Source organism: Trachemys scripta, chromosome 8 (genome assembly GCF_013100865.1).
Source record: "Trachemys scripta elegans isolate TJP31775 chromosome 8, CAS_Tse_1.0, whole genome shotgun sequence".
NCBI classification, from domain to species: Eukaryota; Metazoa; Chordata; order Testudines; family Emydidae; genus Trachemys; species Trachemys scripta.
Genome location: NC_048305.1, coordinates 96481616 through 96769973, shown reverse-complemented (window position 1 = coordinate 96769973; position 288358 = coordinate 96481616). Strand labels below are relative to the sequence as shown.

General features: G+C 45.5%; 5 protein-coding genes across 14 annotated transcripts in view; 2 read left to right on the top strand and 3 right to left on the bottom strand.

The window, feature by feature from the left end:
* LOC117881308 (cytokine receptor-like factor 1) overlaps positions 1-3117 on the top strand; it is a 12791-nt gene extending 9674 nt beyond the window's left edge. The window contains exons 5-6 of the mRNA XM_034778408.1: positions 755-903; positions 2814-3117. Of these exons, the coding sequence (XP_034634299.1) occupies positions 755-903; positions 2814-2999 (335 nt within the window). The 3' untranslated portion in view covers positions 3000-3117. The remainder of the gene's footprint in view (positions 1-754; positions 904-2813) is intronic.
* A 22787-nt stretch (positions 3118-25904) lies between these two features.
* Positions 25905-46022, bottom strand: CDCP2 (CUB domain containing protein 2). Its single transcript, XM_034780096.1, has 6 exons — positions 45821-46022; positions 41433-41834; positions 39956-40297; positions 38113-38466; positions 28031-28209; positions 25905-26582 (listed from the first exon to the last, which is right to left on the bottom strand). Exons 1-6 carry the CDS (start codon positions 46020-46022, stop codon positions 26265-26267), a joined length of 1797 nt encoding a protein of 598 aa, XP_034635987.1. The 3' UTR covers positions 25905-26264.
* Positions 46023-65886: 19864 nt separating this feature from the next.
* LOC117881677 (NADH-cytochrome b5 reductase-like) lies at positions 65887-80875 on the bottom strand. 7 transcript variants are annotated; one of them, XM_034779240.1, is made up of 7 exons: positions 80795-80868; positions 77746-77925; positions 76160-76308; positions 75070-75157; positions 71838-71942; positions 69151-69354; positions 65887-67493 (listed from the first exon to the last, which is right to left on the bottom strand). In XM_034779240.1, exons 2-7 carry the CDS (start codon positions 77920-77922, stop codon positions 67290-67292), a joined length of 927 nt encoding a protein of 308 aa, XP_034635131.1. In that variant the 5' UTR covers positions 77923-77925; positions 80795-80868; the 3' UTR covers positions 65887-67289. The 7 variants fall into 7 exon arrangements, with proteins under 7 accessions (XP_034635131.1, XP_034635132.1, XP_034635134.1 ...); XM_034779241.1 differs by having other exon boundaries at positions 65887-67083; XM_034779243.1 differs by lacking the exon at positions 80795-80868 and adding an exon at positions 77180-77279 and having other exon boundaries at positions 77746-77876.
* An 81-nt stretch (positions 80876-80956) lies between these two features.
* MRPL37 (mitochondrial ribosomal protein L37) lies at positions 80957-89425 on the top strand. Its single transcript, XM_034779239.1, has 7 exons — positions 80957-81449; positions 83385-83568; positions 84117-84232; positions 85011-85196; positions 85489-85646; positions 88434-88637; positions 89188-89425. The coding sequence occupies exons 1-7, from the start codon at positions 81062-81064 to the stop codon at positions 89290-89292; spliced, it is 1341 nt and encodes a 446-aa protein (XP_034635130.1). The 5' UTR covers positions 80957-81061; the 3' UTR covers positions 89293-89425.
* A 22468-nt stretch (positions 89426-111893) lies between these two features.
* Positions 111894-251222, bottom strand: SSBP3 (single stranded DNA binding protein 3). 4 transcript variants are annotated; one of them, XM_034778507.1, is made up of 18 exons: positions 250963-251222; positions 250102-250174; positions 249833-249894; positions 247797-247881; positions 150717-150806; positions 133052-133132; positions 132275-132334; positions 127784-127850; positions 127608-127684; positions 122527-122615; positions 122337-122385; positions 121489-121524; positions 120850-120904; positions 119141-119211; positions 115620-115698; positions 114513-114541; positions 114073-114174; positions 111894-112902 (listed from the first exon to the last, which is right to left on the bottom strand). In XM_034778507.1, the coding sequence occupies exons 1-18, from the start codon at positions 251016-251018 to the stop codon at positions 112873-112875; spliced, it is 1191 nt and encodes a 396-aa protein (XP_034634398.1). In that variant the 5' UTR covers positions 251019-251222; the 3' UTR covers positions 111894-112872. The 4 variants fall into 4 exon arrangements, with proteins under 4 accessions (XP_034634398.1, XP_034634399.1, XP_034634401.1 ...); XM_034778508.1 differs by having other exon boundaries at positions 122527-122591; XM_034778510.1 differs by lacking the exon at positions 133052-133132.
* Between the last annotated feature and the right edge of the window lie 37136 nt (positions 251223-288358).

The window sequence follows — 288358 nt, the reverse complement described above, 5'->3', positions numbered from 1 at the left end:
AAACCTCAGGGCCAGTCTTGCGCTGGCAGGACTCCTAGGTTGAGCAGGGATGCTGGCAGATATTTTAGGAACATCTGTTTCACAAGTGCTGCCCACTAAGACAGGATAGCATAGGACAATTTTACTGCTAGTGGCCATGGGCTCCTGGTGAGAAGCTGCTATATTGATTACTGCCAGCCAAAAGAAACTTTAGTTTGCTTTTAAACAGCAAGACTCACAATGCTGGCTTTAGCCAAAATTCACATGGGAACTGCACTCCCTGTCCGGACTGCTGAGATGGCAGTTTCCTCTTCCATTGTAGATTAATTACTCTTTGCTATGGGGAAGATACTAATAAATCTGATTTAGTGATTTCCTCCTCTTGTGACGAGGGGTACAATTTTCAGAAACAAATAAATGACTTAGGCACCAAGGCCCAGATCCTCAAAGGTATTTAGGCATCTAATGCTCATTGATTTCAGTAGTGACTAAATACCTTGGAGGATCTGGGGCCTAGTCCCATTTTCAAAATGAAGTAGGCACCAAAGTCTCATTGAAAACCTATGAGCCTTAGGTTTCTGAGTGTATAAGTCACTTGGAAATGGGACCTAGCCATCTAAATCGCTCAGGCGCTTTCAAAAATTTTACCCTAGAGCATGAACAAACCACTGATCACACACATACACCTGGGCACATAGCCAACCCTCCGCCCATGTCCCATATACTCACAATGTGAGTTTAGCCCCTCCTTTCACCGTCTTCTTTTTTTCTATAGCTAAAACTGAACCACCAGAGGGCCTGAAGGCCACTGGATTTGGCACCCACCTATCCGTAGAATGGGGGTACCCACCTGGCGTGGCAGTCTCCTATTTCCCACTGGTGTTTGAGCTTCAGTACCAAGAACAGGGGAGTGGTGAATGGGAGGTGAGTCACTTTTGCTTTCCTTGCCTTCCATGGGCTGGTCTGTAGTGTAACAGGCGTGGGGCTTTCCTTACCAAAGCCCTGGGGAACCAGGCCTGGTTTGCAAGGAACCTTGTGCCGCAGAAGTCTGCACACTGCCTGGGAAACGTGAACGTGGGCTAGGAACGTTCAGAAGATAAGGTGTTCAACAGCGGCAGACGAGCTGTCACAAGTAAAGCAAAACAATAAGCAATTGTGTCATCCCTGTTGTAGCTCCACGGACTTCACTGGGCTTACATCAGAGATGGCTCTGACCCTGCGGTCAGTATCCTAGGATATTGACTTGTCAGTTCAGTATTGATCATATGTAACACCGACAGACCCCAGTCATTGGTGGAGGGATCGAATCTGGGACCTCTGGAGCTAAATGCATGAGCCTTTACTGCATGAGCTAAAAGCCATGTGCCTCTTAGCTAAGGCTGTAGCAGACTCATTAATCTCTAAGCAGTCTTGGTGCTACTAGAGGGGGCAGAACACCACATTCAGGAGGTGTGTGGGTTACACATACACTCTGGAGGAGCACTGAAAGTGACTGAAAAGAAAGGACCCTTTTAGGAAACAATATAGCCGTTGGCCAGGAGGGTGGACTAACCAGCTGAACCTCTCTGATGTCTAGGATTCTTTTAGAAGAAAAGACAACCCCAGCTCAGGATCCAAACTTCATGGCCAGATTCTGTCCCGTTCCCACCCCTTTCTGCCCCTTTCCTACCCCTTTCGGCCCCTCTGGCCGCATCAAGGGCCAGTAAGCTGCCTTAACTGGGCAGCTAAAGATTCTTCCAACATAGGCGAGTCCGTGGCTGGCACAGATTCAGCATAACCAGGTCTAGGTCATGTCTTCCTAGCCCCCTCCCCCATCCAATGTATGGAGATGTCGGGGGTGTGGCCGGAGCATGCTGTGCTCCAGCAATCTCCACTGGCATAACGGCTCCTCTTGAGTTATTACAAGCCAGTGTAGTTTGGAGCAGCCCTGCTATAAACTGCGTGAGTCTTGGAGCCTGTAAGCAAATGGAGCTCCACAGACTTATGCAGCGTTGGACAAGCTCACTCATGCTGACTTGGGTTTTGTCCTAACTAGACTTCAACAGTTTTTCCTGCAAATGCATTAGCTGCAGACACAATCAATGTGACAGCTACGCTATAATAAAAATGGTTTCAGAAGAAGTGGTTTTTTACCCATGAAAGCTTATGCCCAAATAAATCTGTTAGTCTTTAAGATGCCACCAGACTCCTCGTTGTTTTAGAGTAGGTGTAGATTTCCAAATGCTTGCTCTATAAACCATATTAATGATATTTTACTTGCAGTATATCATTTAGCCACTAGATGACTCTGTGTGCTATACATTTCCAGATAGGTTGAGGTCCTTGGTAAACAAAAGAGACAAAGCTGGAACTCAGGCTGCATGGAAGTCTGTTTCCTTCTGTCTATAGATCACAGTTGTTTTCTTTCATGAGTACCTCCTCTTTAAGACAGACTGTGATTCCATATACTATGGAATATTCTAAACAATGTTGTTTGAGAATAATTCAAAATTTATTTAAAAAGTAAACATATTTATTTAAACAGGTGAGTCCTTCCAGGGTGTGGTTTATTAGTCCAGGGTCCCAAGACCTCCTGCTTTCTTCTCCTGGGGCTGACCCTGATTTCTTCTATGGCCTTGAGACAGTCACTTTGCTGTGCCTCAGTTTCCTTGTTGTGTGCATAACTTAATGTAAATGTAAAAATGCTTTGGAGATGCTGAGTGATAAGTATTATTATCTTTCTTCCTCTCAGTTATTTCTCCTAACTGAAGAATAAAGGGGCAAAGGAATGACTCTTGTTCTTGGGAAGTGAAGTGAAAGTAATTTAAATAGGTTTTTCTCTTTCTCCGTATTAGCAAGAGCCCGATGTGGGTGAGCAGACCAGCTACTATGTTTATGGTGTGAAGCCAGACACCGTGTACATCCTGGAGGTCCGCTGCAAGAACTCGGACGGGAAAGGCTTTTGGAGTGACTGGAGCACCCCAGTTCTAGTCAATTCTGGCCAAGCCACAGCAAAACCAGGACAATCTGAAGCACAGTGAAACAGAAGATCCTCCACACAAGGCAATGGTTCATCTAGCCCAGCATGCTGCCTCTGGAAGTGACCTACAGCCAGTGCTTTGTTAACAGCATCGCAATAGACAGGGCATGTGAATATCGGGTCCCAAGAGCAGATTTTTTTGGTGATTCATTTTGTGAGAACTACTGCTTCTTATTAAATAAAAGAAACCATAAAAGCTAAGGTGCCGTTTGTATTATTGTTAGCTAGCAGGAAGGCGCTAACGCTCTGTCTGTACTTGGTCTGTAAATGCTGAGCTATTTGTGTGAGCTCCAGTTCCCAGTCCCACTCCTAGCTGGGACCTCTTTACAAGCCAGAAAGCCTTACTGACAATCACAGAGTCGCAGCTGGAGCTGGGAAAGGTATTCTTCACTTCCTGCAGCAACTCCCAGATTCCCTGTGATAAAACGATCAGGGGCCAGGGACGAAACTGTTAAGGCTGATACGTCAGGCAGCATCATTAAGTTTGAAAGTTAAAAACAACCCAAATGAGATTGAAGGTTGTGCTTTCAGAGCTGCCTGCAGGCTCAGGGATAATTCTCGGCAGTTACACGTGGCTCACATTTGGAAGATTATTATTATTATTAATTCTTCTTCTTCTTCAGCCATGAAGGCTAGAAACTTACCACTTTTAAAAAAGAAAGCTGAGATTCTACAGAATCTAAATATACTGCGTAGGCCACATGAATATACCAAGTGGGCTCCGTGTTTGACGCCTCTGCTTAAGAGAGTGCTAAGGTATCATTCGTTTTTGTGACCGGGTTAGCTTGGAAACCTGGAATTTATAAACCATTCCTGGAGGAAGAGAGAATGTGTGACTCATAGCTCGCAACTCTCCTGACACTGGCCTTTAAAATGTGAGGCAAACCCATCAAATAGTAGGTGGAAGAACATAAAAGCATAATAAATTGCTACATTTATATAGCACCTACAAAACAGAGACACATCCAATGCCATGCAGAGTCAGCCACCTTTGGAGCAGAGTGTGGTAGATGATGTGCACACAGAGATGGACAGTTTATTTTGGCCAAGCTAAACCTTTAGTGTGCTTGTACTCACCCGGCAGCGGTCCAGATCTTCAGCGGCATTTTGGCGGCGGGGGTCCATTCAGTCACTCCGCGTCTTCGGCAGCACTGAAGGACCCGCCGCCGAAATGCCGCTGAAGACCCGGACCGCCGCCGGGCCAGGGCTGCCCCCTGCGGGGCCCAGGGCAAATTGCCCCACTTGCCCGCCCACTCTGGGCGGCCCTGCGTTTGGCTGCATAGAAGGGAACAATTGGTCCAACTGACAAGTTTCACTTCAGTGATGAAGAAGTCAGCAAGTGATTACTTTACCTACCAAGTGGTTCCATATTGCTAAACCTCAGATTGTCAACACACCGTCCATTCCAGTTATCCCTCTTAGCTCCAGTGCTCAGCCCAGAAAACCAAAAAAGTCACCATTACAGTGTCTCTAGAACATCTGAGAAAATGAATTAAACTGATTTGCTGTTAATTACTGGAAAATAAAATAAGAATGTCACATCTCAAACAATGAACTGAAAATTGTTGGCCAGCTACTATTAACTCAAAAATCCTTTATATCAGCAACATATCAGAGACATTACAGTTAGTGAACAGCATAAATCTGAAGATTTATTTTTCAAAAACCAACCCCCCTAGCCTTCAATAATATCCTTTAATTCTTCATTTTATATTACAGTGGAAATAAGGATACAAAGGCCTTTATTAACTCATCTCTGAAATATTCAGATCCTTTTAGCGCTGTAACCCCTTTCAGAAAGTGAATCTTTCAGAAAGTTATAAGGTAGGTGAAAACAGAGTCATAACTGAAACAGGTTTGTAACCTTAACTGTAACATTTACTACCGTGTAACTATGACAACATCATAGTGTGGTTGCATGCCAGGGAAAGAAAACTCTTGAGGAAAACAAGAAATACCAAGAAGAGCTGCAGCGTAAGATTTTAAAAAGAAGACTCTTTCTGTATGGGGTAGAGTTAGGGCTAGCTTTTAGATAGCTTAGTTTAGACTGAAGTATTTAAGTGTCCACGACCCACAAATGAGGCCAAACTTTTGGAAATGTTCAGTTCCCATTTAGGCACCCAGGCCAGAGGTGGGTCATTAATGTGCTAGGATCATTTGAAAATGTAGCCCATACTGTATAACTAATTGCTTTATTTTAACAAGGTGCATCATTCCCCTTTGTTATCTCCACCACTAGTATTTTTGAAACCACGAAGGTATGTGCATGGAGTTCTGAGTTAATATTTGTATCGAACCAACTTCTGCTGGTGGAAGAGACAAGTTTTGGAGCTGCACAGAGCTCTTCTGCAGGTCTGGAGAAGGTAACCGGAGCGTAACAACTAAATACAAGGTGAAACACATTGCTAAGCATAAGGAGCTAAACATGTTATAAGAAATCACTTAAAATGAAGAGGGTGGGTAGTTAACACCTCTGCAGTCATTGGACAAAAGAGGGTTAGCAGGACTGCAAACAACACATATTATAGAGTCAGAAATGGTAGTACCTGCAGTCTGTACACAGAAGCCGATCCAGTTACATCCTGTCTGTTTGGTGTTCCTGGAAGAGCTCTAAGATGGCCACTGATGAGTCATCTGAGCCTCCAGGTTCTGAATTCTCTTGTTAAAGTTACAGCGTAATCATTCATTTCCCCGAGGCGTCATGGACCAACGTCATCCCTGGAGAGTAACTCTATTGACATCAACAGTTACATCAGGGATAAGTTAGGCTACGTACACACTACAGCTAACGTCCGGATAAGTTTTGTCGTTCAGGGATGTGAATGAGCCACCCCCCGGGTGACGTAAGTTACACCAACCTAAGTGCCGGTGTGGGTAGAGTCTCCCGCTGGCATAGTTATCACGACTTGTGGGGGCTGGAGTAAGTCAGCCGACGGGAGAGCTCTCCCCCATCAGCTTAGAGCATCTGTACTAGCAGCGCTACAACAGCACATCTGCGCCGCTGTACGCTCGGTAGTATAGCCATAGCCTACGTCTCCACTGGCTTGGGTACTGCTGGCTGGGCAGTAACACAAGGAAACTGCATAGTTGTAAAACTAAACTGGCTCTTTATTAAGAGAATTATTTACAGAGATGCGGCAACTGCCACTAGCATTCGAGCTGTGTGCACGCAGTCTGACTTCCTGGGGCCTCTTCCAAACTCCTCCCTCCAAGTTCCATGCAGGGTGCGACAGTCACCACTTTTGTCCTCCCCTTCGCACCTCGGTGAAAGCACTAATCCACGACTCCAGGCCACATTGTTCAGAATTAGCCACTGACTCTGGGGACCTTCATTTTGGGGTGTCCTACATGAGAGAGCTTGAGCCACAAGTGAACAGCACCAACAGCTCCACCAGAAGCCAGGCCCAGAGACTGCAAATGGGGCGGTAAAATTCTGAGCCACCCTGTCCACCGTGCTCCTCCTGTCATCATACACCTGCAGGATATTTTTATGGCTGTATAAGCAACATCCTTACACTCACATAGTTAGAATGCATTCCCTTGCTTAGCACAATCGCTAAATGTGTATTACCCCACCCAGGTCTTTCCCCATTGTCCTTGAGTAGGTTTGTATGCAGACAGATGACAGATAGACTGCATCTAATCTAATGGAAGCAATAGAGAGTTGTGGCACCTTTAAGACTAACAGATGTATTGGAGCAGAAACTTTCGTGGGTGAATACCCCCTTCGTCAGACTTTGTTGCGTCTGACGAAGTGGGCATTCACCCACGAAAGCTTCTGCTCCAATACATCTGTTAGTCTTAAAGGTGCCACAGGACTGACTCTCTATTGCTTTTTACAGATCCAGACTAGCACGGCTACCCCGCTGATACTAATCTAATGGAGAAGCCTTTATCTTCTACGTAGAGGAATGAGCTCATTGGCACTAAGCAAAATGACATGATGGGAAGTGGCATTCAGCTCAGAAGAAGAACACCATCAATAAATAAATAGTAACAGTAACAACAATAATACCATGTGTGTCCATAATGCCTTTCATTGGATAATTTTAAAGTGCTTGGCAAATATCAATGAATTGAACCTCTCTGAATCCCTGTGAGGTAAATAAGTATCATTATCTCCATTTTACAGATGGGCAAACTGAGATGCAGAGAAGTGAAGTGACCTGCTCAAGTTTACAGACATACAGACAAACTCTATGCCTTAACCACTAGACCATGCTTCCTCTCTGAAAGCAAGTTTGACGAGACTCAGGCACATTTCTCTTAGTAACCGCACAGTATCAAATGCCACATTCCAAGACTGTCTACCACAGTCTGGCATATCAGACGACGGAGACAGAGAATTAATGTTATGGCATGGTGGGGTAATTGACACCACACTAACTGTGCACTTCCCTCCCCCCCCCCAGCTTTTTTTACATCCTTTTGGTAAAGACAAAAACAAAACAGTGTTAAAAAATAAGAAACACCTTTGAACTAGAAAAGATTCAAAAAAACACTTTAATTTGTTAAGTTTATTTTTTTCAGTTTTTGGGTGCAATTTTCCCAGGTTGTCAGCAATTACACCAAGGAAACAGCTTGTACAGTCGTCTAGTCAATTTCTCACATGAGTGTCTATGGAGCTTCAGGACAACAATATAAGCACAGTTTCAGAGAAATGAAGTGCAGCTCAGTGCTGATATTAGTGTGCTGAGTTTGCTACGGTTCTCTGAGCTTAGGAATACTCTTGAATACTTAATACAGCTCTGTAAACTATATAGACATTTATTAGCCCCTTTTGGCATCCCTGAATTTCAGGTTGAGTGTAAGCTGGTAATCTTTGCTTTGAATATTTTAAGGTTAACAAGGGTCTAAGGAGATTTTTTACATGATCAGCTAGGAAGACATCAACAGAGCTCTCTGTGGAACCTTCATTATTATAGTAAACTGGCTAGTTTATATGTGTACCACTGCCCTCTGCTGGATGGACTCAGAACTGCTCCACTATGTGTCATAGGCCCCATGCTGATAGCAAGTAAAGGAGATTCGCCTTTAGCTCCTGTAAATTGGATCTGTGCTTTGAGAATGGTGATCACAATTTTTATACGTGCTTCTTGTCTGAAGTTCTGAGTAGCCATGGTGTGTAGCACAGTGACAACCAGGAAGCCCTAGGCGACCACAGTGTGGTACATTCATACCGATTGATAAATTTAGCATCTTATATCACTATATTTTCAAAGCACTGTATGAACATGCCAGTGCTAATGAAGCTTCACATCACCATTGTGAGGGTGGCACGCAGTAAACTACTATTTTCAATTTACAGATGTAGGGGCTAAGCGACTTGTCCAAGGCCAGGGGTAGAGGCAGGATTAGAATGGAGGGGTCCTGGAATCCCAGTTTTGAATGCTGGAGACATGGGGGCTGGATTGCTTGGAGACTGGTAATGGAACATAGAGTTATAAAATCATAGAAATGTAGAGATGGAAGGTCCTCAAGAGGTCCATCCCCAGCACTGAGACAGGGCCAAGTACACCTAGACCATCCCTGACAGATGTTTGTCCAACCTGTTCTTAGAAACCCCCATAGCCTCTCTCCTCGAAAGCCAATTCCAAAGCTTAACTATCCTTATAGTTAGACATTTTCCCCCTAATATCTAACCTAAATCACTCTTACTGTAGATTAAGCCCATTACTGCTTGTCCTACCTTCAGTGAAGGAGAACAACCGATCACCAACTTCCTTATAACAGCCCTTAACAGGTTTGAAGACTCTTATCAAGTCCATAGTAATGGAAAGTTGTCAGGAGTCTGGTTCAGTGCCTTTGTGAAATGGCTTAGTGCTCTCAATCCTGTTAGCTTGTGAAGTGCTTTTAGGATAAAAGATGCTGTCTCGGGGCTTCGTCCATTGAAGTCTTTCCATTGACTTCAATGGGCGTTGGGTCAGGCTCTAGAAATATACTATTCTGAAAACATACCCTCTAAAGACAAATGTGTAAATGCACAATAACAAACAAAGGACCAAAAAAACCTATGATCCATTTCCCCAAAGTAAAGGAGATTTCATAATATCTCAATATTTCTAGGAGTCGTTTTTTTCCTTTTCAGAACCAATGGTAGCAATTTTCCATCCTTGCTGACCTGGGCCAGAGCAGTCTAGCAGTTCAGAGCTGAATGGATCAATCCATGGTTATCAGTGGTTCCCACGCTGTGGCCTGTCTCCCAAGACCTAGTGCTGATGGTCCACTGAGAACTGGCTGGGCATGTGGTGCTGGCTCTCCTTTTGGTTTCCATTTGCTTCCATTAGTGTCCAGATTGCAAAGAAGAGCTGGAGTAGCTGGAAACAAGGTGGAGGAGCCAACCTAGTGGGGGAAAGTGGATGAGGAAACAGGATTTGCCCTCAAAGGCTACAGCCAGCAGTGAGACTGCAGCTGCCAGCCAGAAACAGGAGAGGAATGTCCAGGGGAGTGGAGGAGAAATCTGGCAACAATCAGGCAGCAGAAAAGCACAAATAGAGGGAGAGGAGGACAGAACCAATGGGAAGGAGGATGACATGCATAACCAAAGTGGGCAGTGTGATTAATATTAAAAGTACATGAATACGAACTTTCCCAACGAAGCAATTTCTGGGAGGAGGAGTGGCCCACTCAACAGTGAATGACAGAGGAAGTGTTCATAAGATGATCTGTCTATTAAGGTCTGAGCCAGCCTCTGATAAAGTTTGAGATCCCTGGTTCTCTGTCTTACTCCCAGTCCCCTGAGTCCAGCAATCTTGTCTCTCTGGAGAGGAAAAGGATGGAGGGAAGTAAAACTCATTATCAGTAAATCCCTGCCAAAGGTGTGCAGCATTTAATAACAGTCCACTTGGTATAGGTCATGCAATCTTGGCACGGCGATTTAATTTTCTGAGCTCTAATTTGATACCTACATTTGAAAGTAAGCTAAAGGGATGGGAGGGAAAAATCAATCCCCTGCCTGTTAGCTGAAATATCCTTGCCCTGCAGTTTCACTGGGCTCTTCCTAAGGTGGCTAAAAGCAATAATTGTCTACATGGGATTCAAACACTGAAAAACCACACTTTGGAGCTGCACTGAAATTGGAGCTCTCAGTAAGTGAGGGCTTTCCTGTTCCATTACGACAAATGAAGCTGAGCTGGGAGGGAATGCAATTCTGCTGCGCATTAGCAGAAGATCCATTTGAGCCACTTTTACATGAGAAATGGCCCCGATTTCAAAGAATTAACTGAAAATAGATCTAAACTGAAACTAGATCTTCTCTCCCTTTGTCACACTTTGCAATCCCTCTCTTCCTGGATTATCCTTTTTGATTTCAATCCAACTAGTTCGTTTAACTCAGTACAGCATTTCGGATGCTGTTTGCCATGAAAGGAACTGTGAGCATCTTGGACGGTGTTGCTGAGAGTTTTCCTAGCCCTCATTGGTGGTTAGCTTTCATTTCTCTCAGAGGTTTTGATTCGTTTCTCAAGCCCTTTTCAGAGTCCTTACTACATCTTCACTCTGCAGGCTCAAGGCTGGAAATGTTTCCTGAAGAAAAAAATGGTGCCGCTTTGCATCATGGCTCACATCCACCATCCATGTGATGGTGGTGCTGCACATAACTAATCAGTAACTGGAGTGTCTGCAGGACGGGTCCTCCTCACAGCTAGATTATTCATTCGGATCTGGATCCGTTCCTCGAGCTGTCCCTAGGATGAAAATAGATTTTGTATTGATGTTAACTTGCAAAAAGGTACTATCTCCTCCATCTTGTTATTCTTCATGCTTCTCTCCATCGCTTTCCATTGGCGCCCTCTAGAGCTCACAAATATGTATTGCATCTTTTCACACCTGCTCTATTGCCTTGGCAACAGCTATAACAGACATGAAGGTCCCTTTATACCTCTCTGGCAGCATAAAATCAGGCATAATCATCCCTCTGAGAATATTCATCCCACAGAAGGCCTATCCAGAGGGAGTAGAACTAGTGTAAGGGTGTTGCAAACTGGTACAGAGGCAGATTGGGAGCATGCCAAAGGTGTGGCCAGAGTGCACTAACTCTGTGATTCTCTGCTTCCCAGGGGTCATATTCTAAGGGGGCCATGGGAAGCACCATGAACTTTAAAGCAGCCTTGAGGTTACTCTAACTTACACTGAGGGTGGCATGGACCTGGACAGCCCCTGAGGGGTATGCAAAGATACCTTAAAGCTATTTCCCCTCACTGCTCCCTCAGTATCTGCACCAAGCCAGGAATGGGATAACTGTGGGTCAGACCCAATAGATTCGCCAAGGCAAGATCCCGAGGATGCAGTGGGACTAGTTTACTTTTGATTAGCTACTACCGCAGCAGATATTTCCAGCTCTGCAGAGAACCCCCGTCACGGCCATTGTCAGAACAGTCTGAAAGCAGGGGTTGTGATTTTTGAGAATCGTCGTTTTTGGAGGTTGTTGCTAAAGACATATGAGCTCAAAGCCTGAACTAGGTGGAAGGGTTCTCTGTGTTCTACCTGACCGGGAGGAAGGACTTGCAGCTAGTCAGGGAGTGGAGCAGGGTATTGGGGATCACCCATGCCAGGGTATCTGTAGAGCTCCTGGGATGCCATTGAGAGGCTAACTCAATTTTGTTCTGCCGTACAAGGTCTGTGAAGAAACTGAGGGATTGGAGTCTCCAGGGCTTTCAATCCAGCACCTTTCACCAGTCCTAAATCCATTCCTAAGAATAAGCCGTTTACAAATATCGCAGACAAACGGCCAGGCTTTATTGTAATTATTTGAGTTACGCAAACACGAACTGCAGTACAGAGTCCTGTTGAGATTGGAAAGGTCAGTTGGATACAGGAGCACTGGCCTCCACCAGTCAGACACGGTTTGCAAAGCTACAATAAAGCCATTGTCCAGGCCTCGTTGTCAAACATCGCTCTTTGTTAAAGCCATCAGCACATGATTTATAACATTACCTTTAGATGAGTTATTTACCCTGATCCAAGCAAGGCCTCGCTGTGTGTGTGGTAATGCAAGCTGGGGCCCTGGCCAAGCCCTGAGCCTGGTGTTGCTCTAGCTTGTGCTGGCTGTCAGCAGCGGGGGAGCAGCGGGGCATAGTGATGCCCAGGCCACGTCTCCTCTCACCCAGCCATGATTCTGCCACTCGCTATAAGGAGGGGCTGGTGTAGAAGCCCTTGCATCAGCTGTGCTTCCTTGAGAGGTACCCCTACAATGGGGTGATCCTTCTGTGGCCATCTACCCTGGCTTCAGGGCCTCTGAGGTTGACAGTGTGGTTCAGATCTGCCCCAGAGCAGCCCAACCGTTGGACCACTGACTCCATCCACCCCTTTATTCCATTAGACATTTGCGCCCCAAGAAGATGGCTTAGATGGCGCAAGCATCAGGCCTGACATCCACAGGTTTTCTAGAATTACAGGTTCATACCCTGGCAGAATCACATCCACTCCTGATGTTACTAGGCACGTGTGGATCATTTGGCAGCGCATTTAAAGATGACATGGATATTAAAGACCCCATGGCACTTATTTTTGTGAGACTAGGGGGTCTGACTTGATGCCATTGACTCAAATCACTAGTGTGCTGTGAGCCAGTTGGCTGTCACCTGCCACCCGAGGTGGTTGCATTTCAGTGAAGCGATTCCCGTCCGACGCCATCAAGCAGTGTGGTTTAGTAGGCTGGGCTCCGGAAGGAATAGCCAGTGCTGACTCTGCCACGGGCTTGCTGGGTGGCCCAAATTTTCAAACATGGCCACTCTTTTTTGGGGTTTCCCAAGTTTTGGATGCCCAACCTGTGATACAGATGGTGAGACCTGGTTTTCAGAGATTCTGAGCAGTGCCGATTGATCTTGGCTGGAGTTGTGGGATCTCAGCACTTCCAAATATCAGCTCTTTCAGATGTCTCCATTTGGGCACTCAAACACACATAATCAGTGTCCGCTTTCGAAAACGGCCTTAATCTCACTCGGTGACTCAGTTTCCCTATTTCTAAAATGTGGAGAACACTGGTTTACCTATCTGAGACGGGTGCCGTGAGGTAAATGTCTGTAATAGGCTAACACATGCTGTACTATCATGTGTATAGTTATATGGCTCTCAGGGTGCCTTCATGAGCGAAGCTATATAAATGTAGGATGACATTACTACCATTAGGCTACTAATTAAGGGTGATGAGGTGAATTACTGTCAATTAGTCTGACGACATCACAGTGGTATAAAGCTTTTTACAGGTTAGGAAATCAAGGTCCATAGTTATTAGAGAAAAGGCGGTTTAACAGAGGACCTGAGTGAGGTGTGCAAAATGCTGAAGGACAGTGAGAAAATGGATGCCAAAACCTATTGGGGAAAATTAGAGGCCCCAGTACATCAGGGCATGAATTGAGGCCAAGAAAGGACCGAGCACAGAGGGAGTACAAGAGACATTTCTTCGCACAGAGGGTAATGAACGAGTGGAATGGATCACTAACACCAGACGCAGCTGTGAACATATCCAAGAACAAGTCAGACAAGCACTCACAAGAAGAAAACATGACAGGGTGCAAACACTTGACAGAGAGGGGATAAGCTGCATGGCTGCCTTTGCCCTGAAATGTTCCTGTGCTTTCAAATTACATTAATCAGACGGGCAACGGATCACCTGGATAATAGCTCCGAAGGGACACATCCTCAGCGGGTGCAAATCAGCACAGCTCCCTCAAACTCAGTGGAGCTATGCTGATCTACACCAGCAGAGAATCTGGTTCATAAGGGAGGGCCCTGTCCATATTAGGGTTGGAATTATACCAGACTCTACCTGGGCTGAGCCCCATTGAAGTCTAGCACCTTTCAAGGTAGAAGGCCAGGTTACATGGAAGAACTCTCATTATTCAAAGGATTCCTCGCACTTCTCATGAGGAGAGTAAGACTATAGTAGATCAGAGTAGCCCTCCCTAGTCTGGATGGTAAATAAAAGCACTGATCTGGGTAACGGCCTCCTTCCACTGACCTATATACCCTCAGAAGATGGGTAACAATGAAGAGAACCAGGAACTCTTTGGTGAAAGCACTGACTACATCACTGGTGCGCCGAGAATGAGGATAAATACTATAGGACAGATCGCTTATGGGAGGGAACATCCATCCACGACTGGATCGCTGTCTGCACTGAAAGGCACCTCCCTGCCAGTCCAGGGCTGCTTTATGCAGAAGAGGTTCCACTGATGTTCGGGGCTGGAAGTTGGAGAACGACTAGATCAGGCAGGCTGGAGGCAACTAGTGCTGCTCCATGGCACCGTGCCCCATGGATATCCAAGCAGACAATGACCCACCCTTCATTCCCTTTGGATTCTCTCTGCAACAACTGCTGAACAGCCATGTGGGACCCCAGCCAGGAACTACCCCTGCAGACAGCTTCTCTCCACACAGATCTAGGGGGTCCTTTAGGATGCAGGGCCTTGGACCCTGTCTCTTAAGGGGATGCTTGGCAGGAAATGCCCTGCGTGACCCTGGCAGTGATTTCCTGTCCCACTCCTGTGGCTGTTTTTGTGGCAGGAGAATCTGGCTCAGTGTGAACATAGCGAAGTTTCACTTTCCATTTGGGACTTTGGAACTGCAGAGCTCTTGGACTATTTCATTGGGGGCAGAAAGGGAAGGAATCGACTGTAATTATTGTGGCTAACCAGTACACTGAACCCCTAGAGTGCCAGTAGCGTGCCTGGTGTACTCCAGTTTGGATGGTAACCGGCCTTGTAGACACTAGCCCAGGGGTTCCCAGTACGCACTCAGGAACATGGCTAAGAGAAAGGCTATTTGACTAGGGCTGGCAGGAAAGGGAAAGATGTCTGATTCCCAAGGTACAGAGGCTAGGAAAGGTAACTATTAATAAGTGCAGGCCTAGTTCACGTTTTATGATTTTGTTTTTTATGTAAACCATTTGTTGCCATCATTCACACTTGTTTCTAGTGAATCTCTATTCTTTCTTAAATACCTTACCTTTTCTTTTACTGTAATTCAATCCACTGCTGCATCTGAGACAGGAGCAATGATCTAAGGTAAAACTGAGGTACTCGACTCCCTTGGGAACAGAGGGCCTGGGATTTCTATGGGTATCTAGTGATCGGGGGACACTTTGAAGGGAGTTGGGGGCTGGGGTACATTTATTGTCAACCTGCAGGGCAAAGGCAGGGCTGGTGTAGCGCCAGAGAGAGTGCTTGAGTGGCTGACAGGCGGGTGATGTGAGGGAGCTGGCACCCAGCTAGGCACAGGCAAGATTCCCTCGCACTGGAGGCAGGTGGTAACAAGGTGACTCAGCCCTGGGTGCTGCGAGAAGCATCCCAGACTCCCACTCGCAAAAAGAACCCAGCCACTTCCTTGTTAAGAGCTTCTCTCCTTACCCGGCCAGGGGAAAGGGCAGAGCAGTGAGGAAGAGGCTGATAGGCATTGTTATCCCCTGCTTTGCAGATCCAACAGGTGATCTTTCTCCACTACAGGTGCGCAGAACTCCACTGAAGTCAATGTGAGTGCTACACACGAGCACCTGAATCAAATCAAAGAGGTTCATTTTTCAAGCGCAAAACTAAAAGCTACACAGAGTATCTTTTCCTACAGCAAAGCACACGTCCACTGGCTCCAGTCAGAGGTCCAAGGGTGTCAGTCCTGGCTCAGAAGATTCAACCACAGAAACCTATTTGCAGACTAGGGACTTGATTCTACCCTGTGCTGAGTTCCTCCTGGTAGGTACTCAGCAGCCTCCATACTCACTGAGCTCCATAGGAACTAGGAGGGCTCAGCTCCTCGCGGGATCGGGCTGCTAAGAAGGTTAATTATATCTTTAAGTTGCCTCAATTGTCAAATCTTATAACTAGTCTCAAGCTGACAGTGACATACGTAGCAATTAACTTGCATAAAAGATTTGCAGACAGTGGGGGGTTTTGGCCCTGTCTCCCGAGCATGTACACACACAAACACACACACTAACAAAACATTTCCTTAATGGAGCTTAACATGGTTGGCAAATACTCCACCCATAAATCTGGCATTTACCAACGCATTGCTCCAAAAACACTGAATCAGTCAAGACCCTGATAACAAAAGGCTCCTTGTTACAAGTGGCATGCGCAGATTCATTTCTTTTTTACCTCCCCAAATGCCCTTTATCTGTGGAACTGTAAATATCAATATATCAGCCCCGCACTCTTTGTGCAGCATTTCAGCTCCTTGTAATGGATTCTCTGGCTTGTCCCTCTCTTTCTCTCTCTCCCCCCCCCCCTGCTTTAGGTGGAATAAAGAAACTATTTATCTTGGGTCCCCAAAGGTTGTGAGACATTGCCCTTCTACTCACCACCTGCGTTTGGCAAAGGCGATTTGGGAGATGATAGTTTCACCAAAAGAAATAAAGCAGGGTCCCCCGGCAGTAGTACACTGATGAAGCCAGAGGTGCAGGGTGTCACAGACATAGCAAGTAATAATAAACCTTTGTATTTCTCTATAGAGATTTCAGAGTAGCAGCCGTGTTAGTCTGTATCCGCAAAAAGAACAGGAGTACTTGTGGCACCTTAGAGACTAATAAATTTGTTAGTCTCTAAGGTGCCACAAGTACTCCTGTTCTTTTTCTATAGAGATTGCGACCCAAGCATCTCAAAGCACTTTACAAGCACTCATGAACTGAGCCTCACAGCACTCCTCTGTCTATAGGATTTATATGGCCACCATCACTGTAGAACTGAGTAGCTCAAAGTCTTTAATATAGTCCTCCTCACAACACTCCAGTGAGGTAAGGCAGGGCTAGTATCCCCATTCTACAAATGAGGCACAGAAAGACTATAAGGGTGAAATTTTCAGAAGTGCCTCAATGACTTAAAAGCCAGATTTTTAAAGATATTTCAGGTGTTGTTCTGCTCAGCATTACAAGGCTTAAGCCATTGAGATGACTAAGGCCCATTTTCAAAAGTCACAGGGTCCTAAAGCCCAGATCCTCCAAGGTATTTCAGTGTCTAACTCCCATTGATTTCAATGGGAGTTAGGCACCTAAATACCTTTGAGGATTTGGGCTTTAGGAGCGCAAGTCCCATTGACTTTCAATAAGATTTAAGTCACACGCACACAAACACACACAGCTATGTAAACATTTATTATTATTGTTATGACTTATTACTGTTATATAAATGGCTGAGATCTACGTATGATGAATGACAAGCAGTGATGGGATAAGAGGGAAGGTCCTCTCATGGATCAGTAAGAGGTTAAAAGACAGAAAACAAAAGGTAGGAATAAATGGTCAGTTTTCAGTATGGAGAGAGGTAAATAATGGTGTCCCCCAGGAATCTGCGTCCTCTTCAACATATTCATAAATGATCTGGAAAAAGGGATAAAACAGTGAGGTGGCAAAGTTTGCAGATGATACAAAATTACTCAAGATAGTTAAGTCCAAAGACTGCAAAGAGTTACAAAGGGATCTCACAAAACAGGGTGGCTGGGCATCTAAATGGCAGATAAAATTCAATGTTGATAAATGCAAAGTAATGCACAGAGGAAAACATAATCCCAACTATACATATAAAATGATGGGGTCTAAGTTAGCTGTTACTACTCAAGAAAGAGACCTTGGAGTCATTCATAGATTCATAGATTCTAGGACTGGAAGGGACCTCGAGAGGTCATCGAGTCCAGTCCCCTGCCCACATGGCAGGACCAAATAGTGTCTAGACCATCCCTGATAGACATTTATCTAACCTACTCTTAAATATCTCCAGAGATGGAGATTCCACAACCTCCCTAGGCAATTTATTCCAGTGTTTAACCACCCTGACAGTTAGGAACTTTTCCTAATGTCCAACCTAGACCTCCCTTGTTGCAGTTTAAGCCCATTGCTTCTTGTTCTATCCTTAGAGGCTAAGGTGAACAAGTTTTCTCCCTCCTCCTTATGACACCCTTTTAGATACCTGAAAACTGCTATCATGTCCCCTCTCAGTCTTCTCTTTTCCAAACTACACAAACCCAATTCTTTCAGCCTTCCTTCATAGGTCATGTTCTCAAGACCTTTAATCATTCTTGTTGCTCTTCTCTGGACCCTCTCCAATTTCTCCACATCTTTCTTGAAATGCAGTGCCCAGAACTGGACACAATACTCCAGCTGAGGCCTAACCAGCGCAGAGTAGAGCGGAAGAATGACTTCTCGTGTCTTGCTCACAACACACCTGTTAATACATTCCAGAATCACGTTTGCTTTTTTTGCAACAGCATCACACTGTTGACTCATATTTAGCACTATAACCCCTAGATCCCTTTTTGCCATACTCCTTCCTACACAGCCTCTTCCCATTCTGTATGTGTGAAACTGATTTTTTCTTCCTAAGTGGAGCACTTTGCATTTGTCTTTGTTAAACTTCATCCTGTTTAACTCAGCCCATTTCTCCAGTTTGTCCAGATCATTTTGAATTATGACCCTGTCCTCCAAAGCAGTTGCAATCCCTCCCAGTTTGGTATCATCCGCAAACTTAATAAGCGTACTTTCTATGCCAATATCTAAGTTGTTAATGAAGATATTGAACAGAGCCGGTCCCAAAACAGACCCCTGCAGAACCCCACTTGTTATGCCTTTCCAGCAGGATTGGGAACCATTAATAACAACTCTCTGAGTATGGTTATCCAGCCAGTTATGCACCCACCTTATAGTAGCCCCATCTAAATTGTATTTGCCTAGTTTATCGATCAGAATATCATGCGCCTTACTAGGTATACCACATCCACGGCTTCTCCCTTATCCACAAGACTCGTTATCCTATCAAAGAAAGCTATCAGATTGTGGATAGTTCTCTGAAAAGATCCACTCAGTGTGCAGCGGCAGTCAAAAAAAAGCAAACAATGTTAAGAACCATTAGGAAAGGGATAGATAATAGAAAATTTCATAATGCCACTATATAAATCCATGGTGTGCTCACATCTTGAATACTGCATGCTGTTCTGGTTGCTCAATCTCAAAAATTATATATTAGAATTGGAAAAGTATAGAGAAGGGCAGGGGTGAAAGTAACTTCAGACCCTTCACGGTACAACGCTGGGGCCGGCTCCAGCCCCCGGAAGGGGCGGGCCCTCAGGTGGAAGGGGTAGTCGGTGGTCAGCATCCCCCAGCCAGCCCTTCCAGGCCCAGCCGCTCCCTTTGCCCGTCGGCGGCTGAGGAGGGGTAAAAGGGGCAGGGACATTAAAGCGCTGCAGGGTCCTTTGCCGCAGCAGCCCTTTAACGTTGCTGCCATGGCAAAAGACCGTCCTTAAGGTGCTGCCGCGGCAGCGCTTTAATGTCCCTGCCCCTCTTGCCTCCCCTTTCGGCGGCCCTGCCAGTATGGCCCTGCATATGTGGGCTGCATATGGGCCGGTACCGGGGTGCTACCGGTAGACCATACTGGCGCGTACTGGCTCACTTTCACCCCTGGAGAAGGGTAACAAAAATGATTGGGGGTATGGAACAGCTTCCATATGAGGAGAGATTAAAAAAAAGAGGAGAGATTAAAAAAAAAAACCTGTCACTTTTCAGCTTGGAAAAGAGATGACTGAGAGGGGAATATGATAGTGGTCTATAAAATCATGAACAGTGTGGAAAAAGTTAATAACAAAGTGTTATTTACTCCTTCACATAACACAAGAACCAAGGGTCACCTAATGAAATGAATAGGCAGTAGGTTTAAAACAAACAAAAGGAAGTATTTCTTCACACAATGCACAGTCAACCTGTGGAACTCTTTGCCAGGGGATGTTGTGAAGGCCAAAACTATAACAGGGTTCAAGAAAGAACTAGATAAGTTCCTGGAAGATAGGTCCATCAATGTGGTCAGGGATGCAATCCCATGCTCTCGGTGTCCCTAGCCTCTGTTTGCCAGAAGCTGGGAGTGGACAACAGGATGGATGACTCGATGATTGCCTGTTCTGTTCATTTCCTCTGAGGCACCTGGCATTGACCACTGTTGGAAGACAGGATACTGGGCTAGATGGACCATTGGTCTGACCCAGTATCACTGTCCTTATGACATAGCTCTGACTTTTCTCAGCTACAGATTGGAGAGGGCCAGTCCCTTTCACATACAGGGAGTTTTTGGGTCCTGCATTCCCCAGGGGAAAACCTGACATACTCATTATCCACATGGCCATGTAGAACATTCCCTCATGTTTGCATAATTGTTCAGTGCAGGCCCATGAGCAGAAAACAACAGACTATGCTGCAGGTGACCTGGAATTCCAACTTCCTACTCAGTGCCACTGTCTCTTGCCCTGGCCAGTTGAAGAATGTAGGTTAAATCAAGGCAGAAAAGGATTAGCATGGAATTAGGCACATTCATTACTGCGGGAACAGCAGTTGGCATTTCTTAAGTACTGTGAGGTAAACATTGTGATTAGCCAGCACAGATCTTGTATACATAATAACCTTCTAGTTGTTTGAATGTGTTTTATCAGAGTAAAATTGTATGGAATCATTCAACTGGCTACCTTCGTGGGGTTACCCCTGGTGTGATTATGGCCCATAGTCTTTGCTTTGGATGTTCTCGCTCATAGATACCCTAGTCTAAGTGGAAACCCACCAGGAGGGGATTAAGCAAAATGTAGACTCAAAAATTGATACTATCATCGGGATGGGGCCAAATTCATCCCTGGGGTAGTGACAGTGGTTTCAGTAGAGTTGCACCCATTTGTTTTGAGGACAAATTTGGCCCTACATTTTACACAAACAGCCTTTCATCACAAAGGATTCCCAAACGCTTTGTAGGCAAACTCACAAAGTCGTCCCTTCATAGACCACTACAAGGCAGCCACTCTTGAGGAAGAACATGGCAGATATCTAATACCACACATCAGCATCACATGTTAACAGGCCACTTACACATTGTAAGAGACCATTCACAGTAGTTAACCACTTATGCTAAACAATCTGTTCCACCTGGTATTTTGCTGTGATGCTGCGAGTACCATTCCCAGGCCTGAAGATCAGCTCTGTGTAACTCGAAAGTGTGCCTCTCTCACCAACAGAAGTTGGTCCAATAAAAAATATTACCTCACCCATCCTGTCTCATCAGTATCACATAACACTGTAGGATAGAGAGTGACAAATCATCTAATCTGATCAGGGGACTTTAATGTCTAAAAGATGCCTACTTCCAGGAGAAGTGTGTCCAAACCCCAGCCCAGGCCACTGGTGTAGTTCCAATGTAGAAGGAAGAATGCCACCTATTGATTCACCAACGTCACTTCCTACAATCTCTATGGATTTCCTTTGATGGTCTGACATCCAAGAATTTACCAGTCTTCATGCTGCTTAGTTTCTTAGATCCCAATCCTAGCTATTACGGCTGCAAGTTGATGCCTTATGTAAAAAATAAGAAATCTGCCAGTAAAGCATTTGATTTAATACATGTGTGACTGTCTGAGGACCCCCAGAGATCACTGCTCCTGTCTTCCCTGCCACTCATTCATTGTCGCAGGACTTTGTGCAGATGTGAACCCTTTGGCAGAGGCCTGCGTGTGAAATGTTTTAACGGGAAATCAGTGCACATGCAGTAACCACATGAAACTTGACAGGAGGAAAACCCTGACCCAGTGGCAAGGAGCTCCAAGACAACTGGGGCCTCCATCCTGCTGCAACCCTCATCTGCCTTCACAGCTGCAGAGTACTAGAAGTTCCTCTATGTGCACCCGATCCACAGTTGGGGTCTTTTGAAGTTTGGACCACGGTTAGTCAGGGGCCTCGCCTCAAACCTGCTCGTCAAGGGGGACCCTACCCGGAGTATAAAAGCTCCAGACAATATAGCTCTGAGGATCTTTAGCCTATGCAAGCCTCTCCACCACAACAAAGTTGCGGTCCATCAGAGAGAAACACCAGGAACTGCTCATGACATTCATTGACCTAACCAAGGCCTTTGACTCTACCAATCGTGATGCCCTGTGGAAGGTGCTGTGTAGGTTTGGCTGTTCACAGAAATTCATTTCCATCATCAGACTACTCCACGATGGGATGACTGACACTGTTCTGTGCAACGGCTCAGAGATCGAACCACTCGTCATTCGCACTGGTGTCAAGCAGGGCTGTGTCATTGCTCCAACATTCTTCTCCATTTACCTTGCCATGATCCTGATTCTCATTTGCGACCGCCTTCCTGACGGAATCAGGATTGAGTATCATATGGATGGCCAATTGCTCAATCTTCGACGTCTCCAAACAAGATCTAAGATCACGACAATTGGCAGTATGAAGATGACTGTGTCATTCTTCCATACACAGAGGCCAACCTGCAAAGTACCCGAAACCTTTTTGCAGATGCCTAAGGTCTCTCTCTCAACATTGGGAAAACCAAGGTACTCTACCAGCCCTCACCTGCCCAAACTACTCTTCGTACTCCACAAATCACCATCAGCAGAGAAGCCCTGGAAAATGTGGACCATTTTCCATACTTTGGCAGCCACCTCTCCCAAACAGCCAGCATTTGACACAGAAATTGAATACAGGATCCGCTGTGCCAGCACATCTTTTGGAAGACTATTCAAATGAGTCTTCAATTATAGGGATCTGCAAACCGGTACCAAGATCCTGGTTTACAAGGCAATTGTCATCCTCACCCTTCTCTATGGGTGTGAGACCTGGGTAACCTACAGACGACATCTCAAGCTGCTGGAGTGGTTCCAGCAGCGCTGCCTCAAGAGGATTCTCTTGGGGGGGGATTGGCCTGCTAAACCCAGGGTTGTGAGTTCAATCCTTGAGGGGGCCACTTGGGGATCTGGGGCAAAAATCAGTACTTGGTCCTGCTAGTGAAGGCAGGGGGCTGGACTTGATGACCTTTCAAGGTCCCTTCCAGTTCTAGGAGATGGGATATCTCCATTAAATTTAAGGATCAGCTGGAAAAACAGACACACTGACATCAATGTTCTCTATGCAGCCAATATCAGCAGTATAGAAGCGCAGGTCATGAAACACCAACTCCGCTGGGCTGGCCACTGTGTACATATGCCTGACTCTCACCTCCCGAAGCAACTACTCTTCTCTCAGTTAAGTCAGGGAAGAAGGGCTCATGGAGGGCAGCAGAAGCATTTCAAAGACATATTGAAAGTATACCTCAAAAAGGGAGGCATCAACCCAACAACCTGGGAGGACTTGGCACGGAACAGAACACAGTGGCGCCACACCATACGCCAAGCCACAGCTCACTTTGAGGAGAACGGATGTGCTCATGAGACAGAGAAGAGACAAAGGAGGAAAGAAAGGGCACAACACTCCAGCCAAAACTATGTCTCCTCCAAGATTACACCTGCCACTTCTGTGGGAAAATCTGCAAGGCAAGAATTGGGCTCCTCAGCCACTTAAAAACTCACCAATGAACCCCTTTGGTTGACATCATCCTCGCATTGAGGGATAGCCAAAGAAGACTGTCTGAGGGTATGTCTACATTATAGCTGTGCTGCTGCTGTAGACAGAAGGGGTTTTTCCATCGAGGTAGGTAGTCCACATCTCCAAGAGGCCGTAGCTAGGTTGATAGAATCATAGAATCATATACTGGTCTGGAAGGGACCTCGAGAGGTCATCTAGTCCAGTTCCCTGCACTCAAGGCAGGACTAAGTATTATCTAGACCATCTCTGAGAGGTGTTTGTCTAACCTGTTCTTAAAAGTCTCCAATAATGGAGATTCCACAATCTCCCTAGGCAATTTATTCCAGTGCTTAACCACCCTGACCGTTAGGAAGTTTTTCCTAATGTCCAATCTAAACCTCCTTTGCTGCAATTTAAGCCCATTGCTTCTTGTCCTATCCTCAGAGGTTAAAAAGAACAATTCTTCTCCCTCCTCCTTGTAACAACCTTTTATTTGCTTGAAAACTGCTATCATGTCCCCTCTCAGTCTTCTCTTTTCCAGACTAAACAAACCCAATTTTTTCAATCTTCCCTCAAAGGTCATGGTTTTTTTAGACCTTTAATCATTTTTGTTGCTCTTCTCTGGACTCTTTCCAATTTGTTCACATCTTTCCTGAAATGTGGCACCCAGAACTGGACATAATACTCCAGTTGAGCCTAATCAGCATGGAATAGAGCAGAAGAATTACTTCTCGTGTCTTGCTTACAACACTCCTGCTAATACATCCCAGAATGATGTTTGCTTTTTTTGCAACAGTGTTACACTGTTGGCTCACATTAAGCTTGTGGTCCACTATGACTCCCAGATCCCTTTCCGCAGTGCTCCTTCCTAGGCAGTCATTTCCCATTTTGTATGTGTGCGACTGATTGTTCCTTCCTAAATGAAGTACTTTGCATTTTTCCTTATTGAATCTCATCCTATTTACTTCAGACCATTTCTCCTGTCTGTCCAGATCATTTTGAATTTTAATCCTATCCTTCAAAGCACTTGCAACCCCTCCCAGCTTGGTATCGTCCGCAAACTTTATAAGTGTACTCTATGCCATTATCTAAATGATTGATGAAGATATTGAACAGAACCGGATCCAGATCTGGTCCCTGCGGGACCTCACTCATTATTCCCTTCCAGCATGACTGTGAACCACTGAAAACTGATGGAAGAATCCTTCTGTCAATCCAGTTGCATCAACACCAGGGGTTACGTCGACCTACCTACAGACACTCAGGGCTCAACATTTTTCACAGTCGTGAGCGACATAACGAAGACAATCTAATTTGTAAGTGTAGACCAGGCCTGAGTCACAATCCTGTTGACAGCTGTTAATAATACTGCAGGTAAAACCAGCAGCAGGAGGATTTAGCCACATGATGTGATGCTATTATAAAATATTATCAAGTTAGCATCCTCATCAGAATGGACCCATGTTCCAGGATAATGGTGCTAAAAAGGACTCCCGGATTACCCACTTACATGCTATTCACCCTCAGGCTGAGCTGTTCGTCCTTTGAATGACCGTGTTTGGACATAGGGTAGTTTAAGGTCTCGCTGCAGTGCAGTACAATTTTTTTTGTTTACACGCTCCAGCTTTTCAAAATAAACGGCTTCCCTTATATACGGCGCTGAGATGCTAGAGGGAGCTTGACATGGCTCAGACATGGGATCTGAGCAGCAAGACAAAACTGCAGCGATTCTGTTTCTGGCCGGGCTCCTCACCCCGAAAGGTCTTGTCCGCAGTGATCTAAAGACAACACAACAAGCTAGCTCAGATATATACCGCAAGGAAATGACGATTCGACCAGCCTGGCCCCCTCGCAACAGCAAGCACAGGGATCAGCAGCGGTTGGGAACACTGGTGTGAGGGAGCCATTTGCATCACTCTGCAATGGTTCCTCCCCCAGCAGACCCAGGAACTGTCCTGGTGGGGGCTGGAGGGAGCTGTGGCTGGGTCATACAAAGTGCTAACAGTCAAAGGGAAGCTGCATTCGAGATGGGAGTGGGGGAAGGAAAATATCGGAGGACAGATCACAGGGGAGCTTGGTGGGCTTGCAGCATGAGCGTCAGGAGAAAAGGCCTTTCCTGTAACAGTACCTCGCTCTAGTTTTTAGAGCTATTGGACAACAAACCGGTCACCAGTATAGTGCTGAAGTCTGCTCAGTCTGGGGCTTGCTGAGGAAAATTCCACATTTGGGGGAAAGAAGAAAAGCTCTCTCTCTCTCTTTCTTGTTTGTCAGGTGGGTGAAGCTGCTCAAAGGGCTGGAATGTTAGAATAAGTCCTGGGAGACATGGATGGGAGGGAGAGCAGCTGAATTGGTCACAGAGGTATGATAAAAGCAATTTATCCTATGGCTGTTACAATGGGGGGGGGGGATATGCAGCGTAGACCTGAAGAAGAGCTCTGTGTGGCTCGAAAGTTTGTCTCTCACCCCAACAGAAGCTGGTCCAGTAAAAAATATTACCTCCCCCACCTTGGCTATGTGTGTGTGTGTGTGTGTGTGTATAGACCGATAGGTATGGGCTTTATATTTACCCAGTGTATTGTATTTTAAAATTCAGCCAACATTTATTTATAGTGATATTTCTAGCCAGAGGCAAACAATATTACACCCCTTACTGTAGCCCCACCCCGGAAACAGTGGTAGGAAGAGTCACGAAACCCAAGAATCAGATTCCTAAACCCAATTGACAGATTAAAAGAAAAAAATATATAGCTGAGGAGCGGTTTGCCTATTGCACCGATTTCTCCAGAGAACAGAAAGGAGATGGAGGTTGAACCCAACCTCTGTTTCAGGCCATGGAAGCTGAGCTTCCATTTGAGCGGCTGCATTGAAACTCTAAGCCCAGGATCGAGGATGAAAGGCCACTGGCTGTGCATGTGTGTCTGTGACGGGGACGGAGGGCAGGCCAGGAGGAACTGGGCCGAAGGCAGCGTCCTATAGCAGCACTAGTCCAACCACAGCAATCACCATGAGGATACCGGCAAGAATACAGATGCTAATGAAGACAATGTCACTGGTGTCCTGGCTCTTGCTCTCATAGGCCTCCACTGCTTCTGCATCCTGCCCGTGGGACTCTACCAGGTTCTCCGCGTACTGGGTAAGCCGGTAGGGGTCAGAGCTCGAGAGAAGGTTTACTGAGGCTTCTTTCCTCTTAGGCTCGCACTGCACTTCATATTCATGAATATCCTCCTGGTTCCCAGCCGAGAAGTCGATATACAGGATACTGACAATCACAGACGTGTGGTTTCTTTTCTACAAGACAAAGTTTTTAAAGGGCAAGGGTTTGTTTTTACTGGTCAGCCTTACGAATTAATAAAAATGAAACCCCCAGAGTAACAAGTTTCAGGGCGTAGCCGGAGTTAGGCTCTTCACGGGAAAGGTGAGTTACAGGGTATTCATGGCATTTCATTGCCAGCAGCTTGAAAGCATGCGCTGAGAATACGCATTGAGAACGCACATTGAAGGCAGGGGACTGGACTCGATGACCTCTCGAGGTCCCTTTCAGTCCTAGCGTCTATGAATCTATGAATAAGACAGGCCATGGGGCAGAAACCAGGTTGATCAAATTCCCTAGAAATAGGGAGCCTTATTTTCACAGGGGCGTTAATGAGAGCTGCAAGTGCTCAGCAACTCAACCATGTCAGGCCAACACCCACTGTAAAGGTTTGGGAGTTGGGACTTGTAGGTTCTGTTCCTGGCTGTGGCACTGACTTGCTGTGTGGGCCTAGGCAAGTGACTTGGGCCAAGTTTTTCCAAAAACGGCCACTGATTTTTGGGTTCCTCAGTTTTTTGGCTGTCCAGCACCTAGGTCCTGAGAATCCCAAACTCCAGCTGAAATCAACCGGAGTGACAGGACCTCAGTATCTCTGAATAAGAGCCATGGAGCCGCATGTTGGATATCCAAAGTAAAGCACCCAGAATCAGTGACCCATCTATAAAGAGGTGGGCCTTTCTGTGCCTCAGTTTCCCCTTCAGTGAACTGGGGCTAGTTTACCAGAGGCATAATGTCGAGAGACCAGAGGTGTGTCGAGTGCATGGAGTTCTTTGGATGCATGGTGGGGCTTGCTCAGGCTAGGCAGGGCTGCCAAAAGCAAGTGGATAGTTTTTATCTGAGTAAACGCTGGGTGCACAGTGCCCTCTGCCTCAGGCCTGCGTTCATGTGGGTTACAGTGACCCAACAGAACATATCCTAAATCAACTGTACAAAATTCTGACCTCGAGCCACTCACTTCATCCATTATCCCCATTACACAGATGGGGCTAATAGTTCCTTTCTCGCAGACCCTTTTGGTACATCTACCCTGTGATAAAAGACCCGCAACAAGCCCAGGCTCAGGCTGTGGGGCTATAAAATTGCAATGTAGATGTTCAAGCTCAGGTTGGTGCTGGGGCTCTGAAACCCTGCAAGTGACTCCAGCCCAAGTACAAATTTTCTACACTATTTTTAGCCCCATAACCTGGGCCCTGTGAGCCTGAGTCAGCTGACCCTGGCTCTGAAACTTGGTGCCGCAGGATTTTTCACCCCCTGCAGTGTAGACGTACTCTTAGCCTTGTATATTTGGATTGTAAGCTCTTCAGCTGGCGGACTGTCTCTTACTATGCGTGTGTGCATGGGCATCATTAGACGCGGATTTTTTTATCATCCTACTGTATTTGTTTTAGGTAAATAGGATTCACTCCTTATTATACTGATCACTTACCTGGGACTCAGTACCGCAGGTGTCGAACCGGGTGTGTATTTTAAAGTTCAGGCCAACCACTTGGGCAGGACAGGATGGGGTCCCTAAATAAATCTTATTTCTCTCCAGCTGGGCAAGAGACTGCACAGGAATCTGGATCTGGAAATCTGTTCGCGTGCAGCTGACGTTCACGGGAACAACTGTTGGGGGGCAAGAAAGAAGCTCGTCTAAAACTCACAAGACTGCACCGAGTGGGGATTTTCATCAGTACTGTGCAGTGTACAGTACAAGGCAGTTCCCATAGCTGAGAGTGGCACTGTCGCTATTGTCACCATGTCATACAAAGAAGATTACTAGTGGCATCCACAAGCAAGTGACCAATGTTGACAAGGCTTACGGTTTTATTGTGAGTCTTCTGATATCTAAGTGTTTTTCTTGAAGCCCCAGCTGCTGGAGTCAGGTGAGTATGTGAGAATTTCAGCTTCCATTAAAAAAAAACTGTAAAGTTTCTAGTCCTCACAGTAGTGGAGAAGATCTTTAAAAGTGCATGATCTGAGTGTAACCTAAAGGCTCAGAAAGGAGAAGGCAAAGAAAAAGGACCCTACATTTATCATTTTTAAAAGTCTCATGAATTTTAAACCCAATCTCAGGATTTCGGGGGGCCTGACTCATGATTTTTGAACTCTTGGGGCTAGCAAAATTCTGCATCAGCATCCATTGGGAACACAACAGGGTGTGTATTGGATCCCTTTGTTTTGGGATGCGATTCAGAGCACTTCTGACAATCTAGAAAAGCTTGACCATCCTGGGATCTGAAGAAGTGGTTTTTTACCCACGAAAGCTTATGCCCAAATAAATCTGTTAGTCTTTAAGGTGCCACCGGACTCCTTGTTGTTTTTATCCTGGGATCTAGTTATCCAAGATCCTGCCAATGCCACACATTTCAGACCGGTTTGTAACCCATTATTGGCACGCTTGGCTTTACACATGAATTGTGTCCGCACATCACATGGTTAATACTCTGGGCCTGGTTCTGCCAGCCCCCTTCCTTGGGGAGCAGTGGGGTGGGAAGGATGCCAGTCAAACTGGTCAGGTAAAGGCTGCATCCCATAAAGGGATCTGAGAGCACGTGCACAGCATTCTGCCTTCCTGTGCTCCCCATGGGGCAATGCAGCTCAGTGCCACCCCAAGGCAGGGCCATGGTAGTGTCTAATGTGCCCTCTAACCATATGTACCCCCTGCTTAGTGCAGCATAGGAATGTCTTCTTGTCACCAGCTGAGCACTGTTTTCTGCACTGGTGAGGGAACCCTCTCCTCAGGCATGTCTATGTAACAGTTTGACCGGTCTGCCTTCCTCCCAGCTCTCTGTGGAATACTCTGGTCCCAGCATGGACCCACCTCAGGCATAGTCTACACCTAAAACATAGGGCCACCTCGCTACATCATTCAAAATTTCATGTCCCGTGTGACATAATTAGATCAACCTAAACCCCTGCTGTAGACACAGGTAGGTCGCCAGAAGAATTATTCCATCAACGTAGCTACCACCTCTTGGAGAGCTGGATTAAATGCATTGATGGAAAACCCCCTTCATCAGTGTAGGAAGTGTCTACACTACAGAGGCGCAGCTGCAGGGCCATAACTGCTATAGTGTAGACAGTCTATGCATGTAGTACATGGAGTTCTCAAAACATGGGAGTTTTACGGTTTATGTTATAGACCCTGCTGGTCTATCTTGAAGCTGTGGGAAATGTTACACCCAGCACCAGCAAGTCAGCAGCTTTTCAGGAATGGAATCACTCAGTGAGTCAGGCATGGGTATGAAGCACCACGTGGCTGAACAGCATGAAGCACAGGACTGGGAGCTAGGATCTTCTGCATTCTAATATTGGAATGGCCTTGAGTACATCAGTGTCCCCGGGCTCTACTCCTCCGTGTCCCCCGCTCTAGAAAATGGGGTAACAATACCTACCTTGCAGGTGTGTTGAGAAGACAAATCAGGCACTACAGTGAACTATGATGATGTAAAATGCTATGGGGCTGGTTCCTCATGGCCATGCACCTTGTGCAGTCACTGACACCGGTACACTTTACTTTGCACTAGTGTAACTGCCTACCCGAGGAGCAGGGCAATGGAGAATCAGGCCCCCTAATCCATAGTTCTACGGAAAGTGTTGCATCTGTGTCTGCCTATATAGCAGCTGGCCTTTCTACATGGAGAAGACAAACATATAAACCACGTGGAAAAGGAAATAAGAACAAAAAAACCCATAATATTTAAAGGCACCTCCCAGAGGCTTGGCCCAAACACTAACAATATGAATTATTGAATTATTCTAACTAACTCCGTTAGAATCAGACTCTTATGAAACTGATAACATGCAATAAAATCAATAGGGAAAAAATTGTGTCACTTTACTACACTTAGTACATTATAGAACCATTAGAAGATTTACTAAATAACTAGAGTGCATTAAATCAAGGGGAGGAGAAAATGGATCCTTGCTCTCGAGTTGAAGGCTTCCTTTAAAATGACCATAAATCACACGGACAGCCCAACTCACATCCTTTCCTGGACCCAGCTAGACAGAAAAATATTTACGCTAATTACAAGAGCCTGATACAGCCCTGTCTCTGTATGTTATTTTATATACTTCACCCATTACCGCACTGAGCACATGATGGCATCTGGACTTCCACTGGGGCCTTTTCCTTACATTCTCCTACTGTTCCACTGCCACTGAGGGAGCACCATTAGTGGCAGTATTAGTGTACTTGCCACCATGGGATCTAGCCCTGCTAGTGCAGACCAGGCTAATGAGAGCAGTTTCAAGCCTCTAGGATGTTTGTTATGCATTGTCCATTAGTGTCAAGAGATCCCAAATCAGACTGGGTCCCATACACACAGTACAAGACAGTTCCTGCCCCTTGTCATCTAAATAAACAAGAGATGCTAGATCACATGGGACACACAAGAATCATACATACACACAGTAAAAGACAGTTCCTGCCCCTTGTCATCTAAATAAACAAGGGATGTTAGATCACATGGGACACACAAGAATTGAACCCAGTTTGCCAACAGCCCAGTCCAGTACCTTACCCACCAGACCACCCTTCCTCACTGGAGCCAAAGCAGAACACTTTACCATTTGAATCTCTACTCCAAAGAAAGAGTCAGTCCAAGGGAAACTTCACGCAAGAGGCTCATTCTGTGCACTGGGAAGCAATCCCTGGTTCCATCATGAAGATGGTCATCCTCCTTTGCAGCGGCTGTTTATGGAAGATTTGTACCACACAGACTGTTAACTGCAAGCAGATGTGTGCACACAGATCACTGGCAGGTGTAGGAAAGTAACATGCAGAGATAATTTGCTGAGGAAAACAGTGGTTTTACATTCTATTTTTTCCTTTCAAAATTTAACATTCATCATGTAGATTTATGCAGCATGGGTCTAGTGGGATTCAGGAGACTTGGCTCCCTGGTCTGCCACTGACTTGCGGTATCACCTTGGGGGTGACACTTGACCTCTGCACCGGTTTCCTCCATCCCCTTCTCCACCTTTGTCTGTCTTGTCTACTTAGTCCCTGCCCTGAAAAGCTTACACTCTGTCACTCACTATGTGTATATACTGTGCTTAGCACAATGCGGCCCTGCTCTCCATGAGAGCTTCTGGATGCTACTGGAAATCAAACAATAAACCACAGTGATTCTGAGGCGGGAGGCAGAATCATGGCATGGCAACACTACACAATTAGGCAATCTAATTTACGTCGGCAGACAGCCTTTCCAATAATGACGTTGCTTGTGCGCGGCTACACTTCGTTCCTCCTGTTGGCGGTGCGCGTCCTCCCCAGAAGCGCTTGTGTCGATTATATGGTCAGTGCGGGGCACTGCGGGACGGCTCCTGACAGCCAGTATCAGTTGACGTAAGCAACGCAGTGCGTGCACTGGCACTGCACCAACCTAACTACGTCAACATTGACTTGACGCCTTTCATGGAGGTGGAGTTAAAAGCGGGCTCGACTACGCTAGAAACGCTACAGTGCTGCAGCTGTATCGCTGTAACACGTCTGGTGAAGATGTTCTAAGATGATGGGAGAGAGCTCTCCCGTTGGCATCATAAAACCACCTCCGTGAGAAGCAGTAGCTATGTCGGCGGGAGAAGCTCTCCTGCCAACACTGCGCTGTCCACACCAGCGCTTAGGTTGGTGTCACTTATATCACTCAGGGGGATGGCTTATTCACATCTAGTGTTGCCAACCCTCCAGGATTGGCCTGGAGTCTCCAGGAATTAAAGATTAATCTTTAAAGTTTATGTCATGTGATTAAATCTCCAGGAATACATCTAACCAAAATGGGCAAGCCTTCTGAGCGATGTAAGTTATACCAACATAAGTGTATAAGCTTTCAGTGTAGCGGGCAGTTACGTCGGCAGGAGTGAAATTTTAGTGTAGTTGCTTCTATAGTTAGATCGACATAAACTACTTGCGTCAACCTAGCTCTGTAGCGTAGACTAGGCCTCAGATTCAGAACAGACATTAGGAACCAGATTGACAAAGGCAGTTAGACTCCGACCTTCCACTGAAATCACTGGACGTTAGGAGCCTAAATACTGATGTGGATCTGGGCCCAGGAGGCTAAGTGCAGCACCTCACTCATCATGTGAATTATGACAAAAATCAGAGTGACCCAGGATGGATCTGAAGGCAGAAGGACCTTGGCAATATCTCGGCTCAGTGAAACTGAGGCTACGTTTGCACTAGCACTAGCACTTTTGTTGGTAAAACCTTTGTTGGTCAGGGTATGAAAAAAAAAACACAACAACACACTCCGACTGACAAAAGTTTCACCAACAAAAGCGTCGGTGTGGAAAGCGCTGTGCTGGCGGGAGACACTCTCCCGCTGACGTAGCTACTGCTGCTTGTTGCGGGTGGTTTGATTATACTGGCAGGAGAGCTCTCTCCCGTTGGCACAGAGCAGCTACTCGGGAGAAATTACAGCGGCACAGCTGTGCTACTGTAAGGTCCGTAGTGTAGACATAGCTAAATAAGGCATCCATGATTGACACCAATGGGAATTATACACGTGGGCAGAGCCCATACTGTGCCCTGGAGTACCACCTGCACTTTGAATGGCCTAGGTTTGCCGGTCAGAATGACAACTTTAGTGTGACTTAAAAGGGATCCTTTGGTTGTGGTATTTAGTGCACTTTCTCAAGCTCGTATGAGAGGCAGCACAACCTAGTGAACCGAGCACAGAGCTGAGAGTCAGCAGCCCCTCTGTGAACTCCACAGTGACACTGGTCCTTGCAGCAGTCTTGGGCAAGTCGCTTAGCTTCTCTGCCTCCATTTCCCCATTTACAAAATAGAGAATTCTTACAAACCTCCCTCCCAGCAGCATGGGGAGGGTTAACACACTCATTTTTAAAAAGTGCTTTTTAAACAGACTTGGTGTGATCTATTTGAAATGATAAAATTATGTGTTTATGGGCTGCTAAAATGGCACGTTGCTGGCCATATGTACTTAGACGCATTGGGCCTAACTTGGCCTTTTCATATAACTATCACTAGCGTCTAATGGAAAATATGCCCAAATTAAAAATCCATTGGTAAGTTACAGACTCCTTATGCCAGGAGCAGACACTATTCAAAAATTAATATAGAACACTTTGCACTTCTCTAGTACATCCAATGATTTCAAACCACTTCACAAATGTTAATGAATTAAGCATCATAACACACCTGTAGGGAAGGGAGACATTATCACTGTTTTACAGATAGGGAAACTGAGGCACTGGATAGTTAAGTGAGTTACCTCAGCTCACACAGGAAGAGCAAAGACTAGAACTACCTCCTTCCAACTCCCCACTTCTATCCTTTCATCACCAGACCTTCCGCCTTCCCCTCTACTCCACTGAGTTTTCTGAAAAATGCCACTGGCATGAAGCAGATGAATCCCTGGCCAAACATAAAATTAGGTGAAACTGAAGACTTTCTGGAGTCATGGTGGCTGAAGCCAACTAGCTAGTGTCTTTTATACTGCAGAACCCAGAAGAATCCTGCACCCAGAGCACACCACCGGTGTAATTTGAGGTGATTGGGTCTCTATGTGCATAAGACATTACAGTGTTTGGCCAGATGTTTGGTTTCAGAATCTCATACATCGAGTTTGAACTTTGGTGGCTGAGTTATAAAACCTCAAGTACATGAGGCTTGTAATCACAACACTGATTCCACCTTAAACTACAGCAACACTACCGGGCACAGCTATAATCCCCCCTTCTCATTCTATTACTCAACCCAAGAGGTTACCCTGCACTGTGACTGTAAGCGGAGGAAAAAAGAAAGCACAGTAGAGGCGATGCTAGTCCCATCCGCAAACACACCCAAGCAGCTCCTTAGTTAAAAGCCTTCTGAATACTCAGAGAGGATCATCTTGAGCAGAAATAGGTCATGAATCATCCCTGACACACAGGTCAGCTCCAACACAATTATCTTGAAATACAATGAATGCCATCAATTCACCCGCTTTTGAGGAGGCACAAAGGTTGACAACTATATGAAGAGCATTACATAGCAAGGCAGCATCTGGGCAGCTCCTCCCGCCAACTATCTCCATATCCTGGAACCTCCAGGATGACAGAGTCTGGTTTGGGTCTTTTCCAAAGACACAGCCCTGGCTGGGATCTCACAAACCCCAGGATACTTATGTGGCTTTGCAGATAAAGCGCCCAGGAAGATCTCACTGAAAACTGAGTCCACAAAACACTTTTATTTCCAAGGGAATATTCCTTGTGAGAGTGAGTCTCTTGCTGAGGTTTGAAGAGGCCTCCTGCCAGTCTGATATGGACCCCCTCCCCCCAAAAGTGGGCTTAATTTCAGCCATTGAAGGTAAGGAGTAAGGGGCTCCGCCAATTCCAGCCAAACCTCCATCCTGTCTTGAGGGCAGGAGATTACTCTCCAGATGTGGGAGACATGGGGGATATAAATAATAATCAAAGAACAGGAGAGAGAGTTTAAATAGGTCCCCACTAGGACACTTCAGGTTCACAGATTTTAAGGCCATATGATCATCTCATCTGACCTCCCACATAACACAGGCCAGAAAACTTCCCTTGCTGGCAGCTTGAGGCATGAGCTTTCCAGGACAGGCAATTACGTATTCTGTGGGACATCAGGATTGCCAGTTTGGATCAGACTCATGGCTCATCTAGTCCAGTAACCTGTTTGCAACAGCGTCCAGCACCAGATGCTTCTGAGGCAGGTGCAAGAAACCCTACAGAAGGTAGATGTGGGATAATCTGCCCCTCAGGGAAGTCTTAGAGTCTAAGGCCAGAAGGAGCGACCAGATCTTCTAGTCTGTTCTCCTATATATCACTGGCCACCAACAGCCCAACACCCGCACACTAAACCCAACAACCAAAATGAGACCAAAGTATTACAGCCCAAAGGAGACTAGACTAGTATTTGCCACAGGCAGAGAGTAGGAGGGGACCAAGGTGCCCCAGTGTCCAAGGCCCCTGCAGTGGCAGGGAAATGACTGAGTGAGAAATACCTAAATAATCCTGGCAAGTGACCCACACGTTACAGGGAAGGCAAAACACATGGAGTATGGCGATCAGCTATAGCCTAAGCACGTGAGCAAGAACCAGCCAGCCCAGCACCTGAGAATGAGAATGCTCGGAGCCACCTCAGAGCCCTGGCCCGACCCATCCCACCCAATGTCCCTTCTCCCACTGTGGCCATCCTTGATGCTTCAGAGGAAGGAGATATAAACACAAAAACAAACCACCACCATCACCACACAACGTCCCAGAATACATGGGGGAGGTGGCATGCACAAAATCCCTTCCTGACCCCTCCTGGTGGCCAGCTGAAACACTGAAGCATGAGCTTTTAGGAACATAGACATAGACCAGAAGTTAGCCCCAGAGCTGCCCTCCCGCCCCCATCCCAGCAACCCCATCATACAATTGCACTCTTAAATTTGTTCAGCTCTTTCTTAAAATTAATTGTTTGCCCCACAACTCCTACTGGGAGGCTGCTCCAGAACCTCACCCCTTCTAGTTTCCAGCCTGAGTTTGTTCATGGCCAGTTTATATCCATTTGTTCTTGTGCCAACATTGTCCTTTAACTTAAATAGCTCTTTACTCTCCCTGATATTTGCCTGCCAAATGTATTCAGACTCAGAGAGGAATCATATTCCCTCTCAGCCTTCTTGTTGCTAGACTAAACAAGCCAAGCTCTTCCAGGCTCCTCTCATAAGATAGGCCCTCCCTCCCTTCCCCTGATCATCCTAGTAGCAAATCTCTGCACCTGTTCCAGTTTGAATCCATCTCTCTAGAACAGGGTGACCAGAACTGTGCAGTGTTCCAAATTAGGTCTTCCCAGTGCCTTGTTCAGGGGTATTAAACATTTTTCTCTCTTTATTGGAAGCGCCTAGCCTAATACAGCCTAGGAGCACGTTTGCCTTTTCTCTCCTCTCCTCTCTCCTCCTAACCTGTGGATCTTGTTCCTTTTCATAGGTGACTGGAGCCAAGGCTTGCCTGTTAAATCAGGCTTTTAAATAATCGCCAATCAGTGGAAAGGTGGTAGTTATGAATGAAGGGCGGGAGTTTACTGGAGGATACCCAGATGCTATTGTGTTAAGAATTCAAGCAATAGCTTATGTTAGGGTTACCATATTTAAAAAATAAAAAAAGAAGACACTCCACGGGGCCCTGGCCCCGCCCCTTTCCCACCCCAATTCCGCCCCTTTCCCGCGCCAACTCCGCCCATTCCCCGCCCCTTCCCCAAAGTCCCCGCCCTAACTCCCCCTCCTCCCTCCCAGCCACGTGAAAAGGGCTGCCCGAGTGCTACCGGCTTCACCGTTTGCCGGGCAGCCCCCAGATCCTGCACCCCTGGCCAGTGCTTCCCCAGCGCAGCTGGAGCCCGGGAGGGGAAGTGCCCAGCCGGGGGTGCAGGGTCTGGAGGCTGCCTGGCAAACCGTGAAGCCAGTAGCGCTTGGGTTTCGGGCAGCCCCCGTGCCTCTGGACCCTGCGCCCCCGGCCGGGCACTTCCCCTCCTGGGTTCCAGCTGCTGTGCTTCTCCCCTGACTCTTTGGCTCTGTTTAAGAGCCGGGCTGCCCGAGCGCTACCGGCTTCAGGCAGCCCCCATGCCTCTGGACCCTGCGCCCCCAGAGCCCGGGAGGGGAAGTGCCCGGCCGGCGGCTCAGGTTCCGGAGGCAAGGGGGCTGCCCGAAGCCGGTAGTGCTCGGGCAGCTTGGCTTTAAACAGAGCCGAAGAGTCAGGGGAGGAGCACAGCAGCCGCGGGAGGGGAAGTGCCCGGCCGGCGGTATTTTTCCCGGACACGTTCGGCTTTTTGGTAATTCCCCCCGGACGGGGGTTTGATTACCAAAAAGCCGGACATGTCTGGGAAAAAACGGACGTATGGTAACCCTAGCTTATGTAAGTTGGTATCTATCTTAGCGAGACAAGGTTTGGGAACACAGGTACTCACTTAGTTCCCTGGTCATGGTTTGGCCAGTCTCCTATGCACGACCTTATCAGCCAAACTGCTGCCTGGTGACACTCCACAGACTGAGTCACCAGGAATAAACATGGCCTAGTGTTTTGTTTGTTCAGTGTCTCAGAACTCTTCCATCCCAGGTCTAGGGTTGGGGTAGTATATAACCCAGGACCTACTTATTTTTAGAAGTGTCTTTGCAGATCTGGCTGCATGTGTGAAATCCCGATACAAAAATATGTCATGCACTTTTGCATGTTTAGGCATTTGAACAGCAGAGTGCCTAACTGATATGTGCAATTACAGTGGTTGCAGAGGTACAGCTGGGTAATCGCACATGCAAAGAGCCAGTTATAACTCCCCACTGGCTAGCCGTTTGCACAATTGCCCAATTTGCATGAGCAATTATAGTAACCACATGCATGCAAAAGTTTGGTGAACAAATTTGCTCACATTTTTGTACATGTACTTTTGGAACTCGGACTGTCAGATTTTTACTGACTGTCTCCATACTTATAATTCTCCACAGCCTTGCCCTACAAATGTCCAGCAGGGAGCGAGGGAGAACGGGATCAATGCACTGAGTCATGCCTTACCTCCAATATATGCTACCGAGAACCCCCTGTTGGCCGTGTTCCTGTCCGTGTGGAGGACCAACAGCAGTTTGTTTCTAGTGGATGTTATGGGAGACAGCATCTCTCTCCCACACCACTTCCCCAGGAGGGAAGCTTTCTCAGTGCCTCCATCAAACACTGCCAGATGGTCGTAATCACAGCCATCTGTTAGGCTGTTCCGCCCCTCCAGAGCCAAGTCCAGGAAGAAGACTTTGATTCGGTATCCTGGGGGGAGCTGGATGGTCCAATGACATTTGATATTGTTGGGGTAAAAGTTGGGATACTGAGGACTGGAGAAATTTCCTTTGATGGCTGTGTATACTTCCTGGCATTTGCCTGGTTAGAAAAAGAAAATGTATTACCAATCAAACCAAAACCCCTGGGTGTGGAGGGAGCAGCTGCTGGGGGGTTCTCTTGATTTATTGCTAAAATATATCGCAACAAATTATCTTTTCCACATAAAGGTTTCACAGCCACATGCTGTACAGATCTACCCCAAACGTTCAAAGAGCTAGGGGGGCGTTAGCTGCACAATTGCGGCCAGACTCCACACAACGCAAAGGATTTCAAGAACAGTGATAACAACAAGCACCCATGCAGAGCTTTTCAACTGAGGACATCAGTGTGCTCTGGCAAAGAAGGGGAAAGGATCCTTATCCTCAATCTACAGACAGGGAAACAGCGAAGTTAAAAGCTTAACATGTCACATGACCAGGACATAGGCAGGGGTCACGGCTACAGGTCAGAGCAGGAGTCCGGGGGGTCAGGCCTAGGTTACCTGGAGTGAGGCAAGGCTGCGACTAAGCAGACACAGGGACTATCACAGCCACTGCACGGCTGCTGCAGCTGGGTTTCAGAGCCAGTCTGCTGACTCTTCCCACCAATCATGCATAGGGTGACCAGACAGCAAGTGTGAAAAATCAGGACGGGGGTAATAGGTGCCTATATAAGACAAAGCCCCAAATATCAGGACTGTCCCTATAAAATCGGGACATCCGGTCACCCTACTCATGCAGTGTGGCCTATTGGTCAGCCTGCTACAGGCCAGCTGTGCTCGTTAGGTTGCCTGGAGACTGGCTCTGCTGCTGCAAGCCCTGATTCCTGACAGTGCTACCCCAGTGAGGTCAGTGGGAGCTTTGCCATTGACTTCAAGGAAGCAGGCTACAGCCCTAACCAAGAGCAGGTGATCTTGTGGTTAAGGCCCTGGCCTAAGACACAGGAGCTGTAGGTTCACTTCCCAGCTCTGGTACAGGCTTCCTGTGTGACTCTGGGTAAATCCCCTGCTCTCTCTGTGTCTCAATTCCCCATCTGTAAAATGAGGCTGATACTGTTTCTCTACAAGGGTGCCCCATAAACATTTTTAGGAGGCTTAGATGCTACAGTAATTGGGTCTGCAGAAGGACCTAGATAGGAATGACTTGCTCAAGACCACACGGCGAGCCGGGGCAGCAGTGGGGATAAAACTCTTGACTCCTGAGTCCCAGTTCAGTAGCCCTGCCTGGTCAACCATGCTGCCTCTCTAGAATTAAGGTCTGAACACTCTTAAATTTACTTTTTATTTAAATGGATACGACACAGATGCTAGAAGGGCCCCTTCCACTCTCTGGGAGCCCCTCATATACTAAGGCTTACAATTCACAAGCATGACACCAAACCATTTCACTTGCTGGCCTGCAGGCAAAAGATCTTGCCATGGGTGGAGGAACAGTGAATTTATACTCCCTTTGTGAGAGCAACACTCTGGGACAGTGGTGGAGAAGGAGAGGGCCCAGAGGGCTTCCCATACATCTGGTAGCTTACACTGGACAAGCAGTTGCCTCCGTACCTGAGAAAAAATAGGCCTTGAAGCCTCTACCTCCTATGTTGAAGTCTGACTTGAACACCACCAGGAGCTCGTGCGTGGAAGAGACGATATCAGGGGGTTTCATATTCCCACAGTAGTGGCTGAGATGCATGTCCCCCATCGTGGGCCCATCATAGACGACCACGTAATCAAAATTGCATCCCTCGTTGTTTTCCATCTGAAAGTCAGTAAAAACCAGCTTGATGATGGAGTTGGGCACTGCCCGGATGATCCAGCGGCATTCGGCATTGTTGGGGTAATTCTCAGGGTAATCGGGGCTTGTTATCATGCCGGAAAGGCCAGTGAGCACTCCCCCACAAACATCTGGAAACAAACACAGATGGGTTACACACATAACACCTCCGAGAGAAGCAGAGGGAAGTCCCATGGCCCACAAAGGGGATGGAGAACATCCACACACATGCCTCAACCCTGGAAAGAGGAACAAAGGAGGCAAAGAAACAGCTTGGGGGTGTAGAAGGCTGTAGGTTGTCTCCAACTCCAGAAGGAAAAGAGGTTTCTTGCCAAATGAGCAGAGCAACCCAAGTTTCATTCCATCTGGAGACTGACGATGGACTAATGTACTGGGCCTGGGAGATTCCTCCTTCAGGGGGCATTGTAGAGAAGATGTTTTTTACTCTCCTGTCCTGTTTTTTACTAGTCAAAATGGTACATCACTTGATGCTCATTCAGCACTAAGGTCCCATTGCAGGGCTGAATTCTTCTCTTTGTTATACCTGTGCATCCCTGCTGCTCATTGCCCAGGTCTAACGACATAGTTAAGCCCCCAGAACCTTTATTCCTGGTGATGCTTCATAAGGAGGAAAGAGACCAGCTTGTCTCAGAGCCCAGAGAGTAAACTGTGGGCTGGACGTTAGAAAAGCCATCCTTTTTTAGTTGTAAACCGAGCACACTGGTGCTGGAAATCCCCATGCTAGGGGGAGGGATAGCTCAGTGGTTTGAGCATTGGCCTGCTAAATCCAGGGTTATGAGCTCAATCCTTGAGGGGGGCCATTTGGGGCAAAAATCTGTCTGGGAATTGGCCCTGCTTTGAGCAGGGGGTTGGACTAGATGACCTCCTGAGCCCCTAACATTCTATGATCTATAATAAACTTGGAGCCCCAGGATTTTGCAGACTCACTTTTCAGACCAGAGCTGCACTTTAAGCCCGATACTACGCAAGACCTATCATTTTTTGGGGCGGGATTTTTAGCAGAGTTTATTCAAACACCCTTAAACAGACCAGATTCACACCAGAACTGAGCCAGGTATTCATCACATCCCTAATTAGTTCACTCTGTATAATCCTTTAATTCTACTTTGTGGGACACAGTTTGTTTCAAAGGTGCTCGTGTAACAGTCTCTTTGTCCACTGCTACACAGCAAACCTAGAAGCCTTTCACCCAGGCGTTTCATGCATTAATCCTTTGAGGAAACTCCACATAAAACCTATTCCAACCTTTCCGGTAAGCTGCAGAAAAGCCTTGACTGGCCACGTGCTTATCTGAGTGGAATATGATGGACATGACATGCCAGGAAGAAGTAAACTGTGGAGGGGAGCTCTTGCCACAGAACTTTCCCAGGAGATTCCCCTCATCCTCGGAGAAGCCATTGTAGATTTTGAGGTAGTCGTAGTCACAGTTGTCGTGATATTCCAGGTCAAAATGGTCAAAGGTCAACAGGGCTGAGGATCCTTCTGTGACCACTATGAGCCAAGTGCACTCGGTGTCATAGGGGTAGAGTCCAGGGAAATTAGGGCTGGAGAAGTTGCCATATGGTGCGGCGAGGACTCCGCCACACTTGACACCTAGAGAAAACAAAACATTGCTTATACAAAACAAACAAACCACAGAATATTTATCTGCTTGGTAAATCTCCGAAGCCAATGATTTGCAAACCAGTTACAATAATTGCCCATTGTAGCTGTTTGCTCTTAAACAGCATCCAGGTTCCACCCCAGAAGTGTCTTGACTTCAGTGGTGCACAAAGTGATTTTCTGTATATTTGCAAAGTACTTCGGGCTAAAGAGAGGAGGAGCCCAAAAGTGGGATTTTAAGATGGAACTCAACGTGGTGGTGATGCTGTTGTGCCAAAGTCATTTACAGGAACAATAATTAATAGTGATTTATTAATCTATTTTCATTCAGGGATAGTTTGCTCACTCACTTCTCAATCCTTTGCCCCTCTAATCTCAGGATACTGGCCCCTCTCAAGTCATCGAGTTGTTTATATTATATCTATAGATCAGGGATCGGCAACCTTTGGCACGCGGCCTGTCAGGGAAATCCGCTGGCAGGCCGGGATGGTTTGTTTACCTGCAGCGTCCGCAGATGCAACCGATCGCAGCTCTCACTGGCCGTGGTTCACCGTTCCAGGCCAATGGGGGTTGCGGGAAGTGGCATGGGCTGAGGGATGTGCTGGCCGCCCCTTCCCAGAGCCCCCATTGGCCTGGAACGGCGAACCACAGCCAGTGGGAGCTGCGATCAGCCAAACCTGCAGACGCTGCAGGTAAACAAATTGTCCCGGCCTGCCAGCGTATTTCCCTGACGGGCCACGTGCCAAAGGTTGCCAATCCCTGCTCTAGATGAATACACACAGCTACACAGTAGAGCTTTCCCACTCTAACTAACTCATGCTCCCTGTTTGAAATCTCCCACCAGGAAACGAGCTCCATGTGGTCCTTTCTGTCCTTTTTCTTGCTGGAAAAAAAAACAGTGAATCTGAAACCAGTGGAGACACTGGCCTCAGTTGTACCCTGCTTGGAAAGCTGCCTTCACACTCCAGAAACCACTGACTGTCTGGGAGATGACAACAACAATACAGACTGAATCTAGAAGGCAGATCTAACAGCTCCACCACCCCATTCAGAAGGATGATGTGCTGGGTGGCCATTCCATCCGTCTCCTCTATGCAGCCCTCTCAGGTGGACCAGAGATGGTACTGTGCATGAAGCAAAGTATCTTTTTGGAACATCAGGAGTCACGAAACATCAAGAACCACAGTAAAGTATCCTGCCACCCCCGATACACAACAGCAACCGCACGATGTTCCTGGCTACCATTGAGCATATGGAGAACTAGCTGGGGCCTGTATTTTCCCCAGAAGGGGACCGGACCATCAATTTACATTCAAACATTGTCTTTTAATCAGTGGAAGAATATTGCATTGAGGAAAAGTCCACAGAAGGAGCTTGTTTGGAAAAGGCGTCTGTGAGAAAATATACCCCTGAATTCACCTCTTGCACTCTGTTGTAACAATCTTTGTACAAAGTATGCCTCATGAGATGTCATTTGAAAATTCAGAATTTGCTGGGCATTATTGTCCTGGTAAAACACGTGTAGCAACATCGTGTGTAGTTATAAGTTTCTACTAAAACATGTTCCAAGTCTGGGGGTGGCCAAACCAGTCCCTCAGAGACAAAGGGTAAGCTGACACCTCAGACAGGCGTAAACAAGGCCAATAGGCCAGTACCTGATAAATGGCCATTCTTTGGCAGGAAAGGAGGTATGGGTGAAAAATCTATATCTTAGCAAAAAAACAAAAAACAAACAAAAAAAACAAACAAACAAACAAACAAACAAACAGCAAGAAGTTCTAATCCAAACAGACTTTTTGTCTCCTGAATCTCAGTTGGAAATACTTTCCAAGGGAGAGACCGACACTATAAAAAGGGGGACAAACACACCGAGGGACCTCACTCCCTTCTCCTCCTCCTCCCTCTCCCTCTCTCTCTCTCCACCAATTCACTGCACCAGAAGGAACAAAGGAAGCAGACATTACACAGAAGATTGTCCTGGCCTAAGAAGTTCAGCCAGTAAGACTGTTGAGAATATGTGGTGAGAAAAACTGTGCTTTGAATTTATCATAGTTTATTAAGTTAGGCATTAGTTGTGTTTGATCTTTATGTTTCTTGTAACCATTTCTGACTTTTATGCCTCATTACTTGTATTCACTTAATTTTATCTCTTGTAGTTAGCACACTTGTTCTATCTAAACAGGTGTGTTTGAATTGAAGTGTTTGGGCAAATCCATTTGGTGTTACAGGATTTGTGCATATCATTTCTCTTAATAAAATGCAGGACTTTATATGAGCTTGTATAGTCCGTGAGAGGGCTGGGCAGTACAGTACATACATTTCTGGGGGGAAATCTGGAAGTGGGAATGTGCTGGGGTCACCCTGCAATTTAATTCAGGCTGGCGGGATGCAAATGCACACAGACATAGCTGGGAGTGATTTATATGCTAAAGTGAGCAGTCCGGAAGTGGAGGCAACAACAGCAAAGCAGTATAAAGAACACCCCAGGTTAGAAGGCAGGAGTGACACAGTTACTTACTAGTCTAGATTATATCCTGGGTATGTCACAGCATATAAACACCTGGCCCCTGAAAGCATGAACTGTAGAACAAAACCACTGTCAAAGTAGGTGAGTATTCAGACCTGTCAGCATTCTTCTTTTAACTTTCATCTTTCAAGTGCTAATATGTTGGGGGGGGGGGGAGAATATTTAAAGCTGGTATCTGAGAATCTAAGCTAAAAGAAACAGGGGATCTTCTCCCTGATAGTTCATGCTGAAAACAGGATGCACATTCTTTGCAGTACTCTGAAGAGAGATACTGAATCTAAAGAAGATGATGCTGCATCTCACACAACCAGGTTGAATGAATGGCAGCCAGAAGGCACGAAGAAAGCTCTTGGATTCAGCTCAAGGATCCTTGCCTGGGCACCACTGTTTCTTCCTTCATGTTCACGCCGTTGTCATAGCCTTGGCCGTGGCAGTTCTGAAGCTTTAGTTTATTCTCATTCCAAATGTTCATAAACACTTTTGTTTGGTCTTTTCCAGTGGAGTCATCCACAGGATGGAAACAGATAACGTGTCCCTTTACTTGGATACAGCCATCCTCATCATCAACAAATCTTACTGTAAATGACATCTTTTCACTGTGACTAATGTCGGAAGTGCATCCATTATTACGGCGTCATACTTTGCTTTGACGAGACGCATCAATATGTTATCAAGCACCTTCCTTGCCAAAAGGTCAATCAATTCATTTTGAATTGTTCTGCTGTGGTAATGGTCCATAGCTTCTTTACAAACTACTTGACGTAGGTGCTCACGCATGAAATCATATTTCCCAAGGAGCTTGACCAAACTGAGGAAATTACTGTTACGTTCAGTGAACAACTTGTCCAATGAGCCCCAGAAAGCCAAATTATTCTTTGCAAGGAAGAGGGTAATTGAGATCAGACACTTGAGCACGTTCCTACAATGCTTGTTTCTACATTAAAATGCTCTGCTTTTCTGCGTCTATGCATTCATTCAGCTTGAGCCTGGATTCACCCTCCGTCCATTTGGAGTAGGCCACAAAATGGCGGCGTGACTTTTCATGTTGCTTCAGAGCATCAGTTAAGCTATGTCGATAATTGCACACAGAAAGCACACCAACGATTTGGCATTCTTGTCAAATATTTTGCAACACAAACAGACCACTTTGTCAGTTGATTTTGAGTAAACTAGCCAATGCTGATTCAGTTTCTCGCCATTCTTGAGCCTTCTTCCACAGTGTGACTTTGAGAAGTGTCACTTCTGTTCATTTACTGGAAATGTCATATCCTCGATTTTGCTCGGCTCGTTCAAAACTGTATGATCAATATCGGCAGAGTTTAGGATTGCCAGTCATAAAGCAGGATCTGATGTATCGATTTGTGGTGTGCAATTTTTTTCACTGCTGTTTCTGTCATCATGCGAGGCTGATTCTTCTATATAGTTTCTCTCTTTTCATGTAAACCAGATTTTTCTTTATCATCAGTCTCCTTTTCATGTGAGCCACATTCTTCTTTATCATCACTCTCCTTTATATCGCCAGGAAAACTGGACGATTCTCCATCACTTTCCTCACATTTCCATTTCTTATCTTCAGGAAAATCTGCTAATTCCTTAGCAATAGGACTTCCATCACTTACACTTCGCTCCTCAATTTCTTCTGCACTGGGACGATCACTACTGCCTAAAGCCCGGCCTATGTTGTTCGGTTTCAGATATTTTCCCATCAAATTTGCCCCTTGCTGCAAACTAGATTGCAATTGCGCATTTTGCTTCCTATACTGAGCTCCTGAAGGCTTCTTCAGGGACATCTTTTATTTTCTTTAGGAGAAAACAGAGAGTGTTAGGGAGAGCAAAAGTCTATGTTCCGCAGTCTTAGAAAGTCATCAAACATTACGTGTTAAGCATGGCAAAAGAAGTAACAGTATTTATTTTAAATTGTTGCATAGAAAGGGATTTGGTAGTTATCTCTGTCATCTCATTAAATTTGTCCTTTATTAGACACTATTTACACGCTTCAAGTCTTAAACCACAAGTACACTTCCACAATTACACAATAAAACAAGGCTCCCAATATCGCAACTGGGCTCTCATTTCGTTCTTATATCTCACTGCCTGACTGGCAACGCCCCACCCCTTATACACCCACGAGGGCATGGCTGACAACATTCTAGGAGGTTCTAGGAAAAATTAGTTCTCAGGAAGTCTGGAAGGTTCCATGAGATTCTACAAAGGTCCAGAATATTTTAGAAGGTTAGTAAAAAATGAATAAGGAATACCTGAAACATTTTACTTCAAACGTTCTATTTTCCCTTTTATTGCTAACAACAAAAACAGCACCCCAAGCCCAGTGCCCCCCCTCCCCCCAAGCCCAGTACCCCAGGCAGTAGCCTGGATCGCCTTCCCCTAAATCTGGCCCTGTATACCACATTTGGGAGCAAAGTAATATCCTTTGTCCCTTCTGAGGGACATGTGTAGATTCCCAAACAAGTCTATATGCTCTCAGTCTGGGCAAAGTCTATTGCAAATCAATAACTGGCCATTGCACATTGCTTTGCATTATGCTTAGCAGTGCTGTGACCTGCTAAGGAGGGAGGATCTCCGCATAAATGTGCATTGTGATGAGCAGTCAAAGACAAACGGTGAATGTACATTTGCGTGTACATTTGCCTGCGCACCCGGTAGGATGGTCAGATAGCAAATTGACATGGTAATTACCAGGGATAGGCGATAAAGTAATGTAGGGAAGGTATTAAACTAATAATGTTATTGAAATAAATAGCAAAGCGGGGAGCCTGCAGGAGGAGTAAAGGTTACTTCAGAGACAATTACTAATGAATTAATAGCTCAGTGCTTCAAGGTACTTAAGTGAGCGCAGTAAGTGACAGTGGTTCATGAGCAGCCAGCATCGTGTGAGGACTTTGGATTAAGTGGGAGGTTCATTGAATTCTAGTGGACTTATTTCATGTTGCAGAACAGATGGCAGTGTGGTCTAGTGGACTGGCAGTCAGGAGATCTGAGCTCTAGCCCTGGCCCTGCCACTGACCTGCTGTGTGACCTTAGAGGTGTCATCTCACCTCTCTGTGCCTTGGTATCGCCTCTGATTAGACTGAAAGATCTTTAGGGCAGGGAGTGTCTCTGACGATGTGTACATACAGTGCCAAGCACAATGCAGCCCCAAACTCAGCTGGGACACCTTGATGTTATTTTATACTATGATATAATAATTATAATGAATACATAAATGGGCAAAGGGGGACAACCCACTGGCCCAGCCCCACCAGATTTAGCAATTCAAGGCCCACGAGGTTGAATGACACATCCAAGCTGGCTGGAGTTGCAGTAATTTTGACTGACAGCTCAGGTACATGTTCCTGGAGGAGTCAAAACACACAGGGAAGCTGCCGTGTGCCTGGGGGCTTGACACAGACCTGGTTTTGAGCGACGTTCTGGATGTGGTGCTGCACCCACGTGAGCACTTCTGCTTCTACTACTTTTGCCCCATCCCACTTGAGGCCACCACGGAGGTGATGTGTGCCTTGTAATTCTGTGTGCAGTGTGCATGGAGTAGCAATGCAGCATCCCCGCACCTGTGTCCACTCATTTCTCTTCCAGCAAGGAAATACCCCAGCCTTAGGCTTGATCCTGCAAAGTACCGAGTACCCTCAGCTCTGACTGGCTTCCAAGGCACTGAAGGGATCAGCTTCTGACAAGAGTAGTTCCCAGAGTCCACATCTTTCCCGACTCCTCAGACACCAGGACAGCTCCAAACTCTTGCCCGTCCTTTGAACTGAAATCAAACCCTGGGAGGATCAAGAGGGGGTAGCTTAACTTTTGGGTTGCTCATGCTTTGTGCACCTTTGGCTTCCTAGCTCCACTGGGAGATGCTGGTGCCACAGGACCTCCAACCCCAAGCAGCCAATCTTTCAGGTTCTTCTCCGAACTAAACTGAGTCCGTGAACTCCTGGCAGCTCCCCCACCAGTAGCAAGAGCCTTTGTGTAGAAAATAATGTTTGAGGAAGCCCAGTTATGAGATACAAGCACTGATTGTCGGTGAAAATGTGACAGATTTCATGGCCTGATCTAAGAGACACATATTCTTAGTCCAGGATCAAGTCCACATTGCATTCATTTTACAGACAAGACAGAGCTAAAACTCTGAACTAAAAACAGCTCTTAACTTTGCTGAAGTTCTGATGTAGGTCCAGATTTTGTGACATGCCTCTGTGTCTTTCTAATGAGCATCTGAACTCCTCCAAAGGAGGGAGTGTGAGTCTCTCTAGTTAATTTAGTGACAAAACCAAGCTGTCAATATCTGACTCTACAAAATCCTTAATGTGGCAGTGCTTTTTAGCCAGAATTTCCTCTGCTAGACTTTCCCTACTTCTGAACTAGTTTAAAAGAAGAGTTTCAGAGTAGCAGCCCTGTTAGTCTGTATCCTCAAAAAGAACAGGAGTACTCCTGTTCTTTTTAAAAGAAGAGTAATTTGTTGTGGTGGTGGGTTTTTAGAAAAATAAATACTTAGAGAAGCAAACAAATATTTCAGAAGAGTAACTGTAAACAGATGTAGAGACTTCCACATTGCTACCCCTCAATCTTTAGCAAACTAAAAGAGTGAACCATAAAATCAACCAAGCAACATTCTAAAGCATTTTATCCTGTGTCAGTGACTGTCAAGGAAAAAGTAACTTCCCCCAGACCAGACACATCGCTACACAGAATCATAGAATATTAGGGTTGGAAGAGACCTCAGGAGGTCATCTAGTCCAATCCCCTTCTCAAAGCAGGACCAACACCAACTAAATCATCCCAGCCAGGGCTTTGTCAAGCCAGGCCTTAAAAAGTTCTAAGGATGGAGATTCTACCACCTCCCTAGGTAACCCATTCCAGTGCTTCACCACCCTCCTACAAATAAGATCCAAGTGCTGATGAATAAGTTAATGGCACAGGATTCTACTGATGCAGTTGAAATATTTCATTTCTATAGTTAAAAAGAAAATCCAGAATTACCACACTGCTTTAGAGCCAGGCCTTCAGCTGGTGTACATGATCCATTGATTTCAATAGAGACACCAGCTGAGGAACTGGCCCATACAGTCTACTGTGTAAACAGTTGGGATGATGCAGCAGAAACAGGGCAGGGGTGCCGCCAGCAAGGGACAAGGGTTAATCAGCTTGACATAAGCAAAAAAACCCCAGAGCAACTGCAAATGCCCCCAGCCTGGCACTCAACTCAGTCCTATGACCCTAGGGGCAGGAGGAGCCCTGCCATTCACCACCTGTCTTCCAAGCAGTCATTTGATAGCCTATCCCCTGAGCACATGTGCAAGAGGGGGAAGAAGTTGGGCTGAGTTTAACCCCTTGCTTGCTGGAGAATTGGGAGCAGCGCTGCCCCAAGCCACGTCTGCACACTGTAGTGTCTATACATTAAAAATCTAAATGAAAAGGAGACATTTACAAATGAGTAAATACGGTAATAATAATAACGCATAACAATACGGAAGGGCTTGGCCTAGAACTGCTTCCTCACACGTCTAGTTCCTTCGCAGCCAATGAGACTGTGTGTGTGTAAGGATGGCTCATGTGAATAAGGGCTGGCAGGATCAGGCCCTAAAACAACATCAAATATTGATAAACCAGACAGAATATCAAAAAGCCCATGAAACGGGCATCGTTCGTTCATGCATACACACTGCAGGTGACCTAGGAGCGTGCCTGCTGCGAGAGTCCTGTAAGAGCTACCCCAGCTGGACATCAGACTGAAGGAGCCCCTGGAAGTTAACCCTCGGTGCTTTGGTGCTCAGCACAGCTAAACAGAGTCTTACCTTCCTTAGCATGCATCCTGTTTGCCACCCACAAGAAAGTCATTGCCACAAGACACCCGATGTGAATATGCCGCATCCTCAGACACAGCTGTGCTACGAAGCAAACAAATGTACTGTCATGAAACAGCAAGGATATGCTCAAAGCCACCTCGCTGGAAAAAAAATAAAAAATAAAAAGTAGGAGGCCGGTAGAATTAATAGTGGAATTAATAATTCATTGCGTGTTTGAATTAGTAACCTGATCTCTTCCTTGCTCCCTTCACTTGGTTTTAATGATCTGGATCAAATGTCCCTAGGATTTACACTGTACCAGATACCTTGTCAATACGCCATATTTAGAAGAGATATGAATGTTTCGGCTATGGTATATAACTGCAGTAAGGCTGTGCTGACAACATACCCTTCTGGGGCTATGAAAATAATTTAGTTCACAATGCAAGACAGTGAACCAAAATGGGAATTTCAGCCTTAACACAGAAAAGTACCTTAGGAATTAACTTGATTTATACTGCGGCACAGGCACTCGCTGCACAAAGCCAACTGTTGATAAAAGCAAAAGAAACAGAGAACATATTTTAGTCCATATTTTTAAACAAAAACCACATTTCACTGCTGTTCCCAGAGATGTCATGCGATGCGCATATCAAAGATCCAGGGAGCTTCCGAGGCAAAGGTGCTTGCTCGCTTATCCGCCCAAAGGCTTGGGCTGGTTAGTTAGTCCTAACTGCAATTCAAAACTGCCAGTGAAATAACAGAAGGATTTTGTGCTGCACAGCAGGGCCTGGAAGGGGGAGGACGTTTAACCAGCATTTAGCTGGTGAAAAGTGGATGAGAAAGGGCAGCCAATTTTCTTGGCTATGTCTTGTATCTTGGCTTGAGTGGCAAAAAGCAGCACAGTCTGAAAACCTGGCAAGATTCTGGCAAAGGTTGGTGGTTTGTTACTACTTGTGAATATGGTTGGACACAGCCTGATGTTGGAAAAAGGAGACCTGTGTATATTCAAGTGGGAACAAGGCAGGTTTGCTTAGCTAAGAATGTCCTGAAAGATTTGCCTCTAAAAGATTGCACAACAATTCTTTTAAATTGACTTCCTTCCCCCCTAGCGTCTCAACTCGACTTCCCATTTTAATATATTGCTTTTTAAAAAAGAGGGACTAACAAGATGCATCTGCTACGATCAGACCCTGTGTCCTCTTTGTTTTATTCCTCACCCTTTCTTTATGGTCATCTTTCTTTATGGATGCATTAACAGGTGTGTTGTGAGCAAGACACGAGAAGTCATTCTTCCGCTCTACTCCGCGCTGGTTAGGCCTCAGCTGGAGTATTGTGTCCAGTTCTGGGCACCACATTTCAAGAAAGATGTGGAGAAATTGGAGAGGGTCCAGAGAAGAGCAACAAGAATGATTAAAGGTCTAGAGAACATGACCTATGAAGGAAGGCTGAAAGAATTGGGTTTGTTTAGTTTGGAAAAGAGAAGACTGAGAGGGGACATGATAGCAGTTTTCAGGTATCTAAAAGGGTGTCATAAGGAGGTGGGAGAAAACTTGTTCATCTTAGCCTCTAAGGGTAGAACAAGAAGCAATGGGCTTAAACTGCAGCAAGGGAGGTTTAGGTTGGACATTAAGAAAAAGTTCCTAACTGTCAGGGTGGTTAAACATTGGAATAAACTGCCTAGGGAGGTTGTGGAATCTCCATCTCTGGAGATATTTAAGAGTAGGTTAGATAAATGTCTATCAGGGATGGTCTAGACAGTATTTGGTCCTGCCATGAGGGCAGGGGACTGGACTCAATGACCTCTCGAGGTCCCTTCCAGTACTAGAGTCTATGAATCTATGAATCTCTTGCTGTGTTTTGTCTCTCAGATTGTAAGCTCCTAGGGGCAGGGACATGCCCCTCTTTAGTGTCTGAAAAGCACTATATACATCTCTGGTTATTTTTAATAATTATTTGTATTACAGTAGCATGCAAAGGCCCCAACTGAGATTAGAGCCCCATTTTGCTAGCCCCTGTACATGCATATTGAAAGACTCAGCCCCTGCCCTACAATCTGAATAGACAAGACAGGCAGCAGGTGGAAGAAAGGCAGTATTATCTATATTTCACAGATGGAGAACAGAGGCATAGAGAGATGAAGTGACTTACCCTACGTCACACAAGAATTCTGTAGCAGAGCAGTTCTGGACTCAGCTCTCCTGAGTCCGTTTTTCTTTATGTGGTACCATCTAAACAATAAATAGTTACGTGTAAGAGGACCAGGGTTTGGTTCATGGGCGTGTCTCACTTGGCTTTCATCTCCCGCTGTGCACAGATAGGTTGCTACCACTGCAGGTTTGTTGTTGAACTCCTCTGTTGATTTTTTTCTAGCCCAACCTCCATGAATGCTGAGAACTGTTTTACAGGGCTCACTTATAAGAATGCATTAGCATTTCAACTGAGGGAAGCAGGGGTTATTTGGTACTGTGTTAGGTACATACCAATGCCCAAGTTAGCCCTGGACTCCCTAAGCAGGGGACACCGCCCTTGTTAAATGTGGTGCGTGGTATGCTCAGGGAAAACGCCACGTCTTCAGCAGATGATGGTGTCATATCCTTACCATATATCAGTGCTGGTGAAAGGTGCTGAGCTGGCAGTCTTGGAAACCAGAGTCCTCTCTTCACTGATTCCTCCATGTCGTCAGCCTGATGGGAAGGGATCACTTCTGAGGGATGAGGATAATTAAATCTCAGGCCCATTCTGCCTTGGGAAGGATAAAGCGGAAGATATTAAGTACGATGATGGTTTTTCTGATGTGGTCACTCAGCCCCTAAGAACAGGACTGGGACCCATCAAGTCACTTCACACAGGAATTCCAACATTTGTAAGATAATGCCAATCTGGGATAGAATTCAATCCAAGATCTTAAAGGCTCTGTATTCCATCACCAACTCGCATCCCATGCCTTTATTCAGACAATAGCCCAGCCATGTTCTTTGTTAATTTAATTTTATTGCTAGTCTCATGATACCTGGTACTTTTCTGAAATCCTCAGCTCCTGGAGAAAAATGCTTACATGCGAACCTCGGCTTTTCATTTAAAAAAAAACCAGTACGTTTCTAGCCTTTATGGCTGCAGAGAAAAGCTTGAGAAATGTGGCCTGAGCGTAAAGTAAAGGTTCAGACAACAGAAGCTCAAAAAGAAGAACCCAACCATAATTTTTATCTCATGATTTTTAAGCCAATCAGTCATCATGCTCATTCCCTCAACAATGTTGTGTATTGACCTGATTATTCCTGCAAGTCACATATTTTGGGTTGATCATTCTACCAGGAATGATGACTCTGATAGTGGTATTCAGTGGTTACCAATCAGGGGAGATGGGCAAAATACTAGATCTCCCATCTCTCATTGGACATTGATGCAAAGCATTCCAATGTTAAGTCCAAAGAGGTTCATAAATATTTTATACCAGATCCAGGTCACATGGGCTCACATGAAGTTTGAAAATCTTGGTGGGGGCAAAAGGCAAGGGTCAGGGTCAATGGCTTTGTGCTCATTCTGCATGACTGAATCTACTTATAAAGCATCAGCTTCTATGGGTGCTAGGTGTGAGCTCATAGGGGGACTGGGACTAGAAGTGGGGCTTGGGGCGCTGCTGGAGAATACCATTTGGTCTTTCCAGGCTCAACGGTGAGAGAGAGCAAGTGGGCACCATGATAGGGTGTTTACCCCACACTGGCATACAAGAGGTTACTAAAGCCCTAGGGAGGCTGCGCGGGAAGGGAAGCAGCCAATAGGAGAGAGGCTGCGAGGAGCAGTCAGTCAGGGCCCAGGAGTCTCACAGAAATGGAGCTGCAGGCAGAGCAGAGGTCGGTTGCTGCTGGGAGCACAAGAGGGGAGAACTGTGTCCCTAGCACTCTAGCAGGCTGAAAGAAAGCTAGCAGCACGGACAGGTCAGTTGCTGGCAGGGACCGGGGGAGCAAGGGAGAACTCCTGGCTGGCTCCAGGGACTGAGCAGCTGAGGGCTCTGAGATAAGGGCAAAGGAGGAGCTGGGGCCATGGGGAAGTGTCTAGGGAATCGTAGCAGTGGTGAGAGGAGCTAAAGGAACAGCAGGAGGCTGCGATACACAGGGTCCTTGGGCTGGGACCTGGAGTAGTAGACGGGCCTGGGTCCCTCCAACTCACCACAGGGAAGTGGCAGGATTTGGACTGCAATACTAACCGCCAAAAGGGGGAAACACAGATGGTGACCTGGCCGAAGGGTTGAGCCATGAAGAGGACACTGCAGTTCCTGGGGCCGTGGGAAGGGCTGCAGACAGACAATGGGGACAGAGCAACAGTGTGCATGCCACGGATGGGAGGGAATCGGCATCGAGCTAATCCCCAGGAGGCAGCGCCGGACCAGCGGTGAGTGATGCCCTCTGACAGGCACAGTCTAAACGCACTGGCCAAGTGCAGCCTCAAAGTATGCTCATGGACAGCCAGCTAGCACCAAAAACCTCCCAGTCAGAGGTTCACAGACATGAACAGAACTTGTCTGGGCCTCTGCTGGTTCAGTCACCGTCATCCTCACTCAACATCAGTGGGAATCTCTAGAGTAAATTAGCAATGGACGCTGCTGGCATCTGTACATTGCTTTCCCTCCTGTAGCAGGATTACCATCCCCAGTGCCCTGGGGACGTCCCGAGACATTATGAAACCATCGGTCAGGAGGCACCGTGGAAGCACAGAGCCACCACAAAGATGGTCCTGGCTTCCAATAAATCTCAGGAGAGCTGTGCATTTTAGGGTTGAACCCCTTTCCTTGTGGACTGGCGGGTGGGGCAACCCGCTGCTTCCAAAGAAAAATTGGTCCAAACCGACATTCGTCCAAAGATACTGAGGGTACGTCAACAGTGCGATAAAAAAACCTCTGGTACTGAATCTCAGAGTCAACTGCCCCGGGCTCGCGGTGCTATAAAGTAGCAGTGTCAACATTCAGGCTTGGGCTGCAGCCCACACTCTGAGACCCCACGAGGGTCTCAGATCTAGGGTGACCAGATGGCAAGAGTAAAAAATCGGGATGGGGATGGGGGATAATAGGTGCCTATATAAGAAAAAGCCCCCAAAATTGGAACTGTCCCTATAAAATCGGGACATCTGGTCACCCTACTCAGATCCCAGGCTCCCCCCCGAGCCCGAACGAATACACTGCAATTGTATAGCCCCGCAACCCAAGCCCTGCAAGCCTGAGTTAGCTGACCTGGGCCAGCGGTGCTCTTTTATTACAGTATAGACATACCCTGAATTTCCTGTCTCCTATTATTATTGTATTGTATTACAGAAGCTCCCAGAGGCTCCAGCAAATATCAGGGCCCCATCGTGCTAGGCACTGTACATACGCATAGCAAGAAACTGCCCCTGCCCCAAAGAGCTTACACTAGACAAGGCACAGAGTTGCATGGGAAACTGAGGCACGGAGGGGTGAAGTGACTTGCCCAAGGTCGCACAGCAGGTCAGTGGCAAAGCTGGGAATAGAAACCACATTGCCTGCCTCCTCTCATTCCTTATCCTCCTGACCACGCTATTTCCCATGGAAATAACCCCTACAGGAAACAATTTAGTCCTAGGACCTTGCCATATGTTATAATTTTATGACCTCAATGTAGGCAGCATCCCTGAACTGCTTTACTTAATATCGCCCCCTCAGATTGCTATGGATGTTAGTTTCACCAGCCGCACGCTCCGAAGCCAGGAAGAGTTTATGTTTACAAAGGGAGAACCATGCCAAAGGACCACCAATTTTGTCAATAAAGGGCCGGCTTTCTAATGGTTAATAGAGTAACATCTCACCAGCTGACTGAGGGAGAACAAAGCAAATGCTATGTAAATAATGCCTCTTTCTCCTGCTCTCTCTCCAGAGAAGGAAATGCAAATCTTGTTTGCCTTAATGTTTATGGAGGGTGGAGGTCTGGAGAGAGTCAACACAGTAGCCAGAATCAGTAACTGGAGGAGTGTTAGCCATCCATTTTGTACACACTGGAGGGCAGACGTCCTGTTAAGCAGAAGTGGCTTCATTTTATTTTAACTTAATCTGGTCAGTGTTTAACGTGGCTGTCACAAGGAGAGCAAAGCGCCTTGAACCGAGGCTACACCAAGGCCAGCTGCAGGTAGGACAAAAACAATTCTTCCTATCTGTCAGTGAGTAGAGTGTCCCCATCCCTGGAGCCCGTGTGATACACTGGGTGATGGCTGTCGTGTAGCCCTGTTGTGTAGACATTAGGGCTGTTACCTTCTGCCTGCACATTTTTACACATTTACCTTTCTTAATACAAAATGCATTCCAGATTTGCAAAGGGAAAATCTTTTTGGTACATTGAGGGACTGACTCTGCTCGCACAGATTTACACCTGTGTAACTTGGGGGATCTGATGGGAGTTACTCCGTATTTACAGTCCTGAAAGCGAGCCCAGAACTGGGTCCTGACTCTCCTGGCCACTACTATTGGCATTCTCAACATGAGATAATACACGTGAGCAGCTCTAAGACAGGCAGTGAAAGAGTAATGCCATTTAGAAATGTTCCAGGCAATATAACAAGCACATCGTTTACCAAAGGCAACCCTGAAAACAGTAATGTTTATGTGTCTGCCTTGTAATCTAAGGAAGAAGCAGGTCATTTAGTCTACACCATTCAGATGAATTCTGTTTTGAAATCTGATTGGGTGAGACAGCCCAGTCCTAGTCTTTAAAAAGTGGTCTTGGCTCCAAGATTTCCAAAACCAGGGATTAGTGATTTTGGATGACTCTGTTTTTTGGGTGCTCAACTTGAGACACCTTAAGGGACCTCATTTACAGAGGAGGGTGTTCAGCACCTTCTGAAAATCCCCTTCTGGCAACTCAGGCTGGGCACCCAAAACCACTAGCCACTTTTGAAAACAGGGCTCCAGGTCAGATGGGGACAGTGCACCTGACTTTTAAAACTTGATAGACTGGTAATCGCTCCTAATTAGTGTGGTTGTTTCTCAAAGACAGTTGGTAGCCTAGAACTAAAGATAGCAAATCCACCCAATAAAGAAAGTACTGAAGATGAATGGTGACTCATAGGCAAGAAATTGATTATTACCGAAAACGTTAAGACCTCGGTGAATTACAATGTTCTTGCTCGACAGCTCATGCTCCTTTTTGTGCAGACTCTTGTAAAGCGGATGTAATCAGCTGAGGATAATCAAGACTTTGTGTTGCTTCTGAAAGATTTGCTTCTCGTGCGGTGCCACATTAGCCAGGGAAACGCAGAAGACAGCAAGCGTGTCATCTGTTTCCCTCCTTCTAAGGGTGAAATTCTCTGCTGCAGCAACAAAACAACACTCAGATGAATGCCAGGAAACCAAAAGACCCAAAGGCTTCAAAAGAAAGAGTGACAGGTGCTAAAAAAGTCACCTTCAATGCAGCAGGAAGAGAAGAAAGGGCCGTCTCTAAATCTAAGCCAGTAAGACATGTTGCATTTATTAATTAAGCAATAGGGATCGATACCCAAGACATTTCTTGTGGATTAATGTCCAGCTGGGAGGAGCTGACAGCCTGAGGGACATGAACACCAATCTGTCATTAATCCCCAGGAAATGCTCTCTGCCAAGGTCATTAAGTGCCTGGATTTATTTTATGGGTGATAATAACAATAATCATACTTCCTCCCTTGACCCCCACCCCAGCTGAAGTGCTATGCAACAGCAGCAAACCAAATACAGTACAGTGTACACATGAATACAGATTTCCCTCTTCAAATACAAACACTCAACATGTGTGTGTGTGTTCTATTTAACATCAGGGAGGAAAAGGCATTCAGCTACTGTGGTGCAGGGTCCCATGTAAGAATTAGATTCACTAGCCAGACGATGCATCCACACCCAGAAATGCAGGGCATTCACTACCCCCCTTCACACTCACTGTGGGTGGCTGGGATGTGCCGTGGGATGTGTGGGGTTGGGTGGGGTTTACCTGTTTGGTTAAAGGGTCCAATTCGTATTTTTGTTATCTTAACTTGGGGGCAGGCGAAGGGTTTGAGCTGCCAGGGCAGGATGGGTGGCTAGCAGCTCAGTGAATGCGTCACAAAATTCCATTTGGGGAAGCGTCCAAGATGGACGCCATGGACCAGATGCTCCTGCAGCTGGTGTCATGACACCGGCACGTCTCTTCACTCAGACATCCACACGCACTCACTTCTTGGTCCGTATATTCCCCTTAAGTCCCCAGGTGCTCTTGCTGCTGGCGGTTACTCACCTTCCAAGCTTCAGATGGGCACAGAAACCACAAGAGCTTCAGAAGCCACAACTTCTAAACCAGCCGCTGTCAGCCTGAGGGGCCTTCTAGCCGCCCAGCGACTCACTAAGGAATTTAAGGTACTGTGATTATTGCTGTAGAGATGCTCCCAATAAGAGCCACTTAAGAGCAAGGCTCCAGTGACCCCCTGGTTCTGCTGTGTCCCATAGCAGTAACCATCCTCTTCGAGCAGACACCAGGAGGATTCAGAACAGGAGCGAAAGAGGCTGGTATTGCTGCTAAAAGCATCTATACCCAGGTCCTGTTAATGGACACAAACAGTAAAGCAAAGTCTGGGGCCCTGCTGCCCAGTGCCACCTCCACAACTCCCAGCCCTCTGCAGGCCCACACCCAACACCAGCAGGTGATCATCCCCCACAGGCAGTGGGAGAAAGCCCAGTGGTTTTGACCAACCCCATCACTGTCAGGCTGGCTCTGACTGCAGAGGTTTGAAGCTGTGCTGTAGAGCTCCTGGCCCTCGCTAGCATGGTTAACAGAGACATCTGCATGTGCCCCTTTCCTGGGGCACATGCTCGGTACTGGAGTGCATCCCTGACTCTCTTTATCATCCCACCTACCCTTTGAAACTGGCCTCTGCTAACATGATTGGCCCTGGGATTAAATCCATTTTACTCACGGCAGGAATCGATGATGATGTTTTTAACTCCCCCCACCCCCCATGTAGCTTACCTGTTTAAGGCAGCTGCTAGCAGTGGACTGGCCATTGACTCTGTGGTCCAGCCACAGCCACTGTTTTCTGGTGGTGAGGGCTCAGGTAAAACATATAATGCCTAATACTGGTGCTCAGGCGTTTTCTGTTGGGCGCCAGTACCAGGATTTACAGTATAGCTAGAGGTGCCAGCTAATAGTCTGACACTGGATAGCTCCCATCTCAGCCACACAGTGTATTAAAGCAGCCTACTCCCCTTAGTTAAACAAACAAAGCCCGAAGGAGCCCTTAGAAAAGTGCTACAATAGGAGCCGAGATGTTAACCACAGAGTCTGGGACAAATTCCAACTCTGGCAATGACATTCTAGCTAAATTCCCCTAGCCCAGGGCAGGGAGTAAGGGGAGCTGGGGTCTGTTCCCAGCTCAGCCACTGACCGTCTGTGTAACCTTGTCAAATGACAGCCTCTCAGCTGTAAAACAGGGATACTGAAACCGGGACCTGCCTCATGGGGATGGAGTGAGGCTAAACTCAGTAGTGTTCATAAGGTGCTTTGAGATCCCCTTATAGCAAACAAAATAAGGCTGTATTTGGATGTTTATCAGTCAAAGGCAGGCTATGTGAATATAGATAGTTCACTATGGCTGTGAATATAGTCTTGTTCTTCACTCCCTGCCCTAAAATGTTGTGTATTGTTGCTGCCTTCAATTCCAGAGGTGGCTGTATTGCAGTGGTAGGTGAAGTGATCCCTTCCCTGCCTCACAGGGACACTGCAAAGCTTACTAAGATCACCTTTGTAAAGTGCTTTGAGATCCTTTGATGAAAGATGCTGAAGAATGGCGAAGTGGTACCGCAATGTCTGCAGGCCCCATTGTACAGAGCCGTGCACGTGCCCACAGTCAGACACTCCCTGCCCTGAAGAGCTGCCCAGTGTGTGGGTATGAAAGGCGGGCTGGAGCTTTGTTGTCTTGCTCGTGTATCTTAGCACCTGATAAAGCATGCATTTGACTTGTAGAACCGAGCCACTCTGAAAAACAAGTCAAGACTCCAGATCTCTTGTCACAAGCCCATCACCATCATCAATGAGAAGGTACGTGTTCTGTCTGCCTAGCGCAGGGTCACTCAGATGACACGCTCAGTGCAGTTTTCTATTGGACATTCCTATGGCTGAGGAGAATGGTGACATCCCCTCAATTAGCAATGAATCAGGTACCACTGTGGTCTACATACGATAGATCCAAAGAGCTCAGCACCCAATGTGCACTTATTCTGGTGCCTAAATGGAATCTGAGCTTATTTGGAAATTGGCCCTTTGGGCCTGATCCAAACCCCACTGACATCAATGGGGTTTGGGTCAAACCTATAGGAATGTGTCTTTTCTAGCTGAAGAGGTGTGGTCCCAACTTGAGTAGCTTAACACCAGTTAAAATCCTAGTGAAGACCAGGCAGTTGGTAGTTTTTCACATATTAGTGGGTTGAGTTAAAGACTATGGAAAATCCTAGATCTAGTACTAGGATTTTACCTCATGTTAGTTACCGTGTGTTAGTTAACTTGAGCTAAGAACACACCTTGTTTCTGAGTGAAGACAAAGCCTTAGCATCTGATTTTCAGTGGTGCTGAGCCCATAACTCCAGTTAGGGTCAAAGGGTGCCTTGGGTCAGGCCTATGCTGTCCAGAATAGCCTCCATTGCTACGCTCATGGATAAAACTACAAAGGTGGTGATTAGCCCTCACCTTGCTTGGAACAGACTCATCAGCCGGGCTTAGAAAGAACATGCTTCCTCCAGGCTCGATTATTGTACAGGTGGCCAGAGCACTCTGGCTTCCGCCTGCTTTCCTCCAAAGCATGCATCCGTCGCTGGCCACTGTCAGCAACAGGCTGCCTGCCTGGATGGCTCACTGATCTGGTCTGGGATGGCAGTGCCTAGGATGCTCGTCTTTGTGTGGTTTAGCTTCCCCATTCCATCCAGCTGCATGCCGTGTCCCCAGTTTCTGCTATTTGTTGAACCCACTGGATACAACATTACTCAGGAAGCCAGGAGAGGGGGTGGAGAGCTCTCTACCAGGTGCTCCTAGGAGACAGCATATATCAGCCTCATGACACGTTCACCCTCGTGTGACCTGGGGCCTGCAATTCAGCTGCTGTGCCTGAACTGAGGAATCCTCATTTGTCAGCCAAGCAGTCCTGGGCTAGAGGGTGGGGGCGACGGGATGAGGAATAATGGTGACCAGCCAGGTCAGTCCTGTCAAATAGGAGTCTTGCTATTAACAGCAAGGACCTCTGCATCAGGACCACAGTGGATTAGTTTGTACTGCAACCATTTTGCTTCCCTAGAAACAGAGTTACGCCATATCTGGGTCTCACACAGTTTCTACCAGGTAAGAATCTATAAACCACAAGTCGAAAAAGACTTGGATTCATTTTAAATGGAAGGGATGTTATCAAACAGTGGGACTTCAGAGCTGATCAAGGGTTTAAAGACAGTACCAAGTAGGGAGAGGAATTACTTAGGCAGGAACACGAAGTAATGAGATGAAATTAAGAAAGAGAATATCTAGGCTGCATATCAGAAAAACCTTCCTGGCAGTGAGCTGCATTAGACGGTGGACTTGTCTCCTTGGGGAAGTACTGAAAGCCTCATTGCTAGGTTGCGGGTCTAGCACTGGAAATGTCCTGTAGGGACCAATCCTGCATTGGCCGGGAGATGAGCTGATCTCTTTGATCCCAGCATTCTGACATGAAATGAGCCATCTGCATCTCCAGAGATGACTCTACACACACAGCACTAAGAATCCATTTCCTAATTGATGCAACAATCAATATCTAAGCATTTTTTCAATGAAACTCTTCCTATGGGATACTTCTCTGTTCTGCTCCTAGAGTCTGTTGAAAAGTGGGGAAACCCATCTTCCTTTAGTAAGTAAAGAGCCCAGGCAGCATCCTGCCAACTGAGCGTTAGTGTCACACACCGGCTGGGGCTGGAGTACAAGAACAGCCTGTCTTTACAGCATGGCTTTCACACTCAGCAGACTGAGCAAGGGCCCCTACCTCCTCCAAACGGGGCTGCCTGAGCAAGGGAAGGTGTAAATCCAAGCTTGGGCAGAGGGAGTCTGTGGAGTGGGGGAAAGCGTCTGAGGATAGTGGAGAATAAAGATCATTAGGGCCTGGCCAAAGGTGGAGTCTGTTTAGAGCAGTGGTCCCCAAACTGTGGGACATACTTCCTCTCACCCCCAAGAGGGCACAGAGGAACGTTTAAAGGGGCAAGCCCCCATGGGGGGGGGCAGGGAGGGAGCGCCCCGCTGCCCCGCCCCCAGCTCTGCCCTCATTCCCTCTGCCCCCTAGGCCAGCTCCACCTCTAGCCCCAGCTCCCCCCACATCCCCAATTCTGCCCCCAGCTCCGTCCCAGCTCCTCTGCTGAGACAACTGTGCAGTAGTGTGTGTGTGTGTATGGGGAGGCGTGGACAGATTCCATGACTGGTAAGGGGAGGGTGCGACAGGAAAAGTTTGGGCACCACTGCCTTCGAGATTGCTGTGCCGACAGCTGCTGTTTAAGGTTCTTCACATTTCCAGGGCCACCTCCCACACTAAGGGGAAATTCCCCTGAAGAATTTCCCTCCTCCAGGGAATGCAGATGGCTGAGCTGGTGGAGCCGCATACAAAACTGCCACCCTCTCTCCCTGCAGTCTGCCTTTGCAGGATTGCAACCCAATAATATTCACAGCCTGGGCTGTGTGTCTCTCACTCCCCTCCCTTCTAGCCATGAACAAAGAGAGAAGGCTTAGCAGCAGAAGGGCCAGACCAGCTGGGCAGGGTTGTGCCCCATCGTGTTCCATATGTGCTGAAATACCTAGGCATATTGGGGTGGAATTTAAAGTACAGTTCCAGTTTTAACTCTCCCATTCTTTGCTAACTTGAAGTTATACCCCTGCATTTTCAAAGGGTTGCACTGGGTACATCGATACTGCAGCTGGGAGCATGCTTCTCTGCTCGGACACGGACATGGACACACCCAGACACGATTTGCTCAAGCTTGCGTACTAAACATAACAGTGTAGTCGGGGGTACCACAGGCAGTGGCTCAGGCTAACTGTCTGAGTCCATAGCCGGGATTCCGGGGGGATTTGTCCTCAGGTGGCTAGCCCAAGTCTCCCCCTGTGCTACCCATGGCTACACGGCTATTTTTTTCATGCTAGCTTGAGCAGAGCTAGAGCATCTGCCTAGCTTCCCCAAGTAGGGAAGCATGCTCCCAGCTGCAGTGTAGACATACCCACAGGTGTTTAGCAAAACCTCTAGATTGTCAAAGCTTAATGCGTGTGAACAAGTCTTCGAAAATTTGGCTCATAATGGTCTGAGATGATGCCTTCCCCTGTGTTCCTAGCCAGGGCCAAAGTACAGCCAGCGACTGAAGAATCCATCTCAGGCTTTATGAGACCCAACATATGTTGGGGCAGGACTTTGTCAGTCAGCATTGGGTAGAAGTCCTACTAGAGCAGATAGGTTCACAGAACTTCCCCATCTACCATAATAGTATAGTGGCGGCACCCAAGATGGTTAAAACAGAGTTTGATATTCCAGTGCAGACCTAACCAGATTTTAACCATGTGTCCGAATTGGGCAAAAGCCCTGGATATATCTTAGCATTTACCTATGCTGGGGAACCAGAACCACATTTTGTGTTGTGGGGATGACTGTATTGTGAGCCAGCACACTGACCCAGTTCCGTTAATGTGCTTGTGTGGGTTAATTCTAGACTCCCAGTAATTGGAGTCAACTCTCATTGACTTGACTGGAAGTTGACTGGTTAAACCCCAGGTAGCTCTTTGCAAATATAGAGATTCATATTGTTGGAACAGAATTTATTGTGGTTCAATTGTGTGTGTGTGTGTGTGTGTGTGTGTGTGTGTGTGTGTGTGTGTGTGTTTCTACAGGGTCTAAAACAATGGGGCCCCAATCCTGACTAAGGGCGCTGGGCATGACTGTAATACAAATAAATTAATTAAATTATATTATAGAGTTGGGTCTTTGTTACAGATTCCAGTCTCGTCTGCCATACCGAAAGAGAAATTCTCTTGTGGCAGAACAGAAGAGCTGCTAAGGGAATATTTACCAACCAAACTCGCCAACGTTACTTATGAGCCTGCAAAATGTGCCAGCCTCACTCTTGCTTTAAGTGAAGAAATAAAACACTTGGTCAAGCAAGTCACTCCTCCTCGGTATAAGTTAGTTGTCAACGTCACCATTGGAAACAAAAGCAAAGATGAGACTGTGGATATAGTGGTGACTAGCCGGTGTCTGTGGGACCCTCATTCAGATAACTTCACATCCTCCCAGTACGTGAATGAGACACTCTTTTGTGTTGTTTTGGTACATGCTGTTTATTTCGAGTAACAATCCAAATACATCTCCTTCGCATAGGAAGAGCTTAGGTATGTTACTAGCTACAAGTAAAGCGAGACGCTGAGACATGGGTGTTTGATGACAAACTTGGAACTGTGCCATAGCTAGAGCATACACAGAAACTCTAAAACTGAATAAAAATGCTAATTAACAGATGAATTTAAAGATGTGGAGAGAGACTATGTGCGCCGTACATCACGTGTACACTTATGTGCGCAAGATGCCTTGTCATATCCATAACAATACATGGCTCTTACATAGTGCTTTTCACCGGTCTGTCTCAAAGTGCTTTACAAAGCGAAGTACATATCATTCTATCACTGGATGTACTTTTACTAACAACTATTGTTTTCCATTAATAATGTTTTAAAATGGAAATTATGATACCCAATACTTTTATTTCTGAGATCAACCATCTCCTCCAGTCTGTTACATCTGGCTAAGCCTGGGTCTGCATGGAACTCAGAGGCAGTTTGAACTTGTTGCTAAAGAATCCCAGGAACAACTCCTAGCCTGCACCTGCCAGATGTTCTGCCTCTGGCAGAACAAATTCAGCAGCTCCACTCTCTCCTGCCCTTGATTCAGCAAGGCACTTAAGCCTGTGCCTAACTTTCAGCATGTGAATAATCCCATTGATTTTGTGTTCTTAATGGTCAGCAAGTGTTTAAGTACCTTGCTTGAATTGGGGCTTTTGTTGTTTTCTACTTTATTTTGTATCTCTTTTAGGGGGAGGGGTGGTAGTGAGGAATTTTATTGAATAGATTGTGTTTTCTTCATTCTTTCATCTCCTCTGGGGTAACATCGCTGCTTTGTGGCTTTGTAACCAGGGCCGGCTCCAGGCACCAGCACAGGAAGCAGGTGCTTGGGGTGGCCAATGGAAAGGGGCGGCATGTCTGGGTCTTCAGCGGCGGGTCCTCCGGTCCCTCTTGGAGGGAAGGACCAACTGCCGAATTGCCACCGAAGAATGAAACGGCGCGGTAGAGCTGCTGCCGAAGTGCCGCCGATTGCGGCTCTTTTTTTTTTTTTTTTTTTTCTTCACCTCTTGGGGCGGCAAAAAAGCTGGAGCCGGCCCTGTTTGTAACCTCTGGAACAGCTAGTAAGGTGCAGCCCTAGCAGGCCTCTATGTACTGCCCCTTCCTCCCCCCACAATGCTAGAGCATTCCAGAACAGCCCCGTGGAAAATCCAAACATTATTCCAGATATGAGGCAGTGTTCCTGGGAAGTTCAGAAAGTCAGTTCTGGCAGCCCTCTGCCTATGGAAAAGTCAGGCAATCACCGTGAAACAGCTTTTCTAACTTGAAAATAGCTTCAGTTTCATAAACAATAGAGACTATAAAATGCTTGGGAGCAGGTAAAGCAAATAATCATCATCCCTGAGAAACTGAGGTTTAACAACAGCTAGAACATCATGCACACACTTTCTCAATAGATTTTTAGGATACATTTTTATTCTCCACGTGAAGTGTTGTACACAAATGATAAAGGAATTTACGTTTTTTGGGTACACCGTGCAAACCCATACCAGTGCATCAACACATCCTGGGGCAAGGCTTCATAATGCCCAGTGACCAGAAGTATTAGGGTATGTCTAACTGCATTGTAAACCCAGGTCTGCGGGACCCGGGCTCATGGACTCGGTGTTTCCAAGCCTGTGTTTGAGCATCCACACTGCTATGTAAACCCGGCTTTACAAGTGCTGGATCCAGGTCTCACAGCCATGTTAACGCATCAATGCTATTACGCTATGCAGACCTTCTGACTTGGATCTGTGGTTTGACCTGTGTTCACGTTGCAAAAGGAGAGGGCTTGGACTGGAGTCACAGCAGGAGTCAGGCTCTGACCCACTGCCCTATTAAGGCCCTAGGACCTGTGCCCTGAGTGCTTGCTGACCTAAATCAGACTGATTTGGAATGGGGGCTTGTAACAGGGTGCTGGCCAAAAGGCACTGACTCAGCCCCTGTTAGCTCAGAGCCTGCTAGCCTCCCAGTAAGGGGAAGAGATAGGAGCTGACAGGCTGTGGCTGATTAAAGCCCTAAAGGAGAGACACCTGTGAGCTTGATGGGGGAAGGCCTATAAAGCTAGCAGGAAGGAAGTAGAAAGGGAGGAACAGGAAAGTGAGGACCTGTTGCTCCCAGCTAGCTGTAAGACCAAGCTGTTCCCCAAGGGGCTACCTGCCTGACAGCAAACTGTATAAAGCTATATATAAGTGGTGGTGGGAAAATACAAGGAAATAAAAGGGCACTGGTGTTTGAAAGAGTGGTCTCTCACGAATTTGTGCCGCGAGCAACGAAGGGCACGTCTACAGGGCTCAGGTTCAAACCTGGTCTTTTGTGCAGTGTAGACATACATTTAAAGTCTCTTATGGCAATAACCTCTGGATTAAGAGTTCCCAATAGTACAGTGACATGGTAGACCCAAATGGCTTTCAGGGTGTTAGTACTGTGACAATGATGCACAGATCAGAGCAGTTACTTACCTTCTCCTTTTTAATTACAAAATGAAAGTGATGACACAAAAAAATGAGATAAAAGTAATGCTAAATGTCTCTTTCATGAAATTTTGAGTTACTGCTCCCACCTTCATTCTCCTCTTTCCTAGCTGTGCCACGTTATTGTCAGCTAGCCTAGAGGGATTTTTAAAACAATATATTAAGAATTATATTAAAGACACTATATAAAATATTTTATACAAAAGCATATGAAAATATATGCACGAGAAACCCAAATAGGTCAAAGGACAAGTTCAAATTGATGTTTGCATAGGAAACAGCAAACAGGTGCATGCTTGGTCTGCATTTCTTTTCAGAGGAAGCCGGTCTGGAACACACTGCTAAAATACAAAATAGGAATCCTCTTTGAGTCCTATGGCTTTCAGACATCTAGTCATATCTTCATTAAATGCTACCGAGCCACAAATCAGCACAAATGGCTTTCTTCTACAGGAATTTATCATTTTCTTAATCAAGTTCTCAGTTATATGGCCAGTGTGTGTGTTTTCTTGATAGCTCCAAGGAAGTTTTTCCAGGGAAGATTCCTGGAAAAGCAAAAAGTTTACACTGTATCAAGTTATTTTAGAAAAAAAGGATGATTAACACTTTGAAGAGTTAATGTTTAGACCAAACACCTGACCTCCCTTGACAGAGTTTCATCTGAAAGTTTACCCTTCAGGAATCCATCTAGGTGGTTTCTTCAATAATTGATGTAAATGAACCACTGCGACATCTGTGCTTTTCCTGGACAATGAAAATCACAAAGCCCAGGATGAATCAGGTGTGAGCTGGGAACAAAGCATTATCTGTCAAGGCGATCTGGCTGTGGAACAATCTTTCGGAGGAGATTGGGCAAATCCAGAATCTGACCATTTTTAGGATATGTTGCAAAACATTCCTCTTTGAGACAGCCTTCCCATCAAAAGTGACACTCACAATATGAAGACCTCCCTCTATTCCCAACCCCCTAATAATCCCCCTCTGCAAAAAAAAAAACCCTACCCAAGCAGGGTTTTGACCCTGAAAAGGGAGAAATGCCAGATAGTCCATGAAGTCCACTAGGGCCATTGCTATTGTTAGTGATTTTATGTGGAAGGTGCTCACATACTACCATGATGGGCAGCAGTATAAAATGGATTGATAAGTAGACAGATCGAATTATAAAAAGGAAGCTGTACAACTTGGTGTAAGATTAAAACAAACCTCTTATGAAAGGAAATCACAATGAGACAAGATAAGAGAAAAAAACATATGGACTGCCATGTACTGATTAGTGTCAAACAGACACCACTGCCCTGTACAGGATGAAATTTCAAGACCTCCTTAATGTTTGTGACCATCTTATTCTTTGGTGGCAAAAAGGTTTTTAGGAGCAGAAGGTCAGGAAATGTAAAATGCTGTGTGATTCATACTGTTAGCATAAACAACTTTCTATAATCTGAGTGCAATGAGTCTTTATTTCTGATGTAAATAATTTTCAACAATCAAAGTGAGGGTACACCAGATTTGTGTGGAACATACGTAAATTTGAGACTAAATGAGCAACATCCCTGAAAATGAAGGCTACTTCAGAGGTAGGCCCGTGTCCATGAATTTGGTATAGTTCACAACTTTAAGTATGTGGCCCCAACATTTTTGCACATAGACACGACATTGGCTTCATCAGAGGACTCCAGTGTGAGATAAATTGATGAGAAGCTGGGTGGATACATGCTGCAAGGTGAGACACCAAGCTGGCCGTGAACATTTGTGATGACTGAAACTAGCTAATGAATGTGAGCAGCGAATGAAAGCAGCTAACAAATCAATGCATGGGTGCTGAAAAAGGAAAACCCTTTGGGTGCAGTTTGTTTATTGTGAGTTTCACAGAGAGCTGAGAGTTTTATAAATACAATTTTTTATATGCAACAATGATCAATTTGGAGGGGGGGAAATATTCCATGGCGGACACAGTTCAATGGGACTTTCCTAACAGAACCTCTGTCAAGACAGGTCAACTAGTGAGTGATACAGTTGAAAGTCTGCTAGTTAGTATGAACAGGATTTAAGAACATGTTCTCAGACAGATGCTACTAGATCAACACATGCCGTTGGCCACTGGTAAGCAATCAACTTAGATAACACTGAGGCAAAAGCAGAGAAGGCAGAGAGTTGTTCACCACAGAGAGCCCAGGGATGAGTGTATCTATATCAGAATGTTACCTGGCTAAGGACGTAACATGTTCTGACGTTCCAGTATCGAGACTGATCTTGGAGAAGAGGTTTCAAGTAAATATTTTCAAAAGTCCGGAAGCAACCAACCAGGGTTATAAAGGTTTCATCATCTTCATTTTCTGTTATGTACTGGAGAATGGGGAGCATTGGTGCTATGCCAGTTCCAGAGGCAAGCATAAGAAGTTCTCCATACTAGAAATTAAGTGGAGGATTTTGAATGGATTATAGTAATTGGAAATGGAAAAACCTGTTAGATGACTCCATTTCTCTGAAAGGGTGCTATAGGAGGCCTATAATATCTGATATGTTCTCTAATGGAGGACTGTGTCAGGTACATTTACACACAACATTTAGTTTTTTCAAAGGCAAGATTTTACAAAACCCAAGCTCAACGGAAACTTTTTCATGATTAAAAAAAAAAAAAATCAAATGAAAACCATTTTTTCTTGGATATAAACATACCCCTGAGTTTTAAGCTTGATTTCAGCTAAAACATGTTGAGCCTCAGTTCAGCTGCCCCCATTCCTGACACCCCTTGTCAGCAGTGGTTTATATTTCCATTGTAGACAAGCCCTCAGATAAAGATGAAACCACTCAAATTTCACGCTGTAGAGTGTAATTTGGACAACTGCAGGAAGGAACTCTTTCCTTCTCTGGACAATTGCTTGGTGCATTGTGGAAGTTCTCTACCTTCTTCAGCAGCAGTGGACATTACAAATAAATAATAGTAATACTTAGAACTTTTGATCCACAGAGCTCAAAGCACATACAAAAGGTGGGTGAGCATTATAATCCCCTTTTATAGATTAGGAAGTTCAGGCATGGGGAGGGCTTGATTTTCAGAAGAGCTGAAGGATCTCAGCTACTTGCCCAAGTTCACACAGCCCATCAGGAGAACCCTGGTCTCCTGATTCCCAGTTCGGTGCCCTGCCCACAGGACCACCCTGCCTCCTTTAGCCAAGGCTCGGGATTGGGTATCAGACTGGATGAACTACCAGGTCAGAATTGACATGGCAAATCCTATGAATCCATACAAAATCAGATGAAGTTCTCACAGCCAAATCAAGAGTTGGATTGAGGACAGCTGAGCTGTATCCAAACAGAAAAGTTAGTGGCCTGTGGAAATCAAAGCCCAAAGCTCCATTAGACTGAGAATAGATTTGCAAAATAAAGGGCCGACTCTAACTCCTATTGACTTCAGTGGAGGTTGGATCTGATCTTTTATGAACAAATCTACCTTAAGTGCTATGAAACTTTCAACTTCCTTTTATACAGCCCACTGATTTATACAGCATACTAATTCTTTGGGACTGCCATCAGTGGGAGCCAAGGGTGCTTAGCACCGCTCAAATTCAGGCCCTACATGTGCCCAGGCTGGTTCCCCGTGGTACAGTTTGCAAAACCTATTCTAGCTTATGAATTGGTAAATTAGCTGAGCAGGCTGGAGGGCTGCAGGGCACAGAGATGGTGTTTTGGGACTATTTCGCGATATATTGTGAATGACCTATTTACATTGCTGAGCCATATCCACTTTTAAAATACGATCAGTTTTGATGTATTTTGGTAACAAATTACTCTGAACCCAAAAATAAAAGGGAATTTTATTTTTGGGTGTTAGCAGAACTCATAAAATACCTTCCATCTATTATTATTATTCATAAATAATACAAATAATTATAAACAGTTTGAGCTTCTATGGTGACTGTTACCCAAGGGTCAGAACGTGCTTTCTGAGCTGTATTTACCAGGGCTTTGGAGCGGAGCCCGAGCAGGAGCGCAGAGCAACTCCGGAGCAGTGGAGCTGCAGGTTTTTGCCTGGAGCTGGAGCACAGCTCCAAAGCCCTGGATTCACCCTCTGTTGGGATGCAGTCACTTCTGGCAATGCAGCACAAACTTGATCATGAGTTCTGAAGAAGGGGAAGTGAAGAATAACTTTTCCAACTGAAACAGCAGGGGGGATTTCAGCAGGCAGAATGTAATTGTTCTACCTAGAATTTGGCCAGGTCCCTGGGGTTTTCACACTCCTACGTTGCAAGTGTCATGGGATCTCTAACGACCAGAGCCACAATTCTACATCTCATCCAAAAGGTGGGGATTAAGTAACAGTCCCGTTTGTGGGAAATCTCTCCAAAACTTGATATAGTCATTTTTGCTGTGAGTTTGGCACCCATATGTGGGATCACTATTTGCAGCATCATGGACATAAGTCTGCACACCTCACTGGAGTCTGCATAATCTGATGATACCACATGGGCCAAATAAATATATCAAATGGGTGAGATCTGGGACTAGGAGTTTGATACCTCTGCTCTGGTCATACTTGGTCTTGAAACATCAATGTAGTTCAAAGTGATGCTAAACAAATTTGCACGCATTTTTGGTGATAACTCGGACCAGTTTTCTTCATTTCAACACTAATGAAATGGATGCTCAGCAACAGTTGCTAGTGTTTTATAATCTCCCCCACTCCTCCCATTCCTCTCCCGCCTTACATATTTTGCATTCTAACAAGATCCATTTACTCCAATCGACTTCAAATGCTGTAGCACTGTACAGTAAATGTGTAAATCCTTCAAATAATCAAAATAGTAATCTAACTGACAATCTCCCTTTGGTACATTACACAAAGTGAGCTACCATGCGCTGAGCCATTCTGTATCTATTATATAACTAACCTGATTAGGGCTATATGGGAAGCCTCCAAATGGCCCTCGCCAAAAGACTGTGTCTCCTTCAATCCAGGATTTTATATATTGTGACATTAGCCCAGCCTTGTAGCACTATTAAAAAAAATCACACAAAAGGAAAAAATAATTATACTTTGTTGGAAAGTTTCCCAGCTTAACGTTAATTACAAAATTATCTCTGTTTAAACAAAAGGGGGAAAAACATTTCAGGGATTTAAAAAATGACTGTTCTATTTGCAAAATAATATAAACTTGTAACAGTAACAAAGACATGTAACTGAAATGATACTGGATCAAATCCAGCTTGAATAGAATGTAAACACAATACACACTTATGAAGCCGAAGCTTTCTGAAGCTAGGAAAGCCTATCAGAACTCTCATTTACAAAGCACACAAAGAAGAACTCCTTACAGTCAAAAGCACAGCAAGCTTTCTTGTGTTCTCCAGAGCTCAGAACACGGCCATGTAGCACAATTATTAAATGACTGGGAGCTGGAAGTGCATTCTGGGTATTGATATTCAAATGAACACCACATATTTTACACTTTGTTTCCGATCTCCCAGATGCTACAATAGCACAGCAAGTAACTACTGAACCGGAGTCAGATTTCCCATCTGAAATGTTAAAATGGGTATTTTTAGTACAGATCATCTGAATGTGAAGGGATGCTCAGAGATTTTACAAAAATGTTAACATGGACCTCACTAAAAACGGCATTCACAAAAACTGCTCTTCTTCCTAACAGGTACAAAACCACTGTGAAAACACTGTTAGAGACTTCTGCATAAAGACTTCATGTGTTACTGACAGGAGTCATAGCTTGCCTGCAATAGAGGAGGACACAAAGGGAAACGCTAAAACCCTGGGATCATCCAGTTAGTCCTGTTACCATCCCTAATGGCATCCATGCTGTAAGATACTATCAGAGACATTTTACATTCAATGGGCCTTGCATCTTGGGTAGTCATTTAACACCTATGCTGAGTGGGTAGAAAAGGTATCATATCAGAATGGTTTGTATGGTAAGCATCTTACACTCACCTTCCACAAGCATAAATGGCAATGCAAGGTATAAGGCAGTTGCAAATTAGCAGTTACTTTGGCAAAAAGCATTTGGAACCAAAACACTCTCCACATCTAAATATCCCCCCTCAATCTAAATGAGAAATGACTGAATTGGTTTACAATTAATTTTTTTAAATAAAAAGAAAAAATATCTCCTGGGATGAAAACTTCTACACTCAGTTTTATACCAAAAGAAACCATAACATTATAAAATCACTCAAAGGAAGGTGTAAGAGTACGGCTTGACACTTAAGGACTAGAGGCCTAAGGCTAGCCAACTCTGATTACTTAAAGTACTGCTCCAGCCCACCTATGCTGTGGGACCTGAGGGAGACAGCTGATTCCCCTATCAGGGGCAGCAGGAAGCTGTGGTAGAGAGTGAGGAAAGGTTCTTGCAGGGAACATGAGAACTCAGAGCCAGGAGGATGAACTCCAGCCAAGTAGAGCATGGGAGTGACTGTTAAATTAGGACCCAGCTCTGGAAAGGAGGAATGGGGACTTTCTACTGAAGGGGAGAGAGATATTGAATGGGGGTTGGGGCCTGGAGGGAAATGTGTTTCTGAGGATTGAATAAATTGGACCCCAGAAGGGGACTGTTTTAAGTACTGTGGACTGTGCAGTTCTTAAAGGGCCCTGAAGAAGGGGAAACAGAGTGACCCTAGGCCACAAGGGGGGTGCTGTTACAGAGGGTTATGCATGGTAAATAGCAACTCCCTCACTCTAAACTGTAGTATCACAAACGTGATAGTGTAACAATAGGAAACAGAGGGGTTTGAACAGTACTTGGATTGCACAGTAATAATAATATAGTACTTCCAAAAATTGCCTGAATAGTGTGAAATATACTACAACCTACACAGCAAGTTTTAAAAATGGGTACTTTCTGAGGAGGTGTTGCAGGTCTTTTATTACTGCCAGAGAATCATTATAGTTCCCTTTGGGATGAAAGGTTCTATATAAAGGAAAGGTATTATTACAATCATTACTATTATTATTGAAACGCAAAACCTGTGTAATAAGCAAGTATACATGAAATTTCACAGTCAACTTATAAATGTATCCTATTAATGCAGCTCAAATGTAGCACTTTTCCCCAATTGCCACAATAGTGAAATAACCCACCCATAAAAGTCTTTTATCAGAGTTACACACATTTCTAAAGGACTACATTCTATCATACAAATGAATAATAAATCCTCAAAAGTATAAACTCCTGGGAGACAGGCAACGGCTAAGAGGTTGTACTCTAATCTGCCTGGAAACTGCAGCAGTCAGAATTTTACACGTGGAGTAAAATTCATCTTCCCCCCAGAAATTAGAAGAGATATGTATGACCAGAAAGATGGAACTGATTTTGATTTCCTACACAAAATAATTATTTTTGCTGACCCTGGTCCTGCAGTCCTTATTCAGGCAAAACTTCCATCTAAGTCAAGGGGGAAAATCTCCGCCCTGTTTAAGTCAATTGGAGCTTTGCCATTAGCTTCAATAGGGCCAGGATTTCACCCCAAACAGGACTCAGTATCAATTTCTAAATGTGAAGACCACAAAACAGATGCTTTATGGTTCTACATATTTTGCAGCAAAATGAACAGTTTCCCTGAAAAGCGTCCTTAAAGCAAACAACCCCTCAACAAGCCTAATTGCTAAAGGTTGCTCTTGTGATAAAGGCACTCTCCAGGGATGCAGAAGAGCTGTTTCATTTCCTGCTGTACCACAAACTTTCAAAATCCTCCATTGGCATTGCCACTGCACTCACATGACAGACTTTAGGGGTGAAAGGGACCAGAGGGGCATCATTGCCCCAGGGATTCCATGCACAGGATTTAGAACTAAGCCCTGATCCTATTCCTACCATCGTCAATTGCAAAACTCTGGCCTTGATTTTGTAAGGATCACTTAATAGGGAATATGTTGTAAATAATTTATTTACAAGACACCTTTTCACTTTCAGTTTTGTGTACATGAAATGACCACTCTTATCAGCAAAGCACAATTGCCCCTAAATAATTACAAAAATGCTCCATGACACATACTCCTAAATATTACTCTCATTTGTTAAATATTAACAGAGTGAGTTCTGTACATTCAATGGAAGAAAAACACAGTCCCAAGTTGTTTACAATCTTATCTAACTAATATAGACTACTTACTTTTATTAAAACTTCAAAGTATCCTTCAGCGTTTACAGGGCTAACTGGAGTATAAGCTCTCTGAACCTCCAAACCATTCACCATCCCTCTGAGAAGAAAACAAGATGGTACAGGAAACCATTACTGGAATCACTGATTGATACTCTTTGGAGTGATGAGCAAAGGCTATTGTCTGAAATACACAGCAGTCTTTCCTCTCCATGGGTCATCCTTTGCTGAGACAGATGTTCCCTCAATTATCTAAAGATCCAGGGAGTGAAATAACCTCAGATTTCTCTGCAGACCCTTTACGACACTCTTTAGTATTCCTCCAATTCTTTAGGCAATGGCACCAGCTATGTTGCACTTGTAGCTTCCCCAGACAAATCAGGCAAAGGAGTGTAACAGACGTTTTGTGTGGAGCAGATGAATGTGCAGTATTGTGAGGAAATGCTATATTAGTAAATTTGAACTGTAAGCTGTTTGGGCTAGGGGCTGTTTTTCACTGTTTGTACAGCATCCAGTAAACATATAATAATAACTGATATATATCAATGGTGCCTATAGTCTGACCTTCTTCTGTATCTGACAGTGGTCACCACGAGAAACTAGCACAGATGACAGCTCCTCCCACATGGCCCCTTTTTGGCAAATACTATGCCAGGGGAGGGAATGTTTTTCCTGACCTCAGCTGGCAATCATCCACAAAACACATGGACTTTGGATACAATATTGCACGGTGCTTAGCCACCCCAAGCTACAGGGCCTAACATTGAACTTCTGATTTCGTAGTTTGCCTTCATGCCACCACATTGATAAAAATCGTGTGCTGAAACAACTACTTTTTCTATTTTTCCTTCTGTTAATTGCTCTTCTTAGTCACACTTAGTTCTCTTTTCCCCACCACCAACACAAAGGTAATGTTGGGAAAAAATGAAGCTACGGAGTGGGCTTTCACCATAAAATTAAACTTAAACTCATGAGTTCTTTCAACTGTATCATTACAGAAGCACAGAAATTATGATTTACTTGGTATGAAATCTTTGTATATTGACAAACTGCATATTAAGTCACGTAATGTAGCCCATTTAACTAGAGACAAGTACAGTACCTTAACACAATATGTTGTCCTAAACTCAATCCCAGGCTGCTGTTTCCTGGCAGCTCAAATTTATACTGGTAGGTGTCCTCTGTTAGCTGTTCCACAGAGCTTATCTTGAAAGCAGTAAATGTATCTGGATTTAATTCTGAATTACTACTCTGCAAAAACAACAATAAGTAATTACTGGGGTAGGCAGCATCCTTTATTTCACTTTTATTTTTAAAAAAACTTGTGTGTGAATTTAATGCTGGTGAAACTTAGGACGCCAGAAAAATGTGCCTTGAAAACTCTAGGGACAAGCACAGATTTGGGGTCTCTCTGCTGGTTTGTTTTTTCGCAGTGTTTTTTTTCAAAATCTAAGATGTCATTTAAAAAAAAAAAAAAGTTAGATTCCAGATCCTATGACCACAAAGAAAACCTTCTAAAGATGACTCAGTGCAATGCTGTCTTCCTGAGGGTACAGAGAGAGTTCAGTAGAAACAGCTCTAAGAGAGCTTAAGATCTAATGGGGACTTAACGCTGAACTCTAATGACCATTTTAAAAACCAACACTGTTAATTATTTCACTGCTGATTATGTTAGTAGAAACATCCTGCTTTACCAGCATGGTTGGATTTATTTGAAAGGGGATTTGACAGGAATAAAACTATGTTTTGAAGAGGCAAATAATTGACTGCTGTGTCAAATATTAATTTTTTATCCTCAATATATAAACCTGAAAATGAAGGTAAAATAAAAGTTGTCTAAGGTGAACAGTGAACGCTATCATAGCAGAAGAGATGCTGACACTCTCATCTCTGCTTTTTTCCCTAAAAACTTGTTGCCTCAAGCTGTGGAATCACCACCTATTCTACACAGGGCACATCACTGTAATATCTGAACACCTTCAGTAGTGCATTAAGAATGTAACACCTGTCATGTGTTGGTTCTCTCATCCTCTCAACAGAGAAAGACGTATGTGCAGGACTTTTTTTAATATACATGTTGCTATATATTTATGTTAGGGACAGAAAGACCAAAGAAATGCACCTTGCACTTGGACCGGAAGGTGGTGAAGTTTATGATGGTCCTTCATTTTCTGGGTGAGTTCATTCGAGTTTCAGACTGGCCCTGAAGGAAGCTCTGTCACCTGCACAAACAAGCTTTAGCCTTATTTTATCACCTTCATGTGATGTGAGCTTGCTGTAGTGGCACCAGAAACTGCACTTTAATGAGGTACATAATGAAATCCAGAGAATTTGGGAATTTCCATTATAGCAGGTACACCTCTACCTCGATATAACGCGGCCCGATATAACACGAATTCGGACATAACGCGGTAAAGCAGTGCTCCGGGTGGGGGCACCACTCCGGTGGATCAAAGCAAGTTCGATATAACGCGGTTTCACCTATAACGCGGTAAGATTTTTTGGCTCTCGAGGACAGCGTTATATCGAGGTAGGGGTGTATTATGGGGGATGTCTAAATTCCTCTAATAAAAGACCATTATAGATCACCCCACCCTCAGCTACACAGCTATCAAATGCTTACAAACACAAATGTGATAAAAGTACTGACTGATTGGATGCTATGAAGAAGACCTTTAAAGTCCCTACCTCCTCCTTCTGTTTGGTCAGGAGGCTTCTGTCTTTCTTTGCTTTGGCTTCTTCCCACTGGGCTAGCTCCTTCTGATACACATCATAGACACATGGTTTGCAGCCGCTGCCACAGCACTGAGATTGCAAGGGTTCAGTGGGCATAAGAGAGAGCCAGTCATCCTCACTTTCACTCATTACCTACAAACACAATCCAAGCATCATCCACAGGGCTACATGTTTTAAGAAAGAGGCACACATGAATCTGGTGCTAGCTATCTGCTGCTTTAGAGACATCCATCTCAATATGTGAAGATTTAATTCAGGAGGCATCCAAACTTTATCTAGCTGAAGATATATTTGGCTAACTTGATACAAGCAACGCTCCATCTTCATTTGAGTGGCTGCAATCCTCTGCTTTAATACAGAATTGTTATACTGCATATGACCAATGGTCCACAAAGTCCAGTATCCTGTCAGTGACTGTGGCCAATACCAGATGATGCTGAGAAAGGTGTAAGAAACCCATGAACAGTTTGGTGAGCGGTTTATGCCCAGCAGAATAAGTGTCTGTATTGCGTATACATTAGACAGGAAAAATAATGTAACTGTGGATGTTCTCAATATTCATATAAATTGCTATATTTTTTAAATCCTAGACTCAGCTTCAGTGACCAAAGAAGAGTATTGTGACCTAGGATTTATTATCTCTGTGGGCCACACCCTTACATTAAAGATGAATATTTGGTGTGCTCTGGTCCCATCTTTATCTTGCATCTTCCTCTAAACCCCCTCCTTCAATACATCTTTATTAAAGTACTGTATTCAACATATAAAGTAGCATTCTAAAATGTGGCCTGCAGCTGCCCCCACTTTTAATAGAGAGGTTCAACCTCTGGGAGGCTGGAAGATAAGCGATGCTGGAGAAATACAGGTGGTGGTCGGAGAGAGGAACTTGACAGGGAGCAGTGTTTAGTGAAATCAGCCAAGTGAAGGGCCATTTTGGTGAGCAAGAGAGTTGCTACTGGGTTAGAGATCGAATAAGTAGGCGAGGGCAAGCACTGGTAGAATTATCTTTAACTCCCCATCCAAATATCCTTATATCAGACACTCCTAGATCATGTCCTATCAAAAGAAGTCCCAAAACTGACCTCTGAGGAACATCATAACTTTTTAATGCACTGCTAAACTTGATATTATTCTCAATGCTTTGGCATATACCGATGAAGAGTGCTAGATAAGAGCTAGATATCATTAATGCTGTATCATTCAAAAATGAAGAAAATTATAAAACCACAAGCGGTAGCATTGAAGAATACTTAACACCTATAACCATTTTCATTTTCAAGGTGTGTTATGGGCATTACAACTTATCTTCACACTTGTGACAAACATATTATTCTCATTTTACTGATGGAGAAATAGAACACTAAGGCCACCATTTTGAAAAGTGGCCACTGGCTTTAGCCGTCTAGCCACAGGGAGCAACACGCTGAGCATCCATAGCGAAGTCAATAGGAGTCGTGGGTGCTCAGCATGTCTGACAAGTTAGGTCCTAGGTGTCTATTATCTCAAAATAAGTAGCCATTAAAAAATTAGCCTTTGTGACCTGACCAAGGCCAAAGATTAAGATCAGTTGTTAGCACAGGGCCTACAGCTCATGAGAGCGGACTCCTAGCATTGTACTCAGACCGTGCTACCTTCCACCCAAGGAATATTCTTCTTTCACCCAAAGATAGTAAGTTCCTTGGAGCAGGTACTATGCCCCTATATTTCTGTTGGGAAAGAGCCTAGGACATCAGGGAAGGCAGGTCTCTGCTTTGGTGAGTTTCCAATCTGGACAAACGGAGAGTGGGAGAAAGGGGCCTGTACAACACAGGAGCAGTGTTTGGGGAGGGCATTCAATACGCCTCTCAGTTCTGTGATTCAGGTACGGCTGTAGTATGATAAAACCATCTTCCCCTTGCAGTCCAGCCCATCCATGCAACCCCATTATGCTACCAGGCAAAGGCGAGACTGGGAGCCTGCTGCTCCCTGTAGCTACGGGAGGTGGCAGGTAATCATCCCAGGTGGTGGGACCCAGAGTCAGGGCACATTGCAGAGCGGCTCTCTTGAAGCCCCAGCTCCTGGAGTCATGGGATTAGGGGAGAAGCTCTGCATTCATGGATGGACAGGTTCAGTCTGTGCCACGGTAAAGACAGACTTGGAAATGGGGCCCCCAGCTAGGGTTGTCAGGTGTTCAGTTTTTGACCAGAACCCCTGGTCAAAAAGGGACCCTGGCAGCTCCCGTCAGTACTGCTGACCAAGCCACTAAAAGTCCAGTTGGCGGCACAGCATGGCTAATGTAGTCTCCCTGCCTGACCTGCCTCCCATGGCTCCCGGAAGTAACTGGCACGTCCAGCTCCTTGGTGCGGGGCGGCCACTGGGCGAGCGCTGGCTCCGCAGCTCCCACTGTCCGGGAGCTGCGGCCCACGGGAGCTGTGGGAGCGACACCTGCAGGCCACTTCTGGGAGCCGCCTGAGGTAAGCGCCACCTGGCCAGAGCCTGCATCCCGAAACGCTCCCACACCCCAACCCCCTGCCCCAGCCTGGAGCCCCCTCCTGCACCCCAAACCCTTCGGTCCCAGCCTGGAGCCCCTCCTGCACCCCAAACCCCTCATCCCTGGCCCCAGCCAGAGCTCTCACACCCGCACCTCCCCTCAACCCTTTGCCCCAGCCCAACCCTGCACCCCAAATCCCCAGCCACACCCCAGAGCCTGCAGCCCCAGCTCTCCCCTCTTGCCCGGTGAAAGTGAGCGAAGGTGGGGGAGGGAGGGAGAGCGAGCAGAGGGCGGGGCCTGGGGCAGGGGCGGGGCCTGGCGGGGTTGTTCGGGTTCCCGCCATTAGAGCGCTATCAATCCTGCTGGCGGAGCCGGGCCCAGCGCCCCTCTGCTCCAGTTATGCCCCGCTATAGCCCACGTGGGGTGGGCAACACAGGACATGGCGGGGGGGTTGCTCAGGGACTGCCCCTCCCCTCCCCTCCCGCCGGGCAGTGACCGACTCCCCGAGCCATCCTCCGGCTCGCGACCTACCAACGGCCGCGTGCCCTCGGCGACGCCCCCGCCAGTCGCGGCCCCCAGAACCCGAGTGGCGCCACGCCCCCTTTCGCCGGGAGGGCGGGAACAGAAAGCGCTTACCCACGAGTCATTGGCGGGCAGTGCCGTCAGTCGCCGGGACAGCGAGCGCGCTGCGTACCCGGCATACCCCGCGCTAGGGAAAATGGCGGCCCCCAGTCGGTGACTCTTCCGGGTGGCTGGGCCGAGGAGGGCGAGGGCTGGCGTCCCTGACGGGAGCCGACCATGGCGGGGTTATGGTGGCCTACGAGGCCGGCGGCCGGAGCGCTGAGGGCGTGGGGCCCGCGTGGGCCGCACCGCGGCAAGACTGTGCAGGTCCCCCGCAAGCCGCTGCCCCGCACGCCCTGGACCACCCGCGGGCCGCCCCCGGGGGCCCCCCTGCCCCGCAGCTGGCAGGACAAGCGGCCGGTGCAGGAGCAGATCCCCGGGCTGGAGCAGGTCACCTACGCGGACAAGCAGTACTTCGTGCCCTGGCTGGCCCGGCCCCGCCACCCGCACTGGGAGCGTGGCTGGCACGACCCCCGCCACTCCCCGGGGCCGCGCTACGAGGAGATGCCCCTCTACAAGGAGCGCGTCTGCTACGTGTGCCACCAGCGAGTCAAGATGCTGGAAGGTAGCGGGCGCGGGGCAGGGGTGCTGGGTGGGTGAGGGAACCAGGCCGCCGTGAGGACTGGGGGGAGGGGGGCAGCAGCGCCCAGCCTTGCCTGGGGCAGCAGCAGGGTGTTGGAAAAGGCGGCCCCCTCGTTAGGGCACCAGCCTCGGGAGAGCCAGGGTCAGTTCCCTGAGCTGGCACTGCTTTCCTAGGTCACCCTCGGCAAGTTACTGCAGCTCTGTGCCTCACTTCCCCAGCTGTAGCTGGGGATAATAGCTGCTGCCCTGCCCTCCACCCCCCCATTATAAATACATGAGGTTGTGAGGTGCTCAGATGCTACAAGTGATGGGGTCATAGAAATACCTTAGACTGGGAGGAGGGGTGTAGAGGGACCTGACTGAGAGAGCTAGAGTAGCAGTTAAGGGGCAACCATAATAATATGCAACAACTAGCTGCCAGACCTAGCCTATAATTAGGGCCCTACCAAATTCAGGGCTATGAAAAACTCCTCACAGACTGTGAAATCTGGTGTGTTGTGTGCTTTTACCCTGTACAGATTTTAGAGGGGAGACCATCGTTTCTCAAATTGGGGATCCTGACCCAAAATGGAGTTGCAGAGAGATCACGAGTTTGGGTTTTTTGGGGGGGTGGGGTGGGGTGGAAGGAGGGAGAGAATCACTGCGCTGAGTGGCTGGAGAGCAGTGGCTGTTGTGGCCGGGCACCCTGCTCTGAAGGCAGCACCATGCCAGCAGCAGCGCACAAATAAGGGGGGCAATACCATACCGTGCCATGCCATCCTTACTTCTGCACTGCTAGTGGTAGCAGGTCTGCCTTCAGAGCTGGGCCTCCCAGCAAACAGCCACTGCTCTCCAACTGCCCAGCTCTGAAGGCAGCACAACCCCAGCAGTGCAGAAGTAAGGGTAGCAGTACCACAACCCCTTCTCCAATAACTTTGCAAACTCCTCCCCCCCCACTCCTTTTTAGGTCACTACCCCTACAATTACAAAACTGTGAAATGGCAGATTTAAATAGCTGAAATCATGATATTTATGATTTTTGAAATCCCATGACCATGAAATTAACCAAAATGGACTGTGAATTTGGTGGTGGGGGGGGGGAATTGCTGCGTGTTATAACTCAGGTGGGGGCTGCCCGTTATCCTAAAACAGCTCATATCAAGAGGGCATTTTGCGTTGGTGGGAGTTGCTGTAACCTGACTCATGGGGGGGAGTGGGCCACGCCTCCCCCCAAACCAGCTCACATGTATACAACAATAGTGGTGTGCATAGTAGTCTAGCACCTACTTTCTTAGGTGGGTGGACCAACAAAAATACTGGATTCGTTTGTAAGGGCTGCAGGGTAGGAACCATGTCACGTGAAGGTACAGGGCTGTGCACAGTGGGGCTCTGATTTTTGTTGGGGCCCCAGCTACTATGATAATGTAAACAGAAAGCTAAGAAACTTTGGCAAGGGGTACAGGCTCTTTCCTTTCAGTATGGATACCAGCATTTAATTTCAGATCAACTATGCATGCAGCAGAATGCAAGATCCCATTTACATTTAACATGAAGTATAATATGCAAAGTATACATATGCTATATGTAGTCTCTCATATCTTGTTTCCTTGTAATTCTTAACCCAATATACTACAATTAAAAAACAAGTAGGGAAAAACACTTCTAAACTAATCTTTCAACTTACATGTGTAACTTATGTGGTGCTAATGAGGTATGCACACTTATTTCAGTGTTGTAAAACAGTACATAAATGAAAGTGGTCAGACTACATAAAATTAATGTTCCTGATAACTTGGTCATGCTGAGAAGTATTCTATATTAGTGGTAGCATAAGTGCTTAAGATTCAATAGGTAATAGAGCATTTTTATATTAACCCATTTATGGCATAGTTAACATTGCTGAATATCTTCAATAACTATATTTTGATTTGACTCCAAGGAGTAAGGCAAGCGCTCTGGCTAACAAAGACAAAATTAATGGAAGGCTTACCTCCAAAAGTACTTAATATTATTGATGAACCAGCCAACCAACTAGAGAATCAGGATGAGAAAGTACAAAATGCAATTTCTCATGCACGTGTCTGGAATACCACTGAACTTATTCCCAAGAGAGAGAATTATTGGTAAGTCCTCAAAAGTTAAAGAAATCTTTACTTACACTGCAACCTTTTCAGGGAAGCTCTGCTTCAAACAGCCAGTTTTTTTTATCAGTATGTTTGTTTTTTTTTTTAAAGTATTACCAGCAGAACATTATATTTACTGTTTAATGTTACTGAGGTGAATTCAGTTTGTATCTGGTTGCCAGCCCTCACTTGTTTACAATTGTACTTGTGTGTATATTCAAAACTTGTTTTCATCTTATGTCAAAGTGTGTAACAGTGTGTGGGTTTGTACAAACTTAGTTCTATTTTAGATCATATCCCAGCTAATACAGATGTCAATTGTTTTAATAATTGAAAGTAAACATTATCACTGCCAACTTGGAACCCGATTGGTATGTCAGATGGATTTAAGTATTAAACAAATCTGCATTAACCATTTGGAAATGTTACATATTTCATACTGTTATGGCTTACTTGTAGTCATGTACTAGAATGCATTGTATATTCTGTACACCTATAACTTTCAAAGTCATTTTGTATCCTATCCTAATTCTTGTCTCATTCTAAAGCCCTGTACTCTTGGAAGACTTGTTACATTTGTGTAGGACAATGGCTAGCAAGTATCCTTCCCTCTCTAAAAGAATGTTGGCTAGAGACTACAAAGTGGCGGCTACATGGGAGAGAGGTTAGTAACTTTATTTTATTTATTTGTAGAAAACACTTCTCTCTTTCTCTTTACTTGTAATCCTGATAGGGAATAAAGAAAAATACTAGCTTTAAAGCTCAGGACATGGATGAGGATTAAAATAAGGCTAACATCTATGAAACCAAGTGTCTCGGAACCTTTTAGCTTTAAATAGTGCATTAGGCATAGTTGAGGTAAGATGGCTGGTCCCTTGTCCTCAGAAGTTTACTATCTAAACTTTACAGAATATGAAAGAGACATTGCAGGGAGAGGAGACAGACAATGGTGCATGACAAAAGGCAATATGAGCATTGTTTTCTAAAGAACTGATTTGTTTACTACAATGTGTGCATGAAATCTGTACAATCTTTCAAGCCATACTTATGTGGGATCAATAACTAGTGAACTGGATAAATAGAAGTGTTATGTTTGTATTCTGTGTAAATCACTGTCTCCAGTTGGGCAGCTACTTAACATTCATTTTGGGCAGGGGGGAAGACAACATGAGGTGCCTTCCAAAATAAATCGGTATTCTTGCAGTAAGACTATTGTGACACTTCATGGTTAACTATGCAGGGGTTAGCCTATGGCTTCATTTTTCCATAGCGTATTAAACATTAGCAAATGAAACCTAGGGCATCTATTGCTATAATTTTACTGTAACATGCATCCAAAGGAAGAGAAGAATAAATTAATAGATATGGTGGCAGACTTATTCTTAAGTACAAGTGTTTAGAGTCTTTGCAATGTTTGCATGCAATATAATCTCTCTTTACAGAATCATCTATTCTTCAGGTTCGTGGCTTGAATGGAATACTTCTGAATGCCATTAATCCATTATTGCCAGTAGCCTCCAAGGATGAGATTCTGGCTACTGAAAACCACATTCTAGAGACCTTCCATCCCATCTCTCCTACAATTGATCTTCAGGAAGTTAATGTATATGAAGAACGAAATGATACAGGTAAAAGTTGCATAGCAGTTACATAAACATTCAGGTTAATGTTTACTAGTGGACAGCACTACAATCTTTAACTTCCCCATTCCCTTAAACATTTCATGTGCTGATGTTAGATGGTGTACAGTTGATAATGGATTAGCTAATTTGCTAGTGCTATATAGGGTATCTTACGTGTTCTTCAGAGCAGTAAGTCTAATCTGCGTTAATACAAATTTAATAATTACTGAAAAGAGTAAAGGAAAGACTAACTTTGTACTAAACTTTTTTTTGTATCTCATGGTTACCTATAATCCAGGTTTCAGAGAGGGTTATCCCTACCCTCATCCTCACACTCTGTACTTTGTGGAATCAGCCAACATTCGTCCAGCCCGATTTAAACCAGAACAACTCCGGGCTAAAATGCTCATGTTTGCTTTTGGCAATGCACTGGCAAAGGCGAAGATGCTATATGGGGTACGTATTAAAATGACTGTCATACCTCGCAACTTCTATAGTAGATGTCATTGTTCATGGAGGCTGTTGTAATGGTATTATCTAAAGGTGCAGTACAACCTGTGTGGTTGGAGATGAATAAATTGCAAGCCAGCAGCAAAGAAAGTTTTGCCTTCAATTATACAAAATTGAGAAATGGTACAGTGATCTCACAGACTTGGAATAGAAGGTAGATTGTTGAAATATGTACTTACTACCTGCACTTTTACTTACCTTCTATCTCCATAGTTATCTGTTGATGAGTTTTAGTTCAGACAAATATAACATGGAGTTTGTGATTCAAACTTTCCTATACCATCCCATCCTCGTGCCCCAGTCCTGACCTAGAAGTATGAATGCTAGATGGGAGTGGGTAGTTCAGGCCATAGCATTATAGCTGAAATTTCCAAGAAGAATGCCAAGCACGTGGACTTATGATATGGACTCCTCTCTCTTTGAAACTGGAGTGAAACTCAGAGCACTTCAGAGGCCACTAAGCAGCCACTAGATGGCAATGACTTAGTCACTGTTGACCTGGATTGAATTTGAACTGATGACGAGGGAGGAGAGCCTCTGAATTCCATTAAGTCTGATATTACAATATTTTGAAATCTGCATTGATAACCATTTGAGGGGGGAGGGATAGCTCAGTGGTTTGAGCATTGGCCTGCTAAATCCAGGGTTGAGAGTTCAATCCTTGAGGGGGCCACTTAGGGATCGGGGGCAAAATCAGTACTTAGTCCTGCTAGTGAAGGCAGGGGGCTGGACTTGATGACCTTTCAAGGTCCCTTCCAGTTCTAGGAGATGGGATATCTCCATCAATTAAAAAAAAAAAAAATTATATCTAGTGACTTTGTAGGCCAGGAATTTATAGGTAACCTTTAAAGACATGTTTTGATTCTTAAGTTGTTTGTCAATTCAGAGTAATACCTTGTTATGCCAATAGCAATTATTTTAATGTGTTAATGAAGGTTAAGAGTAGAGTGGCAATGGGTAGAAATCAGTTGAAGCAACTGTCTTGGGTATAGCTGAAGTGAAAAACTAGAACAGACATGTAATTCAGTTTACATCTATATTCCATTGCCATTTGAAAGAATTAAAATTAGGGCTGTCAAGCGATTAAAAAAATTGATTAATCACTAATAGAATACCATTTATTTAAATATTTTTGGATGTGTTATACATTTTCAAATATATTGATTTCAGTTACAACACAGAATACAAAGTGTACAGTGTTTTTGTTTTTGATTACAAATATTTGCACTTTAAAAAGCAAAAGAAATACTATTTTTCAAATCACCTAATACAAGTACTGTAGAGCAATCTCTTCACCATAAAAGTTGAACTTAAATGTAGATTTATGTACAAAAAAATAACTGCATTCAAAAATAAAACAATGGAAAACTTTAGAGCCTACAAGTCCAGAGTCCTGGTTTCTTGTTTGTCTGAGCGATTTGCTCAACAAGTTTGTTTACAGTTGCAGGAGATAATGCTTCCTGTTCACAATGTCACCTGAAGTGAGAACAGGTATTCTCATGGCACTGTTGTAGCCGGCCTCGCAAGATATTTACATGCCAGATGCGCTAAAGATTCATATGTCCCTTCGTGCGTCAACCACCATTCCAGAGGACATGCGTCCATGCTGATGGCGGGTTCTGCTAGATAACAATCCAAAGCAGTGTGGAACAACGCGTGTTCATTTTCATCAGCTGAGTCAGATGCCACCAGCAGAAGGTGGACTTTCTTTTTTGGTAGTTCAGGATCTGTAGTTTCTGCATAGGAGAATTGCTCTTTTCAGACTTCTGAAAGCATGTTCAACACCTTATCCCTCTCAGATTTTGGAAGGCACTTCAGATTCTTAAACCATGGATTGAGTGCTGTAGCTATCTCACATTGGTACCTTCTTTGTGTTTTGTCAAATCTTCAGCACAGGTGTTCTTAAAATGAACATTGCTGAGTCATCATCAGAGACTACTATGACATGAAATATATGGCAGAATGTAGGTAAAATAGAGCTGGAGACATACAATTCTCCCTCAAGGAGTTGAGTCAAATTTAATTAACACTTTTTTTTACGAGCATCAGCATGGAATGGTGGCCGAAGCATGAAAGGGCATACAAATGTTTAGCATATCTGGCACGTAAATACCTTGCAATGCCAGCTACAGAAGTCTCATGGGAGATAATGCTGCCCACTTCTTATTTATAAGTGTAAGCAAACTTGTTTGTCTTAGTGATTGGCTGAACGAGAAGTAGGACTGAGTGGACTTGCAGGCTCTAAAATTTTGCATTGTTTGAGTGCAGTTATGTAACAAAAAAATCTACATTTGTAAGTTGCACTTTCATGATTGCACTGCAGTACTTGTATGAGGTGAATTGAAAAATACTAGTTTTACAGTGCAAATATTTGTAATAAATGTAAAGTGAGCAGTGTACACTTTGTATTGTGTTGTAATTGAAATCTATATTTGAAAATGTAGAAAAACATCCAAAATATTTAATACATTTCAATTGGTATTCTATTGTTTAACAATGTGATAAACTGCAATTAATCGCAATTAATTTTGAGTTAATCGCATGAGTTAACTGATTAATCGACAGCCCTAATTAAAATACAAAATCTATATTCAATACCTGTTCGAACAGAACTTTCTGAGCAAGATATTACATTTGTTAAAGTCCTGGCTTTAAACCAAATAATTGCTGATTCTGTATCTTCTCATCCATTGTCTGTTGTAACTCCTCCTCCCTTCCCTCCACCCTACCCAGGATGATCCCAAAGTTTTAGAGCACCCGGTGGTAGTACAAAGCATTGGTACAGAGGGTCGTATTTTCCAGTTCATGGTGTTCCAGTTAAATACAACAGACTTGGCCTCTAATGATGGTGTTAAAAACCTCGTCTGGATTGATTCTGATCAGTATATGTATGACTACATCCGGTATCTTCCAGGAATCAGGAAGAAAGTTGTCAAGGTAAGTTAACAGGCTTGAGAGAACTAGTTTACTCACCAGAATTATGGAGTGGAAATCCTATCCCTTTACATATATTTTGAGTCTTAGGAGCTTGTACAGACGGTATTGGTATAGATAGGACAATAGGCTGTTTGGTACTTAATTGTGAACACTGAAATAATATAGGGCAACTGTTAGTCCTGTTTATATATCAGGGTATTCAGCTGCATTGCAATTTATATTAAGCTTGCTAAGATGGAGACATTTTATGTAGATGTACAATTTAATTATGTCCTTATTGAAAAAGTTATTCAGTGAAATAACTAGGTACATGGAGAGAATATTAATGGTCAACTCCCCTTAGACTAGGAAGACTCCAGTCTCACTTGGTAAATTCCCCACCCATCAGTGCAATCCCAATGGAAATACTCTCAAACCCGCTTGTCTGTCAGAGAAAGCTTGTTTCAGACAGACTGCCATGTTTCAAGTTGTCTCTAAGTATAAAGAAAGACTATTGCTTGGGAAAATATCAGTTCACTACAAACTGAATATCCAAGTCTCTTCTCCACAGTTTCCTCCTGGAATATATGGCTATCGACCTGACACATTCAAGAAGTTTCTGGCACTGTATTTGCATGGAGCTGTGCAAGATTCTACTCAAACCAAAATCCTTTAAGTTTACTTCCTGCTATTTTCATCAGAAGATCATACAGCTAAGCAAATGTGATCGTATACTACTCTTAAATGGAGTAATTTAAGGGTTTAAAACCTAACAATTTTTGAAAATAAAACTTTTTTTAGTAAGTGTGTGCACTTGAATATAAACTTTCATTGCACTGGCCTAACTGTACCATTATACACATGCATTAAATTAATGAACCCAGCCTCTGAGTATTTTCCACCATCACCAAGGGGGAATATGCAAACCAAACTACCATTTATTTCTTACTGTTTGTAGGAGCAGATTCTGGATGTAGCAGCTGGGAGAGCAGAAATCCACAGAGTAGAACCTGAGCCCAGAATGTGTTGAGCGGGTACCCGCTCAAAAGCAAACAGCACAGTAGTTAGTTACCAAGTTGCATTATGTAGAAAACCCACCTTTATAAAGCTTTAAGCAAAGTCTTGTGGGACAATGGGCCTTCACAATCACCACACTTTGGTTTTACTTCTAAAATGCTTTTGGATAACTTAGTGCCCAGTTCCTTCTTAGTGATTTACTTTAGAATATTATCTTACCATCAAAATGGAGTCTCTCTATAGGCAGAGAACTGAAATTCTTTAGGGCACAATCACTGGTAAACAGTCCTGTTAGCTTGCAAAGGTGTTAAAACAGTTTTTGCTGCTATAGCTACTAGTTGGGGGGCAGGGAGAGGGAAGGATTGAGCCCCTAGGTCTAAGCTTGGGTGGATAGCCGGAGTCTCTCTCTGCTGGAGCTGCAACATCCACACTGCTTTTTAGCACGCTAGCTCAAATCTGTCCATCCAGGCTAGGAGGCTTACTCCCAGGTGGAGTGTAGACATACCCTATGGTGCTACAATAGGAAGTGGCCTCAGAACCACAATTCAAGAAGGATTATTAATAAAGTGGAGAGGGGTCAGAAGAGCCACAAAAATGACTTATTAAAAAGATCAGACAATATGCCTTAAAGGCTAAGCTAAACACACTGAGCTCCTTGAGTCTAACAAAGAGAAGGTTAAGCGTGACTTGAGTACACTCTAGAAGTGCCTATACAGGGAACAAATATTTAATAATATTGCTCTTCAATGTGCAGAGAAAGGAATAACAAGCCAATGGCTGGAAGTTGAACCTAGACAAATTCAAACTAAAAATAAGGTGTAAGTTTTTAACAATGAGGGTAATTAACCCTTGAACAGTTTACCAAGGGTTGTAGTGAATTCTTCCTCACTGAGAATTTTTAAATCAAGATTGGATGTTTTTCTAACAGACTTGCTGTAGGAATTATTTTGGGGAAGTTCTAGGGCCTGTGTTATACTGGAGGTCAGACTGGATCATCATAATGATCCCTTCAAGCCTTGAAAGCTATGAACTCTTACCCAGCAGACACGAATTTAGACTCTTTACCTTCAGATCAGTTGTCTGTAATCTTAGGCAAAGAGGCTGGATTGGCTGTGACCCATGTGAAAGCATTTTCTCACTCCATACTCTAAGTCCTTAGCATGTAGGAAATAACAGGATGGTTTGCAGTATTTCTCAAGGCACAGTGCTAAAGGAATTTTTGAGCATACTAGGGCCTCAAATCGGATACCAGTCTCTGCTTCCTTATCTTGGCTGGTGCTCTAGATAAAAACCTCCTGGGTGGTCCTGTAATAGAAAACATTAAAGAGCCTTAGCCCTTACTCAAATTGTTTAGGAAGCCAGAGTTTCACTAGCCAAATTCTGGGTCAGCAGTTGTACCCAATAAATCTTGCTGTCAACTTCTGTAAAATCAAGTTGAAAAATTCACTATGCAAGGGCAAATGCTTGGGGGGGAGAGGGGAGAGAAAAATCAACTGATGTACCACATCTATCTAGATTATATTAATTTTGCTTGCCCAAGAGATGAATAGCTCATCTATTCAAATTGTGTTGGAGTCTATTCTTTGCATATAATTATATAGGAATAAATCTGGACTAATAGCTATACAAAAACTGCATTGCTTGTCAGGTGCCAATCTATTGCTGCTCCAGCTTGGTTTGCCATTTGCCGTGTCACATGGCGCTCAGAACAATTACAAGCAGTTGGCCTTTGAATAGGCTAGCCAATGGCCCTGCTCCCTTAGGTTCCTTTCCAGAATAGAGATGACATACTGCAGAGGCAACATAACCCAATTAGCTCCCTCCATTCCTGCTCTAAGTGCTACTTTCTCTAGGATAAATTATCCTGAGGGTGGTCAACATTTACGATCCTATTTGCGCTCCCAGGACAGCCAGGTTTTACGCTGATGTGGCAGGTAATTATGTTTGACAGCAGATGTCAAACATGACAGTGTCTCCACTGGAGCTGGGAGAGTAGCTAGCAATGATACACTCCTGCACCGGAAGTGGGCTATGGAGTAAACCTGCAGGGGGCTGTACCACCACTTTCCAACATGTGCATAGGACCCAGGCTGTGCACCTAGAAAGTGACTGAATGGAAGTAACCTCCCTGCAGAGCTCAGCAATGGGAAGTTTATTGAGGCAAGCCTTAGAGCAGCATCACTCCTGGCTCTTGCAACTGGTACTTTAGACATCTACTTTGGTGGAGGGCTGTACCACCCCACCCTGATTCAGCTTGGCACACCATAACCCGTAGTGCAACTCACTGCTCTAAACCCCAGTCCGACAGCAGCTGGCAGGGCCCAGGATTCCAAATGCCCCAGGCACTAGTGCAGGTTCATTCATGCACAAGTGGGAAGTAGGCAGGGCAGCGTTACCCTACAGCCCAGCATGGAGCCTGGATTCCCACCAAAAATGGGAGTTTTAATGTTCATGTGAGTAGGAAGGGGCTCACAGGTGGGAGAAAAAAAACAGAAAAATGATTGATTGGTTTGCTTTGGAGACGTTCGTTCCCCCTACTGGCTCCCTCACAGCAGCATCAGTGGTAGCTGGAAGCACCAAGGGCTTAGTGCAGTAAGCTGTTAATTGCCAAAAGGTGGTCTCCCTGCCTCTTAAGAATCCATTTCAGCGGAGGCAAAGCACTCCACATGTTTGTTTGGGTACAGCCGCTTTCAGTATATGCTGCTGGCCATTTAGACAGTCTGGTGTTGAGCTAGAGTCCCCTCTGAACACTTTCACTGACAGGCAAAATAAAAGGCAGGATTATTTACAAGAACAGCTCCACTTCACAGGTTTGCTGCCTCCAGGAGTGATTGGGGGGTAGGGAAGAGATGGAGCAGTTCAAATGAAATTCAGATACCCCACTGGGGAGACTTGAGGTAGGCTGAAGCACTACCTTCTTATGGAAAAGAGTGAATAGAGTTTGGAGATCACAGGCTGGGGTGAGTGGAGAGAAGGGCAACTCAGAAAGGCAGTAAGAAAGAACAGCGCCCCACTGGTTCAATACGGGGAACACAGGCACAGCTTAAGGCCACAAGAAGGTGCAGGGGGCCATTTTACAGAAGTGTGCCATTGAGTAGAGCACAGACACTGTTTGTAGGACTGTTTCGCGCACAGCTCATTCTTACCTTTGCAGGCCAGGGAAGTAGCGAGAGGCCCTTGCTAGCATGAGATTTGTTCTGGCTAACGGGCTTTGAAATCTAGCACAGACGGTGCCTAAAATAGGCAAAGTGGGTCTCTGGGGTTGTCACTTAGCTAAATATAGGCAGTAATGGGGTGTCTGGCATTGTAGAGAGAATGTAAAGGCTCCACAGAGGAACACACTGTTACACAGGGGCCACCCATAGAAGCTGGACAGACTATCTACAGAGCAGACCCAGCACCAGACTAGGTTTTGTGAGCATCTCATATGAATGTACAGAAAGGCGTATGAGTAATCAGTATTCTCAACATGCCTCAGCTACCCCCTTGTTTCCCTCTCTTGTGAGCAGAGAAATACCTCCTCCTCCTCCTCCTCAGATTTCTACAGTACTGTGACAATTCTAAGGCTGGCCCCTGCAGGGACCAGCCAGAGTGTTTTGTGACAGGCTTTTCAAGCTGCTCCCACTCATTGATCTCCTGTCTGTACTGTTTCAACAGGTATTCAGGACTTAGATAAAACATTTCTTGTGATGAATTCCTCATGCTGTTCAAGGGGAGAGTTGTTTCTTAAACAGTATGTTCCCTTGAAGTGTGCCTGGTATAAAATCAAACTTCAGGCTGCGCTAGTAGTGCTGCCACATCAACTCAGTTCTCAGTGGGAACCCCGGCTTGTACATACCCTCCTCTTGCATTTAACTAATGAAAACAAACGTGGGAGAGAATTATCCCTAGGCTGGGCCCTGGAGACCATTTATTTGTGGACCATGGCAGTTTCTTATTCCCGTATTTTAACAAGTTAATACGTAACCAAACAAGAACCAACAGGAGAGTTTCCTCTGTCCCTTGCTATACAAATGCAACAGAAGCATAAGTAAGGGCTGGTGTTCTGGTCTGATTTTGTAAGGTAAGGAGGGTCATGCCTGGTAGAGCACGTACTTGGAAGGGCATAACCCACCAGAAAAATCTACCATTGAACTGAGAGCGTGTAGCTGGTGGCTGTATAATACACAGTTAGAAAGAACATTACCCTGCACTAACATGCAGAAGATGCATGGGCTCCTGGCAGTGGTGAAAGTTAGGAGCTACTGGGCTTGCTCCTCAGGCATGGCCGCCATGCCAAAGCTTGAAGGATCATCCTGATTTCAGCAAGTTGGACCTGCAGCACAATGTTTTTTTCCGTAACTCACTCAGCCATGGATCTGAAAGTCAACCTGGGTTTCTTTCTGCTCAGATCAGCACCCCATCTTGTGTTATTTGTAAGCTGAATTCTTAGCACCAAGGTCAGAAGTAAAACTGTAATCAGAACGTAAATCTGCCGAGGACACATGAGCACGAATAAAATCCAGCCCTTCTCCCATATTTGTATGAGCTGTGCGATAGGAGGATAAAAAATATCAATGATAATTTATATTTAAAAAAATCTTTATTTTTTTAATTACATGTATTTTTCCTTTTTTAAAAGGAAAATATTTAAAATGAAATCTGAAATGATAATCTATGTTAAGGCCTAAATTTACTATCATTTATTAAAATACTTTCAATTACATACAAGTAATATTCAAGCAGTATATATTTGTTGCCAAAGTTTTAAAGAAAGACCATTGAACTGGTGGAAGGCACTGGCTACACACCTGGAAGCAGAGTTAGTTGACGTGCTAAACAAGCCTTTGACAACAGTAGCCTCCTCTGCAGGTACAGAGAGATTATGTTCATTTCAGTTTATTCAACTCATTCATTTCAATGACTAGTTCATTCAAAGTTAGGAAACTGATTGGGAATGGAAAAAGGAAAGCTTGTTTTCCTCTCCCAATCTCCAAATAAAAACTAGGTGAGAATGTTTTAAAATCCTGCAGGACATGATCTGTGGTCACCAATCAGTTCAATCTACCAAGTACTGTTAATTCTTCCGTGGTCTAATAAATCAGTTTTAAATGAAAAACATGTTTTGATAAACTTACTCTTTATTGTGTCCAGCATATTTGATAGTTTTATTTAACTAAAAAACAATTTTAAAGTGTTTTTGTACATTTTTCATTTAATTCCAATTTTCATCCAGAACTCCACTACAAATCACAGGTAAAAAGAATAGAGCAAAATAGAAAATGGTGAATGATGCATTTCTTAACATACATTTATTCAGATTCTTAGTTTTTACATGTTTTGTTAAGTTATATATTTGCTTAAGTAACTATGTATAGACATAGTGCAGCCTCCTGGTTACTAAAAGGAAGAACCACATTTTAGTTTCCTTAGCTATACTTTAGTTGTTTTTGGTTAATGGTTACCAACCCATAAGAATCAACCTCTCGTCAGGAAAACAAAAGTACAAATTCAAAACAGGATTAAAATCGATTTAAATCATGCCCAATTGCCCTGACAGCTAGAGCTGGACACAAGAGTTTGTAGCATTCTATCAGGCACAGAGACTGGGAGCAATTGCAGAGTATTATCGTCAGAAATATAAGGAGCTGGGGAAAGTTGGTCTGGCACACAGCATCCTCACTGTTTTCCTCTGGTCTTGGTTTCTTCCCCTCCACCCAGAGTTTCAGGTTTTAGAGAAGCAGCCTAGGCCAGCAGCCTGAGAGCTAGGAACTCCCAAAATATGCTACCATCCACCCTGCCTCAGTTTCCCCCATCTCTATATCATGCAGACTACTTCACTGGGGCTTGTCGTAGAACCTTGAAGGTTGAAGGGCTGAACATTTACACAGGGATCTCAGTCTGCTTGCTGTCCAGCCTTTCTAGGGCATCTCCCCACAAGGATTTCTAAAACCATTCAGGGCTATTTTCCCCAAGGAGGGGTGGGAAACCGATCCTCAGCCACTTTGTCCCCTGCCACTGCCTCTCCGTTCAGCAGATGTCTCGTGGCTCAGTCTTACTAGAGCAGAAGCACAGCATGGCAGGGGCCAGTGGTCCTCGTTAGGTAGCTGTATTGGAGAGGTGGCTGCCTAATAGAAACGAAGGCCATGTGGGGAAGGGAACACACAAGAGGTTCCTTTTTAATGTAAGCAAGATCCAGTTTTGGAACATTACATTTCCAACAGTCTTTTGAGTGAGCATGCCCGCCTTATAATGCAGGAAATCAATTGCCAGTGAAGCTGGTTTCTTTGGCCTTGGCTACCCTGGTGCAGTATAGCGCTGCAACTTGCTGCGCTCAGGGGTGTGAAAACGCTCCCCCCCCCCCCCGCCCCCCGAGTGCAGAGCTGTAAAGCACCAGTGTAATCAGCGCCTGCTGCAAGCTATTCCCCTCGGAGAGATGGAGTACTTGCAGCGCTACGAGAGAGCTCTCGCAGCGCTGGCGGCGCAACTACACTTGCGCTTCACAGCGCTGTGAATTCTCAAGTGTAGCCAAGGCCTTTGAGTGGCTCTATGCTACTCCACAGGCATTGTCATACTGGACTAGATCAGGGGTCGACAGCCTTTCAGAAGTGGTGTGCCGAGTCTTCATTTATTCACTCTAATTTAAGGTTTCACGTGCCAGTAATACATCTTAACATTTTTAGAAGATCTCTTTCTATAAGTCTATAATATATAACAACTAAACTATTGTTGTATGTAAAGTAAATAAGGTTTTAAAAAAGTTTAAGAAGCTTCATTTAAAATTAAATTAAAAGGCAGAGCCCCCCGGACCTGTGGCCAGGACCTGGGCAGCGTGAGTGCCACTGAAAATCAACTCACATGCCACCTTTGGCACGCGTGCCATAGGTTGCCTACCCCTGGACTAGATGGATCACTGGTCTAATCCAGTATTTCATCTCTGACATCGGCCAGCAGAAGCTGTGTCAAAGAAAGGTGCAAAAGAAACCCTGTTGGAACAAATCTTTCTACCAGAGAACACATTCCAGGGGAAAAAGTTCACTCAGCTATATGGGTGTATTGGCAGATGCTGCTCTGAGGTCCTGAGTAGTGCAGGTTCCATTCGTTCTATAAAGTACGCTCAAAGCAAACATTTGCCATCCAGTCCCAGCACCATCATCAGAGGAGTTCAACGGGGAGCTGGGGCCCTGCCTGGCACAGTGGGATGTGGACAAATTAAACAGGTCAGACATTACGCTGCCCAAGCATAACTTAGTGCCAGCCTGGACAACAGGAGTGCAAATTCCAGCAGCGTTACCCCATGTCAGGACCCTGGGGGCACCCTATGACTAGGATAAGTCTAAACTGGCGGGATTGCCAGCTTGAGGAGACATACCCACGCTAGCTCTGATTGAGCTAATGCACTTGAGTGCAGCTGCAGTGGCGCAAGCAGTTGGACCACAAGTACACACTTGGGGCTGCTGCCTCTCCTGCCACAGCGACACTGCTATTTTCAGCACACTAGCTCAACGAAAGCAAGCGCAGGGGTGTCTCCTCACGCTGGAGTTCACACCTTCTTTCTCGGGTGGAGACATACCCTTAAACTAGACTGCGCAGGATCCATCTCCCACAGCGGTGGTGCAGCGATTGCGGTGGTGTAACGATGGGAGAAAGGATGCCCAGGTGCCTGCTTTACACCCTTCACAGAGAAAAGCATTTCTGAGCCCAAAGGACAGGTCTCACGGAATGAGAGTGCCCGGATACAACAGTGAAGAGGGCCATGTAGGGACCTAGCGGACACAGGAACCTATTTATGCCAAGCAGTGACAGCCTCCTCAATGCAGTCTTAAATCGGATAAACCACTGAAGCCTTGAAGGCACAGGAGCCCTGTTAGGTCCCACCTTAAAGACTGATCAATCACCACCATGGACATGGCACAAAGATACCATATATATCTGCATATAAGCCATCACACCAATTGAGATGTTACATTTGAAAATAATTCCCTGCTTATAAGGGAAGTAGACTTACGCATAAGTATATATGGCCGCAGGGAGGGGCCAAGGAAAAATGGACATCATTTTAAGGGGTGCTGAAGAACTGAGACAGCCAAGGGCTAGAGGCCTTTTCAGGTAGATCCACAGAGCTCCCTTCATACCTGATCCAGTTCTGCAGTGTCAGAGCAAAGGGAATGAGAAAAGAGATTTCTAGGGGGAATGTAATAGGGAATAGGTTGATGGAAAGCCAGGTGGCACAATATACCCCTGCAGTGCCCTGACTCTCCTGGCTAAACAGGGGACCACCTGGAAGATGCTTAAGCCCCTTCCTCCCTGGGGATGCAGAAATGAGGTGTGGAAAGCAGCAGCAGCAGCTGCAGAGGAAAGTAGGAACAGCAGAGCCAGGCAAGAGGCCCCTGGACAGCAGCCGGCTGGCTTGCAATTTTGGCAGCTGTATTGGCTGGCACAGGGAAGAGTTTGCATGCTGGCTATTCTGGAAGAGGGGGCCACAAGCCAAGGAGCTACAGAACCAACTGTCTAAATGAGCTGTTCCCAAGGGGCCATTAAAACTGCAGCGGGATTAGAGGATTATCTGAGAGGAATCTGACACCTTCCTTGGGGTTTTAAAAAGAGCAGGGGAGGGGGGGGGGGGGGTTCATTTAGCCCTGGGAGAGGCCCTCACACAGACTAAGGGAAGGCTGAGCCTGAACTTTGCCTTGTCAGCTGCTTTAAAAAACAAAATTTAAGAAAACCAAAACCCAGCATTTCTCCAAGATGGGAGCCCATCTTGCTCCTTCAAGCTCTTACACCCTCAATGGCTTCTCGGGCCCTTAGCAACCCATTAAAGGAGATGTAACAAGGGATGAGACATCTAAAAGCATGTGGGTTTCTCTTTGAAGCAGGGCCCCATAGGTACCATGGACTCTGCTGTGAACAGCATAGGTCAGATGAAGATATGGAGGAAGGTTCAGCTGTGGGAGGGCAACATTTGAGTGCTCCCAGCCTAAAGGATTTTACAGCCAGAATCTGACCATTCTTGGAAACAAGTATCAGGGGGTAGCTGTGTTAGTCTGTATCCACAAAAACAACAAGGAGTCCGGTGGCACCTTAAAGCCTAACCGATTTATTTGGGCATGAGCTTTTGTGGGTAAAAAACCCTTCTTCAGATGTGAAGGAAGACGTGGGTTTTTTACCCATGAAAGCTTATGCCCAAATAAATCGGTTAGGCTTTAAGGCGCCACCAGACTCCTTGTCATTCTTGGGAAGGCTCTTTCTCCTCAGTGGGGAGTGAACAGAACAACTTTGAATTTAGTAACTTGAACAAGTCCGTAGCCACACAGTGACAAACCGCGGCAGCCCTGACATCCCAGAGTGGCTGCAGTGGAAGAGTCAGACCAATGCTCCTTACGGTCTCTCTGAGCACAGTCGTTTTAACTGTTATACGGGAGCGAGGAAGGGATGGCCTGGTTGAAAGGCAAGTACCGGAAAGTCACAGTCATGAGCCTCCTCACTCTCGTCTCACTGGGTCTTTGGGGGATGGGCTGGTTTTCAGTCATCTCTGACAATATTGTCAGTCCACTTTGGAAGCTTGGAGAACTTCAACTTTAGGAACAGCGTCCCTTAAAGAACAGAAAAGCAGTTGAAAGGGCTTAAGGAACAGCAGGTTTCTGATGTGAATGAGCTCACCCCTTATACCATACTTAGTGGTGAAATGGAAAGGGGAGAGCTCTTCCTATGGTTAACTCCCCATTCCCTTCCAGCTCTGGAGTGGTGTGGACCATCTTAAAAACTCCAGCTAGGGAGGCATCCTACCTCCTCTTGGAATAGTTTTTCTCCTCCTCAGGGCAATTTGTCCCACTTCCCAGGCCAGAAAACCAGGCCCACTTAAGTGAGAGAGACAGCACAAGAAAGGTTACTTACCTTACAGTAACTGTGGTTCTTCGAGATGAGTTGTGCACATCGATTCCTAGATCGCACAGCCAGAGAGGACCACTGTGATCATCTAGTCTGGCCTCCTGGGTAACACAGGCCTTAGAACTTCACAAAGTAATTCATAGAGCATAGTCAGAAAACCAGGGAGGTGTAGCGCTACCAAAGTAACATGATGATGGATGCACCAATCTCAGAAATGTGTAGCTTCCTGGCAGAGCAGAGGGGATCTGGCTCCTGCTTGCCTATTGATGTCGTGCAGCGCTGTGGGTTGTCCATCCATCATGACCCGTGCTGTCAAACCCTGGATAAAGACCTACACAGAACCGATAAGACCTGCACGAATCTTTCCAAGACGAAGGGTGATGGCTTCAGCTTTATGTCTCTTGCCTTCTGGGTTCTTTTGGTGAAGGACTTGCAGACTGAGCAGCACACGGGAGCATACATCGCGAGTGCCTGCTATTCACTGGCATGGTAGCAGTGCAGGCGGGGCAGAACTTCAGCCATTTTAGGCTAATCTACAGAGGGTCTTTGCTAGAGAGAGATCGCTTGTCAGGGATAGTAACCTACCACTACCATTCTAAAATTAGGTATCTTAAGCCAACTAGCAAAGAAAGCCCATCAACACGAAACTTAAGAATAACCATCTTTTCCCAATAGGAGAAAACTGTTCGCTAGGAGCAGAGAATGTGGATGCTATAGAGTTCCATCTCAAAGCCCGGGGTGGTAGTAAGGAACTGAGGGGGTTGCAACAGCCCTACCCTTTAGGCCATAGACTATGGGTTGTGAGGGGGCACTCAGGGCACAGGCGTGGCCCCAATGGGCGTTAGTATTGAAAAGAATCTGAACTCATTTGCACGTGCACCAAGAGTGGAATCTGAGTGTCCACACAGACAACTTGCTTTTTCCTCTCTAATTGCTGTAAGAGTTTCTGGTTCTCAGCTGTTGGGCCAAGTAGAGAGAACATGAGAGCATTGGACGATTGCAAATTAATCCCTGCTTTCCCCCCTCCCCCCCCCCAGGACATAAAATTTAGCAAACAGCTTTCAAAGGTCACCTTATACCCAAGTCAAAGGATAAACTAGGTCCAGGACAGCATCAGATTCTGCTCTCTGTAGGTACAGATGGGTTGCTGGGTAGCAGGAAATACATGTTATCTACTCAGTAAGCAACCCAGCAACTCCTCCCTACTGTATATGCCTGCATAGGAGCCCATGCAGTATGGATACAGGTCAGTGATGTTAAAATACACTTTTAAAGGTCAAATTTACAATGCTAAGCTTATTTGTGAGTAGGTTTGGGACTTCTGTGCTGTTTTAACCCCAGCCCAAGAGACAGCTATTGTTTCCCAACTCCTGTCTTTGAACGATAGGGCGGTATTCTGGAATAAACTCCCTGAGTGGGGACACTTATTCAGGATTTAGGCTAGAAATGCCTTATTCAGAATTGGAAAGTGAATTGAGCTAATTTGGAAGATAGCACTCTTATCTGGAAAAGGGATGTCCACACATGGAGTTAATTGGGAATTAGTTAATCTGCTTTAAATTCACACCATCCCTTATTCCGGATTAATTTTCACATGAAGACAAGCCCTAAGAGTTAGATGGAGAAGGATTTCATTTCTCATCAGTATCTGAGGCTAGGTCTATACTACCCGCCTGAATCGGGACGCGACAATCGATCCCCGAATCAGCGCTCTTACTCCACCAGCGGAGGTGGTAGTAAGCGCCGCCAACAGAAAGCTGCAGAAGTCGATTTTGCCGCCGTCCTCACAACGGGGTAAGTCGGCTGCGATACGTCGAATTCAGCTACGCTATTCACGTAGCTGAATTTGCATATCTTAAATCGACTCCCCCCTGTAGTGTAGATGTACCCTACGAAAGCTATCTCTAGTTATATTGCATTGGAAGTGCTTAGAAAAAGTAGTAACTTTGCCATGCTAGGCCTCTACATCCCCACCCCCCACCCCAAATCTGGTATCATCTGTTCTAACATGAAAATACCACAATCCTTCCTTACATTTTAAATAATTAGCATGAGCACACCTTGCCCTTACAAACCCCTTGCACCAGAGGATTTCAAAGCCATTTACAAAGGGGATACATCACCCCCATTTTGCAGATAGGGAACTGCAGTACCAAGAAGTTCAGTAACTTGCCCATAATCAGACTCAACAATTGTCAGAGCTGGGAATAGACCCCCATTCCCTCCTGCTGTGTTATCAGCGATTACTGATACTCAGACAGGATAACCATCTTATATATGTGTTGCTCAAGGTAAGGAACATGCCTATTTTCTACAGTGTGATGCACACATAAGGAGGAAAAAACGGTTACCTACCTTTTCATAACTGTTGTTCTGTTGCCCATGTCCATTCCAGTTTAGGTGTGGGCGCACTCGTGTGCGGTTGTTGGAGATTTTTGCCTTAGCGGTATCTGTAGGGTTGGCTGTGGTGCCCCCTTGAGTGCTGTGCTCATGCGTCGGTGTATCAGGAACTGCTGGCCTTATGCCCTCTCAGTTCCTTCTTGCCAGCAACTCCAACAGGGAGCAGGACGACGGGTAATGGAACGGACATGAGCAACACATCTCAAAGAACAGTTACGAAAGTTACGTAAACGTGTGGACAGACGACCAGGTAGCAGCTCTACAGATCTCTTGGATCAGCACCTGAGCCAGGAAGGCCGCGGATGATGATTGCGCTCTAGTGGAGCCTTGACTACTGCCAATGGAGGCACTTTCGCCAGCTCATAGCAGTATCGGATGCAGGCTATGATCCAGGACAAAATCCTTTGAGCAGACCCTGGGTGACTTTTCATCCTGTCTGCCACTGCAACGAACAGCTGCATTGACTTGTGAAACAGTTTTGTCCTGTCAATAGAAAGGCCACACCCTCCTGATGTCCAGGGTGTGCAACCTGCATTCCTCTTCAGATTTACGGGGCTTTGGGAAGAAGACAGGTAAATATATGTCCTGGCTGGTATGAAACTGGGGAACGACCTTGGGCAGGAATGCCAGGTGCGGCCACAACTGGACTTTATCTTTGTAGAATACTGTATAGGGCGGTTCTGAAGTGCCCTGATCTCAGACACCCTGCGGGTAGATGTGATCACAACCAGGAATGAAACCTTCCAGGAGAGAGCAGGAAGCCAGAGATTCGAAGGGAGGCCCCCTGAGCCTCAACAGCACAAGATTCAAACTCCAGGGAGGGACAGGGGCCTGGACATGAGGGTAGAGATGCTCCAGACCTTTCAAGAACTGGGCCGTCGTGTTGTGAGTGAAGACTGACCTGCTTTGGAACAGAGGATGTAAAGCAGAAATAGTGGCTAGGTAGACCTTGATCGATGACAGGGAAAAGCCCTGAAGTTTGAGGTACCGAAGATAATCCAGGATCCCCTGCAGCGAGGCCTGCTTGGCCCGGATACCTCATTCCAAAGCCCAGCACCTGAACCTTTTCCACTTGGCCAGGTAAGTCGCTCTGGTGGAAGGCTGCCTGCTAGCCAGCAAGACCTGCTGAGCACAGGCCAAGCATTCCCGCTCTTCCGCATTCAGCCATGCAGTAGCCATGCTGACAAGTGTAACACCTTCAGGTTCGGGTGCAGAAGACTGCTAGGGTCCCGGGTCAGCAGGTCTGGCCAGAGAGGTAGCCACAGCAGGGGGGCTAGTGAAAGGTTCAGCAGTGTGCCAAACCAGTGTTGGGGGCTATCAGGATAACTTTTGCCCTGTCCTGTGATCTTCACAAGGACGCTGTGGATCAATAGCACTGGCGGGAAGGCGTACATCAGGGCCCCCGACCACAAGAGCAGGAAAGCATCTGACAGGGAATCCATTTATCCCCCGGAGTGAACAGAACACATGGCATTTCTTGTTCATGTCCCATCAGGACAAGTCCACCTGGGGAGTTTCCCACTTCCGGAAGATCATACTGGCTGCCTCTAGATGGAGCGACCACTCATGGAGAGACAAAAAGGTCCTGCTGAGGCAATCTGCTAGCACATTCCTGTGTGGCTAGCAGATGAATGGTATGCCCCACACAGAAGTCCCAAAGGCAGAGAACTTCTTGGCAAAGGGCCGACGACCTGGCTCCGCCCTGCCTGCCTGTTGATGTAATACATCATGACGGTATTGTCCGTGAGGACCTGCACCACCTTGCCCTTTAGGTGGGGCAAGAAAGCCTGGCAGGCCAGGTGAACCATTTTTAGCTCCCTGACATTGATATGAAAGGCCAGATCATCCCAGATCATCCCACAGCCACTGGCCTTAAGTGCTAAGCTCGCCCAAGTGGGCTCCTCACCCCAGGTCCAAAGCATCTGAGGCTAGGGTCAGCAACGGGACCGGGACCATGAAGGGAACTCCCTCCAACATCGACCCAGGATTCAACCACCACTCCAGGGATGACAGGATGTGATCCGGCATCTTAACTACCTGGTCTAGGTCGCGTGTGTTGAGGATGTAAACCAATGCCAGCCACGCTTGCAGAGGCTGGAGATGGAGCTGGGCATGACTGACGATGTATGTGTACACAGCCATGTGGCCCAACAACCACAGGCAGATATGAGCTGTGGTGAGCGGGTGGTTCTTTACATGGGAAATCAGGTGACAAAGCCTGAAAACAAGTCTCTGGAAAGAAGGCTCTGGTTCACGTGGAGTTGAGAACCACCTCGCTGAACTCTATTTGCTGGACTGGCCTTAAAATAGACTTTTGCTCGTTTATCAACAGGCCCAGGTTGCGGCAGGTGGAACGCACCAAATCGAGGTTCCTCTGCACTTTTTCCTGAGACCTGCCCTTGATGAGCCAGTCGTCAAGTTACGGGAAGACCCGGACACCTCAATCTCTCACGTAAGTGACCACTGGCACCATACATTTTGTGAAGACCCGTGGGGCCGATGAGAAGCCAAAGGGCAGCACCGTGAATTGGAAATGGCGTCCGCCCATATGAAATGGGGGAAAACATCTGACCTTGGAATATGGAAATAAACATCCTTCAAGTCGACGGTGGCGTACCACTCTCGCGGATCAGGGAGACCATGTGAAATTTCAACTTCCTGAGAGACTTGTTTTGAGGTGTCGCAGGTCCGGAATGGGTCTTAAGCCCCATTTTGCTTTCAGGATTAGGAAATAATGGAAGTAGACTCCCTTTCCTGTCATGTCCTGAGGGACCTCCTCTACCGCCCCCAGGCACAGCAGGTTCTTGACCTCTTGAATGAGGAATTGGGTCCCTGAATAGGGACAAGAAAGAAGGGGGGATGGAAGGGAGGGGCGGCCGAAAACCGCAGGGTGTAGCCTTGGGACACTATCTCCAGCACCCCATGGTCTGAGGTGACATGGGACCAGGCCAAATGAAATGGATGAAGACAGTTGAGGAAAGAACGGGGTGGATCCTGGGAGGTACTGGGGCGTCGCTCTCAACCGCACCCTCAAAATGAGTGCTTCTGGCTCCTAGGGTGCTTTGCTGGGCCAGGCTGCGTGGGTGAAACTAATGTCCCTGCCCTTTCTCTTTGCAGACCCCAGAAAAGGCTGCTAAGGCCTGGGCGGAAGGGGGTGGCCGGAACAGCTTTCTTGCAGACTGTGGCGTATGCATGGCCACCGAGTGTAGGGTGGCTTGAGTGTCTTTTAACCAAGCAGCCTTGCATCCAGCTGATCCAAAAAGAGACCATTCCCATCGAATGGGAGATCCTGGATCAAAGTCTGCATCTCTTGGGACAAGCCAGGGGTCTGAAGCCAGGAGCTGTGCCTCATAACTACCGTTGACACAACCACCCTAGCCACTGAGTCAGCTGTATCCCACGCCATTTGGAGGGAGCCTTCCTCCACCAGGGTGCTGAATTTCTGGGCCAAACCCTGCGGAAGGGACTCCTTGAATTTACAGAGGAAATCCCATAAGTTGAAATTGTATCTTCCTTAGGAGGGCCTGATGGTTCACCACCCAGAATTGTAGGCTGGCAGTTGGAATAATTTTTTCCCCAAATAGGTCCAATTTTTGGTCTCTAGTTTTGCGGGTCGAGCTGGTATGCCCTTGTTTATCTTTTTCATTGGCCGCAGAGACCACCAGCCTGGGGGAGCGTGGGCGTAGAGAGATACTCAAACCCTTTGGCCGGGACAAAAGTATTTCTTTTCGGCCCTTTTAGAGGTGGGATGGATGGATGGATGGATGAAGGAGTTTGCCAGAGAGTCTTGACAATTTTGAGGACTCCATCATGCACTGGTAGCGTGACATGGGCCAGGGTAGAGGCTGAGAGGACATTAAACAAGGTGTCTGCCTGCTCAGCCATCTCCTCCACCTCCAGGCCCAAGTTCTTGGCCACCCATTGAAGCAGGGCCTGGTGTTCTCAAGGGTCCCACAACCACCTTGTCTGGGGATGACGACGACGACTACCATCCTGGGAGGCCCTGGGGCATCTTCCACCATGGGGGAGGAAGGCTTAGAGGTGGGTGCAATCTCCTCTGCCTCGATCTCCGAGTGGGTCTCATGTGCCGAGCCTGGTGCCGCCAGCTGTTGCTCTGAGGCAGTGGCTGACGAGTGGTGTGAAGGGGGCATTGCCATGACTGGCACATCCCACGCGCCCCAATAAGGCTACTGTGCTGGTCACTGGCCGTGCTGCCAAGGTGGCGCCAATGTAGATGCAGCCTCAGGTGCCCATTCACACCGATAGTGTCTAGGTGAGGGGCTGAACTGCCCTTCTATGCCGGAGGAATCCCCTCTGGCGACCACGGTGGGGCCATTGACGCCTGATTCAGAGACTGGTGCCCGGAGCAAGGGGACGGTGCCGGTATTGAGTGGACTGGTGCCACTGCCGGGGGGACCGGAGATGTGACAGAAAATGCTCCCGCAGGGCAGACTACCAGGATCTGCACCAAGAGGACGACCAGCGAGAGAGCAAATGGTGCTGGTAGTACAGAGACAGGCGTCTCCCTCGAGGCAATGTGTGTTGAGACGGCGGGGACCGCGATTGTGATGCTGGTGACCAAGGGTGAGCCCCAGAGTGTCTGGACTGCGACTCCGGCAATCTGCAGCGTTGAGGTGGAGAGCGCCGCTTTGTCTTGGGGGATCAGCGGTCTCCACTGCCCCAAGGGGTCTTAGTGATTGACTTGCCCTCGGGGGGAGTTGGCTGAGTGGTTGGCTTGCCGATTCCTGTGGCACGTGCTGCATCAGTGGCGTGGGTGGAGGCTTCTGCTCTCTCAGCACCGGGGGAGCTTGGGAAGGAGTCTGTGCTGTCAGGGTTTAGGTCCCATACCGTTCCCGAGAGTTGGAGGACTTCAGGGGCTAAGGGCCTTGACCAGGGAGGCACAAATGCGTGATTCCAGAGTGGCTGGGCAGCCTGAAGTGGGTCCCTTGCCCTTCTTGCCCGGTGCCAGGGAGCCGTGCTTTCTCATTTCTTTTTGGGCACTGGCAACAGGGGCGCACTGCACACCAAAGCACCCAGTGAGTCCTGGTGGGGCAGCTCGGAAGCCAGACAAAGGGTGGGCTCCATGAGAAGCACCCATAAAATGAATGTCCTGCTCTGAGTCGGGGGCCGAAGGTTTTTACAAATACGGCATTTATCCCCCACGTGTGATCTCCCCAAGCACTTGAGGCAGCTGTGGGGGTTACTTACAGACATAGGCCGGTTACAGTCCGCACAGGGCTTAAACCTGGGAGACCAGGGCATGCCTGCCTGGAGCGAGGTCCCCACTGGGACTCTAACTACTATAAACAACTACTTACAAGGCCCTAAGGCTCAAAGTCAGTAAAGACAAAAAACCGTTAGCCCTTGCTATGCAAGGAAAGGCGCTCTGACTAACCACCACGGGTGGTAAGAAGGAACTGAGGGGGCGTAGGGCTGGCGGAGCCTGATATACCGGCGCATGAGCGCAGCACTCAAGGGGGCGTCAGTGCCCACCCTATGGATATCACTAAGGCAAAAATCTCCGATGACCACGCCCGTGGGCCTGCGCACACCTAGAATGGAATCAACATGAGCAAGCCCTCAAAACAACAACTTTACACTGAACAAAAAGTCTGTGTTTGCAGTCTCAATTTAAGACAACCTGCAGCATTGGGTGAAATGGGAAACCAATCTAAATGCGCAAATCAAAGGTTTGTTAGGAACACTAATACTTTCTGGTTTTCACAAGGGTAACCTACTCTGCCAGTCGACGCTTATGCGAATGGACTTAGTAGACGGGGGGATTTTTCTTGGTGTTTTCTAAACCACACAGGGGTTTCAATGCAACAATTCAACCATGTCACGGAGCTCATCTTGCACTGAGTGGTCTGTGGGTCACCAGCAATGAAACCCTTCCTAGGGATGCAAAGACATTTTGAGAAGCAAATCATGGGATGCTGTGAGCAGAGATGGGTCTAGAACAGATTAAACCGTCTTCTGCAAAAATACTTCCCACACCTCCAGCTAGAACATTCAGAGTGTCGCGACTGGTTCCTGGTTCAGGGCTTGTTTTGCAGTCATAGCATTCCATTCTTACATGATACAAGATACAATATATGTTCCCCCTGAAGAAAAGCTCTCTAGAGAGCAGCATTAAAGCTGCATCACTCTGTTTAAGAGAGACATTTCCAGACCATTTATTAGAAATCCTAGTTCAAATCATATTAAAGCTTTTCACAAGCAAAAGGAAAAAAAGCAGGAAAATTCAAGTAAAAAAAACAAAAACATCTTTTTGGTAACTGCCAGTTACCGAAAACGAGAGGACAAGTGTCAGAAAACAATTCACAACAAATGATTAGCAGTTATCCGGCATACAAGCCCACAGCTATCTAAAGACTGAGAAATCAAAACATTTCAGACTTGTTCTTAAGTGCAGAACCTCGGTAAAGTTTTTTCTCTTCACAAAAAAGGTTGATCAGAAACCTGGTAATAGGTTGATCCACTGTAAGGTCAGAAGGTCATGCAGAAAGACATTTATGCACCTTGTCACAGTTCAGGGAAACTGCACTTGTATTTTGGGCTCTAGGCTCCCAGCCATCACCTGTCTTGCGTAGAGGCCCATATCTCTCCTCCACCTGACCAGGGTTTTTCCAGGCTTCAAAGTTCCCCTGCTTATACTGATATCCTCAGCAAGCCAGACTGCCTAAACAGGCCAACATCTGCACTTTGCCCTCTCTGAACGCTATGAACAGTTGGCATTGTCAGCCATCACAAGTTACCAAACAGCTTTTTCTATGCAAGCCCATTTATTCTTAAGGTAAAAAGCATTTCAGAGAAAAAAAAACAAAAACAAAACCCTGCATGCATGCTAATAAGCTTACCAGAGATCACCCCGACACCAAAAAGGGCTCTGACAGGAGCCAGTCCTTCAAACCCCACAGGTGGTTTACTGTAGTTACAAGTTCAGAACAGTCACGTCAAAATCTGAAAGAACAGCTCTCCTGGAGCGTTTTCTTCAGAAGAGCTACATTAAAGATGAACTTGTATTTGTATTGCAATAACACCTGGGAATTATGGCCCAGGACCCCATTGTGCTCGGTGCTGCAGATCAGGTCTTTTTGGGGAGAGAGAGCGCGCGCGCGAGCGTGTTCCACATGCTGTATGTGAGAACAGCACGTGCTGACTTGATGTTTGCGGTTTGTTAAAAACAGAGCTGTAAATTTAACACTCCAATATCCTTTCCTCCTTCGATTACCTTAATCAGGGTTTTGTGCATCTCCTGCAACAGATGCTGGTCACAAAAAAATCCAGCTTCTTTCCCTACATTCTCCACTTCGTTGTGTGTTTGCAGAGCTGGTGCTAGCCCATTGGGGGCCCTAGGCAGGAATATTTTAGGCTCCCCAATACTAAAACAGGCAAGTTCTTATAAAAAGCAAATAGGGGGCCCCCTTGAGCTGCTCGGGGCACTCAGCAATTGCTTAAGTCTGCTGATGCCTAGCACCAGCACTGCACGATTTGATGTCACCTGGGAGCTATATTGTAATTGACCTTGTCTATATTTGTGTATAAAACACGCCCTGCTCTACAAATGATGAACAATCAACAATTGCATGAAGAAGAGGCCCCTGGAAGGGAAAATGGAGGCATTTTCAACTTGATTATTTTTTTTTTTTTTTTTTTTTTTAAGAAGATGGATACCTGGCATACACTTGACACATTTTCCTAGGGTGAAATTCTCTCTCAGCCCACACGCCAGCATGAAGCCAGAGTTTGGGCTGCCTATCCTACAACCAGAGGCTGCTCAGACGGCTAAAAATCAAGTAACGCTGCCGCAGCATGGGCCTCAGTGCAGGCTGTACAGGTCTGCCCGTAACACTGGGTACATACTTACATTACTAGCCAGTGCCGGGGTCCTGTGCCACCACATCTTCATGGCTAGTTTTAGACTAAAACTGCTGCTCAAACATACCCAGGCCAACCACCCCTCTGATTGCCACGTAGCCCGACTAAATGGACTCTGCTCATATTGCTCCCAACCTGCATAGCAGGCTGTGGTGCTGCAGCAGGACGACTCCTCGTGCGGATCGAATGGGCACCTCACACTTCCATCTGCGCTGGCTGCTAACGGGCTCACCTTCCCCAGCAAATATGGGGGGGGGACCTCTTCTTCTCACAGAGAGCGTCATGGGGCTTCTGCGGTGTGGAGCGCCTCCCCCATGCAGGGAATCTCACTCTCTCAGTGAGGCTCCTAAAGGTCCTTTTAAAATACTGACGTCCACTTTTAACAGAAGGGTCTCCAGGCCCCATCAGTTCACTCCCGGCGAGCATGCTCTCACAAGGCAACCGCGTTGTACATTCACCTTCCTGTTCAGCAGCCCCATGAGTTTAATCTGGCCCCACAAGCCAGGTTGAAGATGGGGAATTGTAACATTCTTCCAATGGATAAGACACGCGCCATCCATCAAAGTTTCAGTTTTAAGATGAAGAAACCCTGACTTCGACCCCCTCACCGCCACCCGACATTACTGTTAAAGCTTCCAGTCCTAGTGTGGCAGGAGACAAGCTTCCAAAGATATCCCACAGATCAGAGTCCTTAGCAGGCATAGCCCTAAGGAATCTATAGATACCATGGAATTCACTCATTCCACTTCCCCTGCCCTGGGGGGGGGGGGGCAGGTTCTACACAGCACCTCTTGAGAGGCCTAGCTCAGAAGGCACAGCTTGACTTTATACCACCTCAGCGCGGCCCAGATTCTGGGCTGAAATGGCCACTGGCATAAGGGGTTATTCTAATTGATAGCTGCCTCTCCAAGGAGGTGGTGTAGCCCAGAACCCAGTGCTATGGGCACACCTCTACACTAGGGCCTAATGGGGTGGGGCACAGAGCTGCTTTCCTCAGTCTTCCGTGGCTCCATCAGCCCCTTAGCAGCATCTCTATGACTGCCAAACCAGTGTATAAAAACTGGGGCTAGGCCCTGCCACCCCTTCTTAACCTTACCGCTCTGTCTGGAACCGAATGTCTCAATACAAGTTCCTTGTGGGGGAGGGGTTAAAACGCCAATCCTCAATGGATACACTCGTCCTCCCCCCAAAACTGCACAGAAACGTTCGAGTCATTAGAAGCAAAACAAAGTGCCCAGCTTTCTCATGGCAAATCCCAGTAACAAACAGCAGAGACCTGAACTCAAATGTTTATGTTTATATTTATTACAGCTTGGAGGGGGAAAAAAGAACCGTTTCATTCAAAAACCATCCCATACCAATGAAGACAATAATTTAGCTATCCATTTTAAAATACATTAAAACCGGTCTGTCATTTCTCACTTCAAAAAACAAAACAAAACAAAAAAACAAACAAACAAAAAAAAAAAGATGACCCATTCTGGAGACCACGGATGTTTCAGCAATACAACAAATCTTCATTTGATTTTTTTTATTTTTAAATATTAACCTGACTGTAACTATGAGACTGACACCCTTTTCCCACCCCCACCCTCAACCCCACCGACCTTCTACAGGTAAAGCACAATTAAAATGCCTAGGAAAAAGAAGGCAAACATTTAAAAAAATTCATATTACACACTAAAAAAAGTTTGTCATCTCATGTCTTGCAGTCAGAATAATAAAAACCAGCCAATGTTCCCAAAAAACATCTCAATGAAGGGGTGCGGAAAAAAGACATCCCTTTAATAAAACATTTTCAACAAATATCATACACAAACTACAATGTATAATAATTACTTTTTTTCCCTCTCTTATTTTAGAACCAGACTACAAGGTAAGAAAAAACACTGAAACAAGATACAATGTTCTCAATAATCGGCACAAAGGGAAATCCAGGGAGATAATATTTTACATAATATGATATACATGGATCAGAAGTGGAGATTTATAAAACAAAGACCAACTACAGGGTAGTGTAATGTACATAGATCCCCAGACTCTGGCGAGTGTCACTTTAACATGGTTGGTTTGTTACTTTTCTGTAGTCACCTCTACCACAAGAAGAAAAGGTAATTTTTTCATTTTTGTTTTTATTTTTTTTTTTTTTGTTACAGAGTGAGCCTACAGAATAGCAAGTATACATTTGAACAATTACTTGAAAATATCTCCATCCAGTTCCAAAACACATACAGCGAAACCCTGATAAGATCACATCTTTTTTAAAAAAAAAAAATACAAAACCAAAAATCAACAAAGATGTTAGCTTGAGATCACAGTTACAAAATCCCAGGTCAGATTAACCCTTTCTTTCTCTCTTTTTTTGGTGGGGGGGAAAAATAGCTCAAGGATTCTTGCATGGGGAAGTACTGAACTCTCCTTGTATTCTGAGAGGGGGAAAAAAAGACTAATACAGTGCATGCCACGGTCACAGATAATAAGATCACAATTAATTCTTGAGGATGTGATCCTATGAGGGGCCAACTGCATTAACAACTTTCTATGAGGTGGAGGAGTCTCTTCTGGAGGAGGAGGAGGTGGAGGAGGAGTTGTGCTGCAAACAAGAAAAACAAAACAGGCCTTCCAAACAAAAACCACCAATTGTAAACTGTCCAGTTTATTTTAAAAAAATAGGACTACAACAGGGACAACATGAGATTTCATATCTAGACTAGCTTCCTGGTGTTGCACAGCACAAACATACAACAGGTTTAAAAGAACAAAGCAAAGAGGTTGGAGTTGGGTACTGGAGGCTTCCATTTGTTTCCAAAAAAAAAAAAAAAAGAAAAAAAAAAGAAAAAAGTGTCATGTACATATATAAATCCTTCCACACAAGAAGGATCTTGTCACGTCTTGAAATATTTTAAGTTTTGTCCTTCATGTTTTATGGAATAAAAAGTTCAGCCTTTTTATTGCATGAAACTAAAACTGGGGTTTGGCCCCCTCGCGTCTCTCTGCCAATACACCTAGCTTCTTCTTGCATAATTTCTTTTAGATCCTCCAAATGGCAGCTGACTCTCTTTATCCTGGAGAGGAGGAAGGGGGAGGGAAATCACACACTCATCGTCATGCTGGGGGAATACTGAAAGAGAGACAAACACAGAATGAGTACTGGGCAAACAGGACTGAAATACTAAACGCGGCCAAGGCCAGGGAAGAGGGGATATGAAAGTAAGACTCGGGCTTATGAAAACTATAAAGCAACATAATTGGATATAATAAATCAGAAAGATAGAATATGCTAGAGACTCTTAATTTATCAGCACATAATCCGCTGCATAATGGTCTTTCCAGGGAGAAAATAAGCAAAACAGTATGGGGTAGGAAGCAATTTAAATGCATGCATGTATATAATGCTAAATATGGTGAGAAAAAAAGGGGGAGCCTCTTTCATCTGTAGAGCTTGAATCCAATGTGAAAATATACTCTGCAGATCTCAAAGATGAGCGCACGTTTCTTCGCAGCCGAAAACAAGCCTGGTTAGCTGGGTCTGCTCAGGGGCAGCTCCGAAACAGCAGGGGGTGTTGCAAGCCTGAGCAAAACTGCTCCCAAGCATCAATAGGGGGTCCCAAGATTAGCCCTGCAGCTTCCCTGCTGTTCCAGCCGGCAGCACAGCTGTATAAGGAGGTTTTCGCAGAGTGAAGATGTTTGTCTCTAGCTCACCGTGGTAGCTCACTTTCACCCGTCTATTTCAAGCACATGATGGCTAGAAAGGGGGCCAGCAAGGTTTATTTACACCTTTATTAAAAATCCTACCAATTGGATGCAGAGCTGCGTTACACAACCACGTGACCCTACTGCTCTCACATTTTTTCTCCCCCCCTCAGCCTCATTTGTTACATGCTGTTGCCACCTTGTCTAGCCTGTATGCTTTTTGGTTCAATACCTTGGTCAGAAATAGATCTCAAAACACAGTGCAAATTGCAGGTAAGAGTGATCATCGCTACTTTTTGGTTTTCACTTGGATAGGGAGCTCCCAAAGCACAGAGCTTAAGTAACATTCCCAGGGTCAAACAGAAAGGCAGTGACAGAATCAGGATTAGGAACCAGGGCTTCTCAACTCCCAGCCCCCGTGCTGAGTCCCCTGGACCACAGCTAGATCTGTATTAAATGACAACATGCTCTCTCTACCATCATCAGAGATCACCCCTGTCCCTCCAGACCCCGGGCCCCACCAGGAAGCAGAGACATAAATAAATTTGGTGACACCAAAAGAGAGGGGGCTTAGAGATTGGGTGTCTGAGCAACTCACATTGTCATTTTGGAAGGAATGGAGGAAGTTACCTCCCAGTTCACCATCATCTCTTGGAGTGCCCGGGGGGTTGCTAATGCCACTTATGTTGTTTGGAGAATTCTAAGGAGACAAACAAAGGAGAAGGTGAGTATGCCTCAAAAACGTCACTGAGCACAGACTAGCAAAATCCCTCGCTAACGACTATGAGCGGCCGATGGGAGAGCAGGAGAGAACGGCCGCGTTTTATACAACCTTCCGTTAGTGCCGAAGCAAACGTCTCATGGGAAAGGTCTACAGGATGGGAGAAAGCCCCTTGTGTCCCTCTATTGCTCCCCCTACATTGGAGCCTCTCCAACCCCACACCCAATTTTCTCACTGCTGATGCTTCATGAGGGAGGGAAGGACTACGGTTGAAAGGAAAATGATTCACCTTTACAGTCACCACAGAGCACACTTACTTTTGGAAGTCCATCTATGTCGCCTGACCCTACCAAAAGAGGGGAAGAAAGGGAACTTTTATTTGCAAGTTAGTTACATTCCTTGCTCACAGTTGAGGTAGTTGTCCTCCTTGGCTAGCCCATTCAGTGCAGGAGCACGCTGGTGCTTAGAATGCCATCCAGAAACAGGAGGCTGTTGCTACATGCAGCTACTCCAGGGCATTGCTAGCAGCAGGCAATACAGGTCGCAGCTGTGCTAATCCCACACCTCTTAACATTTGCCTCTGGTAAAAAGGAACAGTGGGGGGCCTCAGCTGCCTTTTCTTTGTATGCTGAACTCCAGGGAGTTGAGGACAGCTCACCTGACTGCACAGCGCTGGGCACGCTTACTGCATGGCACTGTAATAATGGCAGGGTAATTGCAGGGGCCTTGGCTCTCCCTGTGGTACTCGGACATTGATCAAGCTAGAGCATAGCTCCTATAGCAGGGCAACGTAGGAGACGGACTCGAGAGGTTAATGGGCCTTTCTACTGCTTTCAATTAAACACCAACACTGGTTTTGAGTTTAAGCTCCTCTTCTGACTGAATCTATCAATGCTGCTCCAGTGAGCCTGTGCCTAGTCTACATGCTACAACAGAAGAGTATCCAGCCAGGTGGGTGGACAGGCGGCCTGGCAGGTAGGTCATGGCAAAAGAGGGCTGTGTGGGGCCAGAGGAAATAGGGTGATTCTCAGACCTCTGAAAGCTCACAGTGCACATGTGCCTCCAAAAATCACTGACTCGTTTGTCAGGAGCAAGACAGGAAAAGCCACCAGACAATAACATCGCCCTTACAAAGCAACAGAGGGTCCTGTGGCACCTTTAAGACTAACAGAAGTATTGGGAGCATAAGCTTTCGTGGGTAAGAACCTCACTTCTTCTGAAGAAAGCTTATGCTCCCAATACTTCTGTTAGTCTGAAAGGTGCCACAGGACCCTCTGTTGCTTTTTACAGATTCAGACTAACATGGCTACCCCTCTGATATTATCTCCCTTACAGAGATTTAAATCCTGAATGGCAGATCAGCATTAACAGCTTGTTAAGGGTCCGGTCTAGTGCGCTTCCCGCTCAGCCGGCCTTGAGCTTACCTAACGATCCATTCATGTGATGTGGTTCCATACCTCCCATGCCTCCCATTGGGCCGTCAGAACCGGGCCCCATTGGGAACTGAGAAAGAAAACAGCAGAAAGTGTAACCCCAAAATCAGAGACCTGTACTCCTATCAGCATCAAGCAGACCAGCCCATCCACTGGTAAGGATGGCCTCAAAACAGCGCAGAATGTTCTATGATCCAAGTTTTGTCCAGATACGGAAAGGTGACCTGGCTCCCGTTGGGTTGGGAAGCAATATCCCTTGAAAACTTAACTGCCTCAGGAAAGTTACAGCAAACGTTTTGTTCGGTCACTAAGGCTGCATCTACACTACAGAGCCCACGTCAGCACAGCTATGCCTACACAGAGTATGTGGAGAGAAGGCGTTTTTCCAACAGGATAGGAACACCATGTCCACAGATGAAGCACAGGGTAGGAACACCATGTCCACAGATGAAGCACTCTTCTGTTGGCACCACTGAATCTACCTGGGGGTTTTGTTGGCATAGCTACATCATTGGGGGGTGCAGGCTGTAATACTTTGGTCCAGAACTAGCTGTTGGATTTAGTGTGCGGTTGGTGGTGTGGCCTGCGACATACAGGAGGTCACAGACACTTTGGGGGTCCCCTCTGGTCTTCGACTCAATTACTCCCGACTCTATAGCTACACAGAATAGCAGGGCTCTGGTTTCACCCTCTGCAACCTCCGTTATGAACAGTGTTTACAGAGGAACTAATATCCCTCCTTTAGTTCTATCGACACGCGCAGTGTACAGGGCCCCCCACTGCCCTGGCAATAACTCATTGTGGCAGGCTGATGGGGCTGAATCACAGGGCTATCAAGTCAGCCAAGACACCCAGCGAGGGGAGCGGGTAACATGACGGGTGTCAGGCACATTGGGGAGGACTTCCGTTCTCCCAGCTGGTTTAATACTCCAAGCTGCTATGCGGGGGACAAGGGTTCAAACTCCCTCTTACAGAAAGAGTCACAAAAACACACAGCAGTGAGACCTGTGCTCAGACACGTGCATGAGGTCACCCTTTGGCCCCTCCTGCCCCAGCATCAGCAGACACTCTGCCCCAATAAGAACGGCATGTAGGGTGGGGACATGCACGCATGTGTGGGGTGACCCCCAGCTGCCTTGTTAGCAGCACTCCGTGCTCTCTCAGCTGACAGACACACGCAATGGTTCTGCAGCTACTTTGCCCAAATCGTTACACTTCCTTGAAACCAGGAAGTGATGTCTAAAGGGCACATTCTCCCCACCAGCATATCCCCAAGTGAACCAGCCACTATAACCCAACGCGGGTGTCAACATGCTGCGCCCTACAAAGATTGGCTCCTCCCTTTCGCTCGTGACATCCTTCTCTGGCCACGAGGGGGTGTTCCAAGATCACGCCATGGCAAAACCACCTCCAGTCTGAAGAGTGCACAACCTGATCTACCATTGCAAATCCAGGCCAAAGATCTCCCGCCCCACCCACCCGGCAGCACATTTCAACGGCCGGCTGAGGGAGCTAGCCGTATTTCCTTACGCCACCTCCCATCTTCCCCCAGTGCTGCTCCAACCACGTTCCCAGGGATCAGTGAGGCTTCAACAGGATCGCCTAGATCCACCCGAGCCCCCTGTGCTGTGATCATCATCCATCTGTCTGCAGGGGGAACAGATGGGCCTCCCTTTGGGGCCTACCCATGCAGCTCCTCAAATCAGCCAATAGCGTTTGCTATTGAGCAGTCTGAAGCCCAGGCGTCAAGTGCCTCGCGTCTGCCAGGCTCCTGACCCACGAGAACAGGAGAGGGAATCCAACCATGCTCTGCCATTTTCCTGGTGAATAAAACCATTGAAGCTAGCTAGCAGCCTGTGCACCCCATACTGAGCTGAAGAGCACTCCAGGAATCAGGCAAACTGGCAGCTTCTGCTCAGACAAGGCCTAGAGACCTAGAGTACCAGGCCTGCTAAGGGGCCAGATGGAGGAGCACTCTCCTCACTGCTGAGCAGCTCCTCCAAGCCAATGCCGTCAGCTCCTCCCTTACCGAGCACGGAACCAAAACAGACTTCAGGTGGAACCATCACACTGACACCGCCCCCGCCCCCCCCAACCTTCTGGCATGACCATTTCGTTTTCTAAGTGGATGGGTGTGATGTCTTCCCACCCCCACATCATTCCTCCTCAGCACACAGACAGGAGTGATGGACCCTCACAGCTGATCCAGCCAATGCAGCCACTTATGGGTGCCACGCTCCCAGGCTCCACACTGAACAGGGGCAGGCAGATTCAATAACGCGTCAGCTCCTTAGAGCTGGGCCCACCCTCGTTGGGAGACTGCAGAGCACTGAGCGGGCACTACTGTAAAAAAGTGGGGGTAGATTTTCGTTCATCATCACTACCGCCCTCATTTTGTTTCCCTGTCCCTAGATCTGCAAAGATCACATTACTGGAAATGGCCAAGGGAGTTCCCACTCGAATCACTTTACCTACGTAAGCTGAAGATAAAACCAGCAAACATCTCTATAAACAGATACGCAGCCAACGTGGGCACAACTGCCCCCCCCCCCCCCCCCCCCATCAAAAATGGGTTTGACATTTTACTGTTTTACGTGCCGAGCTGCAGCAGTTATAACGCCCCTTAAGGTACATCTACGCAGCGAACACCCACGGCTGGCCCAGGTCAGCTGTCTCAGGCTCACAGGGCTGTAAAATTGCTGTGTAGATGTTTGGGCCTGGGCTGAAGCCTGAGCTCTCGGACCCTGCAAAGGGGGTTCCAGAGCCCAAACACAACTGTTTTTAGCCCCGCAGCCCAAGCCCTGGGAGCCCAAGTCAGCTGACCCCGGCCCCGCCACGGTTGTGCCACAGGTCTTTTATTCCAGGGTAGACATACTCCAAAAAAAGTCAATCTGGTCTGATCTTTTTCACCTGCAACACCCATCAATGTCACAATGAAGATGGTCTGGTCCTCTTCCCCCCCCCGCCACCTTATCCAGTTCATTGATTTGGGCTGAGATTGTCAGAGAAGCCCAAATCCCACTGAAATTCAATTCATCCTTTGAAAATCCCTAGCTTTGGGTCTAGTCAGTTTCGCTGTTCTCCCCTGAAGAGTCAGCTTCCCCTGTGGTGCAGGCTTTTGTTATTATATATTCACCCTCCCAGGAGGAAGAGAGAAAAAAATCTCACACGTGATCACAAAAAAACCCACCCACGCTGGCAGGGGGAATCTCAGAAACAGGCAGTGCTTGGAACCAATAGTTTATAAGTTGACTGTATCCCTTTAAATGTGACTGCTAACTGGATGCGTTGCTGACATGATCTTGACCAGAGCAGCATGAACGGCACCATTTTAATAAGCATAAAAAATTAACAAAGTTGCTGAAGAGTTAATCGCTTTTTGATGGTTTGTTTTATTTCTATTTTGTAACCAATGGCTGAAATCAATTAAACTGCTCTACCCTCAACTGATGAAGTTAATTATGATTTGTTATGGTATCTGATATGTAAATTATTAGAAAGCAGAGACTTACATTCGATCGACTGCCTCCAGGCGGTACTGGATTAATCATTGTGTAGATGTTGTCACTTGAATTGGTTGAATCTGTAGAACAGTGAAGCCCAGTAAGTCAGAGTGATTAATTCATTTCTTAATTAAAACAAACTCATGCCACTTGAACTCATTCTTTTGTATTTTATCACCTAAAATTCCCTTTAAGTACCACCATTTTCTGGCTAATTTGTATTTAATGAAGATTCACAAAGTTTTTAATCACAGAAATTCAACTGTGAAAATAATTCAACTACTGAGAATCACAGGGCCTGCTCATCAGAAGAGGCGTAGAACGATAATTTGCTTCGATGTATCACTTAACACCTCAAAATTACCCAAACATCCTCCAACATTATTACAATACTGGTATTAAAAACAAATCACCAAACCCGTATGGAAAAGGAACCCGTCTCTTTATAATGCACATGGTAACAGACAAACCATTTTAATCACGTCACAATATATAAATGTACAAATGACAAGTGTGCTGCCACGACAGAATACTGGGACAGTGACTAGCAGCACCCATTAACATATGGATTGTTTTATTATGACCTAGTCTGAAATGTAGGTCAGAGTTCTCATAAAAATGCAGAAGCAGAAAGACAGTCGTAATATTACATTTTAGCTCCACCCCTGCAGCTGTGAAACACCACAGTTACAGAACAAGGCTACTTCCCCTGAGCCCACCCACCCGCCATCCCCTCCTATTGATCACTACAACAATTACAAAATCAGCCTTGCAAAACTGCCAGAGAAATTTACCAGCCCAGAGGCAGAATCCACATGCCCACCTTTATGTGGGGAAGGAGGTGAAAATCATTGTGGGAGATTTTACTGACCCATCCAAAAAGAATTTGAAATTTTGGGGCGAGGGAATTAGCCTACCGTGGCAAGCAGAATTTTGCAAAGCGGTTTTCAAAAGCCCCTGCAAGTCCTCATAAATCTGACCACCACAATGGCAGCCTCCACAGCCTGACTTGGTCTTTTTAAAGGAGGAGGCATCAGAGTTAAAAATTGGGCGAGGGGAGAGGGGGGAAAAAGGGCAGCACAGGAAACCTTTCCAGTAAAGGGATTGGATTTTTTTTTTGTAGCTAATACAATTTTAAACCTTGACTGGATTATTATTATTATTTTTTTTAAAAAAGAGCAAGCAGTGGCTGATTAGTCAGCCCCTAAACAGTACAAAATGACTCCCTTGCTTTTTGTTTGCTAACCAGCATGAAAGGAATAACAAATAAATATATTCAATTTTTTATAAGGACATTTTGTCAGAGAACAAGCAGTGTTTTGCACATTTCTAGTTTACATGCCTCACAAGGCTGGTTCACTTTAGTAACACGGGGATTAAACGTGAAGTGACTACTGCTTCTCAGGGAAACAAATCTGAACACGGAGAAAGGCTGGCTCCTTTCCTCTTCCCCACTTCATATGTACTCACACGTGCTCTCAGAGTTCCCCCACCTCACCAATTTTCACCCTCTTGAAACTCAAACCTAGGAGGAGAAGTGAATACAAAGCCCCATCCTAACAAACACCAAAATCTTCTTTCACTACTACTGCATACGATCAGAAATCCACTGGAGCAGCAGTTGAGCGTGAACTGAGGAGTTAGGGGGCTATCATTCAAAAAAACACCCAGCAAATCTGGGTTTTTTAGTGCTGAATTAGTCGGCTGTTGAATTTTACCTGCAGGACTAGGCATGATCGGTGTTCCTGGAGGACCTCCACCACCAGGGGGCCCCTGTAGACAAGATTAAACACACATCAGAAACCACTGTGATAACATATACTGCACTAGGTCAGCAAGATCCTGCTGCTGTCAGCAACAATGTCTCACCTTGGTATTCAGCCAAGCATTAATCTCCTGCTAAAACCTTTGATGCACTCTCGTAGCCAAAGTACAATGCTTTGTTTAAGCCTCGAGCAAAATCAGATTTTTTTTTTTTTTTTAAAGTATTTGAGAGGTGTATGTGGGAGAGAGCGGAAATCATTTGCAGTGTCCACGGGACCCTGTTCTAAAACATTTTTTACATTTACACACGAGGGAGGCTGTTCTGGGTACCCAGAAGACACGCAGATTTCTAGAAACAAACATTCTTACATTTTAGAATTTCTGCCTCTGCCCAGACTTTTGTACCAACTCAGGATAGAGGGACATGGCTACACTACATACATCTAACTCACACCGAGAATCTATTTAAAAGTCCAAATAAGTTATATCTACATACACACGTGTGTGTACAAAGAGTCAATTATCTGTAATGTATATACTTCAAATCTGACTATACATCTGGCTAGAAATAAGAACCCAGCACAGCAACTTACCACGTATGTACCAGGCGATGAAGAGGAATATGGAATCTATAAACAGATCATAGGAGATAGTTACCTATCTGAAATGCAGCATTTCATCAATAATATCCCGATTTACATATTTAACTCTGGTGCCCACATTCCGCTTTGTCAAACGGAAGCGGAAATTAGGTTGAATTACAGTAGTGGCCACTGACATGTTATAAATGCCCACAATGCACTGAATATGCTGGCACACAATATTTCACTTACCCCCAAACCCTACTATTGGCAGGATACAAAAAGGCAAGAAAAATTAATGGTTCAAGAGCAAGGTTGTGGGTGTTCTGCACTACATCAGCCATCTGTGGTCACCGAATGACCAGGTGGCTGCTGAAAGATCCTGTCTCCATCCTTCCCCCTACATTTTTTTTTGGGTGCACAGAGTGCTGCAAAGTATCATATCTTTACCCTGAATTACAAAGAAAATGGACAGAAAACTGGCTAAGGAACAGATCAGAACAAAAACATAACCTTAATTTTTAGATACACCAATGCAGTAACCAAATTAACGGAATGCTGTGCAACATAAAAATCTTCTCTAGTTAGCTGGATGCTTGCACACCTACGCTGGGAAGCGCTCTATGGTATGGAGGATGGTGAATGTTTGCCCGGGAGTTTGCCCACATTTAAATGGGTATAACACTACCCTCCTGTCCTGATACTCAGGCACATCCATGTAATACCTGTAGACTAGCTGTCTCTAAAGACGAGGGTTTAGTCGGAAGTTGTAACAAAAGACACAAGAAGGCAGTCACACTTGAAGAGATGCTCATGTACAAATTTTTGCTCTAGTCTAATACCGATAAAAAAAGACTTACTGAATTAGCACTGCTGGGATTAGGCCATGGTCTACCAGCTCCTGGGCCCCTAGAGTTCAAATGAAAAAGAAAAGCTTTTTATACATGGCACATTGGGATACAGCACAACAGCAACGTAAAACTGGGATTCCAAAGTCATTTCAAAGCAGAGGTCAAAGCCGCTGTCAAAGCATCATGGGTTTTGCCTTACATGTTAATTCCAGGCATGCCGGGGCCTAAAGAGTTGGGTGGAGGTCTCATTCCGCCGCCATAGTTCTGCAATGATAACCAAGGATCAGTCTACCATAACGAGAAGGGAAACCGGAGAAGAAAAGAGAAGGGAAAAAAACAAACAAACAAAAACAAGAGGGTTAGTTTGTGAAAATGAACTTTAATAAAAAATTAGATGATGATGAACATACAAGCAATTAAAAACTTTAAAATAAACAGGACTGTGGTATCTTTCCATTGACTCTCCGCAAGACCTCATGGGCTGTTAAAAGATTTATACAGAAACCAGACAGATTTTGCATTATGGCTTCCCTATTGCAGACCAGAGCACAGCACTGGGTTATCCTAGGCCCGGACCTGGCCTCTGGGAGTGGCCCACTTCAGAGGAAAGAGAATATCCCGACCAACTGTGCAATACAATTATTATGGAGGGAGGGAAATTCCCTCCCAACTCCAGCAGGCAAATCAGTTTCTGGCTTGTGGTCTCTTTTGTTTAGGGGTGGAAGGACAGAGAAAAAGAAAGTAGCTGCTTGAAAGATTATTGCTACAGTGTAATGAGCAAGCAATGGGATGCATGGAAGAGATGCAAACAGCATGAACGTTTGCAGTAGCCTTCTAAAGACGGGAAAGGAACCTGTCCTCCTAGGGTTACATCTCCAGTTTAAAGACAACAAAAAAAGATTGGTCTTAAAGTCACTACAGAACAATGTGCATTTCAGACATGTGCACACAGGCACACACAAACATATGTACAGAGAGACTCATAGCCCACAGTGTTGCAAGGGAAGGGACTTCGATTTTGCTACAGAACTATTCAGATTGACCTCTTCATAGTCAAATCTGATGCTACGTCAGCACGTAAAACCCAAACACGTGTACACGGGGTGGGGTGGAAAGTGACATGCAACACAGAAATGCTGTAAACACGTCAGGCATTACACAAAACTCCCCAACTCAGGCACCTGCTCTCCCTTCTTATGTCACCCCCTGGCTTTGCCTATTGCAGGAGTCTCCGATCAGTGTACCTGATCTAATAAGAACATATCTACTGTAATGCCAAGCCCGAGGATGCTGCTGTGGCTCCAGAAGTCCTCATGCTGAATTTCTCTGCCTCTCTCCAAGTCAGTTGCCCATCACCAACGTATCTGGGCACACCTTTCGCAGTGTACATCAGCCTTGCTAAATTCTTCTTGTCCACTCATTCAAGGTAAAATAGCATTAGTTTCTTCTGTGCCTGGACCAATTTATTTCCTCAGCAGTTTTGCAAGGCTGGTTTATGTAGGAAGCCACCACTCCCCCACACAGAGCTAAGCACCCAACCCAGCAAACCATGACTGTAAAAGGGATAAAGAGAAGGATATTGACAGCCAGCGACGGGAGGGAAATAGTGCAGTCGCTTGATGAAGCACCTGATCAAAAGGGTTCTCCCTCGGACTTGCTTTGTGCTCCCTGTATTTGCAAGTATGGCAGCGCAAGTAGCTTAGACCAACCATTTCAAAAAGTGTGTGTGTGTGTGTGTGTGTGTGTGTGTGTGTGTGTGTGTGTGTCTCTCTCTCTCTCTCTCCATTCAAGGAGAGGAACAAAACCTGTGTGGCTCCCAAGAGAAGGAAGGCTCTCCCGTTTCACAGACACACTGACTCCCATTTTCCCCCTGCAAACTTTTACTCACTCGACAGGTTCCCCCATCTCCTTGAGAGCCCCTGGAGAACTCCCCCCCACACACACACTAACTTGACTATGCGTATTTCTGAGGCCCTGTATCCGGACAGCTATCCCTCTGGGACTGGAATGGGACAATTTCTATTTGTTCTCAAAGAGCTCTTAAGATACACTTACGCTGCACACGTCTTTTGGCAGCACAGACATGGCTAGTTCCCCTAGCATGGGTAGAACAGCAATGGAGACCATAAGATGCTGCTTAGGCAAATAGAGTAACACACACTCCTGAACCCTTTGGGTACGTAATCTACTCCCCAAGCCACGTGTCCCACTGCCGAAGTCTTTCCCCAAAGCAGGGAAAAGACCCAAAGGCTCTGGCAGCTCTCCGCTGCAGGAGCCTTTCCCTGTCAGTGAAAGGCTAGCAGGGGGATAAAGGGAGAAGGCTCTGGCAACTTCCTGCTGCCAGAGGCTTTCACCAACACTTATAGCTACGCATCGCCACGTGGACACAGCCTGCCTTTCGCAGTGGCATGTGGCGTGTAGCAAGAGGTATGCAGGGTAGATGGAGTCAGCTGTTAAGAGGCTCTCTTCTCGCTGCAAATGAGGGGAGATAAATGGTGTCTCCAGCAAACTCTTTGTTCGTCCCTAGGATTGGAGCTGTACCTAGTACTTGGCAGTGTAGTACTCCACCAATATTTTTGATTTGCCCCAAGACATATCCAATTAATTTTGGGTTGGCTTATTTGGGAAATCTGGTTTAAAAATCACAAGACTGAGCATTTTGGGGTTTGGTTTTTTCCGTTCCCCTGCCATCATACCTTTATTTGTAACTCAAAGCGCAAAACTAGGTCAACAGAGTGGTGTTGTAGGAGTACAAATATTTCATTATGGTCCCAATTCAGCAAAGCATTTAAGTATCTCCTTAACTTTAAGCATGTGCTGAAGTCCCATTGAACGCTTTGGATTTAAGCCCATGTTGACGTGCTTTGCTGAATTAGGGTCCATTACCTTATCTACATGCGTACTTTGAGGAGGATGAAAAGGGTTACCCGAAGAAATCACTAGCAAATCTTAATTGATCAAATCTCAGTTTCTAAGCTGAACTACATAAAACCCCATGTTAAAACTTAGTACTTCTAATTGGAGCTGAAAGAAACAGACAAACAGGCCAAAGCATTTTAAAGGTGTTAGAAAAAGGGGAAAAGGTGCCCTTGTGCTGAGAAGCTGGGTGTCAACCTTCAGCAAAATGTGAATTAAAATGGGGAAGTTACAAACCCTTGGAAGACCATATTTAATAGAAGCACTGACGCATCTAACCTCAGCAGCACCAACAAATGCCTTTATACTGTTCACAGAATTAACGCTACGATCAAAAAAAGGAGATAGGAAGTCAGAGTTTAAACCATGATGCTAGATTGTAAAAGATGACTGGTTTTCAGTTCATGTCAGGTGGCTGGTACATGACTGCAGGTTACCATTGGTTGGATAAAAATGTATTTTATACGAATGTTTATTTTAGAAGGTCTTGAAAAAACCCTTTGGGAAGGTAGTGGGTGGGTAGTGTGTACACAATGATTTATTACACACAACAAAAATGGTGACGTTCAATATTTTTGATTATTTCTTGTATGCACTACAGCTTCAGAGCACCTGCTTCTTTAGCATTTTAGGAAGACTCAAAAACATGCCAACTGGTTGATGAGATTGCACGTCCCATTTTCACAGGCTTGCACTTGTTTAAAGGAAAATTAAACAAGGCGCTCTCTCTAACGTCTAATAGTCCCAGCATAAGAGAGAGAGCCCTAAAACTCCCCAACTTTCAATACCACCTGTGACTGACAAAAACCTACCCGGTGCTCGATTAAAACGCAACCACTTTCAAGTTTTACGGCAATCACCTTGGATTGTCCAAACTGCACAGAGCATCCGGAACTTTCATGGCACTTTTTGCTTGGCTGATGCAAGCGCAACAGATGCAGGCTTTTGTAATCATACATGTGGGACTATTAAGAGCTTTGTTGTACCAGTTCCTGACAGTGCCAGACCATTAAAATGTATAACAAAGCAATTGGAATCTAAGCTCGCCCGCAAAGAATGCTTGGGATTTTTTCCCCCGAGGTGTGGGGAATCTAGTGGAGTTTCACACCATGCCCAAGGATATACATTTTTATTCAATCAACTTTTCTCCCTTCTTGTCAGTATTCAACAGTTTTGCATACGTTAAATCATTTCTTAACTCTCTTCACACAAGACCTCTTTAGCCCAAGAGCCTCCTGGAAAAACTGTGCAACACACATTCATTTACTGCAGGGTTAAACAGCACTGAAGACAACACAGGAAACAAGAAGTCGGAGGATAAACCTACATCTGAGATATGGTAGTATATTGTTTCAAGTCTATCACAACGAACAAACAGGAGTGAGTCAACATAGTAGCATGCAAATTCACTTGTTAAAATGAATCAACACAAAGACAGAATATATTAACCCAGATCTACTTCATTTAAAATGTATTCATAATTGGACTGGTTCCCCCACTCCCTGGGACGTATGCAACCAAACAGGGATTTGGCATCATTCAGGAACTACAGAAGATTTTGTTGTTCATCGAGCTACTACTCATGCTAGTGAAAATTCAGAGGAGAATGCTACCCTGCTAACTTTAAAAAAATCTGAGCATTCTTGAGTAACGCCAATGTTTAGCTCTTACTATAAAGGAATCTAACAAGTTGGCTGAAATGCCTGGACAAGAGCTTCTGAAATACACTTGGAAAAAAGTTACAGGGGGAAAAAAAAAGATGTCAAAATCTTTCCAAAGCTCATGAGAAGATCACTCAGCATATCCCACTTTGGGGAGAAAAAAATCCCTAAAACTCATCAGCAAATTTTCCCCTCATTGAAAATCCCCAACCTGAAGTTTAAGGTAAAATTGAGAGAGGGGAAAGAGGCAAGCATCAGATTTATCCAGGAAACAAAGAATGGCTTAAACGCCAGAGAAGTGAAATTGTCTATAGAATAGGATAGGGAAGCGTTATGTCCCCGTGATAAATAACTTACTTTTTTATGTGGGCACTCCCTTTCTTAAGTGTTATCAAGGCAAGCTGGATAATGCATTCACCATCACTACATGGTCACAGCTAAACAGCACTGCCTCCGACTAATGAGCAAAAGGGGCTTCTGCGATATCCCTAATGAGGATGCTGAGCTCTGTCGGAACACCGGCTTTCCAGCGGCAACGCACTAATGTAAAATGCATTAGTGCTAATGGGGAGTAGGTGGGAAGAACGCCCAGCTCTTGAAACCCCTAGAGATTGTTTGGATGATGTTTTGCTTATAAACTTTATGAAGTCGTAAGATGTTATTTGGCACGGGACAGGAGAGAAAATGTGCTGCTTAAGTTTACCTGCGGACCAGGACCCATGGGGCCCATCCCTCGTGGAGGATTCATCCTTTGCATTGGTCCTCCCATGTTAGGGTGCCCTGTTGGGAGTAGAACCAATGAAGTCATTATAGCAGAGTAAAAGTGTTTGGCCCAAAGCCAACAGTGAGACACCTTCCAGCATCCTTGAGCATGTTTACCTTGTTGTCGTGTAGGGTCCATTGAATTGGGCAGCAGTGGCTGCGTACCGGGAACAGCCCCTGGAGGCTAGAAAAATTGGGGGAGGAAAAGGGGGAAGAAAAAATAAGCTTTGTATGTATGTATGTAACCAAAATATTTAGTTTAAATTCAAGGCTTTAAATACAAAGAATTCAGGTGACATGGTCTATTTTCTGGGAAACGAGGGACTTGTCACAACTTCCTCTGCTTACACACAGCTCCGACCTGTATATCTCCCATGACATGTTCTATAAATCCCTGTAATTTGCCTAACTTCGCTTTCATAACCCTCCTACTTTGTTTCACAGCCTTTTAAAAAGACCAAACCCCAATTCTCTTCTAATCCTTCACACTACTGTCCTAATGGTCCGATTCCAAGCTTCTACTTGTAAGTAAAAAGGAGGGGACACACGCGGCTGTCGGGGTGAGCAAATGTCTGATCAAAGCACTTCAATGAAATGATACTAATGCCAATGTAATTTCGAGGTATACACTTGACAAATATGCTATGTAAATATATTAAAGTTATTTATTTGCCAGTGAAGAGACATTTCATCTGCAAAGAGGATTTTAAACATTCTTACTGAATAGCTTACAAAGATGGCCTCAGGAGTATTAAAAAGGTATATTTTCTCTTATTTCCTAGTATCCCGAACACTGTATTTCTTTTTTCAAAGTCATACTTTGCTTGGACAACAAATCTATTTAAAGTTCAAAAGAGGACTTCCATGTACAGCTCAGTGCAGATAAAGGGGGAGAAAGAACACAGATACCATATGCCTTGGGGAAGCAAACTGTAAACAATTTTGAAACACGGTTGCTTTTCTTTTATTTGAATACCAACATGAAATAGATCGTGCTGTAAAAATTTAGAGACTCTCCAATAAGGAAGGATGACAGTTTAGGCAGGCCAGGCCACACATCAATGCCATGAGTAGAGGGAAGGTTTTCGTTCCAAATCTTTATAGATTTACAGCTTGGGAGACAGAAGTAGGAAAATAATAAATGAACTTTTCATATATGGTTCCCATTGCTATTAACTTGTTTCTCACCTAAACAAGAAATGAGGCAGTAATGATTATTTGGTCCTGTTATCATGTTTTTGCATCTCTGGATCTACCCAGTAACCTAGCTAAGCTATGTGAGTATTTCTCAATGCAGTGGGTTTTTTGTTTTTTTAAGAGTCTGATTAGTTTTATCCTCCTCGTTAACTTAAATTATCAAGTGTATAAAAACAAAATCACAGAACGCCGAGATTCTGAAGTTGCAACGTTACAAATAATATCCCTCAATGCCTGGTCACAAACATTTCCGGTATGTCATTGCAACTGGAGACTGAAAGGAACCACGGCTCCACCTGGACACTATTAGACAAATCAAAATAGTGTTCTGCAACATGAAATGTGCACAAGACTAATCCATAGCACTTACAGATACAGACAGCACATCCTTGTGCTGTCCATAGTTCAGCAGCAAGAGCTTGGACTTCTTGCAAGCCTGATTTAAAGGGACATTGTAAAACTGCACTTGACAAAAAAAAAAAAAAAGTGACTTTCTGTATTTCACCAGGCTTGGACAGCACAGATTGACTTGTCTGTTTTAACTTCTGCTCCTAATCAGTTTCACTTTCCTGTTCTCCGGCACTTGCCGGAAGCTAGAACCTCTAGCCAAGGAAAATGAGAACACGCCTGTGCACTCTTATGTATGAGCCTGAGAGACAATTGTAGCGTAGTCATTCTCAACTGGTGGGACATCACCAATAGTCTAAGCAGGGTATCAAGCAGCTGATCTCATCCTCAGGTCTTCCCTCTTTTGGTGAAACGGATCTGCCTAGCCACTTGACTCCACTCCTCTTCCCTGAACCTACTGTACCAGGCACCAGAGCGTATGTGATTACGGTCCTAACCAGGCTGAGGTCCCCCATTGTAAAGCACTCCAAAACAAGTTACACAGAACTGCCTAATCAGTGTCATTTTCCATGTGCAGGTTTCTCATTACAAGGCTGTGAGATTTCACCAGCACCAATGAGGAAGGGAATTCAGAAAAGGTGGAGGAGTTGCATAAAGCCGGGTGGACATACCTTCCTCAAATCCTCCCCATTTGCTCCCTAAAACCCCTGCAGAAACACACTGTCCCACTGTCAATCTTTTTTTAAAGGAGATAACAGGACAGGCTTATTTTTATTCTTAACAATTCCCCACAGCACAGGGAAAGGCTGGAGTTAAGAGTTTATACTGGTTTCAATGCATTATAAGAAGTTTCATCTTATTTAGTACTTGGTAAGATAGTCTATGTTTATCTCTACCAATCCAACACTTCAGGTAGCAAATCTGTCTCTTGTAACTGACTCAAACTGATAAGCTTGTTGGCTGTAAGATAGATTTCTCTTTCGCAAGTTTTTCTTACAATAAGACAGCTAAACATAGATACAGGGAAAAAATGGATGCCTAAATTTGTTTAACAGAAAGAATGCGTATGCACGATTTGAGTGAGTGAGTTCTGGTGACCGAAAGTGACAAGAGCCACTTACTACTGGCAGGGGGAAAAGTCATAGAAAAGTATTAAAAATTAAATGGAGTTTTCTAAATCAGATTCATAAAACAGTGTCTTGTTTAACAGACAGTGTAATGCGCTAACAAGAGTTACAAGGTTTATTTTAAAATGTCTGCCTTTGTTAACAGTAAAGCAACATGTTATTGGAATAGAAACTAAGCAGGTAACTTTCTGAAGTACTTTGTGCTACACCTTCTGCTAAAAAGAAACTGAAGGAAAGTAATTGGTGAAATTCTTAGAATATGCTTCAACAGGATAAATTACAACTAAATGCCACAATCTTAAAACGTCTGCACATAGAATCACAGACTTTAAGGTCAGAAGGGACCGTTATGATAGTCTAGTCTGACCTCCTGCACAACGCAGGCCACAGAATCTCGCCCACCCACTCCTGTATCAAACCCCAAACCTACATCTGAGCTACTGAAGTCCTCAAATCGTGGTTTAAAGACTTCAAGGCTGGAGGATTCTCTGCACAAGTGACCCATGCCCCACGCTGCAGAGGAAGGTGAAAAAATTCCCAAGGCCTCTGCCAATCTGCCCTGGAGGAAAATTCCTTCCCGACCCCAAATATGGCAATCAGCTAAACCCTGAGCATGTGGGCAAGACTCACCAGCCAGACACCCAGGAAAGAATTATTTGTAGTAACTCAGATCCCACCGCATCTACCATTCCATCACAGGCCATTGAGCATATTTACCGCTAATAGTCAAAGATCAATTGATTGCCAAAATTAGGCTATCCCATCATACCATCCCCTCCATAAACTTATCAAGCTCAGGCCTTGGCTACACTGGTGCTGTGCAGCGCTGCAACTTGCTGTGCTCAGGGGTGTGAAAACGCACCCCCCCACACGTGCAGCGAGTGCAGCGCTGTAAAGCGCCAGTGTAATCAGCGCTGCACGCTCGCTCGCAGCACTGCAAGCTATTCCCCTCAGCGAGGTGGAGTACTTGCAGTCGCAGCGCTGGCGGCGCGACTACACTCGTGCTTCACAGTGCTGCTGTGGCAGCGCTGTTAATCCCAAGCGTAGCCAAGGCCTCAGTCTTGAAGCCAGATAGGTCTTTTGAACCCACTGCTCCCCTTGGAAGGCTATTCCAGAACTTTACTCCTCTGATGGTTAGAAACCTTCATCTAATTTCAAGTCTAAACTTCCTGATGGCCAATTTATATCCATTTGTTCTTGTGTCCACATTGGTACTGAGCTTAAATAATTAATTCCTCTCCCTCCCTGGTATAACTATATGAACAAACCCCCATTTTCTTTTAAGCTGCCATAAGGCAGAGGATAAACACAACTAAAATTTAACCCTGCCGCTGATCTAAGTGTTCTGGTGCCACAAGTACTCCTGTTCTTTCTAAATGTTCTGGTGGACCAGTTCTCTAACAGCAGGATTATATGCATCACCTTGATTTTTAAAGATTCCAGGGAAAATTTACATTTTACGCTAGTTTTGTTGTAAACCATCATCATTCGCACATCAAAACTTTGTTTATATCAGCTGAAATCATGGGAGACAGTCAGGGAAAACCAAGAAGTTTGTGTGATTATAAAGGAGAACTCAGAACTGCGTACTACATGGAAGCTCTCTTGATAGCGAAGAAGCTGTTGGCAGTGGAGGGAACACACGTTCTATGCCAGGTCCTGATATTTACTACATTTATGTGATTGAGTTTCTACCAGCAAATGGTTTCTTGAGATTCAATGCATTACAAACCCCTCATGGAAAGAGGAGAAAACGTTTTGATGGAATTTGTTAATCAGTGAGTTAATGTTATTTGAATGACAGATACCACAAAGTCGTCTAAGAATATAAGAAACCTTCAGCTCTGTGGAAGTCTAGTTTTCCCCCACTGCCAAAAAAAATTTCAGTTTAAAATCCCCAACTTAACTCAGGTAACAGATGAAGGAAATACAATACCTGGTTTCCCATTCTGATGGGGGGCCGGGGACCTCCTGCATATCGCGGTGACATAAAAGGCTGCAATTACATGAAATTAGTTCAATGACAGGATGCACTCACAGCATGCAGATAAAGAGAATTACTACATTCCAGACAGACTCTGGTTACAATCTACACAATTTTCTGGAGAAATCTCTTTTTTAAAAATAAGTTGGTAAAAACAGATCTTCACACTCCATTTTTGTATTTTTCACAGATTTATTTTTGTTGGCGAGATTGTTTAACCTACTTGAAGAGTACTATATAAGGCTGCTAAAATTAGTGCATGGGAGACCCTGACCATTAGACACTTTCCAAGTGAAAAAGAAAATTGGTAAATGAAGCAAAAAAAACAAAACAAAAAACCCAATGCCAAGAACCAAAAGCCAAGCACTTAAACCATATATACATATCAGTGCTATGAATGCAATTTTTTAAAAAAAACACACAAATTAACAAAGTTCTCACACTATCATAGCTATGTATATTTGAAACTTATGAATGGACTTTCTAATCCATTGTCAACTGAACATACAAAATCAAAAGGAAACAAACATTTCACATTGGCGCTGGCATGATGCTAGAAGAATAAATTTGAGGATCAGATCCCCAGCTGGCGTAAATCAGCGAAGCTCCATGAGGATCAAAGGAGCTCTGCTGATTCACATCAGCTGACAATCAGACCCAACAAGCTTAAAGAGCAAAATAGAACGCAAGCCCCGTTATCAGTGCCCTACATATTTCTAGTGTCTTTACCTGACTGTGGGGTCCCATCATGCTGTTAGGATTGTGAGGTGGAGGCTGTGCGTGTGGCGAGGGCTGAGAACCAGGTGGTCCCTGTGAGGTCAGACAGTAGAAGGAGGTTATAGATTAGCACATGAAAGCGCAGAAAGAGCTAAAAAGGATTTATTGGTGGATCTGTTTGTAGGGAAGCCAGTCTCGTTTTAGATGAGTTTCTATTCATTTGTAACTGAACAACGAATAATGATATTTGCAAAAAAAAAAATAGGACATCTGTCAAAGCACACCAGCAACATTACAGTAAATGGTTCAGAATTCAACCAGTCTGCAATGACAAATACATTTGGATACGCTTTGAAAGTGTGCGTATGGAGAAAAAAAAAAAAAAAAAAAAGTCTTCTCCACAACCCTCCCACACTTTCCTGAAGGTAGGAAACACCTTAAAGGGCTTCCTTTTGATTTGTGGGTCAATGGTTAATACAAGGGATTAAAAATAATGTAGAGGCAAAGATCTTGCTTAGAAGCACATCCCATGTTTGTGCCAGATATTTTTGAAGCTGAAGCCTAGGTTTAGCTCCAATAAATGGATGGCACAACTCCAATCCATTTCTACATGCAGGGCTGTGTTGTTACCCTTAAAGATCCAATATCCTTCCCCAAGACGAATGACCTAATGATGCAAGTAAAGTTTCTTTTGAGTAAAGCGATACTAAAACATGTCTGGGGGAAAAAAGAAAGATTAGTGCATGTAGCTTTTAACACCACAAGACAGCAGTTTCTGACATTTTTGGGTTGAACACCAATTTTTTCCCCCTTTAAAGCATGAAAAGAGAAAGTTTGTTTGGAAAATGTGAGCTCTGAGCAAGAATACACTGATGCATGTTAATGTAAAAAAAAAAAAAATAATAAAAATTCAAGTCCAAGAACTTGTAATTGGTATAGAAAGCAAATAAGCCTTGTAAGTATGTTATGTGAAGCAGCCACACACTTCAGTAAAAGCACAGCAGCAGATGTTCTATACCTGCCACGTTACTAATTTCAACAAGTGTTCGCCTTCTAGCTGCTGCCAGCAATGGCATGGTTTGTTACCATGAGCAATTTTCTTAATTAACAGACATTAATTAGCCATTTAGCAATTTTGCAAGCATTTGTTTAGCAGCTTTCCTAAACATGAATACCACTGTGATAATGGTACTGATTAGAGGGGTCCCCTAATTAACAGTACAGGGAAGGAAAATTGAAATCACATAAATTAAAAAGGGAGGGGAAGTTAATGAAGGCAGGACATTTGCACCTGCAAATCTTTTGTACTACAGAAACTTGAGTGCACCGTAAATAAAGAGGAATTTTTTAAGTGTTACACAGAAAGACACAGCCACAAAGATTAAAACAGAAACAGCCCTCTGTCAATCTTCCATGTTTAGTTTATACGCTCATATATATGAAACTCTCTTGCATTAACAGGATATACATAACTAGTCCTACCTTGTAATTTATAACTAGTACAGTAAGGCAAGAATAGTTCTCTTGCCTCTCCTAGATTCATTATTCTGGGCAGAAGTCATAACTCAGAGTTGCAACGCCCCACTATGTCCTACCACCACTTTAAAAAACCCTCCGAATGTTTCCCCCTGCTGACATGTTTGCAGAACTGACATCCTCCCCCAGAGAAATCCTTCCAAAGCAGAGAGGACAAAGCTAGAATCATTGCAATTTGAACACCAATCATTTTGTTTATTTCACTGGGACATTTCAGGCCTTTTTAACATTCCCTCCCTGAACTGAAAGAGGAGAAAATCCCATAATAAACCAAATATCTACTGAATACCAACTAGACAAGCACAGGGAATGGGGTCTGTCCAGAGTCACTAGGAGAAATCAGTCACATGCAAAAAAAATAAATAAAAATAAATCTAATTTTGCCTTTCTTCTGTGATAGATCCACTATGCTAGACAGAAGTCAGACCTCAAGGGAAGCTGTCAGTGTGATCACCACCCACCAACCACATGGGGAAAGTAAATTTGGCCCTGGATCCTACAATTGACAACATGCAGGTGGACTGCTGAGCCTGTGAAGAACTCCACTGAAGTCTATGAAGTCCACCCACATGCTGCGAATTGGAGCTTAGTGAGTAAGTACAAAAACAACAGTCAGTACCAATAAAAGAAAAGGGTGATTGTGGGTCAAATGAAAGACACTACAGAGAAACCCTTGCTAGTTAAAACTGCCTCAAGATTAAAGAGATCCTTTATGATGTACATTCAGGTAGCTCGGAGCTCAAAAATGGCCATTTCCCACAAGAAGTATTTTCTCTCTCTATTTATAGATTAGACACCACTCCCTCTTCATCCTGAAACATACACAGAGCAGAGAGACAGGCCTGTTGCCCAAATACTGTATCCAAAGAGAAAAGGCCAACTCAATTTTGTAATGTACTGGGAAAGAAGGAATTGACCACAAGTTGGGAAGAAACCTACAAGACTGCTAAAAGGGCTGATGTTTCTCCATCCAATACCTTGCATCTTTGGCAGAATGAACCCCAATCTCTATAGCGTTTCCTGGAGTGCTGATTTATCTACCTGGGGAATGGGATGGTTTGATCGCTGCGGCAAACCAAGAGAATGTAGCCGCTTTCATGAGACTGCCCAACACTACGAGCAAGGCATTACCCCTTCCTCCGCAGAGGAGAACGGTTCAGACAAATTATTGCCCAGACCGCTTCCTGAGAATGAAAGTGCATTTGTAAGTGGCATAAAGGCTCATGACTGATGGTTCCTTTTCCTGTTGCCTGCTTTAGGAGGGGCTCAGTGTTCTAAGCCAGGCACAGTCTAGGGCTGTCATGCAAACCCGCCCGGCCAGAGAGTTGTAACTACAGGTCTACAAAAATACAATAAAGGAACCCTGCTCGCTTAACCCTCCGACCAAACTGAAAGGCAGGAGAAAGGCGATCTGGAGAGTCAGGAAACAGACACCAAGGCTGGCTGTTTGAAAGGAGCATTAGTAAGGGCCAGTTGCACCACTTAAAAAGATTCTGGTTCCCCGGGTGACCTAATCAGGAGGCAACTGGTAGCTACAGATACACATAGCGACAGATATCAGGATGCAACCAATGACTTCAGCAGGGGAGGGAGTGTGGCACAGTGATGAGACTAACCTCAATGAGCACCTCCTCAGACCCTTGTGCAAAAAGCCTTCTTAGGGGATCCTAAGGTAACTCCCGGGGAAAAGGAGAGGCATTGTGTGTTGGGGCCTCGCCGATGCCAGAATCTGTATGCGACTCCGTAAGGCCAAGAAAGCAGCAGGAGCTGAGATCAGGAAGCATCAAGGAACCACGATACACCAGGGCTTGCTCTATCCGGAAGAACACACAGTTTGATGCTGGACTCCCTGGGAGGGAGTCTCTGGCCCTTACTGGAACATGGCTGCAGGCTCTGCGGCTGGATTCAGGCTCTACAGGGGGAGCAGACAGGCGGTGTTCTGCTGCTGTCCCCAAGGGAGTTCCAACCCATCTGCCAGCGAAGCGCGGGGGGGTGGGGAGGGCAGGCTGGCTTGCAGGAAAGGCAGTTACTGGAGGGGATACAGGCCAGCGCCCAGTGTGAAGACTGCCTTGCTGAAACCTCCCCCCCGCCCCAAGCATACAGCACAGCAGGAGGCAGTGCAGACCTGGTGGTGTGCCAATGGGGCGGTAAGTGCTTGGGGAATCCTTCGGAGCTCAGAAGCACCTGCCCTGCACATTAAGAACCCTGCGCTGAACATGCCAGGAAGGGCGGGGGGCGGGACTACTCATGAAGGTCCTCTCCATTCCAAGAAGCCAAGCTGGGGTGAGGGAATTGCCAGGGGGGGAACAAAAAACAAAACAAAACAGGAACCTTGTTTCCCGGAAAGAGGGGGGCGGGGGGAGAAATCACTTGAGAAAGGCTCTGTCACAGACAGAAGGGGAAAGGTCTGCTCCATTCCGGGCAGAGCAACTGGGAAGGCTGCAGTCAGCCCAGAAACGCGCCAGCAGGGGGAGCTATGCAGTTCAGTGAGAGCAGCACTGTCACCACTCCGCTGGATTGGCCAGCATACCCAAGAATTTTGGGCTCCCATGCAGAGCAGAAGGCTTATCCCAAGAGCAGTTTAGGCCTTGGCTACACTCGTGGATTCACAGTGCTGCCGCCAGTGCTGCGAGAGCTCTCTTGCAGCGCTGCAAGTACTCCACCTCTCTGAGGGGAATAGCAGGCACTGATTACACTGGCGCTTTACAGCGCTGCACTGGGGGGGGGGGGTGTTTTTTCACACCCTTGAGCGCAGCAAGTGCAGCTTCAGTAACAGTATTGCTAAACCACCCTCTCCCACCAGCTGACACACCCTGGAGAATTACCAGACTGAGCATCCCTGTGTATTGGCAGGGCTGGCTCCAGGGTTTTTGCTGCCCCAAGTGGTGGCAAAAAAAAAAAAAGGGCAAGCCACGATCGGCTGCAGCTCCACCGCGCCACTTGCCACTTTCTTCTTCGGCGGCAATTCAGCAGCAGGTCCTTCCCTCCAAGAGGGACCCGCCCCCAAAGAGCCCGACGTGCCGCCCCTTCCCCATGGCCACCCCAAGCACCTGCTTGCTGGGCTGGTGCCTGGAGCCGGCTCTGTGTATTGGTGCTTAACCTAGCAATGGCAAGTGTCTATGTAAACCTAATGGTCTCACACATTGTGGGGAGGGATAGCTCAGTGATTTGAGCATTGGCCTGCTAAACCCAGGGTTGTGAGTTCAATCCTTAAGGGGACCATTTAGGGATCTGGGGCAAAAATCTGTCTGGGGATTGGTCCTGCTTTGAGCAGGAGGTTGGACTAGATGACCTCCTGAGGTTCCTCCCAACCCTGATATTCTATGATTCATGAGTTACTTGGGTTGGTTGCATATCTAGGGGCTTTCAAGATTTTCACTGACTCTGGGGTATGGCAGGTTGTCACATAAGGAAAAGGGGATATAAACCTGGCACTACCTGCAGGGGAACCTTAGTAGTAATATCACTGACACCAGGTATTCTGCTGCTCTGACAGGAACAGAGTAAGGAGAGTATGACAACATATGACAGCTTTCCCTGCCACTAGGATGTACTGCTTCTTCTATGTTCGGGGAGAGACCAATGAAAGTCATTAATGTTTACATTTAAGCTGCTTTTAAAATAAGGCTAAAAGATGGATTTCTCATTTTGCCATGCATCTCAGTAACACCTTCTGCCTTTATCTTAAATGGACTTCAGTTTCAGAGCAGAATGGTCTACTGCAGGGGTCGGCAACCTTTCAGAAGTGCTGTGCCGAGTCTTCATTTATTCAGTCCAATTTAAGGTTTCGCGTGCCAGTCATACATTTTAATGTTTTTAGAAGGTCTCTTTTTACAAGTCTATAATATATAACTAAACTATTGTATGTAAAGTAAATAAGGTTTTTAAAATGTTTAAGAAGCTTCATTTAAAATTAAATGCAGAGCCCGCCGGACCGGTGGCCAGGACCTGGGCAGCGTGAGCGCCACTGAAAATCAGCTTGCATGCCGCCTTCGGCACTCGTGCCATAGGTTGCCTACCCCGGTCTACCGTTAATCATACAAGGCATCAGAGGGATAAAAAAATTAAAGATCATTATCATTCCTAAAAGCATCATTAGCGAACTGCGGCAGGAAATCCAGTGGCTTCCCCAAAATGTGAGTAGCTCCTTTTGTACAAAAAAAAAAAAAAAAAAAAAATCAAGGTAGCTAGCGATTTTTAATTAACAACTTTCAAGAAACTTCTAGCCTGTTAACACACATGCCCAAATGGTCAGTTGCATCCCTCCAAAAAGCGAAAGATCTCGGAAAAGAATGGGGACTAGTCAATGTCCTGCCTGAACACTGATTTCGATAGAATCAGTGACACCCTGTCTGTGGTTGAAGCGGTTACAGGCAAGAATATTTCAGCATTGGTTCGACTGACTGTGTGGAGAAGGACTAGAAGTGGCATAGGAGAATAGCACTTCTGGAGCTCTGCAGATAACAGTAATGCACAGCAAGAGTTTCAAACACACCTGTCATTAAATTGCCCTGATAAATAAAGCTTCACTTTCATCACAGCAGAGTTAAGCACCCACAATACAGCCATGAATCAGCTTCTGCCGAAGAACCGTTTTCCATATACCAGCCTGCAGATAGGTGTGGTTAAGATACATTTAGGGCATTGTTGTAAAGCAGATTGAAATTTTGGAGCTATGATTAAAGCTTTAAGACCAGGAAATCTATTTCACAGAATAAGGGATTCAGAGTAAAACATCAGCAATTTGACAGCGAATGAATGCCCCATCCAGCCTTCAAATTAGAAGTGTGTCTTGGGGTTTTGCCACTGAAATGCATCAAACGTGGACTGGGTGCTTGCTTTTTCCCTTAAGATGCTGTCTACCTTCTTCTAACAAGCTTAGTTACCATATGGTTTAGAAGGAGTTAGAGGAGGGCAGAGACTGCTTACCGTTGTGTTTGAGAAGTTTCAGGTACCATTTAAACCCCACTTAGAAAAGGAGTGAGACTCTCAGATATTTGAAAACATCTGTGTCTCGATCTGGAATTGGCCATTGCTTGGGACTTTCATCTTTTGACCCTTTAATGGAACAGATGCGTGAAGGTATAGTCAACTCACACTCAACTAGCACTGGCTTCTTCCCTGTTACATGAAAACAATAACCTGGGACAAAGCAGCAGAGGTTAAAAGCGACACTTGCATGCATGAGGCAAGCACGCTGTCTGAGAAGCGTCTCACCCTTCCCCATGCACCCCCTGCCCACATTACACGGAAAAGCATTAGAGTGATTCTGCCCTAACTGCCGGTGTTAATTAAAAGGGGAGAGATCAATCTCTGCTCTTAAGTAAGACTGATCAGCAAGTAGATCATTGCAATTCACAACAGCACATCTCCTCTGAATTCCTCCAAAGAAAAAGTGGTCTTGGAATGGGATCTGTCTGCACACTTCCAAACAGACAGTCCTTTTTTCTGGTACAACTTGCTTAATCTCCAGAAAGTTCAGTTTGCCAAAATACAGCATAAAGAGCAGCAGCGGTTAATTGAGTCCTTTCCAAGAAACGCCAAACCTTCCCCCCTCCTCCGCTCCACAATAGACAGACAGTAATGGCCCTGTGCAAGCTGCAAGCACGCGAGAAATTGTAACATACTCCCAGGAAATTCAAGACTTTGTGAAACATTTTGTTGGCGAGCAGCACAGGGCAGTAAATCAAATCCTCATGGCCGCATTATTCTTCAATAGCAATGCTCATGACAGCTACTTCTGGATAATATAACTGCAGATGTACAGTTTATGCAAACATCTCAGCAAACGCTGCATGCTCTTTCAACTTACGCTGCATGCTCTTTCAACTTGTTATGCAGCCTGGGAGGAGCTGGATGTTTTCAAACGGCAACAACAACAAGCATCTGAAAATGTTAGCTACTTCCTGTCTGCTACCCTGAGGCCACTAAATCCATTGTGCTCAAATTAAACTGCAGCCTTCCATTCTATTTTCTTCTGCTCTCCCACATCCCAAACCCTTCCAGTTTTTACAGCACCGCTTAAGATTCATTTCATACCTCTTATTCAAAAAAGAAAAGAAAAAAAGCAGAACCTCTGGATGTCGTTATCTCTAAATATTTGCAGATGTTCTACAACCGAGGAGAATTGCTTTTCAACCAAGAGTGCCTGTTGGATCTTTATTTTCCTCTTTAAAACAAACAAAACCAAACCAAGACAATTGTTCTTTTGGTTATAAATCTATGAGTGAACTCATCTGACTGATCAAAATGGTTCAGAAATATAGAATGCTTTATGGAGCCAATTCATCGTCTCCTATCGGGGAACCAACGCTTCTATTAGGATGTTCAACATACATTACCTAACTTGTCTAATAGGATGGGGCCATTCGCTCACCAAAAAAGCTTTTTTTTTTTAAATGCTTGTTCAGGTACAAGACTAATTATCAGGGATTTCATTCCATATTAAGAGGAAAAAACAAGTGCTTCTGAGCAAGTGAGCGCTGATCTTTGTGATTAGTTCAATATCTCTTTTAGATGGTTTAGCCCAGTATTTCCCAAACTTGTGAACGCTGAGCCCCTTTTCAGAAAAATTAAACTCATTTTTTCTCCCAGCAGCCCTACTCTGGCTAGTTCTTTGGGTCATCTCCACTGAGATGGGCTGGGGTAGATGTTCTGAACATAATTCCTATTGTTTCTACATAATTAGCTATTCACTGTTCATCAAAGTATGTTGACATTTGACACATCAGCATCTGACTTAGCACCCAATGAAACGAATGGGGCAGTTTGCAACTCAGACATTTCAAGTTCTCTGTTGAGATCTGCTTGAGTCTACATCACCTATGCTCAATTCACATTTTGAAAGTTTTCTTCAGAGCTATAACAGCTAGAAACTTTTTTTTTTTTTTTTTTTTAATAATGAAAGATGAGACTTCAGGAAACAACCTGTCCCAGTCTCTGCCCACACTTTGGGAAACAATGGTTTAACTCATTGCTTGATAAAAGTTGCTTCATCTTCTCTCAGGTACTTCTGAAAGACTTATCACAGTGGTCTGGGAAGACAATTACGGGTACCTGTAGGTGTTCTGGTCCATTTCTGTCAGCATAGTCTATCTAGTTAAGGCCATTGTAATGAGCTATGAGAAATGTGTCTTTTAGCAACAAATCTATACCAATAGAGAATAGAAGTGTTTTGTCTTCTTGTAAAATTGCACAAGCGATCATAGGTAGTGTGTGTGTGTTTGTGTTTTTCAGGAATAATTTAGCACAAATGGATCATGTTTTATGAGCTGCATACTTTCAGATCATTTTTTTTAAAACATTTTCAAGTACCTCTGAGGGTGGGGAGAATAATGAAGGATGGTATAACAAGGTAAAGTATCAACACCACAAGTTATCTACAATTTATACTTCGCTAAAGGAATGTATCCCATGTTCTAAATGATATTTCTCTAGGTACACATTCCAACATAAAAGAGGGCACCCAAAATGTAGTTTACCATCATTAGAGAGAGGTCTGAAATTGTATATTTGATTGGGTAGAAAATAGAACCTAGCCCCCTTTTTAAAAGATCAAATTTTAAAGATGCCAACTGGGAAAATTAAATCACTAATAAATTCTTTATTAGAGAAACTCTGGAATCCTTCAAAATAAGTGCAGGAATGCATCAAAGAACCTTCAATCATTCGATCAGAAAACACTGCAGAGATTAAAGAGGCATTTTCCATAACAGCAGATACCATCATTTCCCCCTACTTTAGAACTCCACAGTTAAATCACGACAACATTACCAGTAGGTGAGATGCATATTAAAGGCATCAGGCCTGCCCTGCTAGCCAAAGGATTAATGCTCGACTTTAACTCAAGCCATATAGGCAATAGTCAGGAATGCAACCGCATTTTACAGTCCGAAGGACAGGAAACAAACAAAAAAAGCCTGTCCTGCAGCAGCATGTACTCAGGTCCAGGATACAGGGCTCTGGCAGGATTCAGGGTGTTTAGCAAGCCATACCTCAATTACTAGGAGACTCAAATGGCTGACCTATGAGCATCTGAAATGACGACTCTTGCCTACAAGTTTGGATTTAGTATCCAATACATTGCTGAACAGCTTGGTTACTCTCCCTGCTCAGGATAAGTGGCAGTTAAGCAGGACCAGTCCTGCTTTGGAACACTGTCGAACACCCATCCTCCCCCATAGCTGTGATGTTCCAGAATCATAAGTTACGAGAAGGAAGAGCCCAACTATAGGTCACCGAGTCAGTCGTCCTGACACGATTACCCTCTCTAGTCCCTTACATTTACCGTGGGCTTTGTGCCGGGATTTTAAACGTTTCAAAGAATGAGAGCGTCCCTCACTGTCCTTGGGAGACTATGCCACAGGACTAGAGGCTGCCTTCCCAACTCTAAAGCTGACCACGCTCAGAAATGTTTAAACTGCTGTAGTTTTGCTGCTAGTTTGGCTGGGGTGTCACTTTTATAATGCTGTTATGGAAAAATATTTTAATAATAATATTAATAGTCCTTAAGTGCCTGACTTTCAATGGGACAAAGGCTCCTAAGTCACTTCTGAAAATGTGTAGATTGACTGGGTAGATAGATTTGAGTTCAGACGTTACGAGGAGAGGAATTATTTAAGATAGTGCTAGAGGTAGATACTACTTTAAGACTCTACAGCTATGTGGCTGTATTTCTGACTATTATGTGTGTATGGTTTGGGTGTGACAGTGAGTAGAGCATTAATTCTCTGGATAGCAAACTAGGCCTGATGACTTCAACTTTCTCTCACCTACTGCTAAGTCACTTTTGGTTCCTAAACCACTATGGCACTTTTGAAAGTTTATCCTGAAAGCCAGTTTAAGTTTCTCTCTACATTTCATCCTACCACTCCCAGTATAAACCTTAAATAGACTCCTTCCTGGCATCAACGGCTTCAAGCATCTCTAACTCAACAATACTGATTTTCTTTTAACCAATTGTTCTGTTCCCCCAAATCAAACTCCAGCAGCTATAAGTTACAGACCACATAAGCTCTTTTTTTTTTTGGGGGGGGGGGGGGGGGGGGGGGGAGTTAAAGACAAAAACTTTCAATAACTCATCTCCCGCTCCATATCGTCACTCCCCGAAACAGTCACCCAGCTATGAAGCGACTTGGAGGGGGCCCTCAGAACTGGCAAAGCAAAGCAGAAACTAAGTTTACTGACAGGTAAGAATCCTCATTGTCTGAGATTGTCTTTACAACAATGCTCTTAAAAATATACCCAACTACACAAGGATTTAGTGACAGTAAGAAACAGGTACTTACTGTCTGAAGAGCTCTACAACTTACTGCTGCACCTAGGGGAGAAGAGTCTAAACCTGCAACCCTTTGTGAATGCCAGAAGAGACCACTCTAAAAACCTCCTTTGCCAAGGCTCAGGCTACAATTCATGTCTCATGAGCTCTACTATTCTGGGTGCAGGGAATTCTTTCTAGAACAGTCTTCTCCTATACACATCCTGGTCCTTAGCTAAGGAGTTTGAATTTCAGAGGCTTACATTCCCTCCCACACAACCAAGCTTATCAAAAGATTTCCCTCTCTCTTGTCCTCATGAGAACTTTTTAGCGCTCTTTTAGAATATCCAGCACCCCCCACCCCCTACAGTCCAAGTGTGATTAGGTTAGGACAACAATTTGAGGGAGAAGTCTTGCATCCCAATTCAAACCAAAGGAGCACGTGACCCTTTGTCATAAATAATGGAAGGAAAGCCCACTGTTTTCCTGTAAGAACCCAAATACAGCCCTCTGGAGAGTTCCCAGACTGGCAGCCTGGGCATGCAAAGGCAGACAACACTGTTTAAGCACCTTCTGCCATCTGTCTTTCTAAAGGACAATGAAGTTGCAGTGTGAAGAAACAAAGGACAAAACAGGACAATAATTCTTTACGCTGGTCCAAATTAATACCACCATCAGGAGGAGAGATTCTGCCAGAAGAGATTTTTCCCCATCTGATGGCTTCGTGAGGTCGAGAGCTTTCATTTTAAGGGGTATCTGAAAGCCAACCAACATGTGAATCCTCCTGGAAACTAACTGAAATGCCAGAGGAGGCCAACAAAGCCCACTTCATCTGCAAGGAACCACCAAGGAGAGAATCTATTGGAAATCCCATCATATTCAGGGGAAGGCACAGGAAAACATAGTAACTAGTTCCAAGTATGGGAATGAGTCCCTTGTGGAACAGATCTGGCAAGTTCTCACCAATCCAAATACTAGGGCAATGCTGATACACCCACTGTGAATGCTTCCGCACGCACCACTCCCTGGGAAAAACTTTCTGCCTGCTCAAATAATCTCCTGCTAGATTTCTTGTGCCGACCGTGAGGTACTGATTTCCTGCCCCGTTTGATAGAAAGCAACTCATCTCTCTCCACAACAACTGGACCCTGCTTCCCCTGGGTTTGTCTGTTGGCACCTGTATTGTGGGGCTGAGTTTGCCATGAGAACCTACTGTTGCAGAAGATAGTCTTGGAGCTCTCTAGACCATTCCTGTTGCGAATACATTTACGGGGTACGCTTTTGGCCGTCTCTCACAAACTGTCTGAGGCACTGGACGTGCTTAGCAAAAATGGGCTTTGGTTGTCACAAGAAGCCATGCGGGATCCCATAACTGAGCTCTATGCGTAACGCTACAGCTTTCTATTCCCTAGAAAAGCGAAGAGGACTGCTGAAGGTAAAGTGATTCAAGTGCCCTGAGTTTCTAGGAAGATAGCTCTTTGTTTTAGGAGAAGGAGAAGCCTGGAATGGAGGCTTGAAATTGGGACGATGCATAAACAGAAAACGAAGAGCACTAAGGATCAGCCCTTGTCTCATAGGAAAGGGGGCAGGCAGCATTTGTTGCAAACTCTAAATTGCAGGTTTCTTGTATGACTGAACACCCTGTTCCGCTAGCTGGGCTGAACATCATTCCCAGATGTAATGGTCAGCCAGACAAAGCCAGCCTCCGCTGTGAACAGCTGGAAGGCTAATACCACTGATCTTTAGTCCCATGCGCTCTTGGAAAGAGGTCATCCTCAGTTGGGAGGGAAGATGTCGAAGCTGCTGGTGGAAAATGCAAATCCACTATGGAGAGCAATGCCCAGGAAGCATGTTGAACCCTGGCTAGACAGTATCATCAAAATGTACCACTTAATAGAGTTTTGAATCGAGATATCCCCATGGGGAACCATTAGAGATTTGATCTGTGGGGGCCCTCCCGGGAGCTGGGAAGGAGAAGCCTATTGGAGAATATTTTCCACAGGCAGAACAAATAGGATAAGCCCTTACCCCTGTATTTTCTTGCTGCTTCCTAGGAGTCTCATGACATTCACCTTCACATTCGCCTGGAAGCAGGAGACAGGGTGTTTTGCCCTTCTCATGCTGTCTAGCAGAGACTGATCCATAGAGGTGGTGGGTGAAAGAGAGCAAAGTTCTGTGGCTGCTGCCAGCACTTTGCTCTTTTGAGGGGTCCACAGAGTAGTGAGGGTAAGAAATCGGTGTTTGAAATAGCTCACATTCAAGTAGAAAAGCCCATGTAACAAGGCTAACTTGTGAAAAATGTTGGTTCCTGACATGATAGCAGAGTAAGGAAAATTCCTTCTGTTTCCCCTTAACTTCATATTATATGTGAACGGCCCTGCCAGCAATGTCTGTTCCTTAAAGCCATCCTCTCCTGATGGCCTGAGGCTCCCACTCCTACGAAACCAGCAGTGACAGGGTTGTAAGAGTGGTGCACTAACCCCACTAGGGTGGGCTGATGGTGGCTTCATTCTCTGGCTCCATGGAAGAACCAGGGTTGGCTGGCTACACATGTACTTAAGTACAAACAGGTCTGCTCTGGGCTACAGCGGTCCTTTCCCCAAGGCACGAGGCTACGTGGGGAAGGAATGTTGTAACTGTGGCAAGAGAGATGCAACATTCTGGCCCTCAAGCTCCAGACCGAGACTCTTCATGTAGCCTGCGGCACACATTGGTGGTGCAGCAGCAGCCCCACTATTCTGATCTGGGGAGCCTAGAATGCAGAGTCCGGCTACACTCTCTTTTGGTCTATTCCTATTAACTGGTTAAGCAGCAGTCTGGTGTCTACACTACTTGGAGTTGGTTTTTTTTAAACCAATCAGTTCCCACCTCATATTTTGAGAGAGAAAACAGACTGCCACTGGTTTATTAGCAGGCGAAAGCATATGCTGAGTTTTATTACACAATCAGGAGTGATGTGTTTATGCCTGAAACCCAAGAAGAAAATAAATGAAATGACAAGGATCTCCAGTTTTTCCAGCACAAGAGAAATAAGTAATATAGAAGCACTCACACAATTAAATAAGAGCTACTTGGAAGTGCAATAATCAAGGCTTTAGAAACATTAATGAGAGACATCTGATGTGATACCAAAAAAGCACAGTAGCCTGAAAGCTTCACCGAGGGGGAATCATGAGTTGCACACAGTACCTCAGTTTCTCCTCCATTAGTCTCATTTCTGTTTTACCAACAGGATTACAAGCTAGTAAACAAATGCATTTATTCTGGGTAATGAACGCTAAGGAGGCGAAGGAAAAACCAACTTAGAAATCCCACCATCTTTCACAGGTCCCAAGATCTCTAAGCATTAGGGGGCAGTATAGGAACACTGACTAGCTAGTGCTTTGTTATGGTGCATCTCTCACACTAACTGCTGATGCATAGCTAACAGCAGCAGACATTGATTTATGTTCAACTTTCCATTTCATCAGAGTGTGTTACAGAGCGACATACAGAGTTCAAACTTTGGAGAAAATATATAACCAGAGTGTGTCTCATTATATATGCATATGTGTGTACATATACATGTACACACACATGCACACTTACATGGCATTTACTCATTACTAATAAGGCCTTAAACTTTTGTTTGTAGCTCGAGCAGTAACCCTTTTGTCCATTGTTAGGAACAGGAGAGATCTAGTCTATTGCTGTTGACATTAGACATAAATTTAGCTTTCTAACTAGGATGGGAAGAACTTCCCTGACCTTTTTGAAGATGAGTGAAGGGAAAAAACGTTTTTGTACTATAGGTCACTATTAGGAAGGGAAAGGAATTTTAGCAGGTAACCATCCATGTGACCATAGTACAGTCACATGATAAACCTGAGAGTTTCCTGCCACTAGTTCATTAACATTCTGAACCCATATATGTGTACACGGCACTTGTTAAAGTGTTTCATTTTTGGCAAGATGCCTGGCAGCAACAGGGATCTAATGACAATGCTTTACCATCAAGTGTGTCCAAGCTTTGCACAACTGAAGGCTGCATTTACCATTTGCCACAAGATGAAAGGTTGCAGCTAATTTTTATAAAATGGAATAGACTGTAGGCATTCTCCACCACAAACTCCAACACAAAGTTGTGGCCTGCAGCTGGGGCATTACATGCTGGGACCAATAGTCTCCCAGGGCCACCATCATCTTGGATACAACTAGATTTCAGAACTCTGCCGGTCACGCATTTGGCCCACAGGCTACAGTGAAAATGGCTTCACGATGAGAGTTTTTACAAACCTCATCAGCCCTAGAGAACCTCGTACCCAGTATTACAATGTAAGAGCCTGTTGGGCTCACAGCTGTGCGTGCTATATTAAGATCTACTCCCTCCCAGTGACCCTATGGCTTCAACCACCACTGCTATTCCAATACACCCAAAACCTGCCCCCTTATCTCCAATCTCTCCTACAAAGCCAAAAGCCTGAAGGAGGAGATGTCCACTGTCATCTCTAAACTAATCACCCCCCAAACTGACCTCCTTATTTCCCCCTGTAATCTTCATTGACAACTCTACAGGTCTTCGAGACGGGCACGGCTGATCTCATTGTTCCCCATGACCCTTCTCTCTTTGTTCTCCTTTTTCCCCATTCTTGGCCTTGTGCCTCCTACCACGCTTCCCTTGATACCTGGAACTAGTTCTCTGGCTTCACATGCCAGGCTTCTTCCTCCTCTAACCCTGCTAAAAGCTAGCTTTGAAAGGCAATCCCTCCTCCTTCGGGATCCTCAGTAATCCCCAGACTTTCCTTTCCTGAATATCCTGTATCTGGTGTGAAGCTCACTGGGGGAAGGGGCCAGATCTAGGATTCTGAGGTGCTGTGCAGATTAATGCTATTCTGTAACAGAATTTTTATGTTGATGTTACTGGAATCCATACTAACCACTAATAGACAAAATCCAAGGTAGCAAGTCAAGTCTGGAAAACAATTAGGGCATAGTTAGAGCACCCCTTATATTACACCAAGTCAATGGTCTTCAGTGATCGGATTCCACATTACGCCTTTATTGCATTCTGGTTCCATTCTTTGCCTCCATCTGCTAGTGGACTAGTCAGTCTATTGCCCAGGCGGACACATGGGTCAGGGAGGCAAATCCTAACTACTTCAATCCTTTGCATTTCCTGTGTCCCTTCAGACATTGCCCTCTCCAACTCAGTGTTCTGTTCTGCTACAAAGATAAGAAATTAACTGAAAAGTAGCTAACAGCTCAACACAGAAACCCCGCAGCAAGACTGCCGGAGCAGGCAGAACTTTAAGTCTCCAGCATATCCAAAAGTGGAAACGATCCGAACATCTAAAAACATATATATTAAGGTGGTTTTGGTACCAAGTTCAGACACCGCTAAAACATGGCATCCTTTCCAGGGGTGAGGGAGACGGCAGTTAGGGGTGGTAGAATTTGGGGTGGGAGGGCAAGTTTTAGGGACGCACTGCTTGTGACAAGTGAATCACGTGGCGGGAGCCCTGTTGCCCACTAATGGACACCAAGGCTACTAGAGCTGTGGGCCATTATAAACCAGAGGAAGGAAGAAATGCTTAAATTCCTCTTTCACTCCTACCCCACATCCACTCGGATTAAATAAAATGTGTTACTTCTCGATCTGCTCCAATTTTTTTGAAATTTGGAAACCCCCAGAGGTGTGAGGTTGCAGGCTGGGGTGGTTCAGGTAAGGACCAATTCCTCACTCAGCAGAATGAAAATTAAAACCTTGGAAACACATTTGTTATGTACAGGGAACAGAACTCAAGTTGCTGGCAGCAGCTATAATCTGTGAGGCATCATCTCTTTTCTCTTTGTCTCCTCCAATATCAGAGAGGCTTCGTAACCCTGAAACAGGCCAATCAATATTCAAATGTTCTTATTTTGACATAAGCGTGTTCAGGAAATGGGGAATTGTTTAAAAAAAGATCCCATCTCTCCACGCATGCACATCAACTGCAATACTGCCACAACAAATCATGATCAGTTTATCAAGTAAAGCTATTGCCCAAGAACTTCTCCTGTACACAAATCATGAACCCAGATAACAGCAGCAACTGGTCAGAACAAATATTACCCACCGATAGCCAGCTCATTTGTTACATGAACAAGCACTTATTCCTTAAGAAATAAGATCATAACGCACCAAGATTTCACATTGAAGCAACCAGTACATATACATGGCATACAAAGAAGTTTCAGAGAAATTAAAAACATCTTACAAGTAATAAATCTTAAAGCTTCCATTCCAAATGCTCTTTAAAGTCCTTCCCATTAGGATCACGCATAGATTATATTGCCAAGTCTTGAATCAGGGCATAAGTAAAATGAACCATGGAAATGGAGGGGACACTTAAAGAACTCTGACAGACAAATTCTTACAAGGTGTCTCCTTGACACGCAATGATTTTTGACCCATATTGAATCTGCTTCTGCCTGTGGCTACAATTTAAGCTAGTGTTTGTTAAATGCGTTCAGTGATTGCAGTTGGAAAAAATCAAGTGGTTAACCAGAGGAAAAAGGTTCCAAGAACCAAAATCCAGCATGTTTTGAATTATGCACAAGCCCGTTATGACCGAATAAAATAAAATCTCTACCCCTTTCCTCCCCAAAAAAAGCAATTTTGGAAAAATATCAATTGTAAAAAAAGAATCAGTGAGTACTTTGCTGTGCTTACAAAAAGCAATGTGGAATAGCAGCAGAATGTTACAATTGATTGGCTACTTCTGGCTTTTTTTCATTAAAAAAATTAATCAAGAGATAAAGCATCAGACTATTTTCTGGGATCCTCTTGGAAACTGCAATGCTGACATTAAGAAGCCAAGGAGACATGCACCACCACCAAAAAGAATCAGGAAGTTCAAAACCTACCTGAAAGAAACCTGGAGGAATGGGACCACCTGGCATTCCATCATTAGGAGGAATGTTTCCTAGTACTGGACTTGGGGCTGCAGCTGCGCTCTGCAGGAAACAAAGATGGACAAATTGATTTCATGTCAGATTTAAAAGGCAACTTCTCCTGCCATACCTCACTACACCAATTAACCCACGACTAATCACTGATAGCATCAAAGGGGTATGAAATCAACCCTCACCCTCTATGCCCATTTACAGAACACTGTGCTTAAGCACTCAACCAAAATGGAAGCCGATGATGGTCTTTAGGTTTAATATGTTGGGACCAAATATTGCTCAGGTCACCTCTATGCCTGGGTGCAACTGAGGGCAGGGATTGACCCTAAAGTGACTTTTTAAACAACTTTTCCACACCATCCATTTAATTATGGTAAGTACGTATTTTAGAAATCCAACAGCGTCATTCATAGCAAATGAAATCAGCAAAGATGCCCTCAGGTGACATCATCATCAGCTTAGATTTTTGTTTGTTTAACTCCAAGAATTTTTGGAACAAAAGCAGCTATGTCTCTTTCCCTACTGATTTTCCCTTCACGGATCACCAGTGAGGACTCTGAACCCACTGTTCAGGGTTTCCAATTGACCTAACACTCTCTTCTTTCTCTCCCCCCACCCACCATTTATTTACTTCCTTGTTCCTGCACCAGTGTGTTCTCTCTCTCTCTGAGGTCAGCATGCTTCTGGGAATGGAGTTCACATTATCCATTAACAACCAAGAGGAAGAGCTCATGTTGCACCCTGTTCATGGCCCTGCAAAAACTGGGGCTTCTTAAAAAAAAACCAACCACGATATTTAGTATCGTTAATCCACTGGAGAATCTGATTTTGGATTCTAATGTGTCAAATTTGGAACAATTTAAAAAATAAACTTAACAAGTCTGCTTTGTTTTTCCAGATTTGCCGCACTGTTTTGCTCTGTCCTCCAAGAAGATGCATCCCCCACCTTGCAAGTGTGCCATTTTATTATTTGTTTTCAAGTGTCTTGTAATAACTGCCAATGTTTCAGCTCTACATACAGCCTCTTCTCTCCAGGCCCCTCACAAAGCCTGTGCATTTCCTTATATTTTAGTTGCTTGGACAGTATTCCTAAACTGCAAGTGGCTCTGCTGAAAGCCTTTGTTTTGGTAGACAATTGATTTGGTTTTGTTCACCCTTGTGTACAGCAGAGACTGCAGGTTACTTGGATAACGCTTGTTCCTATTTAGCAACCGTATTAATACTTACTCCCTCTAGATTATATACCTTGTGGGGCAAAGGGGAACTCTCTGGCATGCAGACCAGCCCCATAGTGGGCTGTGAAACAGAACACCTTCCGGGTTTTGCTGGGTGAACGGGCCATTTTTATAAGGACAGTAGGTAAAGATAAACAGCTGCAAGACTAAACTCCTGAGTATTCACTTTCAGTTTATGAACCAATCACTCCACTTTGGCCTTTCACCTATGGATACAAACGGAAGGATCTTAGTTTAAATTTGGCAGATTCTGCTTGTGTTAAAAGAATAGCTGTGCACACTGAACTAGCCTGCTACTTAATGTAAGTGGCAGTTTCTGCTCTGAAAAGGAGCAGTATTATGTAAGACTGCTGCTACTCAAAAGGAAAAGAAAGATTTCTTCCCTCAACACCACAGCTGACAGAAATGTCCCTTCTAGGACAGGGATAACCATTTTGCTGTTTATCATTTATCTGTAGACAAGAGAGCCAATACTTCCAGTGCCGTTTTAAAGATCATAGTAATTTGAAAACCAATGTGATCGAGTTTAATGCAATCAGTGATTACTTTCCTTTGAATGTTTCTGATGAATTTGTGTACTTGATGTTACATAACAGAACTATTGCTCTCTTCCTCCAGTCATTTAAAAATTGCATTCACAAAGGAAAACCCACAAGACAGCAACACACAGCAAGATCCTCTTTCCTCTTGATTTAAGCCCCACACCTACAAATCTCCCCTTCCCACCAAAACTTCTCTAGAGAGAGCAACACTGGAGAGTCCATTTTAAAAAGGTAAAAGGCATCTTGTCAAGTGTTTATCGTAATTTATGTGATGGCAATTTCAACAAAACAAGAAACTCTGAAAGCATTCAAATGGGCAAGGTAAGCCTTATGACAAGTCAGGAACTGGCTGAAAAACACCACAATATTTCATCCAATTTCAGCCAACAAAAACCCTCAGATTCAGAGTCCAGATAGTGAGTTTGGGTTCAGAAGGCCCCATATGACAGTTAGCACATCAACCAACTGAATTCACCTCTCCTCCATAGCTTCTCTCTCTTCTATCCTTCACTCCAAGCATCATTGGATGTATGTATTTAAACAGGGAGGGGAGGGAAGCCAGCTTAATAGAGCTTTTAAATTATTAAGCCAGTTTCAGTTTTTGGTAGAAAATTTGCCTCGAGGCTAACAACCTGTATGCCTGGGTTTCAGTTCAGTGTAATTTGAAACTGCCAAGCTATTTCCACCTTGCTGAGAAAAGGCTGTGTTACCAATGCAAAGTACAAAACCCAACACAGTAATACTGAGCAGCAAGACTGAAAAATAACCTATTGAGCATAAATAAAGCCCCTCATACGCCCGGGATCATTATTCTGCAAGTGTTTTTTGAAGGAAGGAATAATGGTCTGGTTGTGGGGAATGCCCCTTTTAGCGAGGGCACAGGACGGTTTCTGCACAAATTAGTTCAGAAGGAACTTTTGCGCTCCTGACTTTTGTTTCAGGTTTCTCGGTCTTTGCAGGCAGCCAGCGTCTGCTCCACCAGTCGCAGGCAGTGAGCTGTGAAGTCACAGCTATTACTTGCTCCAGAATGGTTCTGGGCACTGGCTAGTCAGGGGGGAAGCAGGAGACAAGTGCTGCTTTAGATTGTATGGGTTTGTAGTTCACCCGTACCTGCATTACATTTTATAGCCAAATCAGTATAAAACATTTTTATTCAACATTACAAATAATAAAGATCTCAAATAGACGGGCTGCTTCTAAAAAGTCTTTTAGCCAGAACATGGCAACAACCTCTCCCTACAAAGCCATCCACAGCAATCATCATAAGCCACTGCTTTCACCCTTGCAAACCTGATTTGGACCAAAGGCAATTTACAGGATGGATTAAAAATCAAATGTAAAAAAAAAAAATGATTTTTTTAAACAATTAAAAAACAAATAAGCCTACTTACAATTAAATTTCAAATTGACCTAAGGGCCTAAAAACTTCTTATAATCTATTAAAGTCATTTAAACTAAATACAATAATTTTAAGCAGTCCATGTTTGTTGCCAAATTTTAAAGGAAGGCAAACCACTGAACTGTTGGAAGTCACTTGCTAAGCTCCTAGAACCAGAGTTTATAGAAGTATTAAACCAGCTTTTGGACAGCCTTAGCCTCTTCTGCAGGTGCAGAGAGAATATGCTCTTCAATTCAGTTCATTCAAAGTTAAGAAACCAACTGGGAGCTGAAAAGGAGAGAACTTGTTCACCTCATCCCATCTAAATAAAAACCAGGTGTGAGAGGATGAGCTCTACTAGTTCTAAAAATCGTGAAGAACATGGTGACCAGAAACAATCAGTTCAATGGGTTAGCTACAAACAACATTTTTGGTGTTTAATAAATCAGTTAGCTTTAAATGCAAAATATTCTATTTTTTTTAAATATATACAGCATTTAATTTTTTACATTAAATAAAACTACCCAACAAGTGCATTTTTAATTGAATTTAAATTACCATTCAAGTAGAACTTGACAAAAATCACAAGTAAAATATTAATCTGGTAAATAAGGAATGCATTTGCCATTTTCTGACATAATAAAAAAATGTAAAGATTAAGAATCTGAACAAATGCAACTTACATAGTTTAACTGCTTAAATAAGTAAGTGTGTACACACAAACCCCTCCTGGTTAGCAAAAAGTAGTAACAAACAGTGCAAAGGCTATATTTAGTTGCAAATCAACATGTTTTAATAGTTACAAACTAATGAGAATTGGTCCTTTAGGAAAAGAACTAAAAAAGTACAAATGTAAAACATGATTAAAATAGCTGATTTACTTGCTGATTTATATCATGATTGAAGTCAGTGATTTAAATTGCTTTGATGTAAATTAATCCACCTCATCAATTTACAAAACTAGATTATGAACTGGGCACTGGGAGCAGGAGGGGTTGATAGGGGTGGGGTCCCGGGGAGTGATTGGGGCGGGAGGTCCCGGGAGGGAGCGGTTAGGGGACAAGGAGCGGGGTGTGTATGGGGGAGGGGTCAGGGAGTCTGAGGGGGGCAGTCAAGGGGCAGGAAGTGTGAGGGGGCGGATAGGGGGCAGGGGACAGGCTGTTTGGGGAGGCACAGCCTTCCCTACCTGGTCCTCCATACAGATTTGCAACCCCAATGTGGCCCTCGGGCCAAAAAGTTTGCCCATCCCGATGTAGGCAGTGATGTAGGTTCTAATCTCTTATTAGGGCCTCGAGGAACTACCAAAATACAACCCATGCAGAACACACAAGAACAAACCCCTCATTTATGGACTTAGTCCTGCCTTGAGTGCAGGGGGAGAGGACAAGATGACCTATTCAGTTCCCTTCCAGTCCTACACTTCTATGATAAGATAATGCTGCCCCAGTGCAACACAGGGTGTGCACCGGGGGTAGCGCATCTACTGCTGCCCCAGTGGGAAAAACAAAACCCCAAAACTCAGACAAAAAGTGTTAGGCTATGTCAATTGAGTTTCTCTCACTCATCGCCTCCCTTCACCACTCCTCTGCCCCTCAAGTCCCCACCCATTTGTAGCAGTTAAGACAACCTGCAGGTGTGTTGCATCCCTTGCAAATGGCTCTAAGGCAATAAAGAGCCACACAACCCATCACTGCTGTCCCAAAAAATAAGCCTCTATTAAATTCAGCATTATTCAAAGCCACTGGTGTGCTTCAACCAGGCTGCCTTCAACACACCCGTGGCCCCATCCATACAAGCCTATGTTTAAATGTGACCTGACAATGGGGAGGGGGGAAAAAAAAACAGGCCTGTGCCTTGGAATACTATGGATGACATCACAAGTACAAGGAAGCAAAAGCTGAATGACAGGGGAAGTGATGTTTATCCAGGCTGTTTAAAGCCTAGGCTTGTGTTACCACTTATCTAAGAAAAGCACTCGGGAGAAAACATTCTTTCCCTTGGGGATTCAACACCCCTTCAGCACAAATTAAGGGCTGAACGCAACCGTGCATCAGAAGCAGAATCCTCCAGATAAAACAGGGAAGAACCAGATCTGACATTCCTGGTATTCGTACAGTTAAAAATAACCAGCAGGAAAAACAAACCCACCCATTTCAGGCTGTCTTTTTTTTTTTTTCCTGTTCTGTATTGTATAAAAAGGGCACAAGCCCAATTTCTCTCCCCTTTGCAGGTCAGACTTTAGAAGTGACATGAAATCTTAATTCAAACCCACTGAACACATTGCAGTTTCTCTGCAAGGCAGATGAATGCTTTTAATGAGAAAATATATAAGACCCAGCGCCAAACTGCAGTAAATCCACTTAAAATTTCCTTTATAAAGCCCTCTATCACACAAAATGCTTCTCTCCGAAGAAGGCAGCATTGCAATAAAGCTGCCAGGCAGTATTTTATGGTTTCCAGAGATTTCCAGCACACCATAATCCCTTGGTGGGAAACCTCCCAAAAGCTAAACAGATCCCAAGCATTTTACAATAATACAGTTCACATATCTGGGCACTTCAGGGCCCATCTACACCATAGAAAAACTGTGTGCCATGGAGAGCAGAGGTGTTGTGATCTGACTGGTCACTGCCAATGGGCAAAGAACACATAGGTTTAACACCATGTAGGGGAACCTAGGTCAACCGCAGCTAAAACACTCATTCATCAAGGCTACCATACCCTGTTCAGCACATGCTGGCAATAAAGTCATCATGGCTGCCCTAAGCAATGGCAGAGAATCATGCACCACAAAATACATTTTGTTAGCGTAAACAGACCCCAAGTCTAATTTAGCGAATACATTTTCCTGGTTGAATCAGAGTGTTGTTGCATTTTCTAGGCGAGAGCTAAGGAGCAGAGTAAATGGGGCACAATGCAAATGTTTTCAAGCATGTGCCCATTTTCCATGAAATCCCAGAATTGTTTTTCCAAGATCCATACCCCCACACCCCGTTTATATGTAAAGTTCCATGCACATGTGGCACTTGTGGGTTTTTAATTATTAAATTCTGCCAAGTGCCCTGAGCACATTGCAGGATTGGAGCCAGATTGGCCAGTACTTGATGAATGATTTAAAAGACTGCAAAGTGAAATTTTACTTTTTAATTCTCCTCCCCAACCCCTCTGCTCTCCAGTAACAACACTAAGTTAAACACAAAGGTCCATCTATACAACAGCCTACCTATGACCTTAGAGAAACAGTAGATCCCCAAATGCATGGGTTCTTGGACCAGCTCTGCAAGAGCACACGGCATGAATGAACTGGCAGTGGCTCCAGTAAAGAGTCACTACAATGCCATCAGATGCCACACTAACATGCTCTACATCAAAGGGGTGTCTTTTCAACTGGTGGGTGGCCCCTTACCCATAAGCATCCACCTCTGAATTAGTTACCCCTTGCATTGCCTGGTATCAACTAAGAGTGTCTCAACTAGGTTAGCCTCTTCGCCTGCTACACTTCATCCCCACCACTACCTGAAGGGTGCACACACCAAGAAGAAAGGGAGGATGGTCTTGTGGTTAAGGCACTAGATAGGTGATCTGAGTTTGGCTCCCAGTTTTATTATATGCTTCCTGTGATATTGGGCAAGTCATTTAATCTTTCTGTGCCAAAGTCCCCCGCTAAAAAAATAGGGCTAATACTATTAATTCTCCCGCACCCATTGTCATGTCTACTTGGATTACAAACTCTCCAAGGCAGGGACTCTTTCTTACACTATGGGCTTGTACAATCTTGATTGGGACATCTAGGTGCTACAGTAATACAAAACATAGTTCAGAAGGGAGAGGAATGGTTTGGGGGTGATAAGGAACTAGGAACAATGGGAACAACTGAAAATTTAGGCAGAAGATCCAGAAAAGGTATTTTACCCAAGAGGTCTAGTAGAGAGCTTTTCAAAGAGAAAGGTACCCCTTGATGGAGACACTTAACATTAGACTGGGCAAGGCACTAGAGATTATAGAATCAGAAGTATAGGACTGGAAGGGACATGGAGAGGTCGAGTCCAGTTCCCTGCACTCAAGGCAGGCCTACGTAATAACTTGACCATTCCTGACAGGTGTTTATCTAAATCTGTTCTTAAAATCCTCCAATGATGGAGATTCCACAATCTCCTTAGGCAATTTATTCCAGTGCTTAACTACCCAGACAATTAGGAAGTTTTTCCTATTGTCCAGTCTAAACCTCCATTGCTGCAATTTAAGTCTATTACTTAATGTCCTATCCTCAGAGGTTAGCAAGAATCATTTTTCACCCTCCTCCTTGTAACAACCTTTCATGTACTTGAAAACTTATGTCTTAAGTCTTCTCTTCTCCAAACTAAACAAACCCAATTTTTTCCAATCTTGCTTCACAGGTCATGTTTCCTAGACCTTTAATCATTTCTGTTGCTCTCCTCTAGACTTTTTCCAGGGGGAAAATCCTGCAATGGCTGGAGGCACTAACTAGATGACCCCATTGATCAAATGGGGGGGTGGGGGGAGAAGAGAGAATCTATTTTCTGGCTAAAGAGGGATTCTTCACATGAGAGGGACCCATGTTACCACTGAGCCAGTTTGTCAAACTAAAAGCTCTAGTATTGGCTTGATTTTCTGAGGTGCTGAAAGGCCACAATTCCTACGGACTTCAATGGAATCTGCAGGTGCTGAGTACTTCCGATACTTCAGACTGCTACAGCGCAGAGGGAAGTGTTTAGGAGCCCGAGAAAGAGTTTTCCTTTTGAGGACGCCAAGAGCTAGGGTCTCTCTCTCTCTCGTTGCTTCAATTTGGGTGCTACATCAAGGAACAGAGTTCAACGTTATTTCTGTAGTGCCAAGAGCATCGATGGCAAGGTGACTGCCTGAGAGCTCCTCCAAAGCAGACAACACATACATTGGGGGTGGGGAGAAATGGTGAAGTACAATGTGCATCTTTTGAGTTGGTTCCATGGCTTCTGTTACCTTTGTTGGTTATACATATTTCATTATTTGATAATAGAGGTCGTTATAAAGCCTGCTAAACAAATAAACAAGAAGTGTGGGGGGAGGGGGGAATTTTGCAAAGCCTTCCCCATTAGCTCTGGTCCCACTAAAGGAGCAATACTATTACAATGCATTGTAACAGTGAAACACCCACGGACTGCGACGGGAGCACAGCTAGGCCCATTTGGCAGGCTCTCGAAAATCCCACCTTTCCATTTTCAGGAAGATTGTAAAGGAAGAGGATGGCGTAGTGGTGCAACCGGTAGTGTTTCCTCAATGTAGAGAGCAGGACTGGAAGACTCCAAGATGAGAATGGGAGCGGTTACTTCAATAGCTTGGCACAGCAAAGACAGGGTAGCAAAGAAACGAAGCCAGGGAGGAGCTGACTTGTGCAAGGCGGCAGTACTCAAATTTGATGCTGAAAGGGATTCGGCTATTTTAAGGCTGGAAGGGACAATTATAGTCTGATCTGCATAATGTAGAACCTCATCCAATCGCTGCTGGTTTAAGCCCATAAATTGCTGTTTGAGCTATCGCATCTTTTTTGGAATGACATCCAATCCTGAATTCAAGAGCTCAAGTGATGGAGTATCTACCACACATCTAGGTAAGGGGAAGATGCTGAAGGGATTCAAAGAGCCAGGCAAGATAGGGCTATTTGCGCTTGCATTTTGGATGGATTGAAGGGGTGGGAGGGTGTCTAAGCAAGAGCCAAGGGCCCAGACAAGAAGGGGATTACAGTAGTCAATGTTGGAGGATTCTGACTCATCACATGAGATATTTTGGACAGTTAGTAGAACAGCCCCCTGTAAAGTCCCCCTTGCTTATAAGGACATATCTGTTGTAACTGGATGCGAGACAGGTCTTCCTACTGTGGATATTTGCAAGGCACAGATTGTGATGGGGTACAGCAGGTAAACAGTGTTATTTATACAACACAAGATTAGGAAGTCTTTTGTGCAGCTATGTTCATTATCAGATTATACACACATGCTGTTTTTATTTGTCTAGTTATGTTAAAGGCTCTTTGCCAACCTCAATAAACACGCAGTATTAGGCAAATCACATCTTGTTACATGCCTATTGACAGTCACTTCTGTGGGGTAAAACCTTGTTGGCCATAACCAGATATTCACATCCACTGCTACAGCTGTAATTTCAGAAGCAAACATACTTAGCACTCACAAAGCACCTTGCACCCAAGGATCTCAAAAAACTCTTTGCAAATGCAGCATGACAGCCTAGAAACAGGGACTAAAGCCCAGCGATAAACTCGCTAGCCCACACACAGTGTCAGAGTCAGGAGTGGGGCAGAGGTCTCCTTCTCCCCCTCCCCCCCCCCCCCAAAAAGTCTCCTGTTCTAAACCTATCAAGAAGGGGCTATCCCTGGGGAGAGGGAGGAGTGGGTTGGGGCTAGCTTGCTCTTCCCATCTTGCTAAATGAAATGTGGGGGAGGGAAGATCCTGGCTGGATTCTGGGCATGGAAAGGATTGAGTACTATCAGCTGTCTATTCATCTTCCCTCATTTTCTGGTGGTGACAGAGTCCAGGCCAGACTGACAGTGCTTCAAGCAATTCCAAGAAATGGTACTTTTATAAAAAAAAGATTCATGAACCCAAGTTCCTCAAATCATTCAGCAATTCCTGGGATGGTTCACATCTTTCTGTGCCCCTGCTATTGTTGCTGGCATTCAGTTTTAGAAGGGAGTAGGTAATTTACCTCCTTCCAGGGGCCTGAGCTATGACTGACCTACTGTCCATGCACTTGGAGCATTGCATGATGTCAGACAGGGTCAGTTTATTCTTGGCTGGATGCACAACACAACTCGTGGAACAGTTTTGAATAGATCTGTATTTATTTATTTATTTATTTATTTAAACAGAAGCAGCCAGTAGGATAGCGAAAATCTGGATCTCCGAGTTTTGCTTTCCAAACCTAGACATTCAGTTAACACACCAAGTTGGTACTCCAGCAGATGCTGTCTAAGCCTTTAAATCGCACACTAATTGCACTAATTGAGCTAACAGTCTCTGTTTCGTCTCCCTACCCTGAGTCAACCAGCGTCTTCTGGTACTGCTGTAGAGATCCAAGCTGTTGGCTTTAGTGTTATTTTGTCAGCCATTAAACGATTCATCAGAGTCATTAATTGATTTATTACTGCTGCCTGCGAGTATAGCTTTGCAAATAAAGAATGATGTAGGTCAGAACGCAATAGAATTTGGACAAAACACCACAGCTAGGAGCTGGATACTTGAATTATCTGTAGGAGAGCACTCACGCAGGCCCCCTGACACCAGGGTACAAAAAAAGACGATGTGCTGCTTGGCGGTGTTGCCAGAAGCCCTGCTAACTGAAACAGCCTATCAGCAGGGGGAAGCTGTGGTACTAAACACCAGCCTTCCAGTGCACGAGGAAGCCATTCAGGCTGTCACCACAGCCAAAAGCTAATAATCATGCACTCCTGTAATGCAATCCCCTGTACCTGGCAGCAGAACTAGAGACACAACAGAAAGGATGTGAAAGTAACTGAAGTGTTGGAGGTACAGGATACCCAAATTGGGCTTCAGCCAGACTGAAATTATTCAATGCCACGGCAGCCTTAAAACCCTCACTCTTCGAGACGTACGTTTCTCTAGCGTTTTCACAGTCCACTAATTTGTTGTGGAGATGGAAAATAATCAACTGCCTCTATCCCCTTTCAATAGCGAACAGGACTCCTCATCCCCGCCCATTATGCTCTATGGAGCGGAATTTTCCCTGGCTGAGATGCACAAAGTAGACCTGCATCTACAATCAGACCCTTGTAAATCTCAAGTCCAGGGTGCATTAGCAGCCAAAGGAATCCCTGTACGAGGTTTGGGCATCACCTCGCACACATGCCAGACGCAGTCCATATGCAGTATGGATGTGTCTACAGCATATAACTGGCAGCCTGTGTAGATTTTGTCCAGTAACACAGGAAGCATAGAGAGGAAAAAAGGTTTTCCTGTAGTGGAGCATAATCATACTCAATGTATTAAATTCATACGCAATGCAAGAGAGTCTGACGCGCAAGGGCATAATGGTTTTAAGTCAAAATATATGTAGCACTTAAAGAGCGATTAAAAACAAGGCTGTTTTCCTAAACTAATCTTTAATATGAAATCCACATTACCCGACTATGTTAATTGCATTCAAGGGGGCGCACACACACACACACACACACACACACACACACACGTAACTATTGACCTAAGCCTTCTGTAGCATGTGTCGCAATTATAAGAGAAATATCCTCACACGGCTCAGTGCCTTTTGGTGAAGGATCTGGAGCATGTCATTCCAGCAGAAGGTAGTGATGTAATCTCCACAGGAATAGTTATTCTGCTCTTGTATCTCACACCTCACTAGTGGTGCAATTTACACATCCGCAGACAAGGCCCAGGGCCCACTACGTGGAAGACAAACAGCAATTTACTTTCCAAGTCCAGATTAACTATGAAAACAATTTGCCTCTGTTTAGGCGGAAGCCCTGTGTGCTGGAAAGTGTCCAGTAAAGAGGGCTGTCACACAAGGACTAACCTCTAAATGAGACAGAGCCTTTCTGCATGCTGCATTCTAGCTGCAGCTTGAAAACACTCAGGCCTTGTCTACACTACGAGAGTAGTTCGATTTTACTTAAATCGAATATTTGGAATCGATATTGCAAAGTCGAACGTGTGTGTCCACACTAAGGACAGTAATTCGACTTTGTGAGTCCACACTAACGGGGAAAGCGTCGACATTGGAAGCGGTGCACTGAGGGCAGCTATCCCACAGTTCCCGGAGTCCCCGCCGCCCATTGGAATTCTGGGTGGAGCCGCAAATGCCTTCTGGGTAAAAAAAAAGGGGCCAGGGTGCTTTTGGGTAACTGTCGTCATCCGTCCATCACTCCCGCCCTCCCTCCCTGAAAGCGCCGGCGGGAAATCATTTCGCGCACTTTTCCAGTCATTGACAGCGCGGACGCCACAGCACTGTGAGCATGGAGCCCGCTGCAACCATCGCTGCAGTTGTGGCCGCTCTCAACGCCTCGCAGCTTATCATACAGGTTGCCCTGAGGCAGATGCAGAAAAGTCAGGCGAGGAGGCTACGTCAACGCGGTGATGGCCTGAAGTCTGAGAGTAGCACAGACCTCTCAGAAAGCAGGGGACCCAGCGCCGAGGACATCACGGTGGCAATGGGTCATGTTGATGCTGTGAAACGGCGATTCTGGGCACGGGAAACAAGCACTGAGTGGTGGGACCGCATAGTGCTGCAGGTCTGGGATGAATCACAGTGGCTGCGAAACTTCCGCATGCGGAAGGGAACTTTCCTTGAACTTTGTGAGTTGCTGTCCCCTGCCCTGAAGCGCAATGACACCCGGATGCGAGCAGCCCTGACTGTCCAGAAGCGAGTGGCCATAGCCCTCTGGAAGCTTGCAACGCCTGACAGCTACCGGTCAGTCGCGAGCCAGTTTGGGGTGGGCAAATCTACCGTGGGGGTTGTTGTGATGCAAGTAGCCAAGGCAATCGTTGATGTACTGCTGCCAAAGGTAGTGACCCTGGGAAACTTGGAGGCGATCATAGATGGCTTCGCAGCGATGGGATTCCCAAACTGCGGTGGGGCCATAGATGGAACTCACATCCCTATCCTGGCACCGGACCACCAGGCCAGCCAGTACATTAACAGAAAGGGCTACTTTTCCATGGTGCTGCAAGCACTGGTGGACCACAGGGGACGTTTTACCAACATCAATGTCGGATGGCCGGGCAAGGTTCATGACGCTCGTGTTTTCAGGAACTCTGGTCTGTTTAGACGGCTGCAGCAAGGTATTTACTTCCCGGACCACAAAATAACTGTTGGGGATGTGGAGATGCCTATAGTGATCCTCGGGGACCCAGCCTACCCGCTAATGCCCTGGCTCATGAAGCCCTATACAGGTGCCCTGGACACTGAAAAAGAACTCTTCAACTACCGGCTGAGCAAGTGCAGAATGGTGGTGGAGTGTGCTTTTGGACGTCTCAAGGGGAGATGGAGAAGCTTGCTGACTCGCTGTGATCTCAGCGAAACCAATATCCCCATTGTTATAGCAGCTTGCTGTGTGCTCCACAATCTCTGTGAGAGCAAGGGGGAGACCTTTATGGCGGGGTGGGAGGTTGAGGAAATTAGCCTGGCTGCTGATTACTCACAGCCAGACAGCCGGGCGATTAGAAGAGACCAGCGGGAAGCGCTGTGCATCCGGGAGGCTTTGAAAGCAAAGTTCCTGAGTGAGCAGGGTAACCTGTGACTTTCTAATTTTGTGTACAGAGAAGCCTTCACCCCACTTCCAACACACGTTTCAAAATAAAAATAGTTCTACTTTGTTAAAGCACACCGTTTTCTTTAATACTGTTTTCGCGGGAATTTTTTAAAACTGGGACGCAGACTGTGGTGCGGAGCGGGTGTAGTGTAGTCGCGCGAATGCAGCTTCTCAACTCAAGGACTGACAGGCTCCGCTGCGGTGGGATGGTTCTTTCAACGGAGCCTGTCACCCCTCCTGATACGGACTGTGTGTATGGGGGGTCTATGTGAGTTTGTGGCAGGGGGGGGGACGGTTACAGATCCCCTGCTGTGTGGCTCTGTGATCCTGCCTAAGGACCGCCGCTTAAGATCTCTAACTGCCCTCCCCTGACACAAAGTCACAGAGCAACCCACCCCCCACCACATAACATGAAAAGAACCTCCCAGACTAACCAGGGTAAGTAGTCACTGCATCACTGCACTATGTATGTGCCCTGCTGCTGTGCCTGCCCCCGACTATGTACCCTGCCAAAGGTGACTGTCCTGTCCAATTACCAACCCCCTTTCCCCCCCCCCTCCAAAAGAACATGATGGAAACAGTAGTTAACAGAAACATATTTTTTATTATCAACTACACATGGGACTGGGAAGTGAAACTTGGACGGGGGCTTGTGTCAGGCGGGAAGGAAAGAACTTGTCAAACTTTGGGGAATGAGAGCCTTCTGCTGCTCGAGCTCTCTGCAGGGGTGGAGTGAGAGTTAGCAGGGACTCTGCCGCCTCTCCTTCTGTGCACTTTGGGTGAAGGGAGTATGGGACTTGGTGGCGGGGGAGGGCGGTTAGAGATGGACTGCAGCGGGGCTCTGTCCTCCTGCCTCCGTTCCTGCAGAACATCCACAAGGCGCCGGAGCGTGTCCGTTTGCTCCCTCAGTAGTCCAAGCAGGGTTTGAGTCGCCTGCTGGTCTTCCTGACGCCACCTCTCCTCCCGATCCATGTTGGCTTGGTGCATTTGGGACAAGTTCTCCCGCCACTGGGTCTGCTGTGCTGCCTGGGCTCGGGAGCAGGCTATAAGCTCTGAGAACATGTCCTCCCGTGTCCTCTTCTTCTTATGCCTAATCCTCCCTAGCCTCTGGGAGTGTGATGACAGGCTAGGTTGTGAGACAGTCGCAGATGGGGCTGTGGGAATGGGAAAAAGGGAGTGAATTCCTCAGAAAGATAAATGTAGTTGTGAACAAAGAACATAGTCTTTCTCTGTGAACAGGACCATGCACAGCACCTATCACATGCGCACTCAGCACAAGGTCGAATTCTCGGCCTTCGCATTCAGTGTCTGGGGTTTTGCAGAGCACTTTCGAGAACCCTGTCAGGACAACGGAATTGCTCTTGCACGCAGACATGGTAAGCCGTAGATTCGTGGCAGCTTAAAACTTCAATATTAGCAATGGCCTCATTTCACATTGAAATCAATGTCGGTCCCTGCTGCCAGCAATCCGGCAAGCAGGAAGTCTGCTCCTGTCCCACACCCTCGCGGCTGTCCCCGGGAACGATCCCTTTCGGCTGACCCTCTCCCGCCTCCACCGCGTGGCTGCAAACCAGCGGTTACAGTTCTGTAAAGGAACGGTAAAGCAGTCCCAACACTAACATTCCCCTACCTCATTCAAAGCAGGTCATCATGAGCGACATCACCCTCATGAGGATCTCTGAGAGCGACAGACAGAGAATGCTCCGGGAAAGCCTTCAAAGACCAGGGCCGTATGCCGCCATGCTGTGCCAAGCAATGATTCCGGAGTACTTGCTAGTCTCGTGGCGCGGCAACGTGTCCTACTACGGAGGACCCAATAAGGCCGCTCTCCCCAAGAACCTAATGCAGCGGATTTCAAATTACCTGCAGGAGAGCTTCCTTGAGATGTCCCAGGAGGATTTCTGCTCCATCCCCGGACATATAGACCGCATCTTACTGTAGCTGCAGTAGCAGGGACTAAACAGTAGAGCGGCTTGGGCAGGACAATCATGCAAAACCGGACATTGCTAGATTTTTTTCAAATAGTTGCACTGCCCATGACTGAACCGTTAAGTTAATCAAAGTAATCATGAGAAACCCATTTTTTAAATTGTTAATAATCATGTTCTGTTACAAATAAATGTTTAGATGTTTACAACACTTACTGGATGATCCTTCACCAGATTCTGTGTCCGGGGTAACGGCTGGGGAGGGTTGGTAGGGGATCTCTGTAAGGGTGATGAAGAGATCCTGGCTGTCGGGGAAATCAGCGTTGTGAGCGCTGTCGACTGCCTCGTCCTCCTCATCTCCTTCCTCATCTTCCCCGTCTGCTAACATGTCCGAGGATCCGGCCGTGGACACTATCCCATCCTCAGAGTCCACAGTCAGTGGTGGGGTAGTGGTGGCGGCCGCACCGAGGATGGAATGCAGTGCCTCGTAGAAACGGGATGTCTGGGGATGGGATCCGGAGCGTCCGTTTGCCTCTTTGGTCTTCTGGTAGCCTTGCCTCAGCTCCTTGATTTTCACGCGGCACTGCGTTACATCCCGGCTGTATCCTCTCTCTGCCATGTCTTTAGAGATCTTCTCATAGATCTTTGCATTCCGTCTTTTGGATCGCAGCTCGGAAAGCACGGACTCATCGCCCCACACAGCGATGAGATCCAAGACTTCCCGATCAGTCCATGCTGGGGCCCTCTTTCTATTCTGAGATTGCACTGCCATCAGTGCTGGAGAGCTCTGCATCGTTGCCAGTGCTGCTGAGCTCGCCACGATGTCCAGACAGGAAATGAGATTCAAACTGGCCAGACAGGAAAAGGAATTCAAATTCAAATTTTCCCGGGGCTTTTCCTGTGTGGCAGTTCAGAACATCCGAGCTCTTACTGCTGTCCAGAGCGTCAACAGAGTGGTGCACTGTGGGATAGCTCCTGGAGCTATTAGCGTCGATTTCCATCCACACCTAGCCTAATTCGACATGGCCATGTCGAATTTAGCGCTACTCCCCTCGTCGGGGAGGAGTACAGAAGTCGAATTAAAGAGACCTCTATGTCGAACTAAATACTTTCGCGGTGTGGACGGGTGCAGGGTTAATTCGATGTAACGGCGCTAACTTCGACATAAACGCCTAGTGTAGACCAGGCCTTAGTGTGGTACTTTAACCACATAGGGGGAAACCGGAGCTCAAATGCCACAATTCACTACTTCACGCTACTGTGTAATGGAGGACCAAGGAGTCTCCTCGTGTTGGTTATTACTAGCAATGTTGGGGGGGGGGGCAGAAGACTTTGGAAGAGGAAAGGGCATTTTGCTGGGCATCCCGTTTGACACCACTTCACCACCCTTCTAGTTGGAGGCCTGGACAGGACGTGAGATTTTCAGCACCACTGTTGAGTCAGAATTTAAGGCAAGAAGCGACCACCAGATCATCTAGCCTAACCCCCTGCATATCACTGGCCACCAGCGCCACCCACCTCCCACACATTAAACACCAAAAATAAAATATTACAGCTCACAGGAGACTAAACTACAGAAGCTCGCTCTCCTTCATCATCCACCTTACCAGCACTATCAGCTCCTACAGACATGGAGCAGACCAGGACCCGAAATCAAAATCCCTGTGTTGAACTGATCCCCTTTCTAAAATGCCACAGCCACACAGCCTACCCAAAAGCTATCAAAAAGCATGTTAGGCACACTCAGTTACCGCATCTAATGAGCTCTATTTAAAATGTGGGGTAGAGTTTAAAGTGTGGTTATATACTATAAAAAGCAACTTTGTAAAAGTGGCAGCATCATGGGGCTCCAGGTTTATTGCCTAGCTACGACTCCTTCACAGGTGTGCCCACTTTTCAAGTAAAAAGGTGTTTTCTTCTAACTACCAGCTTTGTAGACTCAACCCAAGATCGGTGAGTCAATCTGCCTTCTCAAGCATTGCCATCGGGATAAAAGTTTCCGCAGGCCAAGTTCTGCCCTTGGTTACACACACAGAACCCCCCACTGCCTTCAATAAGATTGCTCAGGAGTAGCTGATTGGAACGGTTGATACACAACAAGAGAAGTAATAGAGTCCTGCTCACTTTCTTAGCTGCAGAGGCTCTGCAGGGCTACCAGGAGTAAAAAGCAGGAAAAACCTATTCCGGTCACTGAAGTCAGCAGATACGCAAGTATGCACAAGTGGCAGATCTGTGGAGCAGCGCAGTGGCATTTTTCCAGACTCACTTTTCAGAGCACATACACACTAAGTAAAATACACTCCCCTGCCTGCCTAGACGCATCCGTCTCTTGATTGTAAGCCTCTTCGGGCAGGGTCCATCTTTTAGTTCTGTTTGTACATAAGTAGGCCCCTCAGTGCTACAGTAATACAAATAATAAAAGTTAGTGGAAGCACTCAGTTGACTAACGATTAACAAACTACAATACATTCGCTTCCCTCAGACCCAACATCCAAAAGGAGATACTAGTTTTAAGTGAGGAAGCCAAGTAACTTGCGCAGATCCTGGAGTCCGATCATAACTCCGAGGCATGGGGCACAGTGCATTTCGGGCTCAGACTGAAGTGAAAAGGGGGATAATAACAAAGGATCCTTTTAGAGCAGTAAAATAAGCTAGTTCCATTGTCAAATTGCTCACCATTGAAACCCTGCAGCACCTGATAGGTAAGGAAGAGGAAGATTGGTTGTGTGGTTAAGGCATTTGACTGGCACTAAGGAAATCTAGATTCTATTCCTGGCTCTGCCAAAGGCTTCCTGGCTGACATTATGCAGGCTGTTTCATCTCTGTGCCTCTGCTCCTATCTGTAAAATGGGGCTAACACTTCCCTACCTCTTAGGAAAAAAGTTACAAGGATAAACCCCATTCAAGTGTTCGAGGTGCTCCAATACCATGGTTATAGGTGGAAACCTATAAGGAAAGCCCACTTAAAAAAAAATAAAAGCTCAAACTGCCTCAACATTTCTGTGTTTTGTTAAGAGTCAGTAATTGGTCAAGCTGGCAAGAAATAAAGGTTATGAATATTCACCTCCCGACTCTCCACTGAGTGATCCGAGCTTCTGAAAATCAATCAGTTATGACATTCCCAAAGCATACTTCAAATGTGTAAGTCATTATTCACTGGATTCTTAGCCTTTATTATTTCTTTCTACCCAAAGACGATCTATATTAGTGGTTCTCAACCTTCCCAGATGACTGAAGCCTTTCAGGAGTCTGATTTGTCTGGAGTATCCCCAGTTTCACCTCACTTAAAAACGGCTTGCTTACAGCCCACTATTGAAAAATTGCCGACTTTCTCATTTTTACCATAGAATTATAAAATATATCCATTGGAATACAAGTATTGCACTTCCATTTCACTGCAATACCGAGCCTGTTTTCCACTGGTGAGCCTGGTCTGAAGCCCAAGCCCTGCCGTCCGGGGCTGGAGCCCAAAGTCCTGCACGTAACTTAGTTTTGTGGGAGGCCCCAGGCAATTGCCCTGCTTACCACCTCCTAATGCCAGCCCTTCATATGCAACTCCCTAAACCCGTCCCATGACTACCCTCAGGGCTGCAAGCCCCAGGTTGAGAAACACTGATCTAGATAAGCTGAGTACCCCCTGGATGACCTTTAAGTACCCCCAGGGGTACACATACTCCTGGTTGACAGCCACTGGTCTATAGGATCGCGTTGCCCGGTGTAGCTCACTTATTGATGAAATACTAAAAGAAGGTCTCCGTACAAGACCTATTTCCCAAGAGTTCCCCCTTTCTATATTGCATGGCACTATATTTCTCTTCTAAAGAGGAGGAATTGACTTCCTGCCATCTGCTCTCAATCCAGGCCCTGCTGCAAGCAGAGCCGCGAGGATCCTGATGGAGCATGCAACCTAGCCACTTTTGCTCAACAGTAAATGACGCTTAATACTTCCATCCTATCTTTCTACATGATCCTGTTCCTGATGCCCTATGGGTATTTCTGCAGCAAGGTGGACCGAAGTTCTGTGACAAGAATGTTTGGTTTACATTCAGTCTAAATGATGCATCCAGTTCAGTTACTTCAGAAGTGGATGGTTTCTACTGAATGAAAAATTAATAATTCTCACCATCAGCATTTCTTTCTTTCTTTCATTATTAAATCTAAGTTGACTCTTCTTCTACATGTTCTGTGTGTTGAAGAGTTTGTGATTGAAAATGGGCAAGACTAGTATCCTTCCCACACCTGGGCAGTAAACAAATCCCATTGCTTCTATAGTCACATCAAATCCACCCCTTCTTCCCCTCTATCCCAAGGGCTAATTCACAGGTCCACAGCCTACTTACCACCTCTATTCCGGTCCAGGGGATGTTCTCTTTGCAATCCTCCCTTGCTTTTGAGGGCTCACATCCCTCAGTGCTGACCTGCATTTCCAGCCCCCATCGATGCTAAAGTCAAGGCCCCTTTCTTTCCTTCTCCCAAATCCTATGTTCGTATCTTCCACAGCGCCTATGTATGGAACACCCTCCTTAAGCCAATTCGCCAAGCCACCACCCTGCTCCCCCCTCTTCCAAATCCCTCCTACAAACCCACTTCTGCCATACCCCCAAAAGCTCAAATGAAGAACTAAACTTAATGGAACCGTCAACGTGTGTGCACATACCCCACTGTAACGTCTCACTGTCACCTTTCTCCTTCCTCTTTTCTTCCCATCCCTCCCCCGAACCTGTAAGAACCTCATTAGCTGTCTCATGTATGGCTTTCATGCTCTGTGGCAGAAACTGGGTCTTCATTTGCTCCTACAAAGCACCTCACTTGCTTCAGCGAGCTGAAAAATAATCCCAGGGTACACGGTGCACTGGTTTTCCGCTGAAAATATATTTTTCTTAACCTCCAATGCTAGTGAAAGACAGCAGTGAAGACCAAAGTCCCTAATCTAGCCACAGATTAGTCACATCTCAGGCAGCAGTACAAGCTTCCCTTCCCCCCCCCCCCCCCCACATGCCTGATCTATTCTGAAAGGACTATACTCCAGGGACAAAAGGAGTTCCGTCTCTATGCTCATTTAACCCTTGACCTTCCAGCTGTGGTTGCTAGCTAGTACCGGATGGTGTAATAATATTAATGAGATAGACACAAGTTTGTTAGGACTTGGACTAAAAACAAACAATGTCATTAGACAGTGGCTACTTAGAGTACATGAGTATTAGAGGCAAAAGGATCTGAGGCCCAGTAAACCCTCAAGCCAGCCAGCCCTGCTTATGACTGGCTTTCTTTCCCTGTAACAGGGTATCAAACAAGTACAAACAGTTCTATCAGACATAGCACTTCAGACTCTAGCAGATGGGTTGGGAGGGAGACAAGACTGCTGCCAGGAAGCAAAGAGAAGACAAAAAAAATTGATGGCTGAGCATTTGCACATAAGGCTCAAGATATTCTCTTCCCTGGCCTGCCTTTCAACATGGCCCCAGCATGAGAGTGCCCTATTTAACAAGGCAGCCCTCAGACAATGCTGTTGCAAGTAAATACAGCACTTCTATTCTCTCCCCCTTGTCAGGATAATCACATTGCCATCATATCATTTCTTTCCCACATCACAAGTGGCACGAAGCAAAGCTGCTTAATGGGTCACACAGTTGAAAATTGAAGTTAACCTCAAGACACTTGGGTATATATTTCCCACTTGATTCAAGCATAATTCCTAGCTTTGGGTCTCACTTCCCGAGCCAGCAAGGAGGGCAGGAATGGGGGGGTGGGAGGAGGGCTTTGTCTCGAGCAAAGCAACACCTGCTTGATGACGGGGAGGGATTTTTAAGGTCCGAAGGGACCTTGTCAGCCAAGCCCTCAGCATCAGACAATATTCATAAGGCCAGCATGTTGGAGAGGAGGGTGGGGGAATAAAGCCTTAACGGATGTATAGTTTGGACTAGAACATCCAAGATTTCTCACACACACGCCCCTGCCTCCAACTCCTCCGGGTCCTGATTTTCACAGCTGGGCTATTCCAGGCAATACATCTTAAAAGTAGGGCATGGGGAGAGGAGAAAAGAGCAGATCACCCACATAAAGTGGCCTCAGAGGCTCTGTGCAGGTCCAGGATCGACATACATGTGCATTCCACTATCATAGCCCAGGTTCTGCACGCTGGGACCCCTTTACAGAGCAGGGCCCTGAGCCACATCAAATCCGCGAAGAAAGGAGAGAATTGTTAGCCTGAGGTGAAAACTTGAGGTTCTCCACTCTCACTGCATTTCTTCCCCATACAACTGGAAAAGACACTTGCAGACCACAGCCACATCCCTTCCCCTTCTCCCCTGCCTTCTAGAAGGGAGTTTAATTACAGTAATGCATTTCATTAGGGAGTGTGGTGCATGGTACTTAGGAAAGGCACTCCTGGACTCTATTCCAGACTGTCGCTGGTTTCCTGTGTGACTGTGGCCGGGTTATTTACCCTCTGCCTCAGTCTGCCCATCTGGAAAAGAGGAACACTATTATTTACCTATCTAACGCGGCTGCCTGATTCATGTCTGTGGAGTACTTTGCACCCTACAGCCCTCTCATCTGAGGTTCTTCAGGTGTTGCCTGCCGCCTACACCACAACTACCGCAAACCAGAACAGGAGGCAACTGGACACAGTGGTTGTGGGCCTAGACATTAAGGGTGTGATAAGACCAAGTCTCAGAGCCCAGGTCAGCTGGCTTGGGCTAGGGCTAGGGCTGTGGGGCTAAACATTGCAGTGTAGACATTCAGGCTCAGAGTGGAACCCTCCCCGCTCACAATTTTATAGCCCAGCAGCCAGAGCGCTACGTGCCTGAATCAGTTGACCCGAGCCAGCTGTGGTTCTTATCACAGTGTGGACCTACCCCTAGAGTCTCAGACAGGTGCTTCTGGATGTATTGAAATAACTTTACGTTAGCAGTGACTAAATATTAGGTGAATCAGCAGTTACTTCACAAAAAAAACCCACTGTATGGTGCCTTGTTTAAAATCTACCCTGGAGGTACGCAAAGTGAATTCACATCCCCAGTGCAGACTTTCAGAGATGGCTGGGACAGATTGGTGATCTGGTATCTATCTACTTCGCCACCCTCAGCATAGGCTTTGAGAGCATAAAAGAAAGAATTAACTTACCGGTCAGGACTTAAGCAGACGGCATAAACAGGTAAGACTGAATTTAATTGGACTCCAGTTAAGCCTTTTCATCTCATTAAAGCTGCCTTCATCTTATAGAGTGAGGTTTTAAATTTAATAATAGAACTCTACCACACCTCACAGTAACCTGATTAACAGAGTATGGGACTATGTTGACCATTTCATAAAGAGCTAAACATCAGATGATTTCCTGCATTAGTCTCTTTGGGCTAGTAGTGCCTGCATTGCATCAATCAAATGATCCTCCCTGCCCCCTTTTTAGAGTTTACACCACATGACAGAGTAAAACGGTTGTTTTGTAGACGCCATAATTTGTTAGCATGTTGCAGTTTTTTAATGTAACAACAACTCTGAAATTTTTTTGCAAACAGTGACAGTGCGCGGAGAAGGGGAGGAGGAATTTACACAATGGTTCCAGCAGTTAAACGCTATGTCAATCAGCTTACAGCTTTAACAACATATTAAAATAAGTGTTTTCACCACCATATTTCCAACCACCATTTTGTCTGCTGTTTCCAAAACTACCCAAGGGGGATAAGAGGGGAAAAAAAGAAAAGAAAAAGCCATGAATGTAGTACCAAGTATTTGGGAATAGTTTCCATATTAACAGTAATAGCACTTTACTATCTCTCATACAGTGCTAATAGCCTGTAACTGTAATAATTCAAATAGACTGCCTCACTATTCCAGAGATTTAAAAGCAAGTGGCAGAATAAGGTAGGAGCAGTCACACCATTTACATTTAACTCTCTCTTTCCCTTTCTCGCCACTTAAGATGCAATACAAGAAACTAGCAACTTCACAAGATGAGAAGCTGCTCACCATGTATGTAGGTGTCACAGTGCCTACTGTCCTACACAATTCAATTCAAACCTTGGAACAGTCTGAAGATGCATTTCCTCCACGTTCTTAAAAACTTCAGTACTGAATCGATTCCAGACTAAAGACAAAACTTAAGCACCCTTAAACCCTGAAAGGAATGAGGAAGATGGTGCAAAGAGGGGTTGATGGCAATTTTCCATCAAAGGTCAGATGTACATTGCTCGTTCCAGCCAAACCCACAAATATTTAAAAAACAGGTGCATCACAAATATATTCAGCGATGGTAAATATATATATGCTATTTTTTTTAAAAAAGAGGATATTGTGGTAATTTGCAGAGGTTCCCAGAAGAGAATAAGAGGCTAACATTTTCTCTGCTATAAGTAAAGGAACTAGAGGTTTTGAATAGGACATTAATTGCGTTTTACTTTAAGATCATGTAATAGACAGACAGGCTACGGTAAAGATTTGGGTTAGTGGTGGGAGGAAGAAAAAAAAAAAAAGACTCAAAGGATTGCTGTGGTGTAACTATGCATTAACTCTATGAATGGTATCCGAGAGCCAGGCTTCTGACCTATACTACGACCTCAAGGTGAAGGGCGGGGAAGGGTAAAAGGGTATTTACTGCAAAGGAGACTTTTTGATGACAATGAGTTTAGTATACTTATGCTTCTAATATTTTAGCAGACTTATGATTACTTATAATGCACCATCTCAGTTAGCTGCACACCAAGGAAATCCTTAAAAAACCTAAATGTAGCAGTTTGTGTTTCAACCAGGAACAAGCATGTATTTTTCTACACCCCCCTCCAAAAAAACCAACAAAACCAAACCCCACATTTTCACATACAAAGCCAATGCTTTAAAAAAAAGGCAACACTGCTCAATGGTGTTCCAGGCTAATACAGAGCGTTTCCCCTTGTAATGGATAATCTGAGGCGGCAGCTACACCAGAGCAGCTTCAGACTCAAAACAATAGGATTTTAATCTTTTAAGGTGGCGGCCCCCTTATCCCTGGGAAGGAAACCCCTTCAGCCATTTACACATTTGTAAATAAGGATCTTGGTAGCATCTCATGGACATCTGCTCAACAATCCTGACAGTGTTACTGCTAACATTTACAAACATCCTTACGCAAACACACATCACTCTGTGCTGATCTTGCTTTATCTAAATATATCCCAAGGAAATAACTTGGCAGTGCTGCAAAATTTCACAGCAACCAAATTTTAAAAAAGGAGAGAGAAAATCAAAATGAAAGCTGTAAGACAATAGACTAAGAAAACAAAGGAAGATGAGCAAGATTCTCTGTGGGTGCACATGTGCACGTGCACAGAGGTTAAGTAAGGCCAAATATTATTTACTGGCAATTAATGTTTTTTTTTAAGTGATCCTTGCTCAGAAACTGTCCAAAAAGCTTGTTTATACAGATATAATTGACAAGCTACTCAAAAGGATAGGATGCTAAACTGAAGCAAGTGACAGCTGCGCACACGCATCCTCAATCATTCCATTAGCTGGTCAACTGGAAAATTCAACTCAAGGGGGTTAAGCTACTCTGGTCCCCTTGCAATTCTGGATTTATTTTTTTTTTTAAGATGCCATAAAAGCGGTGATAGAAGGGTGTTTTCAACCTCATTTTCAATAAGCTTCACAGCAACTTCTTGTTTTTAAATCCACAGACTTCGGTTTTTGCCTCAGCTGTGGGAGTGCAGAACACACGCATTTTCCCAGTGGCAGTTTCATGGCTCATATAAGAAGCTAAGCACAATACAGTACTTACCAGTTCCAAGCTTTCCTGTCTTACAGACTAGCTGGCAGGGAAAGTCCTTCTGAAACCTGCAGTCCCCAGTTAGGCTACACTGCCAGCGATCAGGGCAGGTAGTTTTAGCTATAGAAACTGTAGATTACACAGGCACTAGAAAAACAGACAAACAGGGGTCTCTCTTCCTGTGCGTTTGTTCGGCATATGGCACATTCTGGGCATCACTATAACATAGTATAAAAAACGATACTAACGCAACATTATTGTTACATGTTTGAGACCATGTCTGGAAATGTAAAGTTGAGGTGTCAAGAATAAAATAAACTGCTCACGTTGCCTGAGGTATATTACGCTTGCCACAAAAGGGGAGATTTTCATGAGTGCTGAAAGGATTTAACACTAGTCCCACTGACTTTCAATGGGATTTTCTTCCTAACTCCCTTTTGCACATTTTAAAAAAAAAATCTTCTCCCAAAGTAACTAGCTACGGCACTAGACAGTTACACAATTCCCTTACCCAGCTGCCCAGTTCCAGAATGATGCATGTAATTACACAACTTAGGGAGGTGTTTTCTTGTGCATGCATAGCCATATTTTACTCCTATGATTTTGTAACTTGTTTTTAACTCAGCTCTCCGTAATCATCACTCACTGTGGATTGGCTTCAAATTTGAAGCGTTAGGGACTGCATATTAAATGGATTTACTCTGCTGGAAGTCCGGATAACTCCACAATACTTACACTAGTGTCTACCCAGAATCAGGCTCTGTAATTCATTTTGTAAAATGGCAAATATATTTTTAAAGCTAAAAAAAGTCTCTCGATACACACACATACTGCTAACCATCAGCTTGAAGAGATTTTCAGAAGTTCCCCAAAAGTTGACCTTTGGTGACTCCTTCGCCCCCCCGCCCCTCAAAAAAATTTCAGAAATTTACTAAGTAAATTCACGGAGTTCTGATGGAAGTCATTTTGCAACCTGAACTATAGCCTTCTCAGTGTGAACACGCAGTGCTCGGGTTTCTTTCGCTAGCAGGTTGGAAAGCGCTGACAATCGAAGGGTTACAAGAATTTATTTTAACGCCAAACCTCCAGCGCAAAATCAATTTCCAACCTAAACATTTAAAAAAGTTTATGAACTTCCAATGCTGCCAAACAAGCTCAAATGGGTTTCACTGAAGCATGCAATTAGCAAGCTTAAAAAATTATGTAAATACACAGATATTAATTACTATAAATTCTCCTCTAATAATTCCAGCAACAGAAACACCAGGCTCTTTTCCAGCAATCAATACTATCCATTTAAGGACCCACCTGCCAAAAAAGTTATATAAAATAATTATATGAAACTTTCATTAGATAATGCAATTGCTTAAGGCAATTAATCTACCATTCATCTATTACCAAGTGTTCTTCAGTTTTATTGACCTCATTGTGGCATGACAATCAACACCACTATATTTTTCTCTTCAACACCCTAACCCACAGCAAATAGTTTCCATATTACTACAACAAAGAGACAATTCCTTTTTTTACGGCTATACTGGCCACCTAAACTCCCTCTGGGCTTGCTTCTTACCTACCTACACAAGATTTAGAGAACGCTTACAGATCAGTTTCAGAATTCTGAAATAAAAGAAAAGCGACACAACAAAGCTGCTAGGAGAGGTAATTTGCCAGAGTTTCTGCAAAGTTGAGAGCATTAAAGCAGATGGGTGTTTACTCCCTGTAACGCTTCTCACTTCATGTGCTGTTACCACCATGTTATAATTATGAAGGGTCATTCAGCCACATGCTCATCAGCATACTTCCCTTCTGGACACACACATGTACTTGCATTTCATCTTCTTTTATGTTTTCCGTAAAAGCTGCATTAGAATGAGGCTAAGCAATGGAGCTCTCCAAATCGAGTTCTCTTATTTAGCTACCTTTGAAAAGGCTGAACTAGAAGAGAAACACCTCCCTCTAAAGAGACTAACTGATAAGCTTGCTCCTCCATCCCCAGTGATATCTCCTTGGCAGAGTCTAAATTAACCCCAAATGGACAGTATGTTGACTTGGCCCCGCTTCTACCTATATGGAAAGCAGAAAGCTCTCCCTTCTCGTAAGCAGTCTAACTTCCACATCTCCAGTGGAGAGAGCAGGCGAGGGACTCCACTGAATACACACCACAGGCTTCTGCCTCAATGCCACTGTTTGGGCACAGGTGGTGCTGAAGTGCACTTGGAGAGCTTTAACCCCCGCAGAAACTGGAAGTGATCAGCTTGACTACACACACAGGGCAGGGGTGAATCAGCTTTCCAGAAGAATAGGTAGCTTTTCCATTCACAAAGATGAGCCCTTGTAGGGGTAAGCAGCAGGGTTTTGGAGCGGAGCCCGGAGCTGGAGCGCGGAGCAGCTCCGGAGCAGTGGAGCTGCAGGTTTTTGCCTGGAGCTGGAGTGGAGCCGGAGCACAGCTCCAAAGCCCTGGTAAGCAGCGATGCCCAACGCATGAGGCAGCTTTGCAAGAGCGCTGTGGCCAAGGTCGTAACCAGCATTTTCCACTGCACAGTAAAAAAAAAAAAATACATTAACTCTGCTGATCAATTGACAGCTGTCACCCAGCGCAGCTCGCCAAAGGAACGCAGAACTAGCGCCAAAATGCATTTTGGTTTTATTTCCACCCCCCACAAGTGTTTATTTATAGGCCGGTCCTGGGTTTTACCTCTTTCCTGAAAAATCCGTTCTCTCATCTTCACTCTCAATGAGAGATCAGCGGTGACTGGGACAGGGAGGATGGTCTGAGGCTAATGCTCTAGACTGGGATGCAGGAGATCAGGGTTCAGTTGCCAGCTGGACCCTACGCAACTCGCTTACTCTATGTCCCAGAACTCCTCTGTAAAATGGGGATAATACCGCCTCCCTATCTCATAATGAAGTTATCATCCTCACAACAGCCGTAATGAATGGGATATGCTCAGATGCTAGCATGATAGGGGCCAGATATGTATGAGGGCAGATTCCTGGACACCTACACAGAGAGGGCATATGAAGGGTGACCATCATAAAAAGGATCAGAAGGTTCAACCTGTGAGAAGAGGCAGTGAAGTTCAGACATCCAATGCATCTGGTGAAGAAAGCAGTTAAGCATTTTCCAGTATTGGGGGGAGGGGAAGAGGGATGGCAGTCGTGGAAACAGAACAAGTAGCAGCAGCTTCAAAACAAAGAAAAAAAATTAAGATGGTTAGGAAAAAGCTTGCCTGACTGCAATTAAGGGACTAACTATCTAGTGAAGCAGAGAAGGCCACATCACATCACTAGGGTTGGTATGGGTCAGCTCTTCCCTTAGCCTGCATGATATCCTTTCTTGTATGGGCGCAGACACTGAAAAGAAAGGCAGAGTGTGATATTGTGTTTAACACCACGCCTACTTGCTAGAACAGGGAAAAATGGCACTTCGTGCAGCGCCTATAACGGAGCAGAAGTAATGAAGAGGGTTACACATTACATGTACATTTTGTGTCTAGACAAAATTAACTACATGCAAACATACACAAGCCAATGGGCTGTATCTCTGGGTGGGGAGCTAGAGTGGAATGTGGTATCACCCAGCTCCTCTGTCACTGGGTAATCAATTTAAGAGGTTTAAGTGATTTTTAGGGCAAGTTAAATCTGTAAAACATTTTCCCCTTCAACCATGCAGACAGAGCCATTGTTTTCCAAACAGCTTTGAAAATTAAAACCACTGAGATAGATACGTTCAGATCATAAGCTCTTCAGGGCAGTGACCATGTCTTGCTTGCTAAATACCATTTTGTTATGACTGTGTAATTAATAATAATTAAGTGAACAGGTGTAATACATCTTTAACCCTAAATCCCTTGTCAAAAGCTTGGCTTCAAGAGACGGGACTGCTGTTTCTTAGTGCAAATAACTTTCACTGTTGCTTTCTCTGCCTATTTATTTGGCCAACTCAAAACGTAATGACATTTGGAAGGGGAGGATGAGGAAGGCTAGATTTAAACAACCTAAGTGAAAAGAAAAATCCATGGTAAAACATGCACTGAACTATATTTACACTACTGAGTTTTTTTTTTTTTAAAGAAGTCTCTACTTATCCAAAACGTTTACCGACATTATGCTGCACTGACTAATAAAGGTTTTGCCACTCATGTCGAGCTACACAGAATGCTGCATGATACTTTGAAAATTTGCAAAATCAAGATGCTGCTATTACTCCACAGCAAAAAGGGACGCACAATGGGAAGTACTCTGTGCAGCCCCCTGTTTAAACGGACGGATCTTATCAATAAAATTACAGCTGCCCTATTTGTAACGGTATCTTGAACAAGCATCAACTGATCATACAAAGTTAACTAAGCCATTAACCTTACATTTAAAAGAGCTGACGAGAGATAAAAGGGTTCTGAATTTCAAGAAACCCAAATAAAAGCAGTTAGCGTCACATGGTTTTTCCAATAAAGCCTAGTGAGTTTTCAAGGGTTAGCAGGAAACAATTTTGTCAGCACTGAAACAATCCCCCTTTCCTAGTTCTGAAAGTCAGATGCCTTCAGGAGGGGAAAGAAAACCTTGCATTAGGTCTAGAAGCATACACATTGATATAATCTTTTCTGACTTGGTATTTAGCAATTTATCAGCTCTGGCTTCACTATAAGGTGTGAATCGTGTGAAGAGAATGGTCAGTCAGGTATAAAGGGGGGGGGGGGGGACGGACGAACAGGGGGACTGCAGGATTGAGCCAGTTCTGAAAAAAAAATGAATGATGGGGAAACTGAGGCCAGGTTCTGGGATCACAAATCAGGACACTGATTATTCTGTAGAAAATGTTCCTACTTTGTATATTATCTTCTAAGAGGAGGGAAAAAATTAATGCAAATACTATGGACGTTCTCCCATTCTTGTTGTGCGCTTCCAAGCATTTGAATGCCAAAATATCGCTTTTGCTTAAGCCTATTTTACTGCTAGCAGCTGTCTGTTATTATTCTACAACACCAATGGCGAGTTTGAGAGAGTTCTTCCAGAGCAGGTGAACGCCATCTGCCCGTCCCTGACAAGATGCCCATTTCACTTAGACAAAAAGCTGACAGCTATGTGGCCACCATCTTCATGCAATAATATGAAAACCTTTTGAAATGCTGCTGTAACCTTTCACGGATATTCAAATAGGCATTGTGTACCTACAGAAGCAGCAACACTTCTCCTCTAGCATCTCCTCGTTTCAAGCCCCTCACAGGCAGGCTGGAGAGGAGCGTACTTTCAGAAAGGCCTGTAATTGACTTGCCTACTGATCTGTGAAGAGTAAGTTTTCCACAAAAGCCTTTAAAAAAAATCTCCCCCCGCCCCCACCCAGTGTAACAAAGTGGCAGGTTAACAAAAAAATTACCATTTGTAGCAAGTGGCTTTATAATGTATTCTATAGAACGTTAGTGATAAGTATTAAATATGCCAACAGAGCAGGAAGGAAATGGCTTAAATTGAGGCGAACTGGGTTGAGACGGTGACTGCTTTAACTGTCCATCATCCCCAGGTATTTACTATCTGTGTCCCTTCTCAGACAGCTTTTGAAGAGTATCACTACTGAAAATGCTATCACATGCTCCCTCTCACCCTCACTGCCAGGGTACTTGGGCTAACAAGTTGGGCAGAAGCTACTAGTCAAGTTAGAATTGATCTAAGCCACAAGGGCACCCCTGGACAAGAATATAAAGGCTCTGGTGGTGGAAGACTACAGGAAGCCAAGAGGAACACTGAAGCTACAGGATCATCTACTGATGGACAGGTCTCTAGTATGTGAGACTATCCCTGTCTGTAAACCCACACAGGGCCAAGACAGACTGCTTTGAGAGTGCCGAGCTGGAGGGTTCAGCCTCCCTCCATCGCCACGTGGGATCCCAAGATTCAAGCAAAGGCTGAAAATGCGGTGCTCTGAGCTGGAGAAGAGCGAACACCTAATGCTGCTCAACACCACCTCCCCTTCACTCTCAAATCTCAGCCCTGGTCTACACTGCCAACTTATGTCTGTGTAATGATGTCGCTCAGAGGCGTGGGAAATCCACAACCCTCAGCGACAGTTACACCGCCCTTGCCCCCAGTGTAGACAGCGTTATGTCAAGGAGAGGGCTTCTCCCATATCTAGGCCTTCTTAGCTGAAGGCATGGGGGCCTGTAAGGTGAAGCACAATGGGATGGGAGCGCGGAGAAGATTGAGGAGATATTCTCAGGGTTCTTCGTGGAGGAATAGAACAGAAGCAGGCAAGGGAAGAAGGGTACCTGAATCCTATTTTCGCTGTGGAGTCAGACATACGTGGATATGGTCCAGCCCAGTGGCAGTCCGCAATGTAGCCAGGCGTGACACTCTTAGTTCCTGGGAGTGAGTCCCAACAGCAGGGAGCTACCAGTGGATTCTCACTCCTGGCTGTTCAAAATGGGACAGGGCATCCCCAGTGCTCTCTTGTGCCCCAAATCTGCAAATCGGATCCACATGAGAGGATCCTTAGGCCCCACGAAGTTTCACTGAGGTCAAACGGGCTCCACTTGGGCCCAACAGTCCATCCCCTTAGATCAGGTTGCCAGAGCACAGGGGCTTTGTTCCTAAGTGCCCAGAGCTTGTTGCTAAGGGACAAGGAGAGGAAGAGGTTGCTAAAAGCCTACTGGGACCACGCTCCCACTCTAGTCACACATGGATGAGAGGAGAGCCGTAGCCCTCATACTGCAGAAGCCTTGCATGGAATTTGTCAGGTCACTGCAGGAGGAGGGGGATAAGCCGGGCTGGCTGTGCCATATGGGGAAGAACAGGCTGTAACTTAAGGCTGTAGAACGAGGGGCCACCAAATGTTGAGCTGCTGAATGGCTGTCACAGACTGACATTTCCAGTCTTCCCAGGTCACAGCAAAATCCCACCAATCAGCACTGAGCCGGCAGTGAGGTTAAATCATGGGGTGTATCAGATGGCAGCTTATGGGGTTAGGGAACACTTGACTAAAAAGGGTAAGCCACAAAAGAAACACGGGTGAGAGGTGTTACAGTGAATCAAAGCCCAAAAGGGCCTGCTTTATCCTGACAAAAGGGGAGGTTTTCCTTTGGCAGTCCTGTGCATTATAATCCAGCCCACACAAGGTTTACGAGAGGTCTCCCTTCGTGAGTCCTCAGTTTTTCACCCTGAAGGCATTTCAAAGGGCCTGCGGGGCTTGGAAATGGTACATGGACTTTGTGGTTGTATTCTTTGAGAGTGGACCAACTGCTGTCTAGGCTTTACGAAGCTCTCTGGACAGCACGCAACAATCACACTGGGGCGTTACCATGAAATTCTGTGTCAAGTATTTTTGGGTAGGCTTTTTTATATGAAAAGGTGAGCTTGAAAAGCTTCCTGAAGAATCCTCCTCAGACCAAGTATCTTTAAATGCTACAAGTGAAACAGAATTTACTAGCTACACGGCCACACACGGGACTGTGTAAAAGTTGCATGTTGTGTGGGGACATTGGTGCCACCCTGAAAGTTTTCAAGATTCTTACCACATAGGTTGCCTTTTAAATCTCTATTCCTCCAAGATGGAGAAACTGCAAACAAGATGAAGGCCTCTGGCCCCTCACTGTAAGGAGATTTGTTCCAGGACGCTTGTGCCTGCCATGTCACTGGACCTGGTCTTCTTACTAGTTTGCAACTGACCACGTGCACTTGATGTAATGCAAACATAACACACTCACTGGACAATGCACAAATATATATCCTAGTCCCATGCCCTTAGAGCATTCCTTTCCATAGGACACACCACAAACCACTTGCAGAGTCTTTGATTAAAACTGCCTTGTATCGGGAGTATGGCTGGAATTGCAGATTAAGATCTCATTTGACTGGTGGGGGCTTTTCAAGATCACATCCATGCACCACTTCCCAAGGCATGCTCATCTTTGGGAGAAAGTTACTGCACGCCATTGTACAGTAAAACTGTTCTCTGAACCTCTTACAAAGGAAATATTTTGACTGAACTAACAGAATTTGGAAACACGTCTCTAAGTCTGATCAGACAGGCCAGAACTGACCAGTTTAAACTGAATTAATTAATAAGTACATTCACTCCCATAAGTTCCAGGCTAGCAATTTAAAGGTTGGATGCTGACACATGAAAGAACATTTGGCACTTATACAGCACTTTAAAACTTCCGTGTGCTGCATGGGTGTCAATTAGCCCTCACAGCACCCTTGTTCTGCCTCCATTTTACAGCTGGAGAAATAAAGTGGATTTGCCTAACAAAACACAGGCTTTGCGCGCGCACACACACACCCCCGCACCAATTTAACTCAGCTGATTGAAAGCAGATCAGTGTCTAACGTGATCCAGTTAAATTGGTGCAACGCATGCATGTAGACAAGGCTGCAGAGAGTCAATGACTGGGCCGGGAGTAGAGCCCAGGAGTTCCTGGATCCCAGATCCATGCTCTAACCACTGGATAACTCTGCCCTCCAAATTTATATATATTCCTGTAGAGGTGGTAATGGGCCAGACACCACTGTACATACAGGAAGAACTCACAATTTAAACAAGCAAAAAACAACAGGGCTGGAGCACGGATGGAAAAAATTAGCAGGTGCTTAGCACCCACCAGCAGCCAAGCTCCGCCCCTCCCCGCAGCACCTCTCGCCTGCCTGCAGCCCCGCTGATCAACTCTTCTCTCCCTCCCAGTGCCTCCCAACCATGGCATACAGGAGGCACTGGGAGGGAGGGGGAGGACGACTGGGGATGGGGTGGAAAGAGGCAGGGAAGAGGTGGGGCAAGGTGAGGCCAGGGCAAGAAGAGGTAGAGTTGGGGCAGGAGCTGGGGAGAGGGGGAGGTCGAGCCCCTCCCCAGGTAGAGAGGAAGTCAGCATCTATGCATACCATCAAGCATATCTACAGAAAGTTGTATATACATGAAATATGATTTTTTTAAAATATACTCAGATCAGGTTTTTCCCTAACTCCCCCACAAGCTATCCCATTGACTGCTGGCCTATGTATGATGCTTTGTGTTTTCAAAGCAGTGCCGTGATCTGGAATCCTCGTAGAAGGAAGCAGCCCTACAATGCCTTAGCATTGAGCTGAGCTCAAATGGCAAGAGACCACTATAGAGAGTTGCCCTAATGGCTATTTGAGCTCTGACTCAGGCTGGCTAGGGATCCCACCCTCTGACAGCGGGCCACTACACTCCTGCTGCAGCAGAGCCTGGGGATGGGCATTTCCTTGCTCCTTTCCACGTTCAAAGGGACGCTTGCATGTTTTAATTATTATATTTGTCTGTTGTCCAGCACCTTGGGTGGGGCACCAGGAAAAATAAATATTAATTGTTCCTATAAACCATTCTTGTGCATCTCCCCAGCTACAAGGGGCTTGATTACAAGTCTTGCAATACAAACCGATTCCATCTATAGGGCTGTGAACGTTACTACAAGCTTTCCCTACATGGCTCCGGCTTCTGCTCCTAGCGGCTAGGAGTTCGGTCTGGCTGTCGCAGCACACGGTCTCTGCTTTATAGGAAGGCTAGTTGGTTTTAAATCTAAAGCAATCCATGATAAAATGTTGCTCCCATGGATTGAGATCAGCATCGACCTACTAGGAGTGAACGTTCCCCTAGAGATTTAGCACTACATGTGCAAATGCCGGGAGGAAGTGAGCACGCCAATGGACCAAGAAGGGGTCAAAATTAAGGGCTAAAATCTGACTGGCTGTACTTACTCCACCTTAACATCCCTCCATTCCTGACGTTACCCCTCCAAGCAATTTGTTTTAATGCTGTCCCCACACCAAAGTCCTACTTTGCCTGGTTTCCCCACCTGTTCTGCACCCCCCCCACACACACAATTAATCCTCAAAACCAGTCTTGACTAATCCCTTTGTGCCATATAGTGCTTGAACCATTCAGATCCCAAATATGCCTCCAGAATATTTAGTGCTGAATGTGGCAGCACCTTGTAAGTGCAGCAGCAGGCACAAAATTCCAGAATGCCTCTGAGATCTGAAGGCTCCAGGGAAAGAAGGTAAGGGATTGGACCTTTTCTCCCACCCAGAAACTCTGCTCCCCTCCCTTCCCTTCCCTCTCTTAGGGACTCTCAACCTTCAGAGTGAGTCATGTCAAGGTCAGCTGTGATGCAAAGATGCTTGAGAGGCTAATGGGGAAAAGACTCAGGCCTCTGTTGCAAACTATACGTGAGAATCTGGGAATATTGAAGGGCTGGTCCAGCACATTGAACATTGCTTAGCGATGGTCCAGCAAACATTTCTCAACTGTTCAACCTCCGTTCATCCACAAGACTTTTCCTCTTCTCTTCCATTCCCCTCTGAAATACACTGTATTCTTGTAAATCACATGGCGGCTGCTTAGAGAGTTGGACCACTGCTCTTGTATGAAAAGGAATTTCTGCAGCCACAGAAGAGCAGGGAGGAGCACAGGTTAGTTGGGGGATGTGGGGACAGATGAGAAAACCTGACCCATGGTTTGTGTTTTAAATATTTTCATCTTTTTTTGTAGGCTCAAGTTTATCTGGGCAAGGTACAGACTCAGGAGGCCAAGAGCTACGTTTCCCCCTTCTCCCAGCTTTTCATCAGATCCGATTTGTAATCAGGCCTGAACACAAATTAGGCTCAATTTAGGGGGTGGGGATGTATCTGGTCTTCCAATACAATGCAGCAGTAGTGGCTGAATAGTGCACACCTAGTGCCAATTTCCCCTCACACGGTTTATTTTTGCAGTTGCATATGTTAACCAGCACTGCAGCATCTGGACACCTTAAATTATTATTACTGCAAAAACACTGAAAAGTGACCACCACCCACGTAAGGTGATTAATGACTACTAACCAACTCTACCCAGGGGGTATATCTACAGCTCGTCTCCCTGCCGCGACGAACACACCGAAACAGATGGACCACGCACCATGTCCTGAGTAGCAGCATTTGGTTTAGCTCTTAAGTCCTATAAATATCCACAAGAAAATGACTAACCTGCCGATTCTTTTGGCTTGCGGCAGAAGCACCACCGCTTCACCTCTGGAAATTAGCTCCTTTCCATCAGTAGGTCTCAAAGTGCTTTACAAAGGAGACCTTATCCCCATTTTACAGATGGCGCAGAGGGGAAGAGATTTGCCAAAGCTCACCCAGCAGAGCCAGGAATAGAACTTAGTGTTCTATTCACTGGGCCACACTGCCTCCGATTGCAACAACTCGATGTGACTGGGTGTGGTTGGTTAAGGGATCCAGGAGATCTGGCACCTGTTAAACTCGCTTCAGCACAACACTAACAACATATTACAGGATGCAACAACGAACAGGGAAGACTGAACAGGCAAAATTTCAGTCCACACACCGATGAGGGCTTTTTAAAACAAGTACAGGGGCGTGTTTCCACGGAGTGATTGGTTTACTGCAGTTATGTGTAGGGTGAGCTCCAAAAGCCAGTCTCCCAGAATCTGGGCTTACTGGAGGCATTTTCAAGTTAATAGACTAGCTTGAGTGACAGGGAGTAAATTTGATGTAAGCTACCGTGTAATTCAGTACTATTTGCTATCATTGGTGGGTTTTCTCCACACTGAAAAAGCCACAGACTAATCTAGCATAGAGGCCAGTCAGATTTCAAACTACTGGTAGGAAGGTCCTTTGGCTCGGAAGAGGATAGGTCAGAGCAGTCTGATTTCCAGAGTGATTTAACTCTTCGGTGCGGTCCAGAGGAGGATACGGAGCGCGCATGCATATGGGGGCCGGGGGGAATTAATTATGGCAACTGTACAGTGAGAGGGGAAGGAAACGCCGATGCAGCCTCATCTCTGCATCAACACAATGCAAGACTTCCAAGGACAAATCATTACATCTTTCAGCTACTGTTAGCCAAGGACGTCTTGTTTTCCCTTCAGCAGGCATCTTGCAGTCTTCAAGATTTCAGCTACTTCAGCCAAGTTCCCACCCCCAACAAACTGTCTGGACCACTAGCCAGAATGTTACGTTGGTCTCCAGTTTGGGAGGTTTAGTTGAAATGCACTCGATGCTGTGAAGTTCTTGGGTGCTACATGGGGATTTACCTGCGAAACACCCTCCCGTTAACATCTCTGGGGCCAATACAATTAAATCCTCCCACAGTGCCCAGAAAATTTCACCTTTCAGCATCTATCACCCTCACATCCCACACTTGCTTCCAGATTTTTATTCCACCGGGGGGTTTAAAAAGCCAAGAAGCCTTGCCGTTGCTTACTGCCTAATAAAGCATGAGGAAGGACCTCTGTGTTGGACCCAAAATGTTACTTACTGTAGCCTACCTTGGATTTTGCTTGTCCCTGCAGGTGGGGGAACCCCTTATCTAATAAAGCTCTGCAACATTGCACATTTCTTCTGTAGCAAGAGTTTGTAACCTAAAAACAAAGAACCCGATCCTGCTGAGACTTATGCACTTGCTTACTGGACCCTAAATCAAAACCACACTTTTTTTTTTTTAAGCTTACCAGTGTGAATAATGAATCTGAAGAAAATGCCCCCACCCCATGCGATTTGTAGCTTTCAAAGGAACAGTCAGTTTGGTTATGCAAGCACTACGTTGTTCCTAATGTTTGCAAAATTCACTTCTTTTAAAGATGCCTTCAAAAGGAGAGTTAATACAAGCTGGACACATTTCTGAATCAGTAAAAAAAAAAAAGTCAGCTTAGGGAAGCAGGCTCACAAGTAACCCTAACACACCAGGGTTCAAACCCCTGACTTCTTCACCCAATAATAAATGGGAGCATGATGCAGGAAAACAAGGCGTAGGGCTAGTCTACACTGGCAATGCTAAAGCACTGCAGCGCTTTAACATGGCTTCTGTAGTCACGGCAGAGAGCGGGGAGACAGCTCTCTCAGCACTCAAAAAAAAAAAAACACACACCACCTCCATGAGGGGCGTAACTACTGGTTCCCAGCGCTAGTGCACTGGCTATAGTGGTGTTTTACAGCGCTGAAACTTGTTGCGCTCAGGGGGGTGTTTTTTCACACCCTGAGCGAGAAAGTTGCAGCGCTGTAAATTGCCAGTGTAGACAAGCCCTAAGTAGCAGGAGATTTTAGTGTATCACTTTCAAGGGGCAATATAAACAATGGGGGTCGGTCACGGATTTTAAAAAGTCATTATCACTGGGTCTTGTTTAGAGACAACCCCTCCCTCCCCCCCCCCCAACAATGACTGAAGGAAGGGGGGTTAGAGGAAAAGGGAAGGACAAGTCCAGAAACCAAATCAAAGTTCGCATATGCCAGCTTTCTGCTGCTTGGGCGAGCCTCTAGGGTTGAGTGTGTGGGTCCCCGTAGCCTCCCCCCTCATGTTCTTGGGCGTCTGGTTGAGGAGGCTATGGAACTTGGGGAAGAGGGAAGGTGGTTATACAGGGGCTACAGCAGCAGTCTGTGGTCTTGCTGCCTTTCCCGCATTAGAAATTGGGGGAGGGGGGGGAATAGCCCAGTGGTTTGAGCATTGGCCTGCTAAACCCAGGGTTGTGTGTTCAATCCTTGAGTGAGCCACTTAGGGCTCTGGAGCAAAATCAGTACTTGGTCCTGCTAGTGAAGGCAGGGGGCTGGACTCAATGACCTTTCAAGGTTCCTTCCAGTTCAAGGAGATGGGATATCTCCAATAATTTAATTTAACGTTAAAGAAACACTGGTTTTGGAGTGGATGGAAGAATCCAAAGGATTAAACAGAAAACATTGAGATGAGGAAGGGAATTAAATGTGTGTGATTAAGTTGTCAGATCTGTTCAACTCAAACAAGAAGCATGGTCAAATATCCCAGCACTGGTTGAATTTGACTTGCACCCAGGCACTAACAGGGATTTGATAAAAAGGGGAGTTCTTGTGACTACAAACTGCCCATAGAAACTTCCTGCTAGGATTGTTTGTTTATTTTGCTTTACCGGGTACCAGAGGCTGCTGGTCGCTCTGTGCATTCAGCGCTGGAGCCTGGACCGTTGAGACTGTTCACACGAGGGAGACAATTCCATCTGCTCAGGAGAACTGGTGCAGTTCCGCAGGCACCATTTTCATCTAGATTCTCAGCAGGCCTGCATTTCTGCTGAATTTTCAAACCAACTGGGAAAGACCAGGGATCTCCCCCACACACATACACAGTCTTAACCCTCATGTGTATGTCTGAAGGACCCAGTGTAATTGTCACCTTCTGGAAACTCATTTTTGTTGGCCGGGTGTTAGCACCTCCCAGTGTTACATGGAGGAAGTATATGCTTCTCTGGTACCCAAAGTTGTCTTATGCCATCAGACTGACACCTACAGACCATTCTTCCTAACAGAGCCCACATGTCCCTTGGCTTAGAGTACCACCTTTTGGAATTCTCTCAGTTATTGCCTAGTAACTGAATGTTTGATTTCAGCCTCATCTCATGCACCTTTCATTATTAGATATTCACCACAAGAAGAAGAGGATCAGACTCAAGAGCAGACTGCAACGATATGGCATGTTCAAGACCCATGAGTGAAGACAGGCCGCACAACGTATTCAACGCTGGCAGACTCCCAACCTGAAGTTCCACCTAGGAACCTCTGAGCTTCTGCGTGAAGGCATCTTAAATATATCAAATACAGACAAAGCCAAGCAACAGTTAGGGAGGCTCATGTCAGAGGCTAGGGAATCCATCAAAGTGGATGCTGTTATGGAGATTGAGTACGGATGGTTCCTCATCAAATTGCTACATTAATGAGACATAAAACTGTGCCCACAAGCAAGAGGAAGGATGACCAGAACAGACTGATGCAGCAGACCTGGCAAATCTTTGCAGTGCAGAGGTGGCTTTGCCCCACGGCAGCAATGGGCCAAAACTGTTCACATGAAGGGCATGTTTTCCTCTGCAGCACGCCTCATGTACTCCTGCTATGTGACATATGGCTGTTCTCAATAACATGGTCCTGGTGCAGGCAACTCCAAGGAAGTCAAATGGCCCAATGTTTTATTGGGTGATGGAACACTGGTAAACCTGAGAGGGTTCTAACTAACTGGTGATAGCTTCTAGGGGTACTCCTCTTGACTTAAGCTGTCCCAAGACTTTTCAGAACACTACAGGCTGCAATTTGGCATGCCTTGGCCAGCTATAGGACAAGACGTTTTACCTCATTAGACACATTGGCCTATGTTCAAATAGCCACAGATGTGCATGACATGAAGTGGGTATTTTTTAAAAAACCATCTGCCTCCCCCAGCCATCACCTCCTCCCCCACTCGACAGTTGGGGCAGTGGGGGGGGGGGGGGGGGGGGGAGAAAGATGGACCACACCTGTCCACTGCACTACAGGAAACAATGAAACCTGGTGCACCAACAAGGCCTACCAGCTTGCAATGAACAGTGACTGTGGGGGTGTGAGCTTGCACATCTATAAATTTTTTTTCAAGCTGTGCATTCACATTTTATGATTTGGGAACAAAACTGGATCGAGGAGAAAGTTGGCAGAATGCTGTGGGAGCTAAAATCTGGAGGGTTTTCACACTGCTAGCTCCTTGTACTAGATGTTTTCCTGTGGAGCACTGGAGTAAGTCAATCTGGCCTCTGCTGGATTTCTATCAAATTCATGTTTTGGTATGATGGACTACCAAAGTTCAAGAGAGGCCCAGTCCTCGAACAGCAGAGTTGTGACACATCTGTATGGAGGCTCTCATGGCTTCTTGACACCTGGCTTTTGAGTTTATGGCTAGTACCATTTACATGCACTAAAATTACATTAAAAAATTTTTTTCTTCAACTTTGTTATGTACAACAATTTGCATCATTCAATGGGTGAAACTGGGGGCTTAGAAATGAGATATGGAGACTGTCAACTGAGATCACAGGTTCATATCAGGTTAGACTGTTCAATACCCTTCATTAGCACAAACTTCTGGTTTGGGGGGGGAGAAGGGGAGGGAAGGGAAGGGAAGCAGGCAGCGCACACAACCTCTGTCCTGTAGGTACCCCAGGAAAACAACTACTGCATTTGTAAGCCAGACCCTGATGAATAAATAAAAACAAACTCAATGCTTTCCTCAGACATTGGGGCATTTAATGAAGGCTTCAAGGCAGTATATGAAACATGAACATACTCAATGTTTTAGTGCAAATCTATGAGAGACGACTTAGCTACACGCTGGGCAATTCCCATCCTGGGAAAGCTTTTTCCACATAGCCAAAGGAAGTGACATCAGAAGCCAGGGGCTTTTATTAGCCCAGCACCCTGCTAAGCTTTACAAAGCAGCAATGTGGATTCTAAAGGGTCTCTTATTGCAGCGAAGGGCCCTTCAAATCTTCCCCCAGGCTGCAGCTTTTGTAGTGCCTTTACCGCCACAGCCTTGACTGGATTCGTTAACTATCATCGTTAAGCGGGGCCTCCTTCAAATGGAATTACTGCCGATTTTACCGTGAGGCAATAACAGCAAAAATCGCCCCTTCACTGGGCCATAAAGGGACTTGCGAAAACAACATAATGCAGCTGGGATGCAATCACAATGATTAGCTTTTTTTTTAAAAAAGCGCTTGTTTGAGAATATTTGGATAGCTCTGCCAAAAGACGCCGTTCCACTTCCAACAAACACGGGTTAATGGTGAGAAAAAGGAAGGGGAAAGAGTTAAAAACCCACATATGCCATGGAAAGAATGAGCTGACATGACCACAGGGAGCAACAGGGCCAAGAGTGAGGCCCCCCCATTCATCAGGCATGGACAGTCCAGGGCTTCAGTGTGGATCATTCAACCAAGAACAGGGCTATCCAGTCTGGGCGTATATCCACGCTGCAGTCAGAAGTGGGACTGCAGTTCAGGCAGGCAGACCCGTGGCTAGCTTTAATCTAGCTAGATTGCTAAAACTAGCAGTGAAGACACGGTGACACCAACCCGGCATGGGCTACACAAGCATGCCCAATCCCCAGAGTACATACCCTTGTCCCTAGTCTGCACCGCATAGCTTCACTGTTACTTTTAGTGAGCTAGCTACGGCACGCCTCCAACTGCAGTCAGGGCCGGCTCCAGTTTTTCTGCCGCCCCAAGGAGGGGGGAAAAAAAACAACACCCCCACACACAAAGAAACCCCACACCACTTCTTCTGCGGCAGTTCGGCAGCTGCTCCTCCCTCTCTTCCTCTTCGGCGGCAACTCAAAGAGGGAATGAGGGACCCGCCGCCGAATTTCCGCTGAAGACCTGGACGTGCTGCCCCGATACCAGACGGAGTGCCACCCCTTTGAACTGGCCGCCCCAAGCACCTGCTTGTTAAGCTGGTGCCTGGAGCCGGCCCTGACTGCAGTGTAGAGACAGCCTATAGTAGGAGAATAGGGAATGGAGACCTACCTTACCCAGTCTATAAACAGGTGTAATCCGATTTCTTACTGGGATCTCTACTATACGGAAAGGGGGAGATTTAGATCAATATCTTCAAGACTAACTAGTGATTCTGCTTGTCCAACTTGAGACACTCTCAAGGATTTTTAGAGTGAATGGTTGCTCAACACTTTTTGAATCAAGTTGCCTTTGAGGTGTCTCTGGTTGGACCCTGAGAAACCGGAGCACCCAAATCACTAAATCCTACGTGCAAATCTCAGCCTTAGTGTGTAAAGATGCCAGAATTAAGGAATGAACCGTATCATTCTTGTACGTGAAGTATTTTGCATTCCAACTTCTTAAAGGGACATAATCCACAAGTTTGTAACAGCAGACGTAAACGTTGCTAGTAACACCTGATTGCTGTAACACAAAGATCAGAAAACAGACTGTTTTTTTCAGTTTTACCCTGTGAATGTGAGAGCAGGACAGCTTCACCAGTCCGCTTTGTGCAAGTCTCATACACAGCAATAAGGGAGAGAAAACTACTGGGGGGGGGGAAGGGAGGGGAGAGAAGAGATATAGCTACTAACCCACAAAAATTAACACAGGGCCTCAGAGGCAGGGACAACTGTGGAAACAACTTTTAACTCTTTAGAGCTAGCTATTTTCAGGTTGACAGTCTCCCTTAATTTACTGTGGGATTCACTTACATCACAGCCACTTTTAAAATAAAAACCTAAAGTTCTGACTGAGTTCAAAAACGGGTGCTTAAAGTTAAGCTCAAATAAATCTGGCTCAGTGCCCAATAACCTCAGACAGTCTCTTCACCCCCTTATTGCTACATGAAAGCTCCACACAAACAGAAGAAAGGATGTAGAGAAGCAGAGGATACTCTGTGCTTTTGAATCAGGTCAAGCTTATTTGGAAGCCTAAACATGACTTTGGAAGCATAAACTTTAACCCTATTTTTAAAATTCTTGACAGGAGTCAATGCTTACTCTTGTGGTGAATGAAAAAGCAGGGAATGGTTTGAGTAACTGTTTAAATCCAAACAGGAAGCTCACAGCCTTACATTAGCAAGGCTTTAAGGAACAGAAAGATTAATTCAAATGAAGGTCGTCAACCACACCCAGAAATCCTTGGGTGCTTTCCCCCTTTAGGAATAAATTAACATTTAATACTTTCTTCCCAGACATTCCTTCTCCTTTGTCTCATCTAAATTATTGGAGACATCAGGCAACTTCTCAGGTGTCAGACTTTAAATCTGGAAAGGTAATACAAATACAGGTTTGATCTGACCAAGCAAACTCCTCTCTGGTCAGCCTAGCTGATCAGCAACACTTCTGCATTTTTGTTTATTAGAAACATTTAGACAGAGCAGGGATAGCAAATTAGTCTATTTTAGAGCAGGCCTCATGCTGATGGGCTTGTGTATAGATTTAAAATAGAAAATCAACTACAATTCAGGCTTCTGGTTTATAATACAAACAACTGTTTAAAAGCGGAGAACTTCTGAAATTCAGTTTAAGATTTTACTAGTAAAGTATCTCTTTATGGTGACATGGCCCAATTTCAAACTTCTGTCCACATAGCTAGCCTGGTTTACTTTGCTTTTATGCTAGGAAATGGACAGGATGCAAAATACACCTCTACCCCGATATAACGCGACCCAATACAACATGGTAAAGCAATGCGGGGGAGAGGGGAGCTGCACACTCCGGTGGATCAAAGCAAGTTCGATATAACGCAGTTTCACCTATAACGTGGTAAGAGTTTTGGCTCCCGAGGATAGTGTTATATTGGGGTAGAGGGTGTGTGTGTGTATTTTTTATATATATATATAAAAATGAATGAATGAGAGAGAGACACCCTCCCCCCCCCCCCCCCAAAAAAAAAAACCCTTGGTTTTGAGCAAAAGCTTATTTAAGAAATGCCTGAATTTTGGAAATGCATACATCTGGAAAAGGAGAAATTTGCCAAAAGCCAGAGCACACAATCTACAATAGGAAAAGACCGCATTTGTAGACATGGTAAATAGTAGCCATATATTAAAAGTAAGTGCACTAGATGGACATAACCAGCCAGATTTCATAGTAAAGAAAGTGCAATAGGGCAGCCATGCAGCATAGACCATGTAAATAGTTGTGTAACCTGAATTGTTATTGATATTGTGGAAAAGGGTGTTAAGCACAACTCGACAATGTAGAGTGTATTGTCTAAATCCAATGGGTTCCAACAGAGATCACTGAATATTGTTATTCTCACCCTGATGAGTGGATGCGGTCTCTGTACATATTCCCATCAGCATTATCTGGCACTGCAGAGCTGAGGTCCTCAAAACACAACATCCCACTTCACATACTGAGGGTGGGGAGAATGAGGATATTGAGGTGTAGGGGGAACAAGCAGGACGGTGGGTTAAAACCCTATGGAAGTGGTTGGTCTGCTGGCTCAAATGGTCTTTTCCTACTCCTCATATTTGAAGTACAATTACTAGCTTCCCTATTGTGCTGGCCTCTTGCTTTCTTCAACGTACCTGGAGCCCTGCATGGATACAAAATTTGTATCCGCATCCACAAACATGGTCCACGGATATAAAGCAGATATTTGCAGATTTGCGGGGCTGTACGCATATCCACGCCTACCGTGTGGGTAGGCCATGTATCCAACTAGAGAGACAATGTGGGTGAGGCAATATCTTTTATTGGACAACTTCTGTTGGTGACAGAGACAAACTTGCACGGGGTTCTTTTACCTCACCCACCTTGTCTCGAATATCTTGGGACCAACAGGACTACAACACTGCATAGAGGGATAACTAGGAGATACAATAAATGAGTCTGCTTTCTCCTCCAGGAAGTGCCACTTTTAATTGGTCATTATGTGATCTTCATAACAGAAGCTTAAAATAATTTGTCAAGACCAGCACTTCAGCACCAATTTGTGACATTCTCGATGTAGAGTTTTTCTAGAAACATCAGTGCGCAAGAGTAACAGCCATTTCATTCATATTTGAAAATGCTTACTCAGGAATGCTGAGACTGGGGAAAGTGAAACACGTCTTCCCAAAAATCTTTTCTTGAGCTGGACCCAATAGCCGTACATTATAAACTGGGTGAAGCACAAGTTAAACATGAAGAGCAATATTCATAACAAGGCAGCATCTGATGGGTTTTATAGTTGGTTAAGCAGCCTTGAGACTTGTACCTTGAAATGCAGTAATGTACGTATGATACACTCAAGGTACTTTGTAGGATTGAACTCTCTGGAGTAAGTAGCCATTAAAAGTGAACATCAGGTTAGTAGGCTAGAATACAGAAATTTGGTTTGGGTGAAAATAAAAAAAAAAAAAAGGTTTTAAAATAGATCTCTATTAGCCCCATCTCTGCATACGGAGTTCACAGACGCGCCATTGGTTGGAGCAGCAAGAATGGCGTTGGGGTTTAGAACTGGGAACCAGGACTCATTCTGGGCCTGCTTATCACTGATTTACTACAAACCCGTAGGCAAGTCAATCCATAACCCACTTTATCCACACATAAATTTGGGTATATTTACCTCCCTTCCAGAGTGCATATAAAATACTTTAAGATCTTCAGGTGAAAGGCAACATGCCACAAAGCATGATCTGCTCCAATTAGATCAGTCTAAACCAATTAAATATAAGAATTTGCTTGATGCATGTAGGATGCATCAAAACAGAAGATCTCCTGGGACACACAGTATCACATACCCCCAGAAAACAGGATTTGCCAGTGTGGCTGGATATAACAGTTATGCCCTTGCATTCCTCTAACTTCAACAAGTAGCCTGTTAACACAGTAACTGGGACAACCAGCTACACTGCAGTAGTGAACAGCTTAAGACAAGATAGGACAGGACAGCATATTAAGTGCATCCAATTCAGTATATGCACCAAGGAAAGCTTTACATTTATATGTACTTAAACGCAGTAAGGGGCCCACAATTGAGCTCTGTTCTCAACGCTACTAGAACAGAGGGTAAAGCTTTAGGTTTTACATTGAATATATTGTTCTCTCTCTAAGTCAGGTTTGATGCCATTTTAGAGTTATGGCCTATCAGAAAAGGCCAGATGTTGAAACAGATTCTAAATATCTTGTTTCTTTGCATCAAAACTTCTCTTTCGAAAAAAAACAAAATGGTTCTCCCACGTTTCCCAAAAAACCCAGCAAAGCACACTGCATGTGACTTAGAGAGAATGAGTTGTAGAAGCCTTGACCTTCACTGCCCATCACATTCAGTCGTGAATTCTACTGTAAATACCCGGAGATTTGATAGCAAACTAAAAATTCCATAACTTTGCATGCAATGGGGAAGGTGGGTTGAGGTCCACAGCCGTTGGTCTCCTAAGATTTATAGACTGAGATGACTTTAGCTTTCTTCCAGGTCTTTGGGAAAACTCCAGTTTTAGGGACAGATTAATGATATGAAATTGATGTAGTAGCAATATATCCTGCTTCGTAGTTTGAAAAGTTCTGCATTGAGCAGATTAAGTCCAGTGGATTTGCGGTGATTTAGTACCTGAAACCTAATGTCTCCAATATGTCAGTAAATCTGCTAAACGAGGTGGTTTTGTAAGGGCGATTTTTAAGATGGATTGTCTGAAATGGTGCCAAATTTTAATCACTAGTTAGTCCAATACGGAGTACCCAGACACACTGAGAAAGTTTTCTGGTTCTGAAAACTATCTGTATATAAACTCAGCATGTGAGACAGATCCTTTAACAGAAAGGAGCTTTAAGCTTGATTTGTCTGTTCAGAAGAGAAGCAAACAGGTCTCTTCCCCAATACCTGTTTCAATGTGAGAGAAAGGAGTCAGATACTATTCTGCTTCATACTAATGTTGCCAATGCCTCGAAGGAAGCAATGATTTTACTGATGGGGTATGGAAAGGATGCCACAGCTATGCTGAGGGGCAAAACAGGGGAAGAAACGCCATTCCTGCACGTTTGTCTCAAATTTAGAACCCTGGCTGAGATTTTTATTAGAGACCAAAACCAACCTGGATATTATTAGTCCCAGTCAACAGAATTCCTCTGGCAATCTAAAAAGTATAGGAATGGGCGGTTAAGATGCTTACATTTCCAGAGCCCCTAGATCTGGCTGAGTATAGCAGCATTTAAGGATAAAGTCGGGATCACTGAGGTTAACACCTTCAATATTTCTTTACTACCAAAAGAAGTGCATTTATGCATGCACATGTATTTTATTAACGATGGCAGCTGAACAGATCATAGACAAAAGCTGGCTCCAATATTCCTCTAATGCCCAATCTAGGTGCAACATAGAAAGGATACAAGTCAGATGTATGACCTGAACATTTTAAGTAACAGCAGAAGTCTCAGAGTTGCAGATGTAGCTGCAATATATCAGTTAATCACTTACACCAAGATCTAGCCCTCTAGATTTTGTAGCAAAGCTGACTTAAAGATCCATATCAAATACATTATGATACTGCTCTTTCCCGTTACTCACGCTGATGATTCAATTAATTTAAAACAGCAATGAAATTTCTCCATTATTAACCATTTAGGTCTCCAATCCCCTACAAGAGAGTTCAGAAGACATTGACAGCCTGTGCAAATGTGGGTGGGCATAGAGGTAAGCAGGAAGATAGGGAGAAATTGTGGAAATAACTAAGAAAAAGGAAAGAACAGTAGAAAGAAGCGGGGGGGGGGGGAGAGAGAGAGAGAGGAAAGAAAACAGATGGGAGGATCTACAGAACATGAGGGGCAGTGAAGTTGAGTTGGAGGGACAAAAGGAAACACTGCAGGCAAATGCTGAAAACAACAGACCTTGATTCATTACAGGAAAGTAGTGAAGCCAGGAGGAAAGGGCATATAAGAAGCAAAAGATGTCAAGTAGGTTGGCAGAACAGTGGATAGATTATTCCACAAACAGTGGATTTTGAATAATCTATTAAACAGGTACTTCCTGTGGTACTCTACCAACTCTGATGGATGATCAAATACTAGTTAGTAAATACATCAAAAGATTGATGGATTTGAAGGCCAGGAAGGATCATCTAGTCTGACACACTTGCATAATACAGTGTAAGGACTGTAGAACTTCCCTGATTTAATTAATTTCTGCTCTGACAACCATTGAGTAAAAAAAACAAAAAATTATTTTCTGCTATTTGACTAGCTCTAATAGTAACACTTAATGTATCAAATAGAAAGGCAATTCACGATCTACAATTAAATAAAACACAACAAATAGTACCCAGCTCTTTGGTTCCTTTTAAATTACAGAGGGGATGATGGTACAGGCATTTATCAGCCTGGCTGGCAGGCTTAAATCTCAGGTTAGCACGCATTGGGCAAATTTTTCAAGGGCACCTTTACATTTTGGTTTTAGCTACTCTTGGGACAACTAAGAGAAAGTTTCAAGTTGAATCCAGTGAGCCAAGATTGAGTGAGGAAGCATGATCTAAAAATGTTATCCTTTATTATCAGTTGATAAGTCACCCAGCTCTGAGAATGAAAATGGAAAAGGAAAAGCTAGTTTTAAAAACTAGTCAAGAGATTCACCGACCATCTGTCCCCACTCTTTAGGTCCTGCACTCGCTTGTATTATCAGATGGCAGCAGGAGCACATCTTGTGGATCCGGGAGGAGAAGGAGTCTTCCCCAAGGGAGCATTAAACTAGACAATTTAGAGATCAGGGTGCCAGACTCCTGTCTCTTCCATAATTCATCCAGCTCATTTAATTTGCACTGCAGTCACCCCGTTGTGCTACAACAAGACAGACTGTATGCCCTTCGAGGCAGGGACCAAGTAGAAGACAGGGGAAAAAAACCCAGAAGGATACAGACACAGGAGTCAAAACAGCAGCAAGGGGGTTATGGTCCCCTGTAATCCTTACAATTAAATTTACTGAACTGGCTTTGTAATTTCAAGACCTTTGATCCGCTATTCTTCCCATCTGCCTCCTTCCCTTCAGTGCAGCTCACACAATGTGTTGTGCTGTAAATACACTGGTTGTGGGGGAAGGAGCCTGAGATGCCTTCAGAAATGTAAGTGTGGACATCACTGGGAACGGGGGTTACTGGTAACCGTGGAAAGGAGCACAAACCCACTAGAGACAAGTTGTTCTTGTGGGGGGCTGGGGCGAGAACAGGAGAGGTTGCCATTCAGCTATCTGCATTAAATGGCCTTTGTAAAGCGCCTGTTACGGATGGCTGAGCACAGGAACGAACTTTCAAGCTAAGTTCTAGTGTCAAGTGGGGCTCATCTTTTAATTTTCTCAAGGCAGACGCGTTGGCCAGCGAGAGCGGCATGAAAGCGACATGGCCACCTTACGGGTTTTCCTTGCGGACACTTGCCAACCAGCAGAGAATAGTTGGCTTATCCAGAGCCCTCCCATCTGTTTTTGTTTTCGAATGTGCTCTTCAGTCCTGGGCTACACTCAGCTCCTAAAGTCAATGGGCATCTGTTCTCCTCCACCCCTCGCAATCTGCCCCAAACTGCCTTTCTGACAGCTATCAATCAAGTAGTAAATATGCTGACCACAAGACCCAGTGGGACATGATTTTCAAGTCAAATGTAGCAGTTAGCATAAATAAAGCATTGCCCTGTTTTTATGATTCTGCAGCTGCTGCTAGGGACTCTGAATGCAACAAAAGTAAGGGGGGGAGAAAAGGCAAAGGAAAATGGCAATTCTACTTTTCTGAGTCATAACAATTATGACGTTGTGATAAGAAACGCTTTTCTATGAATTTTTAAGTACCAGTAATCCTGTTTTGCAATTGTCCCCAGGGAAAGAGGCAAGAGATTGAATGGGATTGACAGCTATTTTCATCCTGACAAACCCGGCTACAACTTAACCATCCTTAGCCTCACCCGCCCTATTCCTGACACTACTTGGCTTCTAAGCTTCCTTTGGCCCCTAGGATAAAGGGCTTGCCCTTTAAATGCATTTAAATTGAAGATGCTTTTGTACGAATATGATCCTGAAAGCCAGCATTTATTTTTGAACACTGAGTACAAAACTCCGTGTAATGAAGCTCTCAATACGCATTTGTCATGGCTTTCCAAAATACTTTGCGGAGAAGTGGGGAAGCAAAAGAAAGCACAAATACTAAGAGAGCACCCACTTCTCTACAACCACCACATTCTATACCAAGTGGGCCAATAAATTCCATGTGAAGCTAACCCCAAGCAACCTTCATCTTGCTAACTACTAACACACCGATGTGTGCAGCACACAGTATGCCCTGGAACAAATGGCTCCATGGGTTACCATCTGTACTAGTTCATTCTTACTAATGGTTCAGTGCTATATTCTCCTGAGTATACTCCACGTTGTCTCCCACCTCTTTCTACGAAGACCATGCAGTGATCAAAATGACTAATTTCCCGTTTTTCCAAAAATTTCAGGTTAATTAAGCCCAGAACAAATATCAAAAATGTCCTCACGGGCCTTCTGCCATAATTATCTAATTTCTAGCTTCAAAACCAGCACTTCAGCAGTTCCAACAATGCACACATCAGTGATAGAGTAGTCCTAAATTTCTAGGAGTTTTGTTGCAAATACACAGCCAAATCCTTTTCAGAAGTCACGTCTGAGGCCATCTTTAGTCTGTTTTTTTGTTTGTTTGTTTGTAGATATTCTATCTCCTAGAACTGGAAGGGACCTTGAAAGGACATCGAGTCCAGCCCCCTGTCTTCACTAGCAGAACCAAGTACTGATTTTGCCCCAGATCCCTAAGCGGCCCCCTCAAGGATTGAACTCACAAACCCTAGGTTTAGCAGGCCAATGCTCAAACCACTAAGCTATCCCTCCCCCTAGCTAGAAGTTTCAATTGATCCACACACCTGCAGATTGAAGTTTAGCAGGCCACAAACAGCTGAATAAAAGCTCTTGCTTCACTGATTGAAGCTTTGATATCTCTGCGCAAGGAGGACCTCGCCTTTACATTTAGTGGAATACAATGCCAAAATATATATTAGTACACCTATAGAACCCAGGGATGTTCTGCCATATCATTCCTAAAGCAAATGAACACTGCACACAGCAAGTGACTGGATTATTGATACACAGCTCTTCACTTACATGGATTATACACGTTGCAGCTATTCCACTTGCTGGCTTGAAAAAATTCAGCACCAATACCTGAAACGTGATGTGTATCTGGCATATTTTGGTTACTTTCATTACGTCCACTATCAGCCTTCATTGGGACACCAGGAATATTTAGACTAGATTTAAACAGCACAGAAAGATGGGAGACTGGGAAGCAACAAACATTTTATAATGCTCCAAGACTGGTTTTAAATTTTCTCTTTTTAAACTAGACCACAGACCATCACACATTAAAAAAAGAACTACAGATTTCTCAGTGACATTTTAAGTATGCTCCAAAAAACAAGATCCTTAAATCAAAAGTGCATTTTTTTAAGCTTGTTAGATTAGGAATAAACCTGTTTATATTTTGCCTTTCGTGAAAACAGCACCGTCGCCAGAATTAATGCATGCAAATGAATTTATTTTCTATAGAATCAAATGAATTATGAATGATGTGAAGGAAAGCTGCCATGAAAATGGTGTTTAGTGTCTTGAGATGTTCTGCTCTACACCAAATTTTCTATTCCATTAATTTCTATGGCACCTCACATACAAGTCTGTCTCGCCTTCACTCAACTCCGCATCTTTTCCAGGGCCTCAATTTTTTGACTGGTTACTGATTTTTGCCTGTGTCAAAGTGATTTGTCTGAATAGAGTGAGTTCGTAGCTTTTTTTGGTTTTGAAACCCTGGATGTCATTATCCACCAACACTTTGCTGGAGCTACTAGACCACATTGCAATTCAGACATTTTATATGACCAGATATCGCCTGCCCTCAGCAGCAGATCATGCAGGTAGTAAATATACACTAGATCACAGTGCTGTGACCCAGGTGATCTTCTACAGAATGTCAATATCAGTAACTTCAGTAATACCCCTTGCTGACATTCTTCCAACTGTAATGCTGTTTGTACATTGCAAAGGGGGAAAAACAAAAGAGGAAGGGCTGGCTCTTTTGTGAATTTTGTAAAGAAGCAAGACCTTCCAATAAACCCAAAGGAATCCACCACACAGGGATCAAAAGTTAACCTATGTGGTCAGCTGTCCTTGACAGACAGTAAGGCAGATAGATGAGAAATGAACCACTGGAGGTCTCACCAAGCCCCTCCTTTCCCTCCCCCACCCCTTTTGAGACAGGGACAAAGAGATTACAACTATACCTGTGTGTCTGGGAGTTGCACACTACAAGTCGAACTGACAAATGCACCTGCAAATGCCATTTATTTGGGTAACAAAGTTTTATCAAGCAAACAGCGAGAAGGAAGGTCTCCATGCACACCAAGGAGGAAAGAACTCAGCCCTTATGCACCCTGTACAGTTCACATAAAAAAACCCCTACCTTTAGGTAACCGTAAGGGCATATGTGTTCTGACGATCTGCTGGCGAAATCTCAAGGTGTCTACTCTGTCCAAACATCTCTGCTGCTGACATCCTCTCCTTGACATCCTGGACATATGTTTTCCTCCTACCCTTCTGACCGCATGTTCAGTGGATCTTACTTTCCCCTACTCCCCCGCTTCTACTCTGTGGGCATTTCCCCAGGGCATTGTCCTCAGCCCTTTGCACTTCTCACTTTATGCCATGTGTCTGATTTCAGCTCGCAGGATTCAGCGATCATCTGCGTGCTGATGGCTCATACTTCTCTCCACCCCGAAAGCCTTGCCTTTGATCCAACTCTGTCTCAGCTTGTCTCTGACATCTCCTCTTGAATGTCTTATCACCGGCTCAAACTGAACAGAGCCAAAACCAAAACTTTCCAAGTCATCTCCTCTCCTACCACTGTTGACACCCACCCAGCCCAATCTTCTGCCTCACTCACACCTGCAATCTGGGAATTATTTATTTTCAACTCCTTCCTCTGCCTCGCTCCAGACAATAAGTCCATTTCGCAATCCTGCCACTCCTTCCTCCATATTCCATCCTTTTCTCTCCATCCCCATATTTCCCTTTCAGGCACGAATCACAATCCAGTTTTATTATTGCAACATCCTCCCCCCGTCCACATTAAAGTGGTACATGTTGTGTTCAGAGGTACATGTTGCCCCCAAACAAAAGGTTACCCACTGAACACCTCTTCCTTGCCCTGTTTGAACTTCTCGTGAATCCTTCCACTGGCTTCGCCGCCAGCATCATCCCAAATTTAAGCCTCGTCACCACCACCAAAGCTTTTCATGACTCGGCTCATCCCCTCTCGCAAAGCTTGACGTTGCTTGGCAACCCTCAAGTCTCCTCATGCTTCCAACCCGCTGTGCCAGTTTGTCAGATTCTCAACTCTGTGCCTATTCCATGCAGCCCGAGTGCGAGACCTCCCTGAGCTTCTCCACAAGCCCCCTAACCCGTCCACATTAAAGTCCCTCTTGCAGACCTATTTCTCCTGTGCTACGTATAGCGAATCAAGTCTGTCTCATCAGTTGGACTGTGAGCTCCTCTGAGCCAGGCGTGAACTTCTTCAGTTTTTGGAAAGTGCCCAAAGCACAAATGAGCCACCACCATAAATAACTGGGGATCAGCAGATATTTCTGAGAAGCCACAGCACCAAAAGATCCATGCGCTCAGGATTTTGGGCAGCTGGTCTGTAGCATTACTACTCATAACCAGAAGCTAGGTGTCCCGAGTTCCAGTCCTGTGCATCATCCACTATAAAATGCCTTCCCTTTACCCGTGCAAGATTCATGAGGATTGTTATAATCCTGAACACAAGGATAGGCTCGGGATGGGTGGGGTGAGATGTACACACGTGTGTACTCACTGTCTCACCCTCCTGCCCACACCGACCTTCAGGTCCACCAGCCTGGAAGTACGGGGGCTGAGCTGGCAGTCCCCAAAGCCATGGTTTAAAGCAGCCAATGCGGAACATACAAGAAGATTGTTCTGAAAGTAACAAGGCAAACAAACCTCAAAAAACAAAAACAAAAAGCCTGTGAAGCCACACTAGTCAGCAGACGATGCTATAAATGTTTCCGTTTTGGTAGCGTGTACAGTCCTTATCAGATGGTCCCACTAACCTAGTCTGAGATTAGGGGCTTGATCCTGCCCGGTACAGGTGCAGAGTGCTGTGTGTATAATGCAATATTCATGCTCCCCATCATTTTATAGGAGTGCGGGGGAAACGTGATCCTGCGTTAACCAGAGCACAACCGCAGGGGTGCCCAAAGGACCCCTGCCTAGCACCAGAAGCAGGGCATGAGGGAAGGGCTAAGGTTAGAGGGGGAACCAGACAGACTCCAGCCAGTAGGAGCAGCTGCCGAAGCTGGATCTTCGGCCATTCAGAGATCTTTCTACAGTTTCAACTGGGCATTCTCCGCCTGTACTGATCGGCTGCTTCCTCCAAGCCTCTGCCTTTCCTCTCCTCAGTCTCTCAGACCTGCCCCTCCTACCCTTTTCTCCCCACCCTGTCCCCTGCTTCCCTTCAATACCCCCCCCTTCACTTTTCTTCCCATTCAGCTGATATTCTCCCCCCCACCCCGAACCAAAAAAAACCACAGTGGCAGTAACGTGTCATTTGCTGCCATCCGCCCTGCTTGTGTGTCCTACCTCTTCCCCCACCCTGCAGCTGTCTTCTCTGTTTAGACTACAAGCTGTTCGAGGCAAGGACTGTCTGCTACTGTTTGTAAAGCCCTTCTTGGTTGGTCTTTAGGCACTACCAAAATAAACAGTTAACAAGAGTGTAGTGAAGTTCGTTAGCATCAGGATTTGAACCCCATACAAGCCCAGTCTTTGCCCACAAGTTGCCCCTTTTTAATCTAATGCTTCAGTTAGATATTGTATTGTGGTCGCACCACCACCTCCCATGTGCTAGGTGTTGTATAAACATAGGGAGAGAAAGTTCCTGCCTCCAAGAGCTACAAGTCTAAACAGATGGGGGCAGGAGGGGAAACAAAAGCATGGAGAAGGAAAGTAATCTGCCCACAGTCACAGGGCAGGTCACTGGAAGAGGCTGGCATAGAACCCAGGCTTGACTCCTAGTGCAGTGTCCTAACCACAAGTCCACACTGCTGCATGAGCAATAGAATAGACCAGGCACACTAGGAGTGCGACAATGACTTTTAGTCAGGGCAGAGGACTATTGCTATCACCCTCACTTCCACGAAGCACCTGTGCTCTCAAGAGGCTGGAGCACAGCCATCCGGGTCTCCCTGCACTGCACTGGCAACGACCCGGGGGATGCAGGCTGAGGTGTGGTTAATTAGAAGGTTCAAGCGGTTTAATATTCAAATAGACAGCTTTTAAAAAAAAATCACATGAGAATAGAGAGGTGGCCAATGTACTCCTAACTTCCCCACTTTACTCTTAAATTGGGTCTGTGACAGGAACAAGTCTCTTGTTCGCTAAATCATACGTGAAGAAAAAAAAAAGCTTTCAAAATAAAACCATATGGAGTAAACTATTGCCATGAGGAGTGAACCTCCCAAAGTCTCCCCTGCCTGCCACATATCACAGCAATCAATTTTGTATCTGAAGTGTAAACATAATCTGGTTTATCACATTCCCATAATATTTTAGGAAAAGGGGATTTGGAAGAGCTACATTTCCCTGGAACCAAGAGACATGTGCTAAAATAATGCCAAAAAGTCCGGATGGTCCACTGTTAGGAACACTTTGGGAAGCTGGAATGAGAGACATGGCAGGAGCTTAAATTAATTTCATAATTAAAATGTAATACAAGATGGCAAAGACTAATTTTAGATCACACAGAACAGTTTTATTTTATAGAAAGTTAAGACTTTGGGGGGGGAGGGGGGAGGTGTGTGAGGGGGAATACATTTCCTGCATCCAATACCATCTTCCGCCATTATCTAGATAGAATAATTCATCTGGGATTCTTAGCAAAATCTACTCCCATGCTGCTCTCTAGGTCCTCTGGCATACCACTTGGCCACATCTCTTAAAGACCGCTTAATTTCTACTTCAACTGAAGTAAATAAAATAAAAATAAATTAATGGAGATATCCCATCTCCTAGAACTGGAAGAGACCTTGAAACGTCATTGAGTCCAGCCCCCTGCCTTCACTAAGAGGACCAAGTACTAATTTTGCCCCAGATCCCCAAGTGGCCCCCTCAAGGATTGAACTCACAACCCTGGGTTTAGCAGGCCAATGCTCAAACCACTGATCTATCCCTCCCCCCTACTTGTTGAAGTAGCATCCCGAGGGCCCTGCAAGTCTCCTTTAATGGGAGCAATGTTGTATATCCTAGAGCACTCAAAGGATTAATTCAATTTAAAGGAAAGTTCCTTCTGGTTAAGCATTTTTCAAGTGTGTGACCAAGAGAGACAAGCATTGCACCAAGACTTTAGATACATATCCTCATTAGTGTCGGAATACTGGACACCGTGCTGGGGGATTCATCCCGCACTCCATTTGAGAGAGAACAGACTAGTCTATAGCTCAAGCCACAAGTGTTCCAACACCAGAGGATAACTGATCACTAGCTTAGAGTCTCTAGGCTTAATAAGAGACCTACAAAAGCCTCTGATTTGGTCTTCTGGAGGAAGCTAATGCAGAAAAGGTGCAAGCGTTATATACACTTTACCTTAAAACGCAAGCTACATGTAAGAGGTCACTTACCCTGCCTCCACAATCATATTTAACCTCCCCTACACAACAAGAGAACTCATTTTCAATCTTGACTGCCATGGAGGGTAAGAAAACAAACTTGGCATTTGGGATATACTGTAACACTAAATGCAAGCAAACGTGAATTTAACATTGCAAGACTGCATGTGTCAGCACTACGAGTCAGGAAACTCCAGAGTTAAGGTGCAAGTCCAAACCCTCACTCTGACCCCTGGTGTGCACACATTACAACAGAAGCACAACCTCCGACTCCATGCACATGTGATAGGTAAGTATCAACTTAAAGATGGGGAGCCAGGGCAGACTGAGTGACTTGCTCATGGTTACACAAAGCTTCAGACCAAGTCTAAAATCCAAGTCTATTGCGTTAGGCATACTTTCTCCTGACCACTAGAGCACAGGGCCTCCCCCTAGGCAGGGCACAACTTCTCCATGCACTACCCTCATAAGTATCCATATGACAGAACCCAGAGACTCCAACGAAGATCAAGGCCACTGTGCTGGGTACTGTACAAACATAGTAAGAGAACCTGCCCTGAAGAGTTTACAGCCGAAGTAGACAAGAAAAGAAGTCGGAGGGAAAACAGAGGCATAGAAGTGAAGTGACTTTCTCAAGGTCACACAGCAAGTCAGTAGCAGAGCAAACCCTTCCAAATCCCAGATCAATGCCCTAGCTGCTGAACCACACTCCCTCTCCTGTTAACACACACTTGATCCTTCGTGGTTTTATTAATATGGTGCTCTCACGGCTTTAGAAAGCCCCAATTTACAGGCAGCCTGACAAAAGAGTGCAAAGAAGTCTGGCGGGCCAGTTGCAGAGCAGAGCCCAGAACCTCGTACCGCCTCGCCCTGCGTTCAGCACCCTAAGTCCTGGGGCATTCGGATAGGGAGCACAGTTACTGCAAGAGGATCCCTGTTGCCGGCCCATGGTTTTCCATGAAATATTTGGCCCACTGCTGGGCTAGTTCAGAGCAATTCAAGGGACTAAACAATCTACCTTGAAGCAGAGCTATCTTTGCACACACGCCAGGTAGGACATTCCTTAGATAAGCATTTAAGCCAACAAAAAACCGCCACTGTACATGCTTGGGATACAACTTTCAAATGCTTGTAACTGTAGAATCAAAACCAATTCCCTCCTAAGGCCAAACACCGCTTCCCAGCAAGGACGGTTTCCATGCCAAACTTCAGACGCCAGGCACTACCGCTGCAGCCCTGATAAAGTCACCATCATTGTATCGTTTTTAAACAAGGGTGGTGGTGTGTGTGTGGTGGGCAGGGGGGGGAGGGGAGAGAGAAGGGGAGGAATGCTTTGTTTTTAATTTAATCCCAATGGCTGGACTAATTTTTTGCTCAAATTTTTACCTTTGGCAACAGACTAGACCCGGTGATCATGTCAAAGCTACTATCTGAAAACGGGCTTATTATAGTACAAACTGCTTTGCAACTTTCTCTACTAGTCATCCGTTATACGAAGAGAGTACACGCCATGTACACCTACGAAGTGTCCAGGGTCTTTAAGCATTATATAGCCAGGAGACATAACAGACTCAATTTAGATCCAAATGTATTTTAGATGGGACAGAGGGCTTACAAAAGAAGGTAGGCTATACGCTGGTTTCTTCTGCTAAGGCTATTGTAATTTGGCTCCCAAGTGTATTAGACCGTATTAGGATGGGTGACTGGATGGCTCAGGGGATTGGTAATGGGATATACAGAGACTTTCACCTCTAGGTCACCCTCTGGTTGAAATCCAGCCCAGCTCAGTATTGACTGAGTCTTTACCGTCTGAAAGCTGTTCAGGCTTCATCCCTTCCTTAGAGGGCATGAATCTAAATCACAAATTGGCACCCTTGTCAACAGCCTGAGCAGAGGTCCAGGACAGAACAGGCATGGAGACAACCACCTTCTCACCACTTCAGGCAAAAACTCCACTGCATACTGTTAGGAGTGCTGTCCTATTACTTCAATTACGGTAGCACTCCAGATGTTGTTCTTCCTTTACATTTGACAAACATCTAGATGTTCCCCGACTCAAAGAACTGAAAACCATGACCAAATTTGCACTGCTTCTGCCCATGCCGAACCTTTTGTTCTGTGAACTCTCCCGAGTTACTAACACAAAATACTGGGTCCCAAGGAATAATGGGACACCCACCACCAATGTGCAACACGTTTTGAAGGTCTCAAAGTTAACCTGCATAGCAAATCACTGCGTAAGGTGGCGGACAGCACTGGGGATTCCGGATTGAAGCCCTTGGAAACGTGTTGGAATTTGTCCAACTGGGTAGATATTTTTTTAAATCCCAGGTAAGTGTAACACTTTAAAGCCTGTGCAGGAAATCTACTCTTCTTCCAAGCAATTTCACTGCACGTATTTCATCCTGTTGTCTCCCCCTCATCTTCCAAAAAACTGCAACTCACACTCAAATGCACACGTGCACACCCACACCTTGCCACTTATCCTCACTGAGATCTTCCAACTCCCACCCTAGGAAAGGAACCTGGTTCTGCCCTGCTTAGACTGAGCGAACCTCAGCCAGAAATGGCCAGTTCTCTGGCTTGGAACACAGTAAAAGTATCCAATTTCACAATTCCAAGGATGTTGTTACAGGGAGGTTGTGACTGCCCCAGGCTGAATCTTCTTTAAGTGGGCAACGAACCAGTGCCTCCTAGTCCGATGATCTTCAAAAGTGATTGATATCTTTTGACTTAGGCATAGAGAGGTTTAAGACTAATTGTTTTCAATCTATGGCACCTCATACGTAAATAGGTGCGTTCTCCTTAACGTCCTATCTGGATGAAAATCTGAGTATTTCATATCATACCTCGATTCTACCTATATTGTACTTTACATGTCACACACTTTTTGCATTCTGAAGTGTCCCTGTGAGCTCTGAAATAGAGACTGCTACCCATCCCACATACGGATGAACTTTAGTTACCGCTAAAGTGCCCTTAGATCGTTATGGATGAAAGGTGCTACATGCAAGTGCGATATCAGCGTAGGGCTCTATTGAAAGCAGCTGAGAACCCTCCACAGTCCTAAGGATGTCATAAACAAGAGGTGCTAATAATGCGTACAAACCCTTTCATTTACACTGGTTTTGATTACAAGGATGTATGAAGCATACTGCAGAAATTGCCTGACAAGAGTTTATTTGGATCTTACTAATCTTGATAGAACATTTATAGTACTTGCACAATTTTTGCGAGCTTTTAGGCTGACAGAAATAAAATCATTTCAATAAGATACGCTTTTGGGTGCCCAGAAACGTACTGAAGTGTCAAACAGCAATATCTACAGTGCACTTTATACCTAACCTAAGCCTTGCCTACACTGGGAACCAGCTCCATTTCCCGCAGCCGATGGCCAGCCACTGACGCACCAGCACAAAACCCAACAGCAGAAAGGGACAAAAGCAGTTTCGCTAACCACTGCTTCCAGCAAAAGGCAAGTCTGCAGCAGTTCCTGGTCTATATTTTGGATTTGCACAACTGCAGCTAATATTGGTGTCTCACTTCTGATTGCTGGAAATTCCCAATGGAGGCAAAGCTGGCATGGATGGCAGGGAGAAGACATTAAAGTTATTTCCTTCTGGCCACAAGATATATGTTCCCACCCCACATTATACAAGAACAAAAGCCCTGATCCCACAAACACTTACGCCCATGGGTAATCCCACTGAGTTTAATGGGACCACTCATCTTAAAAGTTACTCGTGGGTGTAAGTGAATCCAATAGCATCAGCAAAGCTGGCAACGTGACTAGGCGACAGTAGGTCAATGCCCAGCCTCTCCACAGAGGACTTGGATATTGGTTACAAAATCTTCCCAAGGGCTGTTTGCACCTTGTTGGTTTCATGAGCACCAAACTGAACTCCCAAACATTTCACAGCAAGGGACAGCTCAAGTGTAAATCAGAAACTTTGGAGGGAGCGAGGGAGGGAAGGGGAACCAACAACCCAGAATCTAGAGTCACAAATACTCACTGTCCTGACAGCTTCATGGAGAACATGATCACAAACGGAAGTTTATAAAGTAGTTACTCTGGCCAATAGCTGGACAGGCTGTAATCAATTAGAATGCGTTTCTGGCAATGAGCTTGGCCCATGGTAGTTGCCAATAAAGAGCAAAATGCACATTGCAAAGTCACTGCACAAGCTTGCCAGCTGAGATTTGTAGCAACATGAGCGCTCCTCTCAGTAAAAGTCAATTGTTCCATCCCAACTACAGGGTGTACATCTAATTCACGAGTGCCCATGAAACCTAGCAGTGTCAATCTGCCACCCTATTAGCACACTGCTGGGTGATAAACCCACTGCATGGTCACCTGATGCTTTGCGTCTCCAAACTGTTGCCTATTGTTTGCCTTTTGATTGTAAGCTCCTTAGGAGAGTTGTGTGGTTCCGAGCGCACAGTCAGCACTCAGAAGCAATCTTCTGTATCCAGGAGTTTAAATGAAGCGGGCTGGTCAGTTAATTCATAGCTGTAAATCACTAAAAATTTACACTGGGTAAAGCTGAAATCTGAACAAGTTGTCCCCCCCCCCCCCTCCAAAAAAAAGCCTGGTTAAAAATAGCCATGTTTCAGCAGAGCCCATTTAGCACCCAAGAACAACGCTATATTTTTTACGAGAATACTGCATCTTCTAAATAAACCAAAGAGTGGAGATGAACAGTTAAAGGACTCAACCCACCATTTCTCCACCTCAGCTTAATGTAAAGCAAGTCAGAACCAGGGTTTCCTTCAGCCTCAGCCAAATTCTCCCCCCATCAGATGGCTGACGCAAAGAAATAAAACGATCAGTTCTTAACTTAGAAATCTTAAGCATATTCATTGTCCTTCAATTTCCCATCCCTCCTTGCTTCATGGCCCTGTGGCTTGGCAGGCCCTTCCTTTTCCTTTCAGCGCCCCTCTATGAGCATTTCACAGGCTTCCTTTTCTATTACTGCTTTTACGAGCCCATGGTTAACCCTTTCTATGCCTATGTTGGTGTTGAGAATCACAAGCTCTCTTTATTAGGTAACTGGTACTGGACCTTTCCCCCCTCTCCAAAGAGCATGACAAGATGAAAGGGCATTTCTCAGTAAGGTGGGAGAAGGGAGGCGGGGGGGAGAAAATCTACACAAATTTGGCATTTCAGGTCAAGCCAGAATGGAGATATGGAGCAAAAGAATAAATGGGGGGGGGGGGGGAAATCAAACCAATTCAAATTTTGGTTTAAAAAAAATCAGAAGAGGTGTACTACAGTTAGGGTATTGTGAAAATTTCCTCAAACTTCCTAGAAAAATCCTGGCCTGGAATGAGATGTAGCATGCAAAGTTTCAAGAAGACTGGGGAGGTGATGAAGAACAGTTTGTGGCAGTGGGTTTGAACAAGATTAGGCTTAAGGTTGATACAACAGTTACCATTCTCCCTCTTCAAAATGTACTGGTGAGAAAGGTCTTCCAGACACTTTTCCATCTGTGTGTTTATGACTGAATGTGTCCAGTGCTAGATCCCTTTTTCCTACATTGGTAAGGAGGAGAAATGTTTTTCCTCCCCACGTACACTTTCAACAGGAAATCACTAAGCAGCACAAAACTTGGCAATACTCACTAACCACATTCTGCAGAATTTCTGTATACGTCCTCAACAGGACACTCTACCAAATATCTATTCCATTAAGGAATTATTTCTTTTAGTTTGTAAAGCAATCACCACTGCTTTCTAAGAGGCAGAAGGAAAAAAAACCCAAGCAGCTTGGAGTAACCTTTCCAGTGCTGATCAAACGTGTGGCACTGAAATTAGTAGCTACCTAGAGAACTAGGTATTGCTCTGGTTGAATTCCTTCTTCTTTGCCCCTCTGGAGACAGAAGCGGTTTGTGAAAACAAGATAGTTTATCTCAACTTGAGTCCCAGGCAAGCATTTGTTTGGAATTATTCGCCCACCCCTTCCTGAACAGCATTACAAATAGCCAAAGGCAACATGTGCCAGTGAATGGCACCTGTAGCCTGATCTATAGATTACGTATGGGCTGACGTGCAATCCCCCGCCATAGTACAACATCCCCGCCATCCAGTGTTATTCAGGCTTCCTAAACAGAGACTGCCACTTTGGGTCTGTCTGCAGTGCTGCTGGGAGGTGTAATTCACATGTGCTAGCTCTGCTTCTGCATGCTAGACATAGCAGGGTGGGTGCGTCACTACGGATATAAAGAAAGTTTTAGAAAAGTTAAACTGTTAAACGATTAAAATTATTTCGTTTAACCGGTTACCTGAGGTTGCTCCGGCCGATGCAACAAGGTTGGCCCGGGGCCCCTCCGGCCGACACACGGGGGTTAACAGTTAAGGCCGGTTAACGGTAAGCCTAATGCTTATCGGTTAACTGTTTAACCTTTAACACCCCCATGCGGCACACCTACGTACCTAGGATCTCAGACAGGATCTTCAATAGAGGAATTAAATTGCTCCTGAAAATTCTCTCTGTAAAAAGGGTGTGTGTGGAAGGGAAGGGGGGTAAATGGTTCATCATCCAGCGGGAGAAATATAGCTGTTCTAAACAGAGATGAAATACACTCCCGAATGATCCACAAGTACACTACCGGCAGTAGCATTTCTTCACCCTCTCCATTTAGAACTGTGGGAGCTCTGAAAAATCCCCACAGAAAGGGATCAAATCCCTAAAAAGCAAGATCGCAGTCTCAGACTTCCGAGGAGACAAGATGCTCAAGTAAGGGATTTTGCCTTCTGATCCTTTATTCTGTGCTTCCTTCATGACAACTTCCATCTCCCAGCAAGCCTACAGCTAAGGCATGGCATAGCTGCTATGCCAAGAACCATGCCCTGAGTGAGGACCATTTACTTTTAATCCAGAAGCTGTAAACCGGACTAGGATCCCATGAGGTCACAAGGGTCAGGGTAGGTCACTACTTGGATTAGAAACCTGTGCATTACAGAAAGTACTCAGCGGGTCACCATTCCCTCAGAGCCAGTGTGAACCAATGAGGCAGTCCCATCCCTGCAGCAGTGTGTGACTCCTGTCCGGGAGCACATGGGTTGCTTGTACACAGCGTGACCAGGGACAGCCGCCGGTGAGCCTGGTGCCTGTCCCAGCAGGCAGGGCTGGGAGCAGCAGAGCCTGACAGAGGAGCTGCCTGCATTGGGCGCTGACTCCTGCAAGCGGTGGTCTGACATGCTGCTGCTTTTGAGGCTGCAGTTCCTGGCCTGGTCGCTGGCCCTGGCTGGTCTTGCTAGAGTCCCGCAGCTCCGTGGATATAAATTCTGTGTCCGCGCAGGGCTCCACCAACCACCCTTTCGCATCACTCAAATTCACCCACCAGCATATACAGGCATAGGGTGAGTCATGGTGCCTTTACTAGGACACTTCTGACCAGCGTTTAGACTACCTTAACTGGTGAACTCAGCCAAAGAAGCTGTTTCATGTGCCGTTAAGCCTCGGGACGGCCTTTTCTCCCCTTTCCTCTCTTTTGCTTTGTTATATATGTGCATCTTGTAGGCAGGAGACCAACCGCTGGTGAGCCGGGTTAATGGGCAGCATGTGGAATGGGGACACAGGGACTCGTCCTGAGAGACGCACAATTTTAGTGCAGAAGCTTAGCCAGGAGAGGAGCTCACAAGCTGTAGTAACGAAGCACCCTTGGACTGACCGAGCCTGCACAGAAGAACATCTGAACTTCTGGCTAGCCATTAAGTTAAGATGGGATTTACTGCACTTTAGTAACTGCAGAACAGGCACCACCTGGCATTTGTATTGACTGGGAATTGGTCCTGCTTTGAGCAGGGGGTTGGACTAGATGACCTCTTGAGGTCCCTTCCAACTCTGATATTCTATGATTCTATGACTCCACCGTCACTTCAACAGGCAAGGGACCAAAAACTCCTCTTGATGTGCAAGATAAATGGTCATAAGCAGAGAAGGGAGATCGCTCACTGGCTTAAAGTCACTAAACAGTCCCGCACTGGGGTGGGGAGGGGGAAGGGAGGAGCTAGGAGTGGCAATGGAGAGAGCTGAGGTACCATCCAATGACTCTTTCTACAGATCTCCTGTCCATCGCCAACACAGACGCTTCCAGCTGGAGTTGACCAAGAGATGTGAGAGCGGTTGTGAAAGTTTGTCCCTAGCAGAGAGGCCCTTTTCCCCCTCCCCACATGCCAAACACTGAGCGTGTGCAAGATACTTAGCAGAAAGATTTACTGTGGCTGGAGCCAAAGCTTAAGAGATTTATAACATTCAGCCTTCAGATCACTTTCTAGAAAAACTCTTCACTGTATTTTGGCTAGAGGGTCTTTGCAGCAAGTCATTTTTCTAATTGATTCATTAGCTCTCCAGTCAATTAACATGTTCAGGAAAATCATTAGGGTACAAAAAGGCCTGCTCATATTTGACTCCATACACTATGCAATCGAGGGCTTCACATCACACCAACGCCATCTGAGACCAGAGTTTGCTGCAGCTAATGAGCACCTCGTCTAAATGCTGAAGTTTTCAGGATGCACTCTCTCTGGTCACAGTGCGTTTTTGCTTCACTTGCCTTGAGGTGGGCACCGCAAGCTCTTTGATAAGTGCATTGCGAGGAGTTGCCTCCTTCCACCATAGCTCCTCTAGATCCTCAGCCAAAACATTATCTGCAACCTCCTAGAGCAAGGATCAATCAATACCCTCCGGGCTCAAACACCAGCTGGCAAGAGAACTAAGTCTACCAGCCAGAGGCCGGACACATGGACGCTGGGTTTGTAGGATAGCCTGACAGGCTAAATTCTGGGGTCCTTACCAGCCGCATCCAGGGGTCAACAGCCTGGCAAGAAGCACAGGGCTGGGATTCCTATCAAACTGTGCCCCTGTTTGGTGGTGGTGGGGGGGGCATTTTCCTATCAACCACCAGCCAGCAGATGTCTGAAATGTGAAGCCCTCACTCACAGCTGCTGGCGTTTGGAAAGGAAAATAAAGCTCCTTCTCTCCCGCTGGATCTGTGGGCCATTGGGACTCCACTTCTCTGCTTTGCGCTCAGCTTTCAGGCTGCTGCCAGGAGAAGGGAGTCTCCTGTAATCTAACCCTTCCCCCGCCTCTTCCCTTGGGTTCCCCCTCCACAGGGCCTGCCCCCTTCCCTACTACTCAGAGCTTCTCCCACAGGAGCAAGTGAAATCAGCAAGGCTCTTGTCAATTTCTCTGCTGCCTTCCAAATCTTGAGTTTATTTAAGTTTATTAATAGCATCTATCCATGCTCTAGGCACCTATAAAAATATTAACACAAAGGATAAATATCCCTAATATGCAATTTTACCGCCTGAAGACACTTCACAGTAGCCTATCACTAATGCAGCTCCTAATTGCCTTTTGCAATTAAAGATCTACCACAGCTCTCAATATACCCTGCCCTTAATCATTCTCAATACTACTACCCCAGCCCCTTTGCAGCACACCCTCAAGATGCTTGGTCAGACCGAAGGAGAGGGAAAGGAGAGAGTTCTAGGGCCAGGGAGACCGGCCTTCCTAGACCACCACCTTTCACAACATACATTGATAGCTCGAACACCAACAATGACTGCAAGTGCACCGGTATCATGTAAGCAGACAGGTGGTCTCTTGCAAACCAGGAAAAACTTTATAGGTCAACACCAACATACTAAATTAAACTCCGAAACAACCCGTGCAGATCTTGGAGAACTGGCACAATGAATGCTCTCAATGTGAAGTACCACTTAAATGGACAGTCACGTTCTGGGCCAAATTAAGTTTAAGAAATCTTAAGGTGCAGCTCTATGCAGAGTGTGTTGCCAGAGCCTGGTTTCAAGGTGGCAAAGGCAGACACCCCATGGTGAACCTTATGCTGGTCCAGCTGAAGGTACAGATGACAAAAGCAGCCTTGGCCACACTTCTGCTCCCCGAGTTTGCTCCTGGATGCTATGTGAAATGAGGACTTGAGTAGTTCACAGACATTGCACTACCTCCATCAATGGGGCAAATATGATTTTTGTTCCCACAACCCTCTTCTGAGCCAACTATCCCTCACCCAAGCCCCAGGTCTACCTAGAGCTGGAGTAAGTTGTTAGTCAAGTCTGACGAGACAGACTGAAGCAGAGTGGAATCATGGTGCTGAAGGCATCGTAGACCGTGCCTCCAAAAGTGCCTATGTTCATTTTCAAAAGAGATTTGGGTCTTCTAGTCTGACCTTCTGTATATCACAGGTCACCCATACCACCCAGCACAATACTGGAATTAGACCAAAGTCAGAAAGTCCACAAGAAATTCAACTATTATATGCCACGGACAGCCAACAGGAAGGACCAAAGTGCACCAATGCCTGAGGCCCCTGCAACGGCAGGGGAAGATTAATTGCGCTATACCCAGATAATCCTGGCAAGAGACCTACATGCACTGGTGAGACCCCTGAAATGCATGAACTCCCCCTATATATTGTAGGCCAGGATTTCCATTTGCATTGAATAGTGGTGTAAAAAAAGTTCACATGCTACTCTGGGCAGTTTATATTCACATGCTACAGTGCTTGAGGGGGACTCCAGCTTACCAATGCTACATACTGCTGAAGGCATATTGAACAAAGGCCTTTCCTGCAGGGAATGTGCCTACTAACCATATTTTACCTGACAAGGTAACTACTCTAAAGAACCTGTTGGCCACATGACAAAATGGTCGAGATAATTTATTAGCCCAAGCGCGCGCGCACACATACACACACAATCTACTCTGCTTGCTCTTTACCATAATGATTGACAACAAAAGATAATTTGACTGGCGAAGAGTTTTGTAAGGGTGCTGTAGAGTTTATATCCAACTCTCATTGTAACACCATGCAGCACTGACTATAGCATGCATGGCAAAGTGATACTGCATGTATGTTTTAGCCACTTTTCCAGCTCTAAAGGGCTCAAATATTAGAGGAAGCATTAGTTAAATTAAGAAGCTACACAGAAAGGCCCAGTGATAAAAACTGCAGAAATACAAAGAACCCAATGATATTAAACCCTGAATAAGACTGTTACTCCAATCAAGCAAAGCACACACTAGAAGGCTAACTTGCTGTAACAAAGATTTCACACACACATCTCCAAGGGGAGGAGCAAAAACCAGGAAACCTAGACATTCCAAAGCCTGAACTGCTTTGTTAAGCAAACTCATACTACCATTAATATAGCAGAACCCACTTTGTGACTTGATACATAGTGAAAACAGGATGTCCATAAAGCCCAGTTTGAGGTGATTGGGGACTACTACTATCCCCCCTCAAAAACTGGTATTTGGGAGAAACAGCAACTTACCTTCAGTAGTCCTGCACAGACATCAAATCTCTGAAAGACAGGCAGCTGTTGTAAAACCCAGCTCCTTCATATAAAAGAAAGTTGGACTACCAACAGCAAAATCAAAATGAGAGAAAGTATTGGCTGGTATCAGGGTAGCCTAAAACTGTCAGGTAACACAACCTCAAATCCCTAATTCTCCTTTGAGACTCATGTTCTACACAAACTGCTGATAAGTCATTCACTGACCAGTCTATCTTGCTCTCCATAACCTTGTATTGTCTTTTCTGGGTTCATTTACCCCTCCCCCCACCTTGAGATCCACATTTGCCTCTTACTCTCCCTGCTTTTGTTCAAACTCCAGCGTCCTATCTAAAAGCATTTTGATGGGTTTTGCCCCTTCTGGCGTTGCATTACATCAGCAAATCAGAAAGGAATTTGGTTCGCCAGGTTTCCAAAAGGGCCTAACGAAATACCCTAGCACCACAGAAAATGCAATACATTCTGCTTCGCTAATAAGGCCAATCCTTTAAGCAAGAAGGAAATCCTATCTGTAATACACACGTTTAAATAGTCTTTATTGGGCTTGAGATTTGCTGTGTGATTATGGCGCCAAGGGAGCTTGTGGATCACCTACAAAAGACAGGTGAAAAGAGAAACAAATTGAGCATCAGTGCCTCTAAAAACAGGTTGGCTTATTCATTTATTTTTAATACCACAAAACTACTTGTAAATTGCACATGGTCTCCAAAAAGAACTGCCTCCACAAGCCATAACGAGGAAGCTCTGGCTGGGACAAAGAAATTCAGAAGTTTTAAACAAATGATTTGCAAGAGGGACGGTGAGCCGAGCCTAGAAGGAGCCGTCTGCATTGTTCTGGGTAATCCAAACAGTTTTTGTTTTGTTTTGGAATGCCAGTAATTCTAGTGGCAGGAACAGCAGCTTTGCGCTAGAAATGAACCAGCTGGAGAGCTGCAGCCTCATGAAATAATGAAATGCCAAACCAACCCCTGCATCTTCCACAGTCTCTCAGGTCACCTACCAGATTAGAAGGCCTGTTGCTACGGCAACCATATCTTGCAAGTGCTAGCTGAACTTCCCCATAATTTTTAACCCTTTAACTAGAACAAGAGGGTAATGCCAGTAACGCAATACACACAAACTTGGGGTTACTGTTTGTTGTTAACACACCAGAAATTTCTTTTCTTGATGTACTCTGTTTTAGCTATTTTCCTAGAAACTAACATTACTGAACAATATAAAAAAAGATCTAGCAAACTTCATATGCATCTGGCAAGGCGATGAAAAAAAAAATCAGGTTATGCATATGAAATATGAACATGCAAAGCAAAATGGAACTTTTACTACCCCTCGTGGTCAGAATTAGTGGACTTGTATTACAGAATATGGGTAAACCCTTCTGTGGTAAACAGAAGGCAGACTGAAGCCATACTAAGGGCGACAGATGGCCAATGCTGTACTAGCACCTTCCAGTTGTCTAAAAGGAACCCACTGCCAAATGACAAGGTTCTTCCAACCCCCTCCCACCCCCCCCCGCCAATAGCTTCACAGCAAAAATGTCACAAAAAGTACAACAGTGATGCCGCATACCCACGTGCACCCACACGGCTCCACAGCAAGTTCTCTCACTCGCAGGTGCGGAAGAATTTTGTATCTGCACGCCCAAAGCTTTATAGAAGTACAGTCAAAGAACAAAGTAGAATGCTGGCACTGCCAGATGTCTTGTCAACTTTGTATGTAATTTGAGAAACAAGGGGGACTTTCTAGGAATTAATTATCAGCAGGTTTTAGTTGTTTACAGGCCTTGAACGAGATCTTTAAAAAAGATTTTCTAAAGAGGAGTAAAGTTCAAACACTAGACTATCCCAGGCTATTTTACAGTTCACTGGGAGCAGCCGAGTGAGGGATCCCGCTGCTCCGCGGAAAGTTTATTTTCTGCCTCCCTCCCTCATGCGGGTAGCAAATCCACCTGCTTGATCCGGATCACATCTGCCCCTACAGCCCCCACACATCATGACAGGGTAAACTGGACTAGAATCGTATCAGTTACACTCCGCTGCTGATTCCACCAGCTAAGCAAGCACTGTGTACAACAGCAGCAGCATGAGTGCGATCCTCAGGTAGGAAAAAAGAGGGAGGAGAAAAGGGCCAAAAGGTTGAGTGCAGCACTAAAGGGCGATCAAGCAGCATGTCACAGAGGGGGATACAATTCAGTCCTTTGCTCCCTCACCAACAGGAGCTAAAAGTTTTGAGAGGAGGGAGGACACAGCCCGAGGTCCCTAGTCAACCCCCTTCTGACCAGCTAACAAACAGCATGTTGGAAAGACTCAACTGCTCTCTGCCGGAAAGGCTGCCAGGCACAGCTAAGAGAAGGGGTCAAAGAGTGCATGTTGGGAAGAAAACAAGGGTCCCAGAAGGTTCTCTTCTTTAGAGAAGTTGAGAGCCTGGAACAAAAGGGACAAAGAGGGGGAGGGGAAAGATGCACAGAAGGGAGAAGAAAATGGAGAATGGCATAACTCAAGGGTGAAGCGGAAGAGAAGTGCATGAAATCTTTAAGGGGAGGGGGCAGAGAGAAGGGGAAAAAAGCACATGTTGAGTTTTAATAGGACAGAGGGGTAGCCAAATGCACTCAAAACCCCTTGGAATCCTTCCCCCATTCGAGAATGTGCAGTAGGGAGAGAGGCGGCCCTTCCCTCCCGCCTCCAAGCTAGTCCCAACAAGCTCCTGGGAAAGTCAGGCGAATTTCAGGTTTTGCCTTTGGTCAGCATTAAGCACTGCTGAGGGGAATTACGTTGTTTTTATTAAGTTAAATAAAAGGGCAGCCTGTCTACGAAGACCAGAGATGCTGGGATAGAGGTATAATGGCAACGGGGCTGGGGCTGGGCACTGCAGTCACTGTTTCTAGTGTTTATCGCTGGGCTGCACACTCAACCTGAATCTGGTAATCTGCCAGCTCTTATTATGTAAGGGATACAGATATGGAATGTTTGAGAAATTACCCAACGGATTCTAAAAGGGACAGGCACCCTGCAATATGATCAGCAACAGTAAAAGCTTTAACAGGGCTGCCTCACATTCCCAAAGATAACACTCCATGTACCCCTAAAAAAAATTAAAATGATGCCCTTGTTACTCACTCCCCCTCCCCCACCTCAAGTGCTAATTTGACACTGGTGGCGAGGAGCATTTGGTCTGCAGTCAAAGCAATTTAATACTCTGTCATTCCGAGAGTCAAAAATCTCTTTAGAGAAGAAAAAGCCTCAACTGACAACAGAAACATTAACCACGTAATTGCCAGATTCAAAATATCCAGCACCTGCCACGGTGCAGGGCCCAAGCAGTTATGAACAGCCGATTTCAGACAGTTGTTAAAACCTCAAGAAGTTGCCCTGCCTATGTGTGAACGTGAGATGGTAGCTGCACAATTCTTTCTATGTGCCATTGTTAGAGATGTTCCAGTACTGCAGGGTCCTTCTTCCCACCCCCCTCTCCATGCCCCCGTTTTCGCCAGGCTGCTCTCGGGTCGAGACAAGCTGAATGCCTCAAAGTTCATTCTAATTCATTCCACATTAATGAGTTCGAATGAGTAGCACCTAGTGGTTGTCAAGCATGCAAGTGCCATACAGATGGTAGTGAGAGAAGACTGTCCTGCAGTCGTCCTTTCAGGCAAAGTCCCCAATGAAGTCCATGAGATTTCTGCCCTGACCCTAAATGTTTTTTGGGGGGGATTCACTTCACAGCAAGCTTTGGAGGATGAATTCCTGAATTCCAGGGTGACCTGTGGAGGAAAGTACCAAAGTCTGGTGCTGATATATACCCAATGCCATCAAAGTCAGGGTAGGAGCTAGGCAGCACATGGACATTATTAAGGGATGGGGCTGGAACCTGGTATTTTACCGTTGCAGCTTATCTTAGGAGAGAGAAAAGAAGCCATCTTCAGAAACAGCAAAACTGGGCTAACGGTTCATTGCAGCACTTCCTCTTCTTTAGCTGCAAGGTTCTCCTTCATCACACTGCATTATGGTTAAAGACACAACCACCACCACCATTCACAGTATCAGAGGGTAGCCGTGTTAATCTGGATCTGTAAAAAGCAACAAAGAGTCCTGTGGCACTTTATAGACTAACAGACGTATTGGAGCATAAGCTTTCGTGGGTGAATACCCACTTCATCAGACGCATACGTCTGTTAGTCTATAAGGTGCCACAGGACTTTGTTGATTTTCACCATTCAGAGCATTTCACTTGACTTCTTTACTGGGTTAGTTCAACCCCACGTCTCCACTGGCCTTTTCGCTGAACTAATTTCAACCATTTAAAGAGTCTGCCTGGCAAACGTAGAAAGGGCCAAACCATTTTAGATCACGGCCCAGAAACGGTGTTGTAGCTTTAGGCCCCAATACAGGAGTAGTCAATAGGGGGATCACAGGCCAAACCCAGACCACCAGACTCTTTTGAACAAATCTTTTTCATTATTATTTTCTCTGGAGTCTGGACCTCGACTATACCTTTACCAAGAAATCTGGACTTTGACAAAACCTAATTGACTACCCCTACCCACAGTGCTCACACCATGCAGGTATGTCTCGCTCAAAAGCCCAAACCAGTTGGGACCATGATCAACAAATGTTGTCACCCAAGACCAGTGCAAATGTCTTGGGCTTCACCCGCACCAGTTGTGGAGTGGAAAGGATCCGGGTTGCATGATCACTCTGCAGCAGGAGGAGCAGGCACAGAGCTTTGGTGAAGGAGCACTGGGCCACTCTGCCGCATGCAGCTATCCACCTGACCCAAGAGCACATATACAGCAACAGTAGCCCAAGTAGGTTGGTCTTGCAGGATAATGCAAGCGATCAAGGCTTGCCATCTCTCTGAACTACCATACCCTCAGTTGACCTGTTCCTCCCTTGATATCAGGGTGTACCCCCCTCCCATTACATATACACAGTGTTTAGAGGTATGCTGTTCTCCCAAACACTCTGCTACAGAAATGCTCCCCTTTTTAAACACAGCTCATTTACCACATTATATGACTCTACTAGAAATCTCTCCCAAACAGCTTAAGACAGATTTAAACACAAACCAGAAGCCTTGCTCAATTCCCCCCTCCCAAGCCATATAGCTTCTTCATGCTGCCCTCCTCACAGCCCAGATGACATGCTTTCTCAGCAAGACAAGCCTGGTCAGGGGAGACGTACAGTCCTGGCTTGGGAGCTACAAATGCACATAATTCCATAGGTTAGGATGAAACAGTTTAGTCCCTCCCTCTCAATACACTCATCCCTGCGCCTGCCAATTGGCTTAAGCAATAACTTAATTAGCTATGTACATCAACACTAAACATCTGTAACCAGCAAAATTTACAACCAGAAATAAAGAGGAGTGACCTTCTCTACATTGAAAGACATTTAAGTTCTTGTATTACAGCTATGCGGACAGGCAAAATTCATTATCTGCAACAGCTGCCCTTATAACTAGATTAAACACAAAGGCATCAATTTCATATTCCTTGACCTAATGGTGTGCTCCCTCCCTTCCATTGCAGTAGCCTTCCCTCCTAGACGAACGGGCAACATTCAGACAAAACCCACCATTTCAAATTCAAAAGCTAGGGTTTATGCATATGCAGATCTCCATTCTTCCCTCCCCCCCGGGAGCTGAAAAACTCAACCCCCTCTTCCCAAGCTGCTGTTCATGGATCCCTGGCTGGTCACTTGCTGGCAGGAGTGCTACCTATGGTACTTATATGGCCCCCATTAATGTATTTAGCCTCACAAATTCCTGAGGTAGGGAAAGTACCATCATCCCTGTTTTACAAATGGGGGGCAGAGGGACAGAGAGACCAAGTGATTTTTCCCCAAGGTTACAGGAAGTTGGGTGGAATGGGAGACCCAGCCTAGCACCCTAACCACCAGTCCATCCTCTCCCCCAAAGGAAGTGACCTGTGTGATCACATGATGCTAAGATCAAGTCTATTTCATTAAGACAACTAAAAATATGTCCATACTTTCCTAAAGTTACTCTTCCATGTGTGCATGTTATACAAACACAGAGAGAAGGGGAGGTAGCATGTGTGATCATGAGCAGGAGGGAGGCAACGTACACAACACTATGAAGATGTGGTGCACACAACTGAAGCCCTCTACAGCATTTGCACCAGATAAGGAAGGGTCCTGAGGATCGAATTATTATTATTTTGCAAATACCTGGTCCACAAGCTATGTACTTGGTTCCTTCGATCTTCCAAAAATGGAAGGATGGAGATTGTTTCATGTTCACTTATATCAAATGTGTGTTCCCGAAACAGAGATTGCAATACAAACCTGCATCTCCCTGTTTTTCTATAAGTTGTGTCCAATGGTCTGCCCAGATCCCAAGAATTTCAAAGTGGTCTCAGAAAACAGAGAGGTGCCTCTCTTACAAAAAAATACTAGGAAGTTGCAGACCCTGCACTGAGTGCACTGCACACACCAGGGGCTCCTTACATCTCTCTGTCCCATGCACAAGCTCCCTGTGTGCCACCCTCCCACTTATTTTCAGGGACATGCTGCAACACCTCCCCCCCATGCCAGAGTCTGTGTGCCCCCCACATTCCCTGCTCTCCAGCATGCCAGGGTCCTCCATCTTCCCCCAATGCCATGGGCTCTCCCTTGCCAGGGTGCTTCACTATTCCAGGATTGTGCGTGTGACCCATAACCCTCTCTCCCCCTTTTTCCATTTACTGAAGTCCTCCATCTGTCCCCCATATATCAGTTCTGTGCCCCCCTCATTCTCAAGGCTCTGCATGTGGCCCTATTCCACCCCCCCCCCCCTTTTCTCCTCTTTCCCCCCCCCCCCTTTCAGCAGGTCACTAAACTCAATAGGATTCTGACCACCACCACACTCAATGTCCCCTGAAATGCTGAATTGATCGGATGTGACATTTCACCATCCCTGCATTACCTCCAAACAGCACCGTGCCTTCGAGTCGGCAGAGTTTGTAAGTCTTACGCTCAACAGCGCAACAGTACCCGAATGACATTTAAAAATCTTATATTGAAGGTGAGAAAGGGCAAAAATACTTGTTTTCCAAACTGCTAATTAATGTACCGTGGCTCTTCGGGGGGAGGGGGGATATATTTCTGTTCCTGATTGTGTGTTCTTCATGGGAATGATGAATGAGCCCTTGTGTAATGAAGATTCAAACAATACTATTTCACCTCCCCAGTCATTTCCTACAAGGCATGTTCACTACAAATCAGCAAGCCAAGCAGTGATAGCCTGTTATTTTCATCAGATTACGCTAAGTGTACACTGCACTCAGAGCCTTCTTCCACCCAGAATAAACCATGTGCTTGAGTGAACTAACTTGCTGAACAGCCCCTAATTGCTTCCCCCCGCCCCAAACCGATCAATATATTTGTAACAAAAGGAAGGAGACACTCGAGTACAACTAGTTGCTGAGAGGGGGACCAAAAGGGAGCAGTATGCCATCCAATTCCATTGTTTCCAGCAACGAGACAATGGACTGAAGGAGCTACAAACACGCTAGAACATACGAAACCTGGACAACGTGGAGAGCAAACCGAGATGAAGCAACATTAAAAGTTAAAATTAATTAGCTGGCACATTGACAGAGAATCCATTGTACTGCACAATCAAGCAATCGAAAGTGCAAAGGCTTTATATAAGTAATGCTGAAAACTCCTTAATGACTGCAGGTAAAGACAGACGCACTGTTAAGACATGCCATGACACCAACCAGGCTCCAAGAGAAGCAAGAGTAACGCTTCCTTTAACACAGCTCGTAAAGCTCGTCTGTGTTGGGTCCCATAAGGATTTAAAGAAAAAAGCCTAGACTGAAAAATACAAGTAGTGTTCACCACTGCCCAGTGTTGCAGGACTCACCGTGAAAGCAGCACTTTCTTGAAAGAAAGGGCTTTGAAACTAGGTTGAAGGTTTGCTCCTGGACTCCAGACACCCCAGTATTGCATCACTCACTACATTTCTGATCGAGTCACTACAGTATCACTGATTTTTCAAGGCGTGCAACAATACATGCCTGGGACAAGACCTCATGCACAAAACCCGTAGGAACAAAATTAGTTTCAAGCCGCAGCCAGCATCCTTTTATTAAACGGTGCCACTTGAGTCCCCAGTACCCATCTTCTCCACCATGAAACAAAAACCATGCATCTTAGCTACTCCTCTGGCCCCTATTACCACAGCAATGAGCATTTCACTAGGATGTATTTATCCTCACCATCTTTGTGATGCATGCAAGTACCATCATCCCCATAGTGATGGGAAACTGAGGCACGGGGACATTAAGTGGCTTGCCCATGGTCACAGATATAACTGACCCTGGGTCTCCCGGACTAACACCCTAACCACTGCTCCATCCATCCTCTCCTAAAGGTTATTTTCCTACATGTAAGACTTTGCAAGAATCTCAGGCCTCAGAATTACTCTAAGGCTGTACAGGAAGCGATTTACACAGCCAAGAAGATGAAATCAAGAATGCAATGAGATGTGGACAGTCATTGTTGACGTGCCAGTCATAAGGCAATCACGAACTTGTCCCCAGCTTCTACAATGAAATGAGCTCTGGTTGTCAAAGGGGGTTGGAGGAGTAGTACCCAAGCCACTAAAAGAGTGGAGAACACCTGTTTCCCAACAAACTGCCCCCAACTGCAGAAACTTTCCACGTTCTCTAACCAGGGCTTCAATGTACACCGTAGGCACCTTTGAAAAGCCTGAGAGAAGGTAAATAGTCCTGTCAAAAAAAGAAAGAATAAGCTTTTGAGCAGTGATCTGCATCAGTGGAGCAGGAAGTCCAGTGGTCTTTTTAAGTGTTAAGGATGATCACCAGCAGTACAAGAATTGCCATACTGGGTCAGACCAAAGGTCCATCTAGCCCAGTATCCTGTCTTCTGACAGTGGCCAATGCCAAGTGCCCCAGAGGGAATGAACAGAACAGGTAATCAAGTGATCATCCCGTCGCTCATTCCCAGCTTCTGGCAAACAGAGGCTAGGGACTCCATCCTGGCTAATAGCCATTGATGGACCTATCCTCCATGAATTTATCTAGTTTTTTTGAACCCTGTTATAGTCTTGGCCTTCACAACATTCTCTGGCAAGGAGTTCCACAGGTTGACTGTGCGCCGTTTGTTTTAAACCTGCTGCCTATTAATTTCATTTGGTGACCCCTAGTTCTTGGGTTATGAGAAGGAGTAAATAACACTTCCTTATTTACTTTCTCCACACCAGTCATGATTTTATAGACCTCTATCATATTCCTCCCCCTCCCCCCCCGCCCCCCACCCCCGCCATTAGTCATCTTTTTTCCAAGCTGAAAAGTCCCAGTCTTATTAATCTTTCCTCATATGGAAGCCATTTCATACCCCTAATCATTTTTGTTGCTCTTTTCTGAACCTTTTCCAATATATCTTTTTTGAGATGGGTCAACCACATCTGCACGCAGTATTCAAGTTGTGGGCGTACTATGGATTTATACAGAGGCAATATGATATTTTCTGTCTTATTTATCTACCCCTTTCTTAATGATGCCCAACATTCTGTTCACTTTTTTGACTGCCACTGCACACTGAATGGATGATTTCAGAGAACTATCCACAAGGATTCCAAGATCTCTTTCTCGAGTGGTAACAGCTAATTTAGACCCCATCATTTTATATGTTTGTCTACACACAAAGTACCTGAACTGAATATTGCACAGCGTTTCTTGCAACATCTGATATTGGACACTGCCAGAGACTGAATAGTGGACTAGATGGGACCTGGATTTTGATCCAGTCTGGAAGTTCCTACATTCACAGAGCAATAGCCAAGGCCACTTCCTACCTTATGCAGCAACATACTGCCCTCTTGCCCTCCTAAAATGGCTGTGACATCCCTAATTCTCTATGTTGCTTCACACAGAGAAACCTCTAACAAGGAGCCATTCCACGCTGAACGGGTAACATGGGAACTGCTGACTGGAACCGGTCAACAGCTCATCTAGTAGCTCACTATTGAGATGTAGCCAGATGTGTCAGAGGAGAAATGGAGAACCCCGCAACGTACACTTGAAAAAGCAGCAAGACCTTTAGCTTCCTCCTAGGTTCTGGGCCCACCTACAGTCCCAACTCAGTTCCCTTGCTTCCTGCAGGGACTAACACCACAGCATGCTGCACATCAGGGAGGGAGGCTGGGAAAAAGGAGAAACTCCTTCTGTTCTACCAACTGCACCTGGCTGGCACTTGAGAGCCGTTGGCTGGCTCCCGAAACAGCCACTGTCTGGTCACTCAGCTGGAGAGAAGGTCGCCAGGGAGCAGGTGCAAATGGCAGAGAAACTTACAGAACAAAGCCACACTTCAGGACTGCTTTATCATGTGTGTTAAAACTCATGCTGAGGTTACTCCTCCAATGCAAAGTGGCAACTCTGTCACAGTTCAGGCTCTCAGATAAAAGCTCATGGCTTCACCTTGCGATCCTGCAGGCAGATGGGCATAGGCTCCAAGAGACAGAACCCTTCTATGTGATTTACACACAGACCCCAGCTGCGCTGGAGGGGGGATAAAAGGGGGGAAGAGAGGAAGGAGAGGAGAAGGGAAGAGCCTACAATTAAACATCTTACTTTTCAGGCATGAATCCATGCAAGTAGGGACACAGGAATCTGGTCACTTCCATATACCCTCCCCAGATCCAGTCTCTGCCTCCCCCCCGTGATGAGCCCAGAAGACATGAGCACTGGAAAAACAATTACATTAATAATGCCCAGGGCAGCCATCATCTCTACTGCAGCTGACAGGAATGAAGGACATGCTGTTACTTTGCCGAGTCCCATAACGGGACACTGGGTCTCACTGGCACGCAGTGACGGAACACTGGGGCCAATCACCAGTCACATACACCAGCCAGCCAGCACTGCCACTCGAACACTGGCTCCTCCACCTAGTAACCCAAACTGCTCCCACTAGCAGCTGCAGCTCCATCATGGGCAGGGCCTTCCCACAGAAGGTGGTGGGGACCCTGCCATGTTACATAGTCCCTCAGCACCATTGTTTTTCTACTGAGGGGTCAAACGAAAGGCGGAGATCTAAGGCCTCTGAGCCGATACCTTCTGCTGCCAACTAGAAGAACCCACAGCGATCTAGGTGCATGTGAGAAGTTGTGTTTGATGGGGGTGGAGGCGTGTAAAAGGCAGGACACTGCTCACCACCATTTTCTTAGCCCTGAGAAAGCCTAGTCAAACTCAGCAAGAAGCCTGTTTGTTGGCTCTAAGCAGCTGCCCACTTCTCAGCCTCACCATTCCTTTGGCCTGAGTGCCCTACCAATGCCATCCTTCTTCCTGTCACATGAGGCAGCGAATTACCACAGCATCAGAAAAAACCCTTCCGGCACAGCTAGTCTGCAGCAGTGCCCGTGGTGTAGACGCGGCCTTTGTCAACCCAGAGCAATGCATTTCCAGTGCGCTTTGACCCATGCAGTTGTACTCAGCCTTCAGAATAAAGAGATGCTTTGCTTGGTGTATGGCTGGGCTCCAGCCACCATTTCCACTTACGCTGTGCCCCATCTCACGTAGGGAGAGGTGCTCCCAAACTGCTAATAAAAATCTTCTGATCCCAAATGGACAGGCTACAGCATTTTCTGCAAGGAAACCCCTCCCCCCTTTGCTGTGCTAATTTTGTTAATTGCAAAAAGGCCCTTCTTTCCCCTTATCCCTTTCACCTAACTGTTCTGTCCAAGCAACTAACTGGATAAACTGAGCTACGAATTCCTTACAGTAAATAAACACACACTTCCATGTACTTACCTGGCAAAGCAAACAGGAGGGTTCATTTGACTGGTTGGCATTCTGAACTAGTACTATCTACAGCAGTGGGTCTCAAACTTTTGTATTGGTGACCCCTTTCAAATAGCAAGCCTCTGAGTGCGACCCCCCCCCCTTATAAATTAAAAACACTTTTGAATATATTTAACACCATTATAAATGCTGGAGGCAAAACGGGGTTTGGGGTGGAGGCTGACGGCTCACGACTCCCCCCATGTAATAACCTCGCAAAGCCCGGAGGGTCCCAACCCCCAGTTTGAGAACCTCTGATCTATAGCATCCAGTACTTTCATTGTGTAACATCCTTAGCACCTTGCAAAACAAGAATTACGCTCGTTTTGCAGAATGGGAAGTAGAGGCAACAGGATGAAGTGATTTGCCAAAGCCCATGCAGAGAGTCAGTGCCGGAGTCGGAGTTAGAACCCAGGAGCCCCAGGCCCAATCGCCAATGGCCCAATCTGCCCTGCTGCCTGGAATCAGCCATTCCATATTACCCACCCACCCTGGGCCAAACAGCAGAATCGTAAGTGTTCCTCGCTGCCCGGTCCAATCGCACATTTCTAGAGTATGCCAGAGCTACGCGACAGACTGTAGCCAAATAGGAACTTAATTTCAAGCTTATTTGCGGTAGCTTTGCCTTTCAAATGTAAGAATTTGGATTAGCAGCCAGGACTTGCAAAAACATCTTTCAGATAAGAAAGCCAATACTGAAAGTTACGAATTGTTTTAATCACAAGTTCAACACCCCCTCTACTCCTTGGGTAGGATGGTGCTGCTGGCCATGTCCCCTTGCCAGGCAGATTTCACTTACGAGTGCTCAGCTAAGACAGCACTAGCTAGAACACATCCTCTGCTTTGAAAGCTTATTTGTATTTAGAAAAATAATCGGAGGTGCAAGCTCAGCCTTGTGAAGCTGCATAAAGTAAACTCCGACGCAAAGACAGCTTGGGGGGGGGAAAAGATTGTTACAGGCAGTAAAGATGGGCCGCAAAAGCTGATTTTCACTACAAAAAGCTCCTACGTCCTGGAAGGATAAGCGTTCAAGATCAAATATTTAAGGGTTTACACAAACATTTTTTTAAAAAACGTTAGCGTAAGACACAGCCAGAGGTCTTCCTTTGGACTTTATCTTGACACTACAGGCTGCAGAGTCACTGCCTTTATAAGAGACATCAGGAGCGGTTAAAAACCCAATCCCTTGGCAACCAGACTGTCTCCCTTGTGGACCTCCTCCTGCCCTCTTGGTAAAAACAAACCCAGATGACAGTTCTAGTGCAGCACCAGGCAGAAGCGTATGTCAGCAGGATGGCACGAATGAACTGCGTGGGTTGAAGCAACCCTGCACACCACCAGCACCCAAACGCGGAAGTGGCAGGGCCCGTAAAAAAAAAAAAAAAATAATAATCTGCATTTTCTGTAGATTTCTTTGTGCTCCCACCGCCTCCCTTCCCTTCCCCCACCTTAATCCCCAGGGCAACAATCAGTTATGCAAATAACAAGCCCTGCCCCCACTCCTTCCACACGCCAGTCTAACTGCTCCGCATCTGCGCCACGTCCTTTGCTCACAAGCCACAGTGTTTCTATTGTTCGGCCCATGCAAACTCTATGCCACAAATGTTCCCTTTCTAATCGCGATCGTCTCCATCTCTCGCTTTCCACCCGAGCGCCTCTTCAGATTTAACCTAGTCTTTATTTTAAACGGGATTTATAAGGGGAAAAAAAATCATCAATGTTCTAACGAGGTAGATGCCGCCCCCCCATCAAGCCAAACACAAATTTAACCCATTATAAGCACCACACAGAAACCAGGAGGCAAGCTTCATTTAAAACAAAAAATAAATAATAAATAATAATCATCATCCTTGACCTTAGCAAAGAACTGAAATAAAATACCACAGTTTGCTCATTAGGATTTCTTGATGGACGTGCCACTCCTAAAAGACATCCAGTGCCCAGTATGGTACTTCTGACCTGGCAGAACCAATAGATTTCATATTGGGAAAGCGACCAGAAACAACATATATTTGAAACCCCTCCACGGGGATGAGACACACACCAGCTGTAAGAGGGTTGCTAAACCAGAGTTTTTAACCATGCCCTTCAGACTCCAATGGAGAAAGTTGGCAAAGGGATGTTAAAATAAAGGGGTTCAAAATGTAGACAATGGATCTTAAACTTTTCATATTTTTGTAGCTTATAAAAAAGGGATGCGGATTTAATGTTCTGGTTTCAAAATTAAATCAAACACCCAGGTTAGGGTTTGGGGTTTTTTGTTTGTTTGTTTGTTTTTTGGTTTTTTTTTTTTTTTTAATATATAACTGAGCTTGTTGGAAGCAAAAATATTAAAAGTTTATAAGGAGAAGGAAAAAGAATAATCGACATCGGGCACCCAAAGATCACCCCAGGAGAGAGGAGACTGTGCTTTTAAAACCACACTAGCACCATTCAAACTGAAATGCAAATGCAAGTATCAGCCCAGTGAAGGCAAACTATGAACAGCCCGTCTGACAAGCTATTGCTCACTTGAGTATTTCTCCTTAAACAAACCGTGTACAGATGTAGATTCCCTAACCTGTGTCCAGTCTGAAACATCAATATGCCAAAGAGAAATCTACAGATATAAAAACTGAAGACTTATGGTGTCAATAACCTCAATTTGTACTACAGCTTCCATCACTGCGTCTACCAGCCAAAGCAGTGCCTGCTCTCTAAAGAGAGACGAATCCCAAGCAGATAAAGCCGAGACAGAAATCAACTTTTAAAAACCATCTGTCTTTTCATGGCAATTTCCATGAATTAAGAGGAGTGACGAAGGCAGGCGGTCCTGCGGGTCGGAAGAGTGTTGGATGGCTCCATGCAAAGCATTATTCTCCCTGTCAAACCCAGCACCATTTCACTAGCCTCGCTATATCACACCACTTCGCTCTGCACACAGGGAGTCCCATTATTCCAACACAAACAGTGTCCACCAACACACGTTTAAACATTTACATCTTTGGCAGAAGATTGGATTTTCCCCTCTTCCTTCATTAAAACATCCTTTAACACAACACACATGCCCCAACGACAAAAGAAACTCACCGCTGCAGTACCATAGTGCTCCTGCAGATGGACCTGTGTCACCCTCTACTTCCAAAGTGTTACCCAACCAGCTTCAGTGCCCTCAGCATGTCTGCTGCCCAGAAGCCGCTAAGTGACACTTTCTGTGCCTAAGTCCACACCTAACACCGTGTGAGACATCGTGAAGCTGACTTGAGCGCCAGTGTAGACACAAATGGCAGCATTCCTCCTGTGGCCTAGCAATCTAGCTACCGCCTTTCCGAGAGGTAGATTGTAGATAATGTTTTCACCCCTCAGCTCATCGAGAGCCGAGAAGCTACATTGATGGAAAAACCCTTTCTGTCGACAAAGGAAGCATCAACATTACAGCGCTGTAGCTGTGCCGCTGTAATGTAGACATATTCTCAGTCTCTAAATTTCACTTTAGTCCTCACTGGGGGGATGGGGGACACAGCACCCAAAGGGCTGAGAACCTAGCTGTGACGCTGGGCATCTCTGAGGAGTGCAAAAGCCCTGTAGGCAGCTAAGTGAAGGCTTAGGTTAATAAACTTCTCAGGTCCACTGCATGCACACAACACAGGGCTGGAGCAGCTTGGGAAAGGAAGGCTGCAGGGCAGGCAAGATGGGGATAAAGAAGACAGGAAGGAAATGATGCTCTGGCCATATAAAAACAGGGAAGGAAGTCTTAATTTTTCCAACAGACTAATCCACATGAGTTTGAAGGAGAAAGCCCAAGGTTTTCGGTACACACCCATCCCCACCTTGCAGCCCCCCAACCTCCCACTCCACTCCCTTTGCCAAAGCCGACAAAGCCCGTCACTGAGAATGGGCTGCACTCTCACCAGCTCCTTGGCAGATAGATTCACTATTGAGGCTAGTGGCAAAGATCAGACGTTCAAAGCCGCGGACCTTTGTTTATTTTGAGAAAAGAAATTTTCCCGTCAAGTCAGGGCAGGGCCAGAAGGGGATGCTTTCTACACCGGGGAGAGGGGAAGTCAGCCAAAGCCACATTCTGCTAGAATCTTGGAAAGTGCTGTAATGATGCAACTACACATGGTGAGGAGAGAGCACAGTATTCATTCTGAACACCCCGTCCTGCTCCATGCTCTCGCCGCCCCCAGACTGTGCATCGTTGTGATCCGAAAAGGCACCAACTCCTGCTCTTCCTCAAGCAGGGTGTGTAATTTAACTTTCTGGTCAGAAAATAAAAGATGTGCTAATTCAGTAAAGCCAAGGAAACCTCTAAGCTGCACAGTGTGCTGAACTGGTAAGGCAGCGGCTACTCCTTGGCTCCTCCCATCCTGCTGTGTCAGGGCTTAAGCTGGCTACAAACCTCACTCATCATGTCACCAGGGTAAAACACATCACCCCTCCCCCACAGTTAGCAGTAAACCAACAGCCTTTTCAGTTTAAAGAAACAGCAGCACTCCCGTCTCTGGCTCTATTTGGGGGATTGGTTTTTTTTTTTTTTTTTTTTTTAAAGGCTTTCAATATTCTTCCCTTAACTTCCCTTCTACCCTCAATTCTGAATCTCGCACGAGGTGATCACAAAACAGGTAAAGTGCTCGCTAAGTTAACGATCTTCACAACTGTTCTGGGATCTGAATCAGTTACCATGCCCAATTATTGCTTCAACTCTGTTAAAAGCCCAGCTGACCCACTCTTTTCCGCTCATATAAATCGTGGCAGATTACAACATATATGTTTACTCAGAACCTGGTGAGCAGGTTTCAATGCCAGCTCCTGACAAAAGAAGCCAGCAAGTGACAGATGTGATCTGAATTTTACCTAGTTCTGGCTCTGCTGTGACAGATTAGCTGACTCATGGGAAGGGGGTTTACCTAGGTTGTCTGAAGAACTGCATCCGCTCACTCCCCGGATGGACAAAAGCTATTTGGTAGGCATGGATAGAAGATGGAAAGCTGGAATAACGAGCAGAAGGTTCAGAAGCAATCTGGTTTCTTTCTACATGTCCTATAAAAGTTTATGAAATGCACAATTACACACCGCTACCTCTTGGGGTTGGTGGATTATTTTAAAAATGGCAAATCTGAAAGGGTACTTTCCACCTTCCCCAAAGGTATAAAGAGATTGTACCAAACTGGCTTAAGTATTTTCAACTAAAATGACACCCTACCATTGTTATAATGATTACTTCTGTTCCAGTACCTAAAGGGTCCCCTCCAATTGAGGAACCAGAGCCCACTGCGCTAGGTGCTGTAAACGGCCAGAGAATCTATGCTCCCAAACCGCTTACAAACTACTGTATATGGAGAAGTCAGAGGAAAATCAAACACAGAAAGGGGAAGGTCACACAACAGGTCATCAGTGGCACAACTGGGCACACAACGTATGTCTGCCAAGTATTAAGTCAGTGCTCTGCCCACTGGACCACACTGCCTCGTAAAAAAAAAGAGCATGGGTTGCAGAGTGTTTACAATCCGCACAGGCAAACGTTTTGCCCCTTGCATTCGCTCTGCAGTGTTTTGGAACTGAAAAGGAAAAAGTCAGCAACAAGCTCTCTTGACAAAGAACTCGCTTTCTTTTTCAGAAGGGGGAGTGAAAGTCACTTTTGATTCTACCGTAATTGGTAAATAAAATCACAGGCACCAGCAACGTGCCTGTGGCAAGATGGGGATAAAGAAGACAGGAAGACAGCAGAAACCATTAACACAAAATTAACTGTATCTGTGGTTCTCTGGAGATGAAACCTCAGAAAGCCTCCAACTGCACAGTGCATCCAAAGCCGTTTGTCAGGCGTTAACACTCAGACCCCGGACATTTGATGTTTAGTTGCGCAAGAACGTAAAGAACCGAGGCAGTTCTATGCCCATTCTCATGCAGCTGGACTGCAGTCAATTGGATGTACCAGTTTCAGCATTAGGCTTCTCTCCTCTCCCATTCTTTAATCCTCTACCTTTACATGGTTCCTTAAAGAAAGGAAATTACCCAACAGTGGTACAGACTCCGCCTCTAAAACCCTGTGCACAAGCAAGGATTCCGCACAATCAGTTGCCCTTTAATTTATTCAGCATCTGGGCAAAGGTTACTTTTTATTCCGTTTTATAGGCTGTTGTAGCTGCAGCATGCAAACACACATGCAGTATTCTAAAAAACCTTGAGTATTCGGTTAGCTTCCTAGGATTGGCCTGCAGCTGTTTTAAATGGAGCAAGAGGTTGTTTGAAAAGAGAAAATATGTAACAAAAGGTAGGAGAAAATCCAAGTTTCCAAGGTAAGGAAGGAAATGATCAGAACAGGAAAGCCTCACTCAGACCCATACATGTTGCACTGACCTAACAAATCTTCAATTGCCAACCAGAAAAGCAGAGAGACGTTTTCTCCTGACGGCTGTAATGTTTTGGTCTCATTTCGGTTGTTGGGTTTAGTATGTGGGTGCTGGTGGCCTGTGACATACAGGAGGTCAGACTAGATGATCGGGTAGTCCCTTCTGGCCTTTCAACTCTATAATAAAATTCTGCTCCCTCTGAACAAGACCCTCGCTCTGCAAACACACCTTTTGCTGCATACCTTGCAGTACCTGGTTGGCCCATACTGTTGCTTCAGAGAGCTCTCTGAGCTCCCCAATATAAGATGTCATCGTCCCCCTGGCTTCATACGTGAACTGCATATGCACTTTCTGCTTCATTTTCTTTGTTCCTCTGAAAGGACGACAAAGGAAATGACTGAAGGCTTACAAGCTTTGGATTTACCCAGAACTACAAATCTGGCAGCGTCTCGGCCCTTAAGAACACCCTCCTCCAAACTTCCGCTGAGACAGGGGGTCAATCACAGACCTAGACACCTAGAGCCCATGGAGGGATCTCTACAGCAAGCATCTAAGAGCAGCTCGTCCTGGGTGCTTGACATTACACATGGCTGTGTCCTCCTGAAGCAAACCATGAAATCCTGCATCACAAACAAAAAGCAGCCTTTTATACTGATGGCTGTTCCCACCCCTAACCACCTACTCCTTCCTCAGTGGCTTCACTTTCCAAATGCCACTGGGTCCCCTCCAATGGTGATCAAACCTAACAGCGGGGGGATGGGGGGGGAGGTTTGAAAAAAAATGACTCACTTCTGTATCACTGACATCTCAGCACTACACATCTATTGGCTAAACGCTGGTCAAAGCCTTTAACCGGGGGAGAATAAGGACGAAAAAGAATGATACCAAGCTAGGGTGACCAGACAGCAAGTGTGAAAAATTGGGGGGGGGGGGGGGGGGGGGGAAATAAGCGCCTATAGAAGAAAATGCCCCAAATATCAGGACTGTCCCTATAAAATAGGGACATCTGGTCACCCTATACAAAGCATACACGCTGCCCAAAGCTAACACAGACCACATGTGATCTCAGCAAGCAAGAACACTGGGGGGAAGGGGGGAGGAGAGGAGAGAAGAAAAAAAAAGCCCAACAGATCTTTGAGCATTTTAAGCCTTATGGTGGGAAGTGTGATTTGCAACACCCACACTACCTTTGAGGGGGAGGGAGGGGATTTCCTACTCCCCAACCCCCAAACAACCACTGCATCCAACAAATCTGTGATTGGATCATTTTATTTGCTACAAAAGCATTGTTAGATTTGGCTCTATTGATGGCCACAATTCGTGGTGTGCTCAACTTCGGAGCTGGGGGGGGGAAATCCTCTTCCACTCCGGAAGCACAAATTCCATTTGCATTTGTTTCCCGGCTAGAATACAAAGTGATTTACTTTGCTACTGATGGTCTTCGAAAGACAATTTTTTAAAAACATGTTGTTCAATGTAACTTTTTCCCACCCAACTCTTTTTAGATGAAATCCCTTGTGGATTTAAACCCGAGAAAGTTTGCACCTTCCCACTATTTGTTGACATAAAATAAATGTTGCTGCCTTACTTTACAGAGGCAGTCAGAATCAGAGGGGGGAAAACGTCTGTTTCTATTTGAAACTGTCAAAATTAGCATTCAGTAATTAAAAATCACACCCTTTCTCTTAATAACCTAACCAGCATGATACAATCAGGTTGTGCCAACTCTTTAATCTAATTGACTAATTACAGATTTTAATTTAGTCAGTTACTGAACAACTGTTGACAATTTGTTTTCATTAGGGACAGAACAGGATAAATATTTAGGAACCCCCATCACAAAGACTACAGCATAAGTTCTGCGCCATGACCTCAAGTGTAGGGTTTTTCCATCAATATCAACTAAATGAAGGTATTGCTTTAAAAGCCACACACTCTCCCAGCTCCGCTGCAACCATCCAACACTTCAATAATCCTTGCTATAAGCACGGTATCATTCCAAGGCAAAAGAGATGGTTTTGTCTGCAAGACCTGTCAATGCTAAAACAGCACAACTTTATTTATACTGAGAGCTTAAATGAACGGGTATATTTTAATGATGCAGTTTTGCTTTTACATATTAGAAAGTTTATCAGCTTTGGCTCATTAAAAAGTGAATTTCTACGGGAGGGTGGGAGGGGAGGAGAGAGAGACCTAAAATGTTACATAAATGTCTGCTTTGGAAACTAATTATTCAACCTCTTAAAGTCACATGAATTTATTCTTATTGAAAAGACAACCATCCTCTTTCCCCTCAAATGTCTCCATCCAAAAAGAGATGGGTAGACACATGGGTAGAAGATTGTAAAATCAGCATGTTGCTAGGTTGGGAGAAAATTCTACACTCCTTTTAGGGGTTTGGGGTTTTACAGCTAATCCTGCAAAGGTGCCAAATGTTAAGCAAATTCCTCTGTTCAGTTACCTATTGGGAAACTCTGGCCCTACTGAACGGATATGAACATGCCTTGGAGACAGAACAGGCATATTTCTTACCAGGGAAGCAGTCTGTTTAGTTTGTGCCTGCGCCAAGCACTTCCTTAGCAAAGCCACAAGGGAGTGAAGTTTTCTAGCAATCCCCTCTTTCCACGTCCTCCTTTCAGTGGAAACATGACAACATTTGATTCTTCACAATTCCTGCATGGGACAGGTTCCGCTCTTTTGCAGCAGCAGGACTGAAGTTCCAGCATCACTGCTGCTGTAAAGCATGTTCTGGCCACAGAGTGCGGTACAGGTGCAACTGACTTCCTAGTTGGTCACTGATATGCCACATAAAGCTCCTAACTGATGGCATTGAACTCCTGTCAACCCCAGCCTTTGGGGACAAGCTTTTAAATGGTAGAGTATGCAACCAACTAGCTAGCGTGTGTGCGCACCAGTGTCCTCTAACTGACTAAATCCGACTGGCCTCATAGGCGCTGTACTGCTCACCGCTTTAATGGAAGTGAAAGAAGAGGTGCTTAACACCAGCTCTCTGAAGTCCTGAGATGACATGGTTGCACAGGGTAGCACCCACCATGAAGTCTTAGGATATGGGTCTACTACACGTAAGCCAAGAACAACAGCTCTTCATTGGCGCTGAAGAGGGAGCAAGAACTACACACAAGAACAGTCTAGAATAGATACCGAATACCCAGAACAACTGCACATGATTTATCAATTGAGTCCATGGTTAGCCTACATAATGCACATCCAAACACTTTACATCTCTTAGGGCAGTGGTTCTCAACCAGGGGCTCGCATGCCCCTGGGGTACGCAGAGGTCTTCCAGCGGGTACATCAACTCATTTGCCTCGTTTTACAACAGGCTACATAAACAGTACTAGTCAAGTCAGTACAAACTAAAATTTCATACAGATAAGGGCTTGTTTTATACTGCTCTCTATGCTGAACTGTAAGTACAATATTTAGATCCCAATCGTTTTATTTTATAATTATATGGTAAAAAGGAGAAAGTCAGCAATTTTTCAGTAATAGCATGCTGAGTCACTTTTATATTTTTATGTCTGATTTTGTAACCAAGTAGTTTTTAAGTGAGGTGAAACTTGGGGTACGTAAGACAAATCAGACTCCTGAAAGGGGTACAGTAGTCTAGAAAGGTTGAGAACCACTGTGACGCCGTAAGACAACATCCTGCCTTCCGCTAAGATACAGAGATTTGAAATGGTAAACAATCCTGTACCAAGAACAGAGGACAGGGACAAAACAGACCTTAACAGCTACAATGTACAACATTAGAGCTACAGTTTAGACCAGAGGTCGGCAGCCTTTCAGAAGCGGTGTGCCGAGTCTTCATTTATTCACTCTGATTTAAGGTTTCATGTGCCAGTAATACATTTTAATGTTTTTGGAAGGTCTCTTTCTATAAGTCTATAATATATAACTAAACTATTGTTGTATGTAAAGTAAATAAAGGTTTTTAAAATGTTTAAAAAGCTTCATTTAAAATTAAATTAAAAGGTAGAGCCCCCCGGACCGGTGGCCAGGACCCGGGCAGTGTGAGTGCCACTGAAAATCGGCACGCATGCCATAGGTTGCCTACCCCTGGTTTAGACCAATGGATTTGGGGGGAGGGGGAGAACACACCTTTAAAACACCAAAGATCATCCCCTACAGACACTAGTTTAAAGGCATTGTGCAATCACATTTAAACTAGCACAGACTGCCAGGTTAGTGGAAGTTGTGGAAACAAAGGCCACAAAAAAGCTGAGGTTTTTTTTGTTGGTAGTGAAGGAGTAATAGGAGTGGAGATTTCCTCTATAGAGGCTTTCTCAGAGAGGTGATGTGCCCTAAGGTAATGCCTTCCAGAGTACAGCACTTGCAGAGAACAATCTTGGCCTGAGGAATTGGCAGCTTAGTGGTTTCTGAACCCTGAAAACTATCTGGATCCTATACTTGGTGTGTGGCCATTGAGGGAGCATGACTGCACTATATATGATCTTATTCTGCCCAGATGAGGCCCTACTGAAGGTGCCCCAGCTTGTCTTCTATTCCCCTATTGATTAAAATTATGCATATTAACACCAATCATTGAAGTCTTTTAGGAAAAAAAATATTAACACCGTATCTGCTGTTCCTGCATCGCGTAAGGCAGTGGTTCTCAAACTGTGGGTCGGGACCCCAAAGTGGGTCCTAACCCCAACTGGGGTTGCCAGGACTAGCTTAGACTTGCTAGAGCCTGGGGCCCAAGCCTGAGGGCTTCAGCCCTGGGCATTGGGGCTCAGGTTACAAGCCCCCTTCCTGGGGCTGAAGCCCTTAGGGTTTGGTTTTGGACTCCTGCCCGGGGCTGCGGGGCATGGGTTTTGCCCCCCACCCCGAGGCGGTGGAGCTTGGCCAGGCTCAGACTTGGGTCCCCCCTCTTGGGGTCATGTAGGAATTTTTGTTGTCAGAAGGGGTCCTGGTGCAATGAAGTTTGAGACCCCCTGGCATAAGGGATTTCCAAAAAGTACCATTTAACACAATGGGTGATTTTCAGATGTTCAAAAGAAAGAAAAGAAAGATGGGTTGTTAGACATGTGAAGCAAATGAGATATTTTTACTGAACCAGCCGTACCATCTTTTCCAGGACTAATCACAGCTTTCCTTGCACTGTCCATCAATCCTTTAGCAATGCATCTTTCAACAAGACTGGCGCAGTTGGACCGGAAGAGCTGGATTGATTTACGTTGTTTAAAATAATTTAAACCATTAAAAAAACAATGCTTTATTTTACATGCAAACACATTAGCTAGTGATCTAGCATTCTTACCCCATCAGCCGCCCTCAGCGGGACAATACACCTTTTGAAACCTATATATGAATGCAATGGGGGGCAGAGGGAGAAAATGGTGGGGGGGTTCCCCCCTTAAAATTTCATGTGACCAAAGCGTGATTTTTCTCGATACTTCTTGCCCTCTCAAGTTCAGCTTGAAGGAGGTTGTGCAGACAGAATAATGCCACAAAAAGTATGTAGCGACAGTCAACTAGATTTAAGTTCATTTTCTGTAGCTTGAGGCCAAAATCGACTAAAGTGGTTCTGGTGATCAAGTTTTCTGCAATTCCCCATTCTATGTATTAGCTATTTGACAGAAATTCACTGCGGTATTTAAACTGGCAGTCATCACAGCTAACTCAAATTGTATTGGCTTTCACAATGTTGAAATGCTGAACTGCAACCATCAATCGGCCAATTCTGAGATAACGTGGTGGTTGAAATTCCCTGTCATGCTGTACAATCCCTTTGTAGCTCACCGGCTCAGAAGATGCACAATGAAACCTGCAACAAGAGTGTCTGGCAACACAGCGCACACTGTAATACGAGTGTGCTTACAGAGGGGCTTTGCCTAGAAGCAAGATAAAGGCAGCCGTGCCAACAGCAGTAACCTCCAGAGAGGATATAACATTTTCAATTGGAAATGCACACAAAAATACTGAAACGAGACACAGATTTGGGATATTTCTCCCCCACACTCCCTTTTGAGGTTTTCACAACTCCAAACAAGTGAAGCAGAGAATAAAAGAAACACGTCCAATTTGATCAGATTCCCACTGCATGTAGGATCCAGAAATAAAGTATATTAATTGCTAAGAATTGAGTGCAAAGTTCAGAACAGGTCAAATTAGAAGAGTCAACTGGAAATCAATGTATGTGGCTTAAAATGAATGTAATTTTTAGCGCTTTTTACTTTTGGATAAACTGTTTCTGTATAAGTTGGAGGAATAGGCCGGCTATAGCAAAGCTACAAACAGGAATAATTTACTGAGGAGTGTTGGCTTTTCACACACACTGGAAAGCTACAGTATTTGACCCCTTAACAGAGTCCTGCTCTTATACATTATGCTCCCACTACCAGGTATTCTGGCACACCACCTCACCAAGAGCACAGCATCCTTGAAACTAAGCTAAGAGCTCAAACTCAGTGGAAACTGCATTTCCTAACCAGGTAAGGAACTATGTTAATCAAGACGTCATGAAAAAAGTCGTGAGAGACTGAAGTGAGAGTGATTTTTATTTAAATATTAAAATTTGATGGGGGAAATTGGTAATTTCTCCCGCTGCTACTATTAGTTTTCATAAGGTTATATTGGGAAGTGAAATGGAAATTACACAGCATGCAAATACCACACTTAACGCTCTACTAATGAAGCACGCTGTTGCTCTTACTCCAAAGCCTGTGTTCCCTAAGCGGTTTGATCTTGAGAGATGTGTCTCTTCATGTGTCCAAATGACCACACCTCCAAGACAAACAATGGGAAAGCAGCATGGAAGGGAAACTTGCCAAGTGTATTTCAACCGGCGTATAATTTCTGTGCTAGCCAGGCACGAGAGGTTAAGACCAAAACATCTAGAGCTGATTATTTTACAGTGCTTCATTTACACAAAGGTGAAAGTTGAGAGTAGTCCACTAGTGTATATTGGAGCAAATACAAAGTCTATTGGTAAATAAATGTCATTTTATGCATTGCAGACACGTGCAACCTCCAAAAAACAAGTTCTGTCATTGGTGAAGTTTAAACAATGTTCTACAAATCTGTGACGTGCTGCATAATGGGATATTTTTACCCACATCCAATGCATAAAATTCGTTATCTGGCCACTCTGTTCATGATTTGCAAACCACACAGGAATGGTACTGCCAGCCCCTTCACACCCAATGAGCAAGGGACAAGGAATCAAACCCTGGTGAGAACCACTGAGCAGCCCCATAACTTTAGGTCATGCAAGATTTGCAGGCAGTTCTTCACACATCTTCAACACTCCTTTCAGCTTCAGCAACAGATGTTCTGCTTTGGAACAGTAATTTAAGAGGAAGATCAGAAGGTGACAGGAGTCTCCATTTAGACTTTGGTGCTCCTTAGTAACCCTGAGAGGATAAATTTTCCCCAGACTCCACCGCCCCAACAAGAAAATCCTGTGCCTCCTCATCCTTCCACATGTTACAGAAACAAAGACCGGCATTATCACCCCACACCAGAACTGCCAATGGAAAATACCAGGGCATCCACAAGAGATCGCTTCGGTGTTGCGAGCATCTAGCACTGCTCCCCATGAACGTGCTATGCAGGGCCATGGACCTGCCGCTCAGAGAAACAAGTTCCTATTCACACAAAAAGTTTATCGTTTGCTCCCTTTCTTTGGTCAATATTTAAGTTTTATACGGGTAGTTTCCTCGCCCTGTAAAGTACACTACATTCTCCTGCTGTGAAAACATTGATTCTCGAGGAAAAAAGAACCCTTAAGCATCTGCAATAAGCAACAACATGGAGCAGAAACATAATCAACCACTTTAAGGCCAATGAGAGGATGATGAGAATAAAACTAACTAAGAGAAGGGAGAGGAACGGGGAGGAAAGCAAATCATCTTATGAGTCTTCATAATAAAGCTAAAAAGGTAAAGAACTTAGGGCTGTTATGAAACTGTATTACACTGAGAATTAAAAAACAATCAGGATTGTGTCTATTTGCTGTAAGCTTAAAGCAACATGTATTAAAGAAGTTTATGTGAATCTAATGCACTCATGCCTATTGTTAGAATTATTACCAAGCTAAAAAAGATTAATTTCTCTAAATACACTAAATCCTCAGACACTATTATAAGGCTGCTGCTAGCGTTGCTATATCTTGGCTGCCAATACCATCAAGCACACCTTTAGTTGTGCATCCAAGACCCACCCCCCACCCCCCCCAAAAAATCTGGCCCGCTGTGCCAATCATGGAGTCTCAACATGTTCAGGAAATTGACAATTACAGAAGAGATGCTTCAAGAATAACTGTCCACTAGGACACAGCTGCAGTCTCCAGCAGCGTTTTCAGGAACTTTTAGTTACCAAAGTTGGCCTTAATACGAAAGGTCTGCTGACAAGTAGTTAGTCACTTTGTATCTTATACTCTGAATTAAAAGCTTGGACTTCATAATCAAATCTATCTAAAAAACAATACGTAAAGGACGTTGCCACATCATTTGAAATATTCTGAAATCAGCAGCACATACGGAATGGCACATGTGAATCAAGAGTATTCACCAATGGTCAGCAAGTCACAAAACAAAATTCCAGTTTGGCTCCCTCCCTTTGGGGGTAAACTGCATCCCAAGGGAGATGAAAAACCACAGTAGAAACACACAGACCCAAGGAAATCAGAGCAATTTCTGTTGGTTTCCCCTTGTATTTCTCTAGGGGACAGCTTAGCAATTCCTGGTTGGGTTATATCAAGGGGGAAATCAATTACACTTCTGCATCCTGAACCACTATCCAGATATTTCTTTTTTAACCTATTCTGAAAACAGGTGCTGGCTTGGTGGAAACACCACCTTTAACACATTCACAGCAAATATTTTCAAACAGCACTTCGCTATCTATATCCCATGAGCTTTCATGCTTTGCCACCCCAGCAACAAATGCCTTACCAAGCAACGGATGGAGCAGTTGGGAGGTCTTTAGTGTGGTCCATAACTCATCCACCGAGTCATGTTTACAGGACAAAACCTTACGCATATGTTCTAGAGGAGACTAACAGATGCACAGATAGGATCACGGCAGTAACATAACAGGAAAGGAAAAGATTCTGTACCATTTTCTCCTGAAGATACTATGATCTGGACGGGGAGAAGAGGGCTGCTGTTGCTGTTAGTAAAATGAAGCTCACTGACATTTTCCTGTAGCAACCTAGCCCAAGCCTGCATCAATTCCTCGGTTCAAATTCCTCTGTCACCATCCTAACAACGCAGCATTCACATGAACATAGAGTCTTAATTGAGCAGTTTCGTCTGCGCAGGAGCAGACAACTCACTTTCCCCCTTCACAGCTCCACCCTTTATTGCCCTGGATTCCGCCCTGGCAGCGGTTATGGTAGAAGGGAGACTGACGACAGAGGATTCCCACTAGTCAATTCTGATTGAAATGCCCAATTGTCTCATAAAACACTCAGAGCACCAGCAAGGTTATCTGGCTGCAGCAGTTTTAGAGGGGCACCTCGGAGGCCACGCTAATATGATGTGGTCCAAAAAGAATCAAGTATCTTGAAACTCTTCCACTCTGAAACCACCACTGCAGGCAAGCCAGGGTCTTCAGAACAATCCCATCCCAAAGCCTGACAAGTTGCCAAGCTTGCCTACGAGTATACAGAACAGTCAGCCTAGCTTGGAGCAACGTCCCCACTGACCGCTTCAGATGGCTGCAAAGTCTCAAGCAACAGCAGCCCTGTGACTTTTAGTCATGGGGTTGCTCAGGAAGCATTTTGTTCTGCATTACAAAAGAAAAAGCCAGCTGCCGATACCCTCTTTATGCACATCTGCTATTTACCTGGGATTCCCCAAACATGAATCTGCAGAACAAACAGTCATTGCTTCACATCCAATCCCAGAATATAGCCTTTCCAACCTGTTACCAAAGGTAGGTTCAGTCCCAGCCAACACCTACATCACGTTCAAATCATTTCTCTCTTCCAGACACTCCACGGCCCTTAAAAACAGGACCTTCAACAAAAAGGGGTTAAAGAAAAAGACTGCAATGCAGTCTTAATGAAATGAAGTACCTTTATATTGATATTTTTGAGACGGGATTCTTGGACGCCCAGAGCAAGCTTCCTAGTAGCCCTAAGTGCACTTTGTCTGCAATGAGTGGATAGTTTTTTTCTCCCCCCCACACTAAAGAAACTGAAGATTTTTTCCTTTTCAGATCCATAGATTACATACTTTTTTCTGTGCAGCAAAAAGGCTGGTAAAGATGTCCTCGACATGAGAAATATCAGCAGTGCTCCCCCAAAGCACAGCTACAATAATGCTTTGTTGTCCATTGCTATGCAAAACTACTTCATTCTACCAATAGTCTGAACACCTTTAAGCACTCAAGATAAGGATCTGAACTAATTTACATAATTGCAACATTATGAAATACAGTTCAACCAAGTCAGAACACTACTGATTTTTTTTAAAAAGATACCGCCAGTTGGCTACGTTTGCTTTTGGTGTGTTGAAGAGGTTCAAGCTATCTGACCCCCTAATTACAACGAGGATTAAAAATTTGTTACTCACGTAATCATGAAAGGCTTTTGCTTCACTTGAATGTTCACAAGTATCTCGCCTTTCAGGAGCTGCACAGTAAAGGTCCCAAAATACGCTGCATGGCAGAAAAAGCAAAACAGGATCTAGTTACTAATTATTACCTATATACAAAACAGCAAACATACAGTGACATAGTACAAACTGTGCCAACAGTTCATTAAAGGGGAACAGCTTTCCACCTCAATTGGCCTGTGGTCGAGAACATTTAAAGTCCATCAGAATCATGCATCCCATTTCATTCCATTCAAATCTTCTAGCAACAACTCCAAATAAAAGCATTTCAAACGGGGTTACCTTAAACATTTTAAGAGACAAAATTAGTACTGGTAATAGTTACAGCGAGCAGGCAATCTGCCGAAATGAAGAAAGCTAATTCATGGACTTCTAAAACCTCAACTGAAGAGGTTATCAACACTCATCTCAGGATGCCTCTTCTCCCCTACCCCCAAAAGGTGTTCCAGTAGCCAGCTTGTTCAAACCTCCTTTCCACACTCAAAGTTTTGAGCAACCCTTTGCAAGAATCCAGTCTGGAGCTTCAAGAACTGAACCTCGAAGTAACGTTTCTCACGTGTGGGAAGTATTCCCACAATGAGTACAACCCAATCACAGAAATTTCACTTCGGCACGGGAAGCCATACAGCAAATGCTCTTTGAGCTCTTTGGTGTTGACCACACACAGGATTTCCAGTTAAGAACATCTCAGAAAGCGCCCCTAGACTGCTCTCCCTCAGATACAAAGAGCCCCTCTCAGCATAGCATGTAGGTGCTGACTCACTGCTTCTTGTTGACCTGCACTGGTTGCAGGGCAGCATCTTGCCACCTGAGAGCCTGAAGTTGACTGGATGGCAATCCAGTGACAGTATTAGCATATATATATATATATGGCAGCAGGCAGAGAGAATTCAGTTTTGCAGCGTCCAAAAGCCTTAATTCTATACCATGTTCCCCAACCCGCCTTCTTTAACTGCGTTACCCAACATGCAGGCATGGGCAGAAGTTAGACTGCCGAGGCATGCAACATGAACTGACTCCCCTACACGTCCAGTAATATCACAGATCTGATCTTCCGAGACTAGTCTGCACTATATGCTTCATATGTCATAAGCATCCTGCACTAAGTTGGCAAATGCAATTAGGAACTGGTTTTCTCAGCTAATACAATATTCTCAGTTACTGGCTGCAGGGGAACTCACAGCGGCTCCAGTCTCAGCCACTCCCAAACGCAAGGTGTCTGCTCTGGAAAACTAGTAGGCATGTATGCCTGGTTTTCCTGAATTTGGGGAATATGACCAAAATCTCTCTCAATATAGCCAGTATTTGTTTGTTTTTTAAAACACCTACCACATGCTCACAACACTATTGCAAACTTTAAATGAAAAGGCATTTGAAATCCATTGACAGTAACTTCATGGACACAAGTAGTCTTCCCTTGCTTCTCAGGGCACAATAGTAGATTTTACAGAAACTTAGGAGCCCTGCAAGTTTGCCACAACAACACACCTTTGCCAAAGATAAGCCACAAAAACGGACCTCTAATGGGTCTGTATAACTGTTATTACCACCAGTCAGCACTGAACAGAAAATGGCATCTCCTCCCCTCACCCAAAAACAACCCCCAAAAGATCAAGTCATCCTGAATCACCATCTTAAAGAAAGCAAGAGCTCCCTTCTGCCCTTGCTTTAGAATGATGCAGAGGGACAGACAAGCACTTATTTAGATACCCTGACTATCCAGCGAGAATAAGAAAGAAACCAACAGGAAGTTCTCCCTTTCTTCCTTATAACAAAGCACAAATTTCTACTCATTAAAAAAAAACAAATCTTATCTTTTACTAAAAGACCACAGTTCACCACCATACACTGTTACTACACAGCATTTATTTTTCAAACGAGACAAGGATCAAGCCAAAACTTTTACCTAGACTATTTTTTTTTCTTTCAGATGGGTTAAGATAAAACATTTTTCTTTTATTTTTTTCTAGGAGGAACTAGGAATGTACACTTACCACCACCATGAATGTAAAAACCCAGGAGGCTCTCCTAGTGTGATATTTTTTTCCCATCGGATCTACAAACAAGAAAGCGTGCAAATCGGTTAGATGAGGCAGGGTGAGAGCAAGAGAGGACGCTCCTCCAAATAGCCAGGAGGCTCTGAGGCCAACTAGCAATAAATGGCAAAAGGTGATAAAAATTCAAAATGGAGGCCACAGTGGCTGCTTCTGAAAACAAAGGCTATCAGGGGAAGGGGGGGGGTCAAAAAAATAGAGCCACTTACCTCTGATAAAAAGGTCTGTGCTGATTTCTGCGCTCCTACATGCAGCAAATATTCATAGACGTATAAAGCTAACCTGTAAAAGTACAGAAAGAGAGAGACACCATTACACTGGAAAATACTTCATGAAACCATCCCACTCCGACAAAACGGTGTCTCCTCTCCTGAGAGATGCATGCTAAAACCTATGGCAGGAAAGGACACACCATCACCACCAGAGTGGGAGAGATGGGAACTGCCCCTTCCTCTCCCACCCTCCCCCCAAAAGTTGACCCTACTTTAGTGCAGGAAACAAAATTACTTCTCAAGCCACATGCACAATTCAGCATGCAGCCGGTATCCCAAGTCACTGAGCCAGCCGCGGGCAAGCCAGAGCCCCACCAACTAAAATTAAACAAAATAAAAAAAGGGGGGGGGGGCGGCAAGGTTGGTTCAACCCTCTAAGTGCATGGGGAAAGCGGAGGATATATGGGGGGGGAGAAGGAAAGAGAAGAGAACTGCTTCGTCTCCGATCCCTTTGCCCCCAACATCCTCTGCCTGCCCCAGCTTACGAACTCCAGGAGCCAGCAGTAAGCGAGGGGGCCAGACGGGGCACCGAGGTGGGAGCAAGTGATCGTGCCCAAACAAAGCCCCTCGCCCCATACACTTGCATGGACGGACAGCCAGGGTCAGACAAAAGGACGCGGTGGAACCAGCAGGCGCCCCCCTCCCCGGGACAGAGCAACAGCCAAGTCTGAAAAATACCCTAGGGGAGACCCCCGGAGATCGGAGCCTCCAGCTCCCCTCCCAACCTCCAGCTCCCCAAATCCCGCTCCAACATCGGGGCTCCCCCAGCGCCGCGAGCCCCGCCGCGGCCGCGCTTACTTCTCTCGAGCCTGCCCGTCCGAGGGCACCGCCGAGCCTTTGCCTTTGGCGAACATGGTCCGCAGTGAGGAGGCGAAGCCGCCACTGGCTCTGCTACCGCTGCCTGGGTCTCTTCGGTGCCGCTTGGTCTCCCAGCCCCGCTCCCCTCGCTGTGGCTCGCCCCGGCCTTGGCTGCCTCCCCGCTCGCTCACTCCGGCTCCAGCTGTCAAAGCCTCAGCCCCGGCCTGGACCCCATCACCCTGGAACCGCTCCTGCCCTGCTACCAGTGCCGCGACCACCACGGCTACTCCGAGCTCAACCGAACGTGGCTACACGGGGATGGAACGCGGCGGGCGTCAACGTTCCACAATTGATACACGCCCCGGCCAATCGGCGTCCGGCGGGGGGAGGGGCCGCCCCGCCCCCAAGCGGCATGTTAAGGTGATACGGAGCTAAATGCAAGAGCTGGGCTGCTCCGTGCTAGGCGGAGGCGGCCGGGTTCAGCCTGCCTCGTAAAGGGCCCCATGGGGTGTGGGGCTTCTCCTGCTGCTGGAGGCTTGGGGCGGTGCTGTTCCTTCTTATCTCTCTTACCCTCCGGCTTCCTCTTCCCTCCCAGGGTCCCCACCTACTTCCCACGAGGCCCCTTCTCCCTAAAGCCCCCCATCCTCCTTCTCTTACACTCCCCCAGCCATCCGCCCTTCCCCACTTTCACCCACCACCTACCTCTCCCACCCCATTCCCCCGTAAGCCCCCCGCTAGCTCCTTCCCCTTCCGTCTCCCACTAACGCCTCGTTCCCTTACCCTCCTCTAGTCCCAAGCCCCCCAGCAGCCACCCTTCCTTCCCCTCCCTAGTTGCCCTTTTCCAGCCCTCCTCCGCCCTGCTCTTAAATCCCTTTACTCTCAGCTGCCCCCAGTCTACCCTTACCCCCCTCCCCAGTGCCTCCCCGCTGCTGACTTTTCCTCCCGAGGCTATTTCCCCTCGTGGGGAAGCGCTGGGAGCTCATAGGTACCCAGGCCAAGTTGTCTTGGGGGACCATGCCACCCCGCGTCCGAATTGCCCTGCCCGCTGGTGGGCGAGGACTCGGAGCGCCTCACTCCGGGGGGCAGGGGGGAGCCTAGCGCAGCGCCGGAGTCCTGGGAAGTTACTGGGGGTGTAGGGCGGGCGCCTGCTTTTTAAACAAGGCAAACTTGAAAGTCCAGGATGAGGGAGGAAATTGACGAGGGTTCGAGCTCCGTGACCCAGGCGAGGAGCCTGGCTGGAGCCTGTCTTAACCGACAGAGCCACAGGCCAGAATTTGCGATTTATTCTCTCCCTCCAGTGTGAAGTTAAAAACTCTTGATTGGGGGTGGAGGGGGAGAGAGGCGGTGTTTCCAGCCAATTCTTTAGTGCCTGTTTCTCTTTAAATATGATATAACCTGGTTGGTACTGTCCCTTTAAAAGAAACAAGCTGAAAAAGCTGTGTAAGCGCCGATTGGCTGCCTGTTTGGATATATCCTAAGGGGAGCCTTGAAACTGTTCGCCTAGGTTGGTTTTTTTTTTTTTTTTTTTTTAACTGCGCTGTTCCAATAAACAAGTAACGCCCCTCCCCCTTACATGCCTATCACCAAACAATTAGAGGCTAGGTCAGTGTCCTGGGGAAAACACAGTGGAAGTAGGAAAACTCAGCCTCACAGTTAATCTAAGCTAAAAACCACACAAGCCCATTAAAGTTCACTGCCGTTGTGCTAATGTGCATTTTTTAAAAAGGACCTTTACATGCTAGGAAAGAGCGGTGTCTATGTGCCTGGCTGGAAAGGAGACCCTAGGTGGCTTTTTTTGGAGTAATGTACCCATGAATGCAGTGGTTTCCCCCCCCCCCAAAAAATGCTAAAGCCCTAAACCCTGTGCACGCTCCTTGATGTAATCTGTTCACTGCGGGGTCACTGAGATTTATTTGGAAAGGTAACATTCAAGGGGGTTGCTGAGCAGTCTGTGGAAACTCTAAGTTTTAAATAAGATTTGTGTGTGTGACTGTGTGGGAGAGAAGGGGGGTGGGCATGGAGCAGGGGGGAAGGGAAAGACACACTCTCCATAGAATATGAAGGGGTTTCTAGCCATTTTTTGGATGAGAAGTAAATCGGGTTTCTCTGAGCCAGCCAGCAGTAATCAAATTAGCCTGCTACAATTGTTAGCGTGAACTTCCTTAAATCTTTGGTTTGTAAAACACAAAGGTTAGCTCTCTTGTCTATCACTCACTTAGCAGCCAAGTTTTAACCGTCTCTTCCCTGCCATTTACTTGTAAGATTATTAGAATGTGGGCTAGTTGTGCCCTTTGGGTGGGGATTAGCTATGTGTGTGAGGCACATTTGGACAAAATTCAACTACTTCCCAAGAAGAACATTTCTTCATGCTCATAGATGACATGTGTCATTCCTGCAATGTTACTTAAATAAGGGATACTAATGCTAATAGTAAGTGATCATTCATTGTACAAATAAAACAGGGACCCATTTGCCCCCCACCAAAAACAAAAGACTGGCAAGGAGTATGGAGCAGTATTTTATGGAAAGTGTTGGCATATAGTTCAGGGCACAGCTGGTAGATGGAGATGGCTTTCAGTATGCACTACTTACTCCTGATACCAGTCATTTGCACTCAGCCCCTTCCAACGGTCATCCTTCCAGGGATGGCTTGATTCCAGAAGCTCAGCAGACAGTGTAGGTAGAGGGTGAAGAGGAAAAGAGGGTTTTTGTTTTTTTAAGTGCATGTAGGAAGTTCCAGGTGGAGAGTGCCAGTATCTATTTGTTCCCTACCAATACCATTAAAGTAGATTGAAACAGGAGTGGGAGCTCTTGCTGCCAACCACAGAGGAGGGAGGGCTGTGAGGGACTCCCCCATGTCAGGGCAAGGAGGAGTGAGATCTCTCTCTTGCTTTTATCAGAGTAGATCCTCCTCCTTACTTAGCCCCTGGCACTTGCCTGCAAGACAGAGGGATACTGACATCATGCAGAGAGTGGACAGTTTCCCCACCCATGTTAGGAATGTCAGTTGAAGCAAACAAGAACAGCAGCAGTGGCAGGGTGGGATAACAGATCTTGTTTCTGAACCAGGGTCACTCTAAGTGGGGGGCTCTCTCTTTAGAAACTAGCTTTTTTATTATTATTATTTAAAGTGAAGTTGTTACACTGGGGAAAACTTCAACAAAAAGACGGTGTCTTTGGGCTAAAATGCTTGAGCCTGTTACCCTCTGCCCCCTGTCTTTGCCATTTTCGCAGACATCTGTGGGTGGAATAAAAGCTTTTTCCCTGACTACCCAACTTCTACTGGTGGATGCTGCAGTGAATCAGAGGCCTATGTTTGTGACATCACTCTGTTACCAGGGGAATTAGAGTGATGTGATAGATTCAGCATTCTGACTTCACTGCAAGCCCAACTTGGGGCATGATGGACTGGGAGGGAGCCAACCTTCATCTCCACTAAACATCTTCAAAAAGGAGGAAAGGGATGAACTGTGAAAAATATTAATTTATATTTTAAGCTTGTTATATTTGCAAGTTCGACCCAGGTCACCTGCAGATCAGAGCTGGCTCCAGGTTTTTTGCCGCCCCAAGCAAAAAAAAAACCCAAAACAAAAAAAAACCCCAAAGTGCCGCCCCCAAAGAGCCGGAATGCCACCCCTTGAAAAGGGCTGCCCCAAGCACATGCTTGGAACGCTGGTGCCTAGAGCTGGTCCTGCTGCAGATGCTCCTATCAAAAGCTACCTAAATGTAGTTTTTTTGTGTAGAATGTCCCAGACAGCACTGGTAATGGCCATTCAACACAAATAGTTTCATCCTCGTCTTCCCTTGCCTTGCCCTGTTCCATGCCCAGTCCCCCAAAGCTGCACTAGCCAGTTCCTACTTCTTTAGGACATGCTAGCAGACATAGATTCCCCCCACCACACTGGCATTTGTTATACGCGATGAAGCGCATTTTAAGCTGTCTTTTATCATCTCCAAAGCTATTAACCATTTGCCAAATTTGTTCAAACTGAGCAATCTAATAATAACCTGATCACTTATTGAGGGCAGGGCGGTTCCATGCTTTAGAGGGGGTTTACATGCTAATGGGGACTTCACAGCCTGGCAGAATAATAAATCTAATTGGCTAGTCAAAAGTCAGGCTGTGCATGTATCCAGATAACCACCAGGTCACAATCCAGCTAGCAAGCCCTCCCTTAAATTAGCACATTCACCCAGTTTAATGCAAAACTTAATGGTTCATTTAAACAATAGACTAGAAAACCACTCTAGGAAACAGTCCTGGATTAGTAGGATTAGATACATTTATTGGGCTTTTCCATTGTGGTTAGGTACTATTTCAAACCCCTTTGGTTTGTAAATGGCTTGATCCTGCAATCCATAAGCACAACTTCCACTGAAGCCCAGTGGCTGAATTTTGAAAATAGGACTTGCAGGTCGCAGCAGGCAGCCAGGAGCTGAAACCTAGGATTTTCTTCTCTGGTGCTAGTTGCCCACTGTCTAGCAGCAGTTTTCCTCACACAGTTTCTGTAGAACAAGTTGAAGTAATCCTTTGCAGTTCTATAGCAGCTCTTGCTACGGAACTCAAAGTCCTTTACAAGCCTTAAATACATTTCAGAACAGTGCCGGGAGTTAGGTTTAAGTATTTGATTAATTGTACAGCTGGAGAATCTGAGACAAACACAGGTTATGTGGCTTGACCAAGGTCAAGCAACAAATCTGTTGCAGAGTCAGAAATAGAATTCAGGATTCCTGATTCTAACCACAGCTATAATCCTTGTGCCAAGCATGCAGTATCTTTTCTCAAGATCAAGCTTTCAAAAGCTGTATTTTATAATCCTTACCTTCACCTTCCGATGGCCATTTCTATGGAAACCTGGGCATAAACAGGAACTGAAAGCCAGCAACTGAAACTAACAAGAACTCCAGCTCTCAGCTACTGGCTTATAGTTACAGTTTCCACGGGAACAGATGTTGGATCAGCACTAAAAATAAGGAATAGGCTGGAAAGAGACCCTTTTTCAGACTTTGCGTCTACCTTGATGTTGTTGTTCTGACCTTGCTCTCCAAACAACAGCCAGAAACCTGCTTTCAAAGTCTAGAGCACTTCAAGCTGGTTAAAGAGTGTTTCCAAATAAACTATTAACAATTACCATTTGCACTTTACAAACAAAGGCCCTAATCCTGAAAACATTTAGGCACTTTAATAACTTTACGCACATGAGCGGTCCCATTGCTCTTGCACTCAGCATCAACAAGTCTCACAACACTCCTACAAGGTAGGCAATAACGAAGGCCCCAGTCCTGCAAATACGTACATACATTCAGGAGTAATTGCAGTAGTTCCATTGGAACAAATGGGATTGTTTGTGCATGTCAGCACTTGAAAGATCAGGGCCTCAAACATTTTGAATAGCAATATTTAAAAAAAATCATCTCTCTACAATGTGCTATGATCTGGTTAAAGTAACAAAAACTTTAAATGCCCCTGGAAGCTTTAAAAAAAAATCTTTGTTTTAATTTGATATCTAATTTCACAAAACACCACTAAAGGCAACACTGTTTTACATGAGACCTGCCCCTCTTGGCGGGTTTAAGGCATTCAGTAAACCAACAAACCTCCTCAGGTGGTGGTGTCCATGTAAAAAGTGACTGGAGCAAAGCTAAATCATTTCACCTGACACGATAATATGTTGTTTCAATAGAGTAACAGATTCTCACTCTTCCGCTGACCTGCTGTGTTTTGATTTGAGAACGGCTCTAGTGCAATTTAGCCCATCAGAATCTTTAGCCATAAGCATGCAGGCTTTCTTCAAAGCATGCTTTGCTTTCCTGAATGGAGTCTTATAATTTAACTCTTATCAGTGAGTAATAGGTATCCCAGCAATCTGATTGGTTGGCTCAGGCTCTGCCTCACTAAACTCCCTGAAGTGCCAGTCAGGCACAGCGTTCATCACTTTTTATTCTACAGTGTTGTGTGACGCTGTTGGGTCCTTTCAAACAGCTCCCCCAAAGGGCAGTCCAGCAGAACTATGCCAGGTAGTGGACAGCCTGGTGAATCCAGGTCCCCTTTGCTCAGTTACAGGGCTGAGAGTTCCTTGCTAAAAAGCGTTTTCCTTTGCCGATCAGATTGTTCAGAGTGGGACTAGATTAGCAGATCTGTCTGTGGGGGAGTAGCTGTGTTTCATCCAGTTTTGCTTACTGTGCGTGACCTGGTAGGGGAGCTTCTGGTTACGATTGGCGATTGAGACACACCCTGCAGATCTAGGGGGAGACATTGTAGGTGGAGAGCTTCAACACCTCCCTTTAGGAGGACAAGGTGCTAGCAGCTCTTAAACAAAAGATTGTTTTTCCAGTGCTCAAACAAACAAACCCAAACAGCCCCACTGCTTGCTGCTGACAATCTTCTTTGGGGAGAAAAGTTACCAAGAAGATGGTGAAGCAACATTGACAAAAACTGGACTTGGATTTCCTTGAGCCTTTTCCACCTGTTTTTGGTGTGATATGGAGCCTTCATTGATCTCCTGGTGATGGCACATAGAACATTTCCACACTGAATCTGTCAGCTGTGAGGTATTGCTGACAAGCCTCTGGATCCTGGAATAGATTGAGAGGCAGGTCTGCAAGGATAGATTAAGTTGCCCTTGAGTACATTCCCATTTTCTCTTTAACTGGACAGAATAGCAAGGGGCAATTGTTCATCTGCCCCAGGGTCTCATATGTAGTGCTGCAAGATTCTGTCTACCATCTTCCCTGTTCAGGCCATGAGGGCAAATAGCGAGATGGTTTGCCATCAGTAGATACAGCAGGTAAAGACACCTCTACGTTGCTGCTTCATTGGACTGGAACGCTATCCCAGTGTCTAGGAAAACTGGAAAAAAGAACAGGAGTCCTTGTGGCACCTTAGAGACTAACAAATTGATTGTAGCATAAGCTTTCGTGGGCTAAATTTGTTAGTCTCTAAGGCGCCACAAGGACTCCTATTCTTTTTGCGGATACACACTAACACGGCTACTACTCTGAAACCTAGGAAAACTGGGGTACAGATGGGAACTAGCTGGCTGAAGTTCAGCTGGGATACAACAGGAATAACATTGGCTGTCTGGGGCAAAGAGGCAATGACAGAAGTAATGTGTCTTCAAGTGTGTAGGGTCTGCCTGCTGTTTATTTCTAAAGATTCCCGTCCTGGTTGCTTCTGGAAGTACAGCTAGCTCCGGCATTTCAGCTGTGCTTGGCTAGAAGGTGTCAGACAGGGATTTTGCCTTGATTAGCCACATCTTTGTCACCCCATTGTGGATTACTGCAACATGCTTTTCTTTGGGCTGTCCCTGATGATCTTTGTGATTTTATCTAGTGCGGAAGGCAGCCGCCCACTCCTCACTCCTCCCTTAGTTTTCCCACTTCTACGGCCTAATGATCACATCAATTTATAAGCCAGAATTCTGGTCACAACAGCCAATAAAGCTTGGAAGGCGACTAATTGAAATAACATTTTACCATAGATCTGAAACGTACTTCAGTAGCTCTATAAAGTTTAAACAGGAAATCAAAGACTGAAGGCCAGCAAGTGTATCTAGCGTGGTCATGTAAGCCTGTATCAAGTGTCTCATGTATGGTCAAGCTCTAGTGAGTCTAGGGAAATAACTTAATTGGGTTTTTCCTAACACAGGTTTCTCCTTGTGGGATATTTTCTAGGGCCTTGCTTGGTTTTAAATAATGAAAGCAACAGGGCTGCTTAAAAAAAGCTCTGATCATTTTAGCTGCTTTGCTCTGAAGTCCACTGCTCTTGGTTTCGGCTGCCTCTCTTGAGCCTGCCGCCATGTTGTGCAGTTTTCCCTTCTCTCCTTTTAAAAGAGTTCCATTCACGCTACGAGAACGTGCCATTGCCTCAGGAATAAGAAGGGCAAAAGCAAGACTGGAATGAAGGGTACTTGCCGGCTAGAAAAAGAAGGACACCCAGCAAGCAGCAGCTCCCAGTTGCAAAATGACCACTCGAGAGCTGTAGCTTCTACTTCTTGTGTTTTATGACACAGCAGACTCCCTAGCTGAGTCCGAGGCCGCTAAGCACAATTCGAGAACTAAAGTCTGTCACCTTTCCCAGTGTTCTTGAAGAATTTCAATATTGCTTTTTTTTATAGGGCCCCATTTTCCTGATGCTCTGACTAGGCGTGGCAGAGAAATGTTGACACTTGAAAGCTTCTACGTTTTTCTTAGAAATACCCCCTTTCAATGGTAAATGCTTTGCCCACCCAACTGAGATGATCAACCATTTTCCTGGACCTTGTATCTTCCACATAATCCATCTTTGCTTTTGTTTATTGGAAACAAATGATTATTTAAGCCACAATGGCCGTTTCAAATTCTAAATACAGCCACTTCATGCTTTCTCTCAGGGGCTGGGAGTATCTCAGCAGTTTCCACTCTTGGGCATGTTTCACGGAATCGTTTCCCCTTTGTTTCTTTTGCCCGTATTTCCTGCCATTCCTCTGTGCACTCGTTTTTAATTAGATTTTTAAACTCCACTTTCTTTAAAGGGAATCTCTAAATCAGCTTGTTCCTTTTTAACAACATTTTTATGCCACTTTGTCTGCTGGCTCATTGTCTACTACCCCTACCTGTGCTGGGAACCAAGCTATTACAGCAGAACCGCGGAATGGAGATTGTTTGTAACTCTGAAATGTTGGTTACTGGACAAAATGTTATGGTGGTGCTTTCAAAAGTTTATAACTGCCCATTGACTTCATGCAGCTTTGAAAGTTTACTATGCAGAAGAAAAATGCTGCTTTTAACCATCTTAATTTGTATGAAACCAACACAGAAACAATTTCCTTACCATGTCAAATCTTTTTTTAAACTTTCCCTTATTTTTTGTTTGTAGTTTATGTTTAATACAGTACTTTACTGTATTTGCTTTTTGGGCGGGGGGGGGGGGGAAGGGAGGTCTCTGCTGCTGCCTGATTGTGTACTTCCGGTTCCAAATGAGGTGTCTAGTTGCCCAGTCAGTTCATAAGTCTGGTGTCTGTAACTCTGAAGTTCTACTGTCCTATGAAAAAAGAACAGGAGTACTTGTGGCACCTTAGAGATGGATATATGCATCCGAAGAAGTGGGCTGTAGTCCACGAAAGCTTATGCTCTAATAAATTTGTTAGTCTCTAAGGTGCCACAAGTACTCCTGTTCTTTTTGCGGATACAGACGAACACGGCTGCTACTCTGAATACTGTACTATGATTACACTCAACTGCATCAATTCTGTTGTTAACAGTAATATTGCATTAAGTCATTTCTGCTATCTGAAGGGCTATTTTTTATTGGCAGTAGTCCTGATAAGGAATCAGACAAGATGACCAGGGAAGTTGGGCATACATCTCTGACCCAATTCAATGTAAGCATTATCCCTGCCAGTTCAGCCGTCAAAACAGCTACAAAATTTGATAGCCTTACAGCTTTCTTCATTCTGAGTATAGGAATGCACAATGCTTCTCCCACTCTTCCTGCACATTTAACACTTCTTTTCTTCTTTCAGTTTCATTATATAATTCCATCTCTACCTCAGGAGGTATAATTTTCCAATTATAAAGCATTTGTCCACAGCTATAGATTTTAACCTCTTTTAGGCCTTTCTTTTTACTAGGATCCTTTGTCCACACTTTAACCCTATTGACATGAGGCATATTGAATTTTTTCCCTACACGTTGACTACTTAAGTCCCAGCATTCATTGTATGTTATCTTCATGTTACCATCTTCACTGCTTCCAATGACTTTGGCCCAAAAGGTTAGGGTTGTAGCTGTTTGGCTCAGCCAGATTTAAAAGGCCAGCAGCAGAAAGGCATGCTGGGAAAAAAGCTCTTATATAATGGCAACCTTGTAGTGAGGGAGCATCAGAAAATATGTGGTTGTGAAAGGAACTACTCCTCTCTATTACATACCACCACTATGTTACATATATCAGTTGTAGCCTATAATCTGTTACATGTATAAGAACGCCCATACTGGGTCAGACCAAAGGTCCATCTAGCCCAGTATCCTGTCTTCCGACAGTGGCCAGTGCCAGGGGCCCCATAGGGAATGAACAGAACAGGTAATCATCAAGTGATCCATGCCCTGTTGCCCATTTCCAGCTTCTGGCAAACAGAGGCTAGGGACACTTCAGAGCATGGTTTTGCACCCTGCCCATCCTGGCTAATAGCCATTGATGGACCGATCCTCCATGAACCGATCTAGTTCTTTTTTGAACCCTGTTATACACGTGGCCTTCACAACAATAATTTAGAATGTATTATGTATAGGAGCTCATGTTTATTTAAGATCCTATTTTAGTTCACAAATTCTTTGTCTTTGCAAGAGCTCAGGTAGTCTTGCAGAATTTTCCATTCAGAACGTTACGTTGCATATATTGTAAATGAGGTGTCTTCTTTTCCAAAGAACACCACTATAATTTCAACTAGTTCCTCAAGTCCCTGAATCATTCTGGTCACCATCTGCTGTACCCTCGCTATTCTACATATGTTCTTTTCCTTTCCTCATAAGAAGATGAGAACTGAGCATGAGATGCCAAGTGTGGCTTCAAACAGCACCTTACAAAATGCTGGAATAATTTCTTCTGACTGGTGTTCAATATCTCTGATTAAGCAGACCAGAATTTATTAGTTGTTTTGAACTGCTTCTAAGCCTCATGCCAAAGGTTTTAGAATTTCAGCCCCCCCCCCCCCCGATCCTCCTTAGTCTCTTTATACTAACAGTATATAAGATCTCAAGTTATATTTCTGTCCTGTGTGTTGTCAGCCAACCACTACTCCATTCCCTTATTACTATGTCTTCTATCAGCCAGGATACAGATATGTGAAGTTGTTATTTGTTATTTTTATACAGTAGCACCTAGAAATGGTAGGATCAAGGCCTCTTTGGTGGTAGAAACACATAATAATTTAAAATCCCTGTCCCAAAGAACTTACAGTCTAAACAGACGAGACAGACCAAGGGAGGAAGAGAAAACAGGAGAGGTGAAGCAATTTGCCCAGGGTCACAGAGGGTCAGCAGCGGAGCAGTGGGAAAACCCCAATACAAGTCTCTGCTCCAAATCAGGGTGAGCATGGGTCTGAAAGCAGCTCTCCTACACCCATTAGAATGCTCTAATGCTAACCCCTGGGCTATAAGGGGATGGATTGCTCTCTGTTCTTTGGGGCCGGGGAAGGATTTGACAGAAAGGGTTGACAAACTTCAGAGGAGGACTCAACTTAATTATCAGGCTTTTTGTTTTTAAACCATGCACTCTGAAGGTGGGTATTGGACATTACCCATCCACCATATGTTGGGGCTCACCCAAATTTCCATTCCTAGCTATGCCACTGTTATAACCAAGCAAAATAATCATTATTATCGACCACGGGTGTTCTATTATGAAAGAAAACACAAATCACAGAGCACTTCTGCTACACTGTCTTCTGTATGCCTTCCTGCCGAGAGCTTCTAACAGAGATTGAGCCTTTGAGAGTGAACTGCCTCTGGGGGCATTCTCCGTTTGGTACATTAAGACCAAAGTATATTGTTTCCCAGGATTGTTGTGAATTTAGCCTGAGTATCTGATTAGAGACTTCAAAACTATTTATGTAAGGGCAAAATAATTTGTTTGAGGGCAGGAGGACCCTGTCTAGACCCAGATCATGGGAATCAGGCACCTAAGTACAGTCCCACTTCTGTTCTGTACGTTTCACTCCTGGCTAGCTTAGGCGGCTTCCTGTTCAGTTTGGTGGCATCTGTGAATCCATTTTTTCGGTGCCTCACTCTCCCCACACAATTCATGGGGAACCTGGGCACCCAGCTGCGGACTGCGAATTCCACTAGGAAGCAGGGTGCTTAGGAATTAGGTGTTAGGACAATTGACTCCCCTTTGAGACTCTAGCCTAAAGTGACCATTACTGAGTAGTCCTATTTCTGCTTCTGATCTCAAACTAAACTGGATAATCATATTTCTATTCTCAATTGCTACGGAGTCAGCAGGGCAGGGTTGACTCCAGAAAAAGTTGATGCAGTAAATAGCAAACAAATTAACAGCAAAATGTCACCTGCTAATCACCTGATATCTTGGATAAGGTCCTGCCTCTCTATCCAATTTTCTTACCCCACTTGTCTACATCAGTGTCAGCTGCTGAGAGGCTGGTGAGTCAGACTTTTCTATTGTGTTCTACACCTGCTTTCCTTCTAGCCCTTCTCTCCCTTAAAGGGCTATCTAGCCTTGCAATTAAATATCCCCTCAATGAGCAAACCAGCATCATGGAAAAATCCTCAGACAGCTGAGTCATTATTGCTCCCACAGTGCAATACAGCCTCAGTACATAAAGTGATCAAAATGGTGGGTGCAGCGTACAAGGGATTTCTGACAGGGCTGCTGGAAAGGAACTGGTAAGTGTGTGTTTGGCTTAGATATAGAAACATCTTATACAAGAGTGACATAAAACCACATAGTCCTTTGTTTGACTAGGGGAGCCTTCCCAGGGGACAGACCTACTCCAGTGTGTGGAGCCCTTTGTTACTAGCACATGGGTTCTCCTGATTTCTAATGGGCAACAGTAGTGAGCTCTGGGGTGGGATGGGTGTAGGGGAGTTCACTAGCTTGTGGAAAGGTCTGAGCAAACAGGCAGTGAGACCTAAAGGTCTGTGGCTGCACAGTGGGCCGGCCATATTCCGAACAGTGATAGGAAAAAGAACAGGAGTACTTGTGGCACCTTAGAGACTAACAAATTTATTAGAGCATAAGCTTTTGTGGGCTACAGCCCACTTCTTCGGATGCATATAGAATGGAACATATATATATATATATATATATACACACAGAGAGAGAGCAGGGTTGTCTTACCAACTGTAAGAAGCCAATTAAGTGAAAAAAAAAAAAAACTTTTGAAGTGATAATCAAGCTAGCCCAGTACAGACAGTTTGATAAGAAGTGTGAGAATACTTACAAGGGGAGATAGAGTCAATGTTTGTAATGGCTCAGCCATTCCCAGTCCTTATTCAATCCTAAATTGATTGTTTCTAGTTTGCATATCAATTCCAGCTCAGCAGTCTCTCCTTGGAGTCTGGTTTTTGAAGTTTTTCTGTTGTAAGATGTACATGGCAGAGGGGCATTGCTGGCACAGACCTGTCCTCACTTACAGACAACTCCCCACCCCCAACCTAAAGCAAATACTCACCAGCAACCACACATCACTGAAAAAAACACTAACCCAGGGACCTATCCTTGTAACAAAGCCCGATGCCAACTCTGTCCACATATCTATTCAAGTGACATCATCATAGGACCTAATCCCATCACCCATACCATCAGGGGCTCGTTCACCTGCACATCTACCAATGTGATATATGCAATCGTGTGCCAGCAATGCCCCTCTGCCATGTACATTGGCCAAACCAGACAGTCTCTACGCAAAAGAATTAATGGACACAAATCTGACATCAGGAATCATAATACTCAAAAACCAGTGGGAGAACACTTTAACCTGTCTGGTCATTCGATGTCAGACCTGCGGGTGGCTATCTTACAACAGAAAAACTTCAAAAACAGACTCCAAGGAGAGACTGCTGAGCTGGAATTGATATGCAAACTAGATACAATCAATTTAGGATTGAATAAGGACTGGGAATGGCTGAGCCATTAGAAACGTTGAATCTGTCTCCCCTTGTAAGTATTCTCACACTTCTTAGCCCAGTACAGACAGTTTGATATCTTGATTATCACTTCAAAAGTTTTTTTTCCACTTAATTGGCCTCTCAGAGTTGGTAAGACAACTCCCACCATGCTCTCTCTGTGTGTGTGTGTGTGTGTGTGTGTGTATATATATATATATATATATAAAACGTGTGTTCCATTTTACATGCATCCGAAGAAGTGGGCTGTAGCCCAAGAAAGCTTATGCTCTAATAAATTTGTTAGTCTCTAAGGTGCCACAAGTATTCCTGTTCTTTTTGCGGATACAGACTAACACGGCTGCTACTCTGAAACCAGTGATAGGAAAGGGGAAGTGGCCAATTCCCATTTGAGTTCTGCTCTCAGATTTTTGCATTTCTCCTACCACAGTAAAGGAAAAGATACTCTTGCTTGCCCTATCACTGCTCCCACAGCCTGCCCATTTATGTGCAGGCACTGCTGGGGTGTGCCTCACTGATCTCAGGCCCTCTCACCACCCCTTAGAAGCAGGGGACTGTTCTTGTTCCTGTTTTGCAGATAGGGAGGTTCCTTTACTTGCCCAAGGTCAAACAGGAAGCCTGTGGTGGAACTAGAATTAGAATCTAGGTCTCCTAACTCTCAGCCCAAGTACATCTTTCCTCCCCCTACATTGATCTTTATCTGATGCTGTCCTGAAAGCTCATAAGTACAGTTTTTGACTCCACCACTGATCTCTCCCTTCCCTGCCCCAAACTCCCTTGTAAAATCCTACCAGAATTGTTAGGCATGTGTTCCTTACTGTTGGTCTGAGCTTTAGTTCCATGTATCTTTGTACTTCTTGGCTTTGTCCAGGACAGACTGCATCAAAACATCACGTGTGTGTTCTCATCAGATTTCCAGCCTGATTTCTAGATCAAAGGACCTTTTGATTCTCTACTTTGGAGGTTTGCCCATCACTAGTCTTATTCTATTCTTTGCTACCTACTTCAGGAGTCTGAGCTCTAAGGGCCCTGGTACCTTGCCTAACTTGGTAACTCTAAACTCCTATCTAGGCTGGGAGCATACACATGCTGGTTGTACTGATTTAAATGTGGCTGTAACAAGCAAATTTCTAAAACAATCTCCTTGCTCTATGCAGACCAAGATGTTTTGTTTTGTAAAGGTGTTATAAAGCCAGGCTGTATAAGCTGAACTAGATAACAAGATGTGCTAGTGGATCTAAAATGGAATTGCAACAACTTAGTGTCCTACATGGAACTATACGGGCAGTGTGCTGGGGTTACGGGAATTGTGGGCTCATTGCTTGGTCACTCCCTCACTCACTCATGCCCGTCACCCCAATTGGGGTATGGGCTGCCAACCACAGATCTCCAGAGTCCTCTATCCTGGGCAATTTGCTCTAGCTGGTTCCAGGTATAGCCCATTTTTATGCTATCAGCCTGAAGGTCGTGTCACCAGGTGTTTCTTGGGCAGCCTCTTTTCCGCTTGCCTTGGGGGTTCCACCGCAATGCCTGTCTAGTGATGTTGGTTGGCTGCTTGCGTAGTGTGTGTCTGCGACCTGTGCCGTCTTTCTTGACTTGTACATGGTCCTCACATTCCATGTACCGAGGGTAATCCTCCTGGTTACAAGAAGGGTAATCGGTTTAGTGGCTTCCTCACGACTTTCACCACCCAGCATCATGCATCTTCGAGTTGAAGGCCCTTCTTTTTCCAGGCTAAAAGTCTGTTATCTCTATTGTTGGCGTTTTTGTAGCAAGTTAATTTTTTATGGGGTGGAGTTGCTAGCCCCATGCCCAACCCTCCTCCTTTATTCTGACTTGGGACAGGCAGATGGCCCCAAAGGACCTCTCTGATGGAATTATTGCTTGGTAGTGTCATAATATTTTGCCCTGAGGTTGGATGTTGCAACAGTACAAAAGGTACCAGCTGACCTAGAACTATGGCTGGGATCCTCCAATAGGCTTCATGTGGGCAGATCCCTGCAAGCATGCAGAGCCTCATATGGGGGATGGGAACTCAGATTTGCTCTATGGCTTTTTCTGCAGTATGTGGGGCTTTCAAAATCTCTTTTGAAAAAAGGACTGTAGCTACTCTGGGTGGTGGCAAGAGACTGATCCTGAGAAGGTGGAAAAACTGTTTTCCCACTCTCAAAAGGTGGTAGTGGTTGTTTATATGGTAAAAAAACACTCTATAGATTCCTCAATGATGTCACAATTCTTAAGAGGCTCATATGTGGTCTGGGAAGAACTTCTGTCTTAGCTAAAGAACCATGCAGATGTGCTAATGAGGGATACTTAAGGTGCTAAGGGGCGGGGGCATAGCATCCAGGACTCTGTGGGGGAGGAGTGGTTCTGCTTGTCTGTAGTTCATGTCCCTATGTTTAGTATAATTGTTTTATAATCAATAGTCACTTATTAAAATCAAGCCATGCTACTGATTAGCGGAGATACAAATCCTGACAGGAACAGACTAGTATTGGCGCCCATCCCCATAGGATCTGGGCACTTCCTAAGTTAACTAGATTGGCATAGGCTTTAATTAGGGGCAATCCTTGCTGAGCTAGAGCGCTAACAGCTGTATTTAAAGACCTGGCAGTTTCCACCCTCAGTGTGGAGGGAGTCTAACTTTCTTGTTCCTTTTTGTGAGGTGATTCTGTCATGTCTCTTTCTTCCCGTCCAATGTCTGTCTCAGGAGCTGGTCCCCTTAACTCCCTAACTGCTTGTTTACATTATTCTGCAGTGCCTGTGCGGCCTCTGCTGCTAAACTGTCCTGAAGAGGGTTCAGCTGAGGCCCTGTCCAATGGCCCCACAGATCTTTTGCAGCTTTAATGGAAAGACTTTTTGTTCTGGTTCTTGCTTCACCTTAACTGAATTCTCAGTTGTGACTTTCCTTCAGTGGGTCTCTTATTGAACTCGGCAAATATTTCCCTTTTCTCCTTCCTTGGCAACCTTCCTCTTCTGTAGGATTGCCTGGTGTCCGTTCCCTACCCACCTCCTTCTAACGGGGTGATAGGTTGGAAGAAGCCAGGTGACTTGGCGACAAACTGGGTTTGGCTTGGGTTCCTTGCGGAACAGGAGTGCAGTGGGTTGTGGGAGGAACACACTTCATCTTGTCAGAAGTTACTTTAATCCTTTCGCTGCTGATTCTTGCTATGTTATGGCTGTTGCTGAGGTGTCAACGCTGTCACGTCACAGGAGACTTAGCCAGTCTGTGGGTTAGCAATGGAGCGGGACATGTTCCTGTCCAGTACAGTTGGAACATCAGGTGGGACGAATGCTACAGTTAATAATCAGGGTGATGATGGAAGGAAAAGAGTCTTCACCCATCCCCCGTGGAATGTTAAGCCCTCACGCTCTGTGAGGGATACAGCAGGAGAAGGGTGTGGACTGCACTGAGGCAATATTGCAGAGGAGCAGCATCAGGGTGAGCTTGGTAAAACCTCCCTTATTTGCCACTGGTGAGTTCTGGTGATTTTTGGGGCGGGAGGAAGCAGGGAATCCGCTATCGGTCTCCGCAGCATCCCAGCCTTTGTTTTAAAAATGTTTCTAGCCCTTCCAGTTGTGAAGAGACGTTGCCAAAATGAACCCACGCAGAGCTGCGTTACTGAGTCTGCAGACAGAGCTCCAGGGCCTCTGCTGCTGATCCTGCCTTTCCACAGCAGCAGAGGGGAAACAGGCACTTCCACATCTGCTATGCACAGCCAGGTGGCCAGCAGTGAAGCTGAAAAGATTCATGTCCATTTTGCTATGTTGCTGCTTGGGGAACTCTCTGAATAGCAGCAAAATCAGGGAGCGGGACTATCTGCAGGGAGGAAGACTGATAAGTGGGCTGGGAAAAGGTCTGAGTAATGGAGCAGTAGGTCTCACCCTCTAAAAGCAGTGGTGGGGATGGGGAAGGAGAGCAAGAAGGGCCTTGGGGGCATCACATTATCTGGACCCCACTACTAGCTAGAGACTGATCCAAAAGATGGAGCCCAGGGACTGTGCCCTGAGGGGGAGCCCAGGAGATGTGAGAGGGAGCTGGGTTTGTCACCAGGGAGTTCCCACTGGAATTCATTGGTGGGATTGGCTTACTGATCTTTCATCTCAGCTAATGATTAATGGGGAAAAGGTCTTTCCTGTTTCCTACACGGGTATGGGGGGTGGGGGAGGGGCAGAGTGTCATGGAAAAGTGCCATAGTAAATTATGACTTTTTTTTTTTTTATAGGCTTTTGGGCCATCTTACAGAACTTATTTCAAGTATGCTATGGCGTTTTCTGTCCCCCTGCAGAAAGGGGAGCATTTTCCATCAAATTCTGTAGCTTTTAAGAGTCATTTCTATCAGGCTCTCTGTTCCATCCCTGCTAAATTCTATAGGCCTTTTCCATAAGGGAGGAAAGGATTAGGTGACTGTTTGACCTAATGCTGTAGAATCAGGTGGCTCCAAGAAAGTAGCCAAAGGCCTGGGGTCTTATGATTATCCAAATGAGACCTCTGCATCTTCGCTTGTTACTGGGAGCCTGCAACTAATGCTCAGAAATCCAGATTTTCCCCTGCCTTAAACAGGGCCAGACTGACCCATCAGTGGGCCCTAGGCAAACATTCACTTCTGGGCTCCTACCTTTTAATGTGAGTAACAACAAATAGCCGATATATACAGATGCATGTGTTTTAGCCAATATTTCGGAATTGTACAAGTCTTTCTAACGTCATCCTTTGCTGCTTGCATTCTTCTTGCTCTGGTTCCTTCTTTATATGCTTTGGTGCCCCCGAACGAGGCGTTGTTTGCTATAATAGTCACAATGCCAGGAAATGCAACAGTAAAAGTGAGGAGGAGCAGAGATTTAAGGAAAAATGTAAAGATATTGGGGGGGGGGGGGGCTGGGATACACTTCAGAGATGTTCCCCTCCAATAAGTGCTAGCAAATTCCCATCTCTGCCTGATCACTTAATGCTGCTGGAGAAGGAAGTGGTTCCTTTACCCACTTCCTTCCTCATGCCTGGGCTCTGTTGGGAATAGGAAATGAGTCTCAGCTGTGGGGGGAAGACAACCTTTGCCCACTCATCCACAGGTGTGGGTTTGCATGTGAACTGAAACAACTTCACTCGAGTAAGTGGCGTCATGACTTTGAGCGCCAGGTCACAGCACCACTCACTCAAATTCGGTCTGGCTGCTCCACCGTTGTGATGGAGCTATAGAGGGGCTGCTGCTGTTGTATGTCACATTCAGCATGATCTATTGCTAGCTGAAAAACAAAAGAAAGTGAAATTAAAAAGGGCCAGGGAATACTCTGTCTCTTGGAAAAGAATTGCATAGCATTTATGTTACTAACCACTCAGATTTACTAACGCTTTCACCTATTGTTCCAGAAACAATATCTCAGGTACAAGTGTGTCCCCTCTTTATCTCCTTCCATCTCTTCTTCCCTCCCCCAAAATCAATTCTTAATGGTTGCATTTATGCTAAAAATGTTTTTGACTGTGGTATTCTTGCTGAACTGTTCCCAGCCATCGCTGCAGTAAGATGGCTGTCTCATAACATTTAGCCTCTGAACTTAGCTCCTGTAGTACCTACGCTGGTTTCCCTTCAGTTTGTGTGCAGTGTCTCCTTAGAGCTTGTACTTGTATTGAGATCAGTACCTTGCAAGTAATGCAACTTAGAGGGATTTCTCTAGTACTCCTCACATAGTATTTCCACCTCGTACATATGCATGAATGAACCCTCCTAGCACCTATGTGATTGTAGAATCCCTCCTTTTAACTGCCAATGTTTATTTGTGGCTCGTTGGTTTCCTTTTTTTCCTTTTATTTTGTATTGCGTGCTAGTCCCCTGCTGAAACTGCCTGGGGTTGGGGTCCTGTTATGACACCGCAGAATACCTTTTGTCTGCCAGTTGTATGAAATACAGGGCTTGCCAGACTCTCATTTTCCAAGGACCTATGAAAAGTACATTGGTTTAAGCGGCTTAATTTTTTCCCCCTGCTTCTTTAATTGAAACAGTAGTTCTTTGTCACAGCAGTCAAATCAGCTGTGATTTATTGGTATACAGGAAGCTAACCCAGCAGGGGACTGAGGGTGTCTCTGCTTTAGTGAGATCATCTAAATGATGGGGAGGGGAGAGAGACACCGTGAGGAACTGCAAGTGCTATTCTGGGGAACAGAACAGAACTGGTTCGCTTTAGAGATAAGGCGATTGCATGGGGAACTCCTGAAACTGTGTTCCTCACTGACCATGTGGCTGGCATAACAAATGTATTATTGTATAGCATCTTCCATGTAATGTCACTGGACTAGCCTGGTGGCTGTGAAGCAATGTTTGAAGCACACTCTCCCTATATATTTTAATTGCGTGGGGAAATCCCCAGTCCTAGGCACCCATTTTGAATGCAACTTTCTGTTTAAAAATCGGTTTACATTTGGACATGCAGTTTTAATGGGAAGGGTACACTGTTTTGAAGCATATTACGGTGTGCTAACAGAGTAAATTGGAAGGGTTAGATTGCATCCAGAAGTGGGCTGAAGCACAAAGTTTGGGTCCAGCTCGAAATGTTCCACGGATCTGCGTGTGTTCAGATCTGGGGGTTTGTGTAGGTCAGTTTCTAAGTAATCCAAGCTGAGCTCCTCCTGCAAAATGTGCTGGGACTGTTCATGTGAAGCTGCAACTTGGTGTGAATGTTTGCCTGGTTTATTTATAGACTCGCTACAGGCTGTCAGTGTTCGCCTGAAATGCCCCACTCTGTTAGCATGCGGTGTTCCCGATGGGAACGGGTTAAGGGGGTTCTGCTAACTCACTGAGCCCTAGTCAACACTCCAAACTTACCTATGTCACTTGGAGAATAAAAAATCCGCACCCTGTGAGCGACGCCTAACCCCGGTGTAGCCAGCGCTCTATCAATGGGAGGGCTTCTCCATTGGCATAACTACTGCCTCTTTGGGGAGGTGGATTAGCTACAGCAGTGCAGCTCCATCCATGCAGCTGTGCTGATATAGCATTTTAAGTGTGGACCTGCCTGAAATAGGGTTACCATACGTCCGGCTTTTTGGTCCTCAAATCCCCGTCCGGGGGGAATTGCCAAAAAGCCGAACATGTCTGGGAAAATGCCGGCATCCCTGCCCCAGTCCCCTGCTTACCTCAGCAGCTCCGGCAGGCTGCGAGCTGCAGGCGGATTCCCCGCTGCGGCGGCTGCTGCTCCCCCCAGACACCTCAGCTCTGTGTAGCTGAAGAGCCGAGCTGCCCGAGCTCTACCGGCTTCACGGTTTGCCGGACAGCCTCCAGACCCGCCGCGCCCCCAGCCGGGCGCTTCCCCAGCGCAGCCGGAACCCAGGAGGGGAAGCGGGTCTGGGGGCTGCCCGGCAAACCATGAAGCCGATAGCACTCGGGCAACTGTTTCACGTGTCTGGGAGGGAGGATAGGGAATGCGGGGCGCTCAGGGGAGGGGGCGGAGTTGGGGCAGGGCCAGGGCTCCGTGGAGTGTTCTCTTTTTTTTTTTTTTTTTTTTTTTTTTTAAAAACCTTAAATATGGTAACCCTACCTGAAATCTCTGCGGGGTGGGAGGAAGATTTAGGGTATGGGCTGTGTCCCAATAGAGGAATCTGAACAGCCAAACCCACAGAGAAGATTTGATGTCTGTCTTGCTCAGTTGTCAGTTAATAAAGCCAAACTCAGGAAGGGGATGATTTTTAGGCTTCACGTGTTGTGTGGACTCTGCTTTTAGAGCAGGTGGGGAATGCCAACTGCTGAGAAGACACTTCAGTACTGCCAGTCGCTGTGGTATCTGAGCGCCTCACAGATCCAGAGCTATTTGCACCCCTTTTATGTCTGTGTTCTGCAGGTGTTCTAGTGACTACGTTTACTGGGGTGTCTGTGCAGAGCAAATGCAACATGCATAACTCAGGACACCAGCACTGTAAACCTGACGTAAGTGTCCTGCTTAGCCAAACAGGTCGTATGATACATTTCTGCTTCCGATGTTGACTATCCAATAGCTCCAAGCTGCCAATGATGCACCAAACAAGAATTATTCACAGAAACTACTTAGCAAAGAATTCTGAATAGTGAATACATTTTGAGAAAATCTTGATCTGTTCCTGAAAACTTGCTCCCAGAAAGAGGTGAAGTGAATTAAGTTGTTAATTTCTAAGTCATTTGGCCCAAGTTAAAAATATTCTTAGAAACTTTAGGCACTCCAGCGAGCCACGCGTGGAGTTCTTCTGACTTCTTAAAACCAGGGTGATGATCAGATTGGTGATGAGACTGCAGCATATAAATAAAACAAACTCATCTGTAAAGTTTTTAGAAGCTTTTGGTGAGGGAACAATCTTGGTGGGGCTCCAGCGGCGGCTCCAGGCACCAGCACACCAAGCGCATGCCTGGGACAGCAAGCTGCAGGGGGCACCCTGTCTGTCCCTGTGAGGGCGGCAGTCAGGCATGCCACCGAATCCGCGTGACTGGGGACCTCCTGCAGGCGCACCACCAAAGGCAGCCTGACTGCTGTGCTTGGGGCGGCAAAAAAGCTAGAGCTGCCCCTGCACTCACCCCCATTTTAACACTTGACTGTTACTAAGCACAATAATCCTATAAGTTTCTGAATGTTTTCATAAAGACCAAAAAAAAAAAAATTGGATAAGCCTTTAGGCCAAAATCAGGAGGAGGGGCAGGGAGAATTGAGGCCTAACGCTAAATTCCTACATTTCCCCGCCCCCCCCACTTTCCAGTATTTGGGTAACTAAAGAAGTGGGTAGATTTTTTTTTCAAGAATCCTGAGCACATACCAGCTTCCATTGACCTCAGCTGGGATTTATGGCAATAGCCTATAGCTACGTTTCCCCAAGGATTTTTCGTCCGACTTCACTAGTCTCTCTTTCTTTAAAACAGAATTTTCAAAACAAACACCCAAGATTGTTTTCCCAACAGAAAGAGGGAAGATGGCAGGGGAGGGGAAATGAATACGAACCGAGCAATAACCTAGTTAATGGTAAAAAGAACAGGAGTACTTGTGGCACCTTGGAGACTAACAAATTTATTTGAGCATAAGCTTTCGTGGGCTACAGCCCACTTCTTCGGATGTAGCCCACGAAAGCTTATGCTCTAATAAATTTGTTAGCCTCTAAGGGGCCACAAGTACTCCTGTTCTTTTTGCGGATACAGACTAACACGGCTGCTACTCTGAAACCTATAGTTAATGGTGCTGCTAAAGGTAGCCATCAAACTATCCGCTGTACGTAAAATTGTGACTTGCCCAGGATGGCTGAGTGACTGACTGACCCAGTGAAGGAATCCAGATCTCAGTCCTCTTCTCTCTCCGTGCTCCAAATCTTCCCCCAGAGCGTTTCCAAACCTTGACACGAGCTTGCTATTTGGGCACCACAGGAAACTTTGGTGTGAGTTTGTGGCTGAGAAGGATTTCAGTAGCATGAAGTACTACCAGGTTATCCAGGTCATAGCTCACACCCCAAAGGTCATGAATGCCTACCATGTCTCTTGACCAGTGTGCTCCTCAGGACTGGTTTGGAGTTGGTAGCTCTTCTGAGTGAAAACTCAGACAAATTATCAATGCTCCTATTGGTGAATGTGCATGGTGCTTTGAGAGGCGTCTAGATTTCCACATGCTTCTCCGGTTTCACACTTCTTGAAACTGCCAGGTTAGTTGTTCCTGTGGCATTCCCCAGCCTTTCTCTGAGCATCTAGCCACTAACTCTTCTGGCTTGAACCAGGAAGGGCAGAAACTCAGGGAAACAAAAACTTAACCTCTATCCAGTGTTAACCAATGTCTTATATGCTCCACCCCAGTCTGAGGTTTGAGGAAGGTTCAGGGTCAGATCCTGTTTAACTTGCCCAGGTTCATTTAAACCTTGTCTGAAAGAGAAGCTGGTATTCCTCAGCCCGAGAATGGAAGCCAGTGGGGTACCCTGGATGTCTTGCTTGACTTGGCTCTGTGACCAATCCTCCCTGGTCAGGGACCCTTTGCTGGTATCAATTCCTAGTGAATGGTACTTAGACAAGCTACTTGCTAGGAAGGTGTTATGCCTCCCTGACTGACTTAGTACTCTACAAACCAGCTTGCAAACACCTGGACGTATCCCTTGGCTTGCAAACTCCTCCTTTGTTGGGGGAGAGTTTGGGGTGAGCTCTAAGCTGAGGACCAGGTTCCCACTGCACTCCTCTCACAGAGCAGAGACGTGAACGTTTTGCTAGACTGGATGGGCCTTAGCTTTGAATGAGATTGTGGTGATGGGATGTGCGGCGTTGATACAGCACCTCTCACTGGGAAAGGTCCCAAAGCTCTCTGCAAGCTGTGTATCTACCACCCTGGAATGGCTTCTCCTGCCGTTGGCATGGAATGGAAGTGGCTGGAGTGTAACAATCAGAATTAAAATGTGGCCAGAAGGACATTGAGGTGAAATGCCCTATTTCGTCGAAGTGCCATGGATCTTTAATGACAATAACTCATCAGGATGTCCCTTTTTCATCTCACTTGAAGGAGGGAGGCATGCATGCAGTAAACTCTTAGGTGCAGGAAATCTCTCCTAATGTGTCTTTATGGTGCTGATCACAATGGGCCCCCAACCTCAGCTGGTACTGTCTTATAAATAATACAAATTATGCCTGATATGCTAATTCCAGGCAACCTTTTTCTGCAGGTTATCCGGCTGCAAACATCTGAGCAAGATGTCGCAGAAGAAGACTACCAGCAGGAAATATGGGTGGCGGTGGAGTGCAGGGGGAACAAAACTCCTGAGAGCCCACCTGAGAGCCAGCATGCAGGTAAGGCAGAAAGATGTGTTCTAATGGCCTTCTGCAATGATACAGGGCTTCTCCTCCAAGGATCTTGATGTGCTGTAAGTCTCGTCGTCGCCGGGTGAGGTGGATGATATTGGGAGTCTGTTGAGGCACTGAGTTTGGATGGGCCCAGAGGTGCCCGGCCTATTCTTGCTACTTGTCTTACAGTAACACCAGAGGCTCTAGACCAAGATCAGAACCCTATTGTGCTAGGCGTACTTATACATGGTAAGAGATGGTCCCTTCCCTGCAGAACTTGCCAGTTAATTAGAGCAGACAAAAGGTGGAAGGAAGGAAGGAGTATCCCCACTTCACAGATGGGGAACTGAGGTGCCTAAGCTCACCCAGGAAGCCTGTGCCTGAGCGAGGACTGAGCCCAGATCTCCTGGTGGCTAAGGCACTGGAGCAGGGCTCTGATCACCCTTCTTCTCGAGGCCATGCTGGGTTGTGACACAGCTGGGAGAAATGAGATTCCCACCACCCCTGCTATAGCAGGGGCCGTTCTCCTACCTTCATAGAAAGCACCGATTTGGGCTGTCCCCTAGCCAGAAAGCAGCTCTCCTGCCTCTTCCAGGGGGAGCTCATTCCTTTTGGACTTCCATTCCAGTCTGCCTGGCAGTGGTTCCAAAGGGACTGCAATGCTGATGTTGGAACAAGGGCTATGTTGGCTTGGCTTGCTCTGGGAGGCTCAGAACAGCATGTTCCAGAGTTTGTTCCGTAGTTGCTGAATGGGTGGGGCAGGTGCACAGTGGTGGCCATCAAGGTGGAATCACAAAGGAGGAGCTGCCACTAGGCTGTGGACTGGCTTGAGGGAGGCTTGTTACTCTTTGAGTAGAGCAGGCTTTCCTAGTAGGGGCTATTTTTTTTTTTTTTTTTTTTTTTGAGAGAGAGAGAGAGAGAGCACATCAGGTTAGATTTGCCCCAGGTGAGTCACAGCACTGAGGCATCTCCTGATTACTGTATCAGTAAAACCTGGTGTGTCACCCTCCGATAACATCCTTGCTGGCAGCACCGCCTTTCTGAGCCCTTGGAAGCTGCATGAACTGGCTTCCACAGAGGCAAAAAGAAATAATTAAATGGTGCAGTCCTGTGACTTCAAACAGCTTCTAAGGAAAGCACATTCTGCTCTTTCCTTCTGAGCAAGTTCCAAGCTGAGAACTATGGGGGAGGGATGGACGGACATGTGGAAACCACTTAAGGTGACCAGATGTCCCGATTTTATAGGGACAGTCCTGATTTTTGAGTCTTTTTTTTCTTATATAGGCTCCTATTTACCCCCCCACCTCCTGTCCTGATTTTTCACATTTGCTGTCTGGTCACCCTAAATCCACTGTATCTAGAAGCAGAAGTATTGTCTGTATTCCACTTAGTCCCGACTGAGATCAGAGCTCTGTTGGGCCAGGTGCTGTACTAACACCTCGTAGGGCTGTAGAGTTTCCAGTCTAAGGGTGTGTCCATGCTGCAGTCAGGGTGTTTGATTGCAGCACATGTAAGCTGGATTGCTAACGAGCTGTGAAGCCAGGCTGGCCACCTGAGTACGTAGCCAAAGGCACAGGCAGGGTTACTTAGGCAGCTGCCAGGGGCACACGGCTATTTTCAGCAAGCTGGCTCGGGTAGGCCTACATGTGCTGCAGTCAGGTGTGTCTGTGTACCTGAAATATAAATATATAAGGAGATCTACCTATCTCATAGAACTGGAAGGGACCTTGAAAGGTCATAGAGTCCAGTCCCTTTGCCTTCACAGAAGGACCAAGTACTGACTGATTTTTTTTGCCCCAGATCCCTAAATGACCCCCTCAAGGATTGAACTCACAACCCTGAGTTTAGTAGGCCAATGCTCAAAGCACTGAGCTATCCCTCCCTCCCACCAGACTGGACCAATGGTGGGAGAGGAAGCGGGCGCAGCAAGGGGAAGTGACTGGCCCAAGGTGACACAGCAGGTCAGAGAAGGTTTTCCCATGCAGCACCCTGGCTGCTAGCCTGGGCTGCCTCTCTAACCCTGTGCCAGGCTCTCTGAGACTAAGCAAGATTTATGCTGTTGATTAAAACTCAGTTTCCCCAGACAGAGACTGAATAGGTTATGGTTGCTGAACTACTGGCTCTCCCCTTTGAAGGAGAGAGGTAGGGGTGTGTGTGTGTGTGTGGGGGGGTGTTGTGGGGGGTAGCTTGCTGAAGCTGACACTGCTGCTGTCCATGCTGTACTTTGGAGAGAGGAGTTGGCTCTCCGGGGCTCCCACTGCTCAAAGCACTAATTTTGTTCTGAGCTATAAAAACCACATCATTTTCCTTACAGTAAATATGAGGGTGGCAGCCCCTCAGCCGCTGTGAATTGTCACAGCTCCACTGCGGCTCTGCCCTTAGAGGTCTGGATAGCTTCTGTAGGTAATCTACTCCTTGGGGAGGCATATAGTTGTGAATAAGTGGTTGGCGTTACTTTGGAAGAGAACAGTCGTGGCTAATTGGGACACAGGGATGCTGTACAGTTGACCCAAACCAGACGCTTATTTCTCAGCTGCACAATTTCCAGCACTCTGGCCAAGGCATCAATTCCCCCGTGCATTGCACTAGTGAATAAACAAGGGGAAACCTCCCTTAAAGCAACATTTTCCCTGAACGAAAGTCCTGAACTACAAAATAAGAGCACAGTAGCTGTGGAATGCTGCAGCAGGCTTCTATCTCCAAAGGCATTTCTGTGGCATCTGCCGCTCCAGTAGCTGAGAGCTGTATGAGGGTTAAGAACCCAGTAAAATCTCCACCCTGAGGCACTCAGGTCTCCAGTCTACTCTGAGTGTAATCAGGTGCCTGTTTTGAACACTGTCATTTCACTGTTCTGTGCTACGCAGCCTCCCATCCAAGGAGCTTGAAGCAAAGGTCAGTTAACAGCCTCTCCTTGCCACAGGGAGGTAGGTGGCATCATTCCCCTTAACGGAGCAAAATCTGCGGCACAGCGAGGCTAACGGTATGTCTCCACTCCCGCCAGGAGACAGCCCCAGCCCGGGTAGAGCAACTTGTGCTAGTTGGGGCTCAAGCTAACCTGCTAAAAAGAGCAGGAGAGACACTGCGGCTCGGGCTCTCAAGCCCACCTAAGCTCCAGCCCGCGCTGCAATGTCTCTGCTGCTGGTTTTAGTGCTCGCTCGAGTCTGCGCACCCGGGTGGGGAGGTTTGCTCCCGGTTGCGGTGTAAACCTACCCTAAGTGACTTGCCCAAGGCTGCACAGCACATCTGTAGCAGAGCAGGAAGCTGAATACAGTCCAGTGCTTTAACCTCAGGGCTCTTATTTTCTCTTCAGCGAGACCAGGAAATGGATACAGCAGCTAGACCAAACATCCTCAGCTAACTGTCTCTCCCCGGCTTGGGAGCTGAGCTCGACAGCAGGACCTAAGCTCCGTGGCAGCCAAGCCAGAGAGTAGCTGGGCTTGTTTTCCAAGCTCCCAGGTGAGCGCCAACGGGGCTCCCAAGCTCTGTTTGGCAGCGTCTTCAAAACGTTCCTTGTTCAAGCCACTTGTTCATTCCACAGCTACTTAGAGCTACGGGTTAAGCTTTCTGGACAATGAGGGTTTTTCTCCTGGCGGTGAGCGTCAAGGGAAATGAAAACAAGGCAAAGTGACTCTGCAGGGTGGGGTGGAATTGGGGCAGCGAGAAGCGTTTGCAGCCTGGTCAATGCAAGGAAAATCAGTGTGTTAGAAAACAGGTTGACTAACACGACTTTGCCCTTGGCTGGCTGTGCTCTAACCGGGCCCAACCTGCTTTTATATGGGACGCTTCCCCAGCACCGCCCACAGACACAGCCAAAAAAGGGCTGATGAGCCCACCTTCAGTTTTGCTTGTACCATGCTGGTGCTTTGGCTCCAAGCCTCCCTCCTGGCTCAGGCTTTGCTAATTGGTGCCTCAGGGCAGGGCTAGCCTGGGGTTGATCTGTGACTAACATCCCCATTGTACAATCCTAGGAGAGAGGAACCTTCATTTAACCCCTTTCTCAATCAGATCCTGCTGTCAGGCCTCTCTTAAAGGGACACTAGCCTGATAAATCCAGCTATTGGGGAGCGGAGAGCCAAGTGTCTTTGGGGTCTTTTGCCTGAGCTCAGGAGTTGGTTTGGGAGGGGAATTCTGAAAGCCTTCCATGGAAACTAGAAAGAACGTGGCTTTGTTTTAGCTGACCCCCCACCCCCACTGTAAGACTCCACCTGCTTCCTGTGGGTAATGGTCTCTACACCAGTGGTGACCAAAAGAGGGTTTCTACTCCTATTAGCACAGCAGGTTCCCTGCGGTAGTGGAAGAATGAGCTGGAGGCTACCTTGGCTTGACTCTGCAGTTGAGTTAACAATTCTGAGGATGCTCAAGTTCTGCTCTCCTGTACCTACCTAACCCCGTTCTGCAGGATCTTTACTGGCGATGTACAAGACAGGAAGATCCCAGCTTGACCCTGAGCCCAGGGTGAGTTTGTGGGGCTGTCAGAGAGGGGTGTGTGTGTGTGTGTGTAAATACTGCTGATAAACTTGGAAAACTTCAGCTGAGAGTTGCTGGGGACTGACAAACATGTAACCCCAAAGCATTTCTGTCTGCATTTCTCAGAACAGTATTTGTCACTGGGTGGGCTAATGTAGCAATTTAGGAAGGAGACTTCCTTCCTTCTCTGTAAATGGGAGATGTCGCCATTATCTCTTTCCTGCACAGAGGGCATAATCCCCTCAATCGTTAAGTGCTTAGGTAGCAAAATGTGGCTTCATAACTGAAACTGAGAGGACGGTACTAAACACACGGTCTGTTCCTATGGAGAAGGATTGGTTACAAACAGAAGCATAGGAATGGCCCCCTAGTTTGGAAAAACGTTAGAGCGATAGTCAGTGGAGTGAGCATCTGTATAGCAATGGCCTTGACTTTTCCAGGCCCAGCTGTTTCCTAGAAATACCACACTGAGCCCTGCTGGTGGCTGTAGTATCACCAACTCCAGGCATTCAAAATCATGAGTCAGGCTCCAGAAAAATTGAGTTTGCCTTCTGGGGTATGAGCAGTTAGTGTTCCCTCGGGTCACATTTTCAAGCTTTTCTCCACAACCATGAGGGCTGTAAACTCACTTATGTAATGAAAGCTGCGATTTTCATGCCTGGGCTTTTAAGAAAACCGTGGACTCCGTACTCACAACACACACATGAGTTGGTGCTCCTTTTGGCTGATGGTTTGTGTGAGGCAGGCAGGCCGTCTCTGGTGATCTCGTATTTCCATACAGAGAGGGTAGCGTGATGGACATGGCGCTGCTCTATGCAGTGTGGCTGTTGCTGTGTTGGTCCCAGGATATTCGAGATAAGGTGGGTGAGGTAAAATCTTGTATTGGACCAACTTATCTCTGTGAGAGAGACGGGCTTTTGAGCCACAAAGACCGCTTCTTCAGGTCACATTAGGAACAACACATAAGAGAGAAGAAGAGCTCTGTGTGGTTCGAGGGCTTGTCTCTCTCATCGAGAGAAGTTGGTCCAATAAAAGATTTTTTTTTTTTTTTTTTTTTTTCTTTTTCCCCTTACCCACCTTGTTTCTCTATGGAGCTGCTCTGGAACTTGTATGTACTGCATATGGGGATGGCTACTGTAAAATAGCAGGCTGTCAGGAGGCGCAAGCAGGAAGGGCAGAAGAATCGCCCAAGGCAAACCAACCCTTAGTAAATGCTAGAGAGGGTTGCCATAAGACAATGGTGCAAAGCCATTGGCTCCAAGGAGTCTGGCTTCGCTGCCTGCTGAGACCCACTGAGTTGGTTTTGCTGAGCAGGGCCAAGGCTGAGAACCAGGGAACAGAGGAGGAGACTATCTGAAGAGAGGGAGGTAATGGCAGAGGTGCTGTTTGGAGAGGAACCAGGCTGACACAGGCATCTGCTGGGGGGGTCTGAAGAAGCTAGGCCTGCCTGGGTTAACGTCGGAGGGGACGGTAAGCCCTAAGGAAGATAGATGTGCATTTAGACAATTGGTGGTTTTGAAAATCCTTTTCTCTTGTGCTTTGTTCCCAATGTGGTAAATACCAATACTTTGGTGTAAACAGGTTTTCTGGTCGCTCTGTTCACCAATCTTTAGTGTCTCAAAGGGAAGAACAGGAGTTGCTGAACCCAGTTGGAGCTGCTGGGTAAGCGCAGTTGAAACCCAGGGTATTGCAGCCGAGATCCTGCTCTAGGAGTGGAAGCATTGCAAAATTCCACCTCAGGAGAGGTGACGGCATGAGGCCTGACGTCAGTGGGGGTGCTCTCAGGGAGGGGGCCAGAGGTGGAGCCAGCCCCATGATCATGACAGGCTTTGTGTTTATCTTAGCCAGATGCAGAATGTAAACTGGCTGCTTAGTCTCCCTGAGAGATAAAAATACATAATTTATACTTCAGATGTATACCCTGTTTCATCTAAGGGTCTCAAAGTGCTTCACATACATTAAGTCTCTCAAACACCCTTGGGAGGCAGCTAAGTTTACCCAGCTGAAAAATACTTAAGGCCCAGTGAAATGATTTGCCCAAGGTAAGTTGATGGAGATGGAAAGAGAACCTAGGAGTCCCAGATCCTACTTGGAACTCCGTACTGGGCAGAAAATCCTAATGCTGTTTAAAGGAAACTGTTAACCCTACAACAACTTTTTTTCAAACTCTTTGGGGTCAAGTGGGTTTTCATTTCCCCCCCCCCCCCGCCTTAAATCTTGCATTGCTACTAGGCAGTTTGACCTAAAGGATCATTCACTTAGACCAGCAGTTCTCAAACTTTAGCAACCTGAGGACCCCCATTTTGATTTTAAAATGTTCGTGGATCCCCAAAGTGGCTTCTAATTTTCCCCAGGGGCGCTCAATCCTGGCTCAGCCCCAGGCCCTGCTCGCTCCTCTGCCCCTCCTCTTCCCCGCCTCTTTCCACCCCCCCCCCCCCGAGCGTGCCCTGTCCCTGCTCCTCCTCCTCCCTTCCAGCACCTCCTGCACGCTGCTGGGAGGGAGGGGGAGGAGTTGATCAGTGGGGTCCGTGGCTCCGAACATTATGTGTGGACCCCCTGGAGTACCCTCGTGGACTGCCAGGGGTCCGCAGACCCCAGTCTGAGAACTGCTGACTTAGACCCTAATTTTACAAAAACCCCTCATGATATTTGTCTCTTCACATCTTTCAGCATAAAAGCAGATTTTGGTTTGGGTTCAAATACTCCCCTGCAGCACCGAGAACCAAGGAGTGAAACTGAATCATCTGTTTTTTGCTGTCTGCGCTGAGAGAAATACCAAGAGTGAACAGCAGACACGGTGGAAGGTTCAGAAGTCTCTGAAATAAGGGTATTTATTTAAAAAAATGACTTGATCTCTGTATCTTAAGCCCCGTCCCCACTGGCATTGTGGATCTGAATCTGAACTGCCAATCCAAATACCTCCAGCTCAGGGTAATTGCACATTAGGGTCTGAATTACATGGTGTGGGTCTGTCTCTACTTGGTCACTGTGAAAGTGACCTGTGTTCATGTTCATGGTGTGCACCTGTGCATCGTTGGTAGAATAGTTACAGAACAGGATTGGAATACTGCTAGAGGGGAAGCAGGCCGTCTCCCGTGGCTGTTCGTTTTAATGCACTTTCACTCTACAGTCTTGGTCTAGTGTGGATGCATGCAAAATTTTGGGCATGTTTTGGGCCCCACACTACAAGAAGGATGTGGAAAATTTGGAAAGTATCCAACAGAGAGCAACAAAAATGATTAGGGGGCTGGAGCACATGACTTATGAGGGGAGGCTGAGGGAACTGGGATTGTTTAGTCTGCAGAAGAAAAGAATGAAGGGGGATTTGATAGCTGCTTTCAACTATACCTCTACCCCCATATGACGCGACCCGATTATAACATGAATTTGGATATAACGCAGTGGAGCGGGGCTGCACGCTCCGACGGATCAAAGCAAGTTCGAGATAACGCAGTAAGATTTTTTTTTTTTTTTTGGCTCTCGAGGACAGTGTTATATCTGGGTAGAGGTGTACCTGAAAGGGGGCTCCAAAGAGGATGAATCTAGACTGTTCTCAGTGGTACCAGATGACAGAACAAGGAGCAATGGTCTCAAGTTGCAGTGGGGGAGGTCTAGGTTGGATATTAGGAAAAACTTTTTCACTAGGAGGGTGGTGAAGCACAGGAATGGATTACCTAGGGAGGTGGTAGAATCTCCTTCCTTAGAGGTTTTTAAGGCCCGGCTTGACAAAGCCCTGGCTGGGACGATTTAGTTGGGGATTGGTCCTGCTTTGAGCAGGGGGTTGGACTAGATGACCTCCTGAGGTCTCTTCCAACCCTGATATTCTATGATTCTATGAAAATGGCTCAGAAAAATACTTCAGAGGAGACTTGGACTGTGTCTTCACTGTCCAAAAAGGTGCAGTGTTTTAGTGAGGTAACTAGTGCACACTGGCTACCTCACTGTTAAATCCTAGTGGAGATAAGGTGCAGGTAGTTTGTACTGCAAGGTAGCTAGGTGAGGTCAACACAACTCTCCCTGTCCCACACCTGTGGTTCACCTTGCCTAGACTACATTGCACTAAAACTACAGTGCCTTGTTTCCACTAGGTTTTTACAGCACGGTAACTAATGCCCATTAATTACCTTGTAAAAATGAAGAAGCCTGAGCTTCAGTGCCTGTTGGTGTTAATCCTGTTTTGTTTCTGTAGCGTGTAAGGACCAACCAGAAATGGGGCTCCATGGTGCTAGGCCCTGTACAAACAGGGTCTGAGTCCCTGTCCTGAAGAGCTTAGAATCTAAATAGACAAGACCTAGAGGGTGGTGGAAGGGGTAGCACACACGAGCAAAGTGAACAATGTGATGTCAGCAAACAGCATGTTAGTGCCATGATTATTGGGGCAGTGGTGGAGAAGGGGATCAGCTGAAGGGAGAAGGAACATGGAAGGGAAGCGAGACTAGAGAGATGGGGCGGGAGAAGTGGGTAAGGAGGGCAGGTGTGGATTGAGCGGAAGGTGAAGATTGAAAGGAAGGGGAAACAATCAGCCCAGGATATAAGAACATTCCATCAACACTATAGAAAGCTCTGTGTCTCCAGGCTGTGGGTATAACAATAGCACACAGATGTTAGGGCTGGAGCCTAGGCTCCACTATCTATGCTACTACTTTTTAGCCTTGCAGCTCAAGCCTGAGTCAATTGCCTGGGGCGCTGAGACTGGGTGCCCTGGGTTTCTCTTTGAAGTGCAGATGTAGCCTCAGGCACCATTGGAACCAGGCAATGTGGCTGGAGCTTGAGAGAGGCTCCAGGAGACAGAAGTGAATTGCAGTGTCTCAGATGCAGACAGATTCTTGGGTGGTGGTTGGGGGCTGACAAAACAAAGCTTTGGTGGCAAAGTTCACTCTTCCATTCTCTACAGAATTGTCTTCTGAACTGGCAGTTGACTAGATTTAGCCTGACTATTGCTCAGGGAGCCCTTCCTTTATCTACACATGCCTGGCAACCCCCGACAGCCTTGGGGTGGGGGTCAGCCAAACTTTCATAAGGCTGGACTGCAATCCCCTTACTCACACGAAACAGTGTCTTACTCCACAAGTAGTCATGGTCAGGGTACCACTCTGTGTCAGGGTATCTCCATTGATATGGAGCTGGTTTGCTAAGGACTCCCCGATTGACATTGGTGTCTCTCTCCCTGACTGTTCAAGCCTGACAAACAGATTGTAGAGAGAGGGATACAAAACCCTTGATCCTGGACCCCAAACTAACATTAGCATGGTCACTGCATGGACCCCTCTTCTTAGTTCCCAGAGAATGGAATCCAGGTTCGATAGAACTCCTTTCAAACTCAAGGCATTGCATGGTAATTTAGGGTAATGGTGCTACTCTAACAAGTGGAGCAGCTATTGTTTACCAGTGCAATGCTTTGTTACTCCAAGAGACCTAATGATGGCACTTGATACATAGCTCAATTGTTGTAATAATGAGGACCCACCTTGTGTGTTTCCAAGATGCAATGGGGTGGCAGGATGGGGTTAAAAGTCCAACAATCTGGAACTACCTGCCCTTCAAAGATGAACCTGCTGCAAGAGGAAATCTTGCTGGACAAGAGTTTAAATAACTTTTGATTTATTAAATGTCTGCAGAATGATAGAAGGAGCCTTAGAAACCTGTGGTGAACATACTGCGTGTGGTAGGTGAAGATGCAGTGGAGGCTTATGGGCTCACATTTGAGACTGAGGTGGGATGAACTCTAGATGTAGACCTACAGAATACCGATGGATACTGTTCCCTAGAAAGGATCTTGCCACTGAAAGGCAACAGTGTTTCCCCTGTGTACAGTAGCAATGGGAGACAATACATAGGTGAATACTGAACCATAGCTTACATCTAAAACGTACAAGTTTGGAGAACGGTCGGATTCCAGTCACTCAGCTATCCAGGGTATTTGCAGATCTTTCAGTCATTCCTACTTTGAAGGAACAATTGAGAGATCTGTAAATGTTGTTAAATCATAAATTCAGAAAACGGATAAACCAGGAAGACGCAGCAGCTGGCCTGGATGTGAAATAAAACTGCTTCCGGAAAGATAGCGTTACATAATGAACTGCAGTGTCCACCATGAGCTAGGGTACAACTGGGCTTTTTGAGTGTGCATGTGTATACATTCAGTGGGAGTGCGAAAATTGCTCAAGACCCTGTTCTGGACAGGTTTTTAGTTTAATTTTGCAGACCAAGCTGTTCAGCTAAAGGTTGCTAATCATCCATGCTTTTGGGGGCTTACCTGGGGCAAACCCATCAAGGCTTATGCTGCTTTGAGCCAACAGCCACGCCTTCATCACGCAGCAATGCTAGGGTGATGTAGGTTTCATATGGCTTCTTTCTCATGCTGTACCCCATGGAGGTACAAATCTTCTCTTCCAGGACCTGGTGATCCCTGTAGGACTTCCCAAGACTGTTCTTGCTGAGACAGAACCAACCCCCTTTGGGTATGAGCTGCAAACTTGATGGCTCCAGCCCTGAAGTCCCCTCCCCCAATCATGAGGTGAATTCAAATGATTTTCCCTGACTCTGTGCCCAGCCCTGAGAAACCGTACTTAACCCAGTCTCGTCCACTTTTACATGAGGTTTCCCCTCATTCCAAAAACTGAAGCTCACAAATTATGGGAAATAGGACAGGGCATGCTTTTCCCACTCCTCTCTCCTCTTGATGTTTAAATTGGGGCTGAATGTTAATACTTGCCTGGACCAGGCCAGAAATTGGTCATCTCCCTGAAAGTCCCCAAACAGATAATTCTTGTGACTTTTAAAAGTTCACTATCCGAGACAGTTCTTGGGAAGAAATCCTGGGGGAAGGAGCCATACCAGTGCTATTGTAGAGTTTGACTAAATAAACAGCTCCCACTTACAGCTCAATGACCACTTCACCTCCAGAAGTTATTCACTGATAAACTCCATTAATTTTCAGGAACAACTGTTTTATCACTACCGGTGTTGTCCCCCGTTAAATGCTACAAGGTGAAATCAAGGGAGAGAGGCGGAAAACAGGACAAGGGAGCATGAGAAGGAGAAATGGGGTGATCACTAGAAAAACTGATCAGATCTTTTCAAAAGGGGGTGGGTGAGAAATGACTAAAGGGGAGAAAACATGAAGTAGCGAAGACCCTCTTTGATATAACAGTAACAAATTAATATCTACCGCTTTTGTTTCTGCGCTGCCCTTTGGATATTTCTGAAGCTTTGTTAGATGTAAGGAGGCGATGGCCAAGCAAGGTTGTATTTCAAAAGGCACAAGGAAGAGTTTATTGCTGTCTCTGCCTGTATGTGGGCTTCCATGAAGTGATTTATTTGGACATATGATCCAAGTCTCTGCTCCACTGTTTCATTTATGACCTGCAGTTTATGGTAAAATGATGAAATGACATCTCTTTGCAGTGTGAAAATACCCAACTGCAGTCTCCACTACAAATGCAGTAGAAATGTGTTTCTAACATTCACCTTCAGAGAGTTTCAAGCTGCATTTTTGTCACCCCGCGTGTTCTCTTAACTCCAGTAGATTATGTGACCTTGAACTAGGTGAACCTGGACAGTTTGGCTGCTGCATGTTCCAAAAGTGCCCTGGAGATCCAAGTACATGGGGGGTGGGGGGGGACGGGAACTGTTCTTTAAACCCCAGAAAGAGAGAGAGAATGTTAAGTGTAGCCCAGATCTGCTTGCCCACTTGTGATTGGGTGTAATGAGGGTGCAATAGCACCTTCTCCCTCTCAGACCATTCAGTTCTCCCCCATGCTCAAAGGTCCTTTCTCTGGCATTGTTTGGGGAGGGAGATCTTGTATCTGAGCCATTACCTACTCCTGGTTCTACCGCCTCTGAGGCTGTGTCTACATTATATAGTTATGGCAGCCTAACTTGCATCACTCAGGTGTGAATAAACCACCCCGAGTGACATAAGGTACACCGATTTAGTTGGAGATTGGTCCTGCTTTGAGCAGGGGGTTGGACTAGATGACCTCCCGAGGTCCCTTCCCAACCCTGATATTCTATGACTCTGACATAAGTGCTGTTGTGGACAGTGCTATACCACCGCTCGCGGAGGTGGTTTTATTCTGCTACTGGGAGAGCTCTGTCCCATCGGCATAGAACGTCTTCTAGACACGCTACAGGGGTGCAGCTGGTGCAATAAGGTAACTTCCTTTCAGGGGGGTGTTCTCACTCATAGTATAAGGTGTGTTGTTTTTCCAGTGCCACTTCTGTCTCTCTCTTCCTGTCCTCAAACGAGTAGCCATGAACATCAGCTTGTGGTCCTTCCAAATGGTCTCCCTCAGGGAGCTTCCTTGCCCCAGCACAGGAGAACTGCTCTGCACACCTAGTCATCAGCCAGCCTTGACTATTCTGCAGATAACGGAGGCCAGCCTAGGTCTATCCTTAAGTATTTGTAAAGTGCCTACACCCCTGGTATCCAAGAGAGGTGTTCATGAACATGTTAATCCAGCAGCGTTTCCCAGACCAATGGTGAAATTAATGCTTAATTCCCCTTCACGCTTACAGGAAAAATTGTTGAAATAATGGATATCAAG

Bases quoted from the DNA above. Each gene is read 5' to 3' on its own strand.
- SSBP3 (XM_034778507.1), bottom strand. From the start codon at position 251,018: ATGTTCGCCAAAGGCAAAGGCTCGGCGGTGCCCTCGGACGGGCAGGCT. The intron at 250,175-250,962 runs GTAAGCGCGGCC...GTACTTTTACAG, and splicing joins GACGGGCAGGCTCGAGAGAA to GTTAGCTTTATACGTCTATG. The intron at 132,335-133,051 runs GTAAAGACACTA...ATGTAATTGCAG, and splicing joins TGATGGGACCCCACAGTCAG to CCTTTTATGTCACCGCGATA.
- MRPL37 (XM_034779239.1), top strand. From the start codon at position 81,062: ATGGCGGGGTTATGGTGGCCTACGAGGCCGGCGGCCGGAGCGCTGAGG. The intron at 81,450-83,384 runs GTAGCGGGCGCG...TTTGACTCCAAG, and splicing joins GCGAGTCAAGATGCTGGAAG to GAGTAAGGCAAGCGCTCTGG. The intron at 83,569-84,116 runs GTAAGTCCTCAA...CTCATTCTAAAG, and splicing joins CCCAAGAGAGAGAATTATTG to CCCTGTACTCTTGGAAGACT.
- LOC117881677 (XM_034779240.1), bottom strand. From the start codon at position 77,922: ATGAGTGAAAGTGAGGATGACTGGCTCTCTCTTATGCCCACTGAACCC. The intron at 75,158-76,159 runs GTACTGTACTTG...TTTTCTTCTCAG, and splicing joins GGACAACATATTGTGTTAAG to AGGGATGGTGAATGGTTTGG. The intron at 69,355-71,837 runs GTTAGTTATATA...CTTAATTTCTAG, and splicing joins TCCCATATAGCCCTAATCAG to TATGGAGAACTTCTTATGCT.
- CDCP2 (XM_034780096.1), bottom strand. From the start codon at position 46,022: ATGGGAAAATATCTGAAACCGAACAACATAGGCCGGGCTTTAGGCAGT. The intron at 38,467-39,955 runs GTACGGAGGCAA...TTTTCTAACCAG, and splicing joins CAAGGCCTATTTTTTCTCAG to GCAAATGCCAGGAAGTATAC. The intron at 28,210-38,112 runs GTAAGGCATGAC...GCCCCCCAACAG, and splicing joins CTCGGTAGCATATATTGGAG to TTGTTCCCGTGAACGTCAGC.